The 253,256-nt window shown below is 45.0% G+C and overlaps 2 protein-coding genes across 2 annotated transcripts; both read left to right on the top strand.

Annotated features, from left to right (window-relative positions):
* Positions 1 to 9,903: 9,903 nt before the first annotated feature.
* Positions 9,904 to 35,190, top strand: LOC137369543 (cathelicidin-related peptide Pt_CRAMP2-like). Its single transcript, XM_068030809.1, has 4 exons — positions 9,904 to 10,135; positions 26,758 to 26,865; positions 29,015 to 29,095; positions 34,795 to 35,190. Exons 1-4 carry the CDS (start codon positions 9,956 to 9,958, stop codon positions 34,801 to 34,803), a joined length of 378 nt encoding a protein of 125 aa, XP_067886910.1. The 5' UTR covers positions 9,904 to 9,955; the 3' UTR covers positions 34,804 to 35,190.
* A 36,374-nt stretch (positions 35,191 to 71,564) lies between these two features.
* LOC137369858 (parathyroid hormone/parathyroid hormone-related peptide receptor-like) lies at positions 71,565 to 245,537 on the top strand. Its single transcript, XM_068031489.1, has 13 exons — positions 71,565 to 72,476; positions 146,198 to 146,303; positions 177,321 to 177,431; positions 178,965 to 179,089; positions 197,222 to 197,316; positions 206,947 to 207,136; positions 208,773 to 208,926; positions 219,895 to 219,955; positions 221,925 to 221,991; positions 222,118 to 222,212; positions 230,558 to 230,699; positions 234,290 to 234,331; positions 243,160 to 245,537. Exons 1-13 carry the CDS (start codon positions 72,360 to 72,362, stop codon positions 243,529 to 243,531), a joined length of 1,677 nt encoding a protein of 558 aa, XP_067887590.1. The 5' UTR covers positions 71,565 to 72,359; the 3' UTR covers positions 243,532 to 245,537.
* Positions 245,538 to 253,256: the final 7,719 nt, after the last annotated feature.

Below are 253,256 nucleotides of genomic sequence, written 5' to 3'. Positions count from 1 at the left end.
CCCATTAATAAGCTGTGAGTGCAGATTTTTCAAGCTGCAAAGGCAAGGCACTTTGCTTTTTGTGTGCAAGCAGGCTTCCTTTTAGGACTAAATACTTTAAGGTGTTCCTTGGGAATTAACCTTGTTTGGAGTTTTAATTGCAGGCACTTCAGAAGTTTAGAGAAAGAAGACAAGCAATGTAATTTTTTAAAAAGTAAAAGCACATGCTATTCCACTCTGCTTGCGTGTGGAATAAATGGAATTTTTGTGTGGATGATATTTTGTGTGCTTCAAGCTTCAATGTTTTTCTTCCTGAAATTGTGGTTTTGTGGCAGTACCACCGTGCTAAATGGGATAGATTTCGAACAGATCTAGCAATGCAAAACTGGGCATCCGTGAGGCGCTGTGGGCCATCAGCAGCAGCAGAATTGTACTCAAACACAATCTGTAACCTCATGGCCCGGCATATCCCCCACTCTACCATTACCGTCAAGCCAGGAGACCAACCCTGGTTCAATGAAGAGTGCAGGAGGGCATGCCAGGAGCAGCACCAGGCATACCTCAAAATGAGGTGTCAACCTGGTGAAGCTACAACACAGGACTATCTGCGTGCCAAACTGCGTAAGCAGCATGCAATAGACAGAGCTAAGCGATCCCATAACCAACGGATCAGATCTAAGCTCTGCAGTTCTGCCACATCCAGCTGTGAATGGTGGTGGACAATTAAACAACTAACTTGAGGAGGTGGCTCCACAAATATCCCCATCCTCAATGATGGGGGAGCCCAGCACATCAGTGCGAAAGATAAGGCAGAAGCATTTGCAACAATCTTCAGCCAGAAGTGCCAATTTGATGATCCATTTCGGCCTCCTCCTGAAGTCCGCAGCATCACAGATGCCAGACTTCAGCCAATTCGATTCACTCCACACGATATCAAGAAACGACTGAAAGCACTGGACACTGCCAAAGCTATGGGCCCTGACAATATTTCGGCAATAGTACTGAAGACCTGTGCTCCAGAAATTGTCGCACCCTAGCCAAGCTGTTCCAGCACAGCTACAGCACTGGCATCAACCCTGCAATGTGGAAAATTGCCCAGGTACGTCCTGTACACAAAAAGCAGGACAAGTCCAACCTGGCCAATTACCGCCCCATCAGCCTACTCTCAATCATCAGTAAAGTGATGGAAGGTGTCATCAACAGTGCCATCAAGCAGCACTTGCTTAGCAATAACCTGCTAAGTGAAGCTCAGTTTGGGTTCCGCCAAGGCCACTCAGCTCCTGACCTCATTACAGCCTTGGTTCAAACATGGACAAAAGAGCTGAACTCAAGAGGTGAGGTGAGAGTGACTGCCCTTGACATCAAGGCAGCATTTGACTGAGTATGGCATCAAAGAGCCTTAGCAAAACTGAGGTCAATGGGAATCAGGGGGAAAACCCTCCGCTGGCTGGAGTCATACCTAGCATAAAGGAAGATGGTTGTGGTTGTTGGAGGTCAATCATCTGAGCTCCAGGACATCACTGCGGAGTTCCTCAGGGTAGTGTCCTAGGCCCAACCATCTTCAGCTGCTTCATCAATGACCTTCCTTCAATCATAAGGTCAGAAGTGGGGATGTTCGCTGATGATTGCACAATGTTCAGCACCATTAGTGACTCCTCAGATATTGAAGCAGTCCGTGTAGAAATGCAGCAAGACCTGGACAATATCCAGGCTTGGGCTGATAAGTGGCAAGTAACATTCGTGCCACACAAGTGCCAGGCAATGACCATCTCCAACAAGAAAGAATCTAACCATCTCCCCTTGACATTCAACGATATTACCATCACTGAATTCCCCACTATCAACATCCTAGGGGCTACCATTGACCAGAAACTGAACTGGAGTAGCCATACAAATACCGTGGCTACAAAAGCAGGTCAGAGGCTAGGAATCCTGAGGCGAGTAACTCACCTCCTGACTCCCCAAAGCCTGTCCACCATCGACAAGGCACAAGTCAGGAGTGTGATGGAATACTCTCCACTTGCCTGGATGGGTGCAGCTCCAACAACACTCAAGAAGCTCGACACCATCCAGGACAAAGCAACCCGCTTGATTGGCACACCATCTACAAACATTCACTCCCTCCACCACCGACGCACAGTGGCACCAATGTGTACCATCTATAAGATGCACTGCAACAATGCACCAAGGCTCCTTAGACAGCACCTTCCAAAACCGCGACCTCTACCAACTAGAAGGATAAGGGCAGCAAATGCATGGGAACACCACCACCTGCAAGTTCCCCTCCAAGTCACACACCATCCTGACTTGGAACTATATCGCCGTTCCTTCACTGTTGCTGGGTCAAAATCCTGGAACTCCCTTCCTAACAGCACTGTAGGTATACCTACCCCAAATGGACTGCAGCGGATCAAGAAGATAGCTCACCACCACCTTCTCCAGGGCAATTAGAAATGGGCAATAAATGCTGGCCTGGCCAGTGATGCCCACATCCCATGAATGAATAGAAAAAAAATTCTAATTCAGATACGAATTCACACATATTAGAATGGGGTGGTTTTAATATTAGATGGTTTAAATTGGAATTTGGGATGTTTGAAGTGATTATGGTTAATCCTGTGTTGGTTGATCTGAGGTTGGAGACATTTTCACAAAAGTTAAAAGTTTGTTTTGGGAATCATTGGAGTTTTTGCTCTGAAATAGTTGGGAAAAGGAATTTGGTAAAAGTTTAAAAAGTCTTTCTTTGCTCAGAGAAAACAAGTTGAACTGTTTTGTGTAATCATGGAATGCATTTGTTTCTTGATTTTAAAAAAAAGCTTGGAATTTAAAATACCGAGCAGAACATTCTGAAATCTGAGGAAGTTCTAGGAAAAAAATCAGAAGAGTTTGAAAAAATAAGATCAGGCTAATAGGAAAGCTTTAGGTATCTTCATTGTTTGGGAAAAAAGACCCAGTTGAAACTAGCCAGAACATACGGCACTGTCTTTGTTCTGTTCTTTTTTTAAAAATGGAAGGGTGACGACATAACTTGTCCATCTGAGGGCTTTTACCCAGCCCTCTTTCAAAGCAGCGGAGAGTTAACCCTTTCTGCTAGCAGCTTAAGCTAACCACACACTTATATAAATATTGGGCATTATAAAAAACTATACGTTTTTGAGTTGTCAAATATTAACCCATTCGGCCACGAGCAGAATGGAACCTTTGGGCTGAATTTTACACCCCCTGAAAGAGCGGGAAGGTGACGGTGGGGGTGTGGGGGGGGGGGAGGTGGGGTGTGTAAAATGGAGTGGGAGGCTCGGGGGCCCTTCCTGACCTGCTCCCGCCTCCGCCGCCACTTTACGCACGGAGGCGGAAGCACAAAACAGCCTACCCACCCCAGGCCAACTAAAGCCCTTAAGTGGCCAGTTAATACCCACTTAAGGGCCCCTGCCCATCACCACAGGGATTTTACCCTTGGCCGTTTGGCTAGCCCAGGCCCGAAAAGCCGCCTGACAAAAGCAGGTAGCTTGCTGACGGCCTGGGCAGGGGGTCCTCCTGTTCAGGCACCCTGGGCCTGAAGGAGGGCCATCCCCAATGCCCCAACCATCCCCAACACACTCCCCATCCCCCCCATCGACCACCCTTGCCTCGCCGAGGCCCGACCGAACACCCTCGGTGAGGCCCCAAAAACATACCTTTATTCCGGGGCCGTCCTTCATCTTCCTTCCGATGGCTGGGTTGCAGTCCCAGCAGTGGCCACCGCTCACGGTGGCGCTGCTGGGACTAAGAGCTGCCAGCCCGCGATTGGCCGGCAGCTCCATTAGGTGGGACCTCCTTTCTCTATGAGGTGGAAATCCTGCCTCAGACCAATTAAAGGGCTGGGGACTGTAAAATGCGGGCCGGATCCCCAGGCCAGGTGGAGGTGACGGCTCCCGTCCGCTGAGGGTAAAATTTAGCCCTTGTGTTTTTTTTACAGGCAGTTGGAAGTGCGACAGGATTTCCAGCAGCTTCAAGAATTTAATGACATTTGTCACAGTATTGCGGCAATTCGGACTCTGGGCACAAGGAATTAGAATTGTTGAAGTAAAATTAGATTCATATGAGTTAGCATTTTGAACATTTAATGGAAACAATAAAAAAGACTAACACATAGTTTCAATAGCTTTTATGGATATGAATAAAAATGTAAAGTATTATTTGAAGAGAATTAAATAAATTGATCTTAACATTAAGTGATCTGCAGGTGGAGGAACTAGTGTTGAACTGAAAGGAATATCAATCTAAGTAACGCAAATTATGGGAAAAGGAAACCAAGAAAAAAAGGAAGGAAAAGCAGTAGGGATATGCTGTGGTACCCACCTCTCCTCATCCCCCCCAGAGAAGGAGGAGCGGGAAAGCACAGAGAAAATCAGCAAGGAAGTTCGAATATGTATGTGTGTATATAAATATGTATATTGTATATATACAATTGAAACTGTATTAAGTAATAAGTAAACATCGTACACCAGAGCAAAATGTTGTTTTGTTTCATGTTTTACAGGAAGTGTGGTGGAAGTTAATTTTAATGATAGTTGCGTTTGGAGAAGGGGGTGAAGGATATTAAACATAACAGTACATGGTTGTTGTGATCTGGAGAGATCATGACAAACACCCAGTAGTGACATCCCATGGTGAATGAATACTTGGCTCCAGTTGATCACCTGTTACACATGTGGCTACCCTAAGCCCACCATTCTGAGACTCACTAGTCCTCAGGGGGAGTTTGTGTGTGTTAGTTCCCCAAGTCACTGGCAGACAGGTCCCTTGTGGCTTAAGGCGGCAAAGGGATGGCCAGAGCAACCAACGGAGATAAGGAGCCTACCCAATGGTACCCAATGGAAGCAACAACCATTAAAGAGAGAGTTGCAGTTAGGAGGGGAATAATAAACACTTGCCCGAAGAATGTGGTTGTGAGTCTAATCGACGTAGAGGTGGAATGGGGAAAACCATTTTGCATACAGTGTATGGAAGGGTTTAGGCCTAAGATAATATTCCAGGGAGGGAAAATGTCCCCAAAGCTGTGAGTAATAGAGTCAGGGATAGGGAGACCGCTAAAAGGGTGGGTATGGTTGGCAACACCAGGGGAGACAAGATGTTTTGTTGGAAGAGATTTCCAGCTCAAGGGGTAGGCATTCATGAGTGCAAGGATAAAGATCAGGACCTATGCTGCTCAAGTAGCAGGATGAGCAGTGTGTGGGCATCCAGGTGACATTGCCTGGGAAGCCACGGCCTTTAATCACACAGATAGTACTGCAAGGTGTCTCTAACAGACCCCAGGCCCAAAGAATGGTTTGATTTTGATACCTATTGGGAAAATTTTATATCATAAAGTACACCATGAAGTGGCACTGGTGGTGTTGAATTTGACAGAGATGGGGTTGCTCAGGTGATGTGGGAGAAAGAAGCAGAGCCTGTATGCCAAGTTATTGGACAACGTTTTGGTACACTGACTAAGGACCAATGGTGATGGGTCTGGTCTCAGGAGACAGGGTATCTCCCATCCGTAACAATAGGAAAGAGGAAGCGAGAGCTGGTCAATGACACAGCTCCTGTCTTTAATACTGGGACCTCGCTGGTGTTTAGTTTGGATCTGGTATCTCTGGAAGCAGAGATGAAGGATTTATTGGGAAGGTTAAAAGATGTTCTTACAAATGAAAATACCAACCAGGATTCACAACTGAGGAAAGATCGAATTATGACAGTCTATTTAAAGGATGTAGCAGATCAATTGGAAGATCATGCTAAAGCCATAAATAAACTCATCCGGGAGGATAGGAATGTTTCTGATCAGGCTGCCCGGAATGGTGTGTGTATTATGTATGGCTCCTGGTTGGTAGAGCAGGCTAGGGAAGATCTGAGGCAAATTCACACAGGGGAAGTGCCGTCTTGATCACTAATGATCATCAGGACACATTGATGAGGGATAGAACAACATCACTGTGTGCCAACTCAGAGATTTGGTGCGGGCATACACTATACAAACAGATTGTAAAAGGGAACATCTCAAAATAATGAATTTGGTGATGTACCTTCTGGTAATGCCACACGAGGAAGCACTGCTCCTGGTCTGTAGAATAGAGAATGTAGGAGTCGTCAAGGGGGATAGTCAGATTGACGGCAACTAGATTAGAAGGGTGCACTGACAGTATGCCCCTATCGGTTGGAAAAGCATGCCCAGTCAACATGTGGATTCAACATCACTGAGGTAAACTGTACCATGGAGGCTGCAAGGGTGGATCTGAAGCCGACACAGGCAACCTATGTGAGGGAAGGGAATACTGTGTAACCGCTAAGGAAAAGGAGTACAAGTATGGAAGGGATTTATGGTGCCTGATATCCCAACCTACTTCAGTTTTACTCCCGAAGGATGTTTAGGGACAGGCAGCAGGGAGATTGTAAATATTCATAGTCCTAACAGTACTGAGCTTATTGTGAGGGATGATATAAAGGGAACTTTGAGACAGTGGGGTGAATTTCACTGACCCCCCTGACGTCAGGGGGGTGGGGGGGGGGGGGGCCCGGAGAATGCCTCCGGGAAAGCCCAGCCCCATATTGTCAGTGTTGGTGAGGCCTCGTGGTGGCCCCCCCACCGCTTGGCAATGGGACATCCATTTAAATATGTTAATATATTAAAATGAAAGAACAATTACTTCCCTCATCCCACTGGCTGTCCTGCTCCAGTATTATGGTTGGTGGTCAGCACTGCCGTCAGATCTCTGTCTGGAGATTTGATGCAGAACACTGGTGGGGAGGGGGGAGGAGGTAAGTTTTCTTAATGGGAGGGGGTGAGCAGGGTGAAACCTTTTTGTTTGGTCTAGGGGGTGGTAGGAAGGGGTAAAGTTCATCATTTATGAACTTTGCAGGGGGAAGGTTGGGATCGCAAGATAAATCTTTTTGGGGGAGACAGCAAGTAATAAATTTTAAGGTTGGGGGGTGGGAGAGGGTCATGAAAACGTTATTCAGTTTTTCACAATCAGTTTTGGTTAAAAATTTAAATTATATTGAAGGGCTGGAAGCCCTTTAAAAATCGTGCCCCGGCCACGTAAATGAACCACCGCGTATAATATCGCAGCAGTTCCGCAGAGTAAAGCCGTGTGTGTGGGCTGCCATCGTTGAAGTTCACTGCCAATATTGGTGGTGAGCTAGTAAAATTCAGCCCAGTATGTGGAGAAGTTTGGGTACAACATGCCCCCCCATTGCCTGAGCAAGTTGACTAAGTTGTGCGAGGAGATTGATAAGTCGCAAAAAGCATATCGTCAAATCCAACAAATGAACCACCAGATTTTGCAAGAGATTAATGACATTCCAGAAACGTCTTGTTTAATATGAGATTCCACCCCCCCCCCCATCCCCCCCACCGCCGGATAAGAATGATCTCCCACACACTCATCGTTGTACAGTCATTTATTGTTGTATATCTGTTGTATGATCAATGTCGTCGGCGCAAACGTAGGAGAGCAGAACAGCAGGTGAAACTGTTACTGGAGGGATAGAATAAGGCGAATGGATTAGATTCGGAAGTGTAATTTTTAAAATAATATTCATCGACAAAATTATATACTTAAGGGTGGATGTTGTAAGGCATTTTAAATATCGCTTGCATTTCTGTTTCTAAGTAAAATATAACCAGTTGGGGTGTGGTGGTGTGGACCAGTATGTGCAGCTCACCAGGTGGTAAAAACATGGAGGCAGAGGAGATTGGGACAAAGAGAGAAGAATTCTGACCTCATCACTGGGATTCATATTGGACTATTTAAAATCAAAGACAATGTAACTGAACAAGGAACCCCCCCACCCCCATGCACACACACACACACACACACACACACACACACACACACACACACACACACACACACATAAACAGACACATAAACACACACAGACACACGCATAAACACACACACACACACACACACACACACACACGCATAAACAGACACACACACACGCATAAACAGACACACACACACATAAACAGACACACACACACACACACACATAAACAGACACACACACACGCATAAACAGACACACACACAAACACAGACAAGTCAGGGCTTGCCACTAATTGGTAGCCCTGGGATATTACAACATCAGTCTGTCTACAACCACTCTCATGGACAATGGCCTCTCGGAATATGTGTGAATGGTTTCCTTCTTGTCTTATCAAGATATAGATATCACATCCATTGCTGGTATACACCTACGAACCCCCCTCCACCTCTGCTGAGAGCAGGATATGATCACATTGCAGGTGGTCCTGCATAGCCATGGTGGGATTGATAAGGCATTGAAACTCAATCAGATGACCCAATTCAAAACATTACCTTATATGTCCGAGGGTCCAGGGTCAGAAAGGGGTAAAAAGCCACAGCTCACAAAGACGTTGTTGCTGCAGCCGGGAGGTGTGACTTGGTCAGTCACAGGAAGTCGTGCAAAAGATATCGTTCAGTTGACCTGACCACCTGGGAACAAGCTCCTGAACGTGTGTTTAACTAAGCAACTGGTGATGTAAGTATATACTACTGCGTAGTGGATTAATAAAGGTTTTCCACGTAAAGTGGAAATTGTATCCAAAGTTTGTTTTGTGCGATTGATACTCAGTACGGACCTTAAAGGGAAGCCAGACCCCCTGTTTAAGAGTCTTACATCAGTGAGACAAATCTAAGGTAGCTAAGCTTCATTTGCTGCCTCTGCTTTAAATTAAACAGACATTTCCATTGCCCTCATCTCCCTTCACAATGCTCATGTCCTCCCAATGGCGTTTTCCCTGATCCCAGCATTTAAAAATTGTTCCCTGCTCCTGACAAGCCTGTTAATGAGCTCTTCAAAGAGCTCAACAAGTAATTAATTGGTTGCGGGTGCCCGACCCACTCCTTCCCTACTGGCTGAGGTTTAAAAATCAGATCATGTTCCGGAGGAGAATGCGATCTTCAAATTGATTATGATTATGATTAGAGATACAGCACTGAAACAGGCCCTTCGGCCCACCGAGTCTGTGCCGACCATCAACCACCCATTTATACTAATCCTACACTAATCCCATATTCCTACCAAACATCCCCACCTGTCCCTATTTTTCCCTACCACCTACCTATACTAGTGACAATTTATAATGGTCAATTTACCTACCAACCTGCAAGTCTTTTGGCTTGTGGGAGGAAACCGGAGCACCCGGAGAAAACCCACGCAGACACAGGGAGAACTTGCAAACTCCACACAGGCAGTACCCAGAATTGAACCCGGGTCCCTTGAGCTGTGAGGCTGTAGTGCTAACCACTGCACTCGTTGCCGTCCCTGCTCTTAGTGGGGATTGAAAATATGGCCTGTGGTGTCCAGAACTGAATGCAGTACACAAAGCTGAGAGACAATTAAACAGCTACTGACCTGTCTTGGTTTTGGATGTCCAGGACTGCCATCAGGGAGAGGAGTGCTTCCTCAGGTATGTGTAGTTAGGCTGTGGTGCACAGCAACTTATCTTGCACAATGCCTGAGGTAGCACTTTGTCAAAACTGACTTCAGGTATCAGCAGACTGAGGAGTGAGGACACTTTCATCTCATCTCTCTAAGCTGGATTAAAACTCAGGCCTTCTGGAGGTGAAAGGGTAACCCATGGCACCATTCAATTATTGGTTGGCCAATTAATATTAATTGTTAGATTCCTTCTGTTGCTCTTTTTTAACTCAAAGTTTTATTTTAACTTCACAAAACTGAAAGCTGAATGTTTATTCAGGCAGATGCCACAAGTGTTTGTTTTGGTTGACAGCCATGAACAACTGAAGCACTCGATCCATGCAAAAAAAAACAAAGCCAGTCATCCTATCCATCAGAGATATTCAAGGCCAATGATAATAATTAACCTCAGCAACCAATAGTTAACTAATGGGTACATAGGCTTCTGCTGGTGTGTCGCAGCAGTTTTGACTGGAGTCTTGCACAGGAGACATCTGACAGGATGAGATCCTGGTTGACTGCGCTTGTGTGCGTCGTTGTGGTTGCTGTGGGGCATGGAGCCCCAGTTCAACGGACACCAACATCCAAAGATGCTCTGTATGCTGCCATCCACAAGTACAATGCAGGGTCTGACCAGATGAACCTCTTTAAGCTCCTGAGAGCCTACTGCATTGCGATCAAGGTACAAAGATGTAATTGAAGGGCTGAAATTATGAAAGTGGATTCAAAGTGAGCTTGCATAAAGCTTGCTGTATTGCGTCAGAATTTGGAGGAGGAGACGGATGGGTGTGGGAAGCATAGGGTAAGACCTTCTTTTGCACTCAACCAGAGGCAAGCGAAGCAAGAAAAAAGCAACAGGGTTGATTTTCACTCCCTTCGCCTGGCATTAACAGAATAGTAATTCCTCAAAATGGGATCAGTAGCATGGCAGCCCTTTTATCACTGGTGATGGGAGCTCCACATTGAAAGGGGCCTCCGGCAGGGTGTTCAAAACAGCTGCCTGATTCAGGTGACAGGCCTGTTTAAATATAGAAAGCAGGGTCCTATGATGTAAATGGACCCCAATTGCCATTTTAAGTCGGATCTGGTCAGAGCCAGCGCCATACACAGTTTGACCTGTTTCATAGCTGATGAAATCGAAGAGGCCGACCAAAGGTAGGTGTTGAATTATTTTTGTGGGCCCTGGAGGAGCAGGAATGCTTCTTCAGGGTTCACAAAAATATCCTAGGATTCTGCCATTCCAGGACCCCTATGCTCCATGATTGCAGCCCAACACACCCCACCCCCAACAATTTACCTTGTTGGGAGCAGTCCTGGTGTGAGCTGTGAGCCTGTAAGCTGTGTCCAGCTGCCCTTTGGGCTATTCCACCTTGGAAGGCATCATAACTAAATCTGACCCTGCAGTTGCCTGGTATTGTTGCATATACACTTTCCAATGCTGGTTGCTGGATAGTGATCAGCAGCATGCACCCAGCTGATCCTATTTCCCCCCTCCCAACTGTAGCATTCTTAATCCCCTCCCAATCAGCTCCATATTCCTCCTACATCGGGATGAGTGTAGCTCAGCCAGCACTGGCTGTAGACAGGAGCTGGGACCTTCCTGTCTGTGTGACTCACCGTGACAATGGAGGAGATTCAATACGGACATATATATCTATTTTTTGATAGTTGCTATTTTTCAGTTGAATGATTTCCATTGCTTGCAAATTTGTTTTTAGCCATCATACCAGTGATAAAGCCCAATTTATAGTTTAGCTTATTTTTATTATTGATAAATCCGAGGACGACCATATTGGACATGACCAATGGTTAAGAGTAAGACAGAATTACATATGCTGGAAAACTGTAGCACTGTTGGTGCCAGAGCTATGGCAGCCCAGAAAGTCAAAATTGGTGCCAGCCGCACTTCTGGCCACTCCTGGCATAGCCCGCGTGGTGCCCATGCTGGGAAGGGGCTGGCGCTGGATTGCTGTGCAGGCATTGGAAGTGTCAGAAGAGATCCTATCATGAAGTCAAATGGGCGTTCTGGCTAATATGACACTCATTTCAGTAACTCAGTCTGCGCTTGTCCACTGAATGAATGCTTGTGGTAATCACTCAGATCTGAACTGTGTTCAGCAGCATAAGGGACCGGCTCACTACCATCATTTAAAGGGTTGGCCACCAACTTGCAGGCCAGGTGCTTTTGACTTACTTCTGGTTAGGCAAAATTAGTGGAAGTACTATGGCTTATGTCTGGAGGTGTTTTGGAGAGCTGCATTGTACGTTCAGGCAGGCAACAGGGCTTAGTGACCCAACTCTGCACAAGGTATGGGAGCTGTTTTTGCAGTGCCTCTGGGTCTGCAACATGACCAGCGAATACTGCAGGGAGGAGAAGCTCTGCAAAAAGGGAGGAGAAGGAGGAGGGCTCTTCACAGAAAGCCCTACCCACAACAGATTTGTTGAGAGACTTCTCCCACCTGACCCAGGAGCAATGCCTGAGGTGACTCTGGTTCACCAAGCATGTGATCAAAGGCAGCCAGCAGTCGTGGTCCACATCGGAACCAATGACATAGGTAGAAAGAGGGATGTGGTCCTGCAGTCAGAATTTAGGGAGTTAGGTAAGAAATTAGCAAGCAGGACCTCTAAAGTAGTCATCTCCGGATTACTCCCAGTGCCATGCGCAAGTGAGTATTGAAATAGAAGGATAAGACAGATGAATGCGTGGCTGGAAAGATGGTGCAGGAGGGAGGGCTTTAGCTTCCTGGGACATTGGGACCAGCTCTGGGGGAGATGGGACCTGTACAGGCTGGACAGTTTGCACCTGAACAGAGCCTTGTGGGACATTTTGCTAGTCTGTTGGGGAGGGTTTAAACTAGTTTGGCAGGGAGATGGGGACCTGAGGGTAGACTCAGTTGGGACAAAATCAGAAATGAAAATGGAAGGCAGAAAATTAATGGTTGAGTCTAGAAGACAGAGGAAACAAAAGGTTAGAAAATAAATAAAAGAGTTTGGCAGTGCTCAAGGGTATCTATTTCAATGCAAGGAGCATATAAAGCAGATGAGCTGAGGGTACAGATAGAAATGTGGCAGTATGGTATCAGAGCTATTACAGAAACATGGCTTAAGGAGGGACAGGAATGGCAGCTCAATATTCCTGGTTACAGGGTTTTCAGACGCGATAGGGAGGGGGAAAAGAAAGGAGGGGGAGTGGCAATTTTGGTCAAGGAAACTATTACAGCTGTGAGGAGGGATGATATGTTGGAAGGTTCATCAAATGAGGCCATATGGATCGAAGTAAGGAACAAGAAAAGGGCAATCATACTGCAAGGAGTGTACTATAGACCCCCCAAACAGTTAGAGGGAGATAGAAGAGCAGATATGTAGGCAAATCTCTGAGAAGTGCAAAAACAATAGGGCAGTAATAGTAAGGGATTTTATAATTAACTGGGATAGTTTTAGTCTGATAGGAATTGAGGGAGCAGAATTCTTGAGGTGCATTCAGAAGAACTCTTTTGTCCAGTATGTAGCAAGTCCAACAAGAGAGGGCGCAGTTTTAGACTTAGTTTTAGGAAATTAGGATGAGCAGGTGGAAGGGGTGGCAGTGGGAGAGCATTTTGGTGTTAATGATCAGAATGCAGTCAGTTTTAACATAACTATGGAAAAGGAACAGGAGATGGAACAGGAGTTAGAGTTCTCAGTTGGGGCAAGGCCAATTTTAGTTAACTGAGGAGTGATTTAGCGAAAGTGGACTGGAAATAGTGGGAGGCATTGAAATGGAAGATTCAAGGGGTTCAGAGTAAACATGTTTCCACAAAGAAAAAGGGTGAGATGGCCAAATCTAGAGTCCCATGGATGTTAAATAGCTTACAGGGTAAGATAAGGCAGAAAAGAAAAGCTTATGTCCGACATCAAGAACTTAATATGATAGAAAGCCGAGAGGAGTATAGAAAGTGGAAGGGTGAAATCAAAAAGGAAATTAGGAAAACTAAGAGAGGGCATGAAAGAATATTGGCAAGCAAAATCATGGTGAACCCAAAGATGTTTTATCAATGCATTAAGAGTAAGAGGATAACTAAGGCCCATAAAAGACCAAAAAGGTAACCTATGTGTAGGGATGGAAGATGTTGCTGTGTTTCTTAATGAATACTTGCCATCTGTCTTCACAAAAGAGGGGGACGATGCAGATATTGTAGTTAAGGAGGAGGAGTGTGAAGTATTGGATGTGATAAACATAGGGAAAGAGAAAGTATTAATGGGATTAGCATCCTTAAAAGTTGATAAATCACCAGGGCTGGATGAAATGTACCCATTAAAAGAAGCAAGAGAGGAATTAGCAAAAGGTCTGACCATCATTTTCCAGTCCTCACTGGATACAGGTGTGGTGCCGGAGGATTGGAGAACTGCTAACATTGTACCTCTGTTTAAAAGGGAGCGAAGGATAGATCAAATAATTACAGGCCAGTCAGTCTAACCTCAGTGGTGGGCAAATTATTGGAATCTATTCTGAGAGGCAGGATAAACTGTCACTTCGAAAGGCACAGGTTAATGAAGGATAGTCAGCATGGATTTGTTAAGGGAAGATCTTGTCTGACCAACTTGAACTAATTTTTTGAAGAAGTAACAAGGAAGATAGATGAGGGTAGTGCAGTTGATGTGCTCACATGGATTTTAGCAAGGCTTTTGACAAGGTCCCACACGGCAGACTGGTTAAAAAAATAAAATCCCGTGGGATCCAGTGAAATGCAGCATGATGGATACAAAATTGGCTCAGTGGCAGGGAACAAAGGGTAATTGCTGACAGGTGTTTTTGCAACTGGAGGGCTGTTTCCAGTGGCGTTCCGCAGGGCTCCGTACTGGGTCCCCTGCTTTTGGTGGTATATATTAATGATTTGGACGCAAATGTAGGGGGCATGATCAATAAGTTTGCAGACAACACAAAGATTGGCTGTGTGGTAGATAGCGAGGAGCATAGCTGTAGGCTGCAGAAAGATATTGATGGTTTGGTCAGATGGGCAGAAAGGTGGCAAATGGAATTCAACATGGAGAAGTGTGAGGTGATGCATTTGGGGAGGTCAAACAAGGCAAAGGAATACATGATTAATGGGAAAATACTGAGAAGTGTAGAGGAAGTGAGGGACCTTGGACTGAATGTCCACAGATCCCTGAAGGTAGCAGGACAGGTCGATAAAGTGGTTAATAAGGCATATGGAATCCTTTCCTTTATTAGCTGAGGTATAGAATATAAGAGCAGGGAGGTTATACTGGAACTGTATAACTCATTGGTTAGGCCAAAACTTGAGTACTGTGCGCAGTTCTGGTCACCTCATTACAGAAAGGATGTAATTGCACTAGAGAGGGTACAGAGGAGATTTATGACTATGTTGCCAGGGCTGGAAGAATGCAGCTATGAGGAAAGGCTGGGGTTGTTCTCCTTGGAACAGAGAAGGCTGAGGGGAGATCTGATTGAAATGTACAAAATTTTGAAAGGCCTGGATAGAGTGGATGTGAAGGGCCTGTTCAATGTATTAGAGAGGTCAGTGACTCGGGGGCATAGATTTAAAGTGATTGGTGGACAATTTAGAGGGGAGATGAGGAAAATCTTTTTTACCCAGAGGGTGGTGGGGTCTGGAACTCACTGTCTGAAAGGGTATTTGAGGCAGAAACCCTCAACTCATTCAAAAAGAGTCTGGATATGCACCTCAAGTGCCGTAATCTGCAGGGCTATGGACCAAATGCTGGAAGGTGGAATTAGAATAGGTGGATTGTTTTTCGGCTGGCACAGGCCAAGTCGCCTCTTTCTGTGCCTTAAACTTTCTACAATTTCTATGAAAGGACTGAGCTACCTCTTACAGTGCAAGCTGGAATCTCATACCAGGGTGAGAACAGCATTTCCAGTTGGTCACAATGAGATTAAACAGGAGCGGGCAACATTTCCAACATATCCAAGTACACTTTCTATCGATGCATCCGAGATGTGATGCAGGGCATCTATGCCAGGAAAGCCAAATACATCGTTCTGTCGCTCAGCAAGGAGAAGCAGGATCAGAGGGCATATGGCTCTGCCAGGTTAACGGGATTCATGATGGTGCAGGGTGCCATCAATTGCATGCAGCTGACTCTGCAGGTCCCCCATGTCAACAGGGAGAGATACAGGAACCAGCAAGAGCTACCATTTAGGGTGCTTTTATGTTGGTGAATGCCTGGATCCTGGCAACAGCCTTAATGCCTACATTCTGAGGCAGTCACCCATTCCCACAGTCTTTGGACCTCAACGGAGAACCTGAGGCTGGCTTCTCGGGGACAAAGGCTACACCTGTACATGCAACTCATTAAGCCACGCCCCCACCGCTCCACTACCCAAACATGCGAGGACACCACACGCATAATGAGAGCCACAGAGCCATCAGGAACACTGAAGAGCAGACAATCGACATGTTCAAGCAATGCCTCTGATGTCTGGACTGCTTTGGGGGAGCCCTCCAGGACATGCCAGAACAGGTGTCCAAGTTCATGTGGTCTGCTGTGCCTTCATAACAGTGCAATCATGAGGGCGCAGTCATGGTCACCAGGGATCCGGAAGACAACTCGGAAGGAGGAGGAGGAGGAAGAGGAAGAGGAGAAGACAGGGAGAATGCATCCTGGACCCCTTCACTCCAGATGGGCTGCCCAAGAGTGCCTGCTCAGACTGCAGTTTCCATAGAACTACTTCCCTTTACCACCATGGATCCACCATTCCCCACTGTTACATTCATCTCAGACTCCCCATCACAAAGTCCCCTTAGCCAGCATCAATCAATTCATAAAGGCCAACAGCAAAATCCTTCACTCAGCAACTTTAGCCAGCAACTCATCAATAATACAAAAAAAAAGAACTAATCACCCTTGTGCATCGCCTTAGTGCCTGTCTACAGGTCCTTGCCTTGTCTAGTGCTTATCCCAGTGGCTGCAGCCTGGCTGGTGGAAGGCTGCGGACTTTCACTGGGGGGAGACTGCAAATGGCCTTGCAGACTGCCCTCGAACAGCTCTGGGCCTTGAGGGCCCGTCTTTGGACAGCAGCACCTCAGCATGGGTGGCAATAAGTCTGGGCTGGCTGACTGAGAGGCATTGGTGGAGTGACATTGGTGGGAGTATGAATGCTTTCATCTTGAGATAGGACAGTGGGCTCATGCTCCATGGTGTCATTGCCACTCCCACGAAGCCATTGCCACTCTCCCGGGGCAGTGGCTTAGCAAGCCTAGTAATCTGTTGGAGGGCAGATTGCTGGACTGCTGTGAGAGCCTGCATGCCCCTTTGAGAACTGAAATCTGTAGCAGTGATGCAGCAGTCTAAGCCTGCATGGCAAATAGTATAAATCTGATGACCTCCGTCTGAGCTTTCATTGCAGTACTGAGATGTTGGATAACTTCCACCTTTGCTACAGTAGAAGCTGGGACAGCAGCCACCAGACTCTGTATCACAGCTGGGTCTGCTAATGCTACCATGAAGTTGGTCACCACTTGGGCTCCAAGCTTAATGGGATACCCTTTGCCAAGTTGCAGCTGCATTCCTCCATGCCTCTTGATAGTGACAGAAGGCAGCTTGGTAGGCAGGTGAGCATTGTCATCAGTGTTTTCCTGTATGCCACCTCATCAAAATCCTCATCCGAGTTCCCTGTTGCAGAACATGTCTGCGATCTCACTCTCCAGTGATCTGGCACATGCGCTACCCTTTCCCCCTGGCCTGGCGCAGCCCACTCATGCCCAGTATCTCACCACATGCTGAATCTATACTAGCATCTAAGGTAGGTGCAGTGCCAGTTTGTGAGTTAGTGACTGCGATTGTTACAACAAGTAACAGTGCTTCCTCAAAACTGTGGTTGTGGAAGGTGTCAGTTCTTGGGTATTTGAAAGCATAAAATCAGAAGGGAAGAGTTGGGGTGATGGACGGTGGGAGGGGTGGAGTGTAAAGCAAGAGGTCTGTGGCCACGATGTCAGCAGCTTGCACATCATGCCAGATAGCAGGATGAGGATGAGGTGTGAGTTGAGATGGGCCATCAGGCAGTAACGTACCATCATCCTGAATGGTCTTGGTGATGCAGCCAGCCCCATGATGCAGAGCACCATCTCCTCCATCAGGCTCAGTGGATGAAGGTGTGCTTTGTCCCTGCTGGTTATCTACTGCCCCCTTCTATTATGGATGACCTTGTCCTGTAAAAGAGAGGGAAGAATATAAGTGATTATGTTGCACCGTTTGGATGATATGCCTGCCATAGCTGAATAGCTGGAGGTATGTGGAGGCGGCAAAAGGTAAAGAAAGAAAGACTTGCATTTATATAGCATCTTTCATGACCACCAGATTTCCCAAAGCGCTTTACAGCCAAAGAAGTACTTTTGAAGCAGTCACTGTTGTAATGCAGGAAACGTAGCAAATTTGAGCACAGCAAGATCCCGCAAACAGCAATGTGATATTGACCAGATAATCAGCATTCCCTCAGTACTGCCCAGTAGTATCCACTTTTGGTGCTCATGCCCCTGGAATGGAACTTGAACCACAACCTTCTAAGTCAGAGGCAACAATGCTACCAACTGAGCCTCAACTAACTCCACATCATTGTGGTTAGGCTGGGATCAGTGGAAGGTGTATGAGGGTGAGGTGGAGTATCTGTAAGTTAGACATAAGTCCTGAGTGCTAGGATCTGCTGATGGGTGAGTGATGGGTGAATGTGGCGCTCTGAGCAGTGTGAAAAGTTGGTGTATGGTAGGTAGGAGATGCCATATGCTGATGCAGTCACTGACCTGGATCACCCAAGTGAGATCATTAAACTTCTTCCAGCACTGTTGCCACGTCCTCGGGACCGGACTTTGGGAATTGACCTCCCTGGCCACCTGCTTCCATTCCCTTTGGAGGGCATTCCTGGAGGACTTCCTGGCCCCCTGTACAAACATGCCCTCTCTCCCCCTGTCCACCTCCATGATTAAAGCCTCCATCACCACATCCGTGAAATGTGAAGCCCTGTCTTTGCTCTGGTGCTCCTTTTCCCTTATCTTCAGATGCAGAACTGGTAGTCAGCAGCAGCCTCCTGTGGTTCGGTGAAACTTTCCAGTGCTACTCAGGCCCCCTCCCCCACCAGGATAGGCACCAATATGTTGCACCATGGACATTTGACAAAGTTATTGATTCAGCTACGGACATGGGTGTGATTAATCTGTGGATAAAGTCTATAGCCAATCTAATGCCATCAAAACACAGTCTGATTTAAAATGCATTTCTCCCTATTTAGTGAGATACTTGGCATTGTCTTGCTTGCACAAGCAGCCAATGTCTGCCTATACACTTGATGTAGCGATGCGGAGAATCCGGACAGATGTCCATCTGTCAGGAATGATCTCGATCTCTTTCTCTCCCCTCTCACTTGCTCTCTCCCACTCTGTGTCAATCCCTATCCCCTCTCTGTGTCGATCTTAAATGCCTCTCTCTCTCCCCTCCCTGTGTTCATCTCTCTCCCCCTCCCCTTTGTGTCTATCCCTCTCCCCCTCACTCTCTCTCACCCATCTCCCTGCCCCCTCTCTTCTCTGCCCCCTCCCCCTCGCTCCTTCATCACTCCCCCCTCTCTCTCCCTTCCCCTTTCTCTCCCCTCTGCCCCCTCCCCTCTCTCTCTCCCTTTCTCCCCCTCTCTCTCTCTCCTTCTCCCTCTTCCTCTCTCTCCCTCTCCCTCTCTCTCCCTTCCTCTCCTCCCTCTCCCCTCTTTCTCTCCTCCTTCTCTCCCCTTCTCTCTTTCCCCCTCGGTCTCTCCCCCCTCTCTCTCTCCCCCCTCTCTCTCTCCTCCCTCTCTCACTCCTTTCTCTCATTGTTACTGAGAGCCAGAACAGCAGTTTCTGAACTTCGGACAGATTCGGGTTTTCTGGTGGGCTTTTAAAAAACTGCTCTCAGCACCTGTCACTTGTCAGCTGTGAAACTGACACTTGTGATTATTTCTTAAAAGCCAGTCTGAAGAAGTCAATGGGAAATTTCTCGTCCCTGAAATTACCAAGTCACGGACCTCAACATCTTTTACCACGGAACTGGTGTCTGTGTACAGACATGTTGCCGACCCCTGCTCCCCCAACTGGTACATTGATGACTATATAGGTGTCGTTTGCTGCTCTCACCCTGAATTGGAAAACTTCATCAATTTTACTTCCAATTTCCACCCTTCTCTCACCTTCACATGGTCCATCTCCGACACTTCCCTTCCCTTCCTCAACTTTTATGTCTCCTTGCTGGGGATAGACTGTCCACTAATATCCATCATAAGCCCACTGACTCCCACAGCTACCTCGATTACACTTCCTTACACCCAGCCCCTGTAAGGACTCCATTCTAATCTTCCAGTTTTCCAATGCATCTATTCTGATGATACAACCTTCCACAACAGCGCTTCTGGTATGTCTTCCTTTTATCTCAACTCTTGTCCTCACTTTCCACCCCACCAGCCTTCACATCCAAAGGATCATCCTCTGCCATTTCTGCCACCTCCAGCGTGATGTCCCCACCAAACACATCTTCCGCATCCTCCCCTGACAGCATTCCGAAGAGATCTTTCCCTCTGTGACACTCTGTCCCACTCCTCCATCACCCCTGACACCTCATTTCCTTCCCACGGCACCTTCCCATGCTATCGCAGGAGGTGTAATACCTGCCCTTTTACCTCCTCTCTCCTCACCATCCAAGGCCCCAAACACTCCTTCCAGGTGAAGCAGCGATTTACTTGTACTTCCTCCAATACTGTATTCGCTGCTCTCAATGCGGTTGCCTTTATACTGGGGAGACCAAATGCAGATTGGGTGACCGCAGAGGGCAATTGACCGCTTTGTGGAACACCTCCTCTCAGTCTGCAATCATGACCCCGACCCTCCAGTTGCTTGCCATTTTAATTCACCATCCTGCTCCCATGGCAACATTTCTGTCCTGGGCCTGCTGCTGTGTTCCAGTGAACATCAATGCAAGCTTGAGGAACAGCACCTCACCTTCCGCTTGGGCACCCTACAGCCTTCTGGACTCAACATTGAGTTCAACCATTTCAGAGCATGACTGCCTTTTTTATTTGATTTTATTTTTTAACCATGGGCCTGTCTTAAACATGTTTTGCAGGTTTTTGCTTTTGGACAGAGCTGTTCATTATTCTGCCATTAGCACTCTCTCTTGACTAATGCTTTGCCTTTCAATACAACTATTAGCTCTCCCTTTGCCTTTGTTCCATGACATCTTTGTCATTTAATCTCTCCTGCCCTCTGCCCTATCACACACCTTCCCTTTTGTTCTTCTTCCACCTCCCTCTTTTCAGTTGCTCAAAGCCTATTCCATTTCTAACTTTTGCTAGTTCTGATGAAAGGTCACAGACCTGAAGCATTAACTCTGTTTCTCTCTGCACAGATGCTGCCTGACCTGCTGAATATTTCCAGCACATTCTGTTTTTATTTCAGAATTCCAGCATCTGCAGTATTTTGCTTTTTCTTTGATGTTTACATTTGCATATCAGGATCTGGCATTTTGCAATGGGACCATTGGGGCCTAGGCCCTCTGAGTGTCCAGAGCAAATCATATCTTAACCTGAAAATACATAGGAGTTAATACACGGAAATGGGCCATTCAGCTCAACCAGTCCATTTTAGTGCTTACCTGCCAGGTGATCAGGTAGTTTTAATATTATTTACCCGCCTTATTCCCATATCTCTTCAGCTCCTTTGCCTTCATCCACTATTCCAATCTGATTTGAATGCTCTCTTGAGCTCTATCGATGGCGGCGAGGGCATCATCCTCGGGGGAGGGTGGATTTTAACTGTACCCTCATCGGTGGAAAAGTTGAAGGAACTGATCAGCTTCCTCGACTTGGTGGATGTCTGGTGGAATCTCCATCCTGACTCCAGCGCCTTCACATGGAGATCCGGAGGAAGAGAGTCCCGAATCAACCGCCTCTACATTTTGCAGGCATAAGTCTCTCGCGTCTCGGCGGCCTCCATGCGGCTGGTGCCATGCTCGGACCGCCACCTGGTGTGAGCGGAGTTCACTTCAAGTGTACTTAGAAACCCATCACCAACTGTGTTTGATGTGAAGATAACCATAGCCAGCCTCAACATTAATACAGCAGGGGGTCTCACCACAGATTTCACAATCTCTCAGTCCTCAGGGAAGGGAGATGTGCAGTGAGCTTTCTGCAAGAAACCCACACCGTTCCGGGAGAGAAAGCCACCTGGCACCTGGAGTGGCAGGGTGAGGCCTACAAGAGTCACCTCACCCCTATTTCTAGTAGGGTGGCTATCTTGTTGGCCCAGACTTTTCAGCTGGAGATCTTGGGGGTCAAGGCACTTGTGGCGGGCCGCTTACTCCATCTCACCGTTCGCCTGGATAGCCTGCCGCTCCACTTTGTGAATGTGTAGGTGTCCTGGGTCAGCGCATTGCAAGACTTTAAAGACTTAGAAAATTAGTGCACTAAGAAACCCGTCACCAACTGTGAGGACGGAGCAGAAGTGCACCTGGCCTTCCACTCCCCAGCAGCCCATTGAGGAACGCTTTAAATCGGCCACTCTCAAGCAGTTTCACGCCCACGCCCACGCCCACGCCCTTCCCTGCTTTCTTGAGAGCGGCATGGATGGACTGGATGATCAGCGCCAGATTCGATCATTGGTCGAGGGCCAGCTGAACTTTACTGCGGAACCCCTGTATGCCGCAAGGAAGTCCCGGAGTTCCGCCGTAGGGATCACAGAATCACAGAATAATACAATGCAGAAGAGGCCCTTTGGCCCATCGAGTCTGCACCGATGCATTAAAACACCTGACCTGTCTACCTAATCCCATTTGCCAGCACTTGGCATATAGCCTTGAATGTTATGACGTGCCAAGTGCTCATCCAGGTACTTTTAAAGGATGTGAGGCAACTTGAATCTACCACCCTCCCAGGCAGGGCATTCCAGACCGTCACCACCCTCTGGGTAAAAAAGTTCTTCCTCAAGTCCCCCTTAAACCTCCCGCCCCTCACCTTAAACTTGTGACCCCTCGTAACTGACCCTTCAACTAAGGGGAACAGCTGCTCCCTATCCACCCTGTCCATGCCCCTCATAATCTTGTACACCTCGATCAGGTCACCCCTCAGTCTTCTCTGCTCCAGTGAAAACAACCCAAGCCTATCCAACCTCTCTTCATAGCTTAAATGTTCCCTCCCAGGCAACATCCTGGTGAATCGCCTCTGCACCCCCTCCAATGCAATCACATCCTTCCTATAATGTGGCGACCAGAACTGCACACAGTACTCCAGCTGTGGCCTTACCAAAGTTCTATACAACTCCAACATGACCTCCCTGCTTTTGTAATCTATGCCTCGATTGATAAAGGCAAGTGTCCCATATGCCTTTTTCACCACCCTATTAACCTGCCCTTCTGTCTTCAGAGATCTATGGACAAACACACCAAGGTCCCTTTGTTCCTCGGAACTTCCCAGTGTCAGGCCATTCATTGAATACTTCTGTGTCACATTACTCCTTCCAAAGTGTATCACCTCACACTTTTCAGCGTTAAATTCCAACTGCCACTTTTCTGCCCATTTGACCATCCCGTCTATATCTTCCTGTAACTTAAGACACTCCACCTCACTGTTAACCACTCGGCCAATCTTTGTGTCATCTGCGAAGTTACTGATCCTACCCCCCACATAGTCATCTATGTCGTTTATATAAATGACAAACAATAGGGGACCCAGCACAGATCCCTGTGGTACGCCACTGGACATTGGCTTCCAGTCACTAAAACAGCCGTCTGTCATCACTCTCTGTCTCCTACAGCTAAGCCAATTTTGAATCCACCTTATCAAGTTACCCTTTATCCCATGTGCATTTGCTTTCTTGATAAGTCTCCCATGTGGGACCTTGTCAAAGGCTTTGCTGAAATCCATGTAAACTACATCAACTGCACTACCCTCATCTACACACCTGGTTACATGCTCAAAAAATTCAATCAAATTTGTTAGGCATGACCTCCCTCTGACAAAGCCATGCTGACTATTCCTAATCAAAATTTGCCTCTCCAAGTGGAGTTAGATTCTCTCCTTCAGAATTTTCTCCAATAGTTTCCCTACCAGTGATGTGAGACTCATTGGATGAGTGGAGATTTGGTCGGAGGCACGAGGGAGTTCCACCGCCTCACTGGCGATGGATTCAAGATCATCCTCCGTGCCCCAAATCGAGTCCCCATCCTCCTCTGGGTCATCACCACCAGCGGCCGACACACCAACCACACACTGTGGGGTGATCATCCCAGCCGCACCAGCTGGTTCCATCTCTGTCACGATCTCACCCCCAGGATCGAGGGGGGAGGAGTACTCACTGGGTTTTTGAATGGAACTGGAGCCTATGGGCGCCAGCAGTTCAGGACCCCACTCCACCTCCATCCCCAGGGCAATGAATGGCCCAGGGGAGATGGTAAGTTGACGACTCTGGAAATCCAGCCAGAGACAGAACCAGAGGTGGAGAGAGGAGGCCATCTCCTGTCCTGCCAGCGTCCACAGGCCCAGCAAACGGGGAAACTCGCAAATTGGCCTCAGGGCCGAGTATATCCTGAGCAGCAGCGTCAGACTGCTGGCGGGGTTGACTCTCACAGGACTCGACCCACCCAGGAAACCCGACCCAGTGGCAGATGGAATATTTTCTCCTGGTGAGTCCACAGACTCCTCTACTATGGGCGGGCCCCCCCACCTCAGGAGTTGCCAAGACTATAGGGGCATCTCCCCCACCTCCGTTCTGAGGGATGGAGGGTTCCCGCCCAGGGCTCGAGGCCCTCATGGTGCTGGTGGCGGGGTGGAGTCCGAGGAACCACGCTGGGAGCCCATAGTTCAGGGCCTTCTTCAGAGGAGGGGTGCATCCTCCTTTTATTCTGGGAGGGGCGCGTAGGCTCAGACACTTCCATCTCAGTTGAGGCCTCTCCTTCGACCTCCGCACCCCCCTGCCCAGATCCCTTGGGCCCGAGCTCAGCCATGGGGCAGGTGGGCTCCCCTGGATTGGGCCTAGGGCTAAGCTCAGGCTCAGGTTCTCCTGTTGTGTCTAGGGGGCGTACCTTTGGGTGTTTTGACCTGCACCGTGCCTTCGTTCCACTCGGACCGGTCTCCACCTCTCCACCAGAGGCCCTGAAAACCACGGCCTCTGGAACTGCCTGAGCATTGGTTGTTGCAGGTGTTGGGGGAGTAGGGGGAGGTGCAGCAGCGCCATGCTGGGCCGCCGAGGTGGAGTTGGCGGCGCGGAGGTTCGGGCAGCACTTCCGAACATGCCCCACCCCCTTGCAGGCATGGCACCGCGCCCCGTCCCAGGTCCAGAAGACACGATAGGCGACCCCCTGGAACTCCACATTAAACTGGTCCTCTGTAACATCCTCCCATGCCAGCTGCATAAAGAGCTGGTGGCGGAAGGAGTATATATGCCGGAGGCTGTTCTCCTGAAGATCGAGCGGGACTGGGGTGAGCCCTGTTTTTACTTCCCCCAGGTGGTGCAGGTGGGGAAGGAGGTGCTCACCAGGAATGAAGGGTGGGACAGGGGAGTCCACTGGCAGAAAGGTCCCGCCCACGGTGAGCCACTTACTCAGAGCCAGGAACACCGCCTGCTCGCCCTCAGGAAAAACATAGCCTTCCCGTACATTTTAGAGGCAGCAACAATAGCTGAAGGGCCGACAACCTGGGCCATTGCTTTCACGCATGCCTCTATTGACGTACTGAGGTGGACGTAGCTCTTGACCCTATGCTTAGATGTTATCAGTGCAAACGGTGACAGGGCAACAGGTGCAGCTGCAGCAGCCACAGCAGCATACGCGTGAGAAGGCCCCGACACCGGCGAAGAGGGGTTTGCCATGGGGTCGAAGAGGCACGCCCACCCCTAAGAAACAAAGCAAACAACAGTTTTTTAAAAAAACTTAAGCAATGTGATGAAGGGGTGGGAGTAGAGGAGGATAGGGGTGGGAAAGGAAAAGGAAAAGGAGAGGAGAGAATAGGTGGCCGAGTGTTGGAAGGCAGAGAAGGGCTGCGAGGATGTTGCTTCACGGTTGGTGGTTGGAGCACCTTACTGCAGAGTCTACAGTCCAGTCTTCTGGTCAGGGGAGGGTTCTTTGCCCAGATTTTCTGGGCTCCCCTGCCACAACCCCCGATGACAGGGGGGACTGTTAAAATTCAGCCCAAGTTGTTAACTCTGGTATGTAGATGTGTGAAATGTATTCTGTTTCTCACAAAGGAACACAAGAAACAGGAGCAGCAGTAGACCATATCACTCATCGAGCCTACTCCACCATTCAAAACGATCATGGCTGATCTTAGGATTCAATTCCTCTTTCCCACCCACTCGCCATACCCTTTGATTCCCTGAGAGACCAAAAAACTAGCCTTAAACGTATTCAACGATGGAGCATCCACAACCCTCTGGAGTAGAGAATTCCAAAGATTTACAACCCTTTGAGTGAAGTAATTTCTCTTCATCTCAGTCCTAAACGATTGGCGCCTTATCCTGAGACTGTGCCCTCATGTTTTAGATTCCCTAACCAGTGGAAATAATCTCTCAGTGTCTACCCTATCCGGCCACTTTAGAACCTTATATGTTTCAATGAGATCACCTCTCATTCTTCTAAACACCAGAGAATATGGACCCAATTTATTTAGCCTTTTATCATAAGACAACCCCCTCATCCCAGGGACCAATCTAGTAAACCTTCACTGCACAGCCTTCAATGCAAGTATATCCTTTCTTAAATGTGGAGACCAAAACTGCACACAGTATTCCAGATGTGGACTCACCAAAACCCTCTACAATTGCAGCAATACTTCCTTATTCCTGTACTCCAATTCCCTTACAATAAAGGCCAACATGCCATTTGCCTTCCTAATTGCTTGCTGTACCTGTATGTTAACTTTCTGCATTCCTTGTACAAGCACACCCAAGTCTCTTTGAACATCAACACATACAAGTTTCACATCTTTTAAAAAATATTCTGCTTTTCTATTCTTAAGACCAAAACACATAATTTCACACTTCCTTATATTATACTCCATCTGCCACCTTGTTGCCCACTCACTTAACCTGTCTATATCTCTTTGCAGCCTCTCTGTGTCCACCCCACAGCTTACCTTTCCACCTACCTTTGTATCATCAGCAAACTTAGATACATTACTATCTGTCTCTTCATCTAAGTCATTAATATAGAGTATTGGGGTAAAATCCCTCAGCTGGTGAGAAGACAAATTCATTGGCAACAAAAAAGAATGAGAATGTCAATGGACCTGGTTTCCTGGAATGCACTGTTAGAAGTGTGTAAAAACTTAATCACCTCTTCTTTTTGCAGCAAATACCACCAGGAAAAGAATATGAGATTGGATTTTCCCTCAAGCAGACAGTGTGCACTAAAGGAATGGAGGATGTACTGCAAGAGTGTGAATTCATGGATAATGGAGTGAGTATGCCTTTGTCCTCTTTCTGAGTGAATTGGGGGCCTGTGAACAAAGGTGACCCAACGGAATTAATTGCGATTCATGGATGCCGCCTTTTATCAAACAATGCCAGATGGTGAGGAGAGCTGAGCCTGGGCTTAGCTGCCATCTACTGTGCTGCAGTGATGAATGTTATTGGCCTCAAGAGACCTCATAGGTCCCATCAACTTCCCACCATAAGGCCAGTTGGAGCATGACAGAGCCATTCGAACTCAGCAGACACAAGTTTGCACCAAGTCTCCACTGTACCTGGGATTTTTCTTGTTGAGGGGAATGAGAGGAAAATGGAGAAATTTTTGTCCAACCCTTAACTAGGCAAATTAGGGCGGGAGGTGGAACAAAGGTCGGGAGTCCCTAAGCCAGGAGATCCCTGTCCTAGTTCATAGTTCCCTCTTGAACTCCTTTCCATCAACTGTGCCAATATCCTTCTCATGGAACTTATTCTAGACCTTTTTGTATCTTAGAAGTTTGCAGTACAGAAGGACCATCAAGTCTGTTCCAGCTCTTTTCTATCACAATCCAAACCTAATCCTGCTGTCCCCAATCTCTCCCCATAACCTATAAATCTTCCTTCACTTCAAATATTTAACCAATTGTCCATTAAAAAATGCAATGGTCTCTGTCTCAGACACTCGCTCTGCTGGCATTCCAGGCTTTGTGTAAAGATTTTTTTTCAATCTCTCACCTTGCTCTTTTAGTGGCAATTCTATATTAATGATCTCCTGTCACTGACTGTCAAACGAAAGGAAATAGTCTTTCGTATTATTTTATCAAAACTCCTGGACAAAACTCTTTTTAACCTTCACTGCTCCAGTGAAAATAGTTCAAGTATCTCAAGTCTGCATTTGTAAACTATAGTTAGAATCTACACTGTACACTCTCTATTGCTTTAATGTCCTTTCCATGACAATAAAACCAAAAACTGAACCCACTACTATGTTTGTACAAATGTTTTATATAAATTTATCATTGCTTCTTCACTCCTGTATTAATTTCCTATTTATAAACTTAGAAATGTTCCTGGTCTTTTTATATCTTTATCTACCTACACTCAGACTTTCAGAGAATTATGCACTGGAACCCCACAGTGATGGGGTGGCACAGTGGCGCAGTGGTTAGCTCCAGTGACCCAGGTTCAATTCTGGGTACTGCCTGTGTGGAGTTTGCAAGTTCTCCCTGTGTCTGCGTGGGTTTCCTCCCACATGCCAAAGACTTGCAGGTTGATAGGTTAATTGGCCATTATAAATTGCCCCTAGTATAGGTAGGTGGTAGGGAAATATAGGGATAGGAGGGGATGTGGTAGGAATATGGGATTAGTGTAGGATTAGTATAAATGGGTGGTTGATGGTCGGCACAGACTCGGTGGGCCGAAGGGCCTGTTTCAGTGCTGTATCTCTAAACTAAACTAAAATTCAACCATACACTTCAGTGTCTTTCCATTGAATGTATACTCCCACTCCTTGTTTTTCCTCAGAATTAGGAACTGTGGAGAGACAGAGATTTAGGGCTCAATGTACAGAAATCAGTGAAAGCTAGTGGACAGGTAGAAAAAATAATTTAAAGGCTAATGGAATGTTAGCCTTCATCTCAAGGAGGCTGTAATACAAAGGGGTGGAAGTTGTGCTACTGTGGTATACAATTTGCTTAGACCACATCTAAAGTATTGCGCTCAGTTCTGTGCACCACATCTCAGAAAGTCCTTGAAGGGAGTGCAATGCAGGTTCACCAGAATGAGATGAGTTACTACAAGGTGACTGAGGGCAGGACACTGGATATATTTAAGATGAGGTTAGATGGTGTAATAAGGAGACTATGGGGTTGTTCTTCTTGAAAGGGGTCAAATGGGCAGAAGGACTTTCCTGATCCAAACCTATGTTATGAACTTTGAACATCTTCCAAAATTTTAGAACATGACCATTTATTCCATTAATTGTGGAAAGAGAAGCAGAGTTAACGTTTCGGGTCACTGACCCGAAACGTTAACTCTGCTTCTCTTTCCACAGATGCTGCCAGACCTGCTGAGTGAATCCAGCATTTCTTGTTTTTGTTTCAGATTTCCAGCATCCGCAGTATTTTGCTTTTATTCCATTAATTGTTTCATTTTCCCAACAGACCACATTGACCTGCAACTCAGTGATTACAATTAGCTTCAATGTCCCTCGACCAACTAAAACCGTAGTCAGTTGCACACAGGTAAGCAATCCTTTTCTTTCCTTTTTGCTAACTACTTCAGCGGGACAGTGAAAATACAGACCTAGTCATAATTACTGTCAGGCAATGACCATCTCTGACATGAGATAGCCTAACTTCCTCTGCTTGATATTCAATGACAACATTACCATCGCCAAATTCCCTCCAGCATCTTGGAGGTCACCATTTAGCAGAAACTCAACTGCACCAGCCACATGAATGCCATGGCTATTACAACAGGTCAGAGGCTGGGTATTCTGTCGTGAGTGGTTTACCTCTTGACTCCCAAAAGCCTTACCACCTACAAGAGTGCGATGGAATAATCTCCACTTGCCTGGATGTGTGGAGTTGCAATGACATTCAACAGGTTTGACAGCATCCAGGACAAATCAGTACACTAGACATGCACCTCATCCACCAGTTTAAATATCGACTCCCTCCGCCACCGCTGCACTGTAGCTGCAGTCAGAACCATTTCCAGAATGCACTGCAGCAAGTCATCAAGGTTCTTTTGATAGCATCTCCTAAACGCATGATCAGCACCACCTAAAACGCCAAGACAGCAGGTGCATGGGATGTAGGTGTTGCTGACAAGGCCAGCATTTATTGCCCATCCCTCACTGCCCTTGAGAAGATGTTGGTGGGCCTGCTACTTGAATCTATGAACTCCATGTGTTGAATGTACACCCACAGTGCCATTAGTTAGGGAGTCTGAGGATTTCAACACAGCGACAATGAAAAAACAATGATATATTTCCAAGTTTGGATGGTTTGTGACTTGGAGAGGAATTTTAAGGTGATTGTCTTCTCGTGCAACTGCTGGCTTAGTATGGGGGTCAGTCATTTTTTTTATTTGTTCACGGGATTTGGGCATCGCTGGCTAGGCCAGCATTTATTGCCCATCCCCAATTACCCTTGAGGAGGTGATGGTGAGCTGCCTTCTTGAACTCCAGCAGTCCTTGGGGTGTAGGTACACCAACAGTGTTATTAGGAGGGGAGTTCCAAAATTTTGGCCCTGTAACAGTGAAGGAATGGCGATATAGTTCCAAGTCATGATGGTGTGTGGCTTGGAGGGGAACTTGCAGGTGGTGGTGTTCCCATGCACCTGCTGCCCTTGTCCTTCTCGGTGGTAGAGGTCACCAGTTTGGAAGGTGCTGCTGAAGGAGCCTTGGCCAGATGCTGCAGTGCATCGTGTAGATGGTACACACTGCTGCCACTGTGCGTCATTGGTGAAGGAAGTAAGTGTTGAAGGTGATGGATGTGGCCAATCTAATGGGCTGCTTTGTCTTGGATGGTGTCGTGCTTCTAGGGTGTTGTTGAAGCTGCACCCATCCAGCCAAGTGGAGATTATTCCATCACACCCCCGACTTCTTGTGCCTTGTAGATGGTGGCCAGGCACTGGGGAGACAAGAGGTGAGTTACTTGCCACAGAATTCCCAGTCTCTGACCTGCTCTTAAAACCACAATGGTTATGTAGCTGGTCCAGTTCAGTTTCTGGTCAATGGTAATCCCCAGGATGTTGATAGTGGGGGATTCAGTGATGATAATGCCATTAAGCATCAAGGGGAGATGGTTCGATTCTCTCTTGTTTGAGATGGTCATTGCCTGGCATTTGTATGGTGCAAATGTTACTTGTCACTTATCAGCCCAAGCCTGGATGTTGTCTGGGTCTTGCTGCATATGGACATGGGCTACTTCAGTACCTGAGGAGTCACGAATGGTGCTGAACATTGTGCAATCATCAGCGAACATCCCCACTTCTGACCTTATGATGGAGGGAAGGTCATTGATGAAGCAGCTGATGATGGTTGGGCCTAGGACACTACGCTGAGGAACTCCTGCAGTGATGTACTGGAGCTGAGATAATTGACCTCCAACAACCACAACCATCTTCCTTTGTACTAGAATGACTCCAACCAGCAGAGAGTTTTCCCCCTGATTCCAATTGACGTCAGTTTTGCTAGGGCTCCTTGATGTCATACTTGGTCAAATGCTGCTTTGATGTCAAGGGTAGTCACTCTCACGTCACCTCTTACGTTCAGCTCTTTTGTGCATGTTTGGACAAAGGTTACAATGAGGTCAGTAGCTGAATCGCCCCGGCACATATGAGAAGCCAAAGGCCGGCTGGGAGACAGAGTTGATTACCCAGTCTAGCCAGAACAATAGGGGTGCACTCTGATTCAGTTACTTAGAATGGTTTTGTCAATGTTGGTCATCAAAAGCCATTGACACCCATTGATTTTGAAAGAGATATCCCCTCTCTCCCTCACCAAATATGTCTGAACAACTTTGAATTTCAAAGATCATTCCAGAAACTTCTGTTTCAAACAAAGAGGTGATCACATGACATGACTATCTGTGTAACTCTGAGGTTTTGTGAATTTTGCCTGAGAAAGCAGACAATAACTGAACTCCAAGGAAGAAAGCACCTCTCCCTCACTCCTTCTCCAGCAAAGTTCCAGGAAAGCCTCGGCTGCAGCTAAACATCAAATCTACAGATCATCACAGTCATCAACAAGGAGGATGGATAAAGTCTCTCTTCGGCCTTCCGGAATCAGAGAAGAAAGCCCAAATTCTGCACGTGACCCAGCGAGGTCACCAAGACTTCAATTTTACCTAAGGAATAAATATTTATTTATTTTTATTTAGAGATACAGCACTGAAACAGGCCCTTCGGCCCACCGAGTCTGTGCCGACCATCAACCACCCATTTACACTAATACCATATTCCTACCACATCCCCATCTGTCCCTATATTTCCCTACCACCTACCTATACTAGGGGCAATTTATAATGGCCAATTTACCTATCAACCTGCAAGTCTTTGGCATGTGGGAGGAAACCAGAGCACCCGGAGGAAACCCAAGCAGACACAGGAAGAACTTGCAAACTCCACACAGGCAGTACCCAGAATTGAACCCAGGTCGCTGGAGCTGTGAGGCTGCTGTGCTAACCACTGCGCCACTGTGCCGCCCTGTATTTAAATTCCATTTTAATTAAGGCGTCTACTCCAACCTCTCAACTCTGCTTTTTCCCCTCTGTGTGTATTTGTGTGTGTGTGTGTCTCTCATATGAATGTGAGCATGGATGCGTCATGTATTTTAGTGATTTTAACCAGTTTAGAGTGATAAAGTTAATAAATTTACATCTTTCTTGTTTAAACTCAAGAAAACCTGTCTGATTGGTTCATTTGCAAGTACTAATTAGAGTAACAGGAGCACATGCTCACTGGTAAGTTAAATCACCGTGTTAAAAGGATAAACCCTGTTAAGGCCAAACCAAGGAAAGGGGCGAAAGGGGTGTCTGAGACCCCTTCCTTACTTGGCCGTAACACGATTGATAGCACTGTTGAAAACCCCTTCCATCACTTTGCTGATGATCGAGAGTAGACTGATAGGGCGGTATTTGACCAGATTGGATTTGTCCTGCTTTTTGTGGACAGGATATACCTGGACAATTTTCCACATTGCCAGGTAGATGCCAGTATTGTAGCTGTACTGGAACAGCTTGGCTAGGGGCGCAGCTAGTTCTGGAGCACAAGTCTTCAGTACTAATGTCAGAATTTTGTCAGGGCCCATAGCCTTTGCAGCATCCTGTGCCTTCAGCCGTTTCCTGATATCACGTGGAGTGAATCAGATCGGCTGAAGACTGGCATCTGTGATGCTGGGGACTTCAGGAGGAGACCGAGATGGCACTTCGCACTTCATGCTGAAGATGGATGCAAATGCTTCAGCCTTGTCTTCTTCACTGATGTGTTGGGCTCTCCCAGCTTTGAGGATGGGGATATTTGTGGAACCTCCTCCTCCGATTAGTTGTTTAATTGTCCCCCACCATTCATGACTGGATGTGGTAGCACTGCAGAGCTTAGATCTGATCTGTTGGTTCTGGGATCGCTTAGCTCTGTCTATTGCATACTGCTTCGGCTGTTTGGCATGCAAGTAGCCCTGTGTTGTAGCTTCACCAGGCTGACACCTCATTTTTAGGTATGCCTGGTGCTGCTCCTGGCATGCCCTCCTGCACTCTTCACTGAACTAGGGTTGGTCGCCTGGCTTGATGGTAATGGTAGAGTGGGGAATATGCTGGACCAAGAGATTACAAATTTTAATTGAATACAAATGTGCTGCTGCTGAAGGCTCATGGCGCCTCATGGATGCCCAGTTTTGAGTTGCGAGATCTGATTAAAATCGATCTCTTTAGCACAGTGGTGGTTCCACACAACATGATGGTGGGTATTCTTAATGTGAAAACGGGACTTTGTCTCCACAAGGACTGTGCGATGGTCACTCCGCCCAATACTGTCATGGACAGATGCATCTGCGGTAGGCAGATTGGTGAGGATGAGGTCAAGTATGTTTTTCCCTCTTGTTGATTCCCTCACCACCTGCTGCAGAGGTCATCCAGCAGTTATATATCCTTCAGGACTCAGTCAGCTTGATCAATAGTGGTGTTACTGAGCCACTCTTTGGGATAGATATTGAAGTCCCCCACCCAGAGTACACTCTGTGCCCTTGCTACCCTCAGTACGTCTTCCAATTGGTGATAAACATGGAGAAGCACTGATTCATCAGCCGAGGGACTTCATGAGGTCTGGAGTCAATGTTGAGGACTCCCAGGGCAACTCCCTCCCGACTGTAAATCACTGTGCTGCCACCTCTGGTGGGTCTGTCCTGCCCGTGGAAAAGGTGATGGTGGTGTCTGGGATATTGGCCAGAATTTTACGGTGGGCGGACGGGAGCCGGCCTCCGACGTAAAACTTGTCTGGGGATCCGTTCCGTATTTTACGGGTCCCCAGGCTTTAATTGTTCTGAGGCGGGACTTCCAACTACTTGAGGGAGGAAGTCCTGCCTCATTGAACTGCCGGCCAATCAGCGGGCCCCGGGATGATCGCAGCCACCTGGTTCTCACAGGCGGCTTTTCCTGGCTCCAGGACGTCCACTTGCCCTGCGTAAAATCCGCCTGGAGGCAGGCAAAGGCCCTTATGTGGCTGTCAAGTGGCCACTGAAGGGCCTTGATTGGCCTGGGGCAGCAGACCGTTTTTCTCCCCCCGCCCTACGTAAAGGGGGTGGAGGCAGGAGCAGGTCGGAAAAGCTCCCGGAGCCTGCCTCTCCATCTTATGTCACCCCCCCCGCCACCATCCAGCTCGTTGGGGTGGCTTAAATTTTCGGCCATTGTCTGTAAGGTATGATTCTGTGAGTATGACTATGTCAGGCTGTTGCTTGACTATTCTGTGGAACAGCTCTCCCAATTTTGGCACAAGCCCCCAGATGTTAGTAAGGAAGACTTTGCAGGGTCAATGGGGCTGGGTTTGCCATTGTCATTTCCTGTGCTTGGATCGATGCCTGGTGGGCTGTCCAGTTTCATTTCTTTTCTTAGCTTCCGTAGCAGTTTGATACACCTGAGTGGTTTGCTAGGCCATTTCAGAAAGTACTTTTTCATGCTGAGGGTAGTGGAAATCTGGAACTCACTCCCCCAAAGGCTCTGGAACCTGGGTCAATTAAAGATTTGAAGCTAAGATAGATTTTTGTTGGGTAAGGTTATCAAGAGATATGGAGCAGAGGCAAATAAATGGAGTTGAGGTACAGATCGGCAACTGAATAGGATTGAATAGATGAATAACTCACTTCTGTCCCTATGGGGGAAGAGTATGGTCAGGATTTGCTTGCGCAACATTCAATCCCTGTGTTTTGCCTTTGCCTTTTCAGCAGAATTGAGTGAGGAGTTTCGAAGAGGACGGTGGCCAGCAGCAAAGTCGGTGGAATAAATTGCCAAGGCAACCATCTTTTGTCGGAAGTTACACATTTAAAACAAAAACAGTGAAGACGGGACGCAATGTAAAATTTGTTACAGAAAACAACATATGAAAATCAGCTTTGGATTCTCTGGAAACCTTTGTTTAAAATGAGACATTTGAGAGCAAAATTTGCAATATGTATTGTACATCTCTCCAGACCAATGGTAGGAGCTGAGTAGCCCAATCAATTATAGCTGTTTCTCTAAGTGTTATCCGAGGCAGGCGTTAAATTGAATTCCATTTAAACAGTGAGTCTCACTATCTGAATCACCTGATCCTGTTACAATAAATTATAATCGAAATTAAACGTCTGTCTGATTCTCAGTTTTCTGCAAAGTTTGGACAGCACTGCCCCCTACAGTCAGGAACTGAATTAACAGATAGGCGACTGATGTGCATTCAAAGTGTCCTGCTCTACTGACTGTATAGCTACTGATGTTAATCCAGCTCCCTCACTCTGATACTCAGTAACCCCTTCCAGATAGCTTCCTTTGTCACTGACTGAATCTCTGCTGATGTTAATCCAGTACCCTCACAGTGCCACTCACTAAGCCTTCCCCCAGAGCCCTGTGTTGTTGATTGTGGTTGATTTTTCTGGCCCAATTGGGAGCGGGAACTGAGGCAGACGGGGCCCGAAAATACCGATGCCTGCTGGCGTGTTGATTTTGAGATGCTGTTCCCTGCAGTGGCAGTGTTCACCTGGGAGGGAGGAGGGTGGGACAGTGATCTCGTCCGACTCCCAATTCAGGTCAATTAAAGTTATTTAAGAGCTCATTATGAACTCGTTAAAGGGGGAGGTTGAAATTTTCATGAGGGCACACGGGTTGCATGCACTGTCTGGGGCTGACTAGTTAAAAGGAGGCAGGTACAGAGTGGGGAGCCAGTCATGGTCTCCCCAGGGAATTACCCTGGCCCCATAAGAGGGTCAGTGGTGCAGAGCGGGACTCGGCCTTTGGGAAAGATGCGCTCTTGGTGCTGTGCATATGGTGGGGAGAGTGCTTGGGCACTGAACGGGGTTGTCACCCTACTGGCATCACGGGGCAGAAGAGCAGGGGGCAGGACTGCCAATCAAAATAGGATGGCCACCTGTACACCAGGAAGGCTGCAGTTGGCAATGGGGGCATGGCTCTCAGATTTTGGGCCCAGTGGCAATGAGGGGCCTTCCGCAGGAAGGACAGAATCTCGAGCAGCACGATGGCATGGAAGAGGAAAGAGGGGCAGGAAGACGATAGAGACCATGCCCTCAAACCAGATCTACCATCAAAAATGGAGCTACCTGGAGATGATCGAAACCCAGTGCCGCAGGAGATGCTGATTCTCCAGGCAGATGGCCACAGATATCTGTGACCTTGACGCCAAAGATGTCACAGCTTGCAGCACTATTCACCATGCCCTGCCAGTAGCAGTCAAAGTCATTGTGGCCTTGAACTTCTCACTTCTGGCTTCTTCTAAGAGTCATCTGTGAACCTTTGTGGCATCTTTCAAATGACAGCACACCACTACATCTCACAAGTCACTGATGCCCTCTTTGCCAGGGCTGGACGGTACATTCATTTCACAACAGACGTGTCCTTGTAGACACAGAGGGCAGTGAGTTTCAGCGCCATCACTGGATTTCCCCAGGTCCAGGGCATCATCGATTGCATCCATGTAGCCATCAAGGCACCCAGTGACTACCCAATCAGATTCATCAACACGCTGTGTTCCACCTTCACTCCAACCCCCAAAGTCCGTGGATGGATCCTAGGGGACAAGGGATATCCCTTGAAGAGATGGCTACTCACCCCTCTATCGAATGCAAATCCTCAGAGTCAAGCGATAGCCTCCTAATTTGCTGAGTTTAAGGTAATTAGTCCGCCACTTAGTCAGTAGAGGGAGCATTCCTCGGTAATGTGAAGCATTGTTTGTGTCTCTCCATAAATGTATAAGGGGTTTGTACTGACGTCCCAGCGGTGGAGGTTGGCTGCGCAGGGGCCCTGATTTGTCCTGAATCTGTTTAGCAAGGACCATTTTTGCTGTGTTAGTTCAAAGCCTGCCATTCGACAGATGGGGTTTGTCACAAGGAACTTGTTAGTGACTTCCTGTGTTGCCCATTCCTTGATCCAAAGGATGTCTGATGGTAGATCTTGCTCCATGTGGGGTGCCGAGATGGAAGGTAGGCAATCGGTGGATTGAACATGTCATTATGGAGTGGTAAGTGAGGTGCAGCACCCCTCTATGACAGCCCCAGACAGAGGTACAGAGACAATACAACCAATGCCACCTGCTCACCAGGACCACCATTGAGCAGGCCATTGGGCTTCTGAAGATGTGATTCTAGTTGGGTGGCACCCTCCAATATCTTCCTGCAAGTGTCTCTGTCATTGTGGTGGTCTGCTGCATTCACCATAACATGGCCCTCCAGAGAAATTAGAACTTTGAGGGCAGTGAGGCCTTCGAAGGAGACAGTTCATCAGGGAGGAACAGGAGCTGAGAGGAGGAGGAAGTGGAGGCGGAGAGAGATGACCTGAACAGAGAGGTTTCCTGGCTGCACAAAGAGTTGACCAGGCAAGGCTTGGGGCATGAAGGGCTCATCAGGATGCCATGAATGTCAGGGATCATCCGATTCAGGAGCATTTCACCTCAGTTCTTCTGAGCCAGAATGAGGGACATTGTATGGACGACAGTCTGAGATACCTGTGCTAACACATCCATGGAAGATGCAGCCTGGATCATCTAATCACTTACTGCCAATGAAGGAAGCGCATCTGCCCAGAGGCTTTGCCCTCACCATGGAAGAACCTATTATCTCTGTCACCACCTCATACCACTTTTCCTGTCACTGCAGAAATAAAAGGAGTACCAGATGTGTGGCTTCAAGTGTCATCGTTTATATATTGCAAAGGGAAGAAAATAGTAGACAGAGACAGCAAGAACACACCCCAGTGACCCACTTAGTGCTCAGCGCGACGCCATGGCCTCTGAACTCAGCCACTCCTATGCTGTGCTCCCCCTGTGGCCTCGGAGGAGGTGGAGGCAGCTTGCTCACTCGACTCGGCTTGTGGCTGAGATGCATGTGGCAGTCGACCTTGTCATGGAGGTGCCAAAGGAGGCAGCTTCAGAGGTTGCCGCACCTGTAGCATTGCAGGAGCAGCATCCATCACTTGGCCCTGCAGTCAGAGGGGCCAACGTGGCTGAGGATGATGAGGGCATCCCATGAGAGGTGACACACTTATCCTCCTCCATGACATCCTCAGCCCTTGCCAGGCACTCCAGATAGCTGGAGGAGGACACCAGCTGTGGTGCAGCTGGCATCCTCACCAAAGATCTCTGCACAGCCAGGGCCACTGACTGAGCCATGCTACACCACGTATCATGCATCCTGTGGACATCAGTGCCTAGTTCCTGCATGCACTCTGAGTGAGGCTGCATATGGCTCTCCAAGATGTTGGTCACTCTCTCATTGGAGGAACTCGTGTATGCAAAGCCCTGAGCCATTATGGCACACATGGGCTGGATGGACTCGACATCGTCTGTCCAAGACCCCGCACTGCCTGAGGGAACTCTGACATGTGGGAACACATCTCCTGCTGTTCAAATTAGAACTTTGTTTCTTGCGACTCATGAGGCCCTGTATCAGTGCCCAGCTGAGTAGGGCTGTGTCTGTCCTCCCTCCTCCGAGGGGAACTGATAACAGTTACTTCTGCCTCTAAGGGGCAGGTGATGTCTGAAGGGTCAGGGAGATGGAGTAGTTTGGAGATTAGTGCGCTCCCTCCGAAACCTCGACTTCACCTCCGCATGTTCCCGACAAAGTCTCTCGGTGTACGATGCCTTCCCTAAAATACTTTCTCCATCTAGGACAGTCATAAGCCAGGGACTCCCACAGGTTAACAGGGATGTTTGATCTCTTCAGCAATGCTTTGAGGACATCTCTAAAGCATTTCCACTGTCCTCCTGGGAATCTCCTGCTATAACCAAGTTCTGAGTAGAACAGCTGCTTCAGGCATCTGGTGTCAGGCATGTGAACGACATGTCCCATCCAGCGGAGCTGGCTTTGCATGATTAGCGCCCTGATGCTGGGCAGGTTGGCTTGGGAGAGGACACTGTTGTTGAACCGCCTTTCTTGCCACTGGATTTGGAGGATCTGGCAGAGATACCTCTGCAGTGCTTTGAAGTGTCCAAGTCTCCAAAGCATTCTCCATTTTCCTTGCTGCAATGCTACACCTCACCTCCAGCAAATTACCCACAGGCGTGGAGAGAATCTACAGGACAGGTGGGAAACTGTTCAACCTACACTACCTTCAAATCAAAACTAAAGTCACTCCAACCTCAGTCTGAAGCTGAATTCCAGATCATTGTCGACTCCTTCTTTGAAGCAAATGAGAAAATGGGTCTTTCACTAAACACTTGGAAAATGAAGTTCCCATAGCACAACACCTCCCTCATCAATCCTGTGACTCCTGAGGCCCTGTATCTGCGCCCAGCTGAGTAAGGCTGTGTCTGTCCTCCCTTATCTGAGGGGAATTGATTACATTTTCCATCTCTGAGAGCCTCCTCTCAGCAAAGGCAGACATGGACAGTAAGGTTCATCAATGCTTTCAATGTGCCGGCTCAGCCTTTGGTCAACTGAGGCAGAGAGTATTTGAGGATCAGAATCTTAAACCCGAGACAAAGATCATGGTTTACCGGGCAGCAGGGATCCCTGTGCTCCTATAAGCTTCAATCAGCTATACTCAAGGGTATATAAACCAAGTTTATGCAATCTGTCTCATAATTTAGCCCTGTAAGTCTTGGATCCAAAGTTCATGACAAAACACCTCCAACCAGGATCACATTACCCATTATTTTCTAAACAGGACCACCCTACCCATTGATTAATAGCCAGCATTACCTTACCTTAAGGCATTGTTTCGCCATTGGAATGGGGCACAAGTTGAAGAGACCCCACAGGAAGCCGTATTGTGCAGAGCAGTCACAGATATGTGCATTTGGAGAAGCAATGATTGGAGAAATAAAGAAGCAGTCCCTAAAAAAGGCAAATTACACTATCTGCATTTAATGTTCTCATTGGAGACACAGCATAGCATGTTGCAATGTGATGTTTGGCTCTTGAGTCACTCTCCAGCAGGTGGCAGACAGTGTCTATCTGTCAGACTCATCACTGGTCTCCACAGAAACAACACGTCTGATTCAAAGGCACGATTCAGACAAAATTAAAGGCTATTTTTAATTTTCTATTTGGGGGCAGTGCTGCAACCTCTTGTATGATGGTTTGTTCTGATGTTTATCCTATCTGCCTTGCTTAAACAAGGAACTCCCACTTGGATAAAGTAACTGTGAATTATCCATTATTCTATATATAGACCATTTGAATATTTGAATCCTCAATTAGATACCACCCTGTAACTCACTCCTGTGTTTCCATTATTCTATATATAAACTATCTGAACCCTTTGATTAGATTCCAGTCTGTAACTCATTACTAGGTATTCATTATTCTAAATATAAACCATCTGAACCCCTCAATTAAATTCCATCTGTAACTCACTCCCAAGTATCCATTATTCGTTTTATATAAACCAATTGAACCTCTCAATTAGGTTCCAACCTGTAACTCACTCCCAAATATCTATTATTCTATACATAAACCTTCTGTAGTCCTTGATTGGATCCTAGCCTTTACCTAATTCTGAATATCTATTATTGGATATAAACAGCTGACATACAACAGATTATGTGCTTCCTATATACACTGTGTTTGAAGAGTTGATTGTACCTCCAGAGGTGGTGCTGTGAACACTGTCTCCCTATCTCATACCAACCCTACTTTAGTTAGTACATGTGCCAAATTGTAGAAAGGTAAAGAAATCAACTTGTAGGCTGTAGACTTGTTATAAAATTCAGGTTGGGTAGGAATAATTGAGCTCAGTGGTGAGGAAGGAAGAAACCAGTGAAGAGTTGTGATCCTGATCACTTTGCAACCAGGAGATTTATGGAAGTTTTGATTGAGGGAAGGATTTGGTTCAGCTAGGATGCCTACCATTGTTGAATTTTTAGATTCCACCCACGATCTGGTTCATACATGAATAGTAGCCTCTTGGAAGAGTGTTTTTGTAGAGTTGTATGTCATCAAAGCAGAGGAGAAGAAGATGGGAACTTTGGAGGGAATAAAATCTCAACTAGCAGAGAGTGAAACATCAGTCAGGGAGCTGAGGTCACAAGGGCTAAAGATCTGCTTCAGTAGCTCCTGATATTAACAGCCTGCTCCATTGATTTTATCCCCCGTAAATTATTGCCTTGTTAACCACAACATCTAACGGTTAGTTATGTACTAAAGTGTTGAGATTCAATTCAGTGGTAGAATGTTTAAAATTCACAACCTGGTGAATTAATCAATAAGTGCATAATTCTTTCTGTGACTTTATTTTACCAAGTGATCTCAGTAGTTTTTCCCCAGGGCCTCGTGACTGTGGAATCTTGTTGCATTTTTAATTGAGAACATCACTGAGCAATTGAAATAGACATGACGGGTACAGGCGTTACTGTTGTGCCTTTGTTTCTGTCTCTGTCCCACTTCTACATAACACCAGTCAATGTACTTCGAAGCAGTTCATTGTCCGTGCAGCACTGAGACACTTCTAAAGATGTGATGAGGCACTAGTAAATAAAAGTTTTTCTTTCTTTCTTTCCTTCTTTCTATTATTGTATCTTCAGTGTCTGGAGTAGTTAGAGGACACCACATCATGAGCAACAATTACAGTATACTAAATTGGTAGGAGTACAAGTAAATCACTGCTTTACTTTGAAGGAGTAGAAGGGTATCGGGGTAGGTGGCAATGTGGAGTAATCAGTTCAGCCATGAACTTATTGAATGGTGGAGCTGGCTCGAAGGGCCGAGTGTCCTACTCCTGTTCCTAATTCGTATGTTCGTCTGTAGCCTGGATGGTGGGAAGGGAGCAGGTAAAAGGGCAGGGCAGGCATTTCCTGTCTTTGCCCAGGAAGATGCCATGGGAAAGGGAGGGGGTTTGTGGGGTGATTAATAAGTGGACCAAGGTGTTGCGGAGGGAATGGTGCTTTGGAATGCTGAAAGAGGAGGGGAGGTGTGTTTGGTCGTAACATCATGCTGGAGGTGTGTGACTTGGAGGGAAACTTGCAGGTGGTGATGCTCCCATGGGTCTGCTGCCCTTGTTCTTCTAGGTGGTAGAGGTCATGGGTTTGGAAGGTGCTGTTGAAGGAGGTTTGGCGAGTTGCTGCAGTGCATCCTGCAGATGGTACACACTGCGGCCACTGTGCACGAGTGGTGGAGGGAGTGAATGTTTATGGAGGTGGATGGGTTGCCAATCAAGCCGGTTGTTTAGTCCTGGGTAGTGTTGAGCTTCCTGAGTGTGCTTGGAGTTGCACTCATCCAAATGGGGAGTATTCCACCATACTCCGACTTGTGCCTTGTAGATGGTGGAAAGTGGGGAGTCAAGATGATTGAGAGTAGTGTCATGCAGGCCCCCACCTGCCAAAAATGAGGCACATTAATTTCACCACATGGACATTAAACTAAAAAATGTTGCTGGGAAGAAAAGTGGGCCTATCACAAGGAATTGCCAGGCCCCTTGCCGGAAAGACATTTTTGCAAACTAGCAGACAGTGTTGGAACAAATGAACTAGTCCCTGCTCCCCAACACACAGAAGACGTGGTCAGACTAGTTTAGTCACATAACTAACTGGCTATTACAGAGAATTTGAACTGAGTAAGCTGTTTGCTCCTGGATTGAAAAGACCTCTCCTGGCTGGCTCACCGCAGCCTCTCCTGTCTGCTCCCATCTCTTTTTCATGGAACTCCAAGACCCAGTGAGGAGACATAAACCCCAAGAGAGAAAAGTTTCCTACAGTGAACAAGGTTTAAGAAGAATTCTGGGCTCCAATGAGAAGCAAGATCCACCTACAAACAAGGACTCTACAGCGAGCTCGAAGCACAGTAACAATCCTGTTCAGAGATTGCCTCAAACCTCTCCACTTAATTTTCCTTCTACTCTTTTCTGTCTCTATTTGCATGTGTGTATTGTGTATGCATGCTTGCATGGGGCATGGCATATATCTGTAGGCGTTAACCGAATTAGAGTGTGTAGTTTAAGTTTAATAACTCACTTTTTTTCTTTAAACCTAAGAAAGCCTGTTTGTGCTTATTTCTTTGCCTTATAATTGGAAAGCGGTGAACAAGGATTTACCAAAGGGGGAGCTCAAAACACGGTGTGTTTAAAAATCAAACCCTGTTACAGTAGGTCCAGGTGAAGGCTGAGAGGGAACCCTAACACCTTTCTCACCTGGTCGTAATAGTAGATTAATGGGGCTGTAATCGGCCAGATTGCAATTGTCTTGTTTTTTGTGGACAGAACATTTCTGGGCAATTTTCCATGTTGTTGGGTGTTGTGGCTGCCCTGGAACAGCTTGGCTAAGGGTACAGCTAGTTCTGGAGCACAACTTTTCAGCACTGCAACCAGGATGTTGTCAGGGTTCAAAGCTATATCCATAGTGCTCAGATGTTTCTTGATATCACGTGTAGTGAATTGATTTGGCTGAACACTGGCTCTGCTGGGGCCCTCAAGAGGAGCCCGAGATGTATCATCCACTCAGTACTTCTGGCTTCAGTCTTGTCTTTTGCACTGATGTGCTAGGCTCCCCCATCAGTGAGGATGGGGATGTTTTTGGAGCCTCCTCCTGCCATGAGTTGTTTAATTGTCCACCACCATTCAAGACTGAATGTGGCAGGACTGCAAAACTTTGGTTCTGATCCATTGGTTCTGGGATCGCTTAGCTCTGTCTACAGCATGCTTTTTTCGCTATTTATCATGCATGTAGCTTCACCAGGTGCACACCTCATTTTTAGGTATGCCTGCTGCTCTTCTACACTCCTCATTGAACAGGGTTGGTCCCCTGGCTTGATGGTAATACTGGAGTGAGGGATACGCTGGGCCATAAGAATGCAGATTGTGGAGGAAGACAATTCTGCTGTGGTTGATGGCCCACAGCACCTCATGGTCGCTCAGTTTTAATCTGCTAGAGCTGTTCTGACTCTATCCCATTTACCACAGTGGTAGCGCCACACAACATGGAGGGTGTCATCAGCGTGAAGATGGGGCGTCGTCTCCACCAGGACTGTGCAGTGATCACTCCAACCATGTCCTGGATAGATGCAACCACAACAGTTAGATAGATGAAGATGAGGGCATGTAGGTTTTTCCCTCATGTTGTTTTTTTTACTACATGCCGCAGGCCCAGGCTGGCAACTATGTCCTTCAGGACTCAGCCAACAGTGATGCTACTGAGTCACTCTTGGTGATAAGTTTCTCACTCAGGGTACATTCTGTGTCCTTGCTACCCTCAGTGCTTCCCCCAAAAGGTGTTTAACATGGAGGAGGGAGGACGTAGGTGGTAATAAGCAGGATGTTTCCTTACCCTGTTTGACCTGATGCCGTTAGAATTTATAGGATCCAGAGTCAATGATGAGCACTACCAGGGCCACTCACTCCTGAATGTATATCACTGAGATGCCACCTCTGGTGGGATAGGTCATACCCAGGAATGGTGATGAAGGAGTGTAGGACATTTGCTGAAATGTTCCCTGTGTATGACTATGTTATATTCTCTCTTGATTAGTCTGTGGGAAAATACTTGCATTTTTGGCACAAGTGTCCAGCTGTCAGTGAGGAGGACTTTGCAGAATGAACTGGGCAGGATGTGCCTTTGACCTGTCTGGTGCCTAGGGTTGATGCTGGGTAGTCCATCCGGTTTTATTCTTATACAACTTTTCTGTAGCAGCTTGATACAACCAAGTGGCTTAATAGGCCATTTTAGAGGCAGTTAAGGGTCAACTACATTGCAATTGGTCTGAAGTCATTTAGGCCAGAGCAGGTAAGGACAGCGGAGTTCCGGATATTAGTGAATCAGATGAGTTTTTTTCAATAACAATGGCCACCATTTCTGAGACTGGCTTTTTATTCTAGATTTAAATTCCCCAGCTGCCATGGTAGGATTTAAACTCGTGTCGCAAGAGCATTAGTCCAGGCTTCTGGATTACTAGTCCAGTATCATAACCGTTTGCCACCCCACCCTCTGAAATGGCCAAGTAAGCCATTCAGTTGTATCTTAGAGAAAAGTGGTAAACCATTCAGCACCTCAAGCCTATTCCACCATACAATTAGATTATGGCTGATCTGTATCTCAACCTCATTTTCTTGATCCATATCACTTTACCTAACAGAAATGGGCGGCACAGTGGCACAGTGATTAGCACTGCAGCCTCACAGCTCCAGCAACCTAGGTTTGATTCTGGGTACTGCCTGTGTGGAGTTTGCAAGTTCTCCCTATGACCGTGTGGGTTTTCGCCAGGTGCTCCAGTTTCCTCCCACAGCCAAAGACTTGCAGGTTGATGGGTAAATTGGCCATTGTAAATTGCCCCTAGTATAGGTAGGGGAATGGTGGGGATGTGGTAGGAATATGGGATTAATGTAGGATTAGTATAAATGGGTGGTTGATGGTCAGCACAGACTTGAAGGGCCTATTTCAGTGCTGTATCTCTAAAAAAAAATGTTGATCTCAGCCTTCAACATTCCAATTGACCCAACATTCACAATCTTTGGGGAGAGAGTTCCAGATTTCCATCATGCTTTGTGTGAAAAATTCATCCTGAATGGTTTTGCTCGAATGTTAAGATTGGACCCCTTTTTTGTGGATCCCTCACAGGAGCAATGATCTAACTGTAGCTCGAAAGGAATTGCTCTCCATTAGGAAGAGACAATTGGTAATGTAGAGTTTGAGGGTCACCATTCCAGAAGTGTGGGGTATGGCGAGGAGGCAGGCCTCCATAAACTACCGCAGCCAATACAGGGATTGAACCCATGCAGTTGCATCAAATGCTAGCTGTCTAGCCGACTGAGCTAACCAGCCCCCCACAGGGAGCTAACTTCTCTACATCTCCCTTATCATTTTAAACACCTCAATTAGATTATACTTTTTTTTTCATTAATTCTAGAGATAGGGGCTTTGCTAATAAGGCTGGCATTTATTGTCTATCCCTAGTTGCTCTTGAGAAGGTGGTGGTGGGCCTATTTTTGAACCATTGCCAACCCACAGTGTTGTTAGGGAGGGAGTTCCAGAATTTTGACCTATTGACCATGCAGAAACAGTGATTTTTGCCCAAGTAGGGATGGCATATGGCTTGAAGGGGAACCTGAGGTGACAGTGTTCCCATGTACCTGCTGCCCTTATCCTTCCAGATGTTGGAGATTGCAGGTTTGGAGGTGTTGTTGAAGAAGCCTTGATGGCTTGCTGCAGTGCATCCTGTGGATAGTACAAACTGCAAACTCGATTCTCCAATGGCAGAGAGAGAGGAATGTTTAAGGTGGTGGATGGGTTGCTGCTCAAGCAGAATGCCTTGTTCTGGATGGTGTCAAGTTGAGTGTTGTTAAATAACTGGAATGCAAATCGGATGGATTCCATAAATTGTGGGCGATCTGCTCTACCTGATTAGTTTAGTTTTTTTTTAGTTTAGAGATACAGCACTGAAACAGGCCCTTCAGCCCACCGAGTCTGTGCCGACCATCAACCACCCATTTATACTAATCCTACACTAATCCCATATCCCCACCTGTCCCTATATTTCCCTATCACCTTCCTATACTAGGGGCAATTTATAATGGCCAATTAACCTATCAACCTGCAAGTCTTTGGCATGTGGGAGGAAACCGGAGCACCCGGAGGAAACCCACGCAGACACAGGGAGAACTTGCAAACTCCACACAGGCAGTACCCAGAATTGAACCCGGGTCGCTGGAGCTGTGAGGCTGCGGTGTTAACCACTGCGCCACTGTGCCCCCCCTATTCCTGCTCAGTCTGTGAAGTTGAAAACCTACCCCACCTTTTCCACAGCATACACTCTCATAGTGCCATAAGGTCAGCTCTCAGTTGCCACATTTCAAGGCGGAAAAGTTCAAATTTCATCAGTGTTTCCTCATAATACAGCCCTGTGTCTTATCCCTGCATGGCTTTGCAGCCTCAAAATCCATTTTGTATCTAGGCGACCAGACAGGGACAAAGTACTTAAAGACCATTCAACTGCAAATTCTATAGGTTTCTTTCAGAAAATATTTAAATATATAGTATATGAATAATTTGAAATATTTAAATATATAGTATGTGAGTAATTTGAGATTTGACATGTGCTAAGTGTAACATGCTTGGGAAGAACAGTGGACTTTGAACCTATTGCTCCCACAGCTGTTCACCACTGGGGGTTTCCTCATGTCATTTGGGGGTCTCTAGTAGAATCATCGATAGAGATTGATTGCTATGGTTAGTTAATAACTTACTTATCATTGTATCATGCAATTACCAGGATGATAAAAGCCAAACTAGATGGACCTTGGACTTTTTCATCTCGCATTTCTTGTGTTCCTATGATCAGAACACTGCACATTACAACAGGACATCTTTTGCCTTGTACACTAATGGTTTGACTGTCTGGTTCTATAGTTTTATTTGCTTTGTTGCTTGATGCCTGTGGTGGTTGGACTTGTTGAGTGTCAAGTGCAGTACAACTCATCTTTAAAAGATGCAAAACCCCATAGCGTGCCTTCGGAAAGTCCACATACAAAACATCGACTGGATATCTCTCCTACGCTAATTTAATTACCTCCTCAAAGAATTCCATTAGATTCGTGACGCATGACATATTGCTTCTAAAACCGTGCCGAGTACTCCTTATGGCCTCTGCACCCTTTAGATAAACATTGATAACATCTTGTACAATATTCTCAAGCATTTTCTCCATTACAGATTCGAGATAAATTTGTCTATGATAAAGTTTAACTCCTTTTTTGGACATTGGGAGAACATTCGGTTGGTCTCGGTGTTTTTCCTGAATACATTTTTTAAAATTCATTCATGGGTTGTGGGCGTTGCTGGCTAGGCCAGCATTTATTGCCCATCCCTAATTGCCCTTGAGAAGGTGGTGGTGAGCTGCCTTCTTGAACCGCTGCAGTCCATGTGAGGTAGGTACACCCACAGTGCTGTGAGGAAGGAAGTTCCAGGATTTTGACCCAGCGACAGTGAAGGAACGGCGATATAGTTCCAAGTCAGGATGGTGTGTGACTTGGAGGGCAACTTGCAGGTGGTGGTGTTCCCATGCATTTGCTGTCCTTGTCCTTCCAGTTGGTAGAGGTCACAGGTTTGGAAGGTGCTGCCTAAGGAACCTTGGTGCGATGCTGCAGTGCATCTTGTAGATGGAACGCACTGCTGCCACTGTGTGTCGGTGGTGAGGGAGTGAATGTTTGTGGATGCAGTGCCAATCAAGCGGGCTGCTTTGTCCTGGATGATGTCGAGCTTCTTGAGTGTTGTTGGAGCTGCATCCATCCAGGCAAGTGGAGAGTATGCCATCACACTCCTGACTTGTGCCTTGTAGATGGTGGACAGGCTTTGGGGAGTCAGGAGGTGAGTTACTCGCCTCAGGATTCCTAGCCTCTGACCTGCTCTTTGAGCCACGGTATTTATATGGCTACTCCAGTTCAGTTTCTGGTCACTGGTAGCCCCTAGGATGTTGATAGTGGGGGATTCAGCGATGGTAATGCCATTGAATGTCAAGGGGAGATGGTTACATTCTCTCTTGTTGGAGATGGTCATTGCCTGGCACTTGTGTGGCGCAAATGTTACTTGCCACTTATCAACCCAAGCCTGGATATTGTCCAGGTCTTGCTGCATATCTACACAGACCGCTTCAGTCTCTGAGGAGTCACGAATGGTGCTGAACATTGTGCAATCATCAGCGAACATCCCCACTTCTGACCTTATGATTGAAGGAAGGTCATTGATGAAGCAGCTGAAGATGGTTGGGCCTAGGACACTACCCTGAGGAACTCCTGCAGTGATGTCCTGGAGCTCAGATGATTGACCTCCAACAACCACAACCAACTTCCTTTGCGCTAGGTACGGCTCCAGCCAGTGGACGGTTTTTCCCCTGATTTCCATTGACCTCAGTTTTGCTAGGGCTCCTTGATGCCATACTCGGTCAAATGCTGCCTTGATGTCAAGGGCAGTCACTCTCACCTCACCTCTTGAGTTCAGCTCTTTTGTCCATGCTTGAACTAAGGCTGTAATGAGGTAGGAAGCTGAGTGGCCCTGGCGGAACCCAAACTGAGCATCACTGAGCAGGTTATTGCTATGCAAGTGCTGCTTGATGGCACTGTTGATGACATCTTCCATCACTTTACTGATGATTGAGAGTAGACTGATGGGGCGTCAATTGGCCGGGTTGGACTTGTCCTGCCTTTTGTGTACAGGACATACCCGAGCAATTTTCCACATTGCCGGGTAGATGCCAGTGTTGCAGCTGTATTGGAACAGCTTGACTAGGGGTGCGGCAAGTTCTGAAGCACAGGTCTTCAGTACTATTGCTGGAATATTGTCAGGGCCCATAGCTTTTGCAGTATCCAGCACCTTCAGTTGTTTCTATATATCATGTGGAGTGAATTGATGGGGACTTCAGGAGGAGGCCAAAATGGATCATCAACTAAGCACTTCTGGCTGACAATTGTTGCAAATGCTTCTGCCTTATCTTTCGCACTGATGTGCTAGGCTTCCCCATCATTGAGGATGGGGATATTTGTGGAGCCTCCTCCTCCAGTTAGTTGTTTAATTGTCCATCACCATTCACGGCTGGATGTGGCAGGACTGCAGACCTTAGATCTGATCCGTTGGTTATGGGATCGCTTAGCTCTGTCTATTGCATGCTGCTTACGCAGTTTGGCACGCAAGAAGTCCTGTGTTGTCGCTTCACCAGGTTGACACCTCATTTTGAGGTATGCCTGGTGCTGCTCCTGGCATGCCCTCCTGCACTCTTCATTGAACCAGGGTTGGTCTCCTGGCTTGATGGTAACGGTAGAGTGGGGGATATGCCGGGCCATGAGGTCACAGATTGTGGTTGAGTACAATTCTGCTGCTGTTGAGGCCCACAGCGCCTCATGGATGCCCAGTTTTGCATTGCTAGATCTGTTCGAAATCTATCCCATTTAGCACAGTGATAGTGCCACACACCACGATGGAGGGTATCCTCAATGTGAAGGCGGGACTTCGTCTCCACAAGGATTGTGCGGTGGTCCCTCTTACCAATACTGTCATGGACAGATGCATCTGCGGCAGGCAGATTGGTGAGGACGAGGTCAAGTATGTTTTTCTCTCTTGTTGGTTCCCTCATCACCTGCCGCCTACCCAGTCTAGCAGCTATGTCCTTTAGGACTCGGCCAGCTCGGTCCGTAGTGGTGCTACCGAGCCACTCTTGGTGATGGACATTGAAGTCCCTCACCCAAAGTACATTCTGCGCCCTTGCCTCCCTCAGTGCTTCCTCCAAGTATTGTTCAACATAGTGGAGTACTGACTCATCAGCTGAAGGAGGGTGGGATGTCGAAATCAGCAGGAGGTTTCCTTGCCCATATTTGACCTGATACCATGAGACATGGAGAAAGAAAAAAGTAAGGAAAGAAAGAAAGAAAAAAGAAAGATAGAAAGAAAGGTAGAAAGAAGGAAAGAATTTACATTTATATAGCACTTTTCACAACCTTAGCATGCCCCAAAGTGCTTCACAGCCAATTAAATTCTTTATTTGAAGTGTAATCACTGCTATAATATAGGGAAATGCAGCAGTTGATTTGCGCACAATAATGAAATAAATGATCATATATTCTGTTTTTGATTGTGTTGGTTGAATGGTTAATTGGCCAAGATAATGGGAGAATTCCGCTATTCTTCTTTGAATGGTGCCATGGGATCTTTTACATTCACCTGAGAGGCAGGGACAGTTTAACATCTCATGCAAAAGATGGCACCTACAACAGTGCAACCCTCCTTCAGTTTTGCACTGAAATTTCAGGTTGGAATATGGGCTCAAATCCCTGGAGTGTGACTCAGAGGTGAGAATGTTACCACTGAGCCATGGTGGACACCATATAATGCAATGTAATTAAAGGTCAGGCCAAATATTTATCTAAGTGACTGATTATTGCAGGTCCAGCACAGAACTCACTTAACCAGATCTTGGAGATTTTCCTAGGCAACCGTTCCGACAGGGAGTAATGACCATGAGGCTTCGCTGACAATGAGGGGAAGTTCCATGCAGTCCAGCGGCACAGAAACAGACTACGTTAGGCCGAGAGCTGAGCTGGCCTGGACTAACCGATGCCGGTTATGGGGACTGGCTCAGGGGCCCTGTGTATTTGCATGGCCCCTACACAGCCACTGTATACTTTTAAGCTCCAGATCTTGGTTCTGTCAGCCTACATCTAAACTCACTTGATTTTGGAGAAGTGGGTTACATCCATACAAAAAAAGTGTGCATCCCATTTCGAGCAAACAGGTGTGGAATACCCAGAAACTTATTTTAGTCAAAAGTAAAAATGGTCCAGGACTGCTTTGAATTACTTTGCAATAAATGCTTTACCAACCTTGACATATGGTAGAGATTTAACTGGCTGTACAATTTCCTCACAATCTCCATAGCACTAATTTAATACGTCTATTATTATACATCTCTAATGATGGATCTTTCAAAGTTGCAGAAGGCCATTATCCCCAAGGTGCTTTTCCCTTCTTCAGACGTCAACCCCATCTATCCACCTTCTCACCATCCCCTTCAATCCCTTCTCACTGCAGAAATTCAACAAGATGTCTCTTGACCCTGTTTATAATGTGCTCTTCAGGCTCATCCCCTCATTTCACAACTCAGTGCCCCAGGTTCACCCTGACCTTCCCTCTCACTCCTAACTTTCTCATATTATTGTTCTTTGCCACAGGGAATAATTTACCTGGTCAATTTTATTCCTTTTGAAATGCTATTACTTCCAGGTTCAAGGTCACAACATAAAAACCATATGATTGTCTAGTTTAAGTACAGAATGCAAGGAAACAAGGGCCAGAATTTTACCAGCCCCATGGAGGTGGCTTTAAAGGTAGGGGGAAGGGGGGGAAGGGTGTTAAAATGTGAAACACAGCCCGTCGGGGTGGCTCCCCAATGTGTTCCCGTCTCCGTGCGCTTTTCCCGGAGGTGGGCTTCCAGCAGCAACAGCTACCTGCCCAGTAGCGGAGTAGCCAATTAAGATACTTAATAGGACAATTAACCTCTATTTTGGCAATGCATTGAAAATTTTACGATGGCGCACAGTCTCCCCCCCTCCCTGCCACTGTGTCAGGAGCCCAGCAACACATTGGACGAGGCCTCATGGCGGGAGCTCGGAGTGCCAGTATAGGATCTTTCAGAATCAAGTAAAAATTAGCAGAAAGGCTGTAAGCAGCTCATTAGCAGGCAGTTGGAGCCATTCCCCCTGCACACGGATCCCCGAGATATTTCTGGCCTTTATTCAAAGGACGCCGCTTGGACTTTTAAGTGAGCACCTCCACCTTGTGGTGCCTTCTCACTCTCCATCTGCCCGAGCAGCTCTTCGTTTTCCCAGTAGGACTGCCGGCCAGCCTTTCCTTTGGCCCCTCCAATTGGCCTCCCCGCCTCTGTGTGTTGCCCGCTGTCCCTAATTAGATAGCAAAAGCGGAGTTGGCCTGTTAATTGGCATTATCATTAGGCTGGCAGGTGTCCCACTGAAATGTGCAGACTTACGACCCGGAAATATTTCTGACGTCGGGTTCCGAAACACCAGTGGGAAAAGGCAGCCCAAGAAGTCCCATTCATTTAAATAAAGCTTATTTTTTTGTACCCTTCAAATTAAGAGATGATGGTTTTGAGAAATGGAGCAACTTTTCACTTCTGACATCCAGTCAAGCATTATATACTGCTAGGGCAAATACAACAAGGGTTAGGTACAGAGTAAATCTCCTTCTATGGTGCCCGATGAAACAGTCCCATTTCAGGCAGGTAGCAGAGGCTAATATGAGAGCTTAGAATAAATTCAAACCTTTGTGACCAGGAGTTCCCTATCTCATCATCTGTGCACTGAGGTTCCGCCTCTGTGTCAGCAGAAACATCTCCTCACTCAGCGTCCACACGGGTCTTTGTGAGGTGATCAGTTTTGTGCTAACGTCGAAAACTAGTTTCATTCTTCAGTCCCCAAACCTCGTGACTCTAAATGTCCCAAAGCACTTCACATATAATTAATTACCTTAGAGTGCTATGAATGCTGTTTTGTTACATTTTAAGTTACAGTGTATGAGTAATTTGAAACATGACAGGTAGTGAACAATGTTTTTTCTAAGCTGTGCAGCCGTGCAGCAACCCAGAGGTTCCCATGCAGGTTGTGCACAAGTGGGCCCTTTTAAGTTACCACATGTGCGCGGCTGCGCAAAAAATTTTAAAAGGCGCACACACTTAAATGAATAGGCCTTCTTCTTCTTCTTCTTCTTCTTCTTTGGCATCCTTGTCTCGAGAGACAATGGGTAAGTGCCTGGAGGTGGTCAGTGGTTTGTGGAGCAGCGCCTAGAGTGGCTATAAAGGCCACTATTAGAGTGACAGACTTTTCCACAGGTGCTGCAGAAGAAATTGCTTGTCGGGGCTGTTACACAGTTGGCTCTCCTCTTGCGCTTCTGTCTTTTTTCCTGCCAACTGCTAAGTCTCTTTGACTCGCCACACTTTAGCCCCGCCTTTATGGCTGCCCGCCAGCTCTGGCGATCGCTGGCAACTTACTCCCACAACTTGTGATCAATATCACAGGACTTCATGTCGCGTTTGCAGACGTCTTTAAAGCGCAGACATGGACGGCCGGTGGGTCTGATACCAGTGGCGAGCTCGCTGAACAATGTGTCTTTGGGGATCCTGCCATCTTCCATGCGGCTCACATGGCCAAGCCATCTCAAGCGCCGCTGACTCAGTAGTGTGTATAGGCTGGGGATGTTGGCCGCCTCGAGGACTTCTGTGTTGGAGATGCGGTCCTGCCACTTGATGCCAAGTATTCTCCGGAGGCAGCGAAGATGGAATGAATTGAGACGTCGCTCTTGGCTGACATACGTTGTCCAGGCCTCGCTGCCATAGAGCAAGATACTGAGGACACAGGCTTGATACACTCAGACTTTTGTGTTCCGTGTCAGTGCACCATTTTTCCACACTCTCTTGGCCAGTCTGAACATAGCAGTGGAAGCCTTTCCCATGCGCTTGTTGATTTCTGCATCGAGAGACAGGTTACTGGTGATTGTTGAGCCTAGGTAGGTGAACTCTTGAACCACTTCCAGAGCGTGGTCACCGATATTGATGGATGGAGCATTTCTGACGTCCAGTCCCATGATATTCGTTTTCTTGAGGCTGATGGTTCGGCCAAATTCGTTGCAGGCAGCCGCAAACCTGTCGATGAGACTCTGCAGACACTCTTCAGTGTGAGATGTTAAAGCAGCATCGTCAGCAAACAGGAGTTCCCTGATGAGGACCTTCCGTACTTTGGTCTTCGCTCTTAGACGGGCAAGGTTGAATAACCTGCCCCTTGGTCTTGTGTGGAGGAAAATTCCTTCTTCTGAAGACTTGAACGCATGTGAGAGCAGCAGGGAGAAGAAAATCCCAAACAGGGTGGGTAACAGCCACACACAACAAAAAATATTAGAGGAAATATTGGTGGTAAGTGCGGTATACAAAGAACAAAGAACAGTACAGCACAGAAACAGGCCATTCGGCCCTCCAAGCCTGCGCCAATCTTGATGCCTGCCTAAACTAACACCTTCTGCACTTCCGGGGCCCATATCCCTCTATTCCCTTCCTATTCATGTCTTTGTCAAGATGTCTCTTAAACGTCGCTATCGTATCTGCTTCCACCACCACCCCTGGCAGCAAGTTCCAGGCACTCACCACCCTCTGTGTAAAAAACTTGCCTCGCACATCCCCTCTAAACTTTGCCCCTCTCAGCTTAAACCTATGTCCCCTAGTAACTGACACTTCCACCCTGGGAAAAAGTTTCTGACTATCCACTCTGTCCATGCCGCTCATAACTTTGTAAACCTCTATCATGTTGCCCCTCCACCTCTGTCGTTCCAGTGAAAACAATCCGAGTTTTTCCAACCTCTCCTCATAGCTAATGCCCTCCAGACCAGGCAACATCCTGGTAAACCTCCTCTGTACCCTCTCCAAAGCCTCCATGTCCTTCTGGTAGTGTGGCGACCAGAATTGCACACAATATGCTGAGTGTGGCTTAACTAAGGTTCTGTACAGCTGCATCATGACTTGCCAATTTTTATACTCTATGCCCCGACCGATGAAGGCAAGCATGCCGTATGCCTTCTTGACTACCTTATCCACCTGCGTTGCTACTTTCAGTGACCTGTGGACCTGTACGCCCAGATCTCTCTGCCTGTCAATACTCCTAAGGGTTCTGCCATTTACTGTATACCTCCCACCTGCATTAGACCTTCCAAAATGCATTACCTCACATTTGTCCGGATTAAACTCCATCTGCCATTTCTCCGCCCAAGTCTCCAACCGATCTAGATCCTGCTGTATCCTCTGACAATCCTCATCATTATCCGCAACTCCACCAACCTTTGTGTCGTCCGCAAACTTACTAATCAGACCAGCTACATTTTCCTCCAAATCATTTATATATACTACAAAGAGCAAAGGTCCCAGCACTGATCCCTGCGGAACACCACTAGTCACATCCCTCCATTCAGGAGGATCAGGCGACTTTGGGTTAATGCTCCCCAAAGCTCCGCAGCACTGGGGGTTTCATGGCTGGGTCTGTTATAGACTAATTGATAGAGATTGATTGGTATGATTAGTCAACTCCATTATCGTTGTATCATGCAACTACCAGGATTGTAGAAGATGAACTAGATGGATCTTTGACTTTTCCATGATTTGAATGAGGTATTGTGGACTTTAAAAAGGAATTGATAGGATAGATAGAGAGAATCTTTTTTCACTAATGGGGGAAGTCCATGACATGGGGGCCCACTCATAAAATCTGAGTCAGGTCATTCAGGAGAGAAGTTAGAAAACACTTCTTCACGCAAAGGGTGGTAGAAGTGTCGAATTCTCTCCCAGAAAAAGCAGTAAATACTACAGTCATAGAGTCATTACCAGACAGAAGGAGGCCATTGGGACCATCGAGTCCATGCCTGGTCTCTGTAGATCAATCCAGTCAGTCCCATTACCCCACTCTATTCCCATAACCCTGCAATTTTATTTCCCTCAAGTGCCCATCAAATTTCTTTTTGAAATCATTCATCATCTCCGTTTCCACCACCCTCGTAGGCAGCAAGTTCCAGATCATTACCACTCACTGCGTAAAAAAATTCTTCCTTCCACGAATCCCCTACTATCAACATCGGGGAGTTGCCATTGACCAGAAATTGAACTGGAGTAGCCATATAAATACCATGGCTACAAGAGCAGGTCAGAGGCTAGGAATCCTGTGGTGAGTAACTCACCTCCTGACTCCCCAAAGCCTGTCCACCATCTACAAGGCACAAGTCAGGAGTGTGATGGAATACTCTCCACATACTTGGATGGGTGAAACTCCAACAACACTCAAGAAGCTTGACACCATCAAGGACAAAGCAGCCCACTTGATTGGCACCCCATTCACAAACATTCACTCCCTCCACCACCGACGCACAGTGGCAGCAGTGTGTACCATCAACAAGATGCACTGCAGCCACATACTAAGGCTCCTTAGACAGCACTTTACAAACCTGCAACTTTTACCACCTAGAAGGACAAGGACAGCAGATGCATGGGAACGCCACCACCTGCAATTTCCCCTCTAAGCCACACACCATCCTGACTTGGAACTATATCGTCGTTCGTTCACTGTCGCTGGGTCAAAATCCTGGAACTTCCTTCCGAACAACATTGTTGGGGTACCTACCCCGCATGGACTGTAGCAGTTCAAGAAGGCAGCTCACCACCACATTCTCCAGTGCAATTAGGGATGGGCAATAAATGCTGTCCTAGCCAGCGACGCCCACATCCCATGAATGAATAAAAAAAACATATGCACAGTTGCAGCGGTGTGTACTATCTACACAAGATGCTATGCAGTGATGCACCAAGGATCCTTAGACAGCACTTTACAAACCCGCAACTTCTACCACCTAGAAGGACAGGGGCAGCAGATGCATGGGAACGCCACCACCTGCGAGTTGCCCTCCAAGCCACACACCATCCTGCTTTGGAACTATATCGCTGTTCCTTCACTGGGTCAAAATCCTGGAACTCCCTTCCTAACAGCACTGTGGGTGTACCTACCCCACATAGACTACAGCGTTTCAAGACGGCAGCTCACCACCACCTTCTCAAGGGCAATTAGGGATGGGCAATTAATGCTGGCCTAGCCAGCGATGCCCACATCTCATGAACAAAAAAAAAAAATCACCCCTGCACCTCTTGCTCAAAACCTTCAATCTATGTCCCCTCGGAACAGCTTTTCTTTGTCTACCGTATCTAAACCTGTCAAAATCTTGTACACCTCTATCAAATCTTCCCTTTATTCCAAGGAGAACAACTCCACCTTCTCCAGATTAACCGTGTCGCTAAAATCCCTCATCCCTGGAACCATTCTGGTAAATCTCCTTAGCATCTTCTCAAGGACCCTCTCATGCTTGCTAAAGTGTGGTGACGAGAACTGGATGCCATACTCTAGTTGTGGCCAAACCAGAGCTTTACAAAGGTTCAGCATAACTTATTTGCCTTTGTACTCAAATGCATCTATTTATGAAGCCTAAGATCCCATATGCTCTGCTTACTACTCTCTCAATATGTCCTACCACCTTCGAGAATCAGTGCACATGGACCACAAGATCACTATGTCCCTGCACTCTCTTTAGAACTGTGTCATTGGGCTGAAATTTGCACCTCGGCTGCAGGTACTGTCATCGGGAATGGAAGCAGGAGCCCCTTCCGCTTGAATCGACTGGCTGCACGTGTCCTTTTGCTAGCTGTCCAATTAAGAGTCGGGATGTGAGAAGGTTGACCACTGAGCAAACGGAGGTGAGCAGGGAGGCAGCAGTGATGGTGTGAGGTCACGCTGCAGCAGGAACTGGTGCCATACTTAAAGGGTAGCCAGCACTCAATGTAATGGGGACTCTCGGGACACCTTTAGAGAGGAAGGAAAGCAGTAGAGAGCATGGCAAAAGGTAGACTCACAGCTCAGTGATGCCTCCCTGCAGGCTCTCCTCCAGGCTCCAAGGGCAATACAGGAGGTCTTCTTCTGCAGGGATACGAGAGGTAGACCAGTCCGACTGACCAAGCAAGCCTGGATGGAGATTGCAGAGGAGTTCCGCAGCCATGGGACCACCCCCAGAACCAATGCTGCAAGACCTTATTCATTCTGCCAAGGTGAGTACTCCATCCCTTTTGTCCTTTTGGGTCTTGCGTGTGGCAAAGCAAGAGGGTGAGTTTGGTGGAGAAAGGGGGAGCACCCAGTCTGTGGAAATGGGGTCTGGCAGCAGCAGCAAATCCTCTCAGAGGCATGGCTACATCTCAGTGAGAGGTGCTCGTCTGTGACTGATGACTCCAGCAAGGTCCCTCGGGAGTGGCCACGTTCAGGAGGCATTCCTATGCCCCCCTCATAGACCACTGGGCTGCCACCATCAGAGGCATTGTGCTTGCCTTCATGGGGCGATTAACATTGTTCATCTTTCTGCTTGCAGGAGAAGACAGTCCATAAGTTAAAGGGATGTACCAACCGGCAGAGGGGTTCCATTTCTGGCCATCCTAACCCTCATGGAGGAGGAGGTGTTGGAATAGGCTGGACAGCATGGCAGCCACTCTAAAGCTGATGGTGACATAGGAGTGCAGATTCAAGAGAGTGAGTGGCTGAGTGAAGAGGCACCAGGGATCCTCTGGTTCACATGAGGCATAGTGCTCATGTGCCCACCACTGGACAAATGGAGTTCCACACTAGGAGCAGTTGGAAGGACATAATGGGAAGCACATAACCCTTTAATCTATCTGTTCTCTCAGGCAGGTCAGGCCGAAGACAGAGAGCCGCCCTTCTCTGAGGTGGAGGAGGAGGGGGATCGCCTCATATCATTCCCTCACACCGTCCACCAGCTCAGATACTCTCACGTTGATGGGTGTCTGTTCGCATATAGATTCGGGTTCACAACCTAGTGAGCACAGTACAAATGTGCCTGAGCAGCTGCCAGAGGCTGTGACAGCCGAGGACACTGACAGTTGGAGGACTGTTGGAGCCTAAGGTGATGCTGAGACCCAGGCTGATGAAAAGTCTCTGGAATCATTGGCAGGATGGCAACTGCTGCAGCTGCAGCGAGAGGTCAGGGAACATCTGGCGGAGATTCTAGAGGCTATATGCACCCATGCATGAATGATGGAGGAGTCCATCCAGGCCATGATTGCTGCCATGTCTCTGATGGGTGCCTGCTTGGCTTCCTCCATCGAGAGATTGGCAACCCTCATGGAGAGCCAGATCCAGGACCACACAATAGATACCAGAGATGCATGCGGACCTGCATGCCATCGCCTCGTCCATGAGCACTATGTCGCAGTGGCAAGTTGAGAGGGAGGCGCGGTGCTTGGAGTCTCTGCCAGGTCCATGCACTTCTCAGGTCAGCAGGGAAGTATAAATGTGCCTTGCAAGGGAGGACGAGTGGCTGCCTTCTTCATCTGGTGGCTCCTCACAGAGCACTCCTGGTGTGGACAGTGGTTCCTTAGCCGTGACGACAGAGGAGGATCCTGCACCTGTGCAGGTGCCCCTCAGAATGCCGGGCCATCCTATTCCATGAGCCTCAATTTTGTTAGCCAGCATTTTATGTGGTACTTTGTCAAAGGCTTTCTTAAGATCCATATAGACAACATCCACCATGTTCCCTTCATCAACCATCTCTGTTATTTCATCAAAAAATTCAATTAGATTAGTCAAGCACGATTTGCCTTTACAGATCTGTGCTTGCTCTTCTTAATTAACTCAAACCTCTCCAAGTGCCTGTTGATTTGCTCCATGATATTGTTTCTAAAGCTTTACCCACCACTGATGTTAAACTGTAGTTACTGGGAATGTCTTTACACCCTTTCTTGAATAAGGGTGTCACATTTGTCATTCTTCAATCTTCTGGCACCGCCCTGTATCTGGGGAAGATTGGAAAATTCTGGCAAGTCCTATCGCTACCTTCACCCCCACTTCCTTGCAAGTCATCCGGACCAGGCGACTTATCTACCCTAAGCATAGCCAGCCTTTCCCATACATCCTTGCAATCAATTTTCCCCCCACCCATTACCTCTACCATCCCCACTTCTACCGATATTTAATCAGCATCCTCTTCCTTAGTAAACATCGATACAAAGAGCTCATTAAGTATTCTAGACTTGCCCTGCACCTCTAAGCATGTATCACCCTCTTTTTTGGGTTACGTTTTATGTTAACCGCCATTCTATTTTCATATTCTCTCTTTGCCAGTCATGTCTTCCTCCTCACTTCCCCTCTCAACTTATTGTATTTGGCCCAGTTCTTGCTTGAAGAATTCATCTGACATGCATCATACATCCTCTGTTTTTGTTTCATCATATTCTTTTATCTCCCTCCTCATCCAAAGACCCTGGCTTTCGTTCCTCTATCTTTCATGCCTGTTGGAATGTACTGAGCCCGTACTTGAAACATCTCTTTAAGGATCACCCATTGTTTCATTACTGTTTCTGCTTTCAATCTTTGGTTCCATTTTACCCTGGCTGGGTCTCTTCTCACCACATTGAACATAGCCCTACTTTAGATTGTTCCTTGCTCTTCTCCATTACTAATCTAAACCTAATGATATGATAATCACTCTTACCCAAGTCTTCCCCCACAGACACTTGGTCCACTTGGCCCACCTCATTCCTGAGCCCTAGATCCAGTAACGCCTCCTTTCTAGTTGGACTGAGAATATACTGGTCAAGGAAGTTCTCCTGAACACATTTCAGAAATTCCTCCCCTGCATTACCCTCTGCTCTAACATGATCCCAATTGATATTTGGGAAATTAAAGTACCCCAATATGCCGACTCTATAGTTCTTGCACAGCTCCGTGATTTTCCTTCAGAGTTTCAACTTTATCTTTCTCTTACTATTTGGAGGCCTATAGAATAGCCCCAGCAGTGATCATCCCCTCTTTATTTCTCATCTCTATCCAAATGCATAACTTCCTTGACCCCTCAAGGACATCCTCTCTTTCCAACACTAAAATGTCTTCCTAAATCAGTACTGCCACCCCACCTCCATTTTTCTCTAACTGTTCTGAACACTTTGTATTCTTGAATATTAAGTACCCAGTCCTAACCATTTTTAAGCCATGTTTTTGTTATTACCATACATCATATTCCCACATGACTATTTGTGTTTGTAGCTCACCAATCTTATTCACCACACTTTACGTGTTCACGTACAAACATCCTAAACCTGTACTTGTATTCCTTGTGGTCCTTCTTAGTCTGCTGCTCTCTAATATGGTACGACTTCTTTCTCTAGTACTATACAATACTCTCACTCCTTTATTCCTCTTTTCTACTTCTATATGCTGGTGCCCATCCCCCTGCCAATTTAGTTTAACCCCTCCCCAACCACACTAGTGAACTTTCCCGTGATGACATTGGTACCAGTCCAATAGAGGTGCAACCCATCCCTTTCGAAGAGGTGATTCCTGCCCCAGAACTGATTCTAATGCTCCAAGAATCTGAAGCCCTCCCTCCTTCACCATGCCACTGGCGAGAGTAGAAATAGGAAGATAGGGAGGATCAATGCGTGGCTTTTTAAACATTATTTTATGGGATATGAGCGTGGCTGGCAAGGCAAGCATTTGTTGCTGATCCCTAAATGACCTTCTCAAGGGCACTGGCACCAAGGAGGCAACATACCATACAGGACTCACAATGACAGTTAGAGAAGTGTCTTTCTGTCCCCCTAACTTTGGAATGTCCTATAATGAAAACTTTCTACTATTTGCTGTTCCCCCTGTATAGTCCCTTGCCCATTGGTGCCATGATCTGGACTGCACTCCTTCAAGGTGTCATCACTCCCAGCAGTCTCCAATGCTGAGCACAAGTTTGAGAGGGACACACTATGAGGACCTCTGAAATTCCTGCCTCATCTACTAATCTGAACTCTCACTGCCAATTCATAATTTTAAATCTGAGATTGATAGCAACTTGCTAGTTTTAAAAAAAATATTGTTCTTGGTATGTGAGCATCACTGGCAATTATTGCCCATCCTCAATCAAATGGCAGTGAGCCACAAATAACTGAATAGCTTGCTAGATCATTTCCTTTCCTTTTTGGCCTCCTTGTCTTGAGAGACAATGGGTAAGCGCCTAGAGGTGGTCAGTGGTTTGTGGAGTGGCTATAAAGGCCTATTCTAGAGTGACAGACTCTTCCACAGGTGCTGCAGGTAAAGTTGGTTGTCGAGGCTGTTACACAGTTGGCTGTCTCCTTGCACTTCTGTCTTTTTTCCTGTCAACTGCTAAGTCTCTTCAACTCGCCTCTCTTCAGCCCTGCCGTTATAGCTGTCCGCCAGCTCTAGCGATCGCTGGGAACTGGCTCCCACGACTTGTGGTCAATGTCGCAAGACTTCATGTAACATTTGTAAACATCTTTAAAGCAGAGACATGGATGGCTGGTGGGTCTGATACCAGTGACGAGCTCGCTGTACAATATATCCTTGGGAATCCTGCTATCTTCCATGCGGCTCACATGGCCAAGCCATCTCAAGTGCCACTGGCTCAGTCGGGCATAGATGCTGGGGATGTTGGCTGCCTCGAGGACTTCTGCGTTGGAGATACGATCCTGCCACCTGATGTCAAGGATTCGCTGGAGACAGCTAAGATGGAATGCATTGAGACATCGCTCTTGGCTGACATATGTTGTCCAGGCCTCGCTGCCATAGAGCAAGGTACTGAGGACACAGGCTTGAAACACTCAGACTTTTGTGTTCTGTGTCAGTGCGCCATTTTTCCACACCCTTTTGGCCAGTCTGGACATAGCAGCGGACGCCTTTCCCATGCGCTTGTTGATTCTGCATCAAGAGACAGGTTGCTGGTAATGGTTGAGCCCAGGTAGGTGAACTCTTGAACCACATCCAGAGTGTGGTTGCTGATATTGATGGATGGAGCATTTCTGATGTCCTGTCCCATGATGTTAGTTTTCTTTTTCTTCAGTGGGCTGTTAATAGTCAATCACATTGCTCTGGGTCTGGAATCACATGTAGGCCAAACTAGGCAAGGATGACAGATTTCTTTCCCTGAAGGGCATTAGTGAACTAGATGTGTTTTTATGCCAATCTGGCAGGTTCATGATCATTATTAATGAGACTAGCATTTTATTCTAGATATATTTAATTAATTGAATTTACATTTCCCCGGCTGCCATGATGGGATTTGAACTTATGTCTGTGGACTATTTGTCCAGGCCTGTAGATTATTAGTCTAGGAACATTACCATTATGCTATCATCCAGGTATTAGGGACTTGCCGCCAAGGTGGGTGGATGGAGTTAGGATACATATCAGTCATGATCTTATTGAATGATGGGACAGGCTCGGTGGGGCTGAATGCTCCTATCTTAACACATTTTTGGTGATGTTGGGGGAAGGCAGAATGTTGGTCAAGTCTCTAAAACAGTTCCCTGTTTTCCTGTGAATAGTGTAAGGGCATTTTTAACTTCCACTTGAACAGGAAACAGGACCTTAGTTATGTGTATCATCTGAAAGCTGGCACAACAGCAACAACAACAACAACTTGCATTTATATAGCACCTTTAAAGTAGTAAAATGTTCCAATGTGCTCCAGAGGACTGTTATCAGACAAAATTTGACACAGAGTGAGATACTAGGGCAGATGACCAAAAGCTTGGCCAAGCCTTTAACAATGTAGCACTCCCTAAGTACTGTAATAAGGGGCGCGATCTGACTCCTACCTGCCTGGTGGGTAGGCAGGCAGTGTTAATTGTATGTAATTGTATGCAGATTGTGGGCATTAATTGGGGATTCATTTCTGTTACTATAAATACGAACAGACTGGAAGTGTGGTTGTTGGGATTAGGATGTGTATGTTTGCAATGTGTATCACTGTAAATAAATGCTTACAAAAGTGTGTAAAGATGGATTTCAGTTCTATCCTTCACCACCCGGCTTTCTGGACTAAAACAGGAGGACTATAACAGTTGAAAGCACCTAGGTTACTTACCTGTCAGAATTCTGCTGTCTGCAGTTTTAACTTGCTCTCCTGAGCAGATGGCAAGGTCACATTTGACATCTTGCTGATGTTATCAGGACCTGACTGCAATTTTAAATCGGACCTGAGTTGGGAAGTGGCTGTGGCTTTCCTGTCAGGCCAATCAGAAAAAAAGATTAACCTGAGGTAGAGGCCGGAAAATGTTCTTTCCATTGTTGGCCCAGGAGGAGCAGGAGTGCTCCTCATGCCACCAGGGGGAAAGGTTAGGCCTCCTCTGACCAGGACTCTCATTGCTCCAATTATCTGAATGCAAGACCCCTGTGGGATGGCCCTGGAACCCGATTCCGCTCTCTACTCTGTGCCAGCATATAGCCTTTGGGTCATGAAATTTTCTGTTGCTTTGAAAGCTCAATGGGAGCCTGGTGCAATATCAAGCAACTGGCAGGAACTGGGCTACGTTGGGAAGTCATTAAGTGTCAGGGTCATATAGGCAGCCCCAGGCCACACTCAAGGCCTAGCAGAAGCCAGAGATAAATTAGGTAGCCTACGGAAGCTATGGTCTCAATGGAAAAGCAAGAAGGAGCTGAGGGCACATTGGAAGGCAAATAGAGATTGGGGGCTATGTTAGATGGCCAGTGACCAGTAGGCTAAATCTGGAATCCAGTCAGAGCTGGGAGTCATGCTGGGAGGTCATGGGGAGATGATTCTGCATCAGGAGGCCATTGCAGTGATGGAGAATACTTTATCTGTGAGAAAGACAATGAGAAATATGCCAGTCACATAGCAACAATATGTACTCAATTAACAATCTTGTCAAAGAGACCCAAGAATGGCTAGTGTTAAAAATAGAAGTGTCATTAAGGGCAGTAAGACCAGAGCCTGGTGATTGAAGCCCAAGCTTAAAGTGTGGGTGTCAGATTTTAAATTGTGAGGAACACATTTAAGACATAACGCTTGCTGTATATAAAATCCATCAATTGAGACTAAAAAGGGAGGCAAACACGTAATTGGGAAGTGAGTATTAAGGAATGTAGAAATAGGACAGGAAGTCTGTCTGGAACCAATTCAATAGGCCAAATGAGTCCTAGTCATAGAGTCATAGAGTAATTTATGTCATAACAGGAGGCCATTCAACGCATTGAGTCCATGCCGGCTCTCTGTGTCATGCAATCCAGTAAGTCCCCCTCTCACTGCTTGATTCCCTAGCCTTGCAACTTCATTTCCTTCAAGTGCCAATCCAATTTCCTTTTGAAATCATTGATTGTCTCCACTTTCACCACCCTCGTGGGCAATGAGTTGCAGGTCATTACCACCCGCTGCATAAAAAAGTTCTTCCTCACATTTCCCCTGCAGCTCTCATCTAAAACCTTCAAACTGTGTCCCCTAGTCCTTGTACCATCATTTAATGGGATCAGTTTTTCCTTGTCTAACTTTTCTAACCTTGTGCACCTCCAACAAATACCCATCAATCTCCCTTGCTGGAAGGAGAACAGTTTTTCCAATCTAATCTGTAACTAAAATCCCTCATTCCTGGAACCATTCTGGTAAATCTCGTCTGGACTCTCTCAATGATGCTCACATCCTTCCTAAAATATGATGACCAGAACTGGATGCAATACTCTAGTTGGGGCCTAACCAGAGCTTTATAAAGGTTCAGCATAACTTCCCTGCTTTTGTACTCTATGCCTCTATTTATGAAGCCCAAGATCCCATGTGCTTTGCTCACTACTTTCTCAATATGTTCTGGGACCTTCAAAGATCGGTGCACATGAACCCTCAGGTCCCTCTGTTCCTGCACACTCTTTAGAACTGCACCATTACGACTATATTGCCTCACCCTATCCCTTTGTTAAATGAGCTGCACTTGTTTGTATGTTCCTAGATAGATAGAAAAATAATAGATAGTTAAGAGATCTGTAAATAATAAATATTGGTAAATAAATAAATGATATAGGCACTAGATAGGTAACACAGAAAATAGATAGATAAATAACAGATAATAGATAGATGGACAGATGAATAAATATAGATTTGTAAATAGATAATGGCTAAGTACATAGATAATAGAAAGAGAGATGGTTAAATAGGTAACAGATACATAGATATTGATAGATATATAGATATAGTTTGATAATAGATAGGGAAATAGATTGATAAATAAATGAATAGCTAATAGATAACAGATGATAAATAGTTAAAGGATAGGTAAATTGATAATAGAGAGATAGATGGGCAGTTACATCCACCAAGAAAAAGCTTCAGACTGTCTCAAAGTGATAGGGCCTGGACTGCATTATCAGGAAGCACACAGAAGACACCAGCTGCTTCCCATCAGATAGGGAGGTAAAGTTGCAGGGGAGAGTCACTTTATACAGCTGTCATGTACCAATTCATAGCTTGGCAGAGCCACACCTTCATACTGAGCCCAATTCTGGCTTCTCAAACACAAGTGAACCATCCAAGCTGTGGAGCTGGTGCTGGAAAGGAACATAAAGCTGAGCCTTAGTGTCAGGAGACTGGGTCATGAGGAAAGGTTAGAAAAATTTCAGCCTTGAACAGCAGCAGGTGTGTGTGTTGTTATAGAGAGATAATTGCAATAGAAAAGCTTAACATGAAACATTATGTCGAGTTAAACTCCAACTGCAGGACAAAGAATCATGGGTACAAGCTGGTAAAGGGCACTGCAGACTCATCTCAGTGAGCACCTCACAAAGACTGAATACCGGAATGGACTTTAGGTAGGGAATTGTGGCAAAAACATCAAGACTTGATCCTTCAATCTGACTCCTGGCTACTATCATTAAATTTACCTGCAGAATGTACTGTATATTGTTACAACCTGGTGAGAAAGGTTCCCTCTCAGCTTTCACCTGGTCTTACAATAACAGGGTTTAATTTTAAACACGTCATTTTCTTAGCTACCCCCTTGGTGAATCCTTTTTCACTAACTTCCACTTATAAGGCAAAGAAATTAGCCAAACAGGTTTTCTTAGGTTTAAAGAAAAAAAGGTTGAACTTTATTAAACTTAAAGTCTAATTTGGTTAACGCCTACTGATACGTGACGTACCCACGCTAGAATGCATACGCGATACACACTTGCAAATAGAGACAAGAAAGAGCAGAAGAAATAAAGTGCAAAGGTTTGAGGCAATATCTGAAGATGGTTTTGGTTACTGTTCTTTGAGCTTGCTATAAAGTCCTTGGTTGTATGTAGGTCTTGCATTTCGTTGGGACCCAGTATTCTTCTTAAACCTTGTTCAATGTAGGAGACTTTTCTCTCTTGAAGTTCACGTATCCTCAGTGGGTCCAGAGGCTTGTGACAAAGAGATGGGAGCAGACAGCAGAGATCTTCTCACTCCAGGAGCTAACAGTCTTTCTGAGTTCAAAAACTCGGTGGCTAGTACAAAAAACAGAAACTGTAATACAGAAACTGAACTGGAGTAGCCATATAAATACCGTGGCTACAAGAGCAGGTCAGAGGCTAGGAATCCTGAGGCGAGTAACTCACCTCCTGACTCCCCAAAGCCTGTCTACCATCGACAAGGCACAAGTCAGGAGTGTGATGGAATACTCTCCACTTGCCTGGATGGGTGCAGCTCCAACAACACTGAAGAAGCTCAACACCATCCAGGACAAAGCAACCCGCTTGATTGGCACCCCATCTACAAACATTCACTCCCTCCACCACCGACGCACAGTGGTAACAGTGTGTACCATCTACAAGATGCACAACAGCAATGCACCAAGGCTCCTTAGACAGCACCTTCCAAACCCGCGACCTCTACCAACTAGAAGGACAAGGGCAGCAAATGCATGGGAACACCACCACCTGCAAGTTCCCCTCCAAGTCACACACCATCCTGACTTGGAACTATATCGCCGTTCCTTCACTGTCGCTGGGTCAAAAACCTGGAACTCCCTTCTTAACAGCACTGTGGGTATACCTACCCCAAATGGACTGCAGCGGTTCAAGAAGGCAGCTCACCACCACCTTCTCAAGGGCAATTAGGGATGGGCAATAAATGCTGGCCTGGCCAGCGGCGCCCACATCCATGAATGAATTAAAAAAAAACCCTGGACCAGCCATTTATTCATATGACCAGCTGATATAACCAGTTCTGGCTTTTGTGGATTGTATCACTTTAGAAGTCTCTGGAATGCTCTTCCTTACACCTTCAATGTCTGGTGATCAAAATCCGTTGTGGGTTGAACGTGTCAGGTAATGGTCCTTTTCTCTCCACAAGCACTGTCTGTTAGTATGCAAATGTTTTTTTCCAGCCACGTCTCATCTGTTTCATAATTCATTTCCTCGCTCCAGCAGCAGTTTAAAATTAATGTTCATATGACAAAATTAATATGCCTCATTCTTGGCAAGTGGTCGTCTTGCATGACACCTCCACATGCAACGGATTGAAACGCACTTTGAGAAAAGCGCATTTCATTAAAAAAGGTCGAGAGGGAAGATATAAGATACAAGGAAAAAGCATGCGTCTATCTCTCTCTCATTCATTTACATTCATTCATAAATCATAAAACATATTACAGCCTGTCTTTTCTTGGTGCCAGTGCTGCTTTAACTACCCCCTTTTGGCATCCCAATAAACATGTGGTTCTTTGGGGAGGTTTTCTTTCAGTTTGCCCATTTTCATGATTGCCTTGGGTCTTTGTTCCTGTTGAGGTCGACAAAGGTGTGGGGGGGTGGAGGTGTGCGGACGGGGTTATATTTAATTAGCCCTAAGTTGGAATCTCTTTCCTCAGGACAGACCGTAGTGGGTGGGTCTATCCTGAACTCTCTTTCAGTGCTTTGCTGAATCATGCAAAGGCTTTTGACTTTAGGAGTTGGGTGATTCTCTTTTTTTTCTGACTATGGGGGAGGATTCTCTGCAAATCTCCCCTTTGTCCTCTGGGACACTCCTGCCTGCAGGTATTTGTGCAGACTCTACTGCACTCCCCTGTGGCACTTCGAATAGGTGAGGCATCACCCTCAAGGTTTCTCTGCTCCTAGAGGTCTTTCTTTGTCTCTGCAGTTTCCTGTAAATGCTGTTAACAACTCTGGTGGGGTGCTTCTCGTGTCTGTATTTACATAGGAAAATGTAGCGTCTAACTTTTCAAATGTTTTGTGTTTGGCTGACCGGGCAAGAGGGGTTTTCAGTATGCTTGAAGACCCTCCAGGTCTTCCTTTAACCTGCCCTCTCGGTCGCTTTTTCCCCTTCCCTTTCTAACCTTTTGCCAATCGTGTGCTTGCCTGTCCCCGGTTGTTCTTGGCAGGGGTCCCTTACAGTTCACCAGCCCTCTGCTACAGGGTCCTCCTAACACTGGTACAGGACTTCGGGGTGCAAGTTTCACTGTAGGTTGAGGTTTTCCCTCAACCTGGCACATGTGGCAACTCCTGCAGTACTCCACCACATCTTTGTGGAGTTTTGGCCAGTCAGACTGCTGTCTTATGTGGGCTTTGGTCTTTCGTATACTGGCATGTACAGCCACTGTAGTCTCATGGGCCCTTCTTAATATTTCTCCCTGGTACCTCTGTGACACCACTAACTGGTGAACTACTGCCCACTCCTTGCTCCCAGGTCTGTGAGGAGAACTCTGTTTTCTCATCAGTACCTCATTCTTTAAATAGTAGCAATCAGGGACTCCCTCTGCTTCACTTTCAAACTGGGCAGATGTGCTAACTCTTACAATATTGGGTTGGCTTGCTGACCCTCAGCTAGGGGAAATTTATTTAATTAATTCCCTGGGTCTTCTAACTTCGCAAAGAAAGTCTCGGACAGACAGACCTCATGGTCAATTGCCTGCAGTGCCAACGCAGTCTCCTCTGGGGGAGCTGGTTTGATCATGGCCTGATTCATTACACATTCAGGGAAACTGCAGGGGACCGTCTCCTGGCATTGCCCTATCCCTCTGACCTTCTGCAGTCTTTCTTTCACTACTGGAGGGGCTCCCACCGTCACCCCCACCAGATCATTACCTAAGAACAGGTCAATCCCATCCACAGGCAAAATAGAGACAATCCATACAGTCACTGGTCCCAAACATAGGTCGCACGCCAGGCGCACCTGGAGTACAGGTACAGGCATACACTGCCCTCCAATACCATTCACCACCATTCTGGTGTTCACTGTACTCTCTGGGAGAAAGGTCAGGCCTTTTTCCAGTAAATGGGATCTAGTGGCCCCTGTGTCCCTGAGCATTACTATGGGCTTGCTTGCCCCACTCAAGGGGTATAAGGTTACTTTCCCTTCAGGCACCAAACCCTGATAGTCTTTGGGAATCCTATTAACTTTTCCTGCACTTGCAGTAGTAAACTTCCTGGGTCTCACTGTTACTGCAGTTAAAGAGACAGCTTGCTCTGTTGTGCTCTCCTCCATAATTCCTTCTTCACTGAGCAGATGTGCCCTGATTAACCCTACAGGTTTTCCCTTTAGTTTCCAGCAGTCAGCTTTTAAATGCCCTGCTTTATTACAATGGAAGCACACAGGTCTCCGGGACTCACTCCTGCTCACAGCACCTTGCTTTTTGGCTGGAGAAGGGTCCCCTGTGTCTCCTGTTTTTCTTTCTCTCCCAGCACTGCTTGGGGTCCTATCACCTTCCCACCCTTGGGCCTTTTCGGATTTCTGGGGATGACTAGGAAAGGTTCTTCCCTGCGAAACCGATTTATAAATTGAAGCAAACACTTCAGCCAGAATGGCCGCTTGCCAGGCTCTTTGAACCTAGTGCTCCTCTACATGGATCATTATGGAGAGTGGGAGAGAGTGTTTAAATTCTTCTAGCAGAATTACTGTCTGAGATTCTCATAGTTGAACTATACTTTAAGAACCCTTAGCCACTGGTCAAAAACCAGTTGCTTACTTCTTTCAAACTTAGATAAGTTTGATTAACTTGCTTCTTGAGGGTTCTAAACTTTGGTGATAGGCATCATATTTCATAATTCATATGCCCCGAGAATAGCATTTTTTGTCAGTTCATAATTTGATGAACTCTCATCTGTTCATATGACAAAATTAATATGCCTACTTTTTGGGAGGTGGGGGTCTAGCATGACAATATGTACAGGAACTGACACTAAGACACACATGAGCCATTTAGTCCCAGGCTGGAATGAATCATCCCCTTTTACCCACTGTGTACTGTACCTATACAGGAGTTCACACTGAGACACGCACGAGGCAGGAATTAATGATTACCATATACCCCAGTGTACCATTTAAAAATGTTCCCTCAATCCATCACACTATTATTAGCGTAATCTGATAATAATGAAAATAAAAGATTCTGGAATGTTCTGTAATAATTCCCATAATATTTTTTTCCCTCAAATTGCTACCGTTTTGCATTCCTCCTGTTTATTTTGGGACTAGATATTAACTGCCAAGTGAAAAAAAGTAGCTGAACAGATTCCAGTAGGAGTCAGGAAACCATCCTGTGGTGAGAGACTGGAGATCATTGCATGTTTGAGGAGGGACAGAGCTGGAGAGTCATTACATTACATTTTTAAAATATTTCCTCCTCCCCCCTAACCTCTTCTTAATCACTAGCTGGGTGGAGGCTGAGCCAATGATAGGCAGCCTACCCTCTGTACTTTCTCAACCTCATCTCTGATACCTGCCCAATACATACATAGTGGACAGAGAGAGAACGAGCTGGGCTATAAGGACATTTTATACGATCCTATCCCTTTCAGGCTCATCATTGCTAGTAAGCAAGAGGACTGGGAAGGAGGGTTTGAATGAATAATAGGAAAGTTGAAATTAAATATAAAGATATATATGTGTATATGTATATAAATTGTAACCGAAACTGTTTCAAGGCTTTGAACAAAGCTGAAAGAACTTTTCTTTAAAATAGAATTCAATTTATAAGAAAATGACTTGGTGTGCACGCAGGAGAGTGGCAAAAGTAGTTTGAAATTGACACGAAATTTACGTGGTGATATTCACACACAAATGTTTTTTTCTTCTTCGTCGAAATCCTGGAACTGGATTGAGGAAACTGGAGAAAGGCGCCTGACGTGACAACACAGAAACCGCTAGTCTATTTTAACTCGTGTCTTGCCACTGGGAAAGATCCAAGGGAGAGGAAAAAGAGATTTGAGGGAAGCAGGGTTAATAAGCAACTGAGTTCTGTCATATGGATGTGATTTTTTTTTTGCTGCTCTGTAACCAGCATGCACAGAAACTCAAATATCAGTAGTGACTGCCCCACACTCTGCTCCCTCCACAACTGAAGGAAGAAAAGTTAGCGAGAGTTTCAATTAGATTTTTTCTTTTTGGGAGGGGGGTGGGTTTGCGGGGGACGAGTTGGACTGGACTCGTGGATTCGATGCTACCGAAGGTGAAGGAAGAGAGGAAAGCGTTTGAAATAACCAGTTTGAAAAGTGGATGAAGAGGAAGGAGGTGGGCTGGTATCGCCCGGTGTCGGAGATGGGAGCCACCACCGTCTCCAGCAGCCTCGGAGTCCTGCTGTACTGCTCGGTGCTCAGCTGTGTCTACGCTCTGGTGAGTGTCTGTGTTCCTTTAGAGGAGATCCTTTGTACAGATTCATTTACTAGGTTATTCCGGCTCGGAGATACCACATATTTCTTATATTAGCTCCTGGTATTATAGTTGTGTGTGTATATGAGAGATTATTTATGTACCGCAGGAACAATTTTATGAATGCATACTTGGAGCTCCAGACCACCTTTCATTCTCATTTCCAAGATCAGCTGCTCTCTCTGTATATATTTTATATATTTCACATATATGAGTGTGATGATATGCTATATATTTATGTGGATGTACCATAGGACAGAAATTAAAAAGCCCCACTGTCCTCAGAGTTTATATCTATATGGATTATATATGCATAGGCTGTTTCTTTCTCCTGATATATACGTGTGCGCGTGAATATATACTATGTACAATATTTACATAAGCATGTATTATAGGACAAAAATTTGCAAAGCTTAGCTGCCTGCAGTCTATATAACATATATATGCACACGCTCTTTCTCACTATATATATGCTTTATTTTATATTGTCTATATATTTACAAACACATATATATGTGTGTGAGCATACACTATATATAATATTTACATGTACATATACTATAAGATAGATATTGTATAGTTTTACTGGCAGCACACTGGCTTGCTCAACCTAAGTACAGATCAGATACAGAGTTATAGATTGTAACCCCAGTTCTGTAACCACATTCACATCTAGTGAGACCTAGTTCTGTTAGGTACCGTCATCTCTGCTCCATATGTGTGTGTGTGTTTGTATGTATGGATTTGTGTGTGTCTGTGTTCAATTCCCTCCATGGCCTTGCTCCCCTCGATCTCTGTAACCGCATCCAGCCCTACAAACCTCCGAGATTTCTGCGCTCATTTAAGTCTGACGCCATTGGCAGTCGTGCCTTCAGCTGCCACTGCCATTAGCTCTGGAATTCTATTCTTAAACCTCATTTGGTTCTCTACTTCTTCCTCCTCCTTTAAGTTGCTCCTTAAAACCCACCCCTTTGACTAAGCATCTGGTCACCTGTCTTATTCCTATATGTGGATTGACATCAAATTTGGTCTAATAACACTCATGAAGCATCTTGGGACATTTTTACAACATTAAGGTTCTATATAAATGCTATATAAATGTTATACCTATGTGTGCATGTGTGAATATATGCCTGTGTGCGTGTGTGTGTGTCTGTGTGCATATGTATATGTCTGTGAATGTGAGTGTGTGTCTGTGTGCATGTGTGAATGGATCTGTGCAAGTGTATCTGTGCATGTGTGTGAATCCGTCTGTGTGTGTGTGAATACGCCTGTGCGTGCGTGTGTGTGTGTCTGCACATGTGTGAGTGTGTCTGTGCAAATGTGTGTCTGTATATGAGTGTATGTCTCTGTAAGTCTGTGTGTCTGTGTGAGTGTGCATCTTTGTGTGTGTGTGTCTGTGTCTGGGTGTGTGTGTCTCTGAGTGTGTGTATGTGCGTGTGCCGGTATGAGTGTTTGTCTGTGTCTGAGTGTGAGTGTGTGTCTGTGTGAATGCGCCTGTGTCTGTATGAGTGATTGAACACACGCATCTCGTTCTTTTGCCAATTATTTTAAATCTGCATGCTCTGGTTACTGATCTCTTGCCAGTCGAAACAGTTTCTCCCCAACTACACAATCAAAAGCCATCATCATTTTGAACATTCTACTAAACTTCCCTTATTGAATTTGTCAACCACAAATGATCATGAGGAGATAGTAGGAATATTTTCATTTTAGTAAAGATTAATATTTTAATGAATAAAGGAAAATGCATTGCATTAGTGGCTTTTCATTTAAATAATTTTGCTATTTCCTCCCTTCATCCTCTCCCATAGGTGCCAACTGTGGGTTCCACAGGAACCCCATACCCCACCCAATACCTCATCTGAGTGGCCTTCCTTCGTGTGTGAGTCTTGACGGAGTCTGTTTGACCGTGGGGGCTTTATGACTGAGCTTAATTCTGTTCCTGCACACAAATGCGCATCCCCTCCCAGCTGTGATCAGGAGAGGGGACCCTCACTCTTTTGTTCCCCTGCACCTCCCATTCCAGAGGCACTGCAGACAATCACACCTGAGATCTGCTGAAAGTGGAATCGTTCCATCTCTGTCCCTCAGTAAAGAGAGAATAAACAAACAGGACATTCAAGCTGCTTCACAGTCAGTTAAATACTTTGAAATGCAGTCACTGTCTTAATGTAGGAAGCATGGTAGCCAATTTGTGCACAGTCAGATCCCACAAACAGCAATGAAATAAAAAATATAATCTGTTTTAGTGATGTTGATGGAGGGGTAAATATTAACCATGACACCGGCTTTTCTTTCCCTGCTTTTCTTTGAATCGTGCCATGAAATCTTTTACTCTCACCTAAAAAGACTGTTGAGGCCTCAATTTAACGTATCAACTGAAAGACAGCACCTCCAAATGTGCAGCGCTCCCTTAGTACAGTGTGAAGTATGGTGCCTGAATCCACAACCCACTGAATCAGAGGTGAGAGAGCTACTGACTGACACAAAATTCACAGTCCATGACCTGCAGCCTCAGGGCAAGCAAACTATTGAGATTGTTGATATTTGTAAGATAGGATGTGGCGTGCTTTTGATAAATAAGTGACAGAAAAATCAATATCAACAGCAGTGGAACAGAAGGAGGATGTTTAGAATGAGGAAGGTTAGAAATCTGATGTTGTGCCTGATTTAAAGAACAAAGACAAAACAAATGAAACACATCAAGTCTGAGATAAAAACAGAAAATTCCAGAAACATAAAGCAGGCACGTCAGAAACTGTAAAGAAAAAAAAGAGGTTAGAGCTTGAGCTGGGTCTCCTTAATTGCCGTTAATTTACAGAAGAAATTTTCACACTACAATATAATGCCTTCAGACCTTTTCTACAGCTCTCACTATAGTTCAGTTCCATGGATCCCCAAAACCCTGCAATGTATTTTCCACTTGAGCACATATTCTAGGTTGATACTGCGGTCCAATACTGAGGGAGTGCTGCACTGTTGGCAGTGCCATCTTTTGAATGAGACATTAAATTGAGGTGCTGGCTGACCTATTGAAAGAAGAGCAGTGAGACAAAAGCAAAATACAGTGAATGTTGGAAATCTGAAATAAAGACAGTAAATGCTGGAAATGTTCAACAGATCAGGCAGCATCTGTGGAGAGAGAAACAAATTTAATATTTCAGGTTGACGACCTTTCTCTAGTTCTGACAAAAGGTCATTGATCTGAAAGGTTAACTTCATTTCTCCACAGATGCAGCCAGACCTACTGAGTATTCCCAGAATTTGCTGATTTCATTTAAGAGTAGTGAGACCCTGGTAAAAATTCCTACCTCAACTAACACTGCGTACAGGCAGCAACAGCACTCACTCAGGAATTGATTTTTCTGTCAGAAATCAGGGAGTTAGAGTCTTTCTGAAACTGCCTCATCCATACCTTTGTTTGTCTAGACTTGACTATTTCAATACACTCCTGCTCAGACTCCACCCTGTTTAAAATTAAGCTCAGCCGAAAATTCTCTACCTGCTAACTCACACCAAGTCTCATTTACCCATCACCCCTGTGCTCACTGATCTACACTGACTCCTGGTAGAGCAATGCCTTAATTTTGAAATTCTTATTGTTGTTTTCAAATCCCTCCAAGGCCTTGCCTCTCCCTATCCCTGTAATATCCTCCAGTTCCACAACTATCTGAGATAACTGCTCTCCTCCAATTATTACCTCTTATGCAACCCAGACTTTAATCCCTCTGTCATTGGCAACTGTGCCTTCATTTATCTGGGCCGTCAGCTCTGGAATTGCCTTCCTAAACCTCTCTGCCTCTCTACCTCTCTTTCCTTCTTTAAGATGCTGCTTAAAACTCACTTTTTTTGACCAAACATTTGGTCATCTGCCCTAATTTCCCCTTAAGTGACTCGAAGTCAAACTTTGTTTGATAACACGCCTGTAACATGCCTGGGATGTTTTACTATGTTAAATGCAAGTTGTTGTTGTTGGCTCCATTGGCAATTTCAGTACTCACTGTGAAACTGAACCACATGGAGCAGGAAGTTCACAGCTTTTAACTCTTAGTTTGTGCTAAGTTAACTGAACTCAGTTGTGCGATGGTATGCATGTAACAATTGAATGAAAAATAATTGGTCAGCGCTCTTCTGCTTCTCTAAGAGAAAAATACTGGGGATGCTGGAACTCTGAAATGAGAACAGAAAGTGCTGGAAATACTCAGCAGGTACTGCCAAACCTGCTGAGTATTTCCAGCACTTTCTGTTCTCTCTTGCTTCTTACTGCTGACGTGTGTGTGTGTGTGTGTGTGTGTGTGTGTGTGTGTGTGTGTGTGTGTGTGTGTGTGTGTGTGTGTGTGTGTGTGTGTGTGTGTGTGTGTGTGTGTGTGCATCAGGTGAGAACAAGATTAGCTGTAATGCCCTGTTATGGCATAGCCCAGGTCACCGCTGAAGGGCTGGTGGATCCCACACAGGTAAACACGGGGCAAAGCAAGAAGAGATAGCATGAAGAATTAAAGCAAAACACTGTCGATGTTGGAAATCTGAAATAAAAAATGCTGCCAGACCTGCTGAGTGTTCCTAGCATGAAGAATTGTTGCTTTGAGAATGGTGAGAGACTACAAGGTGCGAGGGGGAGCTGTGGGAATGGACCCTCAGCCCAAGAAACAGCACCGTCAGGAGAGAGGGAAACAAACTGCGACAAGGAAAATATGAAACAAATCTCCAATGACTGGCAGAGAAGTGAAAAGAATTTACAAGATTTTTAAGGGCATGGTATTTGCCTGCCGATGATTGTGGTGTGTCGGCTACTTTGGTCTCTGGTTTAAATTTCCCTTTGCTGGTTTAATTGCTCAGAAAGACAGCCCATTGTAATTTCTGCTTGATTCAACCCTGTTATATTTTTATAACCCAAAGTTAGTCGTCCTTTGAAGGCTGGTGCCGTGGGTTTTTAATTCTGTAACTCCAGATGTCGTATGGAATTCAAATGCCTTTTAACTCTCCACTGACAGTTCAAGTGGTTTGTCAGGAGCAGGGGTCTGTTTGATCCGATGGGATGTTCTTTCTGAAGTTTTCTTGGCTCAGTGCTTGTGAAAGCAGGGTCCCATGCAACCACTGTGAACACCCACTGCTTTTTTTTTACCAACTCGGAGGTTGCCCAGCATTGCTGGCTACCAATGCATTAGGATCCCCCTCCCGTCCCCCACCATTGGTGGGCGTGCCTTCAGCCGTCTTGGCCCTAAGCTCTGGAATCCTCTCCCTAAACCTCTCCACCTCATTCTCTTCCTTTGAGACCCTCCCTAAAACCTACCTCTTTAACCAAACTTTTAGTCACCCATCCTAATATCTTCATGTTTAGCCCAGCTTTGTCTGATTACATTCCTGTGAAGCACCTTAGGATGTTTACTACAGTAAAGGTGCCATATAAATGCATGTTGTTGTTAAATGAACTCAGAAAACAAGTTCAATCTGTAATATGGATAGGATTAATATATATGGAAAGATGAAATTGTAAGTGACAGTATTCTAAGGAAATGAATGAAATAAAATACATTTGCAACTCAAGTGAATGAATTGTCGAGTAACTTATTAAATGGTTCATCCAGCAATTGGTTCTTGAATTAACTCTAAAAGGGAAACTCAACTGAACCATCACCAGTTTGATAGTAAAGGGTGAACATGTTATGAGGCCCAAATGGGAATAATGTGTCACGCAGGCCCCTACCTGCCAAGAATGAGATACATTAATTTCGCCACATGAACATTGATTTTTAAACTGTTACTGGAGTAAAGAAAGAACTTGTTTTTTTAAAATAAACACCAGACCCTTGACTGGAAAGACATTTGCAAAGAACTTGGAAAGGACAAAGGGGTCACTCCTGCTCCAATTTAATCCACAATGGACTTTTGATTACCTAACGTTGAAGGTGGAGAGTCTAGCATTCCAGGTTAACTGCTAAGATGGCTGAAAACACAAACAGATGTGGTCAGACCAGTTTAGTCACATTACTAACTGGCTGTTGGAGTTTTTTGAATTTGAACATGCCACAGAGAATTTGAACTCAGAAAGCTCTTTGCTCCTGGACTGAGAACATCTCTCTCCTGTCTGCTCCCATCTCTTTCTCACGGAACCGAAGACCCATTGAAGACACATGAACCCCAAGAGAGAAAAGTCTGCTACAGTGAGCAAGGTTTAAGAGAATACTGGGCCCCAACGAAAAGCAAGAATTACCTACAAAAGGACTACAGTGAGTCCAAAGCACAGCAACAAGAAACTCTTCTGATAGTACCTCAAACCTCTCCATTTTATTTTTATTCTGCTCTTTTCTGTTGCTATTTGCATGTGCGTATCACGTATGCACGCTAGCGTGGGCGGGTCATGTATCCGTAGGTGTTAACTGTATTAGAGTTTAAGTTTAAGTTTTAATAAATTTCACTATTCTTCTTTAAACTTAAGAAAGCCTCTTTATGCTCATTTGTTTGCCTTATAATTGGAAAGTGGTGAACAAGGATTCACCAAGGGGGAGCTCAAAACGCGGTGTGTTTAAAAATTAAATCCTGTTACAATAAGACCAGGTGAAGGCTGAGAAAGACTCCAAGACACCTTTCTTACCTGGCCATAACAGAAATTTGGTTGCCCGGAATTTTACCTTACAGACAAAAGAGAGAAATTGGAAGTGGGAAGCCAAATTGTTCCCAATCAAAAAAGAGCAAGATTTAGGGCGGCACAGTGGTGCAGTGGTTAGCATCGCAGCCTCACAGCTCCAGCGACCCGGGTTCAATTCTGGGTACTGCCTGTGTGGAGTTTGCAAGTTCTCCCTGTGTCTGCGTGGGTTTCCTCCGGGTGCTCCGGTTTCCTCCCACAAGCCAAAGACTTGCAGGTTGATAGGTAAATTGGCCATTAGCAATTGCCCCTAGTATAGGTAGGTGGTAGGGAAATATAGGGACAGGTGGGGATGTGGTAGGAATATGGAATTAGTGTAGGATTAGTATAAATGGGTGGTTGATGGTCAGCACAGACTCGGTGGGCCGAAGGGCCTGTTTCAGTGCTGTATCTCGAAACTAAAAAAAACTAAACTAATACTGGTTTTCTTGCGGTTGTGTGTGATTGAATACTAACATGTCTGCAATCAAAGCGAGTAGCTCTCCAAGCCAGGGTGAAGTAATTTGGGATAAGTTAAAAGCACTTTGTATTGAGGTGTTGAGGAAAATGGCTGAGCAGTGTGGGATCACTGTACGTGGCAAGGCCAGGAAATCTGAACTCCGAAGGCTAGTGGCCAACCATTTTTCCCTTGAATCTGAAGAAGCAGAAGTGGTGTTAGAAGCAGACCCAGACAGGGTGCTGCTAGCAAAGTTACAGTTGGAACAAAGGGATTTTGAATTTGAGGAAAAAGAGAGAGAGAGGCAGGAGAGGGAGAAAGAGAGAGACTTCCAGAAGGAGCGTGAAGAAACAGAAAGACAGGACAGGGAAAGAGAGAGGCAGGAGAGAGAGAGAAAGAATACTCCAGAAAGAATGAGAAGAAAGAGAGCTAAGGCAGCTTGAGTTAACTAGGGGGTGACAAAGTAACTCCAGTGAAAGCATGGCCAATATTGAGCAACAGAATTTAGGGCTGAGTACAAAATTGCTAATACTCACTCAATTAATTCCAAACTTCAATGAGGAAGATGTGGAAGAGAAACTGGCAAGGCAGCTAAAATGGCCAGCTGAGACCTGGTCTCTTTTAATACAAAGCAAGCTAACGGGAAAAGCCCATGAGGTTTATTCCTTGTTACCAGATGAGAGTTCATCAAATTATGAACTGACCAAAAATGCTATCCTCGGGGCATATGAATTAGTAGCCGAAGCCTACCACCAAATGTTTAGAACCCTCAAAACGCAAGCTAATCAAACTTATCTGGAGTTTGAAAGAAGTAAGCAGCTGGCTTTTGACCAGTGGCTGAGGACGCTTAAAATACAGCTCAGCAATGAGACTCTCAGAGAAGTAATTCTGTTAGAGGAATTTAAAAACTCTCTCCCACTCTCAAGAAAGACCCATGTAGAGGAGCAGTGGGTTCAGGGTGCCCGGCAAGTGACCATTCTGGCTGATGAGTTTGCTTTAATTTATAAGTGGTTTCCCAGGGGAGAATCTTTCCTAATCACCCCCACATATCGGAACAGGGCAAAGGGTGGGAAGGTGAAAGGAGCCGAAACAGTTCTGGAAGACAAAGGAAAGCAGGAGACACAGGGGGCCCTCCTCCAGCCAAAAAGGAAGGTGCTGTGAGCAAGAGTGAGACCCAGAGACCTGTGTGCTTCCATTGTAATAAGGCAGGGCATTTAAAAGCTGACTGTTGGAAATTGAAGGGAAAACCTGTAGGGTTAATCAGAGCACACCTGCTCAGTGAAGACGGGGACCCTGATGGAAAGCACAGCAGAACAAGCTGTGGCTTTAACTGCAGTAAAAGTGCAACCCAGGAAGCTTACACTGGCCAGTGCAGGAAACGTTAATAGGATTCCTGAAGGTTATCAGGGTTTGGTGTCTGAAGGGAAAGTAACCTCATACCCCTCAATTGGACTAAGCAAGCCCATAGTGATTCGCAGGAACATGGGGGCCACTAGATCCCTTTTACTGGGAAAAGGCCTGACCTTTCCCCCAGAGAGTGCAGTGTACACCAAAATGGTGGTGAATGCTATTGGAAGGCGCTGTTTGCTTATACCTGTACACCGGGTGCACTTGGATTGCGACCTAGATTCGGGACCGGAGACGGTAGGGATTGTCCCTAGTTTGCCTGTGGATGGGGTTGACCTGCTTCTAGGTAATGATCTGGCTGGGGTGAAGGTGGTAGCCCCCCAGTAGTGAAGGAAAGACCACAGGAGGTAAGAGAGACAGGGCAGTGGCAGGAGACCTGCAGTTTCCCTGAATGTGTAGTGGATCAGGCCATGATCAAAGTAGCTCCCCTAGAGGAGACTGAATTAGTATTGCAGGCAGATGACCATGAGGTCTGTCTGTCTGAAACTTTCTTTGGAAAGTTAAGGAGACCCAGGGAATGAATTAAATGAATTTTCCCTAGATGAGGCTCAGAGAGCTGACCCAGTATTGCAAGAGTTAGCACAGGCTGCCCAGTCTGAAAGTGAAGCAGAGGGAGTCCCTGATTACGACTATTTAAAGAATGAGGTACTGATGAGGAAATGGAGTTCTCCTCACAGACCTGACAGCAAGGAGTGGGCAGTAATTCACCAGTTAGTGGTGCCACTGAGGTACTGGGGAGAAATAATAAGAAGGGCCCACGAGACTACAGTGACTGTACATGCTGGTATACGAAAGACCAAAGCCCACATAAGACAGCAGTTTGACTGGCGAAAACTCCACAAAGATGTGGTGGAGTACTGCAGGAGTTGCCACATGTGCCAGGTTGAGGGGAATCCCCAATCTACAGTGAAACCTGCACCCCTAAGTCCTGTACCGTCGTTAGGAGGACCCTGCAGCCGAGAGCTGGTGAAATGTAAGGGACCAACGCCGAGAACAAACAGGGACAGGCAGGCACACGGCTGGCAACAGTTTAGAAAGAGAAGGGGAAGAAGTGACCAAGAGGGCAGGTTAAAGGAAGTCCGGGAGGAATCCCGGATGAAAACCCCTACTGTCTTGTCAGCCAACCCTGAAAAATGTGAAAAGTTAGACCCCACATCCTCCTATGTAAATGCAGAGTCTAGAAGCACCCCACCAGAGTTTCTAACAGCATTTACAGGAACCTGCAGAGACAAAGAGTGATCTCTAGGGGGCACAGAAACTGTGAGGGTGATACCTCACCTAGTCGAAGTGCCAGAGGAGTTTGCAGTCAAGTCTGCACACATACCTGCAGGCAGGAGTGTCCCAGAGAATAAAGGGGAGATTAACAAAGAATCCTCCCCCACAGTCAGAGAAAAAGGGAACCACCCATCCGCTTAAGTCAAAAGTCTCTGCATGATTTAGAGAGTTCAGGATAGACCCGCCCACCACTAACTCTCCTGGAAAAAAACATCACGTCAACAGGAACAAAACACGAGGCAGTCATGGCAATGGGCAAACTGAAGAAAAGCTTCCCCAAAAAAGCACATGGCTATTGAGATGCCGAAAAAGGGGAAATGAAAGCAGCACTGGCACCCAGAAAAGACAATTCTAATAGGCTTTAAGATTGATGAATGAATGGAAATGAATGAGAGAAATGCCTGGTTTTTCTTTCTTTATCTTATATTTCTCCCAAACCTTTTAATGAAATGCACCGCTGTTTTCAAATCGCATTTCATTCCCCTAGGTGTTGAGGTGTCATGCATGTCCCCACCTGCGACGAATGAGAAACATCAATTTCGCCACATGACCATTGATTTTTAAACTGTTACTGGAGTAACAGTTTAAACAGCGGGTCAGTAACAGTTTTAACAGCGGGTCTATACTGACCACCTCCAGGCGCGTATCCATTGTCTCTCGAGATAAGGAGGCCCAAAAGAAAAAGAAAAGAAAAGAAAAAGAAAGAAAAGAAAAGAAAAAGAACTGGAGTAAAGAAAGAACTTGTTTTTTTTTAAAAACCCAGACCCTTGACTGGTAAGACATTTTCATCACAACAGACAGCACTTGGAAAAGCTGCAGGGGTCACTCCTGCTCCAATTTAATCCACAATGGACTTTTGATTACCAGACATTGAAGATGGAGAGGCTAGCATTCCAGGTTAACTGCTAAGATGGCTGAATACACAAACAGATGTGGTCAGACCAGTTTAGTCACATTACGAACTGGCTGTTGGAGTTTTTTGAATTTGAACATGCCACAGAGAATTTGAACTCAGAAAGCTCTTTGCTCCTGGACTGAGAACATCTCTCTCCTGTCTGCTCCCATCTCTTTCTCACGGAACCGAAGACCCATTGAAGACACATGAACCCCAAGAGAGAAAAGTCTGCTACAGTGAGCAAGGTTTAAGAGAATACTGGGCCCCAACGAAAAGCAAGAATTACCTACAAAAGGACTACAGTGAGTCCAAAGCACAGCAACAAGAAACTCTTCTGATATTGCAAAGAACAAAGAACAAAGAACAAAGAACAGTACAGCACAGGAACAGGCCATTCGGCCCTCCAAGCCTGCACCGATCTTGATGCTTGCCTAAACTAAAACCTTCTGCACTTCCGGGGACCATATCCCTCTATTCCCATCCTATTCATGTATTTGTCAAGATGCCTCTTAAACGTCGCTATCGTACCTGCTTCCAACACCTTCCCCGGCAGCAAGTTCCAGGCACTCACCACCCTCTGTGTAAAGAACTTGCTTCGCACATCCCCTCTAAACTTTGCCCCTCTCACCTTAAACCTATGTCCCCTAGTAACTGACTCTTCCACCCTGGGAAAAAGCTTCTGACTATCCACTCTGTCCATGCCGCTCATAACTTTGTAAACCTCTATCATGTCGCCCCTCCACCTCCGTTGTTCCAGTGAAAACAATCCGAGTTTATCCAATCTCTCCTCATAGCTAATGCCCTCCAGACCAGGCAACATCCTGGCAAACCTCTTCTGTACCCTCTCCAAAGCCTCCACGTCCTTCTGGTAGTGTGGCGACCAGAATTGCATGCAATATTCTAAGTGTGGCCTAACTAAAGATCTGTACAGCTGCAGCATGACTTGCCAATTTTTATACTCTATGCCCCGACCGATGAAGGCAAGCATGCCGTATGCCTTCTTGACTACCTTATCCACCTGCGTTGCCACTTTCAGTGACCTGTGGACCTATACGCCCAGATCTCTCTGCCTGTCAATACTCCAAAGGGTTCTGCCATTTACTGTATACTTCCCACCTGCATTAGACCTTCCAAAATGCATTACCTCACATTTGTCCGGATTAAACTCCATCTGCCATTTCTCCGCCCAAGTCTCCAACCGATCTATATCCTGCTGTATCCTCTGACAATCCTCATCACTATCTGCAACTCCTCCAACCTTTGTGTCGTCCGCAAACTTACTAATCAGAGACCAGCTCCATTTTCCTCCAAATCATTTATATATACTACAAACAGCAAAGGTCCCAGCACTGATCCCTGCGGAACACCACTAGTCACATCCCTCCACTGCTACCCTCTGTCTTCTATGACTAAGCCAGCTCTGTATCCATCTTGCCAGCTCACCTCTGATCCCATGTGACTTCACCTTTTGTATCAGTCTGCCATGAGGGACCTTGTCAATGGCTTTATCGATAACATCCACTGCCCTTCCTTCATCAATCATCTTCGTCACTTCCTCAAAAAACTCAATCAATTTAGTGAGACACGACCTCCCCTTCATAAAACCATGCTGCCTCTCGCTAATAAGTTCGTTTGTTTCCAAATGGGAGTAAATCCTGTCCCGAAGAATCCTCTCTAATAATTTCCCGACCACTGACGTAAGGCTCACCGGCCTGTAATTTCCTGGATTATCCTTTTTACCCTTCTTAAACAAAAGAACAACATTGGCTATTCTCCAGTCCTCTGGGACCTCACCTGTAGCCAATGAGGATGCAAAGCATGTCAAGGCACCAGCAATTTCTTGCCTCAAATCTCTCCACTTTGTTTTTCTTCTGCTCTTTTCTGTCTCTATTTGTGTATGCATGCTAACGTGGGGCGTGGTGTGTATCTGTAGGCGTTAACTAAATTAGAGTTTAAGTTTAAGTTTTAATAAATTTCACTTTTCTTCTTTGAACCTAAGAAAGCTCATTTCCTTGCCTTATTATTGGAAATTGATGAACAAGGATTCACCAAGGGGGAGCTCAAAACACGCTGTGTTTAAAAATTAAATCTTGTTACAATAAGACCAAATGAAGGCTGAGAAAGACCCCTTGACATCTTTCTCACCTGGTCGTAACAAATGGCATAATCTTGTGAACAAACAGTCAGCAGATCCTGCACTGTGCATATTTGCACTTTGTTGTTGGTTGGACTTGCTGGTCGAGATTTTTGTACAGTAGTGCAATTAGTCTTAAATGGTTAACTGCTGCTAATCCATTCAGCTCATAAATAGCAGCACTGAGTCAGCTCCTCTACATAGTTTATTCTTAAATCTGGGTTCAGACTTGAGTAGGGGGTAATACTGATGCACAAACAATATTCAGTTCCCAACTATGAGTGAATGGGATAAAAACAAGAAATGCTGGAATTATATGAGTGAATGGGACTGGAAAATTCCGTATGAATGAAATTTAAAGTGAGGGGAATAAGTAAAAGGGAGGTATCACAAAAGGGCTGCAAAGGGAATTCCAAACCACTAGCAGCCATTTCTAGGGCTGAAGGGGCAAACAAGGAAGCTTTTCACTCGCAAACATCATCTGAAGGCAAGTGACGCTAAAGCCCAGTACCTCGTCTGCCCTCACCCCACTTCATGGCGGCTGAAGTCAAGGACACTAGGATCGCCAGCTCTGGTTGGACATATTCCTGGAGGATTGATCACATGACATCTGATATTGTGATGGCAAATATTATTGTATTTACATTATAAAGGTCAGGTTCCCTGTATTGAGAATTTATGCCCGTGGATTTGTGTCAGTATCAGTTGTGCAAGAAGTTTAGAGAAACAGGAGTCCACCCCAGAGCAGGCGCGAAGGGAAATAGAGGGTGGGTGAGACGCACAACCAAAAGTGGGAGAGAGGGAAAACTGTAAGTCGGGGAGTGATTTGCAGAGGGGGAGCTAGAGGTGGAAGGAAATTTGATTCTACCAGTAACTAATGGTAATTCACTGAAACTGGACTGATAATTAATAGCAATACTTGTAACACTCGGATTTCTCTCGTAGCCAACAGTAATACAATAACTTACTGATAATCTATTGTCATGCAGACCCCCACCTCCCAAGAATGAGGAATATTAATTTTGTCATATGAACATTGATTTTAAACTGTTGCTGGAGTGAAGAAAGGACTTGTTAAAAAAAAATCACCAGACATTTGGCTGAAGGACATTTGCATACAAACAGACAGTGCTTGTGGAGACAAAGGACCATTTCCTGGTCCACTTAATCCACAATGGACTTTGATCACCAGACACCAGGATGACTGTTAAGATGGCAAAATCCACAAACAGAAGTGGTCAAACCAGCTAGTCACATGACTAACCTGCTGGGCAACCTGGGTTTTTTTTGAATTGTGCCACAGAGAAAGAGGCAGAAGGCAGTTTTGAACTGGAACCTGGAACAAGGAAGCCTCTCTCTCTCTCTCTCTCTCTCTCGCTTTCTCCCAAGCCACTGGACCCATGGAAAACACGTAAACCTCAAGAGAGAAAAGACTCCAACCTCGAAACAAGTTGAAGCGTGCACTGGGCCCTAACAAATTGCAAGTCTGACTGGCAACTAAAGGCTTCACAGAAAACTCAAAGGGCAGTAAAATAGAAACCCACCTATTGCCTCAAACGCTTCCCCTTCATTTTTTTCTACTTTTCTGTCTCTATCTGCGTGTGTGTTTATCGCAGATGCATGCTAGTGTCGTCGCATTGCATATTCGTAGTCGGCAACCTGATTAGAGTTTAACATTAATAAACTTCTACCGTTCTTGTTTAAAATCTAAGAAAATTGATTTCTTTGCCTTACAATTGGAAAGTGGTGAACGAGGATTCACTAAGGGGGAGCTAAAACATGGTGTTTTTAAAAAAGTTAAACCCTGTTACAGTTAAACCAGGAAAAGGCTGAGAGGGAACTCCTAGACTCCTTCTCACCTGGTCGTAACACTATATGCTGTTATAGGTCCAATATGCTATCTGTAACTAGTAATAATACTATATGTAGCCAGTTGGTATTCACCCTGAAATTACAGTCAGAATCCCCCAGCTACTTTTAACAGGCCCCAGGTTTCTGCCTACCTCCTTGGACTCTGGTTTGGACACAGATTCAGTGTGAAAGTGACAACTCTGAAGCCTCAGTCTCAGCTGATCTGTACTTGGATTTCACATGTCAAAACTTCTTGGCACAGACTGACCTGAACAAACGGAGTGGCTGCACGAAGGGCAACAGGTTTAGTCTTTGGGGCACCTCTCACAGAGAACATCGTCTTAAGTGTAGCTCAGTGCCAAAATTGCTAAACCATGCTCTGGGCTCAGACGCAATAAGGAGAGTTTTCATAGAAATTACAGCACGGGAGGGGGCATCTAACTCCTGGCCCTCTTTCCTGTAATCCAATTCCCCCAGAACCATTGATATTCCTCCTTTTCAAATATTTATCCCATTCTCTTTAAAATGATGTTCTAGTTTATGTCTCAATGGCCACTTATGGTGAAACATCCCATAGTCTAATAGCCTTCAGTGCAAGAAGCTTCCATCTCCCATCCCCTTAGACAACTGGAAGTATGGCCGTCAATGATGGGTTTAAGGACAATAGGCCAGAGTAGGAGGAATACATAGCTGTGAATGGTTGTAGGGCTGGAGGCGTTTGCAACGATAAGGAAAGGCAAGGGTATAGAGGGACTTGAACAAGGATAAAAATTTTAAAACTGTGGCTCTCGGGCACCGGGAGCCTATGTAGGTCAGTGAGTACAGGGGTGATGGTTGAATGGGACTTGGTGCCAGTTAGGATATGGGCAGTAGAGTTTTGAAGAGCTCAAGTTTATGGTGGGTGGAAGATGGAAGACCTATCAGGGCAACATAGAATAGCTGAACCTTTAGGGAACAAAAGCATTTCCTGCTTTCCCTATCTTCCATTAACAAGCCCCAATTCCTTGACAGCCAGTTCCTAGTCTCCCTCTGTAACTTCTTCTTCTCCAATCCCTCTCTCTCTGTCCTACTCCCCATCCCTCAAGTCACCAACAGCCACCCCCCCCCGACCCCTGCCTCCCTCTCCCCAACCCCCAGTATGCTGCCACTCTTTCCCACCTACCCGAGGCCCAATACATTCACCCACTCCTTCTACCCCTTTTGATTTCGAGGCCCTGGCCCCATGGTCTCAGTTCACTCCCTTCCCATCTAGTCCTGCACCTCTCCAACCTCTCTTTCTTTTCCCCTTCCCTGGTCTCCTGGTTGTTTCTCCACCAGCCAGTCCAGTTTCTGGTCACTCCTAATTGGGGGCTGGCTCTCTATGGCTGTGGCACAATGGGGTTAATAGGTCATAGAGAGATACAGCACTGAAACAGGCCCTTCGGCCCACTGAGTCTGTGCCGACCATCAACCACCCATTTATACTAATCCTACATTAATCCCATATTCCCTACCACATCCCCTCCTACATTAATCCCATATTCCCTACCAACACTAGGGACAATTTACAATGGCCAATTTACCGATCAACCTGCAAGTCTTTGGCAGTGGGAGGAAACCAGAGCACCCGGCAGAAACCCATGCGGTCACAGGGAGAACTTACAAACTCCACACAGGCAGTACCCAGAACTGAACCTGGGCCACTGGAGCTGTGAGGCTGCAGTGCTAACCACTGTGCCAGGTGATATTATTTAGCTGCAGATTTCTTAGTGGTGGCAGCTGGTGATGCCATAGAGGGAGAGGGAGGGGCCTTGGTTTAATATCTCTTCTGAAAAAGCAATGTTTTCAAGGAGGAGGAGAGTCAGAGGAGATTCTGGAGAAGTGAAGGCAAGTAGCTGTCAATGGTCGTGTATGGGGATGGTGAGGGAAGAACATAATAAAAGGCCAGTATCAGAGGAAAGGGGTGTTCAGAGGGATGGTGTCAGGGCTTTGCTCAGGCAGCGATTGGATGGAATGAGACTGCAGAGAGATTTAAAAACAAAGACTAACATTTTAAAGGTAATGTGCTGGGGATGAGAGGCTGGTGTAGGTCAGGGGAAGGGGCTGATTGGCGAGTGGGTCTTATACTGGGCACAGTAGGTCCCTTGTGTGTATCTGCTACACTTGCTCCGCAGGCTCTGTTTACCAGCGGCTGCAATAGAAATATTTGTAGAGACTAAATTGTACTTCTTGGAAGGCTACCAAGAAGTATTTCTGTGCTGCGAAGAGTTACCTGTGTGAAACTGCGGGGCCTCGACACACACTGCGGAGGATGTATTATTTTGGTCTGAAAGTGCTAATTAAGTCCATGGTGCTTCTAGCACCATTCTCCATCTGGCTGGAGACTGATGGGAGTGGATTGACCTCCTGGTTTACACCCTGCCTGATTTTACTTTCGACTGACTTCAATGCCTTAGGTTAGAATTACCTCAACATTGTATTGGAAAGGGATTCATTGGCATTTAAAAGATAGATTCTATCAAGAGAGATCTTGTATTTTAAAAGTAACCTTTCACAGTCTCAGGACATCCCCAAGTACTTTACAGCCACTGGAGTACTTTTTGATTTAGTAATGACTAGAAAAGAAATAGGCAGCAAATTTTCACACAGCAAACTCCCACAAACAGCAATGAGATAAATGACAACATAATTTGTTTTATCGATGATGCACCATCTCTTGGATGAAACTTCAAATGGCAGTCCCATTTTGCCTTTCAGGTAGATGTAAAAGATTCCATGACATTATTTCGAAGAGGAGCAGGGAGTTCTCCCTGTTGCCCTGACCAATATTTATCACTCAACCAACATCATCAAAAGAGATTTTCTGCTCATTAATTACATTGTTGTGATTGCATGGACATGCTTTTTTTGGTGTGATGAGTGTGCGCATATGCATGTGTGTGTATTGTGCTTGTTTGAGTGTGACTGTATGCGACATGTGAGTGTGTGTGTGTGCATGTGTGACAAATGCATGTGTTTGAGAGAGTGTATATATGATTGGAGATTGGGATTGGTTGTGATTTCCCCTGCAATTGAATATCCTCCTGATATTCACTGATTGGCCACTTCACAGAAATCATACTATGGTTACAGCACAGAAGGAGGCTATTCAGCCTACCGTGTCCATACTGGCTCTCTGCAAGAACAACTCTGCCAGTCCCACTTCTCCACCCTTTCCCTGTAGCCCAGCAATTTTTTTCTCTTCAGGTTTTTATCCAATTCCATTTTGAAAGCCACCATTGAAACTGCCTCCACCACACTCTCAGGCAGTGTATTCCAGATCCTAACAGATTCAGGCAGGAGGGGAATGGGTGACCACCAGGCAGAGCAAGAGGACTAGGCAGGCAGTTCAGGAATCTCCTGTGGCTATTCCCCTGCAAAACAGGTATACTGCTTTGGATACTGTTGGGGGGAATGGCCTCTCAGGGGAAAGCAGCAACAGCCCAATTCGTTGCACCATGGTTGGCTCTGCTGCACAGGGGAGGAGTAAAAAGTGTGGGAATGCAATAGTTATAGGGGATTCAATTGTAAGGGGAATAGATAGGCGTTTCTGTGACCACAAAAGAGACTCCAGGATGGTATGCTGCCTCCCTGGTGCTAGGGTCAAGGATGTCTCAGAGTGGTTACAGGACATCCTGAAGGGGGAGGGTGAACAGCCAGTGGTCGTGGTACACATTGGTACAAACGACATAGGTACAAAAAAGGATGAGGTCCTAAAAGCAGACTATAGGGAGCTAGGAAGTAAGTTGAAAAGTAGGACCTCAAAGGTAGAGATCTCAGGATTACTACCAGTGCCACGTGCTAGTCAGAGTAGAAATAGCAGGATATATCGGATGAATACGTGGCTGAAAAGATGGCGTGATGGGGAGGGTTTTAGATTCCTGGGGCATTGGGACTGGTTCTGGGGGAGGTGGGACCAGTACAAACTGGACAGGTTACACCTGGGCAGGACTGGGACTGATGTCCTAGGGGGAGTATTTGCTAGAGTGGTTGGGGAGGGTTTAAACTAAAATGGCAGGGGGATGGGAACCTTTGCAAGGAGTCAGAGCAGGGGGGATCAAAGACAAGAACAAAAGACAGTAAGGGGAATAAGAAAAGTGATAGGCAGAGAAATCAAGGGCCAGAATCAAACAGGGCCACAGTGAAAAATAATGGGAAGGGGACAAGCAATGTTAAAAAGACAAGCCTTAAGGCTTTGTGCCTTAATGCGCGGAGCATTTGCAATAAACTGGATGAATTAATCGCGCAAATAGATATAAACGGGTATGATACAGTCAGGATTATGGAGACATGGCTGCAAGGTGACCAGGGATGAGAAATGATCATCCAGGGATATTCAGTATTTAGGAAGGACAGACAAAAAGCAAAAGGCGGTGGAGTTGCATTGCTGGTTAAAGAGGAAATTAATGCAATAGTGAGGAAAGATATAAGCTCTGGTGATGTGGAATCTGTAGGGGTAGAACTGAGAAACACTAAGAGGCAAAAAACATTAGTGGGGGTTGTATATAGACCCCCAAACTGTAGTGGTGATGTTGAGAATGGCATTAAACAGGAAATTAGAGATGCATGCGATAAAGGAACATTTGTAATTATGGGTGACATTAATATGCATATAGATTGGGAAAATCAAATTAGTCACAACAGTGGAGGAGGAATTCTTGGACTATATACAGGATGGTTTTCTGGACCAATACGTTGAGGAACCAACTAGAGAACAGGCCATCCTAGACTGGGTACTGTGTAATGAGAGAGGAATAATTGACAATCTAGTGGTGTGAGATCCCTTGGGGACAAGGGATCCTAATATGATAGAATTCTTCATCAAGATGGAGAGTTTTTTATTTTTTTTTATTTTTAAGAGATACAGCACTGAAACAGGCCCTTCGGCCCACCGAGTCTGTGCCAACCAACAACCACCCATTTATACTGATCCTACATTAACCCCATATTCTCTACCACATCCCCACCATTCTCCTACCTACACTAGGGGCAATTTACAATGGTCAATTTACCTATCAACCTGCAAGTCTTTGGAGGTGGGAGGAAACCGGAGCACCCAGCGGAAACCCATGAGACACAGGGAGAACTTGCAAACTCCACACAGGCAGTACCTAGAACTGAACCCGGGTCGCTGGAGCTGTGAGGCTGCGGTGCCAACCACTGCGCCACTGTGCCCCCAGAGTGACGTAGTTGATTCTGAGACAAGGGTCCTGAATCTTAGTAAAGGAAACTGCGAAGGTATGAGGCGTGAGTTGGCCATGACGGATTGGGAAACGTTACTTAAAGGGATGACGGTGGATAGGCAAAGGCAAACATTTAAGGAGCACATGGATGAACTGCAACAATTGTTTATCCCTGTCTGGCGCAAAAGTAAAACGGAAAGGAAGCCAAACCATGGCTTTCAAGGGAAATCAGAGACAGCATTAGATCCAAGGAAGAGGCATATAAATTTGCCAGGAAAAACAACAGACCTGAGGATTGGGAGCAGTTTAGAATTCAGCAAAGGGGGACCAAGGGATTGATTAAGAAGGGGAAAATAGAGTACGAGAGCAAACTTGCAGGGAACATAAAAACTGACTGTAAAAGTTTCTATAGGTATGTGAAGAGAAAAAGGTTGGTGAAGACAAATGTAGGTCCCTTACAGTCAGAAACAGGGGAATTTATTATGGGGAATAAAGAAATGGCTGACCAACTAAATGCATACTTTGGTTCTGTCTTCACAAAGGAGGACACAAATATCATACCAGAAATGTTGGGGAACACAGGGCTTAGTGAGAGAGAGGAACTGAAAGAAATCAATATTAATAGAGAAATGGTGTTGGGGAAATTGATGGGATTGAAGGCCGATAAATCCCCAAGGAAGTGGCCCCAGAAATAGTGGATGCATTGGTGGTCATCTTCCAAGATTCTATAGACTCTGGAACATTTCCTACAGATTGGAGGGTAGCTAATGTAACCCCACTATTTAAAAAGGGAGGTAGAGAGAAAGCAAGGAATTATAGACCAGTCAGCCTGACGTCGATAGTGGGGAAAATTCTAGAGTCCATTATCAAAGATTTTATAGCAGAGCACTTAGAGAACAGTGGTAGAATCTGGCTGAGTCAGTGTGGATTTACAAAAGTGAAATCATGCTTGACAAATCTACTAGAATTCTTCGAGGATGTAACTAGTAGAGTTGATGAGGGGAAGCCAGTGGATGTGGTTTATTTGGACTTTCACAAGGCTTTTGACAAAGTCCCACATAAGAGATTAGCATGTAAAATTAAGGTGCATTGGATTGGGGATAGTGTATTGCGATGGATAGAACGTTGGTTGGCGGACAGGAAACAAAGAGTAGGGATAAATGGGTGCTTTTCCGAATGGCAGGCAGTGACTAGTGGGGTACCGCAGGGATCGGTGCTAGGACCTCAGCTATTCACAATATACATTAATGATTTAGATGAAGGAACTAAATGTAATATCTCCAAATTTGTAGATGACACAAAACTGGGTGGGAGTGGGGAGTGGGGGAGGGTGAGTTGTGAGGAGGATGTAGAGAGGCTTCAGTGTGATTTGGACAAGTTGAGTGAGTGGGCTAATGCATGGCAGATGCAGTATAATGTGGATAAATGTGAGGTTATCCACTTTGGTAGCAAAATCAGGAAGGCAGATTATTATCTGAACGGCTATAAACGGAGAGAGGGGAATATGCAACGAGACCTGAGTGTTCTTGTACACCAGTCGCTAAAGGTCAGCATGCAGGTGCAACAGGCGGTAAAAAAGGCAATTGGTATGTTGGTCTTCATAGCGAGAGGATTCGAGTACAGGAGCAGGGATGTCTTGCTGCAATTATACAGGGCCTTGGTGAGGCCACACCTGGAATATTGTGTGCAGTTTTGGTCTCCATATCTGAGGAAGGATGTTGTTGCTATAGAGAGTGGAGCAAAGGTTAACCAGACTGATTCCTGGGATGGTGGGACTGACGTATGAGGAGAGATTGAGTCGATTAGGATTATATTCGTTGGAGTTCAGAAGAGTGAGGGGGGATCTCATAGAAACCTATAAAATTCTAACAGGACTTGACAGGGTAGATGCAGGAAGGATGTTCCCGATGGTGGGGGAGACAGAACCAGGGGTCATAGTCTAAGGATACGGGGTAAACCTTTCAGGACTGAGATGTGGACAAATTTCTTCACCCAGAGAGTGGTGAGCCTGTGGAATTTGCTACCACAGAAAGCAGTTGAGGCCAAAACATTGTATGTTTTCAAGAAGGAGTTAGATATAGCTCTTGGGTCTAAAGGGATCAAAGGGTATGGGGCGAAAGCGGGACCAGGCTACTGAGCTGGATGATCAGCCATGATCATAATGAATGGTGGAGCAGGCTCGAAGGGCTGAATGGCCTACTCCTGCTCCTATTTTCTATGTTTCTATGTTTCTAACCACTCACTGCGTAAAAATGTTTTTCCTCATGTCACCATTACTTCTTTTGCTAATCACCTTAAATCGGTGTCTTCTGGTTCTTGACCCTTCCGCCAATGGGAACAATTTCTCCCTATCTGCTGCCTCAATGCTTCATAATTTTGAAAACCTCTATCGAATCTTCTCTCAACCTTCTCTTCTCCAAGAAGAACAACCCCAGCATCTCCAATCTATCCTCGTAAGAAGTCCCTCATCCTGAAACGATTTTTGTAAACCTTTACTGCACCCACTCTAAAGCCCTTACCTCCTTCCTAAAGTGTGCTGCCCAGAATTGGACACCATACTTCAGTTGAGGCTGAAAGCATGTTTTATAAAGGTTCATCATAACTTCCTTGCTTTTGTACTCTATGCTTCTATTTATAGAGTCCAGGATCCCATATGCCTTTTCTAACCACTTTCTCAAACTTCAAAGATTTGTGTACATATAGAGTGATACAGCACCAAAACAGGCCCTTCGGCCCAACGAGTCTGTGCCAACCAGAAAACACCCATTTATACTAATCCTACATTAATCTATTTTCCCTCTCACATCCCCACAATTCTCCTACCACTTACCTACACTTGGGGCAATTTTTACAATGGCCAATTTACCTATCAACCTACAAGTTTTTGGTATATGGGAGGAAACCGGAGCACCCGGAGAAAATCCACACGGTCACTGGGAGAACTTGCAAACTTCACACAGGCAGTACCCAGAACCGAACCCAGGTCGCTGGAGCTGTGAGGCTGCAGTGCTAACCACTATATCCCCAGCTCTCTCAGTTCCTGCACCCCCTTTAGAATAGTACTCTTTAGATTATATTGCCTCTCCTCATTCTTTCTATCAAATCACACTTCTTTGCATTAAATTTCATCTGCTACGTATCCAACCATTCCACCAATCTGTCCATGTCTTCTTGAAGTTTATCACAATCCTCCTCACAGTTCACAATACTTCCAAGTTTTGTGCCATCTGCAGATTTTGAAATTGTGACCTGTACACCCAAGTCTAGGTCATTGGTGTCTTTGTACTGACCTGTGGGGAACTCCACTATATACCTTCCTCCAACCTGAGAAACAACTGTTCACTACTACTGTTTCCTGTCACTCAACCAATTTCATCGCCATGCTGCCACTGCCCCTTTCATTCCATGGGCTTCAAACTTGCTGACAAGCCTATTTTGTGGCACCTTATCAAATGTCTTTTGGAAGTCCATGTACACCACATCAACCACATTACCCTGAGCAACCCTTCCCTGTTACCTCATCAAAAAACTCAATTAAGTTAGTGAAACACAACTTGCCTTTAACAAAAACAGAAAGTGCTGGAAATACTCAGCAGGTCTGGCAGCATCTGTGCTCAGAGAAACAGAGTTAACGTTTCAGGTCTGTGACCTTTCAGCATAATGGTTCAGGTCACAGACCTGGAATGTTACCTCTGCTTCTCTTTCCACAGATGCTGCCTGATCTGCTGAGATTTCCAGCACTTTCTGTTATTATTTCAGATTTCTAGCATCCGCAGTATTTTACTTTTATTGCCTTTAACAAATCTGTGCTGGCTTTCCTTAATTAATCCAATTGTCGAGTAATTGTTAATTTTGTTCTGGATTATCCTTTCTGAAAGGTTAAACTGACTGGCCTGTAATTGTTGGGTCTATTCTTACACCCTTTCTTGAATAAGGCTGTAATGTGTGCACCACAACCCACATCCTCTGGCACAAGATCCCTATCTAAAGAGAACTGGACAATTATGGCTAGTACCTTCACAGTTTTCACCCTTACTTCCCTCAGTATCCTCGGATATATCCCATCTGGTCCCAGTGACTTATCAACTTTAAGTACAGCCAATCTTTATAATATTTAGCAGTTGTTAGCCCATCCAGTATCTCATCTACAATACAAAAGCAAAATACTGTGGATTCTGGAAATCTGAAACAAAAACAAAATGCTGGAAATGCTCAGTCGATCAGGCAGCATCTGTAGACAGAAACACAGAGTTAACATTTCAGGTCGATGACCTTTCATCAGAACTCAATTGATCTCAATTACTTTCTCTTTTACTATGACTCCATCAGTATCTTCTTCCTTGGTAAATACAGATACAAAATACTCATTTAGTACCTCAGCTATGCCCTCTGCCTCCATGCCTATTTCCCCTTTTAGGTCTCTTATTAGCCCATCCCTCCTCTTCCTACCCTTTTGCTATTTATATGCCTCTAGAACACTTTTGGATTCCCTGTTATGTTAGTTGCCAGTCTCTTTTTATACTCCCTCTTTGCCTCTCATTTTCTTTTTCACCTCCCCTCTGCACTTTCTATTTTCAGCCTGGTTGTCATTTGTATCATCAAACTTATATTTGTCATAGGCCCCCTTTCTCTGCTTCATCTTATTCTCTATCTCTTTTGTCATCCAGGGAGCTCTGGCTTTGGTTGCCATACCTTTTCTGCTCGTGGGAATGTACCCAACTGTTCCTGAACATTTTCTCTTTAAGGGCATCCCATTGTACCTTTACCATTTTGCCAATCTTTGATTCCAGTTTACCCGGGGCTGATCCATTCTCAACCCACTGAAATTGGCCTCCTCCAATTGAGCATTTTTACTCTGTCCTTTTCCATAAATAACCTAAACCTTACTATACAATGATTACTATTCCCTAAATGTTCTCCTACTGACACTTGATCCACTTGTCCCACTTCATTCCCCAGAACCAGATCCAGCAATACATGCTTTCTCATTGGGCCAGAAACATAATGTGGAAAATTCTCCTGAACGTACTTCAGAAACTCTTTCCCCTTCCTGCGCTTTACACAATTATTATCCCAGTCTATATTAGGACAATTAAAGTCTCCCATTATCACTATTCTATAGTTTTTGCATCTCTCTGTAATTTCCTTGCAAATTTGCTCCTCTCTATTCCACTGTTTGGTGGTGTATAGAATACACCTAGTAGTGTAATAGCACCTTGAATGTTTCTTAAAGTTTCCAAATAAATTCCATCCTTGACCTCTCTAGCACTTGGGTGAGACATCAGAGGTGCAACAAAAACATAAAGCAGCAAGGATCAGTAGCTTCGAGTGAGGAGAGAACAGAGAGAATGGAGACAGTAAACCGTCACAATCATAAGAACATAAGACATAGGAGCTGGAAGGCTATTTGGCCCTTTGAGCCTGCTCCACGATTCAATAAGATCATGGCTAATCTTCTACCTCAACTCCACCTTCCTGCACGATCCCCATATTCTTGAATTTTCTAAGTACCCAAAAGTCTGTAGATCTCTGTCTTGAATATACTCAACAACTGAGCATTCACACCTCTCTGGGTATAGAATTCCAAAGATTCACAACCCTTTGAGTGAAGATATTTCTCTTCATTTCAGTCCTAAATGGCTGACATCTTATTATGAGACTGCGACCCTGTGTTCTAGATTCCCCAGCCAGCGAAAACATTTTTTCAGCATTTACCCTCTCAAGTCCCTCAAGAATTTTATATGTTTCAATTAGATCACCTCTCATTTTTCTAAACTCCAGGGAATATAGGTCTAGTCAATTCAATCTCCCTCATTGGACAATCCTCTCATCCCAGGAACCAGTCTAATGAACCATTGTTGCCCTCCCTCTAGGGCAAGTACTTCCTTCCTTGGGTAAGGAGACCAAAACCGCACATAGTACCCCAGGTGTCACCTCACCAATGCCCTCTACAATTGTAATAAAACATCTTTACTCTTCTACTCCATCCGTTTGTAACAAAAGCTAACATACAAATTGCCTTCCTAATTGCTTGCTGCACTCGCATGTTAACATTCTGTAATTCATGTACAAGGACACCCAGGTCCATCTGAATGCTAACATTTCCGAGTCACTCACTATTCAAAAAATATTTTTCTTTTTAAGTTTTCTGACCAAAATGGATAACTTCGCACTTCACACATTGTATTCCATCTGTCATGTTCTTGCCTGCTCACCCAACCTGTCGATATCCCTCTGCAAGCTCCTTGTATCCTCCACTGCTTAATTTCCCACCTAACTTTTGTATCATCAGCAAATTTGGATACGTTACACTCTCCCCTCATCTAAGTCATTAATATAAATTTAAAATAGCTGAGGCCCAAGTATTGATCCTTGTGGTGCCATGCTAGTTACAGCCTGCCAACCTGAAAATGCCCTCTGTATTCCTGCTCTCTGTTTTTTGTCCATTAACCTATTCTCAATCTATGCTAATATATTAGCCCCGATCCCATGAGTTCTAATTTTGTGTAATAACATCTTGTGTGGCACCCTATCGGATGCTTTCTCAAAAAATAAATACACTACATCCCCTGGTTCCCTTTACCCATCTTGCTAGTTTATATCCTTAAAAAACTCTTAACAGATTGATCAAACATGATTTCCCTTTCATAAGTCCATGTTGACTCTACTTAATCATACTATGATTTTCTAAGTGCTCTGTTACCACATCCCTAATAACTGATACTAGCATTTTGCCTGCTACTGATGTTCGGCTAGCTGGCCTGTAGTTCCCCGTTTTCTCTCTTCCTCCTTTCTTAAATACCGGGTTAATTAAAGCAGTTGGCATTTTGAAAATGTTTCTGTATTAAACAGGCTAAAGCATTGTTAGAGGTAAAAGATATATAGCACCTTAGCATGTCTCTCAACCCTTCACAATATGTGTACGTTAATGCAATTGTTATGCTACTGTACGAGTAATCCAGAGAATGTGATTTCAATTTACAATTTTAAAAATCTGAAAATAAAAAGCTGGTATCAGTAAAAGTGACCTTGAAGCTGTCGAATTGTTATAAAAACTCAACTAGTTCACTAATGTCCTTTAGGGAAGGAAACTGGCTGTCCTTACCTGGTCTGGTCTATATGTGACTCCAGTCCCACACCAATGTGGTTGACTTTTAACTGATCTGTAAAGTGGACTAGTAAGATCCTCAGTGTATAAAACAGGTTCAAGAAGAAGACCCAACACAATCTTCTCAAGGGCAACTCGGAATGGGAAATTAATGCTGACCTTGCCAGTGATGCTCATATTCCAAGAATTAAAAATAAAAGTACTTTAAAATACAGGAATTATTGTTGTATAAGGAAACACAGTAACAATTTTGCACACAAGATCCCAAGATGACTATCAGCTTTGGTTCAATATTGAATAGTCTTCAGGAAAACACCTCTTTCCATCGGATCGTGCCACAGACTCTTTAGCATCCATCTGTACCTGAGGTGAAGGGGATGGGGGTTGGGGTGGGCGGGTCTCAGTTTAATGTCTCCTCCAGTAAAGAAGCAGTATCTCACTACTGCTTTCTGCCTAAGCCTGGCCCAAACTCTAAATTAAAGAGAAACAGGCGTTTATGAAAGCGTCGGAAAAACTCCAACAGGGGATCCAAAGGCCACTCAGACTGAGGATAGTATACTACCATTTTAAATTATATTCTCCATCTTGACCTTAGGTCCTGTTAAAATGACAATCGATGCTTCTGGAATCAATTTCATTTTTGACTTTTGCACTTCAGGTGCTGCTATAGGCAGATATGGTATGGGACTCAGCGCACATGAGTCCCTTTCGGCCTATCTTGGGGAGGATTTCTGGCAGAGTTGTCAGAATAGCCCAGGAATGCCTACCAAACATGTCACCAAAGTGCTGCCAAGTCATGTTGGCAGTGAGAATTGCTGTTTCTGGGCTTATGAATCAGCTTGGCTTTGATCCACAACCTTCTGAACAAGATGTGAGGCTAGGGTTTCCAACTTTGGTTGGTTGTATTCCTGGAGGCTTCATTATATAACCTCCAGCCTCCAACTGCCCCATTCATGTCCATTCCCGTGGCTCATTGCCTTCCACTGTCAATTGGAAAGCCACAGATTCTTTATTACCAGATTGGATGATTCTTGACTGTCAGTCAGCTATTTTCCACCATCCCCAATATCTTTAGAACTAATAAACAAAAAGTATTCAAAGATAATGAAGTCAGTGTATGATTAGAACTGGGGGAGCACCGTCGGAGGTGCTGTCCTTCAGATTGGATGTTAAACTGAGGCCCCTTTTGCCCTCTCGGAGGGATGTAAAAGATCCCATGATCCTTTTGAAAGAATGGCAGGGGTGTTCTCCTGGTGTCTTGGCCAATATTTATCCCTCAATCAAGACCACTGAAACTGGTCATTTATCTCACTGTTGTTTGTGGGATCTTGCTGTGTGAAAATTGGCTGTTGCATTTCACTACATTTCAACAGTGACTCCACTTCAAAAGTACTTCATTGGTTGTAAAGCGCTTTGGGATGTCCGGAGGCACTATATAAATGCAAGTTCTTCCTTTCTCTCCTAGATTGCTCGCAGCACTGTCCGGGAAATTAACTTTTAATTCCTGGAGACTCCAGGACAATCCTGATGGGTTGGCAACCCTAAGTAGAGTGCTGCAAATCTTCTCAAAGTTAAAATCAGTGCCGTTTAAATTTCCAGGTTTAACCCTTATCTCTGTTACCTCTTTTGGCATTTCCCAGTTAAGCAATTTCACTCAACAAATATTCGGACTCCAATAAAATTTGTGCCGAGCCTTCAAACAGGCGCTGTATTTATTTATCTGAACTCCTTGCTCTGGCTCACACCCTTTTTCTTTCAATTGATGAAAAGGCCTGGCCTGGCACTAAATCAACTGTACAAAGTGTGTACATTATAGTACACAACACAGTCAATACAGTGGAATCCTGTTCTATGCATTCAGCTGAGAGTTGACCAAAGTACAATTTCATCTATGCAGAGTTCCATTACTCCAGCAGAGACTGCATGACCTGGTGTAAAGAGGGAGGCTATAAATATTCTGTTAACACTTGCCGCTGAAAATTTCACCAGAATATTTTAGACTTATTGCTTTGCTAATCCCTTTGCAATGAACAAATTATTTTCAAAGTGGGTTGATGCATGGCTTCAAACCCCACTCTTCAAGTGTTCCTGAAAATGTTAACACTAACCCTGTAAAGTGCCAGCCAGACTCAGTCAGTAGCACTCTTGCCTCTGAGTCAGAAGAGTACATGCTTCATTCTAGAAACTTGAGCACATGATCCAGGCTGACACTCCAGTGCATTACTGAAGTAGTGCTGCACTGCCAATGGCGCTGGCTTTCGGATGAGACGTTAAACTGCCTGCCCCCTGAGGTGAACGTGAAAGATTCCACGACACTATTTGGAGAAAAACAGGAGAATTCCTGCTGTGTCCTGGCCAATATTCATCCCTCAACCAACATCCCTGATGAACAGAGTAGCTTGTCACTTATCTCATTGCTGTTTGTGGGACCCTGCTCTGCAAATTGGCTGTTATGTTTCCTACATTACAACAATAACTATACTTCAAAAAAGGGAAATTAGTCAAGTTGTAAAGGACTAGGGACATCCTTGAATCGTGAAATATGCTATATAAATGAAACTTCTTTCTTTTAATACTTGTCATTATTTGCTGGATGAACTTCGGATCATTCGGGAGGCGGAGGGGGTTATTGAGAGGAGTTATGGGGAGGTAGTCACACCTCAGGTAAAAGAAGTAGGTAGATGGGTTACCGTCAGGGGAAGGAGAGGGAACCAGCAGGCAATGCAGGGATCCCCTGTGGCCATTTCCCTCAACAACAGGTATACCGTTTTGGATACTGTTGCGGGGGACGACTTACCAGGGGTAAGCAATGGGGTACAGGTATCTGGCACAGAGTCTGTCCCTGTTGCTCAGAAGGGAAGGGGGAAGAGGAGCAGAGCATTAGTCATTGGGGACTCCATAGTTAGGGGAACAGATAGGAGGTTCTGTGGGAACGAGAGAGACTCACGGTTGGTGTGTTGCCTCCCAGGTGCCAGGGTTCGTGATGTCTCGGATCGTGTTTTTGGGATCCTTAGGGGGGAGGGGGAGCAGCCCCAAGTCGTGGTCCACATAGGCACCAACGACATAGGTAGGAAGAGAGATGGGGATTTAAGACAGAAATTCAGGGAGCTAGGGTGGAAGCTTAGAGCGAGAACAAACAGAGTTGTTATCTCTGGGTTGTTGCCCGTGCCACGTGATAGCGAAGCGAGGAATAGGGAGAGAGAGGAGTTGAACACGTGGCTGCAGGGATGGTACAGGAGGGAGGGTTTTGGTTTCCTGGATAATTGGGGCTCTTTCTGGGGTAGGTGGGACCTCTACAAACAGGATGGTCTTCACCTGAACCAGAGGGGTACCAATATCCTGGGGGGTAGATTTGCGAGTGCTCTTCGGGGGGGTTTAAACTAATTCAGCAGGGGAATGGGAACCTAAATTGTAGTGCCAGTGTACAGGATGTTGAGAGTAGTGAGGTCAGGGATAAGGTTACAAGACGCAAGAGGGCACTGGCAAGCAAGAACCTGGTTTAAAGTGTGTCTACTTCAATGCCAGGAGCATCCGGAATAAGGTGGGTGAGCTTGCAGCATGGGTTGGTACCTGGGATCTCGATGTAGTGGCCATTTCGGAGACATGGGTAGAGCAGGGGCAGGAATGGATGTTGCAGGTTCCGGGATTTAGATGTTTCAGTAAGAACAGAGAAGATGGTAAAAGAGCGGGGGGGTGTGGCATTGTTAATCAAGGAGAGTATTACAGCGACAGAAAGGACATTTGAGGACTCGTCTACTGAGGTAGTATGGGCCGAGGTTAGAAACAGGAGAGGTGAGGTCACCCTGTTGGGAGTCTTTTATAGACTTCCGAATAGTTCCAGAGATGTAGAGGAAAGGATAGCGAAGATGATTCTCGACAGGGGCGAGAGTAACAGGGTAGTTGTTATGGGGGACTTTAACTTTCCAAATATTGACTGGAAATACTATAGTTCGAGTACTTTAGATGGGTCAGTTTTTGTCCCGTGTGTGCAGGAGGGTTTTCTGACACAGTATGTAGACAGGCCAACCAGGGGCGATGCCACATTGGATTTGGTACTGGGTAATGAACCCGGCCAGGCGTTAGATTTAGATGTAGGTGAGCACTTTGGTGATAGTGATCACAATTCGGTTAGGTTTACCTTAGCGATGGGCAGGGACAGGTATATACCGCAGGGCAAGAATTATAGCTGGGGGAAAGGAAATTATGATGTGATTAGGCAAGATTTAGGATGCGTAGGATGGGGAAGGAAACTGCAGGGGATGGGAACAATCGAAATGTGGAGCTTATTCAAGGAGCAGCTACTGCGTGTCCTTGATAAGTATGTACCTGTCAGGCAGGGAGGAAGTTGTCGAGCGAGGGAGCCGTGGTCTACTAAAGAAGTTGAAGCGCTTGTCAAGAGGAAGAAGAAGGCTTATGTTAGGATGAGACGTGAAGGCTCATTTAGGGCGCTTGAGAGTTACAAGCTAGCCAGGAAGGATCTAAAGGGAGAGCTAAGAAGAGCAAGGAGAGGACACGAGAAGTCATTGGCGGATAGGATCAGGGAAAACCCTAAGGCTTTCTATCGGTATATCAGGAATAAAAGAATGACTAGAGTTAGATTAGGGCCAATCAAGGATAGTAGTGGGAAGTTGTATGTGGAATCAGAGCAGATAGGGGAAGCGTTAAATGAATATTTTTCGTCAGTATTTACAGTAGAGACAGAAAATGTTGTCGAGGAGAATACTGAGATTCAGGCTACTAGGCTAGATGGGATTGAGGTTCACAAGGAGGAGGTGTTAGCAATTTTGGAAAGTGTGAAAATAGATAAGTCCCCTGGGCCAGATGGGATTTATCCTAGGATTCTCTGGGAAGCCAGGGAGGAGATTGCAGAGCCTTTGTCCTTGATCTTTATGTCGTCATTGTCGACAGGAATAGTGCCGGAAGACTGGAGGATAGCAAATGTTGTCCCCTTGTTCAAGAAGGGGAGTAGAGACAGCCCTGGTAATTATAGACCTGTGAGCCTTACTTCGGTTGTGGGTAAAATGTTGGAAAAGATTATAAGAGACAGGATTTATAATCATCTTGAAAAGAATAAGTTCATTAGCGATAGTCAGCACGGTTTTGTGAAGGGTAGGTCGTGCCTCACAAACCATATTGAGTTTTTCGAGAAGGTGACCATACAGGTGGATGAGGGTAAAGCAGTGGATGTGGTGTATATGGATTTCAGTAAGGTGTTTGATAAGTTTCCCCACGGTAGGCTATTGCAGAAGATACGGAAGTATGGGGTTGAAGGTGATTTAGAGCTTTGGATCAGAAATTGGCTAGCTGAAAGAAGACAGAGGGTGGTGGTTGATGGCAAATGTTCATCCTGGAGTTTAGTTACTAGTAGTGTACCGCAAGGATCTGTTTTGGGGTCACTGCTGTTTGTCATTTTTATAAATGACCTGGAAGAGGGTGTAGAAGGGTGGGTTAGTAAATTTGCAGATAACACTAAGGTCGGTGGAGTTGTGGATAGTGCCGAAGGATGTTGTAGGGTACAGAGGGACATAGATAGGCTGCAGAGCTGGGCTGAGAGATGGCAAATGGAGTTTAATGCGGAAAAGTGTGAGGTGATTCACTTTGGAAGGAGTAACAGGAATGCAGAGTACTGGGCTAATGGGAAGATTCTTGGTAGTGTAGATGAACAGAGAGATCTTGGTGTCCAGGTACATAAATCCCTGAAGGTTGCTACCCAGGTTAATAGGGCTGTTAAGAAGGCATATGGTGTGTTAGCTTTTATTAGTAGGGGGATCGAGTTTCGGAGCCATGAGGTCATGCTGCAGCTGTACAAAACTCTGGTGAGACCGCACCTGGAGTATTGCGTGCAGTTCTGGTCACCGCATTATAGGAAGGATGTGGAAGCTTTGGAAAGGGTGCAGAGGAGATTTACTAGGATGTTGCCTGGTATGGAGGGAAGGTCTTACGAGGAAAGGCTGAGGGACTTGAGGTTGTTTTCGTTGGAGAGAAGGAGGAGGAGAGGTGACTTAATAGAGACATATAAGATAATCAGAGGGTTAAATAGGGTGGATAGTGAGAGTCTTTTTCCTCGGATGGTGATGGCAAACACGAGGGGACATAGCTTTAAGTTGAGGGGTGATAGATATAGGACAGATGTTAGAGGTAGTTTCTTTACTCAGAGAGTAGTAGGGGTGTGGAACGCCCTGCCTGCAACAGTAGTAGACTCGCCAACTTTAAGGGCATTTAAGTGGTCATTGGATAGACATATGGATGAAAATGGAATAGTGTAGGTCAGATGGTTTCACAGCTCGGCGCAACATCGAGGGCCGAAGGGCCTGTACTGCGCTGTAATATTCTAATTCTAATTCTGATTATTGCTAAATTGTTCTTTTTTTTTATTAAGTTGAGGGCCAAACAGCCACAGTCCAATTCTTTGGATGCCACTACAGATGGGTTCACTGCTCTGTGTGGTGCTGAGCTGTACAAGCTACAAAATTTACAAATGAATCCATGACATGTGTATGGGATAACCAATCTCAGCCAATGCAGCAGTTGGGTGTTGCTACAATTAGTTTCAGTGACCCTGGGTTAAGGAAAGGGGAGAAAAAAATCAGCCCATGTCGCTGCTCCTGTTTGCTATCCATAACCCCAACTAGGAAGAACAGTGAAATTCAATTTCAGCAGGTGGCACAAAATGGCAGTAGTGGATTGGGCGCCAATTACACAATACCTGATTTTTCTTACCACTGACTTCAGTTGGCATGGTGTATAATGGTTGTCGATCCACTACTGCCCACCAAAGTTTAAATTCTATCCTCCCTTCTCCCCTTGTACAGATGTCGGGTAAGAACTTAGCTGTGATAGTCCCATGGTCAAATGATGAACACCCTTATGTGAGGTGCTGCTGGGATGCCAGCACTCATGGACCAGAATATTAGCGAGAGGCTGCGTTTGGCAAAGTCATTTGATATATACAAATATACAAATATACAAATATACAAAGTCATTTGATGCCACGTGTGAGTAATGAGGTTTACACAATCTTGTAAATAGCATGTTTGACAGAATTTACACAGTTGCACAAATATACGAGTAGCAAAATTTGCACAATCACATGATTTATATAACCGAGCAAATACAGCTGTAAATAAATGCTCAAGTAATGTGATTGGCAGAGTTCTGTAAATAAGTGCACAAGTAATGAGACTTATATAACTGTGTAAATGCCTCACAATTGTCGAAATGCATCTGCTCTTTTGTAAGGCTCTTGGTTGCAGCACTCTTACATCGCGTTCTTAATATCAAACTTAGCATCATTTCCATTACATCCCACTCTCATTATGTATGTGTTTTATTGCACTCCACTGCACCTCATGCTCACTAATAAGTTGTCATAACACTTGTGTTATAATGATGTATTTTAAAAGAGCAGGAGTTAAGTTTCTTCATTGGATCAGTGCAGAAGCAAACTGATTGGTATGGCCTGAGTCCCACCAAACATTTGTAAAGTCAGCTGATCTTAGCTATTGTGGCAGTTGGGCTGTGGATCCCTGTCTGACTAGCATCCAGTACCTCCTGGCTGGAAAGTGTGTTTGAGTGTGGGGATGTCAGATGAGGAGATGATCGGGCTAAGGTGTGATGGCCCTGCAGTTGAATAGACTATTGGCGATCACTGTTTGGATTGACAAATGAAGGAAGTGCATGTGAACAAGATGTCGCGGAGTGACTGGCACATATGGAATTGTAACCCAGGTCAGTGGGGAGAGGGGAGGCGGGCTCAATGACATCAGGAGACTGAGGAAGAAAACTTGCTGGGGTGCGGGGGGTAATGTGGATGGTGGGAATTTCTGGGTTAAAGCTAAATAATCCTTGTGGAGAAGTTATTCTGGGATTTGTTAATGGAAAAATGATGAGGTTAATTCCTGACACACTGACAGAATTGTCCAGTGTGAATTTTTCCCTTTGATGAGTTTCACCACAGGGATAATTATGACAAAGTTGACAGTCAGGAACTGTGGCACAGAGACTCCAACTCCATTACATCCCAGGGTTACCTGTCGCTAACAGGAAAAGGACATCACTGCTGAAAAAACAGGTTCCTGAGTTGTTTGAGGTGGGAACACTGCTTCCAAGAAACATGTCTCAATGTTTGCTTAGTTTGTTGGGAAATCCTTTCTGTTTGAAGCCTCAGTTTATTGGTGAGATTTCCTGCCAAACCAAGTAGGGTCAGTGCGATAGGGTAGTGGTTATAATGTTACAGTCCTGGACCAATAATTCAGAAAATTCCTCAGATAATGAAGCAGTCCATGCCAGCACGCAGAAAGACTTGGATAACATCCACGCTTAGACTGATAAGTGGCAAATAACATCCATGCCACACAAGTGTCAGTCAATGACCATCTCCAACAGACAAGAATCTAACTGCCTCCCTTTGACATTCCAGGGATCACCATTGACCAGAAATTAAATAGAGCCTTCCATAGAAATACCGTGGCTACTGGAGCAGGTCAGAGGTTGTACATTTTGTGGCATGTAACTCACCTCCTGACTCACAAAATCCTCTCCACCATTTATAAGGCACATGTCAGGATTGTAACGAAATAATCTCCTTGCTTGGATGAGTGCAGCTCCAATAACACTCAAGAAGCTCAACTGTATCCAGACTCAAGCTATCCTTTTGATCGACACTTCCTCCACTGGTTTAAACATCCACTCCCTCCAAGACTGCAGTGTGTATTTTCTACAGGATGCATAAAATAACTCTCCGAGGATTCTTCAGCAGCACTTCCCAAACCTGTGACCTCTACCAGAAGGTCAAGGGCAGCAGGTGCATGGAAGCACCATATAGTGTTCACCACATGAACTTCAGTGATTCAAGGAGAAGGCTCATCACTACCTTATCAGGGCAACTAAGAATAGGTAATAAATGCTGGCCTTGCCATTGTTGCCCATACAGTAATAATCAATAAAAAAGAATGTGCGTTTAAATCCAACACTGTTATCTGTGAGAGAGTTGCCATTCTGCACGGTGGGCATGACAGGAGCTGTATGGGTGCTGCCCAATCTCATGTCACAGGGGTTATGGTAGTATTGTGGTTATGTTACTAGACTGGTAGTTCAGAGATACGGGCTTATAATTCCTAGAGAATATGAGCTCAAATATCATTACGGCAGTTTGAGAATTTGTACTCTGAAATAAAAAGCTGAGATCAGTAAAATTGGTGATGAAGCTGTTGTATAAAACCAGCCAGTTCACTAATGTCCTTTAGGAAAAGAAATCTGCTGTCCTTGCCTGTTCTGACCTTATGTGACTCCAGCCTCACTCTAACATGCTTGCCATTTTTTTTACAAGAACGCAAGAATACAAGAAATAGGATCTGAAGTAGACCATATGGCCCATCGAGCCTGCTACGCCATTCGATACGAGCATGGCTGATCTTGGGCTTCAATTCCACTTTCCTGCCCACTTCCCATATCCCTTTGATTCCCTGCGAGACCAAAAATCTATCTATCCCAGCCTTAAATGTATTCAATGATGGAGCATCCACAACCCTCTGGGCTAGAGAATTCCAAAGATTCACAACCCTTTGACTGAAGTAATTTCTCATCTCAGTCCTGAATGATTGAACCCTTATTCTGAAAATGTGTCCCCATGTTCTAGATTCCCTGACCAGTAGGAACAATCTCTCAGCTTCTACCCTATCAAGCCCTGTCAGAATATTATATGTCTCAATTAGATTGCCTCTCATTCTTCTGAACTCCAGAGAATATAGGCCCAATTTACTCAGCCTGTCATCATAGGACAACCCCCTCATCCCAGGGACCAATTTAGTAAATCTTCGCTGCACTGTCTCCAGTGCAAATATATCCTTTCTTGAATGTGGTGAGTAATGTTTTAGTCAGGGGTTGGCGTCCCTAGACAGTCCTAAGTTGAGTTACAGATCAGGTAAAAGACAAATGGCATGGGTATGAGACAGGAAGCTGTTTCTCTCTGAGAATGGACCATTTGTTAGTTAGGTCTGCTTATTCAGAAGGACACTGCACCTCTTTCTCAATTTCTGTACTGGCTGTGAGAGTGGAATTGAAACACAGATATCCAAATGAGGGCCAAGCAGCTGAAGGTCAAGAAAGAGTGAACTATGGTCCTGGGTGATAGGCTAGGGTAGGGAGAGATTGTGCGTTCCATCATTCTGTCACAATAGTCGCACCGACTGTTTCAAGTCACTCATTGTTCTGCATGTTTCACCTATACTGTGGGATAAGACAGTTTACAATCTGGGGGAGTGAGTTCCAGATTTCCACTACCCTTTGTGTGATTAAAGTGCTTCCTGATTTCGAAATGGCCTAGCTCCAATTTTAAGATTGATCCCTCCTGTCCTGGATTCCTCCACCAAAGGAAAGATTTTAAAGTGGGGGTTGGTACAGTGTGCATGAACTCCAAAGGGGGCAGCACCACTGGGGTGTCTGGGGACATGCAGAGGATGGCCATAATGCACTACCAGCATTAACTCAGTCTGCTTTTGCCAGGATCAAAGGGGTACACAAGGATAAGGCACGGAAGTCCCATCCAGATCATGAGAGAGTATCATTGTTAGATGCCTGGGTCCAGTTACCAAACAAGCTGATACACACAGGAGTCAAATTCCCTAAGTAGCAGGCACCCTGACCTCAGCCTGACAGGATGTCAACCACAGTGATGATCTTTTTGCAACAAGATGTTTCACCATCTTTATCATTGGGTAACTATTTAAATGGCTATGTATCCACAAAATAGCCCCACAATATGGCAGATATACTATGCGTGTGAATGACAGGATGTGGGAGGGGACTGAAACAGGTCCAGCTTCATGTCTATTTTAATCTTTGCTAATTGGTCTGATGGATGAGAAGGGATTTGAGTTAACATCCTTTCTAGAACGAGAGGTCATCTTCTTTGGCCTCCTTGTCTCGAGAGACAATGGGTAAGCGCCTAGAGGTGGTTAGTGGTTTGTGGAGCAGTGCCTGGAGTGGCTGTAAAGGACAATTCTAGAGTGACAGACTCTTCCACAGGTGTTGCAGATACAATTGGTTGTCGGGGCTGTTACGCAGTTGGCTCTCCCCTTGCACTTCTGTCTTTTTTCCTGCCAACTACTAAATCTCTTCGACTCGCCACTCTACAGCACCGCCTTTATGGCTGTCTGCCAGCTCTGGTGATCACTGGCAACTGACTCCCACGACTTGTGGTCAATGTCACAGGACTTCATGTCGCGTTTGCAGACGTCTTTAAAGTGGAGGCATGGACGGCCGGTGGGTGTGATACCAGTGACGAGCTCGCTGTACAATGCGTCCTTGGGGATCCTGCCATCTTCCATGCGGCTCACATGGCCAAGCCATCTCAAGCGCCGCTGGCCCAGTAGGGTGTATATGCTGGGGATGTTGGCCATCTCGAGGACTTCTGCATTGGCGATACGGTCCTGCCACCTGATGCCAAGGACTCTCCGGAGGCAGCGAAGTTGGAATGAGTTGAGACGTCGCTCTTGGCTGACATACGTTGTCCAGGCCTCGCTGCCGTAGAACAAGGTACTGAGGACACAGGCTTGAAACACTCGGTCTTTTATGTTCCATGTCAGTGCGCCATTTTCCCACACTCTCTTGGCCAGTCTGGACAAGTGGAAGCCTTTCACATGCGCTTGTTGATTTCTGCATCGAGAGACAGGTTACTGGTGAGAGTTGAGCCTAGGTAGGTGAACTCTTGGACCACTTCCAGAGCGTGGTCGCCGATATTGATGGATGGAGCATTTCTGACGTCCTGTCCCATGATGTTCGTTTTCTTGGGGCTGATGGTTAAGCCAAATTCGTTGCAGGCAGCCACAATCCTGTCGATGAGTCTCTGCAGACACTCTTCTGTGTGAGATGTTAATGCAGCATCGTCAGCAAAGAGGAGTTCCCTGATGAGGACCTTCCGTACTTTGGTATTCACTCTAAGGCGGGCAAGGTTGAACAACCTGCCATCTGATCTTGTGGAGGAAAATTCCTTCTTCTGAAGACTTGAACGCATGTGAGAGCAGTAGTGAGATGAAGATCCCAAGCAGTGTAGGTGCGAGAACACAGCCCTGTTTCACGCCACTCGGGATAGGAAAGGGGTCTGATGAGGTACCGCTATGCTGAATTGTGCCTTTCATATTGTCATGGAATGAGGTGATGATTCTTAGTAGCTTTGGTGGATATCCAATCTTTGCTAGTAGTCTGAAGAGACCACACCTGCTGATGAGGTCAAAGGCTTTGGTGAGATCTTTGACAGCAACATAAAGGGGCATCTGTTGTTTGCGGCATTTCTCCTGTAGCTGGCGAAGGAAGAACAGCATGTCAATGGTGGATCTCTCTGTTCAAAAATCGCACTGTGCCTCAGGCTAGACATGCTCAGCCAGCTTCTGGAGTCTGTTTAAAACAACTCGAGTGAAGACTTTCCCTACTATGCTGAACAGGGAGATTCCACGGTAGTTGTTGCAGTCACTGCGGTCACCCTTGTTCTTATTGAGGGTGATGATATTGGCATCGCGCATGTCCTGTGGCACTGCTCCCTCATCCCAGTACAGGCAATGCAGTTTGTAGAGTGCTGAGAGTATAGTAGGCTTGGCACTCTTGATTATTTCAGGGGTAATGCCGTCCTTTCCAGAGACTTTTCCACTGGCTAGAGAATCAATGGCATCACTGAGTTCTGATTTTGTTGGCTGTTCGTCCAGCTCATCCATGACTGGCAGAGACTGGGCTGCATTGAGGGCAGTATCAGTGACAACATTTTCCCTGGAGTACAGTTCTAGGTAGTGCTCCACCCAGCGGTCCATTTGCTTGCGCCCAAAAGCTCTCTTAATGCCATCATACATTCCTCTGATGTTTCCGGTGTCAGAGGTCAGCTGAATACGACTGCATAGGTGTTGCCAGTAGTCATTTGCATAGCGCCTGGCTGTTCTTTGTGCAGTGCTTCTGGCTACTTTAAGTGCTACGGATGTTAACTCGCTGGGGGCTTTCTTGTAGTTCAACAGTGCAATGCGCTTAGCGGCTATGACAGGTTCCAGCTCTTCAAAGTGAGATTGAAACCAGTCTGCATTCTGCTTCTCACATTTGCCAAAGGTAGTCATAGCTGAGTCATAGATGGCATCTCTAATGTGGGCCCATTTCATCTCTGCATCCCCTGCAGGAGTGTTTTGAAGTGCTTTTTCAAGTGAATTTAGAAACTTATGTAACAGCTGTGGATAAGAAATTCAGCTAGTGCTGATGCGCGGGTGGCCCATCTGCTTGGAGTTGATATGGCTTCTTTGGTTTGAGTCTAACTATGCTGCACACCAGGGAGTGGTCAGTGTCGCACTCCGCAATGTGGAAGCTGCTTGTGATTTGGACTGTTTATAGAGGCTCGCCTTGTGACGATGAAGTCCAGCTGGTGCCAACGACGTGATCTTGGATGCCTCCATGAAATCTGATGACAGGGTTTAGTATGAAAGAACGAGTTGGTGATGCAGAGGTTGTGATAGGTACACAACTCCAGCAGTCTCTGTCCATTCTCATTCATCCTTCCAATGCCATAGTGCCCGAGGCAGGAGGGCCATGAGTCATGGTCGGCACCAACCCTGGCGTTAAAGTCCCCCAGCAGGGACAAATGTTCGGTATTAGGAATGCTACTAATGATATTATGGAGTTCCTCATAGAACTGGTCTTTAACTTCTGGTGGGGAGCAGAGTGTTGAAGCATTGATGCTGAGTAGGTGTACTGGACCAGAGGCAGTGAGCAGGCGGATGGACAGTGTGCGTTCCAAGCCATTTGAAGGTGGCTCTATCATGCTGAGCCAAGGGTTTCTGAAGGCGAAGGACACTCCATGCTGTCTTGGTTCTTCAGGATCCCTGCCCTGCCAGTAGAAGGTGTAGTCTTGCTCTCTTAGAGATCTGCTCGCAAGGAGGCGTGTCTCCTGAAGTGCTGCAATGTTAATGATGGTGGTCTTCCGAGTGTCGTTGATTTGTGTCAGGTCTTCCGACAGGCCAGGACACATAGTTCTGACGTTCCAGCTTGCAAAACGAAGGGCTGGTACCTTCTTTCCTTTTTTTGTCATGCTGTTTGGTGCGGTGTTACAGTCCACATGTCGGGATGACCCTGAGCTCCAAGCACCAATTGAAACAGGTGGACTGTGGCAGGACAGAACCTTTCTGACAGGGGGCTGCCTGGTTTGAGGCAGGAGGTAGCTGTCCAGTGGGATGCGATGACCTCTCCCACTGACAAAGGCAACCCGTGGCACCCAATCTCTATGCCAATTGAGCTGGACTTATAACCCGTAACTGCTGCCTTCTGTGTTGTTTTGGTCGCTGTGAGGCGACTATGGAGTGACCTCTCCATGGCGCATGCCTGGGTGGAATGTATGGAGGTTGTGAGTTGCGCAAGCATCAAAACCCCCCTCTTGGCCTTCCTAGTGGGGTCTAAAGGAGTGCAGAGCACGACGTTTGGCACCGGTATGGCTGCAGGAACTGCCAGACACATGCCAAAGGTGACACATGACCGCCTTTGGGGTTCCGCTCTGGATTTTCTATTAGGCTGTACTCCATTAGCCTTGGTCTCTCCTGAGACGCCTACAAGGCAGTGGGGTTGTTAGCTTCTATCCCTGAGCAGGGGTCGTAACAAGTAAACTGTGTGATTTCATGGAGGGAGAGGGAAGGGGGGAGGGGGGTGCGAGGAGGGAGGGGGTGTGAGGGGGGAGGGGGTGCGAGGGGGGGAAGGGGGTGTGCGGGAAGGGGTGCGGGGAGGAAGGGGGAGGGGAGAAGGGGGTGCAAGGCGGGAAGGGGGTGGGGGTGGGGGGAAGGGGGTGCAGAGTGGTGCGGGGGGAAGGGGGCATGAGGGGGTGTGAGGTGGGGAAGGGGGTGCGGGGGAAGGGGTGCGGGGAGAAAGGGGGAGAGGGGAAGGGCGTGCAAGGGGGGAAGGGGGTGGGGGTGGGAGGGAAGGTGGTGCGAGGGAGGGAGGGGGTGGGGGGACAGTGCTATGGCCGGCTGCAATGTAGAGCTTCTTTTCCTGGGATCCGATCAAGTTTTTTCCGTACGACTCCGGGAGGGTGGGGTGGGGGGGGTGTTGCTGAGGCCTCGCTGGGCCTTTGGCATGCGCTCATCGTTGGCCCAGTCCAGGCACTGTGGCTCCGTCTCCGACGTGACCCCATAGTGACATCTTACCCACCAGGTAATTCCCAACCTGCTTTGTGTGAGAGAACCAGATCCTGAGGTAAGGCGGCAAAGCACTCCGGCACTTCAGAGTCCTTGTTCGCGAGAGGTCATAGTTTTGGGATAAGGGTTAGCAGATTTAAAACAGAGATGAGGAAAAATTACTTCTCTAAAAGGCTCGTGAGTCTGTGGAATTCACTACCCCAGAGTGCGGTGGATGCTGGGACATTGAGTAAATTTAAGGAGGAGATAGACAGATTTTTAATTAGTAATGGGTTGAAGGGTTATGGAGAACGGGCAGGAAAGTGCCGTTGAGGCCGAGATGAGATCAGCCATGATCGTATTGAATGGTGGAGCAGGCTCGAGGGGCTGAATTGCTTACTCCTGCTCTTAGTTCTTATGTTCTTATGTTCTTTCTTCATTCTATTGGTGATTGATAACCAATGAATACAGCATGTAAATATCAGGTGGATAGGATCCAGCTTGGCTGCCATCTTTGATGCCTTCCATGGCTAATTTGCCTGCTGACACTCAATAATTAACTCATTCATGAAGGGTATCCACCTGGATTCGATACATAGAAATACATAGTTATAATGTGGAAGCAGAAGAGTCGGCCCATAGCTAGGAATGGAAATTTGGATGGGTCTTTCCTGGCACATCTCCTTTAGCTCTGATGAAATGTCATAGACCTGAAACGTTAACTCTGCTTCTCTCTCCACAGCTGCTGCCTGAGCTGCTGAGTATTTCCAGCCTTTTCTGTTTTTTTTTCAGATTTCCAGCATCTGCAGTATTTTGCTTTTATTATCATCTCCTTCAGCTATGATGTTACTCTTCCAGGCAAATGGGTTTAATGTCACAACTAAGAAATGGCATCTCTGATAGTGCAGCACTCCCTCAGTACTGCTGTGCAGAGTCAGTCTAGATTATATGGGCTAGATTGGCTTTAAGCACATAATGTGAGCTCTTCAAATACATAAAGACGGGGGAGGGGGAGTGGGGGGAGGGCTCAGGTAGTGAGAGGGCATCATTCTTTCTTCTGAACATTCGAGAGAATGGAAAAGGTATCTCAGTCCTGTAAAGAAGCCCAGATATACAAAAGAAAGAGAGATAGGGGTGGAAAATCAGCCATTCATTAGCCTGCTTTGCATGCTAGGTGAGCTTGGATACCTTGCTAACTTTATATCCCCAGTCATTCACTTCTGAAAGTGTAAAGACAAAGGCCTGCCTTATACCAGACCATTGAAATATTTGAAGATGATGAAGAAGGTGCCAGAGCTTTGGAACATGATTGAACCGCAGCTAAGCATACTGTTGTTGTTATTTTCCCATTCTTCCATAACAAAGCAGAGGAGGCAGCCTGCTAACAGTACAGTGCTGTTGGATGGATCAATGCCCAACTCTGTTCCATTGGCCTTCAGCCATGTGTGCCAGTTTTCTTCAACTTGGCAAACACTGTACACTGTTAGCCTCTCACAAAAATATTAGAGAACTAAATTTATTCACTTTGACAGAACTGAAAACATTAGTTGTCCTCTGTTTGAGATTTGAATTTGAGTATTCTTTCATTGTGTTCCTCCTGCTTCTCTACTGAAGCACACTGACTTATTCTTGGAATTTTTATGTAGACACTCAACCCAATTTTGAAAAAGCCTTCTTCATGTATTGGTACCTTCTGAGAAAGAAGATCATGGGTTCAAGTCCCACTCCAGGACTTGAGCGCAAGATCTAGGATGACACTGCAGTTCAGTACAGAGGGAATGTTGTATTGCCAGAGGTCCTGTCTTTCAGATGAGATATGACATAGGAGCATTGGAACAGGAGTAAGCCATTCAGATCCTTGAGCCTGTTCCGCCATTACAATTAGATCATGGCTGATCTATATCTTACCTTCATTTACTCACATATGTTCTATTTCTGTTTCCTGACAAAATATCTACCGATCTCAGTCCTGAAAATTTCAATTGACCCAGCATCCACGCCCTTTTGGTGGAGTGAAGTCCAGATTTCCACTACCCTTTGTGTGATTAAAGTGCTGCCTGATTTCTAAATGGCCTAGCTCTAATTTTAAGATTGTTCCCTCCTGTTCTGGATTCCTCCACCAAAGGAAAGATTTTCTCGGGCTAAGATTTTAAAGTGGGGTTTGGTAGAGTGTGTATGAACCCCAAAGGGGGCATCACCACTGGGGTGTCTGGTGATGCGGAGAGGACGGCCCTGATTATCATAACTTTCATTGGAGTCCTGCCCAAACGCGGCCATGATGCACTACCAGGCTGGCGAGCAAGAGAGGAAGATCGCAGACAGGGCGCCGGGAACCTGTGGGATTGGTCCCTGCAAGTTAGATAAATGGGAGAGGGGAGGTGGTGGGGGGGGGGGGGGGTGAAGCTGATTGGGGGAGAGATGGGGAAGCCCGGGATAAGTGAGGCTCTCAATTTCCTTGCAGGGCTCAGAGGAGCATTCCGGCCCCTCCTGGCCCACAAAACTTTTAAAAACTGATCTCCTAGGTCTCTTCTGGCCTATAATCAACTTCCCAACAGGTCTAGCCTGATGGGGAAGCCATCACTGCTCCCCCGCTCAAGCCTCCAACTTGTAGTTGCAAATAATTGCATTATTCAAACGATTGAACCTCAATTATTCAGTCGGACGGCTCAGCAGTTTGGAGGTCAAATTGCCATAGGCTGTATCAGAGCAACAAAAAGAATTGCTTTATTTGAATTCCTGTTCTGTCATCTTTCCACCAGGCAGAGGCAGTTAAAATCCCATCTTCTAACTCATTTCTCTTTAAGGGAGCAATGCTATTGAAATATCATTGTTCTGATTCCTCTTACATGATGCCTGATAGGCTTTCATGGAATATTACAGCACAGAAAGAAGTCATTTGGCCCATCATGACTGTGCTGGCTCTTTGAAGAAGCTATCCAGTTGGTCCCACTCTCCACCTTCGCCATTGCTCTGCAAATTTCCCTTTGCTATTGATTCTCCTTCCACCACCCTTTCAGGCAGTAAATTCTAAATCATAACAACTCTCTGTGTAAGAACAATAATTCAAGCATCCCACACAGACAAGCTTTGATGCCCATTGGCAACATTTGTAAGGAGGCCAAATATCTTTCCAAGACTTCGGAGATCCATGCCCCATCCTGGGTCTGGACAGTTAAATGGAGACACAGCCATCAGTGCTTTGACCAATTCACCTGGTTTCCAGTGTATCTGGGCCTTCCAATGCACTCCTGATGAAGTAATGGCAGGAATACATGGGAAGACTATGGATTTTTCAGATCTTTCTTTGAGTCAGGTGTCATGCTGGCCCCCCACCTGCCAGGAATGAGGCATATTAATTTCGCCTTATGGATATTAAATTTCAAATTGTTGCTCGGAAGAAGAGGAGGTCTGTTACAAGGGCTGCCAGAGTTTGATGGAGGACATTTGCATACCAATAGGGACAAGAGCATTTACTTCCCTTATCCACTTATCCTAAAATGGACTTTGATAACCAGGTATTGTGTAAGAGGAGCATTCCAGAGACTGCTAAGGTGATACTGTCCACAAACTGGTTAAACCAGCTGATCACATGACTAACTGGCTGGTCCAGGGTTTTTTGAACTAACCACAGAGTTAGAACTCAGAGTGTTTGTTTGCTCTTGGACTGAAAAGACCTCTCCTGGCTGGCTCGCCATAGTCTCTCCTGTCTATTCCCATCTCTTTCTCACAGAACTCCAAATCCACTGAAGCCACATGAATCCCAAGAGAGAAAACTCTCCTACAGCGAACAAGGTTTAAGAAGAATACTGATGAAAAGCAAGATCTACCTACAATTAAGGACTCTACAGTGAGCTCAAAGATTCGTAACAAAAACCCTCTTCAGAGATTGCCTCAAAATTTTCCACTTGATTTTTCTTCTGCGCTTTTCATTTGCATGTGTGTATCATGTATGCATGCTAGCATGGGCGAGTCGTGTATCCGTAGGCGTCAACCAAATTAGTGTTTAAGTTCAAGTTTAATAAATTTCAACTTTTCTTCTTTAAACCAAAGAAAACCAGTTTGTGCTGGTTTCTTTGCCTTGTAATTGGAAAGCAGTGATCATGGATTCACCAAGGGAGAGCTAAAAAAACGGTGTGCTTAAAATTAAATCCTGTTACTGTAAGACCAGGTGAAGGCTAAGAGTGAACCCTAGACCCCTTTCTCACCGGGTCGTAACAGCAGTGAGAAAGGGGTCTAGGGTTCCCTCTCAGCCTTCACCTGGTCTTACCGTAACACAGGTTTCATATCCTTAGAAGCATAGAAAAATTACTGCTCAGAAGGAAGCCATTCAGCCCATCGTGTCTGTGCCAGCCGAAAAATATAGCCACCCAATCTAATCCCACCTTCCAGCACCTGGTCTGTAGCCTTGCAGGTGACAGCACCTCGGGTGCAGTTCCAGTTACCTTTTAAATGAGTTGAAGGTTTCTGCCTCCACCACTGTTCCTGGCAGCGAATTCCAGACACCACCATCCTCTGGGTGAAAAAGCTTTTCCTTATGACCCCTATAATCCTTCTACCAATCACTTTAAATCTGTGCCCCCTGGTAACTGACCTCTCTGCCAGGGGAAGCAGGTCCTTCCTGTCTACTCTATCTAGGCCCCTCATAATTTTGTACATCTAAATTAAGTCACCTCTCAGCCTCCTCTGTTCCAAGGAAAACAACCCTAGCCTATCCAATCTTTCCTCATAGCTGCTACTTTCAAGCCCTGGCAACATTCTTGTAAATCTCCTCTGTACTCTCTCCAGAGCAATTATGCCCTTCTTGTAATGCGGTGGCCAAAACTGTACGCAATACTCTAGCTGTGGCCTAATCAGTGTTTTATACAGTTCCAGCATCACATCCCTGCTTTTGTATTTGGCCAATAAAGGAAAACATTCCATATGCCTTCTTCACCACTCTATCTACCTGTCTTGCCATCTTCAGGGACCTGAGGACATGCACTCCAAGGTCTCTCACTTCTTCTCCCCCTCTCTATATCCTTTATTGTGTAGTCCCTCGCTTTGTTTGCCCTCCCCAAATGTATTACTTCACACTTCTCCGGATTAAATTCCATTAGCTACTTTTATGCACACTCAACCAAACCATTGATATCATTCTGGAGTCTACAGCTATCCTCTTCATTATCAACTATACAAACAATTTTTGTGTTTTTAAAAATTCTTTCATGGGATGTGGGCATCGCAGGCTAGGCCAGCATTTATTGCCCATCCCTAATTGCCCTTGAACTGAGTGGCTTGCTAGGCCATTTCAAGGGCATGTAAGAGTTAAGCACATTGCTGTGGATCTGGAGTCACATGTAGGCCAGACCAGGTCAGGACAGCAAATTTCCCAATCATGCTTCCCACATTTAAGTCCAAATCATTAATATATACCACAAACAGCAAAGTTCCCAACATTGAGCCCTGTGGAACGCCACTGGAAACTGCTTTCCATTCGCAAAAACATCCATCGACTACTACTCTTTGTTTCCTGTCACTGAGCCAATTTTGGATCCAACCTGCCACATTACCCTGTATCCCATGGGCTTTCATTTTTCTGACCAGTCTGCTATGTGGGAACTTGTCAAATGCCTTACTAAAATCCATATAGACCACATCCACTGCACTGCCCTCATCAATCCTTTGTACTTCCTCAAAAAGCTCAATCAATTTAGTAAGACATGGCCTTTACTTAACAAATTTCTAAGTGGGAGTTTATCCTGTCCCTCAGAATTGATTCTAATAATTTACCCACCACTGAGGTCAGACTGACCAGCCTATAATTATTTGGCCTATCCCTTGCACCCTTTTTAAACAATGGTATAAGGTTCGCAGACCTCCAATCCTCTGGCACCTTGCCCGTATCCAGTGAGGAGTTGAAGATGATTCTCAGCGCATCCGCTATTTCCTCCCTGGCTTCCTTTAACAACCTGGGATGCAATCCATCTGGACCTGGTGATTTATCCACTTTCAAGGATGTCAGACCTTCTAGTACTTCCTCTTTCATTATGCTTATCGTATCTAATATTTCACACTCCTCGTCTTTTACTACAATGTCTGCATCATCCCTCTCCTTTGTGAAGACAGAGACAAAAACTTATTAAGAACCCTGCCCCACATCTTCTGCATCCATGTGTAAGTTTCCTTGTACATCTCTGATAGGCTCTACCCTTTCCCTAGTTATCCTCTTGATCTTAATGTACTGATACAACATCTTTGGGTTTTCCTTGATTTTACCTGCCAATAATTTTTCATGCCCTCTCTTTGCTTTTCTAATTTCCTTTTTTACTACACTCCTGCACTTTCTATAATCCTCGAGGCTTTCTAAAGTATTACATTTTTTGTGATTGTCATAAGCTTTCTTTTTCTGCTTTAACTTACCCTGTAAGGTTCTAAATAACCAGGGGGCTCTTTGGCTGTACCACCCTTTATCTTTGTGGGGATATGCCTACACTGTGCCTGTAGTATCTCACTTTTGAATGCCTCCCACAGGTTTGCCACCGATTTTCCTTCCAGTAGCTGTATCCAGTCCACTTTTGCCAGATCACCTCTCAGTTTTGTAAAATTTGCCTTCCCCCAATTTAGAACTTTTACTCCTGTTTTATCTTTGTCCTTTTTCATTGTTATGCTAAAACTAACTGTATTATGGTCACTAGCTCCAAAATGGTCACCCACTGCTACTTCATCCACTTGCCCAGCTTCATTATTGAAGACTAAATCTAGAATTACGCCCCTTCTGGGCTTGTTGCGTGCTGGCTAAAAAAGTTCTCTTGAATGCAGTTCAAGAATTTTGTGCCCTCTGCGCCCTTCACACTGTTTGTATCCCAGTTGATATTAGGGTAGTTGAAATCCTCAACCATGGGAAGTATACAGTAAATGGCAGAACCCTTAGGAGTATTGGCAGGCAGAGAGATCTGGGCGTACAGGTCCACAGATCACTGAAAGTGGCAACGCAGGTGGACAAGGTAGTCAAGAAGGCATATGGAATGCCTTCATTGGTTGGGGCATAGAGTATAAAAATTGGCAAGTCATGCTGCAGCTGTACAGAACTTTAGTTAGGCAACACTTAGAATATTGCATGCAATTCTGGTCGCCACACTACCAGAAGGATATGGAGGCTTTGGAGAGGGTACAGAAGAGGTTTACCAGGATGTTGCCTGGTCTGGAGGGTATTAGCTATGAGGAGAGGTTGGATAAACTCGGATTGTTTTCACCGGAACGACGGAGGTGGAGGGGCGACATGATAGAGGTTTACAAAGTTAGCAGTGGCATGGACAGAGTGGATAGTCAGAAGCTTTTTCCCAGGGTGGAAGAGTCAGTTACTAGGGGACATAGGTTTAAGGTGCAAGGGGCAAAGTTTAGAGGGGATGTGTGAGGCAAGTTTTTTTACACAGAGGGTAGTGAGTGCCTGGAACTTGCTGCCGGGGGAGGTGGTGGAAGCAGGTACGATAGCGACGTTTAAGAGACATCTTGACATATACGTGAATAGGATGGGAATAGAGGAATACGGACCCCGGAAGTGCAGAAGGTTTTAGTTTAGACAGGCATCATGATCGGCGCAGGCTTGGAGGGCCGAATGGCCTGTTCCTATGCTGTACTGTTCTTTGTTCTTTATTGCCCTATAGTTTTTGCACTCAGATATTTGCCTACATATTTGTTTTTCTATCTCCCTCTCACTATTTGGCGGTCTATAGTACACCCCTAGTAGTATGGCTGCCCCTTTTTTATTTCTGATCTCCAGCCATATGGCCTCATTTGATGTTTCTTTTCACATATTATCCTTCCTCACAGCTGTTATTGATTCCTTAACCAATAATGCTACACCCCCTTCTTTTTATCCCACTCTCTATCCTGCCTGAAAACTCTATATCCAGGGATGTTGAGCTGCCATGCTTACCCTCCTTTAAGCCAAGTTTCCGTTATAGCAATAATATCGTGTTGCCATGTGTCTATGTGTGCCCTCAGCTCATCGGCTTTATTTACTATACTCCTTGCATTTAAATAAATACCTTTTAACGCTGCCAAATTCCTGTGCTGCACCCTTTTTAACCTTTGTTTCTTCTGTCTTTCAGAGTCACTTGCTAATTTTCTGCCTCTCGTTCCCTGCCCTGAAACTGTCCTGTCTGAAACTGCCCTTAGGTTTGCTTTCCTGCAAGGATATTTGTCCCAGTCCTGTTCAGGTGTAGACTGTCTGGCTTGTACAGGTTCCAGCTTCCCCAGAACCGATCCCAATGCCCCAGAAATCTGAAGCCCTCCCTCCTGCACCATCTGCTGTATTCTCCTATTTCTATACTCACTGGCACGTGGCCTTGGGAGTAATCCGGAGATTATTACCTTTGCTGTCCTGCTTGCTAATCTCTTTCCTAACTCCCTAAACTCAGTTTGAAGGACCGCATCGCTCTTCCTTCCTATATTGTTGGTACAAATGTGGACTATTACCGCGAGCTGTGCATCCTCACCCTCCAGAATGCCCTGTAGCCTCTTGGTGATATCAATGACCCCTGCACCAGGGAGGCAACATACCATCCTGGAATCACATCTTTGACCACAGAAACGCCTATCTGTTCCCCTAACTATAGAATCTCCAACCACTGTTGCTCTCTTGTCTTTTCTCCTGCTTCCCTGCACAGCTGAGTCACCCATGGTCCTCTGGTCATGGCTCTCACTGCACTCTCTGGAGGAACCATCTCTCCCATTGGTACTCAGCACTGAATACTGGTTAGAAGTTAGGATGTTCTCTGGAGACTGCTGCACTACCTGCCTTGACCTTCTTGTCTGTTTGACAGCTACCCAGTCCCTCTCTGCCTGTGCTCTCTTAAGCTCCAGGGTGACTACCTCCTGAAACGTGCTATCCCAGTCCACTGGGATAAAGGGGTTGTAGGGTTCTGTGTGAAGTGATTTGGAACATCTTCAACCATGTTCTAAGAGGTCCTGAAACTGTTGTGCCAAACCAGTTTGAATGCTGTAGCAATTGAAACTTAAGTGACAATCTTATTTCGAGAGGCCCTCAGGATGGATGCATTGGAGGAGTGCCTCTTCTGAGGTTGGAGTTGAGTAACCATTTTGAAATGGTTCAGTGTTAATCTGGTTGTACTGTATCTGACCTGGGAGTGTTTGATGAGACAGTGGAGCTTTACTGTTCATCTAACCTGTGCTGTATCTGCCCCAGGGGGTGGATTGAATGGGAAAGCAATTATACACCAGGGAAATCCCTTACCGCAACTTACACAAAAAAAAATCAGCAAAAAAGGACGACAAACTAAAGCAAAGCAGTTCAATCAGTCTTAACTTTGGGACTGACTAAGGAAGAGTGCTTGGTTGAAGACAGAGCGAAAATTGATTTATAGCTCAGGAGACAGTGCCACTTTTCAGAAGGAGATGTGAGGATGGGATATGTCAAAAACATCTGTCTAAAGCAGACTTGCAAAGAAATGACACATTGTGGGTGACAGCAGAGTCCCAAGTGCTGACTTGTCGACAAGTTAATAGCATATGAGATAGGCATGGATGGGTTGCCCATTAATGGAAATGAAATTCCTTCTTTGGCTCTCATTAATATTAATTCTGAGCTCAAATGCATCAAAAAACACATATTGTAATAGGTGTTCATAGCACTTGAAGATGCTGAGGAGATGTGAGGCCAGAGAATCTCAGGTTAACTTGTGATTGGCATCTGATACAAAATTTGAAAACACCAAAAGTTTCAGTTTCTGTGCTTGGGATCTGTTTCTTTCTTCTGATTAACTGGCCCAGATTTCAGGTGGAGGGTGCACGGATGTTTGGAAGTCTTAGTTCAGTCCATAGAACCATAGAAAAGTTACAGCACAGAAAGAGGCCATTCATCATGTCTGCGTTGGCTGAAAAAACTAGCCGCCCACTCTAATCCCACCTTCCAGCACCTGGTCCGTAGCATTGCAGTTTACAGCACTTCAGGTGCAGGTCCGGGTAACTTTTAAATGAGTTGAGGGTTTCTGCCTCTACCACCAATCTGGGCAGTGAATTCCTCATATCCCCTCTAATCCTTCTACCAATCACCTTAAATTTGTGTCCCCTGATAATTGACCTCTCCATTAGGGGAACCAGATCCTTCCTGTCTCCTTTATCCAGGCCCCTCATAATTTTGTACACTTCAATTAAGTCACTCCTCAGCCTCCTCTGTTTTAAGGAGAACAATCCTAGCCTATCCAATCTTTCCTTATAGCTGCAACATTCCAGCCCTGGCAACAATCTTCTCTGTACTCTCTCCAGAGCAATTATGTCAGTCCTGTAATATGGTGACCAGAACTGTACACAAAACTCCTGTGGTCGATATCACTGATTCAGATGGTCACAGCTTCCAGTCCCACTCCAGGACTCGAGCACAGCTTTGCAGTTGACATTTCAATTTGGAAGTGCTATTTCTAAGGCGAATGTCAAACCGAGGCCCCATCTGCCCTCTCAGGTGGATGTAAAAGATCCCATGGTACTATTTGAAGAAGACAGGGAGATCCCCTGGTGTCCTGGCCAACAGTTATTCCTTAATCAAAACCAGCAAAACAAATTAACTGGTCATTCATTTCATTGCTGTTTGCAGGACTTAACTGTGTACAAATTGTCTGCTGTATATTCTTGCACTACAACAGTGACTGCACTTGATAACGACTTCATTGGCTGTAAAGCACTTTGGGACATTCTGAGGTTGTGAAAGGTGCTATATAATTGCACATTCATTATTTCTTGGCTCTGGGCCAATGAATTCTGAATGATTGCAGCTGGTTGGAGATCTGCCAGACTGGATAATGCTGGGGGCAGTGATATTAGCCATAGTCCTGAAAGTAGGGTGGGGAGGAGGGTAGTGGAGAGTGTCACAGTAATGGCATCATTTTCAAAGGGAGGGAGACTCCTTTTGAAGAGTGAGTCTCACCATCACTACACCTCTTACTTCTTGATTAAAGGGTAAATTGGTAGAAAGCTAATGAGCTTTTCTGTGTGCAAAAATGCCACCATGTTCACCCAAATACAGCAATTGCTTTATTTCAATGTAATTGATTGTATGGGAAGCATTGTGATATGATAAGGCACGAGGTATAAAGACGTCTTTTTGAACCTAACATAAAAGGCTTTATTTTCACATGTCCTGTGCCTAATTTCATTACATTGTGGCCTGATTTTCACCCTTTGCCCTGTTACTACCCTGCCCAATCTCACAAATGAAATCTAGTGATGTTCGCCAAGACAATACTTTGAAATGAAGGCCTCCTTTTTCCTGGAAGGTATACAGATTGCCTGTGTAGCATCACATGGTAACAACTGCTCCCTTCAGCGAGCTGCTGGCATCTTCAAAGTAACAAGAATGAACTTCCACTAACCTTCTCCTGTAAGTTAGTTAAAGGCACTCACTGTGTGATGTTTTGGGTCTTGTGCAACTATCTGTCATGTGGACTTACAACCCTTCAGTGAGAATTTTCAATTAAAAAAAACTTTCCAGAGCACTGTAATAAAATGGCAATTGTGGATCGACATTAATTGGACAGGAGGATGCTGTATAACTTGACCTCAATTAAAGATGGGTATGGTAGCATGGTGGTTATTTTACTGGGTTAATAGTCCAAAGGCCAGCACTAATGATCTGAAAGCATGAGTTCTAATCCCAATACAACAACTGAGGTGGGAATGGGGGCATTTAAATTCAGTGAATTAAATAAATCTGGGACTAAAAGAAAATTAGCAACAGTAATGGTAACCACAAAACAACTAGATTGTTATAAAAACCCATCTGGTACACTAATGTCCTTCAGAGGAGGAAATCTGCTGTCCTTGTCTAAGTGTGACTCCAGACCCACAGTGATGTCCTTGATTTTTTAAGTGCACCTGAAATAGGGGACGTGGTGGTGTAATGGTATTGTCACTGGACTAATAACCCAGAGAGCCAGGGTATTGCTCTGGGGACATGGGTTCACATCCCACCACAGCAGAAGGTGGAATTTGAATTCAATTATTAAATCTGGAATTAAAAAGCTAGTCTAATGATGGCCATGAAACCATTGTAAAAACTCATTTGGTTCACGAATCCCCTGTAGATCCTTACCTGGTCTGGCCTACACGTGACTCCAGACCCACAGCAGGTTGACTCTTACATGCCCTCTGAAATGGCCTAGCAAGCCAGTCAGTCGTATCTAACCGCTATGAAGTCAATAAAAAAGAATGAAACCGGATGGACCACCTGGCATCAACGTAGGCACCAGAAATGACAACGGCATACCCAGCCCTGCTGACCCTGCAAAGTCCTCCTTACTGACAGCTGGGGGCGTGTGCCAAAGTTGGGAGAGCTGTCCCACAGACTAGTCAAGCAACAGCCTGACATAGTCATACTCATGGAATCATACTTGACGGACAATGTCCCAGACACTGCCATCACCATCCCCGGGTATGTTCTGTCCCACCGGCAGGACAGACCCACCAGAGGTGGCAGCACAGTGGTATACAGGCGGGACGGAGTTGCGCTGGGAGTCCTCAACATCGACTCTGGACCCCATGAAGTCTTATGGGATCAGGTCAAACATGGACAAAGAAACCGCCTGCTGATTACCACCTACTGCCCTCCCTCAGCTGATGAGTCAGTACTCCTGCATGTTGAACACCACTTGGAGGAAGCACTGAGGGTGGCAAGGGCACAGAATGTACTCTGGGTGGCAGACTTCAATGTCCATCACCAAGAGTGGCTCGGTAGCACCACTACTGATCGAGCTGGCCAAGTCTTCAAGGACATAGCTGCTAGACTGGGTATGCAGCAGGTGGTGAGGGAACCAACATGAGGGAAAAACATACTTGACTTCGTACTCAAGAGCTAAGCAATTCCACAACCAACGGATCAGATCTAAGCTCTGCAGTCCTTCCATATCCAGCCAATTAAACAACTAACTGGAGGAGGGGGCTCCACAAATATCCCCATCCTCAATGATAGGGGAGCCCAGCACATCAGTGCAAAAGGTAAGGCTGAAGCATTTGCAACAGTTGTCAGCCAGAGGTGCTGAGTTGATGATCCATCACGGCCTCCTCCTGAAGTCCCCAGACTTCAGCCAATTCAATTCACTCTACGTGATATCAAGAAACGACTGAAGGCACTGGATACTGCAAAGGCTATGGGCCCTGACAAAATTCCAGCAATAGTACTGAAGACCTGTGCTCCAGAACTTGCAGCGGCCCTAGCCAAGCTGTTCCAGTACAGCTACAACACTGGCATCTACCCGGCAAAGTGGAAAATTGCCCAGGTATGTCCTGTACACAAAGAGCAGGACAAGTCCAACCTGGCCAATTACCGCCCCATCAGCCTACTCTCAATCATCAGTAAAGTGATGGAAGGTGTCATCAACAGTGCCATCAAGTGGCACTTGCTTAGCAATAACCTGCTCAGTGACGCTCAGTTTGGGTTCAGCCAGGGCCACTCAGCTCCTGACCTCATTACAGCTTTGGTTCAAACATGGACAAAAGAGCTGAACTCAAGAGGTGAGGTGAGAGTGACTGCCCTTGACATCAAGGCAGCATTTGACCGAGTATGGCATCAAGGAGCCCTAGCAAAACTGAAGTCAATAGGAATCAGGGGGAAAACTCTCCGCTGGTTGGATTCATACCTAGCGCCAAGGAGGATGGTTGTGGTTGTTGGAGGTCAATCATCTGAGCTCCAGGACATCACTACAGGAGTTCCTCTCAGGGTAGTGTCCTAGGTCCAACCATCTTCAGCTGCTTCATCAATGACCTTCCTTCAATCATAAGGTCAGAAATGGGGATGTTCGCTGATGATTGCACAATGTTCAGCACCATTCGCAACTCCTCAGATACTGAAGCAGTCTGTGTGGAAATGCAGCACGATTTGGACAATATCCAGGCTTGAGCTGATAAGTCCATCACCAAGAGTGGCTCGGTAGCACCACTACTGATCGAGCTGCCTGAGTCCTAAAGGACATATCTGCCAGACAGGGCATGCGACAGGTGGTGAGAGAACCAACAAAAGGGAAATAAAAGCAAAATACTGCAGATGCTGGAATCTGAAATAAAAGCAGAAAGTGCTGGAAATACAGAGCAGGTCTGGCAGCATCTGTGGAGAGAGAAGCAGAGTTAATGTTTCAGGTCTGTGACCTTTCATCAGAACTGGCAAAGTTAAGAAAAGTCGTAGTTTTTAAGCAAGTGGGGCGGGGGGGGGGGGTGGTGGGGGTGGTGTGGGGGAGGGGGGTGGTGGTGATTCTCTTGTTCCTTTTGATCTCTTCCCCACTATTACTCCCCTTCATTTGCTTAAAATCTAATAATTTTCTTACCTTTGCTAGTTCTGATGAAAGGTCACAGACTGGAAATGGAAATTCTGCTTCTCCTGCTGCCTGACCTACTGAGTATTTCCAGCACTTTTTGTTTTGACAACAAAAGGGAAAAACCTACTTCACCTTATCCTTACCAATCTACCTGTCACAGATGCATCTATCGATGACAAGATTAGTAGGAGTGACCACCACACAGTCCATGTGGAGATGAAGTCCTATCCTCAAACTGAGAACAGCCTCCACTCCCACTGTGCTAAATGGAATAGGCTAAGAACAGATCTAGCAGCTCAAACCTGGGCATCCATTAGGTGCCATCAGCAGCAGCAGAATTGTATTCAACCACAATCTGTAACCTTATAGCCCAGCATATCCCTCACCCTACATTATTATCAAGCCAGGAGACCAAATCTGCTTCAATGAGGATTGTAGGAAAGCATGCCAGGAGCAGCACCAAGCATACCTAAAAATGAGGAGCCTTTGACAGCACCTTCCAAACCCACAATCTCTACCACCTAGGAGGACAAGGGCAGCAGATGCATGGGAACACCACCACTTCCAAGTTCTCCTCCCAATTCACACACCATTCTGACTTGGAACTATATCACCATTCCTTCATTGTCACTGGGTCAAAATCCTGGAACTCCCTCCCTAACAGTACTATGGGTGTACCTACATCACATGGACTGCAGCGGTTCAAGAAGGTGGCTCACCACCACTTTCTCAAGGGCAATTAGGGATGGGCAATAAATGCTGGCCTTGCTAGTGATGCTCACATCCAAAGAATGAATAAAAAAAAATTAAATCATGGCTTTCAAAAGAGAATTGGATAATTATTGGAAGACAAAAATTTGCAGGACTGCAGGAAAAGAATGGGTGAGTGGGACTAGCTGAGTTGTTCTTGCAGAGAGCCGGCATGGACACAATGGGCCAAATGGCCTTCCTCTGTGCTGTAACTATTCCATGATTCTATGAGCCCTACTCCAGAGAGTTGAGCACATAATCTATGCTGGCACTCCAGTGTAGTAGAGTGCTGCACTGTCAAAGATGCCATTTTTCAGACGAGACAATAAACTGAGGCCTCTAGTCTTTCCTCTAATGTGGTAATGGCCATGATGTTGTTGTATCATGTGATAAAAATAATTCCAGCCACCAGCCTGAGCTGGATCCAAATGTACAGGTGAAAGGTCAATATGTTGATCCACTGCACCATGCATTCCTCTGAAGATGGTAAGTCGGCTCAGGAGACTTTTGGAGATTGGCACTCTACAAGTCTGATGGTGAACGCCAACCTTTTTTTTAGATTAGATTAGAGATACAGCACTGAAACAGGCCCTTCGGCCCACCGAGTCTGTGCCGAACATCAACCACCCATTTATACTAATCCTACACTAATCCCATATTCCTACCAAACATCCCCACCTGTCCCTATATTTCCCTACCACCTACCTATACTAGTGACAATTTATAATGGCCAATTTACCTATCAACCTGCAAGTCTTTTGGCTTGTGGGAGGAAACCGGAGCACCCGGAGAAAACCCACGCAGACACAGGGAGAACTTGCAAACTCCACACAGGCAGTACCCGGAATCGAACCCGGGTCCCTGGAGCTGTGAGGCTGCGGTGCTAACCACTGCGCCACTGTGCCGCCCTTCCTCTAGCACCATTTGAAATAAAATCAAAATAAGTTTAGCAAGAAACCTTCCTCCATACCTCTGTTCCTCTGCAACTTATATCATTAAAACTAGACCAACAGCTTCAGCATGGCTGTCAGGATTGTCCAAATAGTAGCCTGAAAGATATTCATTAAAAGTTACATTGTTAAAAAGTAAAAGGGTAAATCACAGGGCAGTGGGAGTAATTGGAAAGCTCTTTCAAAGAGCCAACACAGGCACGATGGATCAAATGGCCTCCTTCTGCACTGTATGATTCTATGAAATCCTTTTTTGTTTTGCTTTCTATGATGTTTCTATGTTTTTAACCACACTCGATTATCTAGTCATTATCTCATTGCTGCTGTGGGAGCTTGCTGTGTGAAAATTGGCAGCTGCGTTTCCTACATTACAACAGTAACAATACTTAAACTACTTCATTGGCTGTAAAGTGCTGAGGTTGTGAAAGGCGCTGTATAAACACAACTCTTTCTTTGAATTCTGAACTCAGCAGCTGTGACTAATTCCTTGGCTATACACTCTTGATTAACATTTCCAACTGATTGGTTAGGAGTTAGGGCGGCACAGTGGCACAGCGGTTAGCACCGCAGCCTCACAGCTCCAGCGCCCCGTGTTTGGTTCTGAATGCTGCCTGTGTGGAGTTTGCAAGTTCTCCTTGTGGCTGTGTGGGTTTTCTTTGGGTGCTCCGGGTTCCTCCCACATGCCAAAGACTTGTGGGTTGGTAGGTAAATTGTCCCGAGTGTAGGTAGGTGGTATGAGAATTGAGGGAAGGTGGGGATGTGAGAGGGAAATGGGATTAATGTAGGATTAGTATAAATGGGTCGGCGTGCACTCGTTGGGCCGAAGGGCCTGTTTTGGTGCTCTATGACTCTATAGTCAGTTGTGCTGTTGTTTGGAAAGCAGACACACAAAAAAAGTTACTGCTCGCTCAATAAACTGCAAAAGAGACAACTGTTATTGATGACAGAGTGTCAACTTAGACTTTTCCTCAGACAGTCATGGGTTGAAGCCTCATTCCTGGACTGCAGCATGTAATCTAGGCTGACACTTCAGTGCAGTACTGTGGGAGTGCTGCACTGTTGGGGGTGCCGCTGTTCAAATGAAATGCTAAACTGAGGCCTCATCTGCTCGTTCAGGCAAGCATTAAAGATCCCAAGTAATCAAAGAAGAACCATTGTTGTCCTGGGCCCCTTCAATCCACAGCACTGAAAAATCCAGAGTAACTGGTCTTTGCTGTTTGTGGCAACTTGCTGTATGTAAAATGGCTACTGTACTTGTCTCCATAACAATGACCTTGGCATTTCAATTTAATTAGAGATGTGAGGGTGCTAAATGGACATACATGAACAAAATAAAAACAGAAAGTGCTGGAAATACTCAGTAGGTCTGGCAGCATCTATGGAGGGAGAAACAGAGTATGAATGAAAGGTGTGCCATGAAATCTTTAATATGCCATAGGACAAGCTGACGAGGACTTCGCTTCACATGTCAATCAAAAAGCAGTATCCATGACGATGCAGCAGTGCCTCAGCATTACATTGGTGTCTTATCCTAGATCTTGGATTCGGAAACTAGGAATCTTTTCCGGCTCCTGCCTTCGATTTCCAGGAGTCGATCTCTGGAGCCAAGCAGTCTAATGCATTAGTTTTTCTTTAACTTGGATGTTTCTAGCATGCTTTATAAAGGTCACGTGAAGTAGTATTTTCAAATGTTCTAGTGATATGTTCAACCAAGCACCAGGTGAACATACAAAAAGGACAGACAGAAAAAAAACACTGGTCCATCCAATTTGTGTCATTCAGCCATACTTCAACTAAGCAGCATGATCTCCAATGCACCTCACCCACCAGCAGCCATGCAATCTCCTTGGAGAGGCAAATAAAACAGATCAATAAAAAAACCTTAAACCATTTCAATAAAAATAAACAATTCTTGGAAATTCATCTCCAACCCCTGACCCCTGAAGACTATGCTATAGATCATAAATGAGTTCCAAGAGATAACAGTGACCATGGGGCACATCACCCAACATCCCACCTGCCTTTTGTACACAATGAGATCAGCCTCCTCCAGGAATTCCTCCAGCTCCCTTTTGAATCTGCAACCACTGCACAAACCACCAACTAATTCCGAAGGTCAATGATTCTCTGAGAAAGGAGAACCCTCCCACTATCTAACCTAGTTCCACACATATGTGAGTGGCGCAGTGGTTAGCACCGCAGCCTCACAGCTCCAGCGACCTGCATTTGGTTCTGGGTGCTGCCTGTGTGAAGTTTGCAATTTCTCCCTGTGACCGTGTGGGTTTCCTCTGGGTGCTCCAGTTTCCTCCCACATGCCAGAGACTTGCAGGTTGATAGGTAAATTGGCCATTGTAAATTGCCCCTAGTGTAGGTAGGTGGTATAAGAATTGAGGGAAGGTGGGGCTGTGAGAGGGAATTGGGGTTAATGTAGGATTAGTATAAATGGGTGGTTGATGGTCAGCATGGATTCATTGGGCCGAAGGGCCTGTTTTGGTGCTGTATCTCTCTATGTAACTTAAACACACGTCCCCTCTTTCTCTATAACTTATCGGATTTAGATCTTCTGTTCACGCATGTACAGTCTAGTCCCTTCACAGGTTTAAATACTTCAATCTAATCTCCCTGAACTCTATGCTTTTCTAGAATAAAAATACCCAATTCTTTAGGTATATTGTGATAACTAAGGATTTTAAACTAGGCATGGCTGAGAACCTTTTCCAGGACCTCTATATTTTCCATCATGTGAGGTGACCTGTACTATCTTATATTACTTTTGTATAGGATATAACAAAAAACTTGTCATCCAGTAAATGATCCTTCTCTTCATCCCAGTGCTTTTAAATTTAGTAGAGGGAAACCAGGGTCTCAGTTTAACAATCGTATCTGAAAGACAGTGGGCTGAATTTTATTAGCCCTCTGACATCGGGGGTCGTGACGGGGGGGCCTGGAAAATTCTTCTGGAAGAGGCCCGCCACGACCCCTGACGCCAGGAAGGTCCCACCACATTTTACTGGCGGCAGCGAGGGCCTTGGTGTGGCCCCCCTGCCGCTCGGCAGTGGATCCTTCATCTGCATATGCTAATCATATTAAAAGTCAAAAATAAAAACTTACCTGATAGCGACGGTCGTCCCACGCCGATATTCTGGCCACTGGCCAGAACTCCCTAGTCTTTGAATCTCCATATGGAGATCCGAGGCGTGACACTGCTGGGGAGGGGGGGAGCAGTGAAATTTGCAGGGCGGGACTGGGAGGGAGCAGGGAAAACCACTCTGATTAGTTTTGGGGACGGTGGGAAGGGGTTGAGGGTCAATGGTGCTGAAGTTGGGGGGTGAAAGTTAGGTATATTAAAAATTGGTTTTCCAGGGGGAAGACGAGGGGTGGGGGGAGGGGGGGAAGAGGGGATTTTATTTATTGACAACTCAGTGGGGATGTGAGAGAGGGGATTCAAAGTTTAAATAGAATTTTATTCATAATTTTAGTGCGGCAGGACCTTTAAAAATTTAAATTTACCTGTAGGGCTTGAAACCCTTTAAAATTGGCACCAGACGCCATTGCCAGGGATGGAGCGGCCACCCCCTCTACATCATCAGTGGTGGCCATTCCACCCCCTCCATTTAAATGAACCCCCGCGCAAAATATCACAGGGGCTCAGCAGTGGACTAGTTGCACATGCACCTCGCTTTATTTCAAGCTCATCAGGCCAGCATCATACAGTCAGTACTTCACCAAGCCAAGATTATGTATTCAGGTTTCCAGAGTGGGGGTGAGGCCTTGAACCCACAGCCTTCTGACTCAGAAGCAAGAGTACCACCATTGAACCACAGCTGATATTTAACTTGCTATGGAATCTGCTGTTCTATCTCTGGTCTTTGATGAAGTGGCAAGAGTGGCCACTGGAGCTGTAGGTTATTAAATGTCAGCTTGGCTCAGTTGGCAGTATACTTACTCAACAGCAAGAAGTGTAGACCTACATTGAGATAAGTAGTGGATGTTAAAGATCAGATGGCACTTCTGGAGGAAGAGCAGGAAGTTCTCCAAGAGTCCTGACTGACATTCCTTCCTCAATCAAAGCCACAGAAAAATCAGATTGGCTGGGCTTCTATCTCATCTACTACTTACGGAATCTTGCTACATGTGTTTATATACACAACGGTACTTCAGTGATTAGTTGTGAAGTAATCTGTGATGTTCAAAGAGCCTGATAAAGCACTATAGAAACGCTCTTTCGGAATAGAAAGGGAAATTGGTTGCTGTCCAGTGACCCCTGCTGGACAAAGGCACACATATTGATTTCAGGTGTGGAAAGGAATGGGCTTGGATGTAATGCTCCCAATGGTTTATTTGCCTGTCAACTCTCATAAATCCAGAATGGGTTTATTGGCAAAATATAGGAGGAAACACAGCACCTGCAGATCCAGCCCCCTGACCCTCAACCTCTGGCCCTCAGATCTCCCCAGCCTCGCCCCCAATGTCTTCTTCAGAGGAGAGAATATTAGGAAGAAAGTAATATTGCCCTGTCTGTGTCTTGTTATATTGGTTTGGTGACATTCCAGTATAAACACAGAAGGTGGCTATTCGGCCCATCATGTTTCTACCATTAGTCAGTATGTTAGTCAGTATGAGAAGCTAGGCACCAAATTAAGAAGCAGAACCTCAAAGGTAATAATCACTGGATGCTTTCCTGAGCCATGTGCAAATTGGCATACGGCTAATAAGATTAGAGAAATGAATGCGTGACTCAAAGACTGATGTGGTAGAAGTGGGTTCCGGTTCATGGGACACTGGCACCAGTACTGGGGAAAGTGGGAGCTGTACCGTTGGGATGGTCTACATTTGAACTGTGCTGGGGCTGGTATTCTAGTGAGTTGCATAACTAGAGAAGTAGAAAAGGTTTTAAACTAAATAGTGGGGGCAATGGATCAAATTTGGGAAGATGTGGCAAATCAAAGAGTAGAGACAAGGCAAGAGAGAAAGGTATTAATATGGGAAATGATAAACAGACCGTGACAGGGAGGGATAGAGAGTAGAAATCTAAGTGTAAATCAGCAAATAAGGCTAGACATTACAAAAATAATAAAAGGACAAAACTATGGGCTCTGTATCTGAATGCACGTAGCATTCAAAACAAAACAGATGAACTGATAGTGCAAATAGAAATAAATAAGTACAATTTGATAGTCATTACAGAGACATGGCTGCAGAATGATATGGATTGGGAACTGAATATTGAAGGGTACAAGCAATTTAGGAAGGACAGGAAGCAAGGAAAAGGTGGAGGGGTGGCTCTGTTAATTAATGATGGTATTAGCACATTAGAGAGGGATGACCTAAGTTCAGGAAACCAGGATGTAGAAGCAGTTTGGGTAGAGATGAGAAATGATAAAGGCAAGAAGTCACTTGTGGGAGTGGTGTACAGCAACCACATGGCAGGACAGAGTATAAAGGAAGAAGTAATGGAAGCTTGTCAGAAAGGTACGGTGATAATCATTGGGAATTTTAATCTACATATAGATTGGAAGAATCAGCTGGGCAAAGGTAGCCTAGATGAGGAGTTCATAGAATGTTTTTGGGATAGTTTCTTAGAACAGTACATTCTGGAGCCAACCAGAGATCAGGCTATACTAGACCTGGTATTGTGCACTGCAATAGGATTAATTGATGACCTCATAGTGAAGGCACCCCGAGGTAGCAATCATCATAATATGATCGAATTTTACATTCAGTTTGAGGGAGAGAAGAGTGGGTCCAAGACTAGTATTTTAAACCTAAATAAGGGCAATTATGAGGGCATGAAAGCAGAGCTAGCTAAAGTGAACTGACAAATTAGGTTAAGGGATAGGTCAATAGAGATGCAGTGGCAGACATTTAGGGGATATTTCAGAATATATAGAATAGATACATTCCAACGAGAAAGAAAAACTTCAAGGCGAGGACCCATCATCCGTGGTTAACTAAAAAAGGTAAACATAGTATCAAACTTAAAGAAAAAGCATATAATTGCATGAAGATGGGTGGCAGGTCAGAAGATTGGACAGAATATAAAAAACAGCGAAGAATGACTAAAGGATTGATAAGGAGGGAAAAATTAGAGTGCAGGAGAAAGCTGGCTAGAAATATAAAAACAAATAGTAAAAGTTTCTATAGATATTTAAAAAAGAAAAGTTTACAAAGTGAGCATTGGTCCTATTGAAAGTGAATTTGGGGAATTAATAAGGGAAAATAAGGAGATGGCAGATGAATTGAACAAGTATCTTGCATCGATCTTCACTATAGAGGGTACAAGTATCAACCCAGAAATAGCTGTAAATCAGGAAATGGAAGGGAGGGAGGAACTCAAGAAAATTACAACCACCATGGAAGTGGTACTGAGCAAATTATTGGACCTGCGGGCTGACAAGACCCCGGGTCCTGATGGACTTCATCCTAGGGTCCTAAAAGAAGTGGCTAGTGTGATAGTTGATGTGTTGGTTTTAATTTTCCAAAATTCCCTAGATTTGGGGAAGGTTCCATTCGATTGGAAAATAGCGAATGTATCTCCTTTATATATTACGAGTGAGGCGGTAGGCATGCACCGTCTTTTCTAGTTCCACCTTTCCACAGATCACAACATATATTTATATGTTTACCGAGGTACAAACGCGGTCAATCATATATTCTACTAGCAACCAGGTTTCTTTACTAAATAAAATTATTAATTTATTATAAAAAAGACTTATCCAGTAACGAAGCAAAGCATTAACACAGATTGAAATATTAAAGGTCCCTTTCAACCTTCACCCCTCACACACACACACACACACAAACACACTGGTTAACTGAAAAATAAAGAGATTTTCTATGCAGAACTCTTTTACAAAAAAAATTAGTTTGACCAAATACTTGCTAATTCTTGAAAAAAACAGAGAAGATATGGAAGGATGTCAGTTGTCCCTTTTGATCTGGCAACCAGTTATATGGAGACAGATCACTGGGATCTTTTCTGGAGCAGTTCATTCTGGAGATGTCGAGAAGTAGTCTGGTAGGTTTTCCAGGAGAAATGTGGCATCAGGGGTTTCAGTTATCCCACTGTGGATTCGTAGGTTTTCAAAGAGGTAGAGAAAGATGATACTTAGTAGCTTTGGTGGACATCCGATCTTTGCTAGTAGTCTGAAGAGATCACGTCTGCTGATGAGGTCAAAGACTTTGCTGAGATCAATGAAAGCAACGTAGAGGGGCATCTGTTCGTGGCATTTCTCCTGTCGCTGGCGAAGGGTGAACAGCATGTCAATGGTGGACCTCTCTGCTCGAAAGCCACACTGTGCCTCAGGGTAGACACGCTCAGCCAGCTTCTGGAGCCTGTTTAAAGCGACTCGAGGAAAGACTTTCCCCATCATGCTGAGCAGGGAGATTCCACTGTAGTTGTTGCAGTCACCGCTGTCACCCTTGTTCTTATAGAGGGTGCTGATATTGGCATCGCGCATGTCCTGTGGTACTGCTCCCTCGTCCCAGCACAGGCAAAGCAGTTCGTACAGTGCTGAAAGTATAGCGGGCTTGGCACTCTTGATTATTTCAGGGGTAATGCTGTCCTTCCCAGGGGCTTTTCCGCTGGCTAGAGAATCAATGGCATCACTGAGTTCTGATTTTGTTGGCTGTACGTCCAGCTCATCCATGACTGGCCACTAAGTATCATCACCTCATTCCATGACAATATGAAAGGCACAATTCAGCATAGCGGCGCCTCATCAGACCCTTTCCTTTCCTGAGTGGCGTGAAACAGGGCTGTGTTCTCCCACCTACACTGTTTGGGATCTTCTTCTCCTTGCTGCTCTCACATGCATTCAAGTCTTCAGAAGAAGGAATTTTCCTCCACAGAAGATCAGGTGGCAGGTTGTTCAACCTTGCCCGTCTAACAGCGAAGACCAAAGTACGGAAAGTCCTCATCAGGGAACTCCTCTTTGCTGATGATGCTGCATTAACATCTCACACTGAAGAGTGTCTGCAGAGGCTCATCAACAGGATTGCGGCTGCCTGCAACGAATTTGGCCTAACCATCAGCCTCAAGAAAACGAACGTCATGGGACAGGACGTCAGAAATGCTCCATCCATCAATATTGGCGACCACGCTCTGGAAGTGGTTCAAGAGTTCACCTACCTAGGCTCAACTATCACCAGTAATCTGTCTCTCGATGCAGGAATCAACAAGCGCATGATAAAGGCTTCCACTGCTATGTCCAGACTGGCCAAGAGGGTGTGGGAAAATGGCGCGCTGACATGGAACACAAAAGTCCGAATGTATCAAGCCTGTGTCCTCAGTACCTTCCTCTATGTCAGCGAGGCCTGGACAACGTGTGTCAGCCAAGAGCGACGTCTCAATTCATTCCATCTTCGCTGCCTCCAGAGAATGCTTGGCATCAGGTGGCAGGACCATATCTCCAACGCAGAAGTCCTCGAGGCGGCCAACATCTCCAGCATATACACCCTACTGAGCCAGGAGCGCTTGAGATGGCTTGGCCATGCGAGCCGCATGGAAGATGGCAGGATCCCCAAGGACACATTGTATAGTGAGCTCGTCACTGGTACCAGACCCACCGGCCGTCCAGACCTCTGCAAACGTGACATGAAGTTCCGTGACATTGATCACAAGTCATGGGAGTCAGTTGCCAGTGATCGCCAGAGCTGGCGGGCAGCCATAAAGGCGGGGCTAAAGAGACTTAGCAGTTGGCAGCAAAAAAGACAGAAGCGCAAGGGGAGAGCCAACTGTGTAACAGCCCCGACAACCAACTTTATCTGCAGCACCTGTGGAAGAATCTGTCACTCTAGAATTGGCTTTTATAGCCACTCCAGGCGTTGCTTCATAAACCACTGACCACATCCAGGTGCTTACCCATTATCTCTCGAGACAAGGAGGCCAAAGAAGAAGAGAAAGATGAGCTGGTGTCTTATCTCTCAGCAGGCTGACCTCCAACTGCCGTCAAACACAGTCCACACCCCAACCAGAAAGTCAAAGCAATCACAAAAGCGACATCTGGACCATCATAACTCTTGACATGTCACTTCTCTTGTAAACATCTACCTCAAGTCACCAAGGTTTCTGTTGTTTATTGAGCTTAAGGCAGTAAAGGTTGTTTTCAAACAAGACCTCTCAGTGACCCATGTGAAAAACATCCATGGAGTCTTTTCAGTTTTCCCAAATAAACCAATATCCATGATTCTAAAATATGAATCCTCAAAAAATATTAAAAATAGGAGCACTTTCATAACATATTCAAAAAGGGAGGGAGACAGAAAGCAGGAAACTACAGGCCAGTTAGCTTAACATCTGTCTTAGAGAAAATGTTAGAAGCTATTATTAAAGACAATATAGCAGGGCACGTAGAAAAAATTCAAGGTAATCAGGCAGAGTCAACATGGTTTTGTGAAAGGGAAATCATGATTACCCAACTTATTGGAGTTCTTTGAAGAAGTTGATTGAGATGTACAACATTATGAGGGGCATTGATAGGATAGATAAGAAACTTTTTCCCTTAGCGGAGAGGGTCAATAACCACGGGGCATAGATTTAAGGTAAGAAATACGAGGTTTAGAGGGGATTTGGTTGGATTCTGGAACACACTGCCTGAAGGGGTGTGAGAGGCATAAACCGTCACAACATTTAAGAAGTATTTAGATGAGCACTTGAAACACCATAGCATACAAGGCTACGGGCCAAGTGCTGGAAATTGGGATTAGAATAGATAGGTGCTTGATGGTCGGCACAGGCATGATGGGCCGAAGGGCCTGTTTCTGTGCTGTATAACTCTATGACTCTATGACTCTAAGTAACATGTGCTGTGGATAAAGGGGAACCGGTGGATGTATTGTACTTAGATTTCCAGAAGGCATTTGATAAGGTGCCACATCAAAGGCTATTGTGGAAAATAAAAGCTCATGGTGTCGGGGGTAATATATTGGCATGGATAGAAGAATAGCTAGTTAACAGGAAACATAAGAGCATAAGAAATAGGAGCAGGAGTAGGCCATTCGGCCCCTCAAGTCTGCCCCGCCGTTAAATAAGATCATGGCTGATCTGCCCCAGACCTCAACTCCTCTTTCAGGCCAACTCTTCATAGCCCTCAACTGCCCGATAATTCAAAAATCTATCTACCTCCTCTTTAAATACTTTCAGTGATCTAGCCTTCACAACTCTCTGGGGTAGAGAATTCCAGACATTCACTACCCTCTGAGAGAAGAAATTCCTTCGCACCTCAGTTTTAAATGAGTGTCCCCTTATTCTGTAACTATGTGCCCTAGTTTGAGATTCCCCCACTAGTGGAAACATCTTCTCAACATCTATATAATAAAAGCAAAATACTGCGGATGCTGGAAATCTGAAACAAAAACAAGAAATGCTGGATTCACTCAGCAGGTCTGGCAGCATCTGTAGAAAGAGAAGCAGAGTTAACGTTTCGGGTCAGTGACCCTTCTTCGGAACATCTCAACATCTACCCTGTCAAGCCCCCTCAGAATTTTGTAAGCTTCAATAAGATCACCTCTCATTCTTCTAAACTCTAATGAATAAAGGCCTAACCTGTTTAGCCATTCTTGATAAGTCAACCCCTTCATCCCAGGAATCAGCCTAGTGAATCTCTTTTGAACTGCCTCCAATGCCAGTATATCCTTTCTTAAATACAGGCACCTAAACTGTACACAGTACTCCAGGTGCGGCCTCACCAACACCCTGTACAGTTGTAACAAGACTTCCCTATTTTTAAACTCCAATCCCCTAGCAATAAAGGCCAAAATTCCATTTGCCTTCTTAATTACTTGCTGCACCTGCATGCTAACTTTTTGCGTTTCATGCACAAGAACACCCAGATCCCTCTGTGCTAGGGTCAAGGATGTCTCAGAGCGGTTACAGGACATTCTGAAGGGGGAGGGTGAACAGCCAGTGGTCGTGGTACACATTGGCACAAACGACATAGGTAAAAAAAAGGATGAGGTCCTAAAAGCAGAATATAGGGAGCTAGGAAGTAAGTTGAAAAATAGGACCTCAAAGGTAGGATCTCAGGATTACTACCAGTGCCACGTGCTAGTCAGAGTAGAAATAGCAAGATATATCGGATGAATACGTGGCTGAAGAGATGGTGTGAGGGGGAGGGTTTTAGATTCCTGGGACATTGGGACCAGTTCTGGGGGAAGGGGACAAGTAGTGGGAAGGGGACAAGTAATGTTAAAAAGACAAGCCTTAAGGCTTTGTGCCTTAACACGTGGAGCATTCGCAATAAAGTGGATAAATTAATCGCGCAAATGGTTTTCTGGACCAATACGTTGAGGAACCAACTAGAGAACAGGCCATCCTAGACCGGGTATTGTGTAATGAGAGCGGAATAACTGGCAATATAGTGGTGCGAGACCCCTTGGAGATGAGCAACCATAATATGATAAAATTTTTCATCAAGTTGGAGAGTGACGTAGTTGATTCTGAGACAAGGGTCCTGAATCTTAGTAAAGGAAACTACCAAGGTGTGAGGTGCAAATTGGCTATGACGGATTGGGAAATGTTACTTAAAGGGATGATGGTGGATAGGCAATGGCAAACGTTTAAAGAGCGCATGGATGAACTGCAATAATTGTTTATCCCTGTTTGGTGCAAAAGTAAAATGGGAAAGGTAGCCGAACCAGGGCTTACAAGGGAAATTAGATCCAAGGAAGAGGGATATAAATTTGCCAGAAAAAAACAACAGACCTGAGGATTGGGAGCAGTTTAGAATTCAGCAAATGAGGAGCAAGGGATTCATTAAGAATGGGAAAATAGAGTAAGAGAGTAAGCTTCCGGGAACATAAAAACGAACTGTAAAAGTTTCTATAGGTATGTGAAGAGAAAAAGATTGGTGAAGACAAATGTAGGTCCCTTACAGTCAGAAACAGGGGAATTTATTATGGGGAACAAAGAAATGGCTGATCAACTAAATGCATACTTTGGTTCTGTATTCACAAAGGAGGACACAAATATCATACCAGAAATGTTGGGCTTAGCGAGAGAGAGGAACTGAAGGAAATCAATATTAGTAGAGAAATGCTGTTGGGGAAATTGATGGGATTGAGGGCCGATAAATCCCTCGGACCTGATGGTCTGCATCCCAGAGTACTTAAGGAAGTGGCCCTAGAAATAGTGGATGCATTAGTGGTCATCTTCCAAGATTCTATAGACTCTGGAACAGTCCCTACAGATTGGAGGGTAGCTAATGTAACCCCACTATTTAAAAAGGGAGGTACATAGAAAGCAGGGAATTATAGACCAGTCAGCCTGACGTCGGTAGTGGGGAATAGTCTAGAGTCCATTAACAAAGATTTTATAGCAGAGCACTTAGAGAACAGTGGTAGTATCGGACAGAGTCAGCATGGATTTACAAAAGTGAAATCATGCTTGACAAATCTACTAGAATTCTTCGAGGATGTAACTAGTAGAGTTGATGAGGGGGAGCCTGTGGATGTGGTATATTTGGACTTTCAGAAGGCTTTTGACAAAGTCCCACATAAGAGATTAGCATGTAAACTTAAAGCGCATGGCATTGGGGGCAGTGTATTGTGATGGATAGAAAATTGGTTGGCAGACAGGAAACAAAGAGTAGGGATATAAGGGTCTTTTTCTGAATGGCAGGCAGTGACTAGTGGGGTACCGCAGGGATCAGTGCTAGGACCCCCAAGCTATTCACAATATATATTAATGATTTAGATGAGGGAACTAAATGTAATATCTCTAAATTTGCAGACGACACAAAACTGGGTGGAAGGGTGAGTTGTAAAGAGGATGCAGAGAAGCTACAGGGTGATTTGGACAAGTTGAGTGAGTGGGCAAATGCATGGCAGATGCAGTATAATGTGGATAAATGTGAAGTTATCCACTTTGGTAGCAAAAACAGGAAGGCAGATTATTATCTGAAAGGCTATAAACTGAGAGAGGGGAATATGCAGCGAGACCTGGGTACACCAGTCGCTGAAGGTAAGCATGCAGGTGCAACAGGCGTTAAAAACGAAAATGGTATGTTTGTCTTTATAGCGAGAGGGTTCGAGTACAGGAGTAGGGATATCTTGCTGCAATTATACAGGACCTTGGTGAGGCCACACTGGAATATTGTGTGCAGTTTTGGTCTCCTTATCTGAGGAAGGATGTTCTTGCTATAGAGGGAGTGCGGCGAAGGTTTACCAGACTGATTCCTGGGATGGCGGGACTGACGTATGAGGATAGATTGAGTTGGTTAGGAGTATATTCACTGGAATTCAGAAGAGTGAGGGGAGATCTCATAGAAACCTACAAAATTCTAACAGGACTTGACAGGGTAGATACAGGAAGGATGTTCCCGATGGTGGGGGAGTCTAGAACCAGGGGTCATAGTCTAAGGATACGGGATAAACCTTTCAGGACTGAGATGAGGAGAAATTTCTTCACCCAGAGAGTGGTGAGCCTGTGGAATTCGCTACCACAGAAAGCAGTTGAGGCCAAAACATTGTATGTTTTCAAGGAGGAGTTAGATATAGCTCTTGGGTCTAAAGGGATCAAAGGGTATGGGGAGAAAGTGGGAACAGGTAACTGAGTTGGATGATCAGCCACGATCATAATGAATGGCGGAACAGGCTCGAAGGGCCGAATGGCCTACTCCTGCTCCTATTTTCTATGTTTCTATGTTTCTGTGTATTTATTTCGAGTCTCTCTCCATTTAAATAATAGTCTGTCTTTTGATTCTTTCTACCAAAGTTCATGACCTCACACTTTCCCACATTAAACTCCATCTGCCAAGTTTTTGCCCACTCACAACCTATCTATATCCTCTTGCAGATTCCTTATGTCCTCATCACAACATGCCCTCCCACCTGCTTTTGTATCGTCAGCAAATGTGTATATATTACACTTTGCCCCCTCCTCCAAGTCATTAATATAGATAGTAAATAATTGAGGCCCTCGGACTGATCCTTGTGGCACTCCTCTAGTTACGCCTTTCCAACCTGAAAAAGACCCACTAATCCCGACTCTCTGTCTTCTGTCAGTTAACCAGTCCTCAATCCATGCTAATATATTAGCCCCTCTTTTTGAACGGGATAAATTTTTACTGAGAATTATGAAATATCTGCTTAAATGTCTGCCACTGCTCATCCATTGACCTTCCCCTTAGTCTATTTTCCCAGCCCGCTTTAGACAACTCTTTCTTCATACCTCCGTAGTTGCCCTTGTTTAAGTTGAGGACACTGGTTTGAGACCCGAGTTCCTCGCCCTCAAACTGAATCAAACAGAAAGTAGGCATAAATGGATAATTTTCTGGTTGGCAATATGTAATGAGTGGTGTGCCCCAGGGATCAGTTTTGGGGCCTCAACTTTTTACAATGTATATAAATGACTTGGATGAAGGGACCAAAGGTATGTTGCTAAATTTGCTGATGACACAAATATAGGTAGGAAAGTAAATTGTGAAGAGGACATAAGGAGGCTACAAAGGGATATAGATGGGCTAAGTGAGTGGGAAAAGATCTGTCAAATGGAGTATAACATGGGAAAATGCGAAATTGTCCATTTTGGCAGGAAGAATAGAAAAGAAGCATATTATCTAGATGGTGAGAGATTGCAGAGCTCTGAGATGTAGAGGGATCTGGGTGTCCTAGTGCATGAATCACAAAAGGTTTATATGCAGGTACAGCAAGTAATTAGGAAAGTTAATAAAATGCTATCATTTATTGCAAGGGGATTTGAATTAAAAGATAGGGAGGTAATGCTCTATTTATACATGGCATTGGTGAGACCATATCTGGAGTACTGTGCACAGTATTGGTCTCCTTCTTTAAGGAAGGATGTAAATGCGTTGGAAACAGTACAGAGAAGGTTTACTTGACTAATACCTGGAATGGGCGGGTTGTCTTATGAGGAAAGGTTGGACAGGCTAGGCTTGTATCTGCTGGAGTTTAGACGAGTAAGAGGCGACTTGATTGAAACATATAAGATCCTGAGGGGTCTTGACAGGGTGGATGTTGAAAGGATGTTTCCCCTTGTGGGAGAATTTAGAACTAGGGGTCACTGTTTAAAAATACGAGGTCGCCTATTTAAGGCAGAGACGAGGAGAAATTTTTCTCTCAGAGGGTCGTGAGTGTTTGGAATTCTCTGCCTCAAAAGGCAGTGGAAGCAGAGTCTTTGAATATTTTTAAGGCAGCGGTAGATAGATTCTTGATAAGCAAGGGGGTGAAAGGTTATTGGGGGTAGGCGGCAATGTGGAGTCGAAGTTACAATCAGATTAGCCAAAATCTTATTGATTGGCGGAGCATTCTCGAGGGGCCAAGAGGCCTTCTCCTGCTCCTAATTCGTACGTTCATACCGGCTCTTAGCTAGATCAATCCCATTTTCCCACCCTCTCCCCATAGCTTTGTATTTTTCTCTGCTTCAAATATCTTTCCAATTTTCCTCTAAAAGATGCAATGGTCTCTGCAGGAAAGCATTCCATTCTGCAGTACTCTGAGTACAGAGATTTCTCCAACTTCTCTCCACACTTTCTTAGTGTCAATTTTAAATTGATGACCCTGGTCTATGAATCTGAACCTGAAGTCTCCCCTCCTCTGCCCCATTCATCAGAATAATGCTTTGTTTTCTTTTTGCCCTATTCAGGTTGACGCAGATGATGTCATTACCAGGGATGAACAGATTTACCTGCTGCTTCATGCTAAAAGGAAGTGCGAACAGAAGTTGAAGTCCAAGCTGGGTAAAGCTGCTGGTGAGTCCCTTCTGTAATTTTGTCAATTGCACCTTTCATAGATAGAACACCTTTAACATGGTCCAAGGCATTTCACAGGAACGTGGTCACTCAAAAAAATTATCCTCACGCAAAAGAAGCCATTAGGAGGGACTTGGTCAAAGGTTAGGTTTTAAGGAATGTCTTAAATGAGGAGAGAGAGGTGGAGAGGCTTGGGGAGGGAATTCCAAGCTTAGAACCTGTATGGCTGAATGCACGGCCACCAAAAGGGGACAAAGGAAGTTGGGAATGCACAAGGCCAGAATTGGAGGAACACAGAGCTGACAGAGAGTTTTAGGCCTGCAGGAGGTTATAGAGGTAAGGAGGGCTGAGGCCATGGAGGGATTTGAACAGCAGGATAAGAATTTTAAAATGGAACAGTTCCAGGAAAGGTAGCCAATGTAGGTCAGTGAGGACAGGGGTGACGAGTGAACAGGACTTAGTGCGAGTAGTAGCTATGTGAAGTAGCAATGATCACAGTGACTGGGGAGGATAGAGTGTCTTTTAAAGTTAACAGCACAAATGCTACAATGTGTTAAAAAGCACTGAGGCTGATCAAGGCAAGAGTGCAACCAATTGAGCCACACCAAGGATCTGGCCATAATACAATATGAAATGTGACAGGAACTGTGAAACTTGTGTGCACAGTGATAGGAACTGTAAAAAGTGTGTACATGGTGAAAGGAACAGGGAAGGATGTATAAATGGTGGCAAGAAGTGTAAAATGTGTGCACAGTGACAGGAGCTGTGAAACATGTGCATAATGTGACAGGAACTATGAAACATGTGCGCCCACATCGGTAATGGGATAATTTGACCTTTGCACTGCTGAGTTGCAGATTGAGCAATAGCCAGCGAGTTGCCAACACCCACTGGAAGTGCACCTGCCCAGATGTCAGCTTGGCTGGGTTGTTCTTCCTCATCTGATGAAACTCAACACCCAGAATCAAACTTGAAGAACAGTGAGTTGGAGGGCCAGGGTCACCTTGCAATCTGACCTTCGTGAGAATTGGGAATGCAGGGGCAAGAATTTGGAGGGATCAATTTGGTTTAAGAACGAACACCTTTGGCATTATTGGGGGAGTGTGAAAAAGCGACTAAGCTGAGACAGAGAGACAAGGGCAGCCTATTGAACTCAAGTCATTAAATAATAATATTGGCTCCGAGTTGTTTGCTTGCTGAAGGAGCTCAACCTCTCAGTGATGTGTAAAGCCTTGCTGTGAAACATTCCATAGTTTATTATTATTTATTTTTATAAGAGGCACTGAGTGATCTCTCCTTTTGGCCAGCTTAACAAGCCATCTCAGAGCTTCGGCTAAAGGAGGGTGGGAAGGAGGGGAATGGGCAGGTGGGAAAACTGTGGCTGCTTAATTGGCAGGATGCCCTCACCCTACTGCCTGCCAACCTGAGTCACGACATCAAGTTTAAAAAAAAGGCTTATTTGGCAGAACGCACTACTTCAGTGGCTTCTGATAGGCACTGAGCAGTGGGAATTGAGTCTAAAAATGATGCGACATTTGCTTTCAAACAAATTTTAAAGACAGATTGCCAGTTGACATAGGTGTTAAGAAAAATGCATTTGTAAAAAGTTTTCATTGTGTTGCATATGCTTCGTTGATATGTTATATATTTATGTATATATTTTAGTGTGATGCCAAAATCATCACACTCTACAAAAACAAAGGCGACAGAGGTGACTGCAACAACTACAGGAGCATCTCACACCTTAGCGTCACGGGGAAGGCCTCTGCTAGGGTCATACTTGCAGACCGAGTGTACCCGGAATCACAGTGTGCTTTCTGTGCCAGCAGATCTACTGTGGACATTATCTTCTCCATACACCAGCTACAATTGAAGTGTAGGGAACAGAGTATACCCCTTTTCCTTACTTTCATAGATCTCACTAAGGCGCTTGACACGTTCAGCAGAGCAGGGCTCGACAAGATTTTGGGAAAAATTGGCTGCTCACTGAAGCTCCTCAAGTCTCACCCACTCTTTGCATGACAATATGCACTGTACAGTTTGATGGCTCCACTCCCAGCAGTTTTTGAGTGAAGAATGGAGTGAAACAGGGTTGTGTCCTAGCCCCCACTCTGTTTGGCCTCTTCTTCTCCATGCTACTGACCTTTGCCTTCCCTGCAGATATGGAAGGAATCTACTTGCACACTAGGGCAGACAGCAAGCTCTACAATCTATCAAGGCTGAAAGAGAAGACAAAAGCACACCATGTCCTGATCAGAGAACTCCTCTATGCTGATGATGCTGTGCTAGTCGCTCACATGGAAACTCAGCTACAAAGACTCATGGTCTGTCTCTCCCGTGCCTGTAACTTGTTCTCCTTGACTGTAAGCGTCAAGAAAACCATGGTCATGGGACAGGGTATTGCATCTCTGTCCCTGATCACACTAAATAACACCCCACTGGAAGTGGTTAGCAAATTCTGCCACCTTGGGTCCACAGTGACGGACAATCTGTCCCTTGATGCAGAGCTTGATACACACATAGGGAAAGCAGCTACCACCTTTGACTGACTTGCAAAATGCACATGGTATAACACCAAGTTGACCCTTAAGACCAAGCTGATGGTTTATAAGGTCAGTGTTCTCAGCATCTTGCTGTATGGCTGTGAAACATGGGTGACTTACAGCTACCAGGAAAAGAAGCTCAGTAATTTCAATCTTCACTGTCTGTGGCACATTATGGGTATATCCTGGCAGCACAAAATCACAAATGTGGCAGTTCTCTCAAAGGCAGAGCCCCCAAGAGTGTTGGCACTAATCAAACAGAGGCGGTTTCGGTGGATCGGACACGTTTGCAGGGTTGAAGATGGTTGCCAAAGATCTTCTGTGTAGTGAGGTAGCTGGGCCAGACTACCAGTAGGGGACCCAAACCTCCGCTTCAAGGATGCTTGTAAGTGTGACATGAAGGCCCTAAATGTTGACTATTGCATCTGGAAGCCAGAAGCTGGAGAATGAGGGAAATGGCAACACATCCTGTAGACTGGTGTGCACTACCACAATGACCAGTTGTTACAGCAGCTTATCAACAGGCACCAATGTTAACTCACAGGTAGGCGGTGGCGTATTGGTATTATCACTGGACTAGTAACCCAGAGACCCAAGGTATTTCTCTGGGGACATGGGTTCGAATCCCACCACAGCAGAAGGTGGAATTTGAATTTAATTAATAAATCTGGAATTAAAAGCCAGTCTAATGATGGCCATGAAACCATTGTCAATTGTTGTAAAAACCCATCTGGTTCACTAATGTCCTTTAGGGAAGGAAATCTGCTGTCCTTACCTGGTCTGGCCTACATGTGACCCCAGACCCACAGCAATATGGCTAACTCTTACATGCCCTCTGAAATGGCCTAGCAAGCCACTCAGTTGTACCTTACCGCTACAAAGCCAATAAAAAGGAATGAAACCGGACGGACCACCCGGCATCGACCTAGGCACTTCGAAAACGGCAAACCCAGACCTGTCGACCCTGCAAAGTCCTCCTTACTAACATCTGCGGGGCTTGTGCCAAAGTTGGGAGAGCTGTCTCACAGACTAGTCAAGTAACAGCCTGACATAGTCATACTCACGGAATCAGACCTTACAGACAATGTCCCAGACACTGCCATCACCATCCCTGGGTATGGCCTGTCCCACCAACAGGACAGACCCATCAGAGGTGGTATACAGTAGGGAGGGAGTTGCCCTGGGAGTCCTCAACATCGACTCCGGACACTATGAAAGTCTCATGGCATCAGGTCAAACATGGGCAAGGTAACCTCCGACTGATTACCACCTACCGCCCTCCCTCAGCTGATGACTCAGTACTCCTCCATGTTGAACACCACTTGGAGGAAGCACTGAGGGTGGCAAGGGCACAGAATGTACTCTGGGTAGGGGACTTCAATGTCCATCACCAAGAGTGGCTCGGTAGCAGCACTCCTGACCGAGCTGGCCGAGTACTAAAGGACTTAACTGCTAGACTGGGTCTGCGGCAGGTGCTGAGGGAACCAACACGAGGGAAAAATATACTTGACCTCGTCCTCACCAATCTGCCTGCTGCAGATGCTTCTGTCCATGACTGTATTGGTAGGAGTGACCACCGCACAGTCCTTGTGGAGACGAAGTCCCGCCTTCACATTGAGGATACCCTCCATCGTGTTGTGTGGCACTATCACTGTGCTAAATGGGATAGATTTCGGACAGATCTAACAATGCAAAACTGGGCATCCATGAGGCGCTGTGGGCCATCAGCAGCAGCAGAATTTTACTCAACCACAATCTGTAACCTCATGGCTTGGCATATCCCCCACTCTACCATTACCATCAAGCCAGGAGACCAACCCTGGTTCAATGAAGAGTGCAGGAGGGCATGCCAGGAGCAGCACCAGGCATACCTCAAGATGAGGTGTCAACCTGGTGAAGCTACAACACAGGACTATCTGCGTGCCAAACTGTGTAAGCAGCATGCGATAGACAGAGCTAAGCGATCCCATAACCAACGGATCAGATCGAAGCTCTGCAGTCCTGCCACATCCAGCCGTGAATGGTGGTGGACAATTAAACAACTAACTGGAGGAGGTGGCTCCACAAATATCCCCATCCTCAATGATGGGGGAACCCAGCACATTAGTGCGAAAGATAAGGCTGAAGCATTTGCAACAATCTTCAGCCAGAAGTGCCGAGTTGATGATCCATCTCGGCCTCCTCCTGAAGTCCCCAGCATCACAGATGCCAGACTTCAGCCAATTCGATTCACTCCGCGTGATATCAAGAAACGACTGAAGGCACTGGATACTGCAAAAGCTATGGGCCCTGACAATATTCCGGCAATAGTACTGAAGACCTGTGCTCCAGAACTTGCCGCGTCCCTAGCCAAGCTGTTCCAGTACAGCTACAACACTGGCATCAACCCTGCAATGTGGAAAATTGCCCAGGTACGTCCTGTACACAAAAAGCAGGACAAGTCCAACCCGGCCAATTACCGCCCCATCAGCCTACTCTCAATCATCAGTAAAGTGATGGAAGGTGTCATCAACAGTGCCATCAAGTGGCACTTGCTTCGCAATAACCTGCTCAGTGACGCTCAGTTTGGGTCCTGCCAGGGCTCCTGACCTCGTTACAGCCTTGGTTCAAACATGGACAAAAGAGCTGAACTCAAGAGGTGAGGTGAGAGTGACTGCCCTTGACATCAAGGCAGCATTTGACCGAGTATGGTATCAAGGAGCCCAAGCAAAACTGAGGTCAATGGGAATCAGGGGGAAAACCCTCCGTTGGCTGGAGTCATACCTAGCGCAAAGGAAGATGGTTGTGGTTGTTGGAGGTCAATCATCTGAGCTCCAGGACATCACTGCAGGAGTTCCTCAGGAGTATCCTAGGCTCAACCATCTTCAGCTGCTTCATCAATGACCTTTCTTCAATCATAAGGTCAGAAGTGAAGATGTTCGCTGATGATCGCACAATGTTCAGCACCATTCGTGACTCCTCAGATACTGAAGCAGTTAGTGTAGAAATGCAGCAAGACCTGGACAATATCCAGGCTTGGGCTGATAAGTGGCAAGTAACATTCGCGCTACACAAGTGCCAGGCAATGACCATCTCCAACAAGAGAAAATCTAACCATCTCCCTTTCACATTCAACAGAATTACCATCGCTGAATCCCCCACTATCAACATCCTAGGGGCTACCATTGACCAGAAACTGAACTGGAGTAGCCATATAAATACCGTGCTACAAGAGCAGGTCAGAGGCTGGGAATCCTGAGGCGAGTAACTCACCTCATGACTCCCCAAAGCCTGTCCACCATCGACAAGGCACAAGTCAGGAGTGTGATGGAATACTCTCCACTTGCCTGGATGGGTGCAGCTCCAACAACGCTCAAGAAGCTCGACACCATCCAGGACAAAGCAGCCCGCTTGATTGGCACACCATCTACAAACATTCACTCCCTCCACCACCGATGCACAGTGGCAGCAGTGTGTACCATCTACAAGATGCACTGCAGCAATGCACCAAGGCTCCTTAGACAGCACCTCCCAAACCCACGACCTCTACCATCGAGAAGGACAAGGGCAGCAAATACATGGGAACACCACCACCTGCAAGTTCCCCTCCAAGTCACACACTATCCTGATTTGGAACTAAATCGCCGTTCCTTCACTGTCGCTGGGTCAAAATCCTGGAACTCCCTTCCTAACAGCACTGTGGGCATACCTACCCCAAATGGACTGCAGCGGTTCAAGAAGGCAGCTCACCACCACCTTCTCAAGGGCAATTAGGGATGGGCAATAAATGCTGGGCTGGCCACATCCCATGAATGAATAGAAAAAAAGCATCACTTGGCAGCTTCACATGCAGCACTTGTGGCAGAACCTGCCTCTCAAGGATTGGCCTTCATAGCCACCAGCAAAGGTGCACCAAGTGAAGACACCCCACTTAAATGGATTGTTTGCTGCATGTCCATCATCTTTCATAGGTGGAGGGATGCCAACCATATATATATTTTATATACGTATATCTTAGTAGCTTTGGTGGCCATCCAATCTTTTCTAGTAGTCTGAAGAGACCACATCTGCTGACGAGGTCAAAGGCTTTGGTGAGATCAATGAAAGCAATGTAGAGGGGCATCTGTTGTTCGCGACATTTCTCCGGTATCTGATGAAGGGAGAACAGCATGTCAATGGTTGATCTCTGCTCGAAAGCCACACTGTGCCTCAGGGTAGACGCGCTCGGCCAGCTTCTGGAGCCTGTTTAAAGTGACTCGAGCAAAGACTTTCCCCACTATGCTGAGCAGGGAGATTCCACGGTAGTTGTTGCAGTCACCGCGGTCACCTTTGTTTTTATAGAGGGTGATGATATTGGCATCGCGCATGTCCTGAGGTACTGCTCCCTCGTCCCAGCACAGGCATAGCAGTTCATGTAGTGCTGAGAGTATAGCAGGCTTGGCACTTTTGATTATTTCAGGGGTAATGCTGTCCTTCCCAGGGGCTTTTCCCCTGGCTAGAGAATCAATGGCACCACTGAGTTCCGATTTTGTTGGCTGTACGTCCAGCTCATCCATGATTGGAAGAGGCTGGGCTGCATTGAGGGCAGTCTCAGTGACAACATACTCCCTGGAGTACAGTTCCAGGTAGTGCTCAACACAGCGGTCCATTTGCTTGCATTGGTCAGTGATTATGTCCCCTGATTTAGATTTGAGGGGGGCGATCTTCTTGATGGTTGACCCAAGAGCTCTCTTAATGCCATCATGCATTCCTTTGATGTTTCCGATGTCTGAGGCCAGCTGAATATGACTGCATAGGTGTTGCCAGTAGTCATTTACGCAGCGCCTGGCTGTTCTTTGTGCAGTGCTTCTGGCTGCTTTAAGTGCTACGGATGTTAACTCGCTGGGGGCTTTCTTGTAGTTCAACAGTGCAATGCGCTTAGCGGCTATGACAGGTTCCAGCTCTTCAGTATGAGATTGAAACCAGTTTGCATGACAATATGAAAGGCACAATTCAACATAGCAGCACCTCATCAGACCCCTTTCCTATCCTGAGTGGCGTGAAACAGGGCTGTGTTCTCGCACCCACACTTTTTGGGATTTTTTTCTCCCTGCTGCTCTCACATGCGTTCAAGTCTTCAGAAGAAGGAATTTTCCTCCACACAAGATCAGGTGGCAGGTTGTTCAACCTTGCCCGTCTAAGAGCGAAGTCCAAAGTACGGAAAGTCCTCATCAGGGAACTCCTCTTTGCTGACGATGCTGCTTTAACATCTCACACTGAAGAGTGCCTGCAGAGTCTCATCGACAGGTTTGCGGCTGCCTGCAACGAATTTGGTCTAACCATCAGCCTCAAGAAAACGAACATCATGGGACAGGACGTCAAAAATGTTCCATCCATCAATATTGGCGACCACGCTCTGGAAGTGGTTCAAGAGTTCACCTACCTAGGCTCAACTATCACCAGTAACCTGTCCCTAGATGCAGAAATCAACAAGCGCATGGGAAAGGCTTCCACTGCTATGTCCAGACTGGCCAAGAGAGTGTGGGAAAATGGCGCACTGACACGGAACACAAAAGTCCGAGTGTATCAAGCCTGTGTCCTCAGTACCTTGCTCTATGTCAGCGAGGCCTGGACAACGTATGTTAGCCAAGAGCGACATCTCAATTCATTCCATCTTCGCTGCCTCCGGAGAATACTTGGCATCAGTTGGCAGAAGTCCTCGAGACGGCCAACATCCCCAGCTTATACACACTACTGAGTCAGCGGCGCTTGAGATGGCTTGGCCATGTGAGCCGCATGGAAGATGGCAGGATCCCCAAAGACACATTGTACAGTGAGCTCGTCACTGGTATCAGACCCACCGGCCGTCCATGTCTCCGCTTTAAAGACGTCTGCAAACGCGACATAAAGTCCTGTGACATTGATCGCAAGTCGTGGGAGTCAGTTGCCAGCGATCGCCAGAGCTGGCGGGCAGCCATAAAGGCGGGGCTAAAGTGTGGCGAGTCGAAAAGACTTAGCAGTTGGCAGGAAAAAAGACAGAAGCGCAAGGGGAGAGCCAACTGTGTAACAGCCCCGACAAACAAATTTTTCTGCAGCACCTGTGTAAGAGCCTGTCACTCTAGAATTGGCCTTTATAACCATTCCAGGCGCTGCTCCACACACCACTGACCACTTCCAGGCGCTTACCCATTGTCTCTCGAGATAAGGAGGCTAAAGAAGATACGTATATGAAGATAGCAAAGGACTGGCATTTATACAGTTCTTTCCACAAGCTCAGGCTAAAACACTTTGCAGTCAATGCAGTAACTTTGAAGTACAGTCACTGTTGTAATGTAGGAAACGCGGAAGCCAATTTATGCACAGCAAGCTCCCACAAACAGCAATGAGCAACACGATCAGATCATTTGTTTTTTTCATGATCTTATTGGCCTAGCCTGATTGCCATAAATTTTCTTATTAACCTGCCGATCGTCTCTGTATATTTTCATCAGCAATAGTAAGTTAGCCAGTTAGCCAGCTGAACTTTAGCAGGTATAAAGCTCTGATTTAAACTTGGTTTTGGATTTGTTATAATCCAACATTGATTGAAAAAGGATCAATTTTTAATGATTTAGACTGACTGTAGATATGACAGGATTCAGCAGCTCTGCTATTTTGTAGACTTTTGGCTAATGCAGTCTGGCCTGAACCAGTTACCTAATTGCAATATTATTATGATTGTTTGTTAAGGGATCGTCTCCAAATGACATACCCAAACTGATGTGAAACATTGACGCTTCATTAACATGAGGGAATATTCACTTTGGATCAGTACACCTGGACCAATCAACTTCTATTCCACCGGGACATTGGATGGAGTGTCAGAAAGAGAGACAGAGAGAACCATTCTAATCCCCAAAACTACCAACTCATACCTGAAAGGGCACATAATGTTCACCAAAATCAGGGCAATAAATCTTTTTCGAACTGCTATATACTTCATAGATAGAAAAAAATACTTGTCTGTGATTGCTGGAACCAATGGGCAACTGCTCAAGGGAATTGTGGGATGGCTGTTTTTAGCAGTGTGGTCAGAGGTTGTGTACTGAATTTTACTGCAAACATACCCAGCCTTGTTTCAAGTTTCCCTGCTACACAGAAGCATGCTCTGTGTACCAGGTCACAACTGCCTGCTCTCATCCAAACACCTAAAATTAGCCTTTAAGAATATTTTATTCCCACATACCACAATATCCTTTTTTTTCCTTCTCTGGGTGACAGTGTGTCACTAGTTTAACACAGTACTGTTTTGCAAAAAGCAAATAAAAATTCACAAATGCACTAGGGCAGGGTCTGACTGACAGAGCGTGATCATAGAAACTTGGGCCCCTGAAGCAGGGCAGCCAAAAATAACTTTCTTGTTTACCAAAATCTTTGTAATTCAAGATTGTTTTTCTTCAAGTTGGGAGAATCCAAAAAATAATATTTGCAGTAAATTTCAAATGGGCAGCAACCTCAGGCTACTGGTGAGACTGGGCCCGTATTATCCATATCTTCTATAACTTTATTCGCTGCTGATCTTTTGCCCCTCCTCTCCTGAGTGTGCTGCCTCATGCTGGGGTAAAGTTGCACAGTCATCTGTTGAACACTTGTGTTTCACTCACATGTTCATTCTTCAACTATTTTAATTATGTTATATATACAGGAGTGTTATGCCCAGTAACATATGATGTATTATTATAGAATATATACAGGACTGTTATCCTCAGTGACAAATGGTGTATTATTATATGATTTATACAGGAGTGTTATCCCCAGTAACACACGGTTTATTGTTATATAATCTATACGGGGTGTTACACCCAGTAACATGCGGTGTGTTATTATATAACATGTATAGGAGTATTATACCCATTAACACACAGTGTATTGTTATATAGTATATGCAGGAGTGTTATACCCAGTAACACAAACTATATTATATTATACCAAGTAGCACACGGTGTATTATTATATAATACGTGCAGGAGTGTTAAACCCAATAACACACAGTGCATTACTTTATAATATATGCAGGGGTGATATACCCAGTAACTCATGCTGTACTATTATATAATATGTACATGAGCGTTATACCCAGTAACACACGGTGCATTACTATATAACACATGCAGAAGTGTTATACCCAGTAACACACGGTGCATTACTATATAATACATGCAGAAGTGTTATACCCAGTAACACATGGTGTATTATATAATATATATAGCAGTGTTATACCCAGTATCATGCAGTGTGTTATTGTATAATTTATGCAGGAATGTTATCCCCTTAAAACACACGGTTTATTATTATATAACATATACAGGAGTGTTATTCCCAGTAACACACAGAGTATTATTATATGATTTATACAGGCATGTTATCCCCAGTAACATACAGTGTATTATTATATAATCTATACAGCAATGTTAACCCCAGTAACACATGGTGTATTATTATATAATAGAATCATAGAAAGTTTATGGCACGGAAAGAGGCTCCTTGGCCCATCATGTCTGCGTGGCCGAAGAAAAAGGAGCCACAGAGCTAATCCCACTTTCCAGCATTTGGTCTGTAGCCCTGCAAGTTACAGAACTTCAGATACACATCCAGGTACCTTTTAAATGAAATGAGGTTTTCTGTATCTATCACCCTTTCAGGCAGTGAATTTGAGACCCCACAACCCTCTGGGTGAAAATTTTTTTCTTCATCTCCCCTCTAATCCTTCTACCAATCACTTTAAATCTATGCCCCCTAGTTACGGACCTCTCTGCTAAGGTAAATAGGCCCTTCCTATCAACTCTATCCAGGCCCCTCACAATTTTATACATCTCAAACAAATTTCCCCCCCCAGGCCTCCTCTGTTCCAAGGAGAACAACCCCAGCCTATCCAATCTTTCTTCATAGCTGCATTTTTCCATCCCTGGCAACATCCTCGTAAATATCCTTTGTACTCTCTCAAGTGTAATGACATCCTTTCTGTAATGATGTGACCAGAATTACATACAGTACTCAAGTTGTGGCCTAACTAATGTTTTACATAGTTCCAGCATAACCTCCCTATTCTTATATTCTATTCCTCGGCTAATAAAGAAAAGGATTCCATATGCCTTCTTAAGCACCTTATCGACCTGTTCTGCTACCCTCAGGGACCTGTGGACATTCACTCCAAGGTCCCTCACTTCCTCTACAGCTCTCAGTATCCTCCTATTTATTCTGTATTCCTTTGCCTTGTTTTACCTCCCCAAATGCAACACCTCACACATCTCTGGATTAAATTCCATTTGCCATTTTTCTGCCAACCTGACCAGTCCATTGATACCTTCCTGCAGCCTGCAGCTATCCTCCTTGCTATCAATCATGTGGTCAGTCTTTGTGTTGTCTGCAAACTTCTTGATCATGCCCCCTACATTTACGTCCAAATTGTTAATATGTACTGCAAAAAGCAGGGGACCCAGTACTGAGCCCTCCAACTCGCCACTAGAAACAGCCTTCCAGTCGCAAAAACACCAGTCAACAATTACCCTTTGTTTCCTGCCACTGAACCAATTTTGTATCCACCTTGCTACATTCCCCTGGATCCCATGAGCATTTTTTTTTTGTCAGTCTACCATGTGGGACCTTGTTAACAGCCTTGCTAAAACCCATGTACACCACATCAACTGCACCACCCTCATCAATCCTCCTTGTTATTTCCTCAAAAAATTCAATCAAGTTTGTCAGACATGACCTTCCCTTAACAAATCCATGCTGACTATCCTTGATTAATCCATGCCTTTCTAAGTGACAGTTTATCCTGTCTCTCAGAATTGATTCCAATAATTTGCCCACTAACAAGGTTGGACTGACTGGCCTGTAATTATTCAGTCTATTCCTTGCTCCCTTTTTGAACAAAATGTACAACATTAGCAGACCTCCAATCCTCTGGCACCACACCTATATCCAGTGAGGATTGGAAAATGATGGGTCAGATCTTCTGCTATTTCCTCCCTGGCGTCTTTTAACAGCTTGGGGTATATTTCATCCGGCCCTGGTGATTTATCCATTTTCAAGGATGCTAATCCTCTTAATAATTCCTCTCTCCCTATGTTTATTAAATCCAATACTTCATACTCCTCTAGGTCTACTTACATGCCAAACAGTGGAAGCAGCATGCAATTGACAAAGCTAAGCGATCCCGCAAACAATGGATCAGATCTAAGCTCTGCAATCCTGCGACATCCAGTCGTGAATGGTGGTGGACAATTAAACAACTGACAGGAGAAGGAGGCTCCACACACATCCCCATTCTCAACGATTGGGGAGCCCAGCATATCAGTGCAAAAGACAAGGCTGAAGGCATCCATCTTCAGCCAGAAGTGCCGAGTGGATGATCCATCTCGGTCTCCTCCTGAGGTCCCCAGTCAGTCTTCAGCCAATCCGATTCACTCCATGTGATATCAAGAAATAGCTGAAGGCACTGGATACTGCAAAGGCTATGGGCCCTGACAACATTCCAGATATAGTACTGAAGACGTGCTCCAGAATTAGCCGTGCCCCTAGCCAAGCTGTTTCAGTATAGCTACAACACTGGCATCTACTCGGAAATGTGGGAAATTACCCAGATATATCCTGTGCACAAAAAGCAGAACAAATCCGACCCGGCCAATTTCCGCCCTATCAGTCTACTCTCAATTATCAGCAAAGTGATGGAAGGTGTCATCAACAATGCTATCAAGAGGCACTTGCTTAGCAATAACCTGCTCACTGACACTCAGTTTGGGTTCAGCCAGGCCACTCAGCTCCTGACATTATTACAGCCTTTGTCCAAACATGGACAAAAGAGCTGAACTCCAGAGGTGAGGTGAGAGCGACTGCCCTTGACATCAAGGCAGCATTTGGCTGAGTATGGCATCAAGGAGCCCTAGCAAACCTGGAATCAATGGGAATCAGGGGGAAAACTTTCTGCTGGTTGGAGTCGTACCTAACACAAAAGAAGATGGTTGTGGTTGTTGGAGATAAATCATCTCAGTCCCAGAAAATTATTGCAGGAGTTCCTCAGGGTAATGTCCTAGGCCCAACCATCTTCAGCTGCTTCATCAATGAATTTCCCTCCATCATAAGGTTAGAAGTGAAGATGTTTGATGATAGTGTACAAAGTTCAGCACCATTTGCGACTCCTCAGATACTGAAGCAGCCCGTGTCCATATGCAGCAAGACCTGGACCACATCCAGGCTTGGCATATAGGTGACAAGTAACATTCGCGCCACACAAGTGCCAGGCAATGACCGTCTCCAACAAGAGAGAATCTAACTATCTCCCCTTGACATTCAATGGCATTACCATCGCTGAATCCCCCACTATCAACATCCTGGGGGACACCATTGACCAGAAACTGGACTGGACCAGCCACATAAATTGTTGTGGCTACAAGAACAGGTCAGAGGCTGGGAATTCTGTGGTGAATAATTCACCTCCTGACTCCCCAATGCCTAGCCACCATCTACAAGGCACAAGTCGGGAGTGTGATGGAATACTCTCCACTTGCCTGAATGGGTGCAGCTCCAACAACACTCAAGAAGTTCGATAGCATCCAACACAAAGCAGCCCTGTTGATTGATCCACAAACATTCACTCCCATCACCACCGACACACAATGTCTGCAACATCCCCCTCTTTTGTGAAGACAGATACAAAATACTCATTAAGAACCATACACACATCTTCCTCCTTCACACATAGGTTACCTTTATTGTCTTTTATAAGCCCTATTCTTTCCTTAGTTATCCTCTTACTCTTAATGTTTTCATAAAACATCTTCATAAAACATCTTTGGGTTTTCCTTGATTTTGCCTGCCAATATTCTTTCATGCCCTCGCTTTGCTTTCCTAATTTCCTTTTTGATTTCATCCCTCCACTTTCTATACTCCTCTCGGCTTTCTGTTGTATTGAGTTCCCAGTATCAGACATACGCTTTCTATTTCTGCCTTGTCTTACCCTGTAAACTCTGTGACATGCATTTGGCTGTCCCACCCTTGTTGTTTGTGGGAATGTGTTTACTCTGAACTCCCTGAATCTCCCCTTTGAATGCCTCCCACTGCTCTGACACTGATTTACCTACAAGTAGATGCTTCCAGTCCACTTTTGCTAAATTACTTCTCAGCTTAGTAACGTTGGCCTTACCACAATTTAGAACTTTAAATCCTGTTCTATCTCTGTCCTTTTCCAGAATCATGTTAAAACTAAGTGAATTATGATCATGACCACCAAAATGCTCTCCCACTACCACTTCTTCCAGTTGCCCAGCTTCATTGCCTAAAACCAAGTTCAGAACCATGTCCTCTCTTATTGGACTTACTACATACTGGCCAAAAAGGTTCTCCTGCATGCACCTTAAGAATACTGTTCCCTCCATTCCTTTCACACTAAAACTATCCCAGTTAATATTGGGGCAGTTAAAATCCCTTACTATCACTGCCCTATTGTTTTTGCACTTCTCAGAGATTTGCCTACATATTTGCTCTTCTATCTCTTTCTGACTGTTCGGGGGTCTATAGTAAACTCCCAGTAGTGTGACAGCCCCTTTTTTGTTCCTAAACTCAATCCATATGGCCTCATTTGATGATCCTTCTAATATATCATCCCTCTTCACAGCTGTAAATGCTTCTCTAGCCAAAATTGCCACTCCCTCCCTTTTTATCCCCATCTCTAGCTCGTCTGAAAACCCTGCAACCAAGAATGTTGTCTCTCTTTAAGCCATGTTTTTGTAATAGCGATGATATCATATTGCCACATTTCTATCTGTGGCCTCAGCTCATCTCCTTTATTTGCTATACTCCTTGCATTGAAGTATATACCCTTGAGCATATTATATACAGGAATGTTATGCCCAGTACCACATGATGTATTATTATATAGTATATCCCCAGATGCACAAAGTGTATTATTATATAATATATGGTGGCACAGTGACGCAGTGGTTAGCACCGCAGCCTCACAGCTCCAGGGACCCGGGTTTGATTCTGGGTACTGCCTGTGCGGAGTTTGCAAGTTCTCCCTGTGTCTGCGTGGGTTTTCGCCGGGTGCTCCGGTTTCCTCCCACATCCAAAAAACTTGCAGGTGATAGGTAAATTGGCTGTTGTAAATTGCCCCTAGTGTAGGGAGGTGATAGGGAATATAGGATTACTGTAGGGTTTGTATAAAAATGGGTGGTTGTTGGTCGGCACAGACTCGGTGGGCCGAAGGGCCTGTTTCAGTGCTGTATCTCTAAATAAAAAAAAATAAAATAAATATTGTTATGATATGACCACTCAGGATAAAGCCCCCAATCAAAATATATGATTCTGATTGTGGTGGGAGCAACACACTGTCCATTCAGTCCCGCCGCTCCACAGGTCGCATCATACATATCTTTAAGCTTTCCAAATCAAAGAAAGCAGCAGTTGAATTGAAACAATATAGTAACCCCCAAATGAGGCAAACCAAACTAGGTATCTTTAGATATCAACAAATTAACTGTTCATTAAAAAAAACTAAAATCTTAAACACTACTAAGAAAAACCAATATCTAAAGACCTTATAACTTATTTAAAGAATCTAACTTTCGCATTCGCATACATATACCCAAACGAACGGTAGTTTAGTGTTTAATTAACTGCCCAAAAAAATAGAAATAACAATAAAGTCTTTGCAGATTACGCTTCCTGACGAACAGTCCTCTGATTCAAAGTGCACTTGCAGTCTTCCGAGACTGATGAATCCGACGATAGAAATTCAGCAGTTCAATTCAGCAGTGAAGTATTAAACTCTTCTGTCTTCCAGCGATGAACACAACAGTTCAATAATTAATTATTTTCTTCAAGGAATTAATTTAGCTTTAAGTTTTTAGAATTTTGAGAGAGAAGCTAAACAAATTGTCTTAGAGAGCTCTTCTTTCCCTTGTCAGGTGCTAGCATATGGCTGTGTCAACTGTCTGTGCCTGCAAGCCAGTTCCAAAGTCAAATGGCAACATTGTATTTCATCTCTTCTTGATTTACATGGTTGTAGCTAAGCAACCAGAATGCACTTTCACTCAGTCTCTGGAGCTTGTTGCCTTAAAGCAGCATTGATCCTTTTACAGCCTTAAAAGCGTACCGCAATATTTCCCGAGGAGAAAAAGAAAACAGGATCATGACAATATACAGGAACATTATACCCAGTAACATACAGTATATTATTATACAATATATACAGGAGTGGTGTCCCCAGTAACACACGGTGTATTATTATATAGTATTTACAGGTGTGTTATCCCCAGAAACACACAGTTTATTATTATATAATATGTACTGGAATGCTATCCCCCAGTAACACAGAGTGTATCATTTTATGATATATACTGGAGTGTTATCCCCAGCAACACATGGTGTATTATTATGATATATACAGGGATGTTATCCCCTGTAACACACAGTGTGTTATTATAGGATATGTACAGGAGTAGTAAACCTAGTTATACACAGTGTATTATTATATAATCATTGCAGTCTTCCGAGACTGATGAATCCGACGATAGAAATTCAGCAGTTCAATTATATCTCTCGAGATCCATTGTCTCTCGAGATAAGGAGGCCCAAAAGAAAAGAACAGGAGCATTAAACCCAGTAACACACCATGTATAGTTATATAATACGTACAACAGTATTATGCACGTAACACGTTTTGTATTATCTATACAGTATTAGAACATAAGAACATAAAAATAGTCGCTGGGGTAGGCCATTTAGCCCTTTGTCCCTGCTCTGCCATTCAATAGGATCATGGCTGATCTTCTATTCAACTGTACCTTCCTGTCCTATCCCCATATCCCTTACTTCCCTAAGTATCCAAAAATCTATCAACCTCTGTCTTGAATATACTCAACGATGGAGCATCTATAGCTCTATGGATGGACAATTCCAAAGATTCACAACCCTTTGAGTGAAGAAATTTCTTCTCATCTCAGTCCTAAATGGCCAACCCCCTATTCTGAAACTATGCTCCCAAAATGTTGCTCTCGAGTCTTGACACTTCCCTTGCTGATTTGAATTTAGCCTTTTATGAATCCTCCCAACCCCCACCTTTAATTAGCTTAAAGCCTTGGCTACTGCCCGAGCTAAATGATTCACTAAGATGCTAATCCCAGATCAATTTAAGTGGAGCCCATCCCAATGGAACAGCTCCCTCTTTCCCCAGTACTGGCACCCTGCAGTTCATGAAGCAAAATCTCTGCCTCCCATACCACTCCTTCAATCATGCATTTAACCTTCTAATCTGTTTATCCCTTGTGATGTAGCTCAGGTAACAATCCAGAGATTATTACCTTTGTGGTATATTACCTTTGTGGTTCTGCTTTTTAATTTGGGCCCTAACTCCTCAAACTGTCTCAGCAGGATATCATTTCTAGTTCTACCTATGTTGTTGTTTCCTACGTGGTCCATGACAACTGGATCTTCCCCCACCAGCTGCAAGGAGATGTCTTTAAACCTGCCACTGAACAGGCAACACAACCTTTGGACCTCTCGGTGGCGGCTTCATATCTCTTCCCCTGACTATACCATTCCCTATCATTACACTGCCCCCCCATGAATGGCTCCCTGTACCACAGTGCTATGGTCAGTTTTCCCATCCACCCTGCAATACTTGTTCTCATCCACACAGGTAGCAAGAACCTTGTACCTGTTTGTCAAAGTCAAGGGCTGAGGGTCCTCCATCACTGCATAGGATCCCTATACCTGCATGACTCACAGTCACATCCTCCTGTCCCTGACCATTGACCAACTCGAAAGTTCTACCTAGCTTAAGGGGTGTGACTGGCTCCCAGATCAAAGCATTCAGGTAACATTCCCCCTCTTTGATGTCCTGCAATGTCTTCAGCTCAGACTCCAGCTCGGCAACTCTGAACCGAAGTTCCTCGAGCTGCAAACGTTTACCGCAGATATGGTTGTCCCGGATCCACAAACTCCCATATGCTGCAGTTATGGCGCACCACCTGATATACCATGTCTATCTAACTTTCTTTATTGATTTGATTAATTGATTAGTTAAATAATAATTTTTTAATTGAACTGATTATTTTAGTTTTATTAATTAATAGATATATCTAGTTTAAATTACTGATTTAGAAAGTAATAGCAAGTTACAGTTTCTTAGCTTAGAGATAGAAAAGCTGCAAAACTGTAATACCAACCAATCACCTACCTGCTATCTCTTAATGACACTCCTTGATTTTTTTGTTGATTTTGAAGCCCTGGCTTTCGACTCATTGCTCCTCTCGCTCTCCCTCAGGTCCTCTCTCGGGCCTCCTTTTATCCTTGGTCACTCCCCTCACTCTTGTGCAGGTCTGCTTTCAGACCTTGTTCTTTCCCTGGTCACTCCTCTTGCTGTCCCTCAGGTCCATTCTCAGGCCTTGTTTTATCCTCAGCTGCTCATCTTCCTCAGGTCCATCCTCAGGTCCTATTTTATCCTTGGCTGCTCCTCTCTTTCTCCTTCAGGTCTGCTCTCTGGTCTTGTTTTATTCTCAGTCGCTCTAGGTCCACTCTTGGGCCTCGTTTTATCCTCAGCTGCTTCACTCGCTTCCCCTCAGGTCCGCTCTCGGGCCTCGTTATGTCCTCAGCCGCTCCTCTCGCTCTCCCTCAAGTCCACTACCAGGCCTTGTAATATTCTTGGTTGTTCCTCTCGCTCTCCCCTTGTGTTATATCCAGGTAGCACATAGTGTGTTATCTATACAGGTGTGTTATACCCGGAAATGCACAGAGTGTTATTATATAATATATACAGATGTGTTCTACCGGTAACACATAGTGTGTTATCTATACAGGAGTGTTATACCCGGAAATGCACAGAGTGTTATTATATAATATATACAGATGTGTTCTACCGGTAACACACAGTGTGTTATGTATACAGGAGTGTTATACCCAGTTACATAGAGTGCGTTATCTATACAGGAGTGTTATACCCAGTAACATATGGTGCGTTATCTATACAGGAGTGTTATACCCAGTAACATATGGTGCAATATCTATACAGGAGTGTTATACCCAGTAACACACAGTGTGTTATCTATACAGGAGTGTTATACCCGGAAATGCACAGAGTGTTATTATATAATATATACAGATGTGTTCTACCGGTAACACACAGTGTGTTATGTATACAGGAGTGTTATACCCAGTTACATACGGTGCATTATCTATTCAGTGTTATACCCAATAACATAGAGTGCATTATCTATACAGGAATGTTACGTACAGTAACATATGATGCATTATCGATACAGGAGTGTCATACCCAGTTACATAGAGTGCGTTATCTATACAGGAGTGTTATACCCAGTAACATATGGTGCAATATCTATACAGGAGTGTTATACCCAGTAACATAGAGTGCGTTATCTATACAGGAGTGTTATACCCAGTAACATAGAGTGCGTTATCTATACAGGAGTGTTATACCCAGTAACATAGAGTGCGTTATCTATACAGGAGTGTTATATCCAGTAACATAGAGTGCGTTATCTATACAGGAGTGTTATACCCAGTAACATATGGTGCAATATCTATACAGGAGTGTTATACCCAGTAACATAGAGTGCGTTATCTATACAGGAGTGTTATATCCAGTAACATAGAGTGCGTTATCTATACAGGAGTGTTATACCCAGTAACATATGGTGCAATATCTATACAGGAGTGTTATACCCAGTAACATAGAGTGCGTTATCTATACAGGAGTGTTATATCCAGTAACATATGGTGCAATATCTATACAGGAGTGTTATACCCAGTAACATAGAGTGCGTTATCTATACAGGAGTGTTATATCCAGTAACATATGGTGCAATATCTATACAGGAGTGTTATATCCAGTAACATAGAGTGCGTTATCTATACAGGAGTGTTATACTCAGTAACATATGGTGCAATATCTATACAGGAGTGTTATACCCAGTAACATAGAGTGCGTTATCTATACAGGAGTGTTATACCCAGTAACATAGAGTGCGTTATCTATACAGGCGTGTTATACCCAGTAACATAGAGTGCGTTATCTATACGGGAGTGTTATTCCCAGTAACATAGAGTGCGTTATCTATACAGGCGTGTTATACCCAGTAACATAGAGTGCGTTATCTATACAGGAGTGTTATACCCAGTAACATAGAGTGCGTTATCTATACAGGAGTGTTATACCCAGTAACATAGAGTGCGTTATCTATACAGGAGTGTTATACCCAGTAACATAGAGTGCGTTATCTATACAGGAGTGTTATATCCAGTAACATAGAGTGCGTTATCTATACAGGAGTGTTATACCCAGTAACATATGGTGCAATATCTATACAGGAGTGTTATACCCAGTAACATATGGTGCAATATCAATACAGGAGTGTTATACCCAGTAACATAGAGTGCGTTATCTATACAGGAGTGTTATACCCAGTAACATAGAGTGCGTTATCTATACAGGAGTGTTATACCCAGTAACATAGAGTGCGTTATCTATACAGGAGTGTTATATCCAGTAACATAGAGTGCGTTATCTATACAGGAGTGTTATACCCAGTAACATATGGTGCAATATCTATACAGGAGTGTTATACCCAGTAACATATGGTGCAATATCTATACAGGAGTGTTATACCCAGTAACATATGGTGCAATATCTATACAGGAGTGTTATACCCAGTAACATAGAGTGCGTTATCTATACAGGAGTGTTATACCCAGTAACATAGAGTGCGTTATCTATACAGGAGTGTTATACCCAGTAACATATGGTGCAATATCTATACAGGAGTGTTATACCCAGTAACATAGAGTGCGTTATCTATACAGGAGTGTTATATCCAGTAACATAGAGTGCGTTATCTATACAGGAGTGTTATACCCAGTAACATATGGTGCAATATCTATACAGGAGTGTTATACCCAGTAACATAGAGTGCGTTATCTATACAGGAGTGTTATATCCAGTAACATATGGTGCAATATCTATACAGGAGTGTTATACCCAGTAACATAGAGTGCGTTATCTATACAGGAGTGTTATATCCAGTAACATAGAGTGCGTTATCTATACAGGAGTGTTATACCCAGTAACATATGGTGCAATATCTATACAGGAGTGTTATACCCAGTAACATAGAGTGCGTTATCTATACAGGAGTGTTATACCCAGTAACATATGGTGCAATATCTATACAGGAGTGTTATACCCAGTAACATAGAGTGCGTTATCTATACAGGCGTGTTATACCCAGTAACATAGAGTGCGTTATCTATACGGGAGTGTTATTCCCAGTAACATAGAATGCGTTATCTATACAGGCGTGTTATACCCAGTAACATAGAGTGCGTTATCTATACAGGAGTGTTATACCCAGTAACATATGGTGCAATATCTATACAGGAGTGTTATACCCAGTAACATAGAGTGCGTTATCTATACGGGAGTGTTATTCCCAGTAACATAGAGTGCGTTATCTATACGGGAGTGTTATTCCCAGTAACATAGAGTGCGTTATCTATACGGGAGTGTTATTCCCAGTAACATAGAGTGCGTTATCTGTACGAGAGTGTTATATCCAGTAACATAGAGTGCGTTATCGACACAGGAATGTTATATCCAGTAACATAGAGTGCGTTATCTATGCAGGCGTGTTATACCCAGTAACATAGAGTGCGTTATCTATACAGGCGTGTTATACCCAGTAACATAGAGTGCGTTATCTATACAGGAGTGTTATACCCAGTAACATAGAGTGCGTTATCTATACAGGAGTGTTATACCCAATAATATAGAGTGCGTTATCTATACAGGAGTGTTATATCCAGTAACATAGAGTGCGTTATCTATGCAGGCGTGTTATACCCAGTAACATAGAGTGCGTTATCTATACAGGCGTGTTATACCCAGTAACATAGAGTGCGTTATCGACACAGGAATGTTATATCCAGTAACATAGAGTGCGTTATCTATACAGGCGTGTTATACCCAGTAACATAGAGTGCGTTATCTATACAGGCGTGTTATACCCAGTAACATAGAGTGCGTTATCTATACAGGAGTGTTATACCCAGTAACATAGAGTGCGTTATCTATACAGGAGTGTTATACCCAATAACATAGAGTGCGTTATCTATACAGGAGTGTTATACCCAGTAACATAGAGTGCGTTATCGACACAGGAGTGTTATACCCAATAATATAGAGTGCGTTACCAACACAGGCATGTTATACCCAGTAACATATGGTGCATTATCTATAGAGTGTTATCTTTGGCCTCCTTATCTCGAGAGACAATGGGTAAGCGCCAGGAGGTGGTCAGTGGTGTGTGGAGCAGCGCCTGGAGTGGCTAAAAAGGCCAATTCTAGAGTGACAGGCTCTTCCACAGGTGCTGCAGAAAGATTTGATTGTCGGGGGTGTTACACAGTTGGCTCTTCCCTTGTGCCTCTGTCTTTTTTCCTGCCAACTGCTAAGTCTCTTCGACTCGCCACACTTTAGCCCCGCCTTTATGCATGCCCGCCAGCTCTGGCGAACGCTGGCAACTGACTCCCACGACTTGTGATCAATGTCACAGGATTTCATGTCGTGTTTGCAGACGTCTTTAAAGCGGAGACATGGACAGTCGATGTTTCTGATACCAGTGGCGAGCTCGCTGTACAATGTGTCTTTGGGGATCCTGCCATCTTCCATGCGGCTCTCATGGCCAAGCCATCTCAAGCGCTGCTGACTCAGTAGTGTGTATAAGCTGGGGGTGTTGGCCGCTTCAAGGACTTCTGTGTTGGAGATACAGTCCTCCCACCTGATGCCAAGTATTCTCCGGAGGCAGCGAAGATGGAATGAATTGAGACGTCGCTCTTGGCTGACATACGTTGTCCAGGCCTCGCTACCAAAGAACAAGGTACTGAGGACACAGGCTTGATACACTCGGACTTTTGTGTTCCGTGTCAGTGCGCCATTTTCCCACACTCTCTTGGCCAGTCTGGACATAGCAGTGGAAGCCTTTCCCATGTGCTTGTTGATTTCTGCACTGAGAGACAGGTTACTGGTGATAGTTGAGCCGAGGTAGGTGAACTCTTGAACCACTTCCAGAGCGTGGTCGCCAATATTGATGGATGGAGCATTTCTGACGTCCTGCCCCATGATGTTCGTTTTCTTGAGGCTGATGATTCGGCCAAATTCATTGCAGGCAGCCGCAAACCTGTCGATGAGACTCTGCAGACACTCTTCAGTGTGAGATGTTAAAGCAGCATCATCAGCAAAGAGGAGTTCCCTGATGAGGACTTTCCGTGCTTTGGACTTCGCTCTTAGACGGGCAAGGTTGAACAACCTGCCCCCTGATCTTGTGTGGAGGAAAATTCCTTCTTCCGAGGACTTGAAAGCATGTGAAAGCAGCAGGGAGAAGAAAATCCCAAACAGTGTGGGTGCGAGAACACAGCCCTGTTTCACGTCACTCAGGATAGGAAAGGGGTCTGATGAGGAGCCACCATGTTGAATTGTGCCTTTTATATTGTCATGGAATGAGGTGATGATACTTAGTAGCTTTGGTGGGCATCCAATCTTTTCTAGTCGTCTGAAGAGACCACGTCTGCTGACGAGGTCAAAGGCTTTGGTGAGATCAATGAAAGCAATGTAGAGGGGCATCTGTTGTTCGCGGCATTTCTCCTGTATCTGATGAAGGGAGAACAGCATGTCAATGGTCGATCTCTCTGCACGAAAGCCACACTGTGCCTCAGGGTAGACGCGCTCGGCCAACTTCTGGAGCCTGTTTAGAGCGACTCGAGCAAAGACTTTCCCCACTATGCTGAGCAGGAAGATTCCACGGTAGTTGTTGCAGTCACCTCGGTCACCTTTGCTTTTATAGAGGGTGATGATATTGGCATCGCGCTTGTCCTGAGGTACTGCTCCCTCGTCCCAGCACAGACATAGCAGTTCATGTAGTGCTGAGAGTATAGCAGGCTTGGCACTCTTGATTATTTCAGGGGTAATGCTGTCCTTCCCAGGGGCTTTTCCGCTGGCTAGAGAATCAATGGCATCACTGAGTTCCGATTTTGTTGGCTGTATGTCCAGCTCATCCATGACTGGTGGAGGCTGGGCTGCATTGAGGGCAGTCTCAGGGATAACATTCTCCCTGGAGCACAGTTTTAGGTAGTGCTCAACCCAGCGGTCCATTTGTTTGCGTTTGTCAGTGATTATGTCCCCTGATTTAGATTTGAGGGGGGCGATCTTCTTGATGGTTGACCCAAGAGCTCTCTTAATGCCATCAAACATTCCTCTGATGTTTCTGGTGCCTGAGGCCAGCTGATAATGACTGCATAGGTGTTGCCAGTAGTCGTTTGCGCAGCGCCTGGCTGTTCTTTGTGCAGTGCTTCTGGCTGCTTTAATTGCTACGGATTTTAACTCGCTGGGTGCTTTCTTGTAGTTCAACAGTGCAATGCGCTTAGCGGCTATGACAGGTTCCAGCTCTTCATTATGAGGTTGAAACCAGTCTGCATTTCTCCTTGCACTTTTGCCGTGGGTGGTCAAAGCTGACTCATAGATGGCATCTCTGATGTGGGCCCACTTGGTCTCAGCATCCCCTGTGGGAGTGTTTTGAAGGGCTGACACAAGTGAATTTAGACATTTTTGTAACAGCTGTGGGTGAGAAATTCTGCTCGTGTTGATGCGCAGGTGGCCCTTCTGCTTGGAATGATGCAACTTCCTTGGTCTGAGTCTAACCTTGCAGCACACCAGGGAGTGGTCGGTGTCGCAGTCCGCACTGTGGAAGCTGCGTGTGATTTGAACACTGTTTAAGGCGACTCGCCTTGTGACAATGAGGTCTAGCTGGTGCCAACGACGCGATCTTGGGTGCCTCCATGACACCTGGTGACAGGGTTTAGTGTGAAAGAACGAGTTGGTGATGCAGAGGTTATGATAGGTACACAACTCAAGCAGTCTCTGCCCGTTCTCTTTCATCCTTCCAACGCCATAGCGCCCAAGGCAGGAGGGCCATGAGTCATGGTCGGCCCCAACCCTGGCATTAAAGTCCCCCAGCAGGAATAGGTGTTCGGTGTTGGGGATGCTGCTAATGATGTTATGGAGTTCCTCGTAGAACTGATCTTTAGCTTCAGGTAGGGAGCAGAGTGTTGGAGCATAGATGTTGAGTAGGTGTACTGGGCCAGAGGTGGTGAGCAGTCGGATGGACAGTATGTGTTCCGAGCCATTTGAGGGAGGCTCTATCATGCTGAGCAAGGAGTTTCTGATGGCAAAGCCCACTCCATGCTGTCTTCGTTCTTCAGGAACCCTTCCCTCCACTCGCGGGGAGGCGTGTCTCCTGAAGTGCTGCAATGTCTACATTGAGTCTACTGAGCTCGTTGTTAATGATGGCGGTCTTCCGAGAATCGTTGATATGTTACCCAGTAACATACAGTGCGTTACCTATAAAGGCGTGTTATACCCAGTAACTTATGGTGCATTATCTACACAGTGTTATACCCAGTTACATTGAGTGCGTTATCTATACAGGAGTGTTATACCCAGTAACATATGGGTGCATTATCTATACAGTGTTATACCCGGTTACATACAGTGCGTTATCTATACAGGTGTGTGATACCCAGTAACATATGATGCATTATCTATACAGGAGTGTTATACCCAGTAACATATGGGTGCATTATCTATACAGTGTTATACCCGGTTACATACAGTGCGTTATCTATACAGGAGTGTTATATACAGTAACATATGGTGGATTATCTATACTGGAGCAATACACCCAGTAACACAGAAATTGATAGAAATGGGTATGGGGAGAGTTATAAACCAAGCTGCCATTTTGCTATCACCCATTTTATACTATTGCATCAAGTCAAAATCTACCCCCATGGTATGTTATTATCAAATATGTAGAGAAGTTCTAACTTGAGAGTGTTAGAAGTAACTGCATGGAAGGACAGTGTAGAGGGAACTTTACTCTTTATCTAACCTGTGCTGTAACTAATACTGAAGTGTTTGATGGGACAGTGTAGAGGAAGCTTTGCTCTGTATCATACCCATATTGTACTTGATATGGGGGTATTTAAAATGATAGTGTAGAGCAGAGTTGTTCAACATATGGCCTATGGGACAGAATTCACAATTCATCAAAAGTTTTCATCCGGCCCGTGGATGTAAACTGGACCCGGGGCCGTTCCTCATCCTCACCAGGGTTCTGTGACTGGGGATGAGAAATTTCCCTTTGTCTTCTTCTTGCTACTGGCCTTTTTAAAAACATTGCGCTGTCAGTTTCACAGCTGACGCGCTTCCCAACTTCGCACAAATTTGGGCTTTGCCGACTTGTTTTAAAAGCCTGCTGGAAAAGGCTGAATCTGTCAGAAGTTGGGAAGTGCGTTCCTGCTTCAGCAGCTGTCAGCTGTGAAACTGACAGCGTGATGTATAAAACAAACTGACCAATTACAGAGCTGCTGTGCCGAGCGCTTCCACTCCCTGCGACTGTCAGAAAGAGGGAGGGAGAGGTGGGTTGGGGGGGGGGGGAGGGGGCGGGGAACAAAGAGAGAGAGAGAGAGAGGGGGGGAACAGAGAGAGAGGGGGGAAGGGAGAGAGGGACAGAGGGGGGACAGGGAGAGAGGAGGGACACAGATGCAGTGATGTCTTGGAGCTGAGATGACTGACCTTCAACAAACACAACCATCTTCCTTTGTGCTCGGTATGACTCCAACCAGCGGAGAGTTTTCCCCATGATTCCCATTGACTGCAGTTTTGCTCGGGCTCCTTGATGCCATACTTGGTCAAATGCTGCCTTGATGTCAAGGACTGTCACTCTCTCCTCACCAGTGATACCAAGAACAAGTGCCATGCCATTTCCAAGGTGCCAGCTGAGACCAATGGATTTTGAACACAGTTGAGTTCAATCCTGGGTTCTTCTGGTCTGTTAGAATAACCACATATCAAGTACCAAATACCAAATAGGATTTATATGGACAGAAAAAGACCCATTGGTCCCATATAGCGATTCCATGTCCATCACGATTCAGACACTTTCCACCTATCCAGAGACATGTAATCTCCTGGAAGAAGCAAAAAAAAGATAAAAGCCCAGGCCAGCTTGGGCAAAAAAAATTCTCTAAAATTCTCTAAAATTCCTCTCCATTCCCCATAGTTGAGCAAAACTAATCCAGTGGTCCCGAGTAACATTACCAGGTTACGAGGTGATCTCAGTTGCAATCACAAACAGGCCAGCTAATGTTTGAAGGAATTCGGTGAGTCTGCTGTTCCTTCCCTTGCAGATACTGGGTGGTTGGCAGTGTATGGCCAGCAGTCTGTGCTGCGCACAGTGTGTGGTGGCCTTCTACATCCCAGGGAAGCATCGGAATGCCAGCATCTACTCTGGTTACAAATCTAGCAGAACCAGTATGACTGTCAAAGGGTTAACTGGCTTCGCCACACAGCTTTTGTTGGGAACCTGTTCAAGTTACCAATCACGGTGGAGGGGAAAGGTGCTTGCTGCTGTTCAGCTCAGATTCCTGCCTGTGAATGAAGGCTGGACTGTCAGCTCGACAGCCCACAATCTCTGCCAGTGCAAACACAAAGCTTCAACTTGCCACAGGAGTGATATTCAACCTCAATCCAGAGCTGAGCCATTATTCTTCAGCCAAACAAGTAAGGAATATCATCTTCAAATGTGCAGTGAGTTGACAATTCAGCAATTCGGGTTGGTCCAAGATTGAGGAACATCCAGGTTTGAAGCCCTTAAAATGCAGCAGGGATTGGATGTTAATTCTTTTGAACAGTACCCATATTATTACATCCCAGAAATACACTTGGCCAAATCTGATCTTTAAAAAATCACAACAGAAGGTTTTTATAAATGCGATGATATTATTTGGACCACCAAGCCTACCCTCTTTTGACTGATGTAAAACGCACCTTTATTTATTTTATTTAGAGATGCAGCACTGAAACAGGCCCTTCGGCCCACCGAGTCTGTGCTGACCAACAACCACCCATTTATACTAATCCTACATTAATCCCATATTCCCTACCACATCCCCCTACTGCCTACCTACACTACGGCCAATTTATCGAACAACCTGCAGGTCTTTGGCTGTGGGAGGAAACTGGAGCACCCGGCAAAACTCATGCAGTCACAGGGAGAACTTGCAAACTCTGCACAGGCAGTACCCAGAACTGAACCTGGGTCACTGGAGCTATGAGGCTGTGGTGCTAACCACTACACCACTATACCTTCTTGCCATTGAATTCTGCATTCACACCAAAGAGCCATGTCTAAAGGAAAAAACGGGTCAGGATTTCTACAGTGTAGTCACCCCTATCTCAACCTACAGCTTGGCTCAGTTGGTAGGGTATTCTCTTCTGAATCAAACGATCATGAGTTCCAATCCCACTCCAAGGCTTGAGCATATAATGTCATCTGATACTTCAGTGAAGTAGTGCATTGTGAGAGGTTTTTGATGGGGCATAGCAGTGGAAGCTTTACTCCATATCTAACTTGTGCTGTACCTCACTTAGAAATGCTTTATAGGACAGTGCAAGTGAGTCTTACTTTGCATCGAACTTGTGATGTACAGGCGTCGACACTGGGTAATGCTGACACTGGTGACTTGCTTCTCTTTGATGAAAACAAATAAAGTATAATCAGAATGTGATCCTTTCTCTGCTATTTGTTAATGACAGTCCATCATAGAACCAGTCCGAAGACCATTTATGTAGCTGCACATGGAAGATGTAATGGGAATCAATCATTGCTGCTGTGCTAAGTTAGTTGATTATAGCTGGACCTGCTATAGCTGACCTCAGCACCCCGACTTAAAGAGAGGAAAATCAGTCGCAGTCATTGGTGGTGTTGGCTGTTGGTGTCTTTGTATTCTCACGCTCTTCTCTCGGTGAACAGTGTGAAGTAGTAAAAACAAGAAATGCTGGAAGCACTCAGCAGGTCTGGCAGCATCTGTGAAAAGAGAAGCAGAGTTAACGTTTCGGGTCAGTGACCCTTCTTCCGAAGTTCCCAGTTCCGAAGAAGGGTCACTGACCCGAAACGTTAACTCTGCTTCTCTTTTCACAGATGCTGCCAGACCTGCTGAGTGGTTCCAGCATTTCTTGTTTTTATTTCAGATTTCCAGCATCCGCAGTATTTTGCTTTTATTTTAGTGTGAAGTAGTGGAAGGATTCGGAGGCTGATTAACAATCTGACAAGCTGCAATGTGAACGCTCCTTCCATGGCAGCAGCTATCTTCATACTAGTCGATAAGGGGATTAGTCCTATTTGGCAGGATGGTTTTATGGGATCCCATAACCTGTACTATGAGGGGGTGGTGGGGGCACCCACACCCATTAGACCTGAGTATCAATTAGTCAGTCACACTCTCAGACAATGAACTCATTGGGCCTCGTGAACTGAGCCCACTGATCACTCATGATAATCTCATCAAAACTACTTAGAATTCAGTAAGTGTGGCATCTTTATATGGTTGATTATATGAGCTAAACTTGGTGTTAGTATGCAAGTGAATCCATAGTAGGCATAGTCAGCATGTGAGTATCTAAGATTAGTGCATAAGTACTTTAGAAGTTCTGCAAACCACTTCCCTCCTCTCATGCAGGCTATTAGCAATTCTATTGGGTTTATTGTTCTCTGGACATTCCACAAATGATTACCCAAGGCTGGCCTGAAGAACTCTCTCTTATCTTTTTACATTGTTATTTATTGAAGCTTTTCTCGATTCACTCTCAACACCTCCATCAGATATCTGAGTGCCAGTTCATCATTTAATGTTCCACTCCTTCAGTTCTTGGTTTTATATTTCTGCATTGTCCAGCATGAGATTTAATCCAATGTAACCCATACCATTATCTTTTTTTTCCCAAAATATACTTTATTCATAAAAATCTGTAAAAATTACATTGCCAAACAGTTTCCAAACAGCACCAAAAAATACAAACATTGCAAGGGGGATCAGTTTCCTTCAATACTGTCATGAGTTTCTTCCCAACCCTTCCGTTTCACAATTGTCATGTCAATTACAGTTTTACATTTACAACAATTCAGAATATTAACGATACAGTTCGAGGGGTTTCCCATGGATCCAGCCCCTCAGTCCAGCTTGGTGGGGGAACCTTACACTGTGGTCTTTCCCCATTGAGCCTTTGCTGCGGCTGCCCCAAGCTTTAGTGCGTCCCTCAGCACGTAGTCCTGGACCTTGGAATGTGCCAGTCTGCAACATTCGGTGGTGGACAACTCTTTGCGCTGGAAGACCAGCAAGTTTCGGGCAGACCAAAGGGCGTCTTTCACCGAATTGATAGTCCTCCAGCAGCAGTTGATGTTTGTCTCGGTGTGCGTCCCTGGGAACAGCCCGTAGAGCACAGACTCCTGTGTTACAGAGTTTATATAACCAGTATGCTGGTGACTATTTTACCTTGATTATTGATCCTTACAAGCCTTATTCAATATACTGTCTCTTTTCAGTAAACTACACTTTACACTTTCTTCCACAGAAGGGTACTGTTCCCCCCAATGGGATGGCATCATTTGCTGGCCAGAAGGACCACCAGGGAAGTTGGTGCCAATGCAGTGCCCAGATTACATATACGATTTTAACCACCAAGGTACGATTGCAGTCAGTAGCTGCCATTTAGCACTGACTAAGAGCACAGTGTTTTAGAGCACAGTATTTCAACTGGAGTCATTAGAATGCATCACAGTTCACATTGTTCCTCAGAAAGGGTATGAAGGAAAACGAGAATTATTTTAATTGTGAGTTTTAAAAGTGTAGCATATTCTTGCAAGTTAAAAAGAAAGGGTCTGAGACATTGGCCAGAATTTTACATGGAGGTGGTGATCCTGCCCACCGACTGGAAAGCTGGGGGCAAGCCTGTCTCCGCTGGATCTGGAAGCCAAGCTGTTATTTTGCATGGCTTAGACACTTAAAAGTGCCTCCAGTCTTGGCTTCCACCCCTCTGAGGCAGTATATCCCACCTCCAAGAGCTGCCGGCCAATCAAAGAGCTGGCAGCTCTTCAGTCCCAGCAGCGTCACTGGGAATGGTGGCAACTACTGGGACTGCACCCAGTGAGAGCAGCCACGATGGACGCTGGCCTCAGAAAAGATAAGTGGGGTCGGGCCTTTCCGGAGACAATCGACTAAGCCCCTGCAATGCCGGGGATGGGTTGAACAATAGGGCAGGGTCGTGTTTCAGCGGGGGTTGCCCGTGCTGCTGGGGATGGGTCCTCTGTGGCACACAGGGTGCCTGATCAGGCCCGCAAGGATGCCACCAGGTATTACTGGGCACCCTCCTCAGGTGCCAAAGTGCCCATCCCCTGCTGGTAAAATATCAGCAGTGGTAGGAAGAGGCCCTGAAGTGGCAATTAATTAAAAGTTACTGAACAATCGATAAACAATTGAATAAACAACAGTGATGTTATATAATATATATTAAAAACAAGAGATGCTGGAAATACTCAGCAGGTCTGGCAGCATCTGTGCAGAGAGAAGCAGAGCCAACGTTTCAGGTCAGTGACCCTTCTTCAGAATGATGAGTGATGTTATATATATTCACTGCTTGAAAGGAAAACAACATTGCAGGCTATTTTAACTTGAGATGCGCAACAGAGTGAGGTTAACTGTCACTCACCTATTCTGGTCGTGAAGCTTCAACCTCATTTACATGCAGGAAATTTAGCGTTGGTGCTCCTCTAATTTTGTTCATTGTGAATTTCCTGAAGGCTGAGGACGCATGCTGGGATTGGTCACTGGTAAATCAATGAGTCATTAGACTCTGAGAAGCCTGAATCCAGCAGGTTTCAATGTCTACCACTTCAGGCATCTCCCAAAAGCTTGCCCAAAACTTTCCCTTTGATTAGGCCTTCACTTACTTCCCCTTGTCTACCCTTCCTGCCCAGTATCCACCACCACCTCTGTAGGAGCCTTTGTTATATCCCAGAGAATACAGGAATATTAATTGTTCAATTCAGTCAGAGGGTGGTTTATCCATCACATTTAAATCATTTGTAAAAATACAAGTGCCCCTCAAACTAAATTGTCTCAAATGCCTTTATGGTTACATCAATAAGTGAACAGGTGGTGGGATGGATGAAGGATAAAGTAGCACTCGGTGCTAACTTGCTTTGTGTTTTATTGCCAGGCCATGCTTATCGACAGTGTAACGTGAATGGGAGCTGGGAGCTTGTGCCAAGCAACAACCGAACGTGGGCAAATTACACAGAATGTGCGAGGTACCTTGCGCACATGAACCAGGGTACTGAAAAGGTGATGTAATCCAATAAATCATTTTTATTATAATATAATTATGTTTTTATAGCTTCTCAGAACATTTGTGGTGACGGTTTGAAACAACTGTGGCTATACCAGCAACATCCACAAACGGCGGTGTGATGAAAAATTGCCTTTTTGGGAGGTAAATGTTGGCCAGGACACTGGGAGAACTTTCCAAACTTCTTTGAAAAATACAATGGAATTTGACCATTGTTTTAATGTCTCATCCATAGGTTTTCCAACAGTGCAGTACTCCCATATTTGGTGTCAGCTAAGATAATATGCTCTGGGTAATGACAATATGATGCTGGGTATGCACTGTGCTGAAGCACATCAGGCTCCTACTCCCCAGGAAGTTGGACACTGCAGATGAGGTCTGCAATGTAGCCCTGCTTTCAGTCATTTGTCTCATTCCCAACTGGATACACTTTATGCACAGGGTGATAAGCAGCTGTAATGGGGTGACATGAAGGGCAGTTGAGACCAAGGGCTTGATTTGAGGCCTGCTGGGGTTGGGAGTGGAGGTGAGCTGGCATGCAGGCTCCAATGTTCCATCCCACCCATGGACCATTTTCACGGAGGTGAGATGGGGAGGAGCGGTGGGATGCTCGTTAAGGGCCACATAAGAGCAATTAAAGGATCCCGACTGATGAATGTACACTGTGCGCTCGCTATGGCTGTAATGTCCTTTTTATAACTGGGCCCCCCCAAAACTGCATAGTACTAACAGTGGCCAAACCATGTTTTGTATAAATTTATCATTACTTCTTCACTCTCGTACCTTTTGCTTCTATTTATAAATTCCTAAATTCTTTTCGCCTTTCTATGGCTTTCTGTATCTACTATCAGACTTCCATGGAATTATGCATTGGTACCCTTAGATCTCTCAGTTCATCCACATCCTTCAATATCTTTCATGAAGTGTATGCTCCAATTCCTTATTTTTCCTCCCAAAATATGCAACATTGCACTTATACACATTAAATTGCACCTGTCATGTTTTGCCTATTTTCGTTAACCTGTCTGTCATCCTGAAGTCTTTTACAGTCCTCACTTACACAATTCAGTGTTTTCAGTGTGTCAACTAATTTTCTATCTATGCACTACATTTCCTGTTATACTATAAACCTGAATTCTTCAAACAAACCGCTTGTGAGACCCTGTGAAAGTGTTGTGAAAATCTACATAGAAACATAGAAAATAGGAGCGGGAGTAGGCTATTCGGCCCTTCGAGCCTGCTCCGCCATTCATTATGATCATGGCTGATCATCCAACTCAGTAGCCTGTTCCCGCTTTTGCCCCATACCCTTTGATCCCTTTAGACCCAAGAGCTATATCTAACTTCTTCTTGAAAACATTCAATGTTTTGGCTTCAACTGATTTCTGCGGTAGCAAATTCCACAGGCTCACCACTCTCTGGGTGAAGAAATTTCTCCTCATCTCAGTCCTGAAAGGTTTACCCCGTATCCTTAGACTATGACCCCTGGTTCTGGACTCCCCCACCATCGGGAACATCCTTCTTGCATCTACCCTGTCAAGTCCTGTTAGAATTTTGTAGGTTTCTATGAGATCCCCCCTCACTCTTTTGAACTCCAGCGACTATAATCCTAATCAACTCAATATCTCCTCATATGACAGTCCCGCCATCCCAGGAATCAGTCTGGGAGGGACAAAGCGCAGAAGAGCAATAGTTATCGGGGACTCGATAGTCAGGAGCACAGATAGGCGCTTCTGTGGACGTGAAAGAGACTCCAGGAAGGTATTTTGCCTCCCTGGTGCCAGGGTCAAGGATGTCTCTGAACGGACAGAGGGCATTCTGAAGGGTGAACAGCCAGAGGTTGTGGTACACATCGGTACCAATGACATAGGCTGGAAGAGTGATGAGGTCCTGCAGGGGGAGTTTAGGGAGTTAGGTAGTAAGTTAAAAAACAGGACCTCGAGGGTTGTAATCTCGGGATTACTCCCTGTGCCACGTGCCAGTGAGGCTAGAAATAGGAAGATGGTGCAGCTAAACACGTTGCTGAGCAGCTGGTGTAGAAGGGAGGGTTTCAGATATCTGGACCATTGGGCTCTCTTCAGGGACAGATGGGACCTGTACAAGAAGGACGGGTTGCATCTAAACTGGAAGTGCACTAATATCCTGGCTGCAAGGTTTGCTAGCGTCACTCGGGAGGGTTGAAACTAGTGTGGCAGGGGGGTGGGAACCAGAGCAGTAGGACAGCTAGTGAAGTAAATGAGGAGGACATAGTAAATAAGGCCAGTAGGACTAAGAGGAAGAGCAGGCAGGGAGATGTTGCTGAGCACAGCGGGACTGGTGGTCTGAAGTGCGTTTGTTTCAATGCGAGAAGTATAACAGGTAAGGCAGATGAACTTAGAACTTGGATTAGTACTTGGAACTATGATGTTGTTGCTATTACAGAGACTTGGTTGAGGGAAGGGCAGGATTGGCAGCTAAATGTTCCAGGATTTAGAAGCTTCAGGCGGGATAGAGGGGGATGCAAAAGGGGTGGGGGAGTTGCATTACTGGTTAAGGAGAATATCACAGATGTACTGTGGGAGGACACCTCAGAGAGGCAGCGAGACAATATGGGTGGAGCTCAGGAATAGGAAGGGTGCAGTCACGATGTTGGGGGTTTACTACAGGCCTCCCAACAGCCAGCGGGAGGTAGAGGAGCAGATATGTAGACAGATTTTGGAAAGATGTGAAGGTAACAGGGTTTAGTGGTGGGTGATTTTAACTTCCCCAATATTGACTGGGACTCACTTAGTGCTAGGGGCTTGGATGGGGCAGAATTTGTGAGGAGCATCCAGGAGGGCTTCTTGAAACAGTATGTAGATAGTCCAACTAGGGATGGGGCCATTCTGGACCTGGTATTGGGGAATGAGCCCGGCCAGGTGGTCGAAGTTTCAGTGGGGGAGCATTTCGGGAGCAGTGACCATAATTCCATAAGTTTTAAGGTACTTGTGCATAAGGCTAAGAGTAGTCCTCGGGTGAAGGTGCTAAATTGAGGGAAGGCTAATTATAACAAAATTAGGCAGGAACTGAAGAATTTAGATTGGGGACGGCTGTTTGAGGGTAAATCAACATCTGACATGTGGGAGTCTTTCAATCGTCAGCTGATCAGAATCCAGGACCAGCATGTTCCTGTGAGGAAGAAAGACAAGTTTGGCAAGTTTCGGGAAGCTTGGATAACACGGGATATTGTGAGCCGAGTCAGAAAGAAAAAGAAAGCATTTGTAAAGGCTGGAAGGCTAGGAACAGATGAAGCACTTGAGGAATATAAAGACAGTAGGGAGGAACTTAAGCAAGGAGTTAGGAGGGCTAAAAGGGGTCATGAAAAGTCATTGGCAAACAGGATTAAGGAAAATCCCAAAGCTTTTTATACATATATAAAGAGCAAGAGGGTAACCAGGGAAAGGGTTGGCCCACTCAAGGAGAGAGATGGGAATCTATGCGTGGAGCCAGAGGAAATGGGTGAGGTGCTAAATGAGTACTTTGCATCAGTATTCACCAAGGAGAAGGACTTGGTGGATGATGAGCCTAGGGAAGGGAGCGTAGATAGTCTCAGTCATCTCATTATCAAAAAGGAGGAGGTGTTGGGTGTCTTGCAAAGCATTAAGGTGGTTAGGTCCCCAGGGCCAGATGGGATCTACCCTAGAATACTGAGGGAGGCAAGGGAAGAAATTGCTGGGGCCTTGACAGAAATCTTTGCATCCTCATTGTCTACAGGTGAGGTCCCAGAGGACTGGAGAATAGCCAATGTTGTTCCTTTGTTTAAGAAGGGTGGTAAGGATAATCCAGGAAATTATAGGCCGGTGAGCCTTACGTCAGTGGTAGGGAAACTATTAGAGAGGATTATTCGGGACAGGATTTACTCCCATTTGGAAACAAACGAACTTACTAGCGAGAGACAGCATGGTTTTGTGAAGGGGAGGTTGTGTCTTACTAATTTGAGTGAGTTTTTTGAGGAAGTGACGAAGATGATTGATCAGGGAAGGGCGGTGGATGTTGTCTATATGGACTTTAGTAAATCCTTTGACTAGGTCCTGCATGGCAGACTGGTGCAAAAGGTGAAGTCACACGGGATCAGAGGTGAGCTGGCAAGATGGATACAGAACTGGCTCAGTCACAGAAGACAGAGGGTATCAGTGGATGGGTGTTTTTCTGAATGGAGGGATGTGACGAGTGGTGTTCCGCAGGGATCAGTGCTGGGACCTTTGCTGTTTGTAGTATATATAAATGATTTGGAGGAAAATGTAGCTGGTCTGATTAGTAAGTTTGCGGACAACACAAAGGTTGGTGGAGTTGCGGATAATGATGAGGATTTTCAGAGGATACAGCAGGATATAGATCGGTTGGAGACTTGGGCGGAGAAATGGCAGATGGAGTTTAATCCGGACAAATGTGAGGTAATGCATTTTGGAAGGTCTAATGCAGGTGGGAGGTATACAGTAAATGGCAGAACCCTTAGGAGTATTGACAAGCAGAGAGATCTGGGCGTACAGGTCCACAGGTCACTGAAGGTGGCAACGCAGGTGGATAAGGTAGTCAAGAAGGCATACGGCATGCTTGCCTTCATCGGTCGGGGCATAGAGTATAAAAATTGGGAAGTCATGTTGCAGCTGTACAGAACCTTAGTTAGGCCACACTTAGAATATTGCGTGCAATTCTGGTCGCCACACTACCAGAAGGAAATGGAGGCTTTGGAGAGGGTACAGAGGAGGTTTACCAGGATGTTGCCTGGTCTGGACAGTATTAGCTATGAGGAGAGGTTGTATAAACTTGGATTTGTTTCACTGGAACGACGGAGGTGGAGGGGTGACATGATAGAGGTTTACAAAGTTATGAGCGGCATGGACAGAGTGGATAATCAGAAGCTTTTTCCCAGGGTGGAAGAGTCAGTTACTAGGGGACATAGGTTTAAGGTGCGAGGGGCAAAGTTTAGAGGGGATGTGCGAGGCATGTTTTTTACACAGAGGGTGGTGAGTGCCTGGAACTTGCTGCCAGGGGAGGTGGTGGAAGCAGATACGATAGCGACGTTTAAGAGACATCTTGACAAATATATAAATAGGAAGGGAATAGAGGGATATGGGCCCCGGAAGTGCAGAAGGTGTTAGTTTCGGCAGGCATCAAGATCGGCGCAGGCTTGGAGGGCCGAATGGCCTGTTCCTGTTCTTTGTTCGCTGCACTCTCTCTATAGCAAGAACATCCTTGCTCAGATAAGGAGACCAAAACTGCACGCAATATTCCAGGTGTGGCCTCACCAGGTCCTGTATAATTGAAGCAAGACATCCCTGCTACTGTACTCAAATCCTATCGCTATAAAGGCCAACATACCATTTGCCTTTTTTACTGCCTGTTGCACCTGCATGCTTACCTTCAGCGACTGGTGTACGAGAACACCCAGGTCTCGTTGCATATTCCCCTCTCTCAGTTTATAGCCATTCAGATAATAATCTGCCTTCCTGTTTTTGCTACCAAAGTGGATAACCTCACATTTATCCACATTATACTGCATCTGCCATGCATTAGCCCACTCACTCAATTTGTCCAAATCACCCTGAAGCCTCTCTGCATCCTCCTCATAACTCACCCTCCCACTCAGTTTTGTGTCATTTGCAAGTTTGGAGATATTACATTTAGTTCCCTCATCTAAATCATTACCCCACTAGTCACTGCCTGCCATTCGGAAAAAGGCCCATTTATCCCTACCCTTTATTTCCTGTCCGCCAACCAATTTTCTACCCATCGCAATACACTACCCCCAATCCCATGCGCTTTAATTTTACACGCTAATCTCTGTCGAAAACCTTCTGAAAGTCCAAATAAACCACATCCACTGGCTCGCCCCCATCAACTCTACTAGTTACATCCTCGAAGAATTCTCGTAGATTTGTCAAGCATGATTTCCCTTTCATAAATCTATGCTGCCTCCGTCCGATTCTCCCACTGTTCTCCAAGTGCTCTGCTATAAAATCTTTGATAATGGACTCTGGACTTTTCCCCACTACCGACGTCAGGCTGACTGGTCTATAATTCCCTGCTTTCTCTCTACCTCCCTTTTTAAATTGTGGGATTACATTAGCTATGGGCGGCACAGTGGCGCAGTGGTTAGCACCGCAGCCTCACAGCTCCAGCGACCCGGGTTCAATTCTGGGTGCTCCCTGTGTGGAGTTTGCAAGTTCTCCCTGTGTCTGCGTGGGTTTTCTCTGGGTGCTCCGGTTTTCTCCCACAAGCCAAAAGACTTGCAGGTTGATAGGTAAATTGGCCATTATAAATTGCCCCTTGTCTAGGTAGGTGGTAGGGAAATATCGGGACAGGTGGGGATGCGGTAGGAATATGGGATTAGTGTAGGATTAGTATAAATGGGTGGTTGATGGTCGGCACAGACTCGGTGGGCCGAAGGGCCTGTTTCAATGCTGTATCTCTAAACTAAACTTATCCCTCCAATCTGTCGGAACTGTTCCAGAGTCTATGGAATCTTGGAAGATGACCACTAATGCATCCACTATTTCTCGGGCCACTTCCTTAAGTACTTTGGGATGCAGACCATCAGGCCCTGGGGATTTATTGGCCTTCAATCCCATCAATTTCCCCAACACCATTTCTCTACTAATACTGATTTCTTTCCGTTCCTCTCTTTCATTCAGCCCTGTGCTCCCCAACATTTCTGGTATGATATTTGTGTCCTCCTTTGTGAAGACAGAACCAAAGTATGCATTTAGTTGGTCAGCCATTTCTTTATTCCCCATAATAAATTCCCTGTTTCTGACTGTAAGGGACCTACATTTGTCTTCACCAATCTTTTTCTCTTCACATACCTATCGAAACTTTTACGCCCGTAAGGTCCCCCTTTGCTGAATTCGAAACTGCTCCCAATCCTCAGGTCTGTTGTTTATCCTGGCAAATTTATATGCCTCTTTCTTGGATCTAATGCTATCGCTAATTTCCCTTGTAAGCCATGGTTTGACTACCTTTCCCATTTTACTTTTGCGCCAGACATCCTTGTAAGCCATGGTTTGACTACCTTTCCCATTTTACTTTTGCGCCAGACAGAGATAAACAATTGTTGTAGTTCATCCATGCGCTCTTTAAATGTTTGCCATTGCCTATCCACCGTCATCCCTTTAAGTAACGTTTCCCAATCCGTCATAGCCAACTCGCACCTCATACCTTCATAGTTTCCTTTCCTAAGATTCAGGACCCTAGTCTCAGAATCAACTATTGTCACTCTCCATCTTGATGAAGAATTCTGTCATATTATGGTCGCTCATCCCCAAGTGGTCTCGCACCACTAGATTGTCAATTATTCCTCTCTCATTACATAATACCCAGTCTAGGATGGCCTGTTCTCTAGTTGGTTCCTCAATGTATTGGTCCAGAAAACCATCCTGTATATACTCCAAGAATTCCTCCGCTAAGGTATTTTGACTAATTTGATTTGCCCAATCTAGATGCAGATTAAATTCACCCATAATTACAGATGTTCCTTTATCGCATGCATCTCTAATTTCCTGTTTAATGCCATTCCCAACATCACCACTACAGTTTGGGGGTCTATATACAACCCCCACTAACGTTTTTTTGCCAGTGTTTCTCAGCCCTTTCCCCTACAGATTCCATATCGTCAGAGCTAATATCTTTCCTCACTATTGCATTAATTTCCTTTTTAACCAGCAATGCAACTCCACCGCCTTTTGCTTTTTGTCTGTCCTTCCTAAATACTGAATATCCCTGGATGTTCATTTCCCATCCTTGGTCACCTTGCAGCCATGTCTCTGTAATCCCAACTATATCATACCCGTTTATATCTATTTGCGCGAGTAATTCATTCACTTTATTGCGAATGCTATGCGCGTTGTGCACCATGTCTGCTTCAACAGCTTTATTTATCCACTTATATAAAAAATTCTTATTAAATTTATAATATGCAGCTTGACATTAACTGTGCTGGTTGTGCTTGATTAGCCTATTTTTTTCTAAATGCTCACTAAATTTATCTCAAATTATGGATTCAAACAGCCGCCCACAACTGACATTGGTCTATCTCCACCTAATATATCCTTCTCTCACACAAAAGTAAAATACTGCAGTTACTGGAAATCTTGTCCCATTATCACTCCATTTGGCCTTGCATCATGAAACATTTTGTCATTTAATCTCCACACTATCAAAGATGTTCCCTTTTGTTCTTCTTCCTACCCTCCCCCCTTTCACTTGCTCAAAATCTATTACATTTCTAACTATTGTCAGTTCTGATGAAAGGTCACAGACCTTTCTCTCCACAAATGCTGCCAGATCTTTTTTTTAATTCATTCATGGGATGTGGGCATCACTGGCCAGGCCAGCATTTATTGCCCATCCCTAAGAGCCCTAACTGAGTGGCTTGCTAGGCCATTTCAGAGGGCATGTAAGAGTTAACCACATTGCTGTGGGTCTGGAGTCACATGTAGGCCAGACCAGGTATGGACAGCAGATTTCCTTTCCTGAAGGACATTGGTGAACCAGATAGGTTTTTACAACAATTGACAATGGTTTCATGGCCATCATTAGACTAGTTTTTTTTTTAAATTCCAGATTTATTAATTGAATTCAAATTCCACCTTCTGCTGTGGTAGGATTTGAACCCAAGTCCCCAGAGCAATACCCTTGGTCTCTGGGTTACTAGTCCAGTGACAATACCACTATGCCACCGCCTCTCCATCTACTGAGTAGCATTTTCTGTTTTTATCCTTCTCTTCCTTCTGCACAAGATGATATATCAGAGATACTCTCCCATCACATTGCATAATTTGCATAATTATGGCAGATTGAAGACTGTATTGAAGACTGTGATAAAAATCTCTGCCATATCATCCTTGACTGCCTTTAACAGTCTAGGGTCTGTGCCACAAGGACATAATGACATTTACCCTGAGTTCTGCTATTCTTTTCACAACCAATTCTTTTTTTGCAGTTCTCATTTAAGATTGTCCTCCTCCAGTGCACCTACATTCACACTTTGATCATCATTTATTAAAAACGAATGCAAAATATTTACACAATGTTTCTGTCATGGCTTGACGCTCCAAAATTAGACTCCCTCCTATTCTTTCTGAGTAATCTTTTACATTTTATGTACTTTTAAAACCCTTATTATCTGATTCAGTATTACTTGCTAGTCCTTTATCATACTCCATTGTAGCCCTTCTATTATCCCTTTTTTAATTCATTCTCAGGCTATGGATGTCGCTAGCAAGGCTGATATTCACTGTCCATACCTAGCTGCCCTTGAGAAGATGGTAGTGGGCTTTTTCGTTGACCTGGCACAGTTCATGTGGTCAAACTACTTCTATCATGCTGTTAAGCAGGAAGTGTTCAAATTTTGACTCAGCGACTATGAAGGAATGGTGATATATGTCCAAGTCAGGCTGGGTGTGACTTGGAGGGGAACTTGGAAGTGGTGGTGTTTCCATGTGCTTGCTGCCTTTCTCCTTCACTCCCATCTATACTTTCTACATTTCTCATGTTTTTTTTGTGATTGTTTCCCTAACTTTATCATAATTTTCCATTTTAAGTTTCACTTTAATCTCTCTATTTGACCTTTGAACGCCATTCCTTGACTCATCTCCTTTTCACTTTATAGCAACATATTTATTTTACATTGCATTCAACTCATAGCTGAAGATTTCCCATCACTGATCTGCCAACCTGTTTTCCTAATTTTTCTGCCCGACTAATTTGGATCAGTTCCTTCTTATCTAACTGAAGGATGCTGTTGTAATGTACTGGCTCCCAAACATTTCAACACAACAACCACAATCTAAGTAAAAATGGAAATTTCACAACCACTACAAATCTTGGAGTCTGTCCAATCTAACATGTACACTGTGAGGGTCAGGCTGTTGAAAGTACCAGCTCTCAGATTTATCTGCACACTGAGAGATCTGGGAAGAGTGCTGTTGGATTTATGTGGAAATTGAGAGATGTGGAATTCCAGTTCTGGGAGTCGATTCATAGGCACAAGAGCACTGTGAGCCTGGGATTATGAATCTTGGTGAAAGAAATGAGGAAAGAAAGAAAAAGACAGAAAGACTGGTATTTATATGGTGTCTTTCATGACTTCAGGGCATCCCAAAGCACTTTGCAGCCAATGAAGTACTTTTGAAGTGTAGACACTGTTGTTATGTAGGAAATGAAATCCATACAGATGCATAAGAACACAGCAAAACCAAGGATTATAAATCATGGAGTATATTCAGAATCCAGTATATATTGTGAGATCTGGAATTGTAAATCTAGGAGTTTATTCGGATCTCTGTATATTCAGTGAGATCTGAGATTGTGAATCAAGCAGGGGTTGGCATGGTGTCTGTACACGGACAGCAGTGTCCATGGTAAAAGATTTTGAGGTCCGTGACTGGTTATTTCAGGGATGAGAAATTTCCCATTGGCTTCTTTTTTCCTACCAGACTGACTTTAAAAAAAATTGCACTGTCACTTTCACTGCTGACAGGTGGCAGGTGCTGAGAGTGGAAACAGCAGTTTGTGAACTTCGGACAGCTTCAGGATTTTCCGGCGGGTTCCGATTTTTTTTAAAAGCCCACCGGAAAACCCCGACTTTGTCCAAAGTTCAGAAACAGCTATTTCCACTCTTAGCAATGGTCAGAAAGAGAGAGAGTGGGGGGTGGGGTGGGGGGGGGGGGGGGGTGCTGAAATGATGTGCAGAGAGAGAGAGAGGAAGGAGAGAGCGAAGTGGAGGGAGCGGGGAAATGAAGGAGTGAGAGGGGGAGCCAAAGACAGGGGAAGAGAGAGAGAGCGGGGGCAGAGGAGGGGGGATAGAGAGAGGAGGGAGGGAAGAGTGGGAGAGGGACGGGGAGGGAGGGGGGAGCAAGAGAGAGGTACGAGGGGGGAGAGAGAGACGGGGAGAAGAGGGGGAGAGAGAGGGAGAGAGAGAGGAGGGCAGAGGGGAGAGAGAGAGAGGGAGAGAGAAGGGGATAGAGGGGGGCAGAGAGAGGGAGGCTGGGAGAGAGAGAGGGGGGAGAGAGAAAGAGAGGGACAGATGGGGGGAGAACAGGAGAGAGAGGGCAGAGGGGGAGAGAGAGGAAGAGAAAGGAGGGCAGGGGGGGAGAGAGGGGGAGAGGGGGACAGAGAGGGAAAGAGAAAGAGGGGTAGACAGAGAGAGGGGGTATAGAGACAGGGGAGAGATAAAGAGAAAGATAGAGAGGGGATGAAAGAGAGAGGGGTGAGGGAGCGAGGAACAAAGAGAGGGGGAGAGAGAGAAAGGGAGAAAAAGAGAGAGGAGTCAGAGGGGGGAGAGAGAGAGATCTGGGAGAGAGTGAGGGGGCAGAGAGGAGGGAGAGAGAGAGGAGACGGGGAGAGAGAGGACAGAGAGGGAGGGACAGAGAGAGGGGGACAGAGAGGGAGAGAGGGGGACAGAGAGGGAGATCAGAGAGTGAGAAAGGGGGCAGAGAGAGTGGGGGACATGGGAGGAAACAGAGAGATGGGGGGACAGAGATGGGGGACACAGAGAGCAGGAACTATACAGAGCGGGGGACAACACAGAGAGGGGGTAACAACATGGGGGGGAACAACACAGGCAGGGGAATTACACAGAGAGGGGTGACAACACGGGGTGGGTGACATCACAAGGGGGAACACAAAGAGGGGGGACACAAAGAGGGGTGGACACAGAGGGGGGAGAGAGAGAGAAGCAGAGAGAGACAGACAGACAGACAGAGAGAGAGAGAGAGAGAGAGGAGGGAGAGAATGATCAAGATCACTCCTGACAGATGAACATCTATCCGGAATACTCCGCATCACTACAAGTGTGCTGACAGACATGGACTACTTGTGCAAGCAAAAGAAATGCTAGGTATCTCACTAAATCAGTGTCCAACATAGTGGTGAGAAAGTAAGTCAATAAATTAGTCTTCACAAAAATGCATATTGGTTGTTGTTTTGATTAATAGTAAGCTAAATTTTTAATGCCTTTATCTTTCTGAAATTGTCTCACCAGCCCCCTATGTAAGACAAAAATTGTAATGTAGCCTTCCACGCAAAAAGGTTGGACACCGCTCTCTTTCTGTTCCCCTCTCTCTCTCTTCCACTTCGCTCACCACCCCCTCTCTCTTCCCCACATATATCTCTCTCTCTCTCCCTCCTCTCTCTCCATATCCCCTCTCTCTCTCTCCCACCTCTCTCTCTCTGCTCCACCCTCTCTCTCTCTCTCTGTTTCTCTCCCCACTCCCTAGCAACTAAGTTATTTTAAAACACAAGTTTAAAGGCTTGTGTTATGTAAGCTCATTTTAAAATGGCAAAAGTCACTTAGTGAATATCTCGATTTCTACACTCTGGAATGCATTACTTTCACTTGGGACACAAGCACAGTGAAATGTTGAAAATTGATGGTGTTTTACTTCTGTATAAATTTTGCAATTCCACTGCTATCCATTTGGAGTCACATTGTTCCAGAACTTGTATTGAGGGGAAAACAGGCAAGAAAATCCAAGGAATCTCCAGAAGTCAGCACTGTAAGTTCCTTAGGACTACAAGAAAATGGTGTAATGGGGCTGAGTAATATTTGCAAAAACAGGATGCTGCTGACCCATATGCAAAAGTTAGTAAATACAATGTAGCGGATAGCTTTAATAAAATTTTATGATTAACTGTCTACAATTCCTTAACAAAATCCATGCTGCATTTGCAGTTTTAAAAACTATTGAGGAAGATATAATAACAATTATTATGTTTCAATGAGCATGTTAGAAGCAGTCATTAACTGATTTTTTTTTGCTGAGAATTGGATTAAAGGACAAGTTTTATGATCAATAACTGCAATGTGCATCATTTGCTGTCCAGTTTAAGGGCAGATAATCTGAGTGGCCAATGCCATTTGAAAGTTGTCTGTATCATTACATTAAAAGTGCACCTTTGCTAACAGGTAAGAGATTTGGCTTGGACATAAATTGTTTAGTCTGGAGAACAATCTTACAGATAGTGACTAAGCATTTTATAACTGAATAATACATGCAGTAGCAACCACTCAACTTTTTGCAGGGAAGGTTTTTGTCAATAATTATCTTGTCAGAGCTAAATTGGAATCAACAGTGATAGACTGAGATAGAGAGATTATTGAATTTAAGAGAATCACTTTATTGGAGGAATTGAAGGAAACTCTTTATTTGCAATTTGTTTATCTAATTTTGTTACTAGCTTTGGTGAGTAAATGATATTTTGTCCATGACAGATGCTGTTGTTTCTGTATTTTAAAATCCAGGACCTGGTTTAACAGACTGTCAAGATGAATAAACTCATTTTGGTTACCGACTGTTAATCCCTCTCTGTCTCTTCCTGTCCCACTCTGCTTTCCTGTTTTACATGACTCTACTGAAGTACTGTCTGCTCCGTCCTATAAAATCCTCCTGATTTGGAGATCACTGCCCTTTTGTTGTCTGCCCTGTCTTCAGACACATATTACAAGCAGGTGGAGAAGTTACACATAACATTGACCATTATTGGTTATATTGTCTTGTGGCAATCGTAGTGTGAGAAATAATCCATCTTCCTATTGCTGATTTTTCTACTGCCTCACCTCAATAACCAAAATAACAATCCTCTCCTTGAGTGTAATGGTTTATTGGATGAATGTGCACTCCTAACACAGTGTCAATCCACATAGGTCATCAGATAAGGTCCATCTACCACTCCATGTCATGGTGAGATGCTCTATTCTGTCAACAAAAGTAATTTGCATTAGCATTACATACTATTTTGCTAGGTAGCTAGCTAATACAGTTGTGCTGCTCCCCATTGATGTATGCTTAGCTACTTTTTAATTTGGACTGTATTTTGATGGCGTTAGATTGGCTATACACTTTACATATTGATGAATTGCCCATGGCTGAGTCAATAATTTTGTCCATGGTGCAATATGTCAGTGCCTATCCATGGAATGGAGGAGAAATTGAGATACAGAGAAAGAGATAGATAACCAGACATATACCAAAAATGAAAGGGAATATAGAATAATACAGCACAGAAGGAGGCCATTCGGCCCCTTGTGCCTATGCTGGCTCTTTGAAAGAACTATCCAATTGGTCCCCCTCCCCACACCCCTGCAATTTTTTTCCCCTTCAAGTATTTATCCAATTTCCTTTTAAGGTTTATTTGCTTCCACCACCCTTTCAAATAGTGCATTCCAGATCACAGCAATTTGCTATGATAAAAAGAAAAATTCTCCTCAGCTGATTCTTAAATAAATCTGTGAAAAGTTTCCAGCATTTTCAGCTGAGTCCAACAGGATGTCATGTTGTACAGTGCATGGAACAGAACACAGAGTGTTCTCTGAGCTTACAGAGTGTGACTCTTAGCTTATACAAGGCATTGGTTCCTCTTCATCTGGTTCACTGTGCGCAGTTCTGGTCTCACTAATCCAGGAACAGTATCTTAGCACTGGAACAAGAGCAGCGTAGAGCTACTATAATACCTGGCATCAGACTGCTAGTGGCATGGAGAAAAGAGAAGGGGAGTTTGTTTACAGTAGAAGCTTTACAGAGGATCTTACTGAAATATTCAAGCTCCTTAAGGGTGTCAACAAGTTAACGGCTGAGGTGAGTGCTTACCATGACTAAGAATGACAACAAATTCAGAAAAAGGAGGAGATAAGGCAGATCAGAATCAGTGACTGTACACACAGGATGGAGAAATAAGGTGACTGAAGCTTATAATATTTGCAATTTTAATTAGGCATTTGGTGAGAAAGTGAATTATGGGATAATAGTTGCCAACTATGTATTCTGTTTGTGAATTCTGCGGCTGGATGAATCGAATGAAAATTATCTTTTTCCATCCCTATATGTTGCTGTGTTAACTGACCCTCAACTAAAGTCACATCTCACATGGAAATGTGCACAGGCAGAAGCATGGGCACCTCACTGCCCCCACATAGAGGAACAGGAAGAAATTATTCAACTTAAATACAGGATTGCACAAATAGGTCTGGATTTTACAGAGTTTCTGACATAGGGCACTGTAGCAGAGGGTGGGTGCTGGAAAATTGTCCTGGCAGCGGCCTGCCATGGAGCTGGACGCCGGGAGTGCCGGGCCCGATCTTCCTGGTGGCGGTGAGGCTCCATGGTGGCCCCCCAGTCGCATGGCAATGGTACCCAACTTTAAATATTTACATCGCCTCTTTGCATACATTAATATTCATCCTGGTGTGATTCAGCCATCAGTTTACTTACGTGCCTTCAATTTCACATCCGAGAAAAGCCGGCGCACTTAGGTGTCAGTCCTCAGAACCTGTGAAGGTAGGTGGGTGGCTGTAATGAAGGGGGTCTGAGCTCTGCATTTGTGAAGGGTGGTACCCCGTACCCTTGTTCCATAAATGGGGCAGCTGTCAGGGCCTGGATGAACTCCCCCATTGTCTGCTCAAAGCTGCGCATGGCCTGTGGCATCTTCGCCAGGTGTTGCCTTACCACTCCCTGCAAACTCCAGCATGCCTCTGCTGCTGACACCAGAGGCTCATCAGCAGCCTGGGGTTTGACATGGGTCTGGCCACCCACACTCCTCTGACTATCAGGAGCGTTGACTTGCTCAGCCTCAGCCAGCTGTTCGGGCATGTGTGTGGTGCTCTCACCAGTTTGTGACTCAGATTCTAAAGCCGAACGGATTCCCACCGAGGTGAGTGTATCTGCGCTTGTGGAAGGTGCGGGAGTGTCATGGGACACTGCGTCCTCTGAGATTGTCTCTTTCTCAGAGGTGGTGGAAGTCTCCAGGGGCTCCAATGTCGCTTCGGAGCTTTTCCCTGCAAGATACAATGTGATGAGCATAGTTTTAGGTTTTATGGTGCAAATGTCATGAATATGACAACATAGTCTTCAAATATGAAATGTCATTCTGCTTGTTAAAAAGCAATCTGCTCACCTGGGTCTCCAAGCTCCACAGCCGAAATTGAACATGCTCCCTGGCTGCCAACTAGCCCTACTGCCTCTTCTTCAGTCTGTGTGAGTGGTCTCAGATAGGGCACCCATCACAGATCCTGCACACCTTTTGAGCATTGTGGACCCTCTTCGCCTGGAGGAGCAAAGATGCAGATAGTGAATATTGCCAAACAACAACATGACACATGCCACAGCAGGGGTGCGTCAACAAAAGGTGGGAGAAGCTTAGTCTGGTAAACGGAGGTGCAAATGAGGATGAGTTGATTCACACATGCAGCCACTCATGTGACATAAACCCTCCCCACCTGACCTCCCTGTCATTGACATGGCAGTGGCACCAATGTGCCACTCTGTGTGGGGACACACAGGTCAAACAGAGCTGTTCTGCAAATTGTGGCTTACCTTTGCCAAGCGTATGAGATCGTTCACCCTCTTGCGGTACTGGACCCCGTCTTGTTGGATGAGCCCACGGCAGCCTACCTCCTCTGCAATCTCCATCCAGGCTTGATTGCAGCCTGGAGTGGAGTGAGCAGGGAGGCATCACTAAATCATGGGGCCACCCTTCCTCGCACCTCTAACAATTCCAGTTGCCTTCCAGGGGGTGCTCCTTCACAGATGGGGCTCTTTTGCAGGCATTCCTGATTGCTCAACTCCAGCAGCACAGGATAAAAGTGGGAAGAGGTTTCATGCAGGGTTGACTGCCTTTTAAAGATGGTGCCAGCACCTGCTGGCTAGTCAACTGACACCATTCCTGGCGACGAAGAACCCGTCCCCTCCATGTGATTGGAGGGGTGGGGTGGTACCGACCGTGGATGCAAATGAGCTGCCGCGCATTTGATCGCGGCGGATCAGCGGCGCGCGGCCCTTGCCGGGAGTGGTGGTGGGCTCTTAAAATCCAGCCCATAGTGTGGCTGCAAACATTTGCCCTCAATTGATGGTGACAATGCAGAGGGCCCTCAAAAAACACATAGGTGGAGTGGTGGAAATGTGTACGGAAATACCTTACTGGCAGAGTGATAATGCCACACATAGCAAATGTCAGCGATGTGGGAGTCTAGTCTACAGGTAAGCATTTGCAGTCTTCCCTCAATGGCCTTAGATGGGTCTCACTGCTGAAGGAAGTGATTCAGGCCAATTTGTGCCATTAGTGGGAATTTGATATGGCTCTGAGCAGCCTGTGGTTCCAGTCGCACAGTCAAGAAAAACAACTCATTTTCTATGGTGCTTTGTAGTAATAAAACGTCTCAAGGTGCTTTACAGGAGCATTATAAAACAAAGTATGACACCAAGCCACATAAGAAGATATTAGCTCAGATGATCAAAAGCTTGATCAGATAGGTGTTTTGTTGCCAAGAACACATTCTTACATTGTGTTGCATTGTTGAGCATTTTATAATGCAAAATGCTTCATGTCTCATTCTACGTCTATGATGATCAGTGCAAATTCATATCTTTCTAAGTGTCTGTAGAGTAGAGTGATAACTTTAAAGACGAACCTTCAATGCTCCCTGTCTCACACACATTACATTCATAGCGTGAGCTGCCAGTTTTTCAATTACTGTGTCGTGTTGTGGTGCTGATGGCAGCTAACTGCATACTTCTGTGTCGTGCTGTGGTGCTGATGGCAGCTAACTGCATACTTCTGTCTTGTGGCTACTGTCAACCATAACCTTTGACATTTGATTACTTTCTGCAAAGTCCTGTATATACTTTGAGATTAGGGATTATGTATCTACGAGTTCATTCAGAGTTCTGTATAGCCAGTGAGAACTGGGACTGTAAATCCAAGAGCCCATTGAGAGTCCTGTATATATATGGTGAGATTTGGGATTGTAAATCAGGAGAGATTGAGATACAGAGAAAGAGATGGAGAATCAGATATCTACTAACACTGAAATGGAATATATATTGCTGTAAAGTGCAGATTCATTCTGTGTGTTGCATTGTCAAGCATTTTATAAAAGCACACCACTGCTCCATGTCTCATGCTGTGTCAATAATGATCAGAGCAAATTCATATGTATCCCAGGGCTTCGAAGACAGTCCTTCAGTGCTCCCTGCCCGCACACATTCCATTCGTAGTGTGAGCTGTCAGTTGTTTAATTACTATGTCATGGTGTGGTGTTGACTGCTGCTCTCTGTGTGCTTGTGTCTTCTGGCTACTGTGAACCACAACTTGTGACACTCATTACTTTTTTGCAGGACATCTTTGATCGTCTGTACCTCATATACACGGTTGGATACTCCATTTCATTAGGCTCGTTGACTGTGGCTGTTATTATACTGGGCTACTTCAGGTAAAGTCTATCACTTGATTCACACTAATCAACAAAAAAAATTAGAATAAAAACAAAAAATGCTGGAAATGCTCAGCAAGTCTGGCAGCATCTGTGGAAAGAGAAGTAGAGTTAATGTTTGAGGTCAGTGACTTTTCATCAGAACTGGCAAAGGTTAGAAATGTAATAGGTTTTAAGCAAATAAAGTGGGGGTAGAGCAAAAGATAACAAAATGGAAGATGTTGATAGGACAGAGGGTTACAGAGAATAACTGACCTGAAGGTCATGGAGCAAAAGCAAAGGGTGTGTTAATGGTGTGGTGAAAGACAAAGCGTTAGTGCAGAGAGGGTGTTAAATAATGGAATAATGAACAGCTTTGGCCAAAAGCACAAACATGGAAAAAAAACAGTGGGCAGGCACATGGTAAAAAATTAATGATGAGACAAACTAAAATCTACAGTCCGGCAGGCTGTAGCATGCCTAATTTGTAAATGAGATGCTGTTCCTCGAGCTTGCGTTGATGTTCACTGGAACAGTGCAGCACGTCCAGCGTGATGCCACTACCAAATGCATCTTCCCCTCCCCTCCCCTGTCAGCATTCCGAAGGGATTGTTCCCTCCGCGACACCCTGGTCCACTCCTCCATTACTCCTGACACCTCGTCCCCTTCCCACGGCACCTTCCCATGCAATCGCAGGAGGTGTAATACCTACCCTTTTACCTTCTCTCTCCTCACTATCCAAGTCCCCAAACATTCCTTTCAGGTGAAGCAGCGATTTACTTGTACTTCTTTCAATTTAGTATACTGTATTCACTGCTCACAATGTGGTCTCCTCTACAATGGGGGCACCAAACGCAGATTGGGTGACCGCTTTGTGGAACACCTTTGCTCAGTCTGGAAACATGACCCTGAGCTTCCTGTCACTTGCCATTTCAACACACCCCCTGCTCTCATCTCTGTCCTGGGCTTGCTGCAGTGTTGCAGTGAAATTCTGGTCAGTTATTCTCTGTGGCCCTCTGTCCTATCAATACCTTCCCTTTTGAAAATTTTAGAAAAAATTGGATCTAATTTGAGATCTAAGTAGCTGTGGGGGAGAGGGGTGGGCTTATTGTCAATGTGCTCTCCGTCTGCAGTTTTCGTACGGAAAGGTTTTTAAAATTGTGAAGCTACTCCAATTAAGAAACAACTCAGAGGGCCCTTGTAGAGGGAGAAAAGATGCTTAATGCCTTAATAACCTCATGCCTTCAAGAGGAAGCTTGACCAATCTTGACTGGGGCAGAGAATGCATCACAAAGGAAATGAGTGGATTAACAGATAACGTATACATGGTCAGTGTGATCTCCTGGACTGCTTTCGATCACCTGAAGGCTCGGAGAGGAAATTCCAGAGATTTTTCCCCTTCATAGCCATTGAGTAATAAAGTCATACAGTCATTTGCAGCATAGAAGGAGGCTATTTGGCCCATTGAGTCTATATTGGCTCTCCATAAAACAGTCTGGTCAGTCCCATTCCCCCACTCTATCCCTGTAGCCCTGCAAGTTTATATCCTTCAAGTGCCCATTCAATTTCCTTTTTAAATCATTCAACGTCTATGCTTCCACTGCCCTTGAAGGCAGCAAGTTCCAGGTCATTACCATTCACTACATAAAAAAGTTCTTCCTCGTATTCCTCCTGCATGTCTTGCCCAAAACAACAAAATCATATATTTGCATTGCGCCTTTCACGTAATAAAATGTCCCAGGGTGTTTTACAGGAGCATTATAAAACAAAGTATGACACCAAGTCACAAAAACCTTATATCTGTGTCCCCTAGTCCTTGTATCATCAGCTATTGGGAAAAGCTTTTCTTTGTCTACTCTATCTAAACCTGTCATAATCTTGTACAGCTCTATCAAATCTCCCCTCAATCTCCTTTGCTCCAAGGAGAACTACCTCAGCTTTTCCACCTAAACCCATAGCTAAAATCCCTCTTCCCCAGATAAATTCTGGTAAATCTCCTCTTTACCCTCTCAGGGACCCTCACATCCTGCTACGCTGTGGTGAACAGAACTGGACGCAATACTCCAGTTGGGGCCTAATCAGAACTTTATAATGGTTCAGCATAACTTCCCAGCTTTTGTACTCAATACTTCTATTTATGAAGCCCAAGATCCCATATGATTTGCTGACCAATCTCTCAATATGTCCTGCCACCTTTGAGAATCTATGCACATGCACCCTCTCTCCCTGCATACTATTTAGAACTGTACCATTAAGTCTATATGCCTCTCCCAAACCCTTCTGCTAAATGCATCATCTCACACTTCTCTGTATTAAATTCCATTTGCTGCTTGTCTGCCCATTCTGCTAGCCTATCTATGACCTGTTGCAGTCGATTTGTATCAGCCTTACTGTTTGCCACTCCTCCAATTTTGGGATCATCAGCAGATTTTGAAATGTTGATCTCTATTCCAATATTTAATTCATTTATATATAGCAAAAAAACAGTGGTCCTAGCACTGACCCTTGGGGAACACCACTGTCTACCATCTTCCAGTCTGAAAAGTAACCATTTACCACGACTCACTGTTTTCTGACCTTAAGCTGAATTTTTGTCCAAGCTAACACTGACCCTCCTATTCCTTGAGCCTCAATTTTGTGAACTAGCCTTTTATGTGATACTTTATCAAAATGCTTTCTTAAAATCTAAATAGGCGACATCCATTGCATTCCCTTCATCAACCTCCCCCATCTGTGGAGCAGACTGGAAGATTATGGTAAGCCCTTCTGCTATCTCCACCCCCACTTCCTTCAGTAACCTTGGAGCAAGCCATTCGGACCAGGTGACTTATCCACTCTAAGCATATACAGCCTTTCCAGTCCCTCCTGCCCCTCAATTTTCACCCCATCCATTACTTCTACCATCTCCTCTTCTACCAAAATTTTTATCAGAATCTTCTTCCTTAGTAAACACTAATACAAATTACTCATTAAGTATTCTAGCCTTGCCCTGCAACTCTAAGCATATATCACCTTCTTTGTCTCTAAAAACCTCACCTTGTCTCTTACTACCCGCTTACTATTTACATGCCACTTGAAGATTTTTGGGTTCCCTTTTATGTTGACTGCCATTCTATTCTTATATTCTCTCTTTGCCAGTCTTTGTCACCTCCCCGCTCAAATTATTGTATTTGGCTTGGATCTCACTTGAAGAATTCATCTGTCATGCATCGAACACCCTCTGTTTTTGTTTCATCATATTCTCTATCTCCCTCGTCATCTAAGGAGTCCTGGCTTTGGTTCCCCACCTTTTGCTCTTGTTAGAATGTACCGAGCTTGTACCTGAAACATCTTCTCCTTAAAGATCACCCATTGTCAGTTACAGATTTTCCTGTCAGTCAGTCTTTTGTTCCATTTTACCCTGGGAAGATCCCTTGTCATCCCATTGAAATTACCCCTCTTTGTATTTAGATGTTCTGCTTTAGATTTTTCTTTGTTATTCTCCATTACTAGTCTAAATCTTATGATACACTGATCACTCTTACCCAAGTGTTCCCCCATAGACACTTGGTCCACTTGGACCACCTCATTTCCAGCACCAGATCCAGCAATGCCTCCTTCCTAGTTGGACTGAGAACATACTGAACACATTTCAGTAATTCCACCCTGTCCTTATCCTTTACTCTAATACTATCCCAATCGCTATTTGGGTAATTAAAGTCCCCCAATATCATCACTCTATAGTTCTTGCACATCTCTGTGATTTCCCTGCAGATTGGCTCCTCTATCTCTCTCTTACTATTTGGAGGCCTATAGAATACCCTCAGTAGTGTGATCATCTTTTTTCTTCTCAACTCTAAACAAATGGATTCTGTCTTTGACTCCTCTCAAGAACATCCCCTGTTTCCAACACTACAATGTCTTCCCTAATCAGTGCTGCCACCCTACCTCCCTTTTCTCCTTCCTTATCTCTTCTGCACACTTTGTATCCTTGAGGAGGGGGGGTCAAAGACAAGAACAAAAGACAGTAAGAGGAATAAGAAAAGTGATAGGCAGAGAAATCAAGGGCCAGAATCAAACAGGGCCACAGTGAAAAATAGTGGGAAGGGGACAAGTAATGTTAAAAAGACAAGCCTTAAGGCTTTGTGCCTTAACGTGCAGAGCATTCGCAATGAAGTGGATGAATTAATCGCGCAAATAGATGTAAACGGGTATGATATAGTTGGAGACATGGCTGCAAGGTGACCAGGGATGGGAAATAAACATCCAGGGGTATTCAGTATTCAGACAAAAAGCAAAAGGTGGTGGAGTTGTATTGCTGGTTAAAGAGGAAATTAACGCAATAGTGAGGAAAGATGTTAGCTCTGATGATGTGGAATCTGTATGGGTAGAGCTGAGAAACACTAAGGGGCAAAAAATGTAAGTGGGGGTTGTATATAGACCCCCAAGCCGCAGTGATGTTGGGAATGGCGTTAAACAGAAAATTAGAGATGCATGCGATAAAGGAACATCTGTAATTTAATCTGCATATAGATTGGGCAAATCAAATTAGTCACAATACTGTAGAGGAGGAATTCTTGGACTGTATGCGGGATGGTTTTCTGGACCAATACATTGAGGAACCAACTAGAGAACAGGCCATCCTAGACTGGGTATTGTGTAATGAGAGAGGAATAATTGACAATCTAGTGGTGCGAGACCCCTTGGGGATGAGCGACCATAATATGATAGAATTCTTCATCAAGATGGAGAGTGACATGGTTGATTCTGAGACTAGGGTCCTGAATCTTAGTAAAGGAAACTATGAAGGTATGAGGTGTGAGTTGGCTATGACAGATTGGGAAACGTTACTTAAAGGGATGATGGTGGATAGGCAATGGCAAACATTTAAAGAGCACATGGATGAACTGCAACAATTGTTTATCCCTGTTTGGCGCAAAAGTAAAATGTGAAAGGTAGCCAAACCATGGCTTACAAGGGAAATTAGAGGTAGCATTAGATCCAAGGAAGAGGCATATAAATCCACCAGAAAAAAACAACAGACCTGAGGATTGGGAGCAGTTTCGAATTCAGCAAAGGGGGACCAAGGGATTGATTAAGAGGCGGAAAATAGAGCACAAGAGCAAGCTTGTGGGGAACATAAAAATGGTCTGTAAAAGTTTCTATCGGTATGTGAAGAGAAAAAGATTGGTGAAGACAAATATAGCTCCCTTACAGTCAGAAACAGGGGAATTTATTATGGGGAACAAAGAAATGGCTGACTAACTAAATGCATACTTTGGTTCTTCACAAAGGAGGACTCAAATATCATACCAGAAATGTTGGGGAACACAGGGCTTAGTGAGAGAGAGGAACTGAAGGAAATCAGTATTAGTAGAAAAATGGTGTTGGGGAAATTAATGGGATTGAGGGCAGATAAATCCCCAGGGCCTGATGGTATGCATCCCAGAGTACTTAAGGAAGTGGCTCTCAAAATAATGGATGCATTGGTGGTCATCTTTAAAGATTCTATAGACTCTGGAACGATTCCTACAGATTGGAGAGTAGCTAATGTAACCCCACGATTTAAAAAGGGAGGTAGAGAGAAAGCAGGGAATTATAGACCAGTCAGCCTGACGTTGGTAGTGGGGAAAATTCTCGAGTCCATTATCAAAGATTGTATAGCTGAGCACTTGGAGAACAGTGGTAGAATCAGGCAGAATCAGCGCAGATTTATAAAAGGGAAATCATGCTTGACAAATCTACGAGAATTCTTCGAGGATGTAACTACTAGAGTTGATGAGGGGGAGCCAGTGGATGTGGTTTATTTGGACTTTCAGAAGGCTTGCGACAAATTCCCACATAAGAGGTTAGTGTGTCAAATTTAAGCGCATGGGATTGGAGGTAGTGTATTGCGATGGATAGAAAATTGGTTGGCAAACAGGAAACAAAGAGTAGGGATAAATGTGTCTTTTTCCAAATAGCAGGCAGTGACTAGTGGGGTACCGCAGAGACCCCAGCTTTTCATAATATATATTAATGATTTAGATGAGGGACCTAAATGTAATATCTCCAAATTTGCAGATGACACAAAACTGGGTGGGAGGGTGAGTTGTGAGGAGGATGCAGAGGCTTCAGGGTGATTTGGACAAGTTGAGTGAATGGGCTAATGCATGGCAGATGCAGTATAATGTGGATAAATGTGAGGTTATCCACTTTGGTAGCAAAAACAGGAAGGCAGATTATTATCTGAACAGCTATAAACTGAGAGAGGGGAATATGCAGCGAGACCAGGCGGTAAAAAAGGCAAATGTTATGTTGGCCTTCATAGCGAGAGGATTCGAGTACAGTAGCAGGGATGTCTTGCTGCAATTATACAGGGCCTTGGTGAGGCCATACCTCTAATATTGTGTGCAATTTTGGTCTCCTTATCTGAGGAAGGATGTTATTGCTATAGAGGGAGTGCAGCGAAGGTTTACCAGACTGATTCCTGGGATGGCAGGACTGACGTATGAGGAGCGATTGAGTCGGTTAGGATTATATTCGCTGGTGTTCAGAAGAGTGAGGGGGGATCTCATAGAAACCTACAAAATTCTAACAGGACTTGACAGGGTAGATGCAGGAAGGATGTTCCCGATGGTGGGGGAGTCCAGAACCAGGGGTCATAGTCTAAGGATACGGAGTAAACCTTTCAGGACTGAGATGAGGAGAAATCTCTTCACCCAGAGAGTGGGGAGCCTGTGGAATTTGCTACCACAGAAAACAGTTGAGGCCAAAACATTGTATGTTTTCAACAAGGAGTTAGATATAGCTCTTGGGTCTAAAGGGATCAAAGGGTATGGGGCGAAAGCAGGAACAAGTTACTGAGTTGGATGATCAGCCATGATCATAATGAATGGTGGAGCAGGGTCGAAGGGCCGAAAAGACTACTCCTGCTCCTATTTTCTATGTTTCTATGTCTATGTTTCAGTTATTGCCACTGCATCATATTCCCACATGACTATATGTGTTTGTAGCTCACCGACCTTATTCACCACACTTTGTGTGCTTACATACATGCACTGTGAATTGTCTTCCTAGAAGTCCTTCTTAGTCTGCTCCTATCCAATATGGTACTGCTCCCTTCTCTAGCACTATCCGACACTCTCACATTGTGCACCTTATTCCTCTTCTCTACTTCAATATGCTGGTGCCCATCCCCCTGCCAATTTAGTTTCAACCCTCCCCAACCACACTAGTAAACCTCCATGTGAGGATATTGGTCCCAGTCCTATTGAGGTGCTACCTTTTTGAATAGGTGTCTCCTGCCCCCAAACTGGTCCCAATGCCCCAAGAACCTGAAGCCCTCCCTCCTGCGTCATGCCTTAAGCCACACATTGATCCTCCCTATCTTCCTAATTCTACTCTCATTAGTGATTACTGCCAAGATTACTACTTTGACGTCTACTTATTAACTTCCTCCCTAGCTACTGAAAATCTGACTGTAGGACCTCAATACTTGCCTTCTCTATGTCGTTGGTCCCAAGGTGTACCACAACTTCTGGCTCACTCCCCCTGCAGAATATTCTGCACACTCTCTGGCAGCACGGAGGGTACTCACCATGTGGGAGTCACGATGACGGTTACAGAAATGCTTGTCTGTCCCCCTAACTATGGAATTTCCTACAGCGACTGCATTGCTACACTTTGTTGCTTCCTCCTATGCAATCCCTTGTCCATTGGTTTCGCCACTTCCAGCAGTCTCCAATGGTGAATATCGGTTTGAGAGTGGCACACACCCCGAAGACTCCTGTACCTCCTGCCTCTTCCTACTCTTCCAGATGGCCACCTACTATCCTCAACTCTCACTGCCTGCACAGGAGGGTGACCACCTCCTGGAATGCCCGATCCAGGAAACTCTCATCCTCCCTGACGCTCCGCAGTGACTCCTGCAGCCCCTCAAGCTCGGAAATCCGGAGCTCGAGCTGAAGCAGCTGGAGACACTTCCTACATACGTGCTCCCCCAAGACCACATGAAGTGTCCTGAAGATCCCACATGGTGCAGGAATTGCAAGCGACAGGACTCAGCTGCCCATCCTGATCGACACAAAATATCCTTATTCCCTCTTTTAGAATCTAGTTAGTACCTTGTTTAAGCTATTAATTTTAATTAATACCTCTCGACCTGCTCTGTATAAAACTCTTACTAATTGTGTCGCTGCTATACTCACCCTGATTGAAGTTTTAATTTCCCAGCTCCTAATTTGAAAGAATGGCCTAGTTCAGAGATAGAAAATGAGACATAAATACTCACTAACCCATCATTTACCTGCTTTCCTGTGACTTCAACTTTGATTATTTTTTTTCGAATGTGGTGAGTCCACTCTGACCCCTCCGCAGAGCTTTTATTCTCCCTGCCGATCTTACTGTGCTGTCACTCCCCGGGCTATTCTTTTATCCTCCTTGTCGGTCTCACTGTGCTCTCACTCTCTGAGCTACTCTTTTAACCTCCCTGCCGGTCTCACTGTGCTCTCACTTCCTGGGCCACTCTTTTTTCCTCCTCGTCGGTCTCACTGTGCTCTCACTCTCTGAGCCGATCTTTTATTCCCCCTGTCTGTCTCTCAGTGCTGTTGCTCCAGGACAAAGCAGCCCACTTGATTGGCTCCCCATCCACAAACATTCACTCCTTCTACCACCAATGCACAGTGACAGCAGTGTGTACCATCTGCAAGATGCACTGCAGCAACACCAAGGCTCTTAGACAGCACCTTCCAAACCCTCTACCACCTAGAAGGACAAGGGCAGCACATACATGGGAACACCACCACCTGCAAGCTCCCCTCCAAGCCACACACCATCCTGACTTGGAACTATATCGACGTTCCTTCACTTTCACCTTCTCAAAATCCTGGAAATCCCTTCCTACAGCACTGTAGGTGTACCTACCCCACATGGACTGCAGCGGTTCAAGAAGGCAGTTCATCATCACCTTCTCAAGGGCAATTAGGAATGGGCAATAAATGCTGGCCTAGCCAGTGATGCCCACGTCCCACGAATGAATAAAAAAAAAAGATAAATTACTATTTAACCTGCATTTGATTTGTTTCATGGTGATGTTTGAGGAAGTAGTGTTGGCCAGTACACTTCCTTGCTCCTCTTTGAACAGTGCCATGGAATCTTTTACATTCACATGACAGGGCAGGTTTAACATCTCACCTGGGAGATGGCATTACTAACAGTCTAGTTCTCCCTTGGTATTGCTTGAAGTATCAGCCTAGATTAAGTGCTCATGGCCTGGAGTAGAGCATTGAACCCGCAACTTTATAATTTTGAGGCAAGAGGACTATCCAAGAAAGTCTATATATAGCTCCTTTCATGACCTCAGGACCTCTCAAAGCACTTTACAGTTAATTCATTAGTTTTTTGAAGTTTAGTCACTGTTTAATGTAAAAAATGTAGCAGCCAATTTGCACACAGCAAGAGCCCACCGCCGCTCTTGGCAGCAGGTGAAAAGAATGGCGGCCCGTATTTAAATAGCCGTAACAGGCCGGCCCACCCCCCTAATCAGGCGGAGGGGGCGGCCTGTTCGACGCTGGCAATGGCATCAAGTGCCTGTGCGCAGGCGCTGGCTCCATTTTTAGGGTTCTCGTCTGGCTTCCTTCAAGTGGATTGACCTCCACTAACTTTTGTTTGCGTGTTGCCATTTCCTCACAGACGCCTACACTGTACCAGGAACTACATCCACATCCATCTCTTTGTGTCTTTCATGCTCCGAGCTATCAGTATCTTTGTGAAGGATGCGGTGCTGTACTCAGAGACAGCGTTCTTAGATCTGGAAGGAGTTGACCTGGAGGATCTGAAATCCATAACTGATGCTCCTCCATCTCAAGACAAGTCTCAGTATGTAAGTGACACCTTTTTTGTAAGGCACTTCTTAAATTCAAAACACTCGTTTACTACTAATCCTTTTTCTGTTCTCGCAATCCCACATTGTTTCTTATGAACTCTCACTCCCTCCCTTCCCTTCCTGGAGTGAGGGAAATTGAAGGGGCAACAGTTCCATAGCCATCATTACCTTCCAGTTCCACAGTCATCATTACCCTTCAGTACCTTATCCAAGGCTTCGTTATTTACATGTTCCATCTCGCTGTTGTGCTGCAGACCCAGAGGCTCTGCAACTGCAGCCCCCATACCTGTCGCAGCCTTTATATGGACAGGTCACCAAATCCTCTGCCTTTCCCATGAGGATGCAGCAACATTTCCTGCAAAATCCAGCAACTCACCACTAAACCTCCAAAAACACTCCACAATACTTACAGAGACGTAACAGCATAAGCCATTCTCAATTTCTTTACCTGCAAGTTGGGTGCCTGAAGCTTTAAATAATGTAAATACTGGGACCCTCTTGCATCTGAACTCATGTTCTTCGGTGAGCGACCAGTGAATGTGTTGAATGGCCCTGCATGTTCCCAGTTTGTAAATAGTGCGCCAAATCAGCCAGTGCGGCTGTTTGGCATCATCACAGCACTAATTGGGAGACTTCCAACGCATGCAGGGGGCGCTTGTGTGAGCACCCTTCCCAGCATGGGGTCCTGTACAAGCAATGCTGGAAATGGCTGGAGGTATTACATGACCCACTCAGAGAGCCTCCAACTTCCATGGCGTTGTTGGCAACAGTGCTATGGATTCAAGTTTTGCAGGCAATTTATAAAAGGCAATGGTTAGGCCACAGTAGATTACTATGCAGTTTTGGGAACCCTATTATACAAAAGGCCATTAAAGCCATAGAGAGCTACAGAGTGTAGTTTCACCAGGATGATGCCAGGAATGGGTTCAATAAGTGGCAGCCTTGCCAGCAACGTCCACTTCCTAAGAATGAGTATAAAAAGCAAGACTCCTTGAGTGAGCTTTTCCAGTTGTAGCTAATGGGAGTTTTGGACTCTGGACACATGTGTACTGTTCAGATGGTACGATCTCATTCCATACAGGACCTTTGCAGATAACTGATAGAAGAGACTCTCATCCCAGCAGACTGGGCTCATTTTGAACCTATGTTTCACAGTTTAACTGATATCACCAGCCTTAGGACTTTAGTAATCTAAGTAGCTACCAGAGTATCTACAACCAGCTCACTGCAAATTAACTCCACTCCCCAAACGACCTTTCCAGAATTTGCTCTCAGGTGTTGGAGAAGAGTTGGAATGTCAGAACATTAACTCACATTTGCTGTACAGTGATAGTTGCTGTTTATGTATTGATTTCTTCATGAAACGTTGACTGGAAGTGGGTGAAATACAGAGATAAAGATTGGGTTTGAGAACAAGAACCTTTTAAGTGCTGGTCCTCACATGTAGGACTGTCTCAAAATGTTTATATGGGGAAAGGGTGTGTGGACTGACAAGGATCTCACATTGTTGCCATCCTATTTGTCACCAACCTATGACCCTAACGGATCATTATAACTTTCTGTCAAGGTTTTAGAGCTGTCAGTAACTCTGGCCTATGGCTGTGTTGATATGTTTTTCCTTACTGTCTTCCAGATTGGCTGCAAGGTGGCTGTCACAATTTTCCTTTACTTCCTGGCTACTAATTACTACTGGATTCTGGTGGAAGGCCTCTATCTACATAGCCTCATCTTCATGACCTTTTTCTCTGATAAGAAGTATCTCTGGGGCTTCACCTTAATAGGCTGGGGTAAGGTAAAGATTTTAAACAAACTGCTCTTTCCTCACGAAAATAAAAGCAAAATACTGTGGATGCTGGAAATCTGAAATAAAAACAAGAAATGCTGGAACCACTCAGCAGGTCTAGCAGCATCTGTGAAAAGAGAAGCAGAGTTAACGTTTCGGGTCAGTGAGTTCTGAGGAAGGGTCACTGACCCGAAACGTTAACTCTGCTTCTCTTTTCACAGATGCTGCCAGACCTGCTGAGTGGTTCCAGCATTTCTTGTTTTCATTGCTCTTTCCTCAATCTGCTTTATCCCTGTCTCTCTCCATATTGCTTGCTCTCTGTTGATCAATTTCTTTCTCATCTATCTCAAACAGCATGACTGTTTTCTTTTGTTCATGTTGTCTTTCTGGGGAATTAGCTCAAATGGTAGAGCATTTGCAGAGCATGCCAGAGGGAGTGGGAGCGACACCCACATTCTCCACTCTACTTTGTGTATGAGATGAGTTTCTGCAGAAGTGCATTGAAAAACCAACTAGAGATTGGGCTATTTTAGATTTAGCATTATGTAATGAGAAAGAGCTAATTAATAACCTTGCTGTAAAAGGAGCCTTTGGGAAATAGCGACCATAATATGATAGAATTTTACATTAAGTTTCAAAGTGAAACATTAAGTTTCATTCTGAAACTAGGATCTTAAATCTGAACGAAGGAAACTGTGAAGGTATGAGGGGCAAGTTGGCTATGGTGGATTGGGAAAATGTACTAAGAGATTTGACAGTAGACAGGCAATGGCTAGTATTTAAAGAAGCATTACATGGTCTGCAACAGATATATATTCCTCTAAGACACAAAAACCCAACAGGAAAGATGAATCAACCGTGGCTAACAAAAGAAGTTAAAGATTGCTTATAAGGTTGCCAGAAAAAGTACTAAGCCCGAGGATTGGGAGCAATTTAGAATCCAGCAAAGGGGGTTACCAGTGACCAGAAACTGAATTGGTCCAGTCACATAAATGCTGTGGCTACAAGAGCAGGTCAGAGGTTGGGAATTCTGCAGTGAGTAACTCACCTCCTGACTCCCCAATGTCTGTCCACCATCGACAAGGCACAAGTCAGAAGAGTGATGGAATACTCTTCACTTTCCTAGATGGGTGCAGCTCCAACAACACTCAATAAGCTTGACACCATCCAGGACAAAGCAGCTCGCTTGATCGGCATCCCATCCACGACCTTCAAGATTCACTCCCTCCACCACTGAACAGTGGTACCAGTGTGTACCATCTACAAGATGCACTACAGCAACTCACCAAGACTCTGTCGACAGCACTTGCCAAACCCATGACCTCTGGCAACTAGAAGGACAAGGGCAGCAGATGCATGGGAACACCACCACCTGCAAGTTCCCCTCCATGCCACACATCATCCTGACTTGGAACTATATCGCTGTTCCTTCACTGTCGCTGGGTCAAAATCCTGGAACTCCCTTCCTAACAGCACTGTGGGCGTACCTACACCCCAAGGACTGCAATGGTTCACGGAGGCAGCTCACCACCACCTTCTCAAGGGCGATTAGGGATGGGCAATAAATGCTGGCCTAGCCAGCGATGCCCACATCCCAGGAACCATTGTCAATTGTTGTAAAAACCCATCTGGTTCACTCATGTCCTTTAGGGAAGGAAATCTGCTGTCCTGACCTGGTCTGGCCTACATGTGACTCCAGACCCACAGCAATGTGGTTAACTCTTACATGCCCTCTGAAATGGCCTAGCAAGCCACTCAGTTGTACCTAACTGCTACGAAGTTAATAAAAAGGAATGAAACTGGATGGACCACCGGGCATCGACCTATGCACCGGAAACGGCAAAGGCAAACCCAGCCCTGTCGACCCTACAAAGTCCTCCTTACTAACATCTGGGGGCTTGTGCCAAAGTTGGGAGAGCTGTCCCACAGACTAGTCAAGCAACAGCCTGACATAGTCATACTCACGGAATCATACCTGACAGACAATGTCCCAGACTTTGCCATCACCATCCCCGGGTATGTCCTATCCCACTGGCAGGACAGACCCAGCAGAGGTGGTGGCACAGTGGTATACAGTAGGGAGGGAGTTGCCCTGGGAGTCCTCAACATCAACTCCGGACCCCATGAAGTCTCATGGCATCAGGTCAAACATGGGCAAGGTAACCTCCTACTGATTACCACCTACCGCCCTCCCTCAGCTGATGACTCAGTACTCCACCATGTTGAACACCACTTGGAGGAAGCACTGAGGATGACAAGGGCACAAAATGTGCTCTGGGTGGGGGACTTCAATGTCCATCACCAAGAATGGCTCAGTAGCACCACTACTGACCGAGCTGGCGCGTCCTAAAGGACATAGCTGCTAGACTGGGACTGCAGCAGGTGGTGGGGGAACCAACATGAAGGAAAACATACTTGACCTCGTCCTCACCAATGTGCCTGCTGCAGATGCTTCTGTCGATGACTGTATTGGTAGGAGTGACCAAAGCACAGTCCTTGTGGAGACGAAGTGCCGCCTTCACATTGAGGATACCGTCCGTCGTGTTGTGTGGCACTATCACCCTGCTAAATGGGATAGATTTCGAACAGATCTCGCAATGCAAAACTGGGCATCCATGAGGCGCTGTGGGCCATCAGCAGCTGCAGAATTGTACTCAACCACAATCTGTAACCTCATGGCCTGGCATATCCCCCACTCTACCATTACCATCAAGCCAGGAGACCAACCCTGGTTCAATGAAGAGTGCAGGAGGGCATGCCAGGAGCAGCACCAGGCATACCTCAAAATGAGGTGTCAACCTGGTGAAGCTACAACACAGGACTATCTGCGTGCCAAACTGCGTAAGCAGCATGCGATAGAGCTAAGTGATCCCATAACCAACGGATCAGATCTAAGCTCTGCAGTCCTGCCACATCCAGCCGTGAATGGTGGTGGACAATTAAACAACTAACTGGAGGAGGTGGCTCCACAAATATCCCCATCCTCAATGATGGGGGATCCCAGCACATCAGTGCAAAAGATAAGGCTGAAGCATTTGCAACAATCTTCAGCCAGAAGTGCCGAGTTGATGATCCATCTTGGCCTCCTCCTGAAGTCCCCAGCATCACAGATGCCAGACTTCAGCCAATTCAATTCACTCTGCGTGATATCAAGGCACTTGACACTGCAAAAGCTATGGGCCCTGACAATATTCCGGCAATAGTACTGAAGACCTGTGCTCCAGATCTTGCCGCGTCCCTAGCCAAGCTGTTCCAGTACCGCTACAACAATGGCATCTACCCTGCAATGTGGAAAATTGCCCAGGTATGTCCTGTACACAAAAAGCAGGACAAATCCAACCCGGCCAATTACCGCCCCATCAGCTTACTCTTTATCATCAGTAAAGTGATGGAAGGTGTCATCAACAGTGCATCAAGCAGCACTTGCTTAGCAATAACCTGCTTAGTGACGCTCAGTTTGGGTTCCGCCAGGATCACTCAGCTCCTGACCTCATTACAGCCTCAGTTCAAACATGGACAAAAGGGCTGAATTCAAGAGGTGAGGTGAGAGTGATTGCCCTTGACATCAAGGCAGCATTTGATCGAGTATGGCATCAAGGAGCCCTAGCAAAACTGAGGTCAATGGGAATCAGGGGGAAAACCCTCCACTGGCTGGAGTCATACCTACCACAAAGGAAGATGGTTGTGGTTGTTGGAGGTCAATCATCTGAGCTCCAGGGCATCACTGCAGGAGTTCTTCAGGGTAGTCTCCTCGGCCCAACCATCTTCAGCTGCTTCATCAATGACCTTCCTTCAATCATAAGGTCAGAAGTGGGGATGTTCGCTGATGATTTCACAATGTTCAGCACCATTCGTGACTCCTCAGACACTGAAGCAGTCCGTGTAGAAATGCCGCAAGACCTGGACAATATCCAGGCTTGGGTTGATAAGTGGCAAGTAACATTCGCGCCACACAACTGCCAGGCAATGACCATCTCCAACAAGAGAGAATCGAACCATCTCCCCTTGACATTCAACAGCATTACCATCGCTGAATCCCCCACTATCAACATCCTAGGGGTTACCATTGACCATAAACTGAACTGGAATAGCCATATAAATACCGTGGCTACAAGAGCAGGTCAGAGGCTAGGAATCCTGAGGCGAGTAACTCACCTCCTGACTCCCCAAAGCCTGTCCACCATCTACAAGGCACAAGTCAGGAGTGTGATGGAATACTCTCCACTTGCCTGGATGGGTGCAGCTCCAACAACACTCAGGAAGCTCGACACCATCCAGGACAAAGCAGCCCGCTTGATTGGCACCCCATCTCCAAACATTCACTCCCTCCACCACCGACGCACATTGGCAGCAATGTGTACCATCTACAAGATACACTGCAGCAATGCACCAAGGCTCCTTAGACAGCACCTTCCAAACCCGCGACCTCTACCAACTAGAAGGACAAGGACAGCAAATACATGGGAACACCACCACCTGAAAGTTCCCCTCCAAGTCACACACCATCCTGACTTGGAACTATATTGCCGTTCCTTCACTGTCGCTGGGTCAAAATCCTGGAACTCCCTTCCTAACAGCACTGTGGGTTTACCTACCCCAAATGGACTGCAGCAGTTCAAGAAGGCAGCACACCACCTTCTCAAGGGCAATTAGGGATGGGCAATAAATGCTGGCCTGGCCAGCATCGCCCACATCGCATGAATGAATATATATAAAAAAAAGGACGAATGAAAATAAATGTATAATGGAGAATAGGGAAATGGCAGAGAGACTAAACAATTGCTTTATGTCTGTCTTCATGGAGGCAGATACAGAAAATCTCACAGAATTACTAGGGAACCAAGGGACTTGTAAAAATCAGGAACTGAAAGAAATTAGTATTAATGAAGAGATAGTTCCTCGAATTAAGATTGAAGGTTGATAAATCCCCTTGACCAGATGAGCTACATCCCAGAGTGTTGAAGGAGGTGGCTATAGAGAAAGTGGATGTATTGGTGGTTATGTCACAGAATCACAGAATAATACAGCGCAGAAGAGGCCCTTCGGCCCATCGAGTCTGCACCGATGCATTAAAGACACCTGACCTGTCTACCTAATCCCATTTGCCAGCACTTGGCCCATAGCCTTGAATGTTATGACATGCCAAGTGCTCATCCAGGCACTTTTTAAAGGATGTGAGGCAACCCGCCTCTACCACCCTCCCAGGTAGTGCATTCCAGACTGCCACCACCCTCTGGGTAAAAAAGGTCTTACTCAAATTCCCCTTAAATCGCCTGCCCCTCACCTTAAACTTGTGTCCCCTAGTAACTGACCCTTCAACTAAGGGGAACAGCTGCTCCCTATCCACCCTGTCCATGCCCCTCATAATCTTGTACACCTCGATCAGGTCACCCCTCAGTCTTCTCTGCTCCAGCGAAAACAACCCAAGCCTATCCAACCTCTCTTCATAGCTTAAGTGTTCCATCCCAGGCACCATCCTGGTGAATCACCTCTGCACCCCCTCCAGTGCCATCACATCCTTCCTATAATGTGGCGACCAGAATTGCACACAGTACTCCAGCTGTGGCCTTACCAAAGTTCTTTTCAACTCCAACATGACCTCCCTGCTTTTGTAATCTATGCCTCGATTGATAAAGGCATGTGTCCCATATGCCTTTTTCACCACCCTATTAACCTGCCCTTCTGCCTTCAGGGATCTCTGGACAAACACGCCAAGGTCCCTTTGTTCCTCAGAACTTCCCAGTGTCAGGCCATTCATTGACTACTTCCATGTCACATTACTCCTTCCAAAGTGTATCACCTCACACTTTTCAGGGTTAAATTCCATCTGCCACTTTTCTGTCCATTTGACCTTCCCGTCTATATCTTCCTGTAACCCAAGACACTCAACCTCACTGTTAACCACTCGGCCAATCTTTGCGTCATCCAAGAACTTACTGATCCTACCCCCCACATAGTCATCTATGTCGTTTATATATATGTCGTTGTGTTGTCATTGTCAAAATTCTATATATTCTGGAAAGGTTCTTGCAGTCTGGAAAGTAGCAAATGTAACCCCACTATTTAAGAAAGGAGGAAGGGAGAAAACAGGGAACTACAGACCTGTTAGTTTGACATCAGTAGTAGGGAAAATGTTAGAATCTATTTTAAAGGATGTGATAACTAGACACTTAGAAAATAATGATATGATTAGGCAGAATCAACATGGATTTATGAAAGGGAAATCATGTTGGACAAACCCTTTGGAGTTTTTTGAGGATAATGCTTGTTAAATCAGGAATTGAAAGCTAATCTCAGTCATAGTATCGTAAAAACCCATCTGGTTCACTAATGTCCTTTAGGGAAGGAAATCTGTCATCCTTACTTAGTCTGACTTGCATGTGACTCCAGACCAACAGCAATGTGGTTGACTCTTAACTGCCCTCTGAAATGGCCTAGCAAGGCAATTAGGGATGGGCAACAAATGCTGGGCTTGCCAGTGAAGCCCACATCTGATGAAAGAAATAAAAAAAGCATAGATAAAGGAGAACCAGTGGATGTGGTGTATTTGGATTTTCAGAAGGCTTTTGATAAGGTTCCACACAGGAGGTTAGTAAACAAAATTAGAGCACATGGAATTGGGGGTAATATACTGCTATGGATTAAGAATTGGTTAACAGACAGAAAGCAGAGAGTAGGAGTAAATGGGTCATTCTCAGGATGGCAGGCTGTTACTAGTGGGGTACCGCAAGGATCAGTGCTGGGGCCACAGCTGTTAACAATCTACATAATAAAAGCAAAATACTGCAGATGCTGGAAATCTGAAATAAAAAGAGAAAGTGCTGGAAATACTCAGTAGGTCAGGCCGCATCTGTGAAGAGAGAATCAGAGTTAACGTTTCAGGTCTGTGACCTTTCAGCATTGTTCTGATGCTGGGTTTCCTCATTCATGAGTCACTAAAACCTAGCATGCAGGTGCAGCAAGCAATTAGGAAAGCAAATAATATGTTGGCCTCACCGCAAGGGGATTTGAGTACAGGAGTAAAGATGTTTTACTGCAATTGTATAGAACCTTGGTGAGACCGCACCTGATGTATTGTATACAATTTTTGTCTCCTCCTCTAAGGAAGGATATACTTCCCATAGAGGGAGTGCAACAGAGGTTCACCAGACTAATCCCTGGGATGGTGGGATTGTCTTATAAGGAGAGATTGAGGAACCTGGGCCTGTATTCTCTAGTGTTTTGAAGAATGAAGGATGATCTCATTGAAATTTACAAAATTCTTACAGGGCGTGACAGGGTAGATGTAGATAGGATGTTTCCCCTGACTGGTGAGTCTAGGCCTCACCGCCATTGGCAATATCGGACTGGGCCTTCTCGGCATCAAGGCCCGTGGTGAGGCTCTGCCAGACGCATTTTCCCTGTGTGGAGCATATGGTTAGATTCATCATTGGAAAGAGAGCAGGATTGCAAAAGAACAAAGGATCTGCAAAAAGCAGGATGTTCAGAGCCCTGTAGGGGTATGCCTTGGGGTGTTATTTCCATCATGTGGACTTCCCAACCCTGCCCTCTGCAGCCACCCCCCCACCGCTCCCAAAAAAGTCACTGGGAATCTTCATATTTCCCCCTTACGCCAATACGTCACATCACTGTCAATCATTTCCTCGAGCGATACGAGATTTGGGAATGACTGACAGACCCCATTTCGCAGCTGATTCCTCCTCAGCCAACCCAGGCAATCAATCAAATCCACAGCCACCGTTAGATAAAAGCTCCCGGGACATTCCCGGCCTTCGAGGTATGATGGGCTTGAGGCACTATGTTGGAAGCCAAGCTTTCTTGTCAACACATGGTTTAAAAATATATTTTACTGGTTTGCATACAGTGCAGTCATTGCATGGTTTACCATAGAGTCATACAGCACAGAAGGAGGCCATTTGAACCATCGTATCTGTGCTGGCTCTTTGAAATAGCTGTCCAATTAGTTCCACTCCCCTGCTCTTTACTGAAAATTTTCCCTCTTCAAGTATTTATCCGATTCACTTTTGAAAGTTACTATTGAATCTGCTTCCACCACCATTTCAGGCAATGCTTCCAGATCATAACAAATTGCTGTGCTAAAGAAATTCTTCTCATCGCCCTTCTGATTCTTTTGCTAATTATCCTAAATCTGTGTTCTGTGATAACTGGCCCTTTTGCAGCTGGAAACATTTCCCCCTTAGTTCTTCTATCATGATTCCCTTCATGATTTTGAACACGTTTATCATATCTCCTCTTAACCTTCTCTTCTCTAAGTTGCCAGCTTCTCCAGTCTCTCACATAACTGAAGTCCCTCATCCCCGATACTATTCTAGAAAAATCTCTTCTGCACCCTGTCTAAGGCGTTGACATCCTTCCGAACACATGGTGCCCAGAATTGAAGGCAATGGTCCGATATATATAGGAATGAGGGGGAGGTGTGTTGTCAGGAGTCAATCTGTGAGGATTTTACCCCTTACTCACAACGGGATTGGATGTGACGAAAGTTCAGTTGTGAAACAACTTTATTGAGACAAAGTCAGAGCAAGTTTATGCAAACTAAAGCCATAAATTCGGGCAGCAGTTTACAGTCTAACGCAGGCTATATACTTCCTGTATTAGTCCTAGATGGGAAGCACTCATCTTCTCTTGCAGCACTTATGTAACTTTTCCTCAAAGATTAGTTTGATGTCTTTGGACGACATAATTATACTACATCTATTTTCTTGCAAGTGCCTTGATCACTGGTGAGTCCATTAGGGTCTTCACATTCCAATAAGGTTCCTCTCCTGGGGCGAATGTTGGCTAGACTCACTAATCTTGCAATTCTTTCTCCCAAAAAGAGTTCACAACCTAGTCACGTCCCATCTGGATCACCACTTGTTCGATTCCAATTGCTGAATGATCAAGTGACAGGTACTAAAAGTAAACCCCTCCCGTGCCATCACTCTGCCCCTTGAAGTCACCTTGTGGCTTATCGATTACTCAGTACCATTGGTAAACTTCTGCCAGACACTTGTCTGGAGAGGATTCGAGACTCAATCTTATCAGCTTTAGGAATGTCTTGTTTCAGAGCCTGTGCTAGAGTCATGTCTATGCCAGAGATAACAGGCCTACGCTGTCCTGTGTCTATCAGGGCTTGGTAGACTGCTATGGAATCTTTCTTAATAAGAGAAAGAGCTACTTCTATAATATTCAATTACTTTTTAAAAAGTTTCATAGACAGCCATTTCTTACTGGCGGGGGAGGGGTTGGTCATAGTGGCTATTAAACCTGAAATGAGGGTATCGTGGATGCCATAACAGATTTAACAGCGCACCCTCATTTGAATTTGTTTTCCAGTCATTAGCCATCCAGATTGGGATGCTGGCAGGTTGTTGGGCAGAAAGTCCTGCACTGGAAAGCCGCAGCCAGGGAGTATAGAGAAGGGATGGAGAGATCGGACTGTGGATCCGGGGGGATCGGAAAGTGGGTCGGGGGGAATTGGAGTGTGGGTCGGTGGGGAATTGGAGTGTGGGTCTGGGGAGATCGGTGTGTGGGTCGTGGGGGATCGGAGTGTGGGTCGGGGTGAGCAGTCCAATTAGTCCTATTCTCCTGATGTTTCCTCACAGCCCTTCAAATTTTTCCTTTTCAAGTATTTATTCAATTCCCATTTGAAAGTTACTATTGAATCTGCTTCCACTGCCCTTTCCACTGCATAAAATATATCATAACTATGATAAGATCATAAAAACTCGCTGTTTTGCCAATTATCTTAAATCTGTGTCTTCTGGTTACCCATCAAAATTTTGAAATATTAGAAGTGCCTTAACCTTCTCTGCCCGAAGGAGAACAATCCCAGCTTGACTAGTCTCTCCGCATGACTGAAGTCCCTCATCCTTGCTATCACTCTGGTAATTCTGCTCTGTACCCCCTCCAAGGCTTTGCACCTCCCCAGAAGTTTGTCGGCAGCATTAAGAAAATCAAGCCCTCATAGAGGGAACTGATTGCTAAGTTTCAACGTACTTTGGTCGTGCCAGCTTTCCACCCCACCTGTCCCATCCTATGCTGCTTGCCAGTGTCGCATGTTCCTCCTCTTTTCCCAGCAGGCCTCCATGGTGCGCCCATCCTGGCGTGGGCACCTTCCGGAAATATGTAAATTAGCTAACTGTGCTCTGACCCTTGCCGCTCCAGCATGAGTCAGGAATAGAGACCACAGAGGCAATGGGATTGCCGCAGGAAGAATCTGGGGAATTTTGACCTCTGATGGGCTATTCAGGCTCATTACAGCTGAATGTGATCTTGTCCTCACGACATCTACACAGAGAGCGCTGGTGTCAGTCTAGGATCATCTGTGAGTTAGAATCTCATGGATTGAAGCCCCACTCTAGACACTTGAGGACGCAATCCAGGCTGACACTCCAGGGCAGTACTAAGCGTGTGCTTCATTTTCGGAGGTGCCATCTTTTGGTTAAGGCATTGCATAAAAAGCCCTGTCATCCATCTCAGGTGGATGTAAAAGACAGAATGAAACTATTTGAAGAATTGCAGGGGAGTTCTCTGTGCCCAGGCCAATATTTATCCCTCAGCTGCCATCATTGAAACAGAAGATCTGGTCATTGCTGTTTGTGGGACCTTGTTGTGCATATATTGGTTGCTGTATTTCCTACATTACAATAGCAATTGTAGTTCATAAGTACTTAATTGGCTGTGAAATGCTTTGGGACGTCCTGAAGGCATGAAAGGCAGTAGATAAAACATCTCATCTGAAAGATGGGACCTCCGACAGTGCAGCCTTCCTTCAGTACTGCACTGAGGTGCCAGCCTATATTGTGTGCTCTGGAGTGGGACTTGAAGCAACAAGCTTCAGAGTCAAGAGCGCTACCAATAAGTCATGGCTGACACTGAAAGAACAAAAATGAAGGAAACATTTTACTAAGAGAAATTTTAATTTCTTTTGTAAATGAATTATCTTTGGATTTTTTTTCACCCATAGGTGTTCCTGCTGTGTTTGTGGCAGCATGGGCAAGCGTGAGAGCAACTCTGGCAGATACACAGTACGTACAACAGGTTAACATCTCAGGTAGAGACCTCCCTGGGAAATCTGTGAGCTCCTTAATAAGGCTGTACTGAGACAGCATGAGCAAATATGAAAATTTAAAGCTAAAAAACTTCATTCAGCCCTTAATCTTGGTCCACCCAGATTCCATGTATATTTACTCTATCATAGACTGGCCTCCCACATACTTCTTGATCCCCTACTTACGGGCGGCCCCATTGAACATAGAAACGGGAGTAGGCCATTCAGCCTCTCGAGCTTGTTCACTCACTCAACTGGTTCTGACATGGACTTGCTGGGCCAAATGGCCTCCTTCTGTGTCATAAATGATTCTATCTGTACCTCACTCCAATTATCTGCCTTACCTAACAAAAATCTATTGATTTCAGTCTTGAAAATTTCAATTGACCTGGCATTTGGGGAGAATGTTCCAGATCTCCACTACCCTTTGTGTGATAAAGTGCTTCTTAATTTCATTCCTAAATGCCTGATTTTAAGGTTGTGTTCACTTGTTCTGGATTCCTGCACCAGACAAAATAGTTTCTCCGAATCTACCCTATTGAATTACTTTATCATTTTAAAAACCTTGATCCGAACACTACTCAACATTCCAAACTCAAGAGAATACAAACCAAGTTTCTGCAAACTATACTTGTAACATAACCCTTTTTGCCCTGCTATCATTCTGGTGAATTTGTGCTGCATGCCCTCAAAGGACAAGGTTTGGTGCACAGAAATTAATGTAGTATTTTAGATGGAGTTTGTCCAAGACCCTGTACAACTGAAGCGTAACTTCCTCCCCTTGGTATTCCAACCCCCTTGGCATACAAATCAAGATTCTATTAGCCTTTTTGATTTACTTTTTGTCAGCATGCATTCGTTTTTATTGCTTTGTACATCTGAACACCCAAATACTTTTGTTTATTCAGATAAAGCACTACTTGAAGAAGAATCATGGGGCTGAATTTTATAAGTCCGCCACCGAAATTGGTGGTGGCAAAGAAAATGGCGGCCCGCTGTGCCGTTCACACGCCAAAGAGCTGCTGCGATTCCAAGGCTCATTTAAATAGCCGGGATGGGCTGTTCCTCCCCAGATCACGAGGAGGGGGTGGGCTGTTTGTCCCCGGCAATGGCGTCAGCTGCCTCTGTGCAGGCGCTGACTCCATTTTTAAAGGGCTGTCAGCCCTACTGGGCAATTTAAATATTTAAAGGGAAATTGAAGTAAAATCAATAAAAACACCTCCTATGCCCCTCTCCCACCCCCGCAATAACAATTAAATTTATTACTTGCTCTTCTCCCTGCCAAAAACACTTACCATCTGACCTTCCCCCCAAACTGCACAAGCTTTCAACTTCAACCCTTCCCACCATCCCCTACACTCATGATGGTACTTTGACCCCATTCCCCACCCCCCACGTACTGATAAACTTGCCTCCCCACCAGTGTTCCGCCTCGATCCCTGAACGGGGATCCAAAGGAGCAGCTGTGCTGGCTGCTGGGCTGAAGATTGCGGCGGGACATCAGGAGGAGCTGTTGAGATTCATTAACTCAATTATCTTAATATATTTAAATATTTAAATTGCAGTCCCATCGCCCAGCAACGGGGAGGCCGCCATGAGGCCGCACCACTGGAGGCAATATTGGGCTGGGCACTGCCGGCATCGAGGTCCGTGGTGGGCTCATCCAGGGCCATCTTCGGGCCCCCCGCCCGCCATGGATCCTGACTTCGAGGTCTCTTTAAAATCCAGCCCATAGAGTCATAGAATATTATGGCACATAAAGAAACCATTTAGTGCAGACGTTCTGAGGTCATGAAAGCTGCAATATAAATGTAAGTCCATTCCTTCCTCTCTGGTTTGTTATCTATATCATGCATAATAGAAATACATGCAGGAACTGTGGGCAACTGTTTTATATATATAGCTCAAAACATCTACTAATGCTCTCCCTCTCTCTCTCTCTGCAGGTGTTGGGATCTAAGTGCTGGGAATTTAAAGTTGATTTATCAGCTACCTATTCTGGCAGCAATATTGGTGAGATATCAAAAAAGAAAAAATTCTTCCCTCCCCATTCTGAGGCGGATTCCATGGTGTCAGGTACCATCACATCCAATAACCTTCTGAATCCATTTGACAGGAAGTATTTCTTTACTCCTCCAGGTTAACTTCATGCTTTTTATCAACATTATCAGAGTTTTGGCCACAAAACTGAGAGAGACCAATGCCGGAAGGTGCGATACCCGTCAGCAGTACCGGTAAGCCATAGGGGGACATGATTGGTTGAGATGAAGCAGGGCCTTTTATAAGGAAGATTAAGAAGGTGTGGAAATGGATGGGGAGGTGTTGTTCTGAGGTTGAGATGAAGGCACTTTATTCATGGAGTTCATCTTGCTTCTGGTTTGTCAGTGCTTGAAAAAAGAAATTAAGAATCATAGAATCATAGAATGGTTACAGCACAGAAGGAGGCCATTTAGTCCATCATGTCCATGATGGCTCTTTGCAAGAGCAACTCAGTTAGTCTCACCCCCCATCCTTTCCCCGTAGCCATGAAAAACTTTTCTCTTCAGATAATTATCCAATTCCATTTTGAAAGCCATGGTTGAATCTGCCTCCACCACCCTTTCAGACAATGCATTCCAGATCCTAACCACTTGCTGTGTAAAAAAGATATTCCTCATGTTGCCTCTGGTTTTTTTGCCAATCACCTTAAATTGGTGTCCCCAATTGATGCTTCCAACAAAGGAAACAGTTTCTCCCTATATTTTGAACACCTCTATCAAATCTCCTCCCAACCTTCTCTTTTCTAATCTATCTTTGTAACTGAAGTCTCCCATCCCCAGAACCATTCTGGTAAATCTTTTCTGTGCCCTTTCCAGAGCCCTTCACATGCTTCCTAAAGTGTGGTGCCCAGAATTGGACACAATACATCAGTTGAGGCTGAATCAGTGTTTTATAAAGGTTCACAATAACTTCCTTGTTTTTGTACTCTATGCCTCTATTTATAAAGCCCAGGATCCCACATGCCTTATTACCAGCTTTCTCAACCCACCATACCACCTTCAATAATTTGTGCACATATAGCCCCAGGTCCCTCTGCTCCTATACCCCCTTTAGAATTGTATCCTTTATTTTATGTTGCCTTTCCTTGTTCTTCCTAACAAAATGCTTCACTTTACACGCCTCTGCATTAAATTTTATCTGCCACGTGTCTGCGCATTCCACCAGCCTATGTCCTCTTTAAGTCTGTCAGGATACTTCTCGCAGTTCCAAATACTTCCAAGTTTTGCGTCATCTGCAAATTTTGAAATTATGCCCTGCACACCCAACTCTAGGTCCTTAATATACATCAAGAAAAGCAGTGGTCCTAATACCAAAATAAAAACAAGAAATGCTGGAACCACTCAGCAGGTCTGGCAGCATCTGTGAAAAGAGAAGCAGAGTTAATGTTTCGGGTCAGTGACCCTTCATCGGAACTGACAAATATTAGAAAAGTCACAGGTTATAAGCAAGTGAGGTGGGGGTGGGGCAAGAGATAACAAAGGAGGTCTAGATTGGACCAGGCCACATAGCTGACCAAAAGGTCACGGAGCAAAGGCAAACAATATGTTAATGGTGTGTTGAAAGACAAAGCATTAGTACAGATTAGGTGTTAATACACTGAATATTGAACAGCAGCAAGTGCAAACCTGAAAAAAAACAGTGGGTAAGCAAATTGAACAAACTAAGATGAAATGAAATAAATGCAAAAATAATATTGTAAAAAATGTAAAAAAGAATGTAAAAAAAAAGGAAGAAAAAATAACTAAAAATGAAAGTAAAATGGGGGGCTGTCAGGCTCTGAAATGATTGAACTCAATGTTCAGTCCGGCAGGCTGTAGTGTGCCTAATCGATAGATGAGATGCTGTTCCTCGAGCTTGCGTTGATGTTCACTAGAATACTGCAGCAATCCCAGGACAGAGATGTGAGCATGAGAGCAGGGGGGAGTGTTGAAATGGCAAGCAACCGGAAGCTCAGGGTCCTGCTTGCGGACTGAGCGGAGATCTTCCGCAAAGCGGTCACCCAGTCTGCGCTTGGTCTCCCCAATGTAGAGGAGACCACACTGTGAGCAGCGAATACAGTATACTACATTGAAAGAAGTACAAGTAAATCGCTGCTTCACCTGAAAGGAGTGTTTGGGGCCTGGGATAGTGAGGAGAGAGGAGGTAAATGGGCAGGTATTACACCTCCTGCGATTGCAGGGGAAGGTGCCATGGGACGGGGACGAGGTGGTGGGGGTAATGGAGGAGTGGACCAGGGTGTCGCGGAGGGAACGATCCCTTTGGAATGCAGACATGGGAAGGGAGGGGAAGATGCAACTGGTAGTGGCATCACGCTGGAGGTGGCGGAAATGGCGGAGGATGATCCTTTGGATATGGAGGCTGATGGGGTGAAAAGTGAGGACAAGGGGAACCCTGTCACGGTTCTGGGAGGGAGGGGAAGGGGTGAGGGTAGAGGTGCGGGGAATGTGCCCGACACGGTTGAGGGCCCTGTCAACCACAGTGGGGGCAAAATCCTCGGTTGAGGAAAAAGGAGGTCATATCAGAAGCACCATCATGGAAGGTAGCATCATCAGAGCAGATGCGTCGGAGACGGAGAAACTGGGAGAATGGAATGGAGTCCTTACAGGAGGTAGGGTGTGAAGATGTGTAGTCGAGGTAACTGTGGGAGTCGGTGGGCTTATAATGGATATTAGTAGACAACCTATCCCCAGAGATGGAGACAGAGAAGTCGAGGAAGGGAAGGGAAGTGTCAGAGATGGACCATGTAAAGGTGAGAGAAGGGTGGAAATTGGAAGCAAAGTTGATAAACGTTTCCCAGTTCGGGGCAGGAGCAGGAAACGGCACCGATACAGTCATCAATCTACTGGAAAAAGAGTTGGGGGAGGGGGCCTGAGTAGGACTGGAACAAAGAATGCTCGACATATCCCACAAAAAGACAGGCATAACTAGGACCCATGCGGGTACCCATAGAGACACCTTTTACTTGAAGGAAGTGCGTGGAGTTGAAGGAGAAGTTGGGTTCAATGTTTTTTACATTCTTTTTTACATTTTTTACAATCTCTTTTTGCATTTATTTCATTTTATCTTAGTTTGTTCAGTTTGCTTACCCACTGTTTTTTTTCAGGTTTGCACTTGCTGCTGTTCAATATTCAGTGTATTAACACCTAATCTGTACTAATGCTTTGTCTTTCAACACCCCATTAACATATTGTTTGCCTTTGCTCCGTGACCTTTTGGTCAGCTATGTGGCCTGGTCCAATCTAGACCTCCTTTGTTATCTCTTGCCCCACCCCCCACCTCACTTGCTTATAACCTGTGACTTTTCTAATATTTGTCAGTTCCGATGAAGGGTCACTGACCCGAAACGTTAACTCTGCTTCTCTTTTCACAGATGCTGCCAGACCTGCTGAGTGGTTCCAGCATTTCTTGTTTTTATTTCAGATTTCCTGCATCCGCAGTATTTTGCTTTTATTTTGGTCCTAATACCAACCTCTGGGGAACCCCACTGTACATCTTTCTCCCATCTGAAAACAACCGTTCACCACTACTCTCCATTTCCTTTCACTCAGTCAATTTTGTATCCCATGCTGCTACCATCCCTTTTATTCCATAGGCTTAATGTTGCTGACAAGCCTGTTGTATGGCACTTATTGAATGCCTTTTGGAAGCCCATGTACATCAGATCAACCACATTATCCTTAACAACTGTTTTTATTACTTCACCAAAAAATTCAGTCAAATTAATTAAACACAATTTGCCTTTAACAAATCCATGCTGAATTTCCTTAAGTAATCCACATTTGTCCAAGTAACTGTTAATTTTGTCCCAGATTATTGTTTCTAAAAGCTTTCCCACCATTGAGGTTAAACTGACTAGCTTATAGTTGCTGGGCTTATCCTGGGCTTATTTTGAACAAAGGTGTACCATTTGCAATTCTACAGTTCTCTGGTACCACCCTGTATCTAAGGAGCATTGGAAGATTATGGCAATTTCCACCATTACGTCCCTCAGTATCCTCAAATGGTCCTGGTGACTTATCAACTTTAAGTGCAGCCAACCTTTCTAATATCTCCCTTTATCAACTTTTAGCCCATCCAGTGTCTCAACTACCTGCTCATCCACTACGACTTTGGTAGTATCTTTTTCCTTGGTAAAGAGAGATATAAAGTACTCATTTAATACCTCAGCCATTCCCTCTGCCCCATATGTAAATCCCCTTTTTGGTCCCTAATAGGCCCCACTCCTCCTTTTACCGCCCTGTTACTTTTTATATACCTATAGAAGACTTTTGGATTCCCTTTTATATTGGCAACCAGTCTCTTTGCATACTCTGTCTTTGCTGCTCTTATTTCTTTTTTCAATTTCTCTCTGAACTTTCTATATTCAGCTTGGTTCTCACTTGTATTATCAACTTGCGGCACAGTGGCGCAGTGGTTAGCACCGCAGCCTCACAGCTCCAGGGACCCGGGTTCGATTCTGGGTACTGCCTGTGTGGAGTTTGCAAGTTCTCCCTGTGTCTGTGTGGGTTTTCTCCGGGTGCTCCGGTTTCCTCCCACAAGCCAAAAGACTTGCAGGTTGATAGGTAAATTGGCCATTATAAATTGTCACTAGTATAGGTAGGTGGTAGGGAAATATAGGGGCAGGTGGGGATGTTTGGTAGAAATATGGGATTAGTGTAGGATTAGTATAAATGGGTGGTTGATGTTCGGCACAGACTCGGTGGGCCGAAGGGCCTGTTTCAGTGCTGTATCTCTAATCTAATCTAATAAGCACCCTTTTTCTGCTTCATCTTACTCTCTCTGTCTTTCGCATTCAGGGAGCTCCGGCTTTGTTTGCCCTATCTTTCCTCTCATGGGAATGTACCTCAACTGTACCTAAACTTATTATTGGCCATCTCTCGCAGGCAAAGATGATTGTCTTCCATGAGTCCAAAGTTGGCTGATTTGGGATCTACAGACTTTATATCATGTAGGGCATTTGTTGTGATATGGGAATGTCTGGTCGTGTATTATTGGTTTGGGTCATGGCTTGTTCTTTTACTGCTCTTGCTTTTCTTCTTCGTTTTGTTGTTGTTGGGTCTCAACCTGCTGGGATCCTTCCCACAGTCTCTGTCTCCATCTGGTTCAGTCCAGGGCGATGGTCTCCCAGGAGTTGATGTCAATGTTGCATTTCTTCATGTTGGATTTCAGCACATCCGTGAAGCGCTTCTTCTGTCCTCCTCTGGTGCATCTGCCCTGACTGAGCTGGGAGAAGAAGACCTACTTTGGGATCCTGGTATCTGCCATTCGAACTATATGACCAACCCAACAAAGCTGGTAGCGGATAATCATAGCCTCGATGCCTTTGGTGCCTGCTTGTGAGAGGACACTGATGTTGGTGCGCCTGTCCTCCCACTTGATATGCAGGATTTTCTGCAGACAGCGTTAATAATATGACTCCAGTGCTTTGAAGTGCCTGTTATATGTTGTCCATGTTTCAGCCCTGTACTGTAAAGTAGGGATCATGACTGCATGGTAGGCCATGAGCTTGGTTTCAGTTTCGATGACATGATCTTCAAATACTCGTTTCTTCAGGTGGCAAAAGGCTGCGCCAGTAGATTTCAGGCAATGCTGGATTTCTTCGTCAATGTCAGCCTTCTGTGAAAGATAATTTCCAAGATTCTGGAAGTATTCCACATTTTCCAGGCACTTATCATGAATTCTCATCAATGGAGTTGGGGCGTGTGCATTTGGAGCTTGCTGATGGAGGATTTTGGTCTTCTGAATGTTGAGAGTAAGTCCCATCTTCTCATATTCCTCAGTAAATACATCGACGATCCGTTTTCGACACAACACTTACTGCAGCGTCATCAGCGTATTGGGGCTCAATGACTGAAGTTGGGGTGGATTTAGTTTTTGATTGGAGTCGCCTGAGATTAAATAGTTTACCATCCATTCGATAAATAAGCTGCACTCCAGCAGGGAGCTTGTCTCTAGTCGGACGGAACATGGCTGCTAGGATGATCGAAAAAAGAGTTGGGGCAATGACACAATCTTGTTTAACTCCTGTCTTAACCTCAAAGGGGTCTGTTATGGATCCGTTGCTAAGGATCACCGCTTGCATATCATCATGAAGCAGGCGAAAGATGGTGATGAATTTTGGAGGACATCCATACTTCATCAGAATCTTCCAGAATGCCTCATGATTTACAGAGTCAAGTCAAAAAATGTTATGTCGAGAGGTAAATGTTGTTTGCGGCATTTTTCTAGTAGTTGGTGAGCTGTGAAAATCATGTCAGCAGTGCTTCTTGATCGCCTTGATCGCCACATTGACATTTGGGGAGTTGCTCTTCAGCAAGTGTCATGAGTCAGTTAAGAAGGGTTCTTGTAATGATCTTTCCTGCAATGGAGAGCAGGGAATCATCGCTGAAGGGCTTGGAGGATGTGTTCGGAAAGGGAGATGCCTGTGTCTGACATTTTTAGTGTGGAGAAACTATTGTACACTAGCTACCACACGTATCTTGACAGAACGACACCTTGATCCAGTAACAAGGAAACCAGCCTTCGTCCGTCAGAACTGCCGTTGAGATATTTCAGATGGCACATCTTCCTCTGCCTGTTCTACCATTGATGACTTGTTTACCAGAGGTCCATCTGCTGAGTATTTCTAGGGTTCCTAACAACCCTTCACATTGCGGCCCAGGACATGAAGAGTCCCACCAAACTTCACCTTGTTTTGATCGACCCTTTCTTACTCATTGCCCAGGTTCCATGGCAAGGATAAGGAGGTGGACTTTGGAACACTGTATCCAAACTATCTCCTCTTTAAAGGCAGCCCATTGTTCCATTACAGTTTTACCAGCCAATCTTCAATTCCAAGTTGCTTTTATTTTAGTGTTTAATTCATTGCCACTTCTATTGCAGGAATGTCCACCTTGAAGAAGTTCTGCTCTTCTCTCCAATAGGATTTCCATTTGTCTCTTTTACCTTGTTCACCTTTATTGCTTTCTATTTCCCTCCTGGTGTTTGATAAAGTGTCTGCCAAAACTCATTTTCACAGCCACATCCTCTTCCTCAGTGACTGTCTCTGGCTCTGATTTATTTCCATGTGGATTACAATTGAAGTTCCATCCTTCATGTTTTGAATCCACCCAGGATTACTGATATCTCCGAGATATGCAACGTTTCTCGGACTGCTGTTCTCGCCGCATCTACACTCAATGCCATGCGCTGCCACATGTACACACTTGACCGCAGAAGCACCTTGTCTCAAAGCTTTCCTGCTCTGCTGTTTCATTTCATCCTTTGCCTTATCCAATGCATGAACAAAAACTTTTTTTCTTCCTTTCAGGTGTTAAGAAACGTAAGCTCCAGCAGCTCATGGGGACTAACGCCCCTCCAGATCCTTCTTCCCCTTCGCTTCCCTCTGACCCCATCCCTTTTCCTAATCTGAATCCTTGTCATGTATTCACAATGCCCTCTGACCTTCCCATCTCTGATGCTGAATGATCTGTACTTAATAAAGGACTCAGCTTTATCCCCTTATGCCCCACCTCAGAGAATTTCACGCTTGGCATGACGTTGAGCTCTTCTTCTGTCACCTTTGCCTCTGGGCTCACTTCACTTGACCAGACATCCTCCCCCTGAACAGTGGACCCATTCAGCTGCCTCCAGCATTCTCCATCCACCTGGACCCTCCCTCTGGCCTCTTTCCCACTCTTGATCTTTTCATTGAGAACTGTTGGTGTGACATCAGCCATCACAATTTCTCTGCCTCTCTCACTCACTCTAACCTGTCTTCCTCCGAATTTGCTGCACTCCGTTCTATCAGCTCTAACCCCAACATTGTGATCAAACCTGCCGACAAGGGTTGTACTATTGTTGTCTGGCGTACCGACCTCTACCTTGCAGAGGCTGAGCTCCAACCCTCAGACACTTCTTCTTACCTCCCCCGGAACATGATTCCACCACCAAACATCAAGCTACTGTGAACAGGACTGTCACTAGCCTCATCTCCTCCAGAGATTTTCCCTCTACAGCTTCCAACCTCATAGTCCCACAACTACGGACAGCCCACCTCTACCTCCTTCCCAAAATCCACAAACAGGACTGTCCTGGGAGACCCATCGTTTCAGCCTCTTCCTGCCCCACTGAACTTAGTTCTTCCTATCTTGACTCTATCTTTACTCCCCTGGTCCAGTCTCTTCCCACCTATATCCGTGACTCTTCTGACGCACTATGTCATGTTATGTCTGTTTATAAAGCTAAGGATCCCACATTCTTTTTAACAGCCTTCTAAACTTGTCTTGCCACCTGCTAAGATTTGTATAAATACACCCCAGGTTTCTCTATTCTTGCATCCCGCATCCCTTTTGAAATTGTACATTTGGTACGATTCTCTGTGCTCCTCTCTTGTCTTTTTCTAATCTTCTTCCCTTCCATTCCTTCTTGCCTCTTCTCCTTCATCTCTCATTCTAACATTTCCCTCTCTCTCTTTTTGCTATTTATTGGTAACTAAGATGTATTCAAGGGAAATATTGACGTCCTGTCTAATTGTGTGCCCATCTTGTTTGGTTGGCAGAAAGCTACTGAAGTCAACTTTAGTCCTGACTCCACTGTTTGGAGTTCACTATATAGTCTTCATGGCGATTCCTTACACCGAGGTATCCGGGACTCTCTGGCAGATTCAGATGCATTATGAAATGCTCTTTAACTCCTCTCAGGTAATTCTTCTTTCTTTCTGCAGAAAAACAGTGATCATAATACCATTGAGTTCCATGTTAAGTTTGAAAGTGACATATTCCAATCATGAACAAGAATCTTAAACTTAAACAATGCCAATTACATAGCTATGAAGTGAGAACTGGCTAAGGTAAATTGGGTAAATAGACTAAAAGGTATGGCGGTAAATGAACAGTGGGAAACCTTTAAAGACACATTTCAAAATGTTCAACAAAAATACATTCCTTTGAAAAACAAAAACGTAACCAGAAAGACCTATTTGAGACTCACTCAGGAAGTTAAGGATGATATGAGATTAAAAGGCTTATAATGTTGCAAAAAAGAGTAGCAGGTCTGAGGATTGAAAGTGTTTTAGAAACCAGCAAAGGGCCACCCAAAAAGTTGATAAAAACAAACTTGTAAGAGCTTTTATAGGTATCTAAAAAGGAAGAGTAGCTAAAGTAACCATTGGTCCCTTGGAAGCAGAGACAGGCGAAATTATCATGGGGAATGAGAAAATGACAGAGGCATTGAACAAATATTTTGTGTCTGTCTTCCCAGTAAAAGACAAAAATTCCATACCAGAAATAGGCAGTAACCTAGGAGCGAAAAAGAGTAAGGAAATTCATAGCAACAGAGAAAAAGTATTGGAGAAACTTAAAGGACTAAAATGTGACAAATCTCCAGGACCGATGTCCTACCCCCGAGGATTCTAAAAGAGATAGCTGCAAAGATAGTGGATGTGCTAGCTATGATTTGCCAGAATTCCTTAGACTCGGGAATGGTCCCATCAGATTGGAAGTTGGCAAATGTTACACCGCTTTTCAAGAAAGGAGGAAGGGTGAAAACAGGGAAGTACTGGCCAGTTAGCCTAACAGTAGTCAATGAGAAAATGCTGGAATCTTTGATTAAGCAAGTCTTAACAATGCACTTAGAAAAGCACAGTATGATTAGAACAAGTCAACATGGTTTTACTAAAGGGAAATTCTGTCTGACAAATTTATTCGAATTTTTTGAGGATGTAACTAGTAGTGTCGATAAAGGGGAACCAGTAGATGTAATATACCTGGATTTCCAAAAGGCATTCGATAAGGTGCCATACGAAAGGTTAATTGGCAAGATAGGGCTCATGGAGTTGGGGGTAATATATTAGCATGGATAGATGATTGGCTAACAGACAGGAAACAGAGATTGGGCGTAAATAAGGCATTTTCAAGTTGGCACGCAGTAAACCGTGGAGTGCCGTAAGGAGTAGTGCTGGGGCCTCAGCTATTTACAATCTATATTAATGACTTAGATGAAGAGACAGAAAGTAATGTATCTAAGTTTGCTGATGATACAAAGGTAGGTGGAAAGGTAAGCTGTGGGGAGGACACAGAGAGGCTGCAAAGAGATATAGACAGGTTAAGTGAGTGGGCAACAAGATGGCAGATGGAGTATAATATAAGGAAGTGTGAAGTTATGCACTTTGGTTGTATGAATAGAAAAGCAGAATATATTTTAAAAAGTGTGCAGCTTGTAAGTGTTGATGTTCAAAATGACTTGGGTGTGCTTGTACAAGGAAAGCAGAAAGTTAGCATGCAGGTACAACAAGTAATTAGGAAGGCAAATGGCCTTTATTGCAAGGGGATTGGATTATAGGAATGAGGAAGCATTTTTACAATTGTACAGGGTTTTGGTGAGACCACATCTGGAATACTGTGTGCAGTTTTGGTCTCCACATTTAAGAAAGAATATACTTGCACTGGAGGCAGCATAGCAAAGGTTCACTAGATTAGTCCCTGGGATAAGGGGGTTGTTCTATGATGATAGACTAAGTAAATTGGGCCTGTATTCTCTGGAGTTTAGAATAATGAGAGGTTATCTCATTGAAACATGTATGATTCTGGATAGGGTAGACACTGAGAGATTATTTCCACTGGTTGGGGAATCTAAAACATGGGGACACGATCTCAGGATAAGGGGCTGATCATTTAGGACTGAGATGAGGGGAAATAACTTCACTCAAAGGGTTGTGAATCTTTGGAATTCTCTACCCCAGCGGGTTGTGGATGCTCCATCGTTGAATACATTTAAGGCTGGGATAGACAGATTTCTGGTCTCTCAGGGATTCAAGGGGTATGGCGAGTGGGTGGGAAAATGGAGATGGATCAGCCATGATCATTTTGAATGGCAGAGCAGGCTCGATGGGCCATATGGTCTTCTCCTGCTCCTATTTCTTGTGTTCTTATGAACATATTTTGTTGACAAGACAAGGGGTTATGGTAATATGGTGGTCATCTGGTATCAGTAAAAATGACTATCAAGATGTTGAATTGTTATAAAAACCTAACTGGTTCACTAACATCCATAGGAGAAGAAAATCTGCAGTCTTTCCCTGGTCTGGCCTATATGTGACTCCAGTCCCACACCAATGTGGTTGATTGTGAGCTGCCCTCTGAATTGGTCTAGCAAGTCACTCAGTTTTAGAAGGTCCACCAATACCTTCTCAGGGCAGCTAGGGATGGACCATAAATGCGGGCCCTGCCAGCAACACCCACATTCTGTGAATGAATAAAATAAGTAATTTAACTGAATCAAGGTTTCTTGACTTTTTCCCATTAGCCGATTGGACTTCTGACACAGGTCATAATCAATTTCCATGTTTAAAAGTCTCCAAACCAAGCTGCACAGTGATAGTTTCTGATGGCTTGACATGGAGTGCAATCTCTACCCCTCCAGAGGGTCATATCCTACTTAGTGTCATAGAGTCATAGAGTTATACAGCACAGAAACAGGCCCTTTGGCCCATCGTGTCTGTGCCAGCCATCAAGCACCTAACTGTTCTAATCTCATTTTCCAGCACTTGGCCCATAGGCTTGTATGCTATGGCTTTTCAAGTGCTCATCTGAATGCTTCTTAAATGTTGTGAGGGTTCCTGCCTCTACGACCTCTTCAGGCAGTGCGTTCCAGATTCCAGCCACCCTCTGGGAGAAATTTTTTTTCCTCAAATCCCCTCTAAACCTCCTTCCTGTTACCTTAAATCTATGCCCCCTGGTTATTGAGCCCTTCGTCAAGGGAAAAAGTTTCTTCCTATCTAACCTATCAATGCCCCTCATAATTTTGTATGCCTCAATCATGTCCCCTGTCAGCCTTCTCTGCTCCAAGGAAAACAACGCTAGCCTTTTCAGTCTCTCTTCATAGCTGAAGTGCTCCAGCCCAGGCAACATCCTGGTGAATCTCCTCTGCACCCTCTCCAGTGCAATCACATCCTTCCTATAGTGTGGTGCCCAGAACTGTACACAGTACTCCAGCTGTGGCCTAACTAGCTGAGTGCAAACAGACTAGGCACAGACTGGCAGAGTCCAGGCTCAGAAGAAACAAAAAGAATGATTCACTTGCATCTGGTACTGTCCAGCCTATGTGTATCTCAGCTCTTGTACATGTATAGTATACAGTGAGTGAAAGGGAACAATTCACCCGTTTGTTCCTGTATGACATGTGTGAGTGCATCAGCACCAGACCCTGTATGTATAGAATGCAGCGAGGCTTTAATTATAGCAGATTAGCAGGGAAACTCCATTAATCTAACTGTTGTCCGTTTGACTTGCAGGGTTGCTTTGTGGCTGTTATCTACTGTTTTTGTAATGGAGAGGTAAGTACATGTGTACATGTGTGTGTGTGTTGGTTGGTTTTAGTAAGTGAGCAAGTGCCAGATGTAGATGGATGACTCACCTTGGATGACTCACCAAATTGATACATCACTTTGCCATGCTGAAGTGTCTCAAAGGTCAGGAATTTTTTCGTAGCTGACCCTACTCCGCAGCTGTAGACCTGCATGTTACTGAGGTTCTGTCACACTCCTGATGAAGTTAACAATGGTGGAGCATGAGAAATTGTCCGTCAAAATGTTTCACATGATAAATCCTGGCAAAGGAAATTTGATACAAGCGCATTAATTGTTGGGAAATACACTACCACATCATATGATCTCACGATCTGTATTGTCACACAGCTGAGTAAAAAGCTAATTGTTTCAGATTAAGGGGTCTCCCATTTAAGACAGAGATGAGGAGGAATCTTTTCTCTCAGAAGGTTGTGAATATTTGGAATTCTCTAGCCCAGAGAGCAGTGGAGGCTGTGTCATTGAATATATTTAAGGCTAAGATAGACAGATTCTTGAACTATAAGGGAGTCAAGGGTTATGGGGAACAGGCAGAAAAGACAGCAAAGGAGGACCAAAGGATTGATTAAGAAGGGGAAAATAGAATACGAGAGCAAGCTTGTAGGGAACATTAAAAACTGACTGTAAAAGTTTCGATAGGTATTGGAAGAGAAAAAGATTGGTGAAGACAAATGTAGGTCCCTTACAGTCAGAAACAGGGGAATTTGTTATGGGGAACAAAGAAATGGCTGATAAACTAAATGCATACTTTGGTTCTGTCTTCACAAAGGAGGATACAAATATACCAGAAATGTTGGGGAACACAGGGTTTGGTGAGAGAGAGGAACTGAAGGAAATCAGTATTAGTAGAGAAATGGTGTAGGGGAAATTGATGGGATTGAAGGCCGATAAATCCCCAGGGCCTGATGGTATGCATCCCAGAGTACTTAAGGAAGTGGCCCTAGAATTAGTGGATGTATTAGTGGTCATCTTCCAAGATTCTATAGACTCTGGAACAGTTCCTACAAATTGGAGAGTAGCTGATGTAACCCCACTATTTAAAAAAGGGAGGTAGAGAGAAAGCAGGGAATTATAGACCAGTCAGCCTGACGTCGGTAGTGGGGAAAATTCTAGAGTCCATTATCAAAGATTTTATAGCAGAGCACATGGAGAACAGTGGTAGAATCGGACAGAGACAGCATGGATTGACGAAAGGGAAATCATGCTTGACAAATCTACTGGAATTCTTCAAGGATGTAACTAGTAGAGTTGATGAGGGGGAGCCAGTTGATGTGGTTTATTTGGACTTTCAGAAGGCTTTCGACAAAGTCCCACATAAGAGGTTAGCGTGTAAAATTAAAGTGCATGGGATTGGGGCTAGCGTATTGCGATGGATAGAAAATTGGTTGGCAGACAGGAAACAAAGGGGAGGGATAAATGGGTCTTTTTCCGAATGGCAGGCAGTGACTAGTGGGGTACCGCAGGGATCGGTGCTAGGACCCCAGCTATTCACAATATATATTAATGATTTAGATGAGGGAACTAAATGTAATATCTCCAAATTTGCAGATGACACAAAACTGGGTGAGAGAGTGAGTTGTGAGGAGGATGCAGAGAGGCTTCAGGGTGATTTGGACAAGTTGAGTGAATGGGCTAATGCACAGCAGATGCAGTATAATGTGGATAAATGTGAAGTTATCCACTTTGGTAGCAAAAGCAGGAAGGCAGATTATTATCTGAACGGCTATAAACTGAGAGAGGGGAATATGCAATGAGACCTGGGTGTTCTCGTACACCAGTTGCTGAAGGTAAGCATGCAAGACCAACAGGCGGTAAAAAAGGAAAATGGTATGTTGGCCTTTATAGCGAGAGGATTCGAGTACTGGAGCAGGGATGTCTTGCTGCAATTATACAGGGCCTTGGTGAGGCCACATCTGGAATTTTGTGTGCAGTTTTGGTCTCCTTATCTGAGGAAGGATGATCTTGCTATAGAGGGAATGCAGCGAAGGTTTACCAGACTGATTCCTGGGATGGCGGGACTGACGTATGAGGAGAGATTGAGTTGGTTAGGATTATATTTGCTGGAGTTCAGAAGAGTGAGGAGGGATCTCATAGAAACCTATAAAATTCTAACAGGACTTGACAGGGTAGATGCAGGAAGGATGTTCCTGATGGTGGGGGAGTCCAGAACCAGGGGTCATAGTCTAAGGATACAGGATAAACCTTTCAGGACTGAGATGAGGAGAAATTTCGTCACCCAGAGAGTGGTGAACCTGTGGAATTCGCTACCACAGAAAACAGTTGAGCCCAAAATATTGTATGTTTTCAAGATGGAGTTAGATATAGTTCTTGGTTCTAAAGGGATCAAACGGTATGGGGCGAAAGTGGGAACAGGTTACTGAGTTGTACGATTAGCCATGATCATAATGAATGGCGAAGCAGGTTCGAAGGGCCGAATGGCCTACTCCTGCTCCTATTTTCTATGTTTCTATGTTTCTAAGTGGAGTTGAGGCCAAGATCAGATCAGACATGATCTTATTGAACGGCGGAGCAGACATGAGCGGCCGTATGACCTACTCCTGCTCCTATTTCTTATGTTCTTATAGCCGCACTCCCTGCCCTTTCCCCATAGCCCTGCAATTTTTTTCTCTTCAGGTGCTTATCCAATTCCCTTTTAAAAGCCACGATTGAATCTGCCTCCACCACACTCTCAGGCACTGCATTCCAGATCCTAACCACTTGCTGCATAGATGAGTTTTTCCTCATGTTGCTGTTGGTTCTTTTGCCATTCACCTTAAATCTGTGTCCTCTGATCCTTTCGCCAATGGGAACAGTTTCTCTCCATCTACTCTGTCCAAATCCCTCATGATTTTGAACATCTCTGTCAAATCTCCTCTCAACCTTCTCTTCTCTAAATAGAACAACTCCAGCTCCTCCATTCTATCTATATACCTGAAGTCCCTCATCCTTGGAACCCTTCTCGTAAATCCTTTCTGCACCATCTCTAAAGCCTTTACATGCTTACTAAAGTATGATGCCCAGAACTGGACACAATACTCCATTTGAGTCTGAACCAGTGTTTTAAAAAGGCTCATCATAATTTTCTTGCTTTTGTACTCTATGCCTCTATTTATGAAGTGCAGGATCCTGTATGCCTTTTTAACTACTTTCTCAGGCTGCAATGCCATCTTCAATGAATTATGTGCATATACCCACAGGTCTCTATGTTCTGGCACCCCTTTTAGAATTGTACTCTTTATTTTCTATTGTCTCTCCTGGTTTTTCCCATCAAGATGTATCACTTTATACTTCTCTGCATTAAATTCTATCTGCCACATGTCCGCCCATTCTACCAGCCTGTTTGTGTCCTCTTGAAGTTTATCACTATCTTCCTCACTGTTCACAATACTTCTACGTTTTCTGTTCATCTGCAAATTTTGAAATTGTGCCCTGCACACCCAAGTCTAGGCCATTAATATAGATCATGAAAAGCAGTGGTCCTTATACTTACCCCCGGGGGACTCACGGCATACCTTCCTAGCAACAGCGCTTCTGATATGTCTTCCTTTTTCCTCAACCAAGGATTCCCCCCTACTGTGGTTGACAGGGCCCTCAACCCTGTCCAGCCCATTTCCCACACTTCTGACCTCACCCCTTCCCCTCCTTTGCAGAACCGCAACAGGGTTCCCATTGTCCACACTTTTCACCACACCAGCCTCCACATCCAAAGGATCATCCTCTGCCATTTCCGCCACCTCCAACGTGATGCCATCACCAAACGTATCTTCCCCTCCCCTCCCCTGTCAGCATTCCGAAGGAATCGTTCCCTCCGTGAAACCCTGATCCGCTCCTCCATTACCCCTGACTCCTTGTTCCCTTCCCACGACACCTTCCCATGCAATCGACTGTACCCGAGCCTTCTTCTCTTTAAAGGCAACCCATTGTTCCATTACTGTTTTGCCTGCCAATCTTTCATTCCAATTTACCTGGGCCAGATCTGTTCTCACCCCACTGAAAATGGCCCTCCTCTAACTGAGTATTTTTACTCTCGATTGCTCCTTGCCCTTTTCCATAGCTAACCTAAACTTTATGATACTATGATGACTTTTCCCTAAATGTTCCCCTACTGACACTTGATCCAGTTGACCCACCTCATTCCCCAGAACCAGATCCAGCAATGCTTCCTTTCTCATTGGGTCAGAAACTTACTGATCTCAAAAATTCTCCTGAGCACACTTCAGAAACTATTTTCCATCTCTGCCCTGTACACTTTTACTATTCCAGTCTATATTCGGATAAAGTCTCTCATTATCACTACTCCAAAATTTTTACACCACTCTGTAATTTCTCTGCAAATTTTCTCCTCTATATCTTTCCCACTAGTTGGTAGTCTATAGAACACACCCTTATATTGTAATGGTATCGCTGTTGTTTCTTATCTCTAATCAAATAGATTCTGTCATTGACCCCTATATGACATCCTCTCTATCCAGCACTGTAATATTCTCCTAAATAAATACTGCCACCCCTCCTCCTTTCTTTCCTTCCCTATCTTTCCTGAACCCCTTTTATCCAAGAATATTTAGTACCTAGTCCATGTGGTTATTTGTCTGCAGCTCACCACCCTAATTTACCACACTTCGTGCGTTTACATTCATGCACTGTAAACTTAACTTAGACCTTATTGCATTCCCTCTTACTCTGACCCCACCTTACTATTTCTTACTCTAGTGCTATCTGTCTCTCCCAATTCTTTGTGAGCCTTGTTTCTCATTCTAGTGCTATATTCTGGTTCCCATTCCCCTGCCGACTTATTTTAAACCCTTCACAACAGCACTAGCAAACCACCCCGCCAGGACATTGGTCCTGGTTCTGTTGAGGTGCAACCCATCTGGACTGTATAGGTTCCATCTTCCCCAGAACCAGTCCCAATGTCTTGGGAATCTAAAGACTTCCCACTTCTGCAACATTTCTCCAGCTATGCATTCAGCTATAGATAGGGGACATATATCTATATCTATCTTCCTATTTGTATACTCACTGGTGCGTGGGAATGGGAGTAATCCAGAGATTACTACCTTTGTGGCCCCGCTTGCTAGTCTCCTTCCTAGCTCCCTAGAATCTGCCTCCGGGACCTCATCCCTCTTTCTACCTATGTTGTTGGGAGTGATATGAAACATGAGCTCTGGCTGTTCCCCCTCCCCCCTCAGAGTGCTCTGCAGTTGCTGAGTGACATCCTTGACCCTAGCACGAGCGTTGCACCATACCATCCTGGAATCACATCTTGGCCACAGAAATGCCCTAACTATAACCACCTTCTCTCATGTACAGCTGAGCCAGCTGTGGTGCTGTGGACTAGGCTCTGGCTACACTCCCCAGAGGAACCATCCCTCTTACCAGTGTTCAGAACTAAATACCAGCTGGAGAGCAAGATGCACTGTGGGGACTCCGACACTACCGACCTGGTCCTGCTCATCTGTCTGGCAGTCACCCATACCCTCTCTGCCTCTAGAAATGTGCTATCCACAAAACTCTCAACCTCGTGAATGATTCGCTGTGATGCCAGCTGCTGCTCAAACTCAAAAACCTGGAGCTTGAGCTCCTCCAGCTGATGACACTTCCTGCACATGTAGTGTTCAGGAGACGAGAAGTCGTGGAATTTCCATATGGAACAGGATGTGTATCTGATGGGACTGAGGTACCCTGCCATGCTGCAATCTTTTTGACTACTAACTAAACTTATCAGAAGTAATACTTAAGAAACCTCACACTTGTTTTCTGAAACCTGATTTAATTATTCTAGTTCCGTATCTTGCATTATACATCTCTCCTGATTTTCATCCATTGATTTCATAATACCTCCCAAAAGAGTGATTTAAATTGAGAAGGAAAATCCTGGGGAACATTTCCTGCTCAAAGCATTCCCTCATTTTATAATCAGTATACATAATTACAAAAAATTGATGTTTTACTAAAAACATTTTTTTTTCACCAACACAGCCCCACTATATTTGGCCTCTCTACAAGTTAGTTGTTCAAGTGAAATCAGCGATTGGGAGATATATCAGAGCACTTATGTAGATTGCCTCGACCATTCAACGTATGGTAGCTTAGTGGCCATGTTACTGGACGAATAATCCAGAGAATCATGAGTTCAAATTCCACCATGGCAGTTTGAGAATTTGGATGCAGTTTTAAAAATCTGAAAATGAAAAGCTGCTATCAGTAAAAGTGATTATGAATCTGTTGGATTGTCATAAAACCCCAACTCATTCACTAATGTCCTTTAGGGAAGGAAACCTGGTCTATATATGACTCCAGTCTCACACTGAAAGTGGATTTTACTACCATGTTGCAACAAAAGGTTGTTAATCCTGCAGCAATAACTTCTGTGTGATTCTGGCCCAGGTGTTTTCAGACAACATCTGTTGGGAGGAAGCAGGCTGTCTTTATGCTATTCAGCTACCTTAAGCTGTTTTTTTGTCGTAAATTCCAACTCTCCAACTGACTGTTGATGTCCTGGCCCCAACTCTTATCTTGGCTGGAGACACAGTATTTATCTCCCAGGAATGTGTGTGAGATTATGTTATCAAAGCAATAGTTATTTTATGGCTGTCAAGCCCTACAAGCGAAAGCAGTTTCCCATGTTGGGTATGAGAGTCTTCTAGCAACTAACTTTCTTATTGAAGTAAAGGTCATGTCTTGACCTGGGAGTTATAGTTTTGGAGACTTTAACATTCTCTGTCTCTTGTTTACAAGCCAGGAGAGATTCAATCTGGCTAAAATGCTGCGACAAAGCAGGCTAGGATACTTTATTGTCTTAGCATTAAACCATTTTTGTAAAATATTCTAACACACGCCAATGTAGTTGATTCTTAACTGTTCTCTGAAAGTGGCTGAACAAGTCTCACAGTTTTATCACCACTTTTTCAGGTCAGTTAGGGATGGGAAATAAATGCCATCTTTATCAGTGATGCCCATATCCCAAGAATGATTTATTCTAAAGTCAGTTTGCTGCCTGAAATCTGGATTGGCTGTCACATGTTCAATCCAGCTAGCAACAATAAAAAATCTTAACAATGAGGTACATACTTGAGCCTAGAGGTTACAATTGGCCATTTCATTATATGATAACCTAACACATTTAGGGATGTGTTTCCACCTTTGCCTCCAGGATGAAAAGGGCCTGTTGCTTATAGACTGCCTGTTTTACACCCCACCTAATTATTGAGAAGAAAATTGGATAGTCTGTTAAACAGATGGCTGACTGGTTTTCTGCCCAGCAATAAAAGTGGTTGGTGGAGCATGGAACAGGGGATGGTTGAGGCAGAAACTATCGCATTTTCTTAAGGGAAAACTAGATAATTATTTGAAGCCGAGGATACAGGACTTGCAGAGATCATGAGGCAGTGGAATTAGCTTTGGATTCTTCTGGCGATGAGCTGAAAAATGCCTCTTGTGCAATGAATTTCCATGCAGCTAGGTTCACATGTTCATCAAACATGGTCGTATTTGAATAGAAACATTAACCTATTTGTCTTAACACCATTGTTAAAATATGAAGGGTTTGACACTCACATATTACACAGTTTTATAATAACATCACCATTACTTGTGTTTTGAAACAAATAAGTCAATATTCTATTTTTTCCACTGATTATATAGGGCAGTGAGAATTGATTTCAGCATGGGGCAGTAGTTTGCCAATTACTGATTTTTATTTTTCTTCTCTTGAAAGTCATGGGCCTAGAAATTGGATTGCACTACAGCTGTTTTACAAGCATGAAACAGACACCTAAGAGACTGGTATTGTGGCAGCATGTGTGCGCTCATTCGCTGCCAGAAGTACATTGCCAGCCGTATTGGTTAGGACCCCTCTGTAGGTGTGTAGAGTGCATGTCTGAAAGTGGCAGCAGGTGCTATGTATATATAAATCAGGGGCTTAATGCCTATTTCAAGCCGCCTTTGTGAAATCCATTGAGAGTGAGCGCAGCGTGCGCTGTCCATTGTGTGGTTAGTTTCTTCAGGCGCTTGGCAGCCCAACGAGCAGTCCAGCAGTCCTCAAACGTCACGTTGGGGACCAGCACCCAGGGCGTAGATTTTACGTTTTTCTCTACCTTATTGAGCATCTGATCTTTCTGAGCCATCAGCCATGATCTTATTAAATGGCAGGGTAGGCTTGAGGGGCTGAATGGCCTACTCCTGCTCCTAGTTCTTATGTTTGTTCTTATACCCCCGCGTGTGCCCACCCTCCAACTTCCACCACCTCCACCTTCGACTGATGACTGCCTCTGAGACTTTTATTTATTTATTTTTATAGAGATACAGCACTGAAACAGGCCCTTCGGCCCACCGAGTCTGTGCTGACCATCAACCACCCATTTATACTAATCCTACACTAATTCCATATTCCTACCACATCCCCACCTGTCCCTATATTTCCCTACCACCTACCGATACTAAGGGCAATTTATAATGGCCAATTTACCTATCAACCTGCAAGTCTTTTGGCATGTGGGAGGAAACCGGAGTACCCGGAGGAAACCCACGCAGACACAGGGAGAATTTGCAAACTCCACACAGGCAACCCCCAGAATTGAACCCGGGTCGCTGGAGCTGTGAGGCTGCGGTGCTAACCACTGCGCCACTGTGCCGACTTGGAGATAATAAATGAAATAGGCCAGCAGACCAATTTGCCGTGATACTGCCACCAGCTAAATTAGGTACATACAGCGCACAGTCCCCAATTCAGATGCTATTCAAGTTCTAGGCTGTGTGTTCTGCTACTTTTGATTGTGTTTCACTGCCCTTTCCTTCAGGTCCAGAGTGAGATCAAAAAGGCATGGGGACGCTGGACCTTGGCACTTGACTTCAAGCGAAAAGCACGGAGTGGGAGCACCAACTACAGCTATGGGCCAATGGTGTCACACACCAATAACAGTATCAGTACCAATCTGACCACCCGAGCTCCACAAGCCCTCCACCTCAATAGCCGACTGGGTGGTGGGTTGCTGAACGGGCATCGGAATCTGCCGGGCTATGTCAAGAATGGCTCAGTCTGTGAGAATACACACCCCTCTTCCCTTCCTGAGCAGTACGGCAAGGACGACGAGCATGGCAGGAGTTTGGAGCCTCCAGCATCCTGCAAGCCTTCATTGGTCGTTGAGGAAGAGAGGGAAACTGTAATGTGACTGGTAGACACTTGCACAAGAAACATCCAACTCTGCACACAACTGCACTCCTCAACTATAAGACAATAGCAATGGATTAAATTTATCCTCCACTTGTTTCACTACACTGGCAAGAGCAGGCAACTCCAACTGGAAAAGACCCAATAAAATGTGGACAGAGAATCAGGAAGACATGACACATCCAACTACATCATGTTATCCTTTCTTTCCCTAAGGGTTGCCTGCATCTTTGAATAATTATTTAGATTTTAGTCAAGCACTGTTCCTCAATGTCATCACAATTGCCAATATTCAATGGGTAGACCCAAAACAGCATTGTGACACTCATTGCTTCTGCATGACCTGAATCTGCCAGAGTAAATCCTCTCTGCCACTAATATCTCACCTTCTGAAGGTCCACTCACCCTCATCAGTTGACCATGCTAGAGGAGCATCAACTGATTGCGTATATGGGGAAGAACAGGCAATCAAATACCCTCCTTTTATCTCTGTTGGCCGTTGTATTCAGTTTTGGAATTTGATCTACCCAGGTGATGTCTGGGTTTTTTTTTCTGAGGAGTTATCTTCAGCTGGAGGGACCACAAGATCTCAGAAATGAGAGTCTGGAAGATGGTTTCAGCAGAATCGTGTAAAGGTGGCAGTTTAAAGCATACCCTTTTCTCTAGATGGTTCCCGTTGCTGCACCAGTGAATAAAAGAGCTGCAGAGTCCCATCTGGGACATGTTAATGTCCTGGATCTCTTGCACTGATACTGGGGATATTAATCATTTGGACCTTTTTCATTTTGGGATTTAGGAATAATGGAGTAATAAAACGATCCAATAGCCAACTTCAGCACAGACCCAGAATAACAGAAACTTGGGGCTTGATTTTCAATCGGAGTTGGGAACCCACCGTCTGGATAATTTCTGGTTCCCGACCCCGCACCTACACTGCGTCAATCACATGATGCTATTTTTAAATGCTAATGCCCGAATTGGGCAGGAGGCGAGCTCGGCGCCCAATTAGAGGTGCCGAGCACCTTGCGGAGGTGGGAGCTGCCTGCCTGGCACCAGAGGCAAAGGCAAGTGGCTGCCATGATGGGGCCTCCCACTGCCTTGCCGAGGACAGCTGGCAGCTCCTCAGAGGGGCAGCACCAAATATAAAAGGGAACGGAGGTTAAATGGCCAAAACAAAGCTACTGTGCACATCCCCATGCAGGATATTGGTGCACCCAATAATTTTAAACATTAAAATAAACACTTTTCCTTTGTCTTGCATCAAACCCGACAGCTGTGCACTAACGTGCACCAGACTGTTCAGGTTTGCTGGAATCCCCTTCCAAAATTGTGATGTTCACCTCCCTGGCCCGTTAACAAGCTCCTAAAGGAGCTTAATGGGCTCTTAATTGAAGGTTGGCTTCCCTGTTCCCTCTCCCACACCCGCCCTGACATTGAAACTTGCGGACTGTCCCAGAGGCATCAGGTTCTGGAGACAACCTCTGGGACGTGATCTTCAAATCGTGTCTGCTCAAGCTGTCAACCCTGTGGCCCTTTGAAAATCCAGCCCTTGGAGAGAAGCCAATAGTTATAACAGTGCCATTGTTAAAATCCATCCAGGCACTATCTACAGGACCATGTGTTAATGCAACTGCAGGATTCCCAAATATCTCCAATGCTTTGAGCTGCATGGTGAAGTCCTTGAGTACAATAAGGCAACAGTGAAAATCATAACCTTCTCCACTGACCAGGCATTGATCTCCAAGTGTTAGGTATCAATGTTCAACTAACTTCATGTGCACTCACTCTCTGTTAAACTAATTGGAGTGCGATCAAAACACGTTGATGTTCAGGATATTGTTTCTAGTTGAGTTTGTGATGTTCATGTTGTTTGGTTAACAATTATGAGAAAAAAGGATAAATTATTATTTATTAATATTTCTTAAATGCAGAAGACAGTTTGTATCTTTCGTGATTGTGGGAAAAAAAATAAACTTGTTGGTTGTCTCTATAGTGACTGACAAGAAACAGTGAATTGTGTTCCATTTTGGATTGATGTCCTTTTATTATTATAAAATGGAGACCAAGGGATGAAAATCTGGGAGTTTGTCCAACAACTGGAAAGATCATTCACTGCATTTACATTAAATATAGTTCACATATGGTATTTAAAGGGGTTATGTTGTGTAATATTGACATAGAGGTCGTGAGTTCAAATTCCAACATAGCAAGTCAGGAAACCATATTCAATAAATCTGGTAATTTGTGGGTTGACATCAGAAAAAAATGTCTTTGTTCGCTAATGTCCTTCAGGAAAGGGAGCCTATCAGCCCTAACTGCCCTGGGCCTTCATGTGACTCTAGTTCTACTCGATGTGGTTGACGACTAATGTCCTCTGAAATGGCCTTGCAAATTGTAAAGTGCTTGAAGCAAACTCTCACCATCTTCTCAGGGCAATTAGGGACAGGCAATAAAATAAATGCTGGTTTTGCCAATATTGCCTAAATTCCAAGAACCGGTGTAAATTTCCTAGTATTCTTGTGGAATTCATGGACATGCTACCCTCAGAGCAGGATTGAACACCTATCTGCCCGGCTGCCCAGTCTAGGACTTAACCACATAGATTAGGATCTGGCATCTTATTTCCCTACATCTTGTGCTTTGGGGAATCTGAACATCTCTTTTTTTAATTGTTTCAGTGATATCCACACTCCTGGTGCCAGGTTGCAGTCTCTAACTGACGTTCGCTGCACAATGTAGCATAGATATCAAGAGAAGGTGATTTACCAGAATGGTTCCAGGGATAGAGGATTTGACTTACAAGGTTAGGTTGGAAAAGCTGGGTTTGTTCTCCTTTGAACAAAGGAGATTGAAGGGAGAATTAATAAAAGTGTAGAAGATTATGACAGGCTTAGATATGTTAGACAAGGAAAACCTGTGATAAAAACAAGAAATGCTGGAAATACTCAGCAGCTCTGGCAGCATCTGTGGAAAGCAAAGCAGAGTTAACATTTCAGGTTGGTGACCCTTCATCAGAACTGTTCCTGTTAGCGAATGGTACAAGGACTAGGGGACACATATTGAAAGTTTTGGGCAAAAGATACAGGGGGAATATAAGGAAGCATTTTTTTACACAGTGGATGGTAATGACCTGGAGCTCACTCCCCACAAGGGTGGTGGAAGTGGAAACAAACAATGACTTCAAGAAGAAGTTGGATGGCCACTTGAGAGAAATGGACTTGCAGGGCTACGGGGATGAAGCGGGGGAATGGGACTGACAGGATAACTCTGTGGAGAGCTGGTATAGAAACATAGAAAATAGGAGCAGGAGTAGGCCATTGGGCCCTTCGAACCAGCTCCGCCATTCATTATGATCATGGCTGATCATCCAACTCGGTAACCTGTTCCGGCTTTTGCTCCATACCCTTTGATCCCTTCAGACTCAAGAGTCATATCCAACTCCTTCTTGAAAACATACAATGTTTTGGCCTCAACTGCTTTTTGTGGTAGCGAATTCCACAGGCTCACCACTCTCTGGGTAAAGAAATTTCTCCTTAGCTCAGTCCTGAAAGGTTTACCCCGTATCCTTAGACTATGACCCCTGGTTCTGGACTCCCCCACCATTGGGAACATCCTTCCTGCATCTACCCTGTCAAGTCCTGTTAGAATTTTATAGGTTTCTATGAGATCCCCCCTCACTCTTCTGAACTCCAGCAAATATAATCCTAACCGACTCAATCTCTCCTCATACGTCAGTCCTGCCATCCCAGGAATCAGTCTGGTAAACCTTCACTGCACTCCCTCTATAGCAAGGACATCCTTCCTCAGATAAGGAGACCAAAACTGCACACAATATTCCAGATGTGGCCTCACCAAGGCCTTGTATAATTGCAGCAAGACATCCTTACTCCTGTACTTGAATCCTCTCGCTATGAAGGCCAACATACCATTTTCCTTTTTTACTGCCTGTTGGAACTGCATGCTTACCTTCAGTGACTGGTGTACGAGAACACCCAGGTCTCGTTGCATGTTCCCCTCTCTCAGTTTATAGCCGTATGGACTTGATGGGCAAAATGGCCGCCTTCTATGCCATAAATGACTCTATGACTCATATGAACTGAGTCTGTATTCACTGCACTATACCAAAAGAGGACAGGAGCAGGAAATTCAGCTCTTTGTGCCTATTCCATCATTCAATTAGACCATGGCTGATCTGTATCTTAACTCCACTTACCTGTCTTTTCTCCATACCTTACCCAACAAAAATCTATTGATTTCAGTTTTGAAAATTTCAATCGAACCACAGCCTTTTGGGGGAGAGAGTTCCAGATTGCAACTACCCTTTGTGTGGAAGAGTGTGACAAAGTGTTTCCTGATTTCACTGCAGAATGGACCCCTTGCTCTGGATTCCTTCACCGGAGAAAATAGATTCTCCTTATCTACCCTATCAAACCCTTTTGTCATTTTAAACATCTCGATTATATCACCATTCAATCATTTGATCTCAAGGGAATACAAGTCAAGTTTATGCAACTTATCCTCATAATTTAATTCTTTTAGCCCCAAACTTTGATGAGTTTGCACTGTAACCCTTCCAAAGGCCAATATATCTTTCCTGAGGTTCGATGCCCACATCTGTGTGCAGCACAGATGGATTCTGATCAAGGCTATGTCCAACTGAAGAATCACCTCCACATTTTTCAATTTCAATTCCCATGAAATACTGTTTGTAACATGCACAGGATTTTAGTGATTTGTCAATTGGGACGCCTAAATCTTATTGCACCTCCATATTTCCTGGTCGCTCGTATTCAAGAAAATGTTCTGATTTGTCTTTCTCAGTTCTAAAGTGGGTGACCTCACTTTTCTCTACATTGAATTCTAACTGCTTTAGTTTTGCCCACTTAATTAGTTTAACCATGTCCCTTTGTAACTTACTCCTTCCATCCACACAACATACTGTGTCTTTGAGCATTTTACTGTGTAAAGACACTCTCTAAATTCAAGCTGTTGCTGTACTGTGCCTCCTAACTTGAATATACAGTTTTTTATTCCTTCATTCAAGTTATTCATTATATGGTGAAAAGCTGAGGCTCAGTACAGATTTCTGGTGAATGACAATTGTCACATCATGCCAATCAGAGAGGAAACTCTGTATCCCTGCTGTCTCCTAGCTCCCAAATCATTATTTACCGATGTCACAACAGTCTATACCAACCCAATCCCCATTCACTGTGCTAAGTGACAGTTCATATCAACCCAGACTCCATTCTCTGCACTCAGTGACTCTCTATAACAAACCCAATCCCCAATCACTTGACTGACAGTCTATAACTAGTTTGGGTGGAGTGAAGAAACAAGAAGAGGTAGAAAAAATGGCGGGAGTAGTTTGTAGGCCCCCTAAAAGTACTTGTAGTGTTGGGCAGAGTATAAATCAGGAAATGAGAGGTTCATGCAACAAAAGCAATAAAGTAATCATGATTACTTCAATCTTCATATAGTTTGTCAAACCAAATTTGCAGTAATCACGTGGAGGAATGCATTCACAATAATTTTCCAGATCAATATTTTGAGTAACCAACTGCAGATCAGCCTATTTCAGGTCAGGTTTTGTGCAATGAGACAGGGTTACTTCATAAGCTGTAGTAAAGGACCCTCTAGGGAAGAGTGATCATAATATGGCAGAAATGTATATCGAGTTTGAGAGTGATTTCGTTAAGTCTGAAACAAGGGTCTTAAATCTGAACAAAGCAAACTCTATAGGTATGAGGGGTGAGTTGGCTAAGGTAGATTGGAAAAATAGATAAGTAATAGCAAACATTTAAAAAATAATTTCATAATTCCCTGACAGAATAAAAACCCCACAGGAAAAGTGGTCCAACCATGGATAACAAGAGAATTTAAGGACAGTGTTGGATTAAAGGGAGAGGCTTATAATGCCAAAAAGACAATACGCCTAAGTAATGGGACAATTTTAGAACTCAGCAAAGGATGACAACGAAATTGATAAAGAGTGAGAAAGGAGAATATGAGAGTAAACTAACAAGAGACATAAAACCAGATTGTTAAAACTTCCATAGGTATGCAAAAACGAAGAGATTAGCAAAAATATGGATGGTCCCTTAGAGGCAGAGGCTGGACAAATTATAATGGGGAATAACGAAATGGTAGAGACAGTAAATGAGTACTTTGTATCTGTCTTCATGATAGAAGACACAAAAAATATCCAGAAATAATGGGAAACCATGAGTTTAGCAAGAATGAGGAACTTAAAGACATTAATAACAGTAAAGAAATAGTACTGGTCAAATTAATGAGATTAAAAGTTGAAAATTCCCCTGGACCCGATGGCCTGCATCCTAGGGTTTAAGAACTTAAGACCATCTGAAATAAGAGCAGGATTAGACTATTTTGCCTTTTGAGGTTGCTCCGCCATTCAACAAGATCATAACTGATCTTCTACCTCAACTCCACCTTCACACACTAACCCTATATCCTTTAATTGCCTTAGTACCCAAAAATCTATCAACCTCTGTTTGAATATACTCAACAATTGAGCATCCATAGCCCTATTGGGAGAGAATTCCAAGGATTCACAAAACTTTGAGTGAAGACATTTCTTCACATCTCAATCCTAAATTCCTGACCCTTTATTCTGAGACTGTGACCTCATTTTCTAGATACCCCCAGCAGGGGAAACATTTTATCTGCATCTACCCTATCAAGTCTCTTAATTTTATATTACCTCTCATTCTTCTAAACTATATGGAATATAGGCTTGGTCTACTCAATCTCTCCTCATAGGAATATTCCCTTATATCAGGAACCAGTCTACTGAACCTTTGTTGCACTCCCTCTCGGGCAAGTATGTCTTTCCTTAGGTAAAGAGACTAAAACTGCACACAATACTCCAGGTGTGGCCTCACCAATGCCCTGCTTAATTGTAGTAAGGCTACTATTATACTCAAATCCTTTTGTAACAAAAGCTAACATATCATTTGCCTTCCTAATTGCTTGCTGCACCTGCATGTTAACTTTCGGTGATTCATGTACAGGTCCCTCTGAATGCAACATTTCCCGGTCTTTCACCATTCAAAAATATTCTGCTTTTTTATTTTTCCTACCTAAGTGGGTAACTTCATAATTCGCCACAATGTATTCCATCTGCCATATTCTTGCCCACTCCAAGAACCTACTGAAATTCCTTTCCAGCCTATTTGCATCCTCCTCACTGCTTACTTTCTCGCCTAACCTTGTATCATCAGCAAATTTGGATATGTTTACACTCAGTCCCCTCATCCAAGGCACTAATATAGATTGTAAACAGCTGAGGCCCAGGTACTGATCCTTGTGGTAGCCTACTATTTACAGCCTGCCAACCCAAAAATGCTCTTTGTTTTCTGTCCATTAATCAATCTTCAATCCATGCTAATGCATTACCTCCAAACCCATGAGTACTAATTTTATGCAATAACCTCTTGAACATCTTATCAAATGCTTTTTGAAAATCCAAATTTATTACATCCACTGGATCCCCCTTATCTGTCTTACCAGAGGTAAAAGAGGCTTCCACAGAGATAGTGGCTGCATTACTTTTGATCTTCATGAATTCCCCAGAATCTAGATTGATCCCTATGTATTGGAAATTAGCAAATGTAACCCCACTATTCAAAAAAGGAGGGAGAGAAAAAACTGGGAACTATAAGCCAGTTAGCCTGGCATCAGTAGTAGGGAAAATGCTGGAATCTATTCTTCAGGATGTAGAAACAGGGCACTTAGAAAATCATAATATGATTAGGCAGAGCCAACACAGATTTATGAAAGGGAAATGGTGTGACAAATCTGCAAGAGTTTTTTGAGGTTGTAACTAACAGGGTAGATAAGTGGGAATCCAGTGGATGTAGTGCATTTGGATTTTCCAAAACTATTCAAAAAGGTGCCATGCAAGAGGTTATTACCCAAAGTTAGGGCTCAATGGATCGGGGTGGGTAATATATTAACATGCATTGAGGATTGGTTAAAAGAAAGAAAACAGAGAGTAGGAATAAACAGGACATTTTCGGGTTGGCCAGCCGTATCCAGCGGGTACTGTAAGGATTGGTGCTTGGGCCTCAGCTGTTTTGAACTATATCAATTACTTAGGCAAGGGGATCACGAGTAATGTGCCAAGGTATATAGACAGATTAAGTGACTGGGCAAAAATATGGCTGTTGGAATATAATGCAGGTAAGTGTGAAGTCATCCACTTTGGAAAGAAAATAGAAAAGCAGAATATTTTTTAAATGGTGTAAAACTGGTAAATATTGGTATTCAGAGGGACATGGGTGTACATGTATACAAATTATAGAAAGTTAACATGAACAAAGAAAAAAGAACAAAGAACAAAGTACAGTACAGCACAGGAACAGGCCATTCGGCCCTCCAAGCCTGCGCCGATCTTGATGCCTGCCTAAACTAACACCTTCTGCACTTCCGGGGCCAATATCCCTCTATTCCCTTCCTATTCATATATTTGTCAAAATGTCTCTTAAACGTCGCTATCGTATCTGCTTCGACCACCTCCCCCGGCAGCAAGTTCCAGGCACTCACCACCCTCTGTGTAAAGAACTGGCCTCGCACATCCCCTCTAAACTTTTCCCCTCTCACCTTAAACCTATGTCCCCTAGTAACTGACTCTTCCACCCTGGGAAAAAGCTTCTGACTATCCACTCTGTCCATGCCGCTCATAACTTTGTAAACCTCTATCATGTCACCCCTCCACCTCCGTCGTTCCAGTGACAACAATCCGAGTTTATCCAACCTCTCCTCATAGTTAATGCCCTCCAGACCAGGCAACATCCTGGTAAACCTCTTCTGTACCCTCTCCAAAGCCTCCACGTCGTTCTGGTAGTGTGGCAACCAGAATTGCTTGCAATATTCTAAGTGTGGCCTAACTAAGGTTCTGTACAGCTGCAACATGACTTGCCAATTTTTATACTTTATGCCCCGACTGATGAAGGCAAAAACCCACGCGATCACAGGGAGAACTTGCAAACTCCACACGGGCAGTACCCAGAATCGAACCCGTGTCCCTGGAGCTGTGAGGCTGCGGTGCTAATCACTGCGCCACTGTCCCGCCGAATGCTTCCTTTTTCTTTTTGACTAGGCTCACAATATCCCGCGTTATCCAAGGTTCCCGAAACCTGCCAAACTTATCCTTCTTCCTCACTGGAACATGCTGGTCCTGGATTCTAATCAACTGACATTTGAAAGACTCCCACATGTCAGATGTTGATTCCCCCAATCTACATTTTTCAGTTCCTGCCTAATATTGTTGTAATTAGCCTTCCCCCAATTTAGCACCTTCACCTGAGGACTACTCTTATCCTTATCCACAAGTACCTTAAAACTTATGGAATTATGGTCACTGTTCCCGAAATGCTCCCCTACTGAAACTTCGACCACCTGGCCGGGCTCATTCCCCAATACCAGGTCCAGTACGGCCCCATCCCTAGTTGGACTATCTACATACTGTTTCAAGAAGCCCTCCTGGATGCTCCTCACAAATTCTGCCCCATCCAAGCCCCTAGCACTGAGTCCCAGTCAATATAGGGGAAGTTAAAGTCACCCACCACTACAACCCTGTTACCTTTGCATCTTTCCAAAATCTGTCTACATATCTGCTCCTCTATCTCCCGCTGGCTGTTGAGAGGCCTGTAGAAAACCCCCAACATCGTGACTGCACCCTTCCTATTCCTGAGCTCCACC

This window comes from Heterodontus francisci, chromosome 5 (genome assembly GCF_036365525.1).
Source record: "Heterodontus francisci isolate sHetFra1 chromosome 5, sHetFra1.hap1, whole genome shotgun sequence".
Taxonomy (NCBI): domain Eukaryota; kingdom Metazoa; phylum Chordata; class Chondrichthyes; order Heterodontiformes; family Heterodontidae; genus Heterodontus; species Heterodontus francisci.
The sequence above is the reverse complement of the archived record's forward strand: the minus strand, read 5'-3'. Positions and strand labels throughout refer to the sequence as shown.

Bases quoted from the DNA above. Each gene is read 5' to 3' on its own strand.
- LOC137369543 (XM_068030809.1), top strand. From the start codon at position 9,956: ATGAGATCCTGGTTGACTGCGCTTGTGTGCGTCGTTGTGGTTGCTGTG. The intron at 10,136-26,757 runs GTACAAAGATGT...TTCTTTTTGCAG, and splicing joins CCTACTGCATTGCGATCAAG to CAAATACCACCAGGAAAAGA. The intron at 26,866-29,014 runs GTGAGTATGCCT...TTTTCCCAACAG, and splicing joins GTGAATTCATGGATAATGGA to ACCACATTGACCTGCAACTC.
- LOC137369858 (XM_068031489.1), top strand. From the start codon at position 72,360: ATGAAGAGGAAGGAGGTGGGCTGGTATCGCCCGGTGTCGGAGATGGGA. The intron at 179,090-197,221 runs GTGATGTAATCC...ACTTTTTTGCAG, and splicing joins TGAACCAGGGTACTGAAAAG to GACATCTTTGATCGTCTGTA. The intron at 221,992-222,117 runs GTGAGATATCAA...TTACTCCTCCAG, and splicing joins CTATTCTGGCAGCAATATTG to GTTAACTTCATGCTTTTTAT.